Below are 260,447 nucleotides of genomic sequence, written 5' to 3'. Positions count from 1 at the left end.
AGCAGCTGCTTCTTGGGATGAACTGAGTAAGCAGGCAAGAGGGTTCTGACCTGTTTTATATTGTCCCCAGGGCAGCGGGCACTGAGGGCCCAGGGAGCTGGGCAAAGGTCACCTGCTGATCAATCTAGACCAGGGCCTGAGAGAGGGTAGCCAGAGGCAGTCAGGCCTGCTGGGAGGTGGGAAATCTCTAGAAAGCTATGGGTGCCCATGCTGCTCTCTGCTACCCCTGTAGCCCACATGGGCTCAGGACCCGGGGGTGGCGTGGGCCTGGGGAGACCCCATTCATCCTGATCAGCCTGGCTCCCCAGGGAGAGGCTGGCAAAATGGGAGAAGGGATTAGAGGCCAAAGCTCAGCCCTTCACGCTTGGGCTCCAGGTCCTTCCCGCCCCTCCACCCCCAGCCCCAAGCCCTGACAACAGCCTGCAAGGGGGGTGGGTGATGTGAGAGGGGGATGGGCTGTTTCAGACTTGGGAACAACTCAGCGGGTCGGGATGGGGTGCCTAGAGTGAAGTCACAGAAGACCTATGGGTAGAGGCTTGTGCGGGGAGGTGGGACACAGTTAGGGCACACAGCCACCTCCCCAGCATCTCCACCTCTGGGCTTCAGTCCCTGTGCTGCTTACCCAGAAGCCTCCTTGAGCTGATCCCAGAGCAGGGGGTGGTGGGAGAAGGTCAAAGGCCGCTCTGAGTCCCAGGCCTTTATCCTACCACCCCCTCCTCCTCACCTTGCTCTCTGGACCCACTGATAACATTCCCTGGGACAGGATCCAGGCTCATGTTTGGGGCCCTCCCCAAACCGCGGCAGCTGGGATTGAGTCCCAGCGCTGAGTACTCTCACCTCGGGCTTCAGCTTCCTCAGCTCCCCCTGGCTGGCTAGGCAACCGAAGGGAACCAAGGTTGTGGTGAGGCTGGTCTGGTGGCGAGAGGGGCCAGACGAGCTCTACAGGGGCAGTCAGCTGTCCAGGAGAGGCCTGGGCCCTTCTCGGGGTGAGGTGTCCCTTGGGCCCACACTGGGAGCTGTAGCCTGGATGGCAGGATCAGGGGCCTTTGTCTTCTGGATGTGAAGACATCACAGCCAAGAAATTCTAGGTTTAAATGATGACTTTGGCACTTACTCATATGACCCAGGGCCAGAGATCTAACACCTCAGTGCCTCGATGTTCTCCTCTGTAAAATGGGGCTAGAATACCGATATGCCAGAATCGCGGTGAAATGTAAATGAGATACGTACAAAGCAGCTGGTTCATGGAGGCGGCTTCATAAATCTCTCTCCCTTTCTCCCAAACACCTTGTCCTTCCCTAGACAGCACAGTCTGAAGGTGGGAGGAGCCTCCAATGTAGAAGTAGAGCTTTTGACAGGCGGCCCTCTTCTCGGGAGGAAGGAACTAAACCCACAGTGTGAAATCACAGGCCTGAGAAAGTGACCTGGCTCTACCCTCAGAATTCTTTATCTGTGGCTGAGACTTGAAGTTTCTCCATACAGATTCATTCCTTTGACTTAGACCTTGTTATCTGCTAAAATACAAATAGATTCCTGTGAAGTAGACATTATTAACCCCATTTTACAGGTGAGAAACCGAAGGCAGGGCCAGAGGCCTACCCAAGTACCCATAGCCCATCAGTGGCAGAGCTGGGAACAAGAATCCAGGTGTTCAAATAGCCACGCTGGTACCAAACCGCTTGGAGAGATGAGACCCTTGGCGATTTGCATCACTCACTCATCAGAGTCAATCTGTTTCAGATCCTGAGTACAGATTTTGGTGATGGGGTGGGGAGGAAAGGAAGGTGATTAGGAGGTCACGGAAGGATGTGGACATTGGGGAAGGTACAGGGCAACTGTGTCCACTTCCCTCTTCTGTTCTGGCCTGTTCCTCGGCCCCGGGGGTGAGGGCCACAGTGGGAGTCCAGGTTCCAGGCTGGGCTGGGGCAGGCTAGAATGCGCTGGCTGGAGCCCTTGGCCCTGTTTCCTCCAGCTCTCTTTCCATGCATGTGGAGGGTCTGGAGGAGGCTGTGCTCTCTCTCCTGCTCAGCAATGGGCCACTGATCCCAGGGAGGTCAGAAGACGCTGGCAGAGAGACCCAGCGGTGAGGTGCCAAGCTGGGCAGAGAACCGGGGTGTGCGGGTCCATGCAGCTGGGCTGCAACCTGCCATGGGGCCTGGGACCTTAACTCTTTCAAAGGGCTTGGCGCCTTTTTGTGCCTGTATCCCTCCCAGCAGCTCCAGCTGGGTCTCAGTAGGGCTATCTCAGTAAGGGTCTTATCGGTGGCCCAGACTAAGCCACCTCTCCCCGCCTTCTTCTCTCCCTCCCCCGCGACCATGGCTGCCCTGGAATAAGGAGACCGCTCCAGGCTTGGCCCCCAGACCATACCTGGTTGTGGGAGGAGAGGAGGGGGGTGGGCGGGAGAAGGCCTGACCAGCTGAGGCCAAAAATGGTCCTCTGGGGTTGGACTGACTCTGCTTCCACTTGTGTCCGAGTGAGGCTTAGCACATGAGCCTCTGTGACCCACGCCCCTGCCACAAGGCTGGACTGGGCAGTGCTGATTCAGCCGTGCCAGCCAGAAGCCCATTGCTCAGACGGTCAGTCCAGGAGGCCAAACTCAACTGAGTGTCCTTGGTGACTCACTGCCCTCCTCATCTCTGGCCTGGAGGAGGGAAGGGATGGGACACTGACCTTTGCACCCAGCCCAGGCTGGACTGTGCGTGATTCGGGAGGGCTGCAGGGAGGTAAAGCGTTCAGGGGTAAAACGTGGCTCGTACTTGATGACCACTCACTGCTCCAGGCACCATTCCCAGCATTACTCAGATTAGCTCCCTGACTCCTCAGGAGGCGGGTACTATTCTACACCCTGCTGAGGCAGACGGGGCTCAGAGAGGTTAAGACACTCACCCAAGATCGCACAGTCAGTACGTGGGGAGCCCACACGCAAACCCAGGGCGTCCGACTCCAGCACCGGAACCCTTAATAACTACTGCGAGACGGCACGGGCTGCTCCAGAAAGGAGGAGCTCCATGACGCTGGAAGTGACCACGGGTGGTGTGGGACACTGCTGGGTAGTGGGGACTCTGCAGAAGGGGTGCAAGCATCAGAAAGCCTTCTAGCTGTCTTCCATCCCACGATACAGCAAGCCACTTCTGGTATATGAAAAAACGGAGACATGGAAGTCAGGGTTAGCACAGCTGTGGTCTATTCCAATGGCAGACTACTGGAAGCCCATCTACATCCCAGGCACTGCACTCGCAGAGGACAGCCAGCAGTGCGATACGATGGGTCTCATCTCATAGTCTCTCACGGTGATGTGTGTGGTCCAGCAGAGGGGCCCAAGCTGACCAGGCTGTGTCGCCTTCTTGGTGGATATCTTCCTGTGTGTGATCTCATTTGGAGAGAACGTTGGAAGCCCAAGGAGAAGATCTCCTGGACACCACCACCATCCCCATCATCCCCTGGTGAGAGGCCCCCTGAGAGCCTCAGGTCCTGTGATTCATCACGAGCTGGCCGCTCCCACCCAGGGAGTGTGGCTGGAGAGGTGGGCAGAAATCAGGCCTCGGGCCAGCCTGCCCCTCACCCTGCATCACGCCTGCCTGATGACCCCTGGAGGGTTGGGTCTAACTCTGCCACTCTCAATGGAGCAGTGAGCACTCTACTGTATTCCCTGCTTTGATCCAAATTAGGAAAATAGTAATATTATTATTAACAACAATAACAACTAATTTTTAGTGCTTACTCTGTCAGGCACTGTACTACTCACTTCACCAGCGATATCTCATTTAATATACCCAACAACCCCATTTTTCAAAGGAGAAACTGAGGCTCAGGGCTACGCCAAGTTGAATCACTAGACCAAGGTGACACACTTGGCAGTGATGGGACAGGAAGCACACTTACAGTTAACACCTTCAACACGGGACACCCCCCAACTCCACCCACATTCCCAAAGGCTTGCAGGGGTCCCCTGCTCCTGGGTGCACCTTGACCAGAGCACTGGATCTCAGCTCGCTGCCCGCACCTGTGGCCCTGGATGTCCCAGCCCAGAGTCTGCTGCTCTGAGATGGAGTCCGGTTCCGGGGATGTAGGAGTGGGGGGCCACTCCTCACTGGAGCAGACAGAGGAGCTGTGAACTTTGCCTCCCCATCACCCCCACCAAGCCTGGCACAGACTCAGAGCTGCCACAGGGCCTCTGGGGCATCAGTCCCAGGTTCAGGTGTTCCCTAGGCCTCGTTTCTTCCCCAGCTCATGGCCCCTCACCCATCCTCCCTTCAATGCTGGGTGGGGCACGTGCACAGAGCTTCTGACTGCTTCCCGGGCTCCAGTCTGTCGTCAGCTTCCACGTTGCCTTAGAGTCACGAAAGTCCAAGAGGCCTCCTGGGAATGTGTCACCTTCCAGCGTGGAGTCACAATGGGGAGGAAGGCGGGGAGTGCAGCCCGGTGGGGATTTAAATGTCTGGCTGGCTCTGAGCTTCAATCAGTTCGAACAGCAGCATAGGTGAGCTGCCTGAGAACCTCTCCTTTGGCCCCCTCTGAACCCAGGAAGGATCCAGTGCAGTAAGAGACTTTTCCAGCCCAGCAAGGAGCCCAGGATGTTCCTGAAGGCTGTGGTCCTGAGCCTGGCCCTGGTGGCTGTCACCGGTGAGTAGGAGCTGCCTTTGGATGAGACTTTCAGGCAGGACCCATCTGTTGCATCAGGCAGGGAAGGGTGGAGAGTCTGAGGCCAAGGTAAGAGGACAGTTCTGAGTGCCTGTCAGCCCACAGCTGGATGCAGGCGGCTGCCCGGTTGCCACCCGGCTCAGAGGAGCTAGTCCATTCACAGCGGCGGGCCCCCTGGCATTGGTGCTATACCCATTTTACATACCCCCGTAGCTTCCAGCTAGCCAAGCGTAGAGAAGGAAATCAGTGGCTGGGCTCCCCCGCATCATCCGGTCTGCAGCTCAAGGCTGGTGCAGAGGGGCAGGGAAGGAGACAGGTCCTCGTGAATTGCTCTGTTTTCCACCCAGGTGCCCAGGCGGAGGTCAGTGCCGACCAGGTGGCCACTGTGATTTGGGACTACTTCAGCCAGCTGAGCAACAATGCCAAGAAGGCTGTGGAACATCTCCAGCAGTCCGAGCTCACCCAGCAGCTCAAGTAAGAGGGGCAGAGCTTGCAAGGTGGAGCTTCTTAAAGGCCATGCAATGAGTGGGCAAGGGCTGAAATCGGAGGCAGGAGACCTGAGCCTAGGATACCCACTGCCCTGCCACCAACTCTCTGGGGACCCAAGGTCTCCAGACCTGGGATCCACATATACAAACAGAAAAGTTGGGCTGAATAATCCCTGCTTTAACTTTCTAGAGCATGACGAATGGCCACATCTTATTATTGCGGCTCGCAGAAGAAAGGAAGGGAAAGAAAGGTCGTGTGAGCTGGCTTCTAATACATTCCAGCAGGACAAGCCTCTGTGAAATCATGGGAAGGGAGGTGGGGATATTTGGCAAGCTTCTGAGGGTAGGCACATGGCAGGGAAGCAGCACGTGGTGTAGCTAGAAGATGCTGGAAGAGGTCCAGAACATAACATTCTACTAGGGAATGTGATCTCTGTCACAGCACACCTGGGCTGGGAATGTGATCTCCGTCACAGCACACCTGGGCTGGGAAGGACCTCAGAGTCCACACTTTTTACTTTACAGGTAAGCAGAGGAAAGCAAACTGCTCCAGGTCACATGATAGGTAGATATTGTGACTCAAGCTCAGGGGGAGATTCAGAGATACAAGTTCAATGTTAATACCTTCGTCTATTACATCCATTTGCTCAAATCATGATCCACCATAGGGAAGGCCACAGGGAGAAGATGGGTGAACTCAGTAACCTGCACACTCACCTGTCCTAGGCAGGTGTGTGTAAGGTGAGTGCTATGTAAGGAGTCAAGGTCCTGGCATGGAGGGCCAAGCGTAACGGTGGCCCCCTTGTGTCCTTTCGCTCCAGCACCCTCTTCCAAGACAAACTTGGGGAAGTGAACACCTACAAGGATGACCTGCAGAAGAAGCTGGTGCCCTTTGCCACGGAGCTGCACGAACGCCTGACCGAAGACTCAGAGAAGCTGAAGGAGGAGATCCGGAAAGAGCTGGAGGAGCTGCGGGCCCGGCTGCTGCCCCACACCAGCGAGGTGAGCCAGAAGATCGGGGCCAACATGCGCCAGCTGCAACAGAGCCTGGAGCCCTACGCGGAGGAGCTGCGCGCGCAGGTCAACGCCCAGACCCAGCAGCTGCAGCGCCAGCTGACGCCCTACGCCCAGCGCATGGAGGCGGTGCTGAGGCAGAACATGGACAACCTGCAGGCCTCGCTGGCGCCCTACGCCGACGAGCTCAAGGCCAAGATCGACCAGAACGTGGAGGAGCTCAAGGCGCGCCTCACGCCCTACACCGACGAGCTCAAGGCCAAGATCGACCAGAACGTGGAGGAGCTGCGCCGCAGCCTGGCCCCCTACGCGCAGGACGTCCAGGGGAAACTCAGCCACCAGCTCGAGGGTCTGGCCTTCCAGATGAAGAAGCACGCCGAGGAGCTGAAGGCCAAGGTCTCGGCCCGCGCGGAGGAGCTGCGGCAGAAGCTGGAGCCCGTGACCGACAGCGTGCGCGGCAATCTGCAGGGCAACGCCCAGGAGCTGCAGAAGTCGCTGGCCGAGCTGAGCAGCCACCTGGACCAGCAGGTGGAGAAATTCCGCCACACCGTGGGGCCCTACGGCGAGACCTTCAACAAAGCTATGGTGCAGCAGGTGGAGGGGCTCAGGCAGAAGCTGGGCCCCCTGGCGGGGGACATGGAACACCACCTGAGCTTCCTGGAGAAGGACCTGCGGGACAAAGTCAACACCTTCTTCAACACCCTCAAGGAGGAAGAGATCCAGGCCCACGCCCTCACCGCCCAGGAGCCGACGCCTGCCCCTTTGGAGGGCTGAGCTACACCTGCTGCTCCTGCCCCACCACTGACACCTGCCCTGCCCTGCCCCCTGTCTGTCTGTCTGTCCCAAAGCAGTCCTGGTACCAACCCGTGGATACCTGTCCAGTGGAAAGTGACACTACCTCTCGCTACTCAATAAAGCTGCTGAGAAGCTAGCCCAGTCTGGTTACCGTGGGAATCCTTGGTGTTGCAGGGCCTGAGGTGAGGGCTTGGCAAAGCTTAGCAGGGGCTGCCAGGGGATGCTTAGAGGGACACGGAGGGCTGGGAGGTGCGACGGGGGTGGGCGGAGGGCAGGGTGTGCTGAGAGAGGTGTGGGGGTAGCTCGAGGGGGAGGTGGATAAAGGTGTCACGTGTTACCCAAAGAGGAAATATGCAGCCCGCTCTACTCACTCAGCCAACAAATGTCTTCAATGAAGTACATTCACCTCGTTGTGCAACCATCACTACGGTCCATCGCCAGAACTTTTTCATCTTCCCAGCTGAAACTCCGTACCCATTAGACAGTAACTTTCCCCCGGTCCTCGGCCACCACTGCTTTCCGTCTCAGTGAGTCTGCCTGCTCTAGATATTTCTTGTATGTGGAATCGTAGGCACCAGGCAATGAGCAAAATAGCTTTTGTGGAGCATCGGTCTGACAATGTGCTTCACTCTGAGAGGGCCACCGAGGCAGTCAGGACAGGGTCTTTGGCTTTGGAGAGCTCACAGCACAGTGGGGGAGACTGTCCCTCCTGGCATAAGCTCTTTTGTGCCTTTAACCTGACTTATTGCTGTGAATTTTGATTTATTCTACCCCACCCCGTCACACTTCCATTATATCGATTCATGCTTATTTCAGAAATTTCTTGACTGCTAAACCCATGGTCTCCAGAGTTGAGGAATGCGACCTAGAGACCGGGCAGAGTCCTGGGAGGTCGGGAGGAGCAGGTGCCTGTGGGGCCCTGGTGAGCTCTGCCCTGGAGCCTCCTGCAACGGGACCTGTCGGTCTGGGGCCAACTGCTGGGGCAGGGGGCAGGGGAAGAGAGGAGTCGGGCTCTGAGCAGTTTCATCAGCACAGCCAGCTGTGGACTGCTGCTGCAGCCTCGGAGGTGGGGTATCCCCCCCACCCTCAGAGGCTCACAGACCCTCCCCAGGAGGGAGCCCCAGAGAAGGGCCAGTTCAAGCCTTTGTCCCAAATGACTTGACCTCCCAGCTGTGAGCTCTGACCCCAGGTCTCCAAGTCTAGCCCGGCACCCCTTTCCTTCCCAGAATGGGGATACAGGGCTTTCAAGGGAAAGACACCAAGGGATGACAGGGAGTAAAAGAGGAAGCTACCCCCTGCCCCACACCCCAAGATCATGGCCAATAAGGAACGACCAGTGGCAGAAGCTTCTAGAAATTTTAAATACAGAGATGACACTAAAGCTGACACTCTACTCATTAATGCTAGATGCTTTAAAAAATCATGGTATATGTACCACATCAACTCATATAATCCTCACAACAGAAAGTGACATCAAAGATGCAGTAGGTGAGAAAAAGGCAGTACAGGGTGCTGACGTAACGTTATCTAGCAAGTGTTGGAATTGGGATTGGAATCCAGGCCATCCAGCTAGAGAGCTTTACTTTTAACTACCAGGCTGTGGCGCCACCAGGGTAAGCCCAGCACAGTGGGAAGTGTGAGCCCCTCCAAGAATCCCATAGAGAAGAGGGGATGCCCACTACACGGAAGAAAGAACTCTCTAAACCTAGATGGTCAATTCATCGGGTCTCCTCTCCGGAGAATGGGATTTTTCTTTCTACTTTATAGATTTGTGTAGTGTTGGGACTTTAAGATAATGTTTTAGTATTAGTTTTTTATTGTGGTAAAATATATATAACATAAAATTTGCCATTTTAACCATTTTAAGTGTACAGTTTAGTGGCGTGGCATTAATTACTTTCACAATGTTGTACAACCATTACCACTATCTCCAAAATTTCTTCATCACCACACAGAAACTCTGTATCCATTAAGTAATTCCCCATTACCACTCCCCCATTCCACCTCCTGGTAATTGCTTGTCTGCTTTCTGTCTCTTAGAGTTTGCCTATTCTAGATAGTTCATGTAAGTGGAATCGTACAATAGTTTTACTTTTGTGTCTGGCTTCTTCCACTTAGCATAATGTTTTCAGGATTCACTCGTGTCGTAGCATATATCAGAATTTCATTCCTTTTGACCGCTGCATACTATTCCATTGCATGTATAGATCACATTCTGTTTATCCATTCATCTGTCTGTGCACACTTGTGTTGCTTCCACCTTTTGGCTGTTGTGAAGAATGCAGCTATGCATGTGGGTGTAGAAATACCTCTTCAAGTCCCTACTTTCAATTCTTCTGTGAATAGACTCAGGAGTGGAATTGCTGGATCACACGGTAATTCTGTTTAATTTTTTGAGGAACCTCCATATTGTGTGTTACAGCAGCTACACAATTTTACATCCCCACCAACAGTGCACAAGGGTTTGTTTTCTCTCATCTTCTCCAACACTTGTTATTTTCTGTTGTTGTGTTTAAAAATGGCCATCCTAACAGTATTACTTTAAAAACTAGAAACAAACAAACAAGTACATAAATATTCACCAGAGTTTCGCCAGGATCCGGTTTTTACCACCTGGCAAGACTGAAGCACTTACACACGGGAGAACTGAGCCCTAAGAGTCCCTTGCGAGTGGCAGGGGAGGGCGTTTTCTGGACTCCGGTGCAGCCCACATCAGTATCTCCCAATGGTCCTCCCAGAGCCCAGCACAATTTCAGGCCTGAAGCTCCCCCAGCCACCTCTGGCTCCTCGGGTGAACTGGAGATAACAGACTCCTCCGTGCGCATGGGTTAGTGCACCAAACCGAGGGTCGACCAGCACCAGTGTGGGCCAGGCTAAGACATTAGCCATACCCCTGCACCCTTCCACAAAGCTTGAAGGTAAAAAGTCATCTGAGAACGTCCGAGGGGTCACGGCCCCTGAAGTGTCTGGTGGTTGGCAAGGCCTTGATTAGGGACAGAAGAGCACAACAGGGTAAAGGGGGGCGGGGCCCGCTCTCCTCTTGAACCCACAGGGCATTGCTGCTGTTGAGGGATTGCCCAGCTGGATCAAAAGTAGCTCCCGCATGGGGACACAGTGTTCTCTTGGCATTATCATAGGACACCTTGCACTCCCAGGAAGAGGAGAACAGGCAGTGGTGCACTCTGGGGAGAGAAACAACAAGCGTGGGGTTATCCAGGGACTTCTGTATCTGAGAGCACCAAGAGTGGGACCATGTTATGTCGCTGTGTGATGACAAGCAGCTAATAATGGAGACCTCAGAATTGCCCGTGGCAGAAGAACGAGGATGTGAGTTGCTGGTTCTGAGATGGTGGCTTAGTGGTACAGTGAGTAAAGAACTAAGACCTAGAAGAACAAAATCACAGGACGTTAGGACTGGAGGGATCTGTCTTGTGTCTCAGTCCTGTTCCTTTGACATCATCTCTAAGAAATATCCTAACTCTACACTAACAGACTCTTGAGGTCAGGCACCCCACTCGTTTGTTCATCATTGCATTCACACTGTGGTAGCCAGCCTCTGCGATTGATCCTCATCTCGCTGGTACTCACGACCTTGTGTGGCCCCTCTCACATTGAAGAGGGTTGACCTAGGTGATCAATAGCCTTTGTGAAAGTCATGGTATATGACTCCCAAAGCTAGGGCATAAAGGCCATTGTGGCTTCCATCCTGCTTTCTCTTAGACCGTTGACTCTGAGGGAAGACAGCCACCATGTTGTGATGTTGTGATGACACTCAGGCAGCCCTGTGGAGGGGTCCACATAGGAAGGAACTCCAACTCAATGCCCCTCCTCAACAGCCAGCACCGACTTGCCAGCCATACGAGTGAGCCACCTTGGAAACAGATCCTCCAGCCTTGGTCAAGCCTTTAGATGAGTGTAGACCCGGGCAACGTCCTACTTGCAATCTCATGACAGATCCCGAATCAGAACCACACGGCCAAGCCACTGACCCACAGAAACTGTGAGAGATCATAAGACATTAAATTTGGGGGTGATTTGCAATGCAGCAATGGCTAACTAATACACAGTGCCTAGTCCAGTGTCCAGCACATAGCCATCATGCAATCACTCAGTGAATGAATCCTGCTTAGTATTGAACACCTCCACTGACAGCCAACTTACCACCTCCCCAAACAATTGATTCTGTCTTTGGACAACTCTGTTCAAGTTTATCAAAATTAAAAAATTCAGTTGGTTCTTTCTCAATCCAGCTTTGTTCTAATTTTTACTCCTCTTTTGAGCCACAGAATAATTACAATTCCTTCATACACATGTTCTGCCCACAGGAAATCTATCCAGAGACTCCTTGCACGAAAACCCAAACCTTGTGGACAAAATTGAGCCTGAGATGGGTCATACTTCCCAGCTGCCTTGAGATGAGAATCTTGGTTGGTTTCTGCGAGGGCAGAGGTCTTGTCTATCTTGTTTATTATTCTTGTATAGTCAAAGCCCAGCACAATGACTTAGCAGGTGCTCAATATTTGTTGGATAAATGAATGAATTTAATAAATCTTTATTCTCTTGCTCAGTGGTACAGTATACGTATGTTCATCTTTACCAGGTAATGCAAAATTGATTTCTAAGATGATTGTACCACTTTTGCTCAGTCGCTTCCAATAATAGGACCTTCCTGGACAAGTCTTCTAATTTTCTTTTCACTCATTTCTTCCATCTCTGCATGCTCTCCTTTCTGGGAGATTTCCTCACATTTTATTCAGTTTTCTGTTTCTACAATTGTGTTTTTAATTTGCAAGGGCTTTTTTTAAAAAAAAATTCTGTGAATATTCTTTTGTAGTATCCTGTTCTTGTTTCATCATTGTAATATATTCTTTTAACCCTCTGATGATATTAATGGTATTTTTAAGTGTTCTTCTGTCTGCATAGTCTCAGTTTTCTTCAAGTTCCTTTTTAAATGTCTGTTTGTTTTGGTCTCTATCTTTCATGTTAGGCTCTTTCCTCAAATGCCTGGTAAACTTTGCTTATCTGCTTAAACTGCAGAGTGGGGATTTTAAAGCTGATTTGAAGCTCCATGTACATGAGTACATAGTATTGTTGACTATGAGCTTCACTGTTGGGTGATCCGCTGGAAAGTTTAGTTTGGGAACCCCCAAAGTAAAAATAGTTAGGTATTTTCCTTTGAGCAGGTCATATTTCCCTAGGAAGTTTCTCCTACTCTCCTGCCTGGAGGGTAAAGGCCTGGATACCAGTGCTCCTGGGGCCAAGTGGAAGAAGCAGGATGGGACTCAGCATTCAGAGGGCACACTTTGATTTAATCCCTCTATTTCTGGTACTCAGAACTCTGCCAGGCATTCTCTGCCTGTCCTCAACTCTGCCAGGCATTCTCTTTCCATAGATATTCGGTCTTCCCCTTTTCAGAGAATAAACCTCCAATCTTCCGCCAAGGTGAGAGAGATAAAGCTAAAGCTTTTCCAGCTTTTTAAATAGTTTTAACCAATCTTTCATATTTTACAACAGCCTCTTCATTCACGTCTATTTTCAGTGGTACCTGGTGCCTCCAGGTCAGGGCTGGTATGTATGGCTGTGCAAGCTGTGCAGGGCACAGTTCCGAGTGCACATTTCCCGCACTGTAGACATCATGGAATTGTATATTTATTATGACAAACTTCTGGTAGATGGCAGTAGAGTGTCTTGAGAAAAGGGAGGGTATTACTAATTCATACACGGGTGTAACATTGGCTAGCAGAAGATTTACTACAATTCCTTAACATTTTGAGAATTCAGTGCAATCAATCAGATTGGCACTCATCTTTCCCCACTGCCAACTTCAGATCAGTTTGCTCAGGCCTGCTAAATTAGTTGCAACTGGTCTGTCTGCTTTCTAGCTTTCAAAATTTTGCTGTGGTCTTTTTTTCCATTCTTTTTGTCCCTATGGGTCTACATCTTTTCTAAAAAAAAAAAGAAAAAAATCTCTTCACTATATTTTGAGGGAGGTTTCAGAGAAAAGTGAAATTAGATACATGCACTCAATTTGTATCTGAAAATCCATGAGAGTAACAGAGACAGAAAATGCCTGAAGGCTTTGTGGTGCATCTTTCCTTTAGAGTCTAAGCCACTGGTTCCAACCTGGGAGGTTAACTGGTCCTAACACTGGGAGGTCTCAGTATTACTGCAAAGGGTTTGTGAATAGGGATACACCTGTTTAGAAAATGTTCTTCCATTTAAAAATTAATGGTAAGGGAATAACCAAAGAATGCATGCATTTAGCTATGAAAGTGTTCATTACATTGCTGTTTATAATTTTAAAAATTAAGAAAACACAATGTACAGGAGGAGATTGTTAAATTATGATATGTCCACATTAATCTCTTAAAAATCATATTGTGAATGAACATTACAATCCATTGACATGGATTGTAAGTATGACATATTCTAAACAATAAATCAGGCTACTAAACAGTCTGAGTGCATAAAAATAAATTTGTAAAAAAAAATCTAAACATATGCCTAGATTAAAAATAAAAGCTATTTATTAATGTTAGTTAATATTTTAATAGACAGGACTTCCTACTAAAAAATATCAGGCACTCTTAATCCTATCCACAGATCTTATCACCAGAAGCTTAGATATTTGGGCTTCCTCACCTTGATCTTATGCAAAATTGACATCTCTCAGTGACTTTTTAATACGATTCAAAAGTCCTTGTATACAAAGTCCCATCGAGATGTTTATTTTGCAACTCATGTTTGGAAAAGCTTTATTTTCTTTTTGATTCTGATCTGTTTCTTTCTTCTGCTTACGACAATTATGTAACTAACTGAATTTCCCTCTTCATGGATTTCCAGGAAACCCAAAGCCAACGCAAAAGTCAACTGTTGCAACTTTGTCAGCCCTTATTGCTTGTGCTTGTGTTCTTCAGGTCTTGTGCTTTCTCAGGTCATGATTGTCTTCTACAATTTTTATTTTCACTGGTCCTGAAGGTCTTCTCTCTTTCTCTCTCTCATCATCATCATCATCATCACCATCACCATCATCATCATCATCATCATAACCATAATCATCATTTCAGTTTTCACTGCCAGGAGCCTCAAACCTTTGGTGACGAAGGAGGGTTTACATAAGCAAAACCCAAACAACTAAAATCCTTATCTTTCTTGGCCCCCATCACTGTGTTGACTCAGAATGTGCTCAGTACATTTTGTGGTATCAGAGTCCATGTCAATAGCTAGGTCTCATCTAGCTATTGCACCACCAGTAGGTGTTTCTGACACAAACATCTTGTTGTGGGGCATTTCTGAGGCACAATGGATCATGGCCTGTGGAGGCCACGGTTGACAAGGCTAAAGACCTAAGGACCTGGTGTTCCAGCCACAACTAGAGCTGCTTCTACCTCTGTAGGGGACAGTAGAGAAGGGGCACTGAAGGGGGCATATTTAAGTGTGGGATGGGACAAGGAGGGAGGGGTGGACTCCACTCCCTATGATGACTTGGCAGCTGTCCCGAGCTTGGCTGTCCTTTCCCCGGCTGGCCCTGAGCTATTGTTCCTGTCCCCAGATCAGCTTACACATGGACCCTGGTTCCCCTGTGTTTCAACAGCCCTCTTTCTACTGAATCATAAATTCCTGGCACCTGGTTTTCCACTGAGCACGTGGGTCCCTGGGTCCCCCAGTAAGGTGTGTAGAGGCTTTGTGTGGTACAGGCCCCACGAGCAGACTTCTCTCTCATCCTGAGCATGAGTTGGTGTACTGAGCATGGACTTCAGAGTTAGACGGACCCGGGATTGGCCCAGGGCAAGACCCTGAGCAAGTTCCCGAATCCCTCTGAGCCTCAGTTTCTCAGTAAGTAAAATGAGGATAACAATGCCTACCTCGGAGTATTGCTTTGAGCATTACAGATGATAAAGGGTAAATACCAGGCACGTGGGAGTTGCTCAGTAGAGGAGTTATTGTTATCAAGTATTTTCAAATCCTACTGGGCCAGACTCTGAGGGGCAGAGGGACGTGCAGATGTGCTCAGGCTACCTTCCTACCACCACACTCTAGCCACACTGAGCCCTTCATTCATACTATGGATTGCATAACGTCTGGTCTCCACGTCTTTTCTCTTGCTTGGCATCCTGCTTCTTCCCTTCATCACCCAGAGAACTCGTCCTTTGCTGTGTAGCACTTGGAACATCCCTGGGCTCACAGTGTAATCTAGTTGGGTGTTACTTGGTACCAAGTTCATCTCCAGACCTGGCAGAGTGTCTGGAACACAGTTAGTGGTCCCACCCTTGAGGTCCCAACCATGTTGGTCTCAGTGTCAACGGCTGCCTTCATCAAGGCTTTGGACATGTTGGATGCAACATTAACCTCTCTTCTAAACCCACTGTGCCTCACATCCCTTTCATTCCTGGTCACAGCCCTAAAAGTAAGGCTCTCTGGCAAGATGAACACTCCTACACTCTCCTGCATCCTTCTTTGTTTATTCTCTCTACACAACACCCCAAAGTTCTCTTCCCTCCCAATTTTCCCATTGCCCCATGGATCAGACGCCTCTGCATCTTCAGCCTTGCCTAGAACTCTCTCCACTTCCTGGCCTTTGTGGGAACTTGGCCTTCGTGCAGGATGCCTGCTCCCCGGTGTCTCCTGCAGCCCTCCTTCACAGAGGCAGACGATTTGCAGCCCGGTTGCTGTTTCCAGACCACTGACGCCTGGAGGCTGGCTCCACCTGGCCATGCTCCCTCACTGGTCCTCATTGTTGACCTCCACGTTCACTACAGACTTCAGCATCTGGCTCTTAGTTGACCATCTATCTCTTCTCCTCGGAGACTGCCTTCCTGCCTGTGGCATCATGTATGTGGAAAACCCATCCAAACACCTTCCCTCTTGACTCCTTGACCTCCTCAATTTCAGCATCTTTTTCCTCTGTCTCATTTCAGCCACAGTGCCCATCCTTCTGATCGCTCATTCTCTGTCTCATATCCATGGCTCCTGCTTCCATCATTCCCATGCAGTGCATTACTTCAACAACGCTTTTGCAATTCCCTGGACCCTTTGTCCTCTTGTCTTTCTCTTTCATTTTCCTCACAAAAAGCTGGCTTCTGGGCTTCCCTGGCGCAGTGGTTGAGAATCTGCCTGCTAATGCAGGGGACATGGGTTCGTGCCCTGGCCTGGGAAGATCCCACACGCCACGGAGCAACTAAACCTATGTGCCACAACTACTGAAGCCCACGCGCCTAGAGCCTGTGCTCCTCTATAAGAGAAGCCACTGCAATGAGAAGCCCGTTCACTGCAACGAAGAGTAGCCCCTGCTCGCCGCAACTAGAGAAAGCCCGCACACAGCAACGAAGACCCAATGCAGCCAAAAATAAAAATACATAAAATAAATAAATTTATATATATATAAAAAAAGCTGGCTTCTGCTTTTTCAACTTCACCTTATGGAACCCTGTTAGAGAAGACTGTGCTATGATTTATGCCACTGTATATTCAGACCTGCAGCTTTTAGTGGGCCCTTGGCTAGTCTGTTAATTAAGACTTCTATGAGTTCCTACTCAGTTCTCTCTCCTGCTCCCCCAAAGCAGCTACCCCAAAGGTCCATTCAAGCCCCTTCCTTCCTTCATTTCTCCTCACTTCCCTCTATCTGGCTTCTACATCCATGGAGCCACTGTATCTGCCTCTATTGGGCTAACCAGGAGCCTCTTGTGTACAAAACCAGCGATACTCTTAAGCCTTTATTTCCTTTGTCTCTCCATCAATTTAATCTCTTGCTTTTTATTTTTAAAATTTTACAATGAAATATTTCAAACATACATACAGGTACATGTGACAGAGTTATTAACATCCATGCACCCCTTTCCAAGAGTCAACGAATATTAATGTTCATGTCTTAGAATCCTTTCTTAAAGGAATAGAATCTGACAGATATAGTGAAAGTCCCTCCCCATTTCCTTTCTCTCCCCAAAGTCTATCACTAGCCTGAAGTTGGTGAATCTCCTTTCCATCCATGGTTTATTCTTTTATTTATATTTATGTAGCCAAAATGATATGCAGTATCGTTTCACATGCTATAAAATTTTAAGTGATTAATATACAATTGTTTGTATCCTCCTGCACATTGCTTTTTTCCACTTCACATTGTTTGGGAGACATATCCATGTTAATACATATATATCAAACATGTTTATTTTTACCAGCTAATGTTAATACTCCATTCTGTGAATTTACCACCATTTATTTGTCCATCTGTTTATGACATTTAGGTTGTTTCCCTTTCTTTTTCTTTCCTTCCTTGCTTCCTTTCTTTCTTTCTTTTTCTTTTTTTGCTATTACAAATAATGTTTGGATTTCCCTTGAGGTATGTACTTGTGATGGTAAAGATTCTCCGCTTCCTGGGGTGTGCAGAGTTCTTTATATATCAAGTTTGTTGACTATTATTCACATCTTTTCTCTGTGATTCTATCAGTTTTGAGAAGATGGCACTATAATCACCTATCAAATTTGTCAAGTTCTCTTTGAGACTCAGCAGTTTTTTGTTCATGTCTTTTGAGACTATACGATTAGGTTTTTTTTAAAAAATAAATCTATTTATTTATTTATTTATTTTTGGCTGCGTTGGGTCTTTGTTGCTGCACATGGGCTTTCTCTAGTTGAGGAGAGTGGGGGCTGCTCTTCGTTGTGGTGCGCGGGCTCCTCTTGTTGCAGAGCACAGGCTCTAGGTCCGCGGGGCTTCAGTAGTTGTGGCTCGTGGGCTCTAGAGTGCAGGCTCAGTAGTTGTGGTGTATGGGCTTAGTTGATGTGCAGTATGTGGGATCTTCCCGGACCAGGGCTCGAACCTATGTCCCCTGCATTGGCAGGCAGATTCTTAACCACTGCGCCACCTGGGAAGTCCCTACTGTTAGGTTTTATCTTTTCCTGGTGAATTTTTCTTTCTATTAATCCTTTTTGCCCCAAAGCTTATGTGTTCTGATATTATATTGTCATACCTGCTTTCTTTTGATTTATTTTTGTCTGGTATGTCTTTTTAAAGCCTTCCACTCTCCCCACACCCTTTGTTAAAGGTTACTTTCTCTGACATTATGTTACAGGTGTGCCTCTTTAAACAGAAAATGTCTGGAAGTTTTGTAAAGTCTGATGTGATAATAATAATAATAACAATAGTAAATTCTTACACAGCACTTACTATGTGCCAAGCATTGCTCTGAGTGCTTTTATTTTATTTTTTTAATATATTAAAGCATTTATTTCCCAAAGAACCTATGAATTATACCATACTATATGCTATAATTATCCCCATTTTACTAATAAGGAAACTGATGCACAGAGAAGTTAAATAACTTGCCCAAGGTCAAAGAGCTAATCCATGTCAGCATTTTAATCCAGGCGGTCTAGCTCCAGATTTGATGCTCTGTGGGCTGGTTTAATCTGTTTCCTTTTACTGTGATTGTTGATTTGTCTCTATCATATTATTTTATATTTTCTATTTACCATGGTATTTCTTTGCTTCTTTTATCTTCCTGCTTGTACTTCTATTTGTTTTATTGTATTCCTTTAAAAATAATTTTATGTACTTTTAAATTCTGCTTCTATTTCATCAAAGTACACAGTTTTAAAAGTCCAACAAGTCTACAAGTTAGTATAAAAAAACAGAAGTCCCTCAAGCTCATCCCCATTTTTCACTCTGCAAAAACAACTCTTGGCTCTTAGAAAATCTTACTCTGATGTTTCAATTTTAGCTTTATCTTATCTTCAGGCTTACGATTATCCCCTAATGGTCAATGAAAATTGGGTTCTCTTCCACATATACACAACTTGTACACATCTCACACACACACACACACACACACACAGACACACACATACACACACACACACACACATACCTTCTATCCCCTGCCTTCCTGAAACGAAGCAGGACCCTGTGGGGCTCTCCTGGCTTCAAATCCTTTCCGTGTCCCCTGTTTCTTGTTTGAAGGAAAAAGGCTTCAGCCTCCTAGACCTTCCCTGAGTTCCAAAGGTTAGACTTAAAAGTTACTAATTAGGGAGGGGAGGTATTGCTGAAACAAAGGAGGAGCAGACAAGAAACAATGGTGCAGTGATAAAGCAGTGTCCTGGTTGTCCTCAAGGAATATACATATACATACATATCTTTCAGTTCTTCTGCAGAAATGGGGTTCCCACCCAGGTGGAGGATGGTAACTTCAGGCTGAGCACAAGATTCCTGGAACACAGCCTTGTTACCCCACAACCAACCAATCGGAAGAAAGTCATACACCCTGCATCCCTCACCCCAAATTTTGCCTTTAAAAACTTGTACCCTCAAACCATTGGGGATTTCAAGGTTTCTGAGCATGAGCTACACATTCTCCTTGCTTGGCCCTTGCAATAAACTTTTCTCTGCTCCAAACTCCAATGTTTCTGTTTGTTTGGACTCCCTGTATGTCAGGCACATGAGCTTGCGTTCCATAACATCTTCTCTTTCTCTTTGTGAAACAGGAGGGAAGGAGGCAGGGCACAACCTTTGAAAGAATGACATAACCCAAGGACATGACATAAAGTGATTAGAACCAAATGGGTCCAAGATGGTGGACAAGTCGACTTCCACTAGACCTTGAGCCTCAGTATAGGCTCACATCAGCAAGCTAAATGACACGCCCACAGGTGCCATGACAGTTCCAAGACCGACCATAAGGATCCAAAATTGGGCAGTGGTCCCATTCCTGGAAATCCCCGCCCCTTCCTAAAATAGCTGGAATACTCCTCCCACTCATTAGCCTATGAAATTAACCCCTTCTATAAAAACTGACAACCCCATACCCTGGTGTCTTTCTCACCTTCTGAGATGGCCCCCACTCTGTCTGTGGAGTGTGTTTCTCTCTAAATAAATCCACTTGTTACCTATCGCTTTTTCTCTCACTGAATTCTTTCTGTGATGAGACATCAAGAATCTGAGTTTCATTAAATCCTGAAACCAGGTGTGTTACCTCAGTTGGAAGACCGTGGGTTTTGGCTGGGTTTGAGTCCCAGCATGTGGGTTCAAGTCCCAATCTGAGGTACACGGTTTCATTTGTGGTCATGAAAAGTCACGATGAAGTGCTTTTGTGTGGGTCTATTTGCAACCACTTCCTTAGGCATGAGAGTACTTGAGGGGCCCTTTCAATCTGGAAATTCATTTCCTGAATAATTTCTTTGATGGTTTCTGTCATTCTGTCTCTTGCTGGAACTCTTACTGTCTGAATGTTAGACCTCCTGGATTGTTTCTCTCACCTTCTAAATTTTCCCTTCTCTTTATCAACCTTCTTTATCTTGTAACACTTCTATTGAGTTTTGGTTTGTTTATTTTGATTAGTTTCATTTCTGTTATATTTTTTAATTTCCAAGAGCTTTTTTTCCTGGTCATCCATATTGACATTTAAAGAAAAATCCTATTGTTGTTTTATGGTTAAAATATCTTCTTTTTTTTTTTTTTACCACACTGCATGGCATGTGAAACTTCTCCAACCAGGGATGGAACCCGTACTCCCTGTACTGGAAGCACAGAGTCTTAACCACTGGACCACCAGGGAAGTCCTAAAATATCTTTTCTTACATCTCTCTGCACTTTTCTTTTTTTTCTTTTCTTCTCCCTGCAAAGACTCTTTCTCTACATTGCTGCTTTCTATTTTTTATTTTGGCCCACATTTTTCATATGAGAGACTCTCCTTAGATATGCCATGATTCTTTTTTTCCTTTTTTTGAAATTTTGAATTTTATTTTATTTATTTTTTTATACAGCAGGTTCTTGTCAGTTATCCATTTTGTTCATATTAGTGTATATTGTCAATCCCAATCTCCCAATTCATCACACCACCACCCCTACCCCCCCACTTTCCCCCCTTGGTTATGCTATGGTTCTTGATTGTCTGCTTATAAGGGGGAAACCCTTAGGGAGCTGATACACGTACTATAAAGCTCTAAAGTAAAACAGTGTGGTAGTGGCATATGAAGAGACAAACCGATAGAACAGAATGATGAGTCCAGAAATAGGCCAAAGAACAAATGGAAATTTAGTATGTGAGAAACAACTGAATAGCTATTTGGGAAAAGATAAAGTTGGATTCATTCCTCATGCCATATACTCCAAATGCACGAGAGATAAATGAGAGATGAATAAACTCCAAATGCATGAGAGATCTAAATGAGAAGACGAAACCATACATGTACTTAAGAAAAAATAGGTGAATTACTTTATAATTTGACTATACAAAAATAAAAATATTTTTCAAGGCAAAAGATCAAATCACTCTAAGCAAAGTCAAAAGACAAACGATAGACTAAAAGAAACTATTTTATGTGTATTGTAGGTTAAAGCAAATTAATACATAAGAGAAAAGGAATAAAAAATTAAAAAAAGAAAAATTCTGCAGTTTAAAAATTGAATTAGAAATATCTATATGAAATCATGTTTTTTTTCCATATATTTCATGCCTTTAGTTAACTGCAAGGGCCTACAAGCAAAGGCAACCCAACAGCAATGCCAAGCACCGGAACCTGGTTTGGTAATACCATTCTCTACTAAAACAAACCAGGGCCCCTTGGAGATCCAGGTCTGGGCAAACAAAGTACAAGGTGAGCTTGGGAAATCTAGTTGTATCAGAAATCAAGGAAGCACTCAAAGTGTCAACTTGATGTCTAAGAAATGCCCAGATAGCTAGTAAATATTATTTCTGGATGTGTCTGTGAGGGTGTCTCTGGAAGAGATTACCAGTGGATTGAGTAAAGAAGATTGCCCTCTCCAATGTGGGTGGGCATCATCCAATCATTTGAGGGCATGAATACAACAAAAAGGCAGAGGAAGGGCAAATTTGGTCTCTCTACTTGATCTGCAACATTCATCTTCTCCAGCTCTTGTATGTTGGAGCTCTTGTTCTCAGGCCTTTGGACTCTGACTGGGAGTTAACAGTATCAGCCCCCAATACTTGAGCTTTTGGGTTTGTACTGAGACTTACACCATTGACTCCCCTGGTTTTCAGGCCTTTGAACTAGAACCAGCTTTCCTGGGCTTCCAGCTTGCAGGTGGCAGGTTGTGGGACTTCTCAGTCGCCATAATTGTGTGAGCCTCCTTCATAATAAATCTCTTTATATATCTATATATATCCTATTGGTCCTGTTTCTTTAAAGAACCCTGACTCACAAGTGGGATGTGTTAAAAGAACATAGGAGGGACTTCCCTAGTGGCCCAGTGGTTAAGAATCCTCCTGCCAATGCAGGGGACACAGGTTCGAGCCCTGGTCCTGGAAGACCCCACATGCCGCGGAGAAACTAAGCCCATGTGCCACAACTACTGAGCCTGTGCTCTAGAGTCCGCGTGTCACAACTTCTGAGCCCTCGTGCCACAACTCCTGGAACCCATGCGTAGAGCCCATGCTCTGCAACAAGAGAAGCCACCACAAGGAGAAGCCCGTGCACCACAACGAAGAGTTGCCCCTGCTCGCCGCAACTAGAGAAAAGCCCATGCGCAGCAATGAAAACCCAATGCAGCCAAAATAAATAAATAAAATTTAAAATCTTTTTAAAAAAACAAAACACAGGAGCAGCTCGAAGGGGCTCCCACTGGCCAAATTAGGAAGAGTTTGAGCATCAACCATGGCTATATTGCCTTGTAATAACTGTGCATCATCATAAAAATTGAAAAAGAGAAATTCCCCGAGTCCATGGTGACAGCCAAAAGAACAATATAACATTTAATTTGCCACCATTGAGGAGAATATTTTACTACCTCCTTCTCCTGTAAATTGGTCAAAGGAAAGAATTAAGCATTTACCCTGCTGCTGCTTCAGGAAGAACTGTAGTTCATCCCCATTGATAAGGGAGAGCTTTTCTTTACAGAATAATGTCAGCTAAAACATGTAGAAGGAATAATAGAATTAGAAAATCCTCAATGAAATAATAATTTCAGGCAAAGATCTTGAATGTGTGGTAAATTCTTCAGGTTCCCAAGGACAGAGAGCCAAGGGATCACCTGCTAATTACAAAGGGAACTAGCATGTCTTTACAGCTAAGAGATCTCCTTGTCACTGCCTTGCCAATTGATGAAACTTAGGTTCATTACCAGCGGGACAACTGGACACTGCATTTCTCCTGATGTGATGTAATGTGAAGTTCCTGCTTCCTCTTTAAAGGAATATAGCCTGAACATAACTGAGCCTTTAGACTTAGATTCCAGTTTATGGGAAATACAGAAGATAGAGAAACAAGGTTAATGACATTACAAAGAAACAATCAGACAAATTAAGAATATGGCACATTCTACAAGACAACCGGCTTGGTCTTTTCAAATAATTAGCGTCATTTTTAAAAAAGTAGGAACAACCTAGTAAAGACTAAAGAGTACTTTAGTAACAACAAGGGACAATGTATAAATGTTGAGTGGACCTTTTTTTAAAATTTAATTTTTATTTTATATTAGAGTATAGTTGACTTATTACAATGTTGTGTTAGTTTCAGGTGTACAGCAAACAGATTCAGTTATACATATACATATATCCATTGTTTTTCAGATTCTTTTCCCATATAGGTTATTACAGAATATTGAGAACAGTTCCCTGTGCTATACAGTAGGTCCTTGTTGATTATCTATGGCATATATAGTAGTGTATATATGTTAATCTCAGACACCTAATTTATCCCTCCCCCCACCTCGATTGGATCTTGACTGAGAAAATAATAAAGCACTAATAAAAAGCTTGTTAAATGACAAATGGGGAAATTTGAACATGGGCTGTATATCCAATGATATTATGGAATTCTTATTAATTTTCCTAAGTATGATAAGAGTACTGTGGTTTTGTGGAAAAGTGTCCTTATTTTTTAGAACATACAAGCTAAAGTTGTTAGAGGAAAAGTGCATGCTCTCTGCAACTTCAAATGGTTAGGCACACGTATAAAATACATACATGTATATAGAGAAAGCACACATGGCAAAATATTAACAATTACTGAACCTAGATGGTGAGTATTAGGGTGATCATTGTACTGTTCCTTCAACTTTTCTGTATGTTGGAAAATTTCATAGCAAATTAGAAGAAAAAAAGAAGCTAATGTGAAGCCTTGAGTCCATGGGTCACTTTACGGTGGACCATCTTGACCACAAAAACCCGCAAAAGTGTTTCTTTAAGTCTATTTTCTTGGCTTTGTCTAATTTCACAGGGAGAATATTCCAGTCTCCTTTCTGGAGGGTAAAGTAAAACAGGCCAACATTTTGGCCGAAAGGAAGGATGGTGTGTGGAAAGCGGAGTCTCATAACTTAATATATAAAATTTTACTTAAATCCTGTATTTCTGAGTACAGGAACCCTGGCCCCAACAATATCTTGTTTTTCCCAGGCCAGAGACCTGTTCTTTTACTCTCTCCAGAGAATAAACCTCTGGCTTTGGGGGAAGGACAGAAACCCAGCTGAGCGGAACTGGAGAGGAATCTGCTTCTCAAACAGACTCTCAACCATTTGCCACATTTTCAGCCCCACTGCCACCCATGTTTCCAGAAGAATCTGTTGCTGCTAATGTCTGAGCTTTCGGGAGTTCAATAATATCAATCAGGGGGTTTCTTGCCTTTCTCCACTGCTGCTTCAAAATTCATCTTCTCAGGTGTGTTTAGTTACTATTGTTTGACTATCTAGAAGCTTTCCAGCTTCCAAAATTTCTTTTGTCTCCTATTCTCTTTGTGGGTTTATGCATTTTTTTAAGTGCACTTTAATGTCATTTTATTGGGATTTCAGAAAAGAGCAGAGGCTGATGCACACAGTCAATCCACCAGCCTTTACTAGAAGTCAATCTGACGTTCTTTAGTCTCTTTCCCATTTGCTGGTTTGAAAGTTATGTATTCTTTGTATCTTTAATGGGTTACCCCTGAAATTTTAATCCTCCCACTTGACTTAAAGTCTAAAGATAATCAATATTCTTATCTTCCTCCTGACTAATGTAAAGACTGCCGCATGCTTTCACCTTGACCTCTCCTTTCCCATTCTCCACGTGATTTTGGTCTAGTCAATAATATTTTCGTTCCTCGTTGTTTACAACACCTTCTCTAAAGCAATCCCTTCATCAGTAATTTTCATTGAGGCCCCACCACATGACAAGCAGCGTTCTGAGTGTCGGAAATACAGCAGTGACTAAGACAGACTAAACTACACGGAAAAATGTTTCATGTTAGGTTGAACTATATGAAATTGCCAATATTTGACCAATTTTAGTTATAAAAAACTAATCTCATATGGGTTAAATATATGGATATTTAAATATATATATACACACATTTACATAAATACATGTAAAATCACCAATGCTTTTTTTTTTTTTTTTTTTTTTGGCTGCGTTGGGTCTTCGTTGCTGCATATGGGCTTTCTCTAGCTGCAGTGAGCAGGGGATACTCTTCTTTGTGGTGCGCAGGCTTCTCATTGTGGTGGCTTCTCTTGTTGCGGAGCACAAGCTCTAGGTGTGTGGGCTCAGTAGTTGTGGCTCGCGGGCTCTAGAGCGCAGGCTCAGTAGTTGTGGTGCACGGGCCCAGCTGTTCTGCCACATGTGGGATCTTCCTGGACCAGGGATCGAACCTGTGTTCCCCACACTGGCAGGTGGATTCCCAACCACTGCGCCCCCAGGGAAGTCCCTGCTGTTTTAATTTACCTAAACATTTACTAATTTCATTGTTTGTTGCTTCCATGTTATTTGTATCCCACTCCTCTCTGGGTTTGTTTCCATTTCAGATCCTTAGTAGTCTTTCAATAAGGATCTGTAAGTGATAAACTCTCTCAGTCCTTCCTGAAATTAACTTGTTACTCTTGAATAATAGTTTACCTGAGTATGATTCTTGGTTGGCCATTAATTTACCTTCAGTCTTTTGAAGATATATTGTTGATAAGCCAGCTGTCAGTTTAATAATTTTTATTTGTAGATCATTAGTCTTTTCTCTTTGGTTGATTTTAAGATACTCTGTCTTCAATGTTCTGCAGATTCACTATAATGTGTCTTGATTTGCATTTGTTTTAATTTTAATCCTACTCAAGACTCAGGATGCTTCCTATAACTGATGATTCATGTCACAGCTTTATTCAATTTTCAAAATTTCTCAGCCATCATCTTTTGGATATTGCCTGAAGTGTCTCTATTCTCTTTGCAGAAATCCTGGTAGGAATATATTGGACTTTCCTATTCTGTTCGTGTCTGTTAACTTCCATTTCATATTTTCTTTCTCTATTTCTATGATTCTTTCTCGGTGATTTTCTCAGATCAACCTTCCAGTTTACTAATTCTCTTTCCAATTGTAGCTGAGTTTTTTTTTTTTTAATTTAATGACAATATATTTCACTTCTAGATGTCCTATTTAATTCTTTTTCTTTTTGACAAATAATGCAAATAGATTGTCATTCAAGACAAACAAAGAAACGATCCCGCGGGTCAGTGCTTAACTTGTCTGGCTATTTTAATGCTGTGTTAAGCATAAATACCTTTCCTTTTGAATTGTATTTGAGATGTAAAATTTTTTTTTAAGAAATGGACTTCCATTAAGACTTGGTGATAGAAATATAAGCAATGTAGAATGGATCCATAAAGAGCAGTTATTATATTATGATTCTATTCTATGTCCCTGGTGTGTTCTGAAAGGGAATCCAGGAACTGATGCCACACTGAGCAGAGACTGCTGCATCACAGCTTACACTTGAGATCTCAGCAGAGTACGCTGAAGGAGGGCAACCTGCAGCACATTTTATACGCTACATACAATGAGAAGTCACTATTGTTCCTCTGAAGAACAGGTCACAAGAGAAAGACTGTCTAGGAGGTCTTCCCATTCGGTTCACACTGAGTTTTTATTTGAGATCCGTATACTTGTTTAATACATTTGTTTACAGTAAAACTGCTGCTACAGAGCGTTAAAGAGCAAGGTACCTTTTAATCTTTATAAATATACATTTTAAAATTCTTTTTACTCTACAGTCAGATTATGTTGGCAATTCTCGGATCAAAAAACAACAACAAAAACAAAAACAGATGGTTAACTCTCTTCTAAAAATTCAGCTGTCTGTGAATACCATGATTCTACACAACAGGGAGACAGTGAAGACAGGGAAGCTTAAACAAGTTCTGTGGAAATAATCAGGTTCAAGACACTTCAGAGGTGACCCTTCTTATTGCATTATATCTGGAGGTACAAAATATCAGGTTGTTCCACTGTTTGGTGATGTTAAGTTTGATCACTTGGTTAAAATCAACCACCAGATTTCTCCATTGCAAAAGTAAAGTTTGGTGATTTATAAGTAATTTGTGGGGAGATAGTTTGAAGGCATGCGAGCATCCCTTTCCTCAATAATTTTTCATTTAATGGTTTTAGCATTCATTAATGAACCTTGCCTGAATCAAATATTCCCTGAGGGTTGCAAAATAGTGATTTTTAAAAATTACATCATTCCAGTTACATGTATTAGCTGATTTCTTCTGTAAGTAAGAGCTTTCAGGGGACTGGTTTTTGAATCCAAAGACTTGAACAAAAATGTTTAACCTGAATCTAATGGTGAGGAAATGACTAGTCCAATTCAGATCACTTTCCAAGACATCTTATCTGGACTCTTCAAAAAAAGTCAATGTCAAGGGTTGGGAAATACTGTTCTAAATGTAAAGAGACAACAGAGGCATAACAACCCCATGAAATGTGTTGGATACTGAATTTAAAAAGGAAAAAAGAGAGAGAAAACAGCTATTAAAGGCATTTTGGGAGAATTGGGAAAATTTGAATATATGGTATATATTAGATGATAGTAAAGAATTATGTTAATATTCATAGGTGTGATAGTGGTATTCTGTTTATGTCAAAGTGTCCTTATTCTTAGGAGATGTATGTTGAAGTATTTAGGGTGAAGTGTCACTCTGCCTACAATGATTTAAAATGATTCCACACACAAAGCACTTAACACATACCCATATACAAATACCTCCAACCAACCCAAACATTTTAAAAACTAAAACTGTATCATCAAATAGGGAAGAATGAGTGTGTGTTGCATCTACCTATTGTATTAATCTAAGTTCAGTCAGAAAAACAGAAGCCACTCTATATTTTTCAAGTGTGAAAGGCTGTAATGTAGAAAATTACAGTTTTGTAAACTGTTGGAAGGGCTTGAGGAGTGACCATCTCAGCTTGCACTTGAAGGAGTGATTCTCAAAAGTTCACTTGTAAGTGGCTACAAATGGGAAGCTCATCTAATTATCTTAGTTTGCAAAACCAATGAGTGTGATTCTTAAGAAAGTCACCCAGAAGCTGCTTTAAACCCCAAGTCTGGCTACGCATCTGTCTGCAACAACCAGTGAAGAATAATGGTCTCTCCTCTTCCATCTCACCCCGCTGACTCTAACCTAGGCCCATAGAGAGAAGGGGATTCTGGGAAATATGGTTCCAGGTGTCTCCTCTGCATCCCAGAAAAGACATTAGAAGGAGTGGTGATGATGATGATTCACAGAAAATCCAGTGCAGCTATATTTTATAGCATAGGCTCAGCAGAAAACCATTAGGGTACCAGAAATGCTATTTAAAAATATTGTGGTAAAATATGCATAACATAAAATTATCATTTTTAAGTGCACAGTCCAGTGGCATTAAATACTTTCACATTGTTATACAGCCATCACCTCTATCCATCTCTAGACCTTTTCCTTCTTCCCAGACAGATACTCTGGGAAGATACTCTTCATCCCTCCCTCCTCCAGCTCCTGGTAACCTCTAATCTACTTTCTGTCTCTGAATTTGGCTATTCTAGGTACCACATGTAAGTGGAATCATACAAGATTCGTCCTTTTGTGTCTGGCTTATTTCACTTACATAATGTCATCAAGATTCATCCATTTTTGTAGTATGTATCAGAATTCATTCCTTTTTAAGATGAAAAAATATTCTATTGTATATACGTGTATACCATATTTTGTTTATCCATTCATCTGTTGATGGACACAAGTTATGCAATCATCTACATACTTGCCCAGGAACCTGGGAAACATCTAGTTTCCTCCCTCTCCTTCACCTCCTTCATCCAACCAGTCAGCAGGTACTATCAGTTCACCACTTCAGTATCCTTCAAATATATTCTCTCCTACCAATCCTCATTGTTATGCCTTAGTTCAGAGTCTTCATCATCTCTCAGGTTACTCAAACAGCCTCTGAGCAGTCTCCTCACCTTCTGTCTTGCTGCCCTCCAGAGTGATCTTTCATATACCCTTCAGTGACTGCTTGCACACAGCTTTTCATGACCTGATTGTGGTCTCTTTACCCTTTCTGCCCCATCCCATGCTGGCCTTAGCTACCTGGGTTCCAATTCTGGCTGCACCTCTTACTGTGTAATGATGGACAAGTCATTTAATATGTGCTGTGCCAAACATAATAGGGGGACATGGAGATGAATTAGACAAAGTCCCTGCACTCAGAGAGCTCTCACATATGTCAATGAATCATTGCACTGCAGGATAATAAGTGTGATACTCCAGGAATATACAAAATGTTCTATGGTTAATATGGAATCGTCTGTCTCCAGAAAAGTGTGAGGGCAGAGAAGGCATTTGGAGTGATACTGGAGCTGTGCAGCGGAGCCTACTCAGGTCCTCCCAAATCCATTCTTCTCTTCTTCCTGAGTAATATAGCTCTTTCCCAGCTGGGAATACAGCCATCCAGAATAAAGACTACATTTCCCATTCTCCTTTTCAGCTAAGTGTAGCCATGTGACTATGTTCTGACCAATGGGATGTCAGTAAAAGTGGTAAGAACCATTTCTGGGATGTGTCTTTAAAGGAAGGGTACATGTCCTTCTTTCTGCTGGCTGGGAGGTAGACTTGATGGCTGGAGCTGAAGCAGCTGAAACTTGGACATGAGCCTTTTGCTGAGGATGATAGTACAACAAGACAGAAGGAGCCTTGATTGGCCTATGTTTACCTAAGAGAGATATAGAATTCCATTTTGTTTAAGCTATTCTCTTTCTCCTTTTTTTTCCCCATCATTTGCAGCTAAGCCAAATCTTAACTAATACAAACTAAATCTGAAAAAAAATGAATATAAGTTCACCAAGGAATATTTCAAACAGAGGGAACGGCAGGTACAAAGGCTTAGGGTCCTGAAAGAGGCGGTATGCTCAGGGAATGCCAGGGGTTTGTGTGGCAGGAGATGAGGCCAGAAGTGGGTTGGGACAGCCACAGCAGAGCACGGACTGAATAGGGAGGACCATGGCAGGGAAACCTGCTGGGGGCTACAAATGTGATCAAGGTGAGAGACAGTGGTGTGGTAAAATGACCAGTGGTGGAAATGGAGGGGAGGAGATCGATTCAAGATACATTTAGAAGCAAAAATCAGGAGTTTATGAATGTGTGTGTTTAAGTATATGGAGTGGGCGTATCATCAGAGGAAGTCTGGGCTTTTTGGCTTCTCCTCCTCAGAGGCCCTGTGGGTGGAGTTCAGCCTTTCCCCATGGGGAGAATCCTCCTCTTGCTCCCATTCTTTGGGCCCCATGTCCCTGGCCCAGATGCCTCTCATGATGTCATCTTCACCCCATCAAACTTCCCCAGCTTGTTCCAGGATTATTTCATAAATTGGAAGGTGGGTGGGTCTTCAACCCTATAAATGCTGGCTCTTCCCAGGCTGCCTGAGTAGCCCGTGGTGGAGGTGTCAAGGGCTGCTCAGGTTCAGGCAGCTGGACACTGTCCCTGTCTGGCTGGGGCACAGTGCTTCTGGGCAGTTGAGTAAGAGCTGGGCCCTCAGCAGACAAACAGGCTTGTCTCTATTGGTGGGTCAGCCAGTAGGTCCACAGGAAGGTTGGAAGTCAAGGAGTTTGGGGGAACTGGGTGAGGAGTTCAGGCCCACTCCTTGTAAAACTTTCCAGGAAGCGCTTTTCTACTGGGGCAGCATCCAGTTACTAGGGTACTCATTAACCCCCTGGGTACCAGGAAAGGGCAGGAGGTAAGCACTGGGAGGCAGCTGAGGTCACCCTTCTTTGAACTTCCACGTGGTATTTACTCAGAGCAATTGTTGCCAGAGGCCCAGGCCCTGGACTATAAAGCGGAATGTCTGCTCTCTGTGCCCAGAAGCGAGCAGGTGAGCAGCCAGGGCAGAGGGATGTGGGTCGGAGTCCTAAGGGAGGGGACTGAGCAGACAGCTGTGGGTGGGAACTAAGAATTAAGGACCTCCTCTTAGAGCACTTTGGCAGAGTAGCTTCTTCCCCCACCCCCGGGATACCTCAGTTTTCCCAGCCGTGAAATGGGGGCAGGAATAGGTGAGCAGGGGAGTGGTGGCAGAAGTGGCTGAGGGAGCTGCTCCTGGGGTCTCCTGGGCGGGGTGGGGTCGGGGGGGAACCTTTACAAAGCAGTTTGAGCTCCACAAACTCTATATGATGTGATGAGGTGAAAAAGGAGCCCCCCAACCCATCCCAGGAAGACACCCTTTCCCTCCCAGCCACATTCAACTAGGTCAGTCCTCTTAAGCCCTGGTAGCTCTGAGCTCCCTACACCCAGGGGAGGGTTAACAGATTTGGGGCAAGTCCCATGGGAGGTGTCCCTTCTTTGCTTCTTCACTCTCACCAGGCCTCCATTCACCTTTCTTCTCAGAGAACATCATGGCAAGTATGGCTGCAGTTCTGACCTGGGCTCTGGCCCTCCTCTCAGGTGGGTCTCCAACCCTGACTTCACTGTGGAGGAGTGGGTGGAGGCTGGACTGAGGGGTCCGTCCACCCTGGGGGAGGAAACCCATCCCCTGTTCACCTGCTCCCTCTCCACAGTGCTTTCAATCACCCAGGCACGGAAAGGCTTCTGGGACTACTTCAGCCAGAGCAGCACGGACAAAGGCAGGGTGGAGCAGATCCAGCAGCAGAAGCTGGCACGGGAGCCCACGTGAGTGGCCAGGGCAAGGGGTGCGGTCAAAGGGAGAAGACACCCAGAGGGTGGGATGATGCAGTGCCTGATTGCTCAACCTGTGGTCCTCCCTGGGAAGAGAACAGAGCGGTGCTAGCTCTGCCCTCTATCCTGGCCTTCCTGGGCTGTTCAGCAGCCCCTGCCGGCAGCCTCCGCCTTTGATCTCTCTTTAGCTGCTGCCTCCATGCCCTCTGAGGCGTGGGACCAGGGAGCAGGGGAGAGGGCCCCCCCACTGCAGCCTCCAGAACGAAAGGATTATGTGAGAGGCCAGGTGCCTCCGTGCACAAGGAATTGGGAAGTGTTCACCTGGATATGCGTATGCCATGTGTTTGTACTTCCTGTGGGAGGAGTCATGGTTGGCTTGGGTTAGTACTGGAGACCGGCTTTGGGGCCACCGCCCTGCATCCTTGGTTTCTCCATAGGATCAGTGAGTGACATCTTTGGGGCAAAGGAGATGAGTGTGCTAGCAGTCTGATGGCCTGATTGTCTGTCTCCTTCCCAGGAGCCTGAAAGACAGACTTGAGCCAGACGTCAGCAATATGAACAACTTCCTGGAAAAGCTGGGCCCTTTGAATGGGCAGGGGAGGGAGCCTTCCGGGCTCCCACACGACCCGGTGGGCATGCGGCAGCAGCTGCAGGAGGAGCTGGAGGAAGTGAGGAAGCGTCTGGAGCCCTACATGGCCGAGGTGCACGAGCGCGTGGGCTGGAACCTGGAGGGGTTGCGGCGGCAGCTGCAGCCCTACACGGTGGAGCTGATGGAGCAGGTGGCCCTGCGCGTGCAGGAGCTGCAGGAGCAGCTGCGCGTGGTCGGAGAGGGCACCAAGGCCCAGCTGCTGGGGGGCGTGGAAGAGGCGCGGAGCCTGCTGCAGGAGCTGCAGGACCACGTGGCAAACCACACTGGCCGCGTGAAGGAGCTCTTCCACCCGTACGCGGAGCGCCTGGTGACCGGCATCGGGCACCACGTGCAGGAGCTGCACCGCAGCGTGGCGCCGCACGCGGCCGCCAGCCCGGCGCGCCTCAGCCGCTGCGTGCAGGTGCTCTCGCGCAAGCTCACGCTCAAGGCCAAGGCCCTGCACACGCGCATCCAGCAGAACCTCGACCAGCTGCGTGAAGAGCTCAGCGCCTTTGCTGGTGCCGGTGCTGACGGTGCAGAGGAAGAGGCCCAGCCGGACCCACAGGTGCTGTCTCAGGAGGTACGCCAACGACTCCAGGCTTTCCGCCACGACACCTTCCTGCAGATTGCCGCCTTCACTCGTGCCATTGACCAAGAGACCAAGCAGATCCAGCAGCAGCTGGCGCCACCTCCGCCAGGCCACAGCGCCTTCGCTCCAGAATTCCTACAAGGGGACCGAGGCAAGGCCCGGAGCGAGCTGCAGGCCCGCCTCGACGACCTGTGGGAAGACATCAACTACAGCCTTCGTGACCATAGTCCTGGCCATCTGGGGGAGCCCTGAGAGTCTACTTGTCCACGTCCCAGATTCTTGTCTGGGGAGCCCAAGATCTGAACCTCTAACATAGCTATGTCCTTGACAGTGGCCTTTTGGGCAGAGGGTGGAGGGCCCTGCACAGGATAGCTGAGGTCACTCAAAGGGCTGTTGTCCTAGGCCATCCAGCCACCTGCAATTCCCCCGTCCGGATGCATTACATTCACCAGGCTTTGCAAACCCGGCTTCCCGTGCTCATTTGGGAATCCTCCTGAGTTGCTCCATTCTGGGGTGGCGGGAGAGGGCGGGAAGGAGGCACTGTATGTGCAGGGTCATTATGTGCAAGCCTGTTGCCATGGTGCTGGAAGCCCGTGCCTCTTCTTCCCAGGGCCAGGCTCTGATCACTTCTGGCCACCTGGTGGCCACTGCTAGAGCTGGTCCACAGAGAGGAGCTCTTTTCTCCCCAGGACTGCCATGACAGCTTCTGTTGGGGGAAGAGAAGGGAGAAAGAGCAGAAAATATGATGAAGAGAACATGTGATGGTGTGTGTGTATGTATCCCTGCTGGCTGATGCTGGTGTAGACAAATGGTGTGGGTCGTGATGGGAGGGAGCAGAGCCTGGATTTCCTTACATAACACTACATCTAAACAGCTGACTGAGCCCTCCAATCTGTGAGGGCTACTTAAAACTCTCTGGGGAGCCTACTGCGTGCCCTCCTCATCTCGGGCCCCTCCCTCCCGACTCCCAGGCGGAAGTCTAGATTTCTGACACAAATGAAATAGATGCTTATGATGGAAGCTTATTTGCCTGGTGTGACTCTCATTTGGACTATGTCTGAAAGCAGTGGCCTCACCACTATCCCCAAAGCACACCCATCACCCGCCTTCAATCCCTCGCTACTCTTTCTCATTGACCTCTTCCTAATCCAGTTGTATCGGAGGGGTGTTGCTCTGGCTGGGCTGACAGCTGTTTGTCACACCTGTGGTGTGCCTGGGTTAGAGACCCTTCCTCTGCACCTGCATTGTTCACCAGCCTGCTTACCACAGGACGGTGTGCATGAGGTATAGGCCCCTGAGGTGGCCTGTCTTCTTTGTCCTGGCTGTTCCAGATTTTGAATGGCCTCTTTTTATTTTTATTTTTTTTTGCGGTACGTGGCCCTCTCACTGTTGTGGCCTCTCCCGTTGCGGAGCGCAGGCTCCGGACACACAGGTTCAGCGGCCATGGCTCACGGGCCCAGCCGCTCTGCGGCATGTGGGATCTTCCCGGACCGGGGCACGAACCCGTGTCCCCTGCATCGGCAGGCGGACTCTCAACCACTGCGCCACCAGGGAAGCCCGTGAATGGCCTCTTCTTTGACTGTCCCTCTTTTTATGACTGACCCTCTTCTTGGACCCTCAAACTCATACCCCCACCCCCATTCCCCATGTACATATTCACTTGGGGGCAACCAAACTCCTCATAGCTCCCTGGGAAGTCTAAAATTGGGGGTGGCTGAAGTGGAGGGAAGAGGAGAGAGGAAAGGGTAAACACACCCAGTCCAGTACCCTTAGAACATCCAGGGCAGCACCCTTTCCTCCCGGCTTAGCCCACCCTGCACAGAGTTCTCACTGCCACACTCCCTCATAGCACAGACCCCATCTGAATCGGGCCTCATCATGCCTGCAGACTGGATCTCTTCCATGACACCCTAGATTTAGCACCAGAAGTGGGAGAAAGGTGCCCAGGGAGAGGAGGTGCTGGGAAGGAAAGTTTACCCCCCAAAGAGGTGTTTTTGTTGGTGGTGGTTAGGAGATCAGGAGGGGTGAGTCAGCTGGGGTTGGATATGGTGGGGATGAGCCAATAGGGGTAAAAGTGAGGGCCGTGTATTTGAGGCAGGAATTTGGGCAGGTGTTTATGAGGACAGAAATAGGGAGTGAGAAGAACAGAAATGGAGACAGATTGAGGGACTAAGGGAGGGTGATCTAGAGCCTAGGCAGCATCTGGCCCAACGGCGGATCCAAGCAAACCCAGGGAGGAGCGCGCCTCCTCAGGGATACAGATGGACGGCCAGGCCCCTTGCCGTCAAGCCTCTCGTAGTTAGACTTGTGGACTAATAGTTAGAACCCAGTATGGCGGAGCTATTGCAAAGGAGCAAAAAACTGCCCTGGGTCTGAGAGGACGCCCTGGGGGCAGTGACGCCTGAATTGAGGTGGAGGCAAAGCCTGGATCCGGCTGGCTTTGGAAGTCTGGACCGAATAATCCCGGCAACTGGAAAACCGCGTGTCAGGTACTGTTCCCCGAGGGGAGTCCTCGGCCTCTTTAAGGATGGGCGGGGCGGTAGCTGGCGGAAGTGCCGGAGGAAGGGGTGGGGCCAAGAGAGGCGCAGAAGACCGAAGTTGGGGCCTGAGCAGCGCGTGGTCATGTTGGCCAGTGGGGCTGTGGATCCTGGCCTCCCGGCGGCTGCTGCTGCCCCCTCGCCCGTCCAGACCCGACAGCCCGGGACGGGGCACTTGTTCCGGCCTATTAGCGCTGATGACGAGGAGCAGCAGCCTACCGAGATCGAATCGCTGTGCATGAACTGCTACCGTAATGTGAGGCGGGGGCGCGGCCACGGGCGGCTGGAGGGTTGGTTTGAGGAGGGGAGGAGCGGGGGTCGGCGACCTGGCCAGACTGGTCCAGTTGGGGACCCGGAGGCGAGGCACGCCCGGGGGTCAGTAGATGGGGGATGGGGGTTTCATTGGTTCTTTCCCTAACTGTCTTCTGCTTCCCTAGGGCATGACGCGCCTCCTGCTCACCGAGATTCCCTTCTTTAGAGAAATAATCGTGAGCTCCTTTTCCTGCGAGCACTGTGGCTGGAACAACACGGAGATCCAGTCGGCAGGCAGGATACAGGACCAGGGAGTGCGCTATACTTTGACCGTCAGGGCCCAGGAGGTGAGAGGAGCCCAGAGCAGTTACCCTAGTGTCCTAGAGAAAGCTTGGGGACTGGAGTCATAGCTCTGGTCCAGGTGGTCGGACCTCAAATAAATCCACTTAAGTGTTCAAGCCTCAGTTTCCTCCTTTGTAAAATGGCGTTGGTGCTGTCATCTGCTCAGGTGAGGTAAGACTTGTGAAAGCGCTTTGTAAACTTTGTCAGAAAGTATCAAATGAGCAGTAGTTATGAATAGTACTCTCATCGTTTGGGTAGCTGGTTTTCACATCAAGGTACTATTCCGCAGGAGTAGTCCGGACTCCCCCTAGTGGAGAGAGGAAGAGACAGCTGGGCTGGGGCCTCTGAGGGTGGTGGTTGTGGGGGGGCACTCTGTTATTTCCTGAGAAGAACCTGTATTGTTGAGACCTCTGTGGACTGAAGGTTTTTCTTTCTGCCCAGGACATGAACAGAGAAGTAGTGAAGACTGACTCTGCCACCACAAGGATCCCAGAGCTGGATTTTGAAATTCCTGCCTTCAGCCAGAAAGGAGGTAAGTTTAAGGTCAGAGTGTTTGCACTGTTCATGCCTAGCTCAAATCTTACTTTCTTGCAAAACTCCTGGTACCAGGCCTAGTGGCTTGTGTGTGGGTTTGGCCACATCATTGTGATCTTCACTGGTTTAACATAAACAGAAAGCTTAGGTGAAGCAGCTTAAGATAGTATTGGGTTGGCCAAAAGCTTCGTCCGGGTTTTTCCACATCATCTTACAGAAAAACCAGAATGAGTTAGAGGTGAATGGAACCTTGTTCCCTGCCTCCTTATTTTACAGGTGAAATCAAGGCCCAGAGGGTTCAAGTGAACTGCCCAGGGTCCTGCAGGCACTTGATAGCGAAGTGAAGACTGACCAGTCTTTTGTTCTTCCTCACCAGCTCTGACTACTGTTGAAGGATTGATCAGCCGTGCCGTCTCTGGCCTGGAGCTGGATCAGCCCTCACGAAGGGTGAGCTGGGGTTTTCTGATGGCGGCAGCTCAAGGAAAAATTATTTATGTACACTTGTTCCCCTTCCCACGTGGCTGAGCTGTCTCTGATTGAATGTTGGAGAACTTTGTGGGGAAGCACACAGCGATGTTATAGCTGCCTGGATGTTGCATATGCTGTACCACTATTCCTTTCCACTTCCCCTCCCCCACTGTACATTGAGGCCTCTTCCCAGACAGACACTGTAACATTGCCTCCAAAGACCCTTTCCTGATATTCTTGGGCTTATCTGTGCTTCCTGAGTGTTCCATTGTATCTTATGTTTATTATGACATTTCATATATACATATATATATATGTATGAAATAATATAATTGCAAATTTAGTCATCTGTCGTCTTAACTGGCTGTGGAGCCCCATGAGAGGGCTCTGGTTCATTTACTGTTATCTATAACCTGGCACAAATGCCTGGACTAAATGGCTGAATGAGTGAGACAATGAGGCTCATCTGGCACCGCCCATAAACTTCAAACTAATTTGCTACCTCTTATTGTGAAGCCTGAGTCTCTGTTCCCAGTCACACTAAGACAGGTGGTGGCTTCCTGTCGGAAGTGATGGGGGCATAAATTCTATCCCCAGGGCTGATCTTTTACTCTTTGTTCCTGTCAGGCGAATGAAGAAGCCACGGCTGAAAGAATTGATGAGTTCATTGTCAAACTGAAGGAGCTAAAGCAAGTGGCCTCTCCTTTCACCCTGGTGAGTACTGAGGGACTCCAGGTGCCCTAGATTTAGGGTAGGAGGGACCATTAAGACAGTCTGAGATTTTTCTGTGGTGCCTCTGTGGTCTGATGGTAGGTGGAGGATCGTACATGATTTCTTGTTATAACTGCTCTCTCGTTACCCATCTGTTAGATCATTGATGATCCCTCAGGGAACAGCTTTGTGGAAAACCCACATGCTCCCCGGAAAGATGATGCCCTGGTGATCACACACTATAATCGGACTCTACAGCAGGAAGAGATGCTGGGGCTCCAGGTAAGTGCCCTGAAGAAGCCAGAAGAATGCTCTGGAATTATCTTGCACTCCGATTGCTGGGAGTCAGTGGGAACTTATTTTGCTGCTGCCGCCCTGTGTACGCTATCTCAGCATGTGTGTGCCTCCCCTCTAGCTCACTTAAGGACTTTGGGTAAACTTTACAACACAGGACAGCAGTGGCTGTGATCCTATCCTAAGCTCTGTTCTTCCCTTGCCTGGGGCTTTGCTTTCCAACTTCTCTGTTAAACCCACGAGGTGGCAGCTGACGTAAGCAAGCCAGAGCATTTTCTCTCACTCTGGGGCAGGGTGTTGGCGAGGCTGAGGTCTGTGTGCCAACGTATGATTTGCATCTCTGCTACTTTAGGCAGAGGAACCAGAAGAGAAACCAGAAGAGGAAGATCTCAGAAACGAAGTGAGTCACATTGGCAACTGTGGAGGAAGGAGCAGAGTGGTGGGCTGAGACTGACGCTGTTCACGGGTGGCCGCCAGTGTACCAGCTGAATGTCTTCAGCCTGAGCAGGCTTCACCTGCTTGGGAGGGCTCACTCTACGTCCCCTGTTGTGTTCCAGGTGCTCCAGTTCAACACCAACTGCCCGGAATGCAATGCTCCAGCCCAGACCAACATGAAGCTAGTTCGTATCTTTTGTCGGGCAGTTGGGTTGCTCTTCATCTGACTCAGGCATGAAGATTATATTCAAGCTGGAGAGTACTCCCTTCAGGGAAAGCACAAGGCTTTATTCCGAGCGATGAGAGGGATGTTGCCTTTGATTAGACCGTGCACCTTGGCTTTTGGGTTCAAAGAGAGAATTAGGCCATGGTCTCTAGGCTCCTGCGTGTGGCCTGAGCCATGTCATCAAACACTGATGAACAGCGATCGCCGTGGGTGGTGACCTTGCCCTCTTCTGGGGGGCTGTCTGAGTTAGGCTGCTTCTTGTGATCTCTTTCCTGCAGTCCTGGGACCAGCAGCTGTGTGTTTGTGGGGTTCGGATTTGTTCTTCCCCACAGGGTGGTCTTGCTGTCCTGGAAGCAGATTTCCTTAATTCCATCTTCCAGAAATTCCCCACTTTAAGGAGGTTATCATCATGGCTACCAACTGCGAGAACTGCGGCCATCGGACCAATGAGGTGGGTGGGCTTCATCGTTTGGGAAGAGTAGCTTTCATCCTTTCTGAAGCTGCTTAGGGTGAGGAGCTCTTGAACTAGAAATTAGCTTAGAGAAGAAAAGTTAGAGATAGCATAACTTGTTGAAGACATTCAAAGTTGGTTATATGGAAGAGAGAGAACTACTTTTTGACCTACAGCTCAGAGGGGTGGAAGAGCAGGGAGGCAGATTTTGACTCAGTAATAAAAAACTTTCAAGGTCTATCTGAATATAGAGTGGGCTGCCTTGGAGGGTTGTAAATTCCCTTTTCCTGAGTGTATTCACGCATAAGCTGTTTCAATTCTTAAACCAGAAAATTATAAAGGGAATCTACACACTAGTTGCAGTTGGAAGTCCCTTTCAGCCCCAAGAGTCATTTTTTTAACCGTGAATTCGTTTCTTGGCAATCTGGGGTGAATCTTTGGCAGGCTGCCGGTGCTGGGCACTCTGCTTCTGGCCAGCTTTCAGTGATTTTGGTTTGGGTGACTGCTGCCACTGTTGGTTTAGAAAGCACTGTCCTTGGTAGCCATTAGTGGGCCTGATTGGAGGTCCAAGCCTACTCCCCCAGCCCTTCCGGGTCTCCCCGCACCAGGTGAGGATGGGTGTCTCCTCTGCTGCTGCTCCTGGCACTGCTGTCTGTTGCAGGTGAAATCTGGAGGTGCAGTAGAGCCCTTGGGCACCAGGATCACCTTCTACATCACTGATCCCTCAGATATGACTCGAGACCTGCTCAAGGTAACAACCTGCTTGGGGAAGTGACTCTCCTCTGCACGTGGCTGTCTCTGTCGAGGGGGAATTTGTCTTTTCTCAATCATATCCTGGCGTTGTGAAGTACCTCCTTACTTCCTTGGGTTTGAGGATCCCTGAGCAGAGTTAATCCATGGTAGGAAGTGCAGATTCAGAAGGTGACCCCTAAGCTCTTTCTGATGACTTGGCAGCCTTTTGCCTCTAGTGTCTGTGAGGGCCCTTGTTTCTGATCTCTAATGACAGGATGTCTGCTGTCATTAGAGCATAGATCTCTAATGACAGGATGTCTGCTGGAGCCATGACTCAGAATGCCCCCTTTTAAGGTTGGTTCTAGGAGTGAGTCTAGCTTTAATTGGAGATTCAGAGAAAACTGGGACAGCTGACTTTGTCCCCAGATTATCACTGGTGGTACTAATTTGGCAGGAGGACTCTGCTTAGCTTTCTCTAGCAGCTCCTGATTTAAAGCCTAATTTGATCTCTCATCTCACAGTCCGAGACATGTAGTATGGAAATCCCAGAGCTGGAATTTGAACTGGGAATGGCTGTCCTTGGGGGCAAGTTCACCACACTGGAGGGGATACTGAAGGACATCCGGGAACTGGTGAGTCCCCTGAGTATAGTGCATGGCATCTTCCGCAGTGCAGCTGTGGGGAAGGGGCTGGAAGGCTGCAAAGGTCCTAGTTTTTGGAGCTGATAACTGAGGTTTCTTTGCTTTAAAGCTGATTTGAGAGGCTTAAATATTATTTTGGATTGTGATGATAAGTTTGTTGGAAATTCAGAATGGAAATTCTCACACCTAATTCTGGGCTGATGTAGATATTTTGCGGTTTTGGGTAAGTCATTTATTTCACTGTAAAATGGGGTCATGAGGGTCCTTCCAGCACCTAAAAAAGTCCCGAACATACATATATATGTGTGTGTTGACTTAACCCATATGTTTATCCTCTTAATGAATCATTTTGCTTAACTGGTTATCAGTCGTCGGGCATTTTGCCTTTGTAAATTATACTTTATTTTGCACTTCTTCCAATGAGGACTAGAGATCATATTTAAGAACATTTCTATAGTTTTTGTTTCATGTTGCCCGTTATCATCTTGGCAGATTAATTCACACGGTTTTAGGGGTGGCCGCCTAGGTCAGAAAGGCGGTGCGGCACAAATGGCGACCAAGCTTCCCTGACAGGCACCCCTGTCACCCCGCACCAGGTTCATGGTTAAGCCTATCAAACATGGAGCCAGTATTCTAGCAGTTTGGATGCCATTTATTGCAGGTGACCAAGAACCCTTTCACACTGGGCGACAGTTCCAGTCCTGGCCGGACAGAGAAACTGCAGGAGTTTAGCCAGAAGTTGAACCAGGTGAGAGGACTCTGGCCGGTCAGTGCTTGTGGTCCTGGGGCTCCAGTGAACAAGAAGCTGCATACCCTTTCTTGCCACATGTGAACATCTAACCGACATGTTGGGGATTCTCTTGGTTTCTGATATCCCATGCCATCTCCTTTCTTGGTTTTCTCCCTTTTTTCTGTTGGAGCCTCTTCTCCAGTAGCTTCTTAAGAAAATGCATGGGAAGTAAAATTTCTGGGACTTTGCATGTCTGAAAATTTTTTTATTCCACCTTTTTTTTAAAATTAATATTTTAATTTTGGCTGCACTGAGTCTTCGTTGCTGCACACGGGCTTTCTGTAGCTGCGGCGAGCGGGGGCTACCCTTCCTTGTGGTGTGCGGGCTTCCCATTGCGGTGGCTTCTCTTGTGGAACACGGGGTCCAGGCACATGCGCTTCAGTAGTTGTGGCACGTGGGCTCAGTAGTTGTGGTTCACGGGCTCTAGAGTGCAGACTCAGTAGCTGTGGCGCACGGGCTTAGTTGCTCCGCGGCATGTGGGATCTTCCCGGACCAGGACTCAAACCTGGGTCCCTTGCATTGGCAGGCGGATTCTTATCCAGTGCACCACCAGGGAAGTCCTTATTCTACTCTTAGATTAGATTAATGGCTGGGAATAGAATTCTAGGATGGAAATAATTTTTTATCAGAATTTCTAAGGTCTTCCAGTTTCCCACTAATGTCTTTCAGTTTCCCAGTTTGGCTGTTGAGAAGTTTGAAGGCATTCTGATTCCCTATCTTTTGTCTGTGACCTATTCTTGCGATACTTTTGTGTCCCCTGTGATGTAAAATTTCAGGATGTGACTTGGTGTACGTGGGTCAATTTTCAACCATTGTCGCTAAGCACTTGGTGGGTTCTTTGAATCTGGAAACTCATGTGGCTCAGTTCTAGGAAGCTTTTAAAAAGTATTCTATTGCTTCCCCTCTGTTCTCTCTTTCTGAAATCCCTATGTTTTGGATGTTAGACTGACTTGTCTGGTCTTCTGTAATTTACTTATTTTTTTGTCCTGTTTTCAGTTTCTTTGTGTTTGCTCTACTCTTGGAGATTATCTTAATTTTCCAACCCTTCAATTGCGTTTTTCATTTCCACTGACATTTTTATTTTCCAAGTGGCTTTTGGTCTTTCAATACTTTCTCCTCCTTTTAAAAAAGTAGCATCCTGTTGTTTTAAGGATGTAGTATTTTTTTCTCTTTGAGAATATTAATTTTGGGTTTTTTTTTTTTGACGTTTTATTTTCCTCGCATAGTTTCCATTTCCTCTTAAGGTTTTTTTTCCCATTTGATTTCTGTCTTTCAATATTACGGGCTTTGCTCAGATGTCTGGTAGTCATTGGTTGTCTATTTAAAAGTAGAGGACTAAAACATCTGAGTGGGGTGAGTCTTGCTGACGTTGGGCTCGTTGGAGGGGGATTTAGCTTGGCCATTTTGTTGAGGTAACTCCAGTGCCAGAGTTGTTAGGTGTTTCCTCTTGGGCTGGTCAGATTCCCATCAGTGGGTGTTCCGTTTCCTGTCTTGAGGGTGGAGGCTTGGCTGGCAGTGTTCTGAGAGCTGAGTGTGGGAAGAGGGCTGGGGTGTGTGTATGTCTGTTTCCAATAAGGGTACATTGACTTCTGTTCTTGATTTCTTTCCCTCTACCCTCAACTGGGCGAGTGTCCCCCTGTCCATAGTGTGCTGTGGTAACTTCTCCACAGAATTCTCTTTTATTGGGGTGGGGCAAGGGCAGTCGTTGGTCTGTTTGGAATGGGAGAGGAGATTGGGGATGCCGGATTGCTTCTTAAATAGCTGTCTAACAGTCTTTATTTTAGATTCTCTCCACTCCACCTCTAGAGGCACCTTCATTTCACCAATTCTTAAAACTTTGGGGGATTCTGCAGTGTAAATTGGGTTGGTTTCTGTGTGGCAGACATAGTCCCTTCCTGCCAGCAGCTATGTAAGATTTACATGCTCATGCTGTATTCTGTCTCCTTTAGATCATTGAGGGTAACATGAAGGCCCACTTTGTTATGGATGATCCAGCAGGAAACAGCTACTTGCAGGTACTGTAGACCTTCCCTGGTATTTCACAGAGATATCTTTTCTGACCTTCCTTAAATATGTATCATTTCTCCAGAAACTGAGAGACTTAATTCTAAATGAACTGCTTTTTATCAAGGAACCTTTTAGCAGAAATTGGAACATAAGAGAGGAAGGGGGAAGGTGTATGGGACAGTAAGTGTGTGTCAAGAGGGGGAAAAAGGAGACTCCCAGGTTCCTTCTTCCTCTAGTCTAGCTCGAGTCCCAGCTCTAAGTCCAGCAGTGGCATTTTCATTTTGCAAATCTGACTGTGGATTGAGGAGAAATGGTGCCTTGTCCAGAGGCCAAGATGGGAAAAGGCTTTAAGCTGACTAGGGAGATACTCTGGTGATTAACAGTAACTTTAACATTTATTGAGCAGTTATTATGGGTCAGGCAAAACTGTTCTAAGGTCTCTCCACTGTTAAGACTATGCTACTCTCTTCGTAAGAAGGTGCAGATAGAAAGTTTTTCTCCCTGCAGTCCCACTTCTAGCCCATGTGGGTTCTGTTGCTGCCCACGAGTTGAGCCTAGCCATGGGGTGTTGGAGGCCCTTAAAAAGAGAATAAAGGGACTTCCTTGGTGGTCCAGTGGTTAGGACTCTGCTTCCACTGCAGGGGGCGCACGCTCAATCCCCGGTCAGGGAATTAAGATCCCACATGGCGTGCAGCCAAAAACAAAACAAAACAAAGAGGAATAAACACCTCCTTAAGGTCCTGGGAAAGTGGGAATTGGAAGCTGTCTGGGGGGGTGGGGGTGGCAGGATGGCACAGGCACTGATGGTCTGTCCTTGGCCTTGCAGAACGTGTACGCACCAGAAGATGATCCTGAGATGAAGGTGGAGCACTATAATCGCACATTTGACCAAAACGAGGAACTGGGGCTCAATGACATGAAGACGGAGGGCTATGAGACAGGTCTGGCTTCCCAGCGGTAGCCGTGGGTGGTTCCCGGCCAGCCTCCAGTGCTGCTCAGACCGCAGGGTTATTTATTGCTATTGGAAAAGACTGGAGTGGCCTCCCTACCAGGCCTTGCCCATGTGGGGAGGACACCTGGTCTGAGTCAGAGATCTGAGCACAATTTCTGAACAGTTTGTGACGGAAACGCAAGCCTCTTGGGTTACTTGACCTTGTTTTGGAGGATTTGAATTGGCCTGCGAAGAAACCCAGAAATGAACCCTCAGGCATGTCATTGTCATTTTTTTCCTATAAAGTCTTTACCCTCCCTCCACACAATGCTCTCTCATGTCAAGTTGGAACTCTGAAGAGCTGGAGAAGGTGAAGACAGCTACGTCTGGAGTTTGGAAGTTGGTTTGGGTGTATAAAATACTGACTCTCAACAGGAAGAGAGTCTTCTGAGGGGAGGGAGTCTAGGACAGGTGAAGAAGTTCTCATTAAAATGGTGGCTTTCAAACAGCACTGGCCTCTGAAATCACTCTGTCCTTGTTTTATTATTATGTATTATTATTTTATTTTTATTTTGCACTCTGTCCTTGTTTGTTATGCTGGTAGAATTCAACCTCCTGAAGAAAATTTTCTCCGGTGTGGCTACTGTAATTTGGGGACTGGAGCTGGCATTTCACTCATTCCTTCAATAGATGTTTGAGTGCTTGCTTTGTGCCTGGCACATCATAGAACTGAACAAAATAAAGCTCTGCTTTCACGGAGCCTCAAGTGTAGTGGGGAAAATTGGCAAACAGAGTGGGTGGGGGGTTGACAAGAAACCAACAAGTAGAACAGTGTCAGATTAATCACCATGTTATGGAGGAATGTCAAGCAGGGAAGGGGTCTGGGTAGTGCCAGGGAAGGTGGGGGCATTAGCTTTATGAGATGGAACTGCAGAGACAGGGCAAAACTTAGACCATGCCACTGGTCGTGAATGCATTTGATCCTGCTTAACTGCCCTGTGAGGCAGGGTTAAGACCTGAGCTTAGTCTTGTCAGGCTAAGGTTTGGTACTGAGTAGAAAGGGTAGAGGTGGAACTGAAGACAGAAATGGGCAGGAGGCGATGGGGTGGAGAGGACTATACTGGTAATGTTCACTGGAGCAGAAATATGAGACTTTCCCGATGTCTGCTGACACCAGGGTGGAGGCAGGGCTGTGGAGTTCAGCTTGAGATACACTGAAGTGTACTAGAAGCCAAGGCAGGGTTGTGGATGGGAGACCTGTGGGGCCCTGCAGCTAGTGAAGCCCTATCAGTCCAGTGCCCCCTTCTCATAGGCCCTGAGGGACCCAGCCTGCTCTTCTTCCTGGGCCTGTGCTGTGACCACCCAGTATAGCCCAGTGGTTAAAAGTTCATGCTTCAGGGCAGTGACCTCCAAACCTGTTTTCTTATGTATATTTTCTGAACATGTGTTCCAAGATATGCGTATTTATTTATAAAGTATAACAATACTTTATTGACTAATAAACCTTAAAACGTGACAAAAATTTAACATATTGTGAGATAAGTAAAATACGCAATCTAATTCTTTTTCAAGAAATTTGGATTACCTCTTGCACCCCACTTTGTTAGCCTCTGCTCCCAAGGGTCATATGTTCTGGCTGTGTGAAGTTGGGCAACTTAACCTCTCCAAGCTTCAGTTTTCTCACCTGTAAGGTAAGGATAATAAAAGCATCTGAGAAATGTGAGGGTTAAATGAGATAATTCAAGTAAAGCTCTTAATGCCCACAGGAAGAAAAGTCTTGTCCCTAAACTTGAGTATTAGAATTCAGTCTCTCTCTAGGGACTTCCCTGGCGGTCCAGTGGTTAAGACTCCGCTTCCACTGCAGGGGTCACGGGTTCCATCTCTGGTTGGTGAACTAAATCCTGCATGCTGCCTGGCCAAAAAGTAAATTACCTGAGTTTTAAAAAATAAAACACTGAATGAAAAAAAAAAAAAAATTCAATCTCTCTAGCTTCTCTCTTGCCATGTTGAAAATAGATCCAGGTCATTTTCATTGGAAATATACGCAAGAGATAGCTAGGGGCAACAAATATCAAATGTGGGTAAGATACATAGGTTAGAAACCTCCATATTTTTCATAGTAATTATATTGGGTTTGGAATTCCTGAATTCCTCTGTTGAATAGTTCTTTTTTTTTTTTAAAGGGCTTCAAATGCTTGGCTTTTTATTTATTTATTTTTGGCTGTGTTGGGTCTTCATTTCTGTGCAAGGGCTTTCTCTAGTTGCGGCAAGCGGGGGCCACTCTTCATCGCGGCCTCTCTTGTGGAGCACAGGCTCCAGACGCGCAGGCTCAGTAGTTGTGGCTCACGGGCCCAGTTGCTCCGCGGCATGTGGGATCTTCCCAGACCAGGGCTCGAACCCGTGTCCCCTGCACTAGCAGGCAGATTCTCAACCACTGCGCCACCAGGGAAGCCCTGTTGAATAGTTCTTGAAAGCCTATCAAAGCAGATTTCTCTCCACCTAAACATACTAATAAAAATAACTGACACACTATGCCAGATGCTGTTCAAAGCACTTTACACAGTAATATTAACCTAGTCCTTGCAACCATTGGGTTCGGTGTCATTTTTATCCCCATTTTGTTAAGTATGTTGCCCAAGGTCGTACAGTTAGGAAGTTATGGAAGCAGAACTCAAACTCAAGCTGCACTGCAGCTCCAGAGCCCCCGTACCTAACTACTGCTCTCTGGTCCTTCTGAAGCTGCTGGGGGCAGAGATCTTGTTGGGGTCGTGGCTGTAGCCTCGCGGCTACAACAGCGCTTGCTGCACGGTCTGTTGAATGACAGAATGGACAAAGATAAGAAACACGATTGTAACGTCAGAGGGATGTGAAGTGGGCCCGCAACGTGCGCGTGCCCCTCGTAAGCGCACAAAAGCTCACACGAGACTCCCTGTCGGTTCCAAACACCCTCCCTCACTTCCGGTCCTGGCCCCGCCTCCCAGAGTCTTCGCTCTCCGTTTCGCGTTCAAGAATTTTGTCCGCAGCGTCGATCCGTCTCCCCGCCTTCGCTGCTGCCATGGCGGCAGCTCCGCCGCTCTCAAAGGCCGAATACCTGAAGCGTTATTTGTCTGGGGCAGATGCCGGCGTCGACGGGGGCTCTGAGTCCGGCCGCAAGCGTCGCAAAAAGCGGCCGAAGACTGGCGGGGCCGGCGGCAAGGGGTGAGTTGGCCCTGGCGGGGCGCGGTCCGCGCGGCTCGCCGCCCCTCACCTTCCCAGCTCCGCCCTCGGCCCGGCTCTTCCTGGGCTCCTCGCTGGCGGCCCCGAGGGGCCCAGCGCTCTTGATTGCTCGCCCGGCGCTGCCTGAGCCCAGAGTCCGCTCAGACCGCTCCTCGCGCCCCTGGGCAGTATCTTCGACGTATTCAGGCCTGGCTGTAACTTTCATTACTCTTTTCCCGCCTTTGTAGCATTCCGTCCTCTCCCTCAGAGAATGAATATTGTACCCTGAGACTAAAGTGGTGAAGCAAATTCAGAGGTTCTGTGCGTGGATATTAAGGGCCCAGAACATGTCGGTGGGGATTCTCCAATGCCAAGGATTCCGGTCCTGAGTCGGAGACCTATGCTCACTTCCTGTTACTCTTCCTACTACTACTAACAATAACTAACGCTTATACAGTTCTTGTCATGTGCCAGGCACCGTTCTAAGTACTTTAGACCTAAACGAATTTATTTAAGCTTCATAACAGTACCATGAAGTAGATATTTTTGATACCCCCACTTTTCAAACGAGAAAACTTACGTGGCCCAGTGTACTGGGTTGAATAGTGCCCCTTCCCTCCAAGGCATGGCCACCTAGAACCTCAGAATGTGACATTGTTTAGAAATAGGGCCTTTGCTGTTGTAATTAGTTAAGATGAGGTCATAGTGGGTTAGGATGGACGCTGAATCCAATATGACTGGGGTCCTTTTAAGAAAAGGGAAATTTGGATACAGAAACAGACTTAGAGGGAAAACTACCACGTGAAGATGGAGGCTGAGACTGGACTGGATTTATGCTGACAATAGGGGTTACCAGAAGTGCGAGGAGTCAAGGAAAGGTCTTTCCCTAGAGCCTTACTGGCGGGCATTGCCTTGCAGACACCTGATTCCAGACTTGAAGCCTCCAGAACTGTGAGAGAATACATTCCTGTTGTTCTAAGCCGCCCAGTTTGTGGTACTTTGTTAGGCAGCCCTGGGAAACTAATAATATACCCAATAAAGTCAAGTAGTTCCGAAGAACTAATCCATTTCCTCTCCTGGTTTGGTTGTTGTGTTATTCTTGCTTTCTGTCCCCTCTTGACTTGTGTGGATTCCTTGGAGGCAGTGCCATGTAGTGAAATTAACTTGAGCTTTGGAGTAACACTGATTAGGCTTTGCGTCCTAGCTGTGCCACTTTATGGGCTGTGTGGCCTTGGGCAAGATATTTCATCTGTCTAAGCCTCAGTTTTTTCATCTTTAAAAATGAGAGTAAAACGGAATGATATCACTTACATTAAATGGTTGTTGTGATAAGTGATCTTGCCTTTTCAAATAATAACTGTTAATAATGACTGTTTATATTTATGTTTGTTACATAGTTTATCCGTGTAACAAACATTTATTGAGTATTTCCTATGCCAGTTTTTGCAGGGTGTTGAGGATATCACTGTGAGTGAGAGAGGCATAGTCCCTACTCTGATGGAGCTTATAGCTTAATGGGGATACAGCCTTTAAACAACTAATTACACAACTGGTTGATTTATTTCCTTTGTGATAAAGTATTCCAAGAATGAGTAATGGGGGTTCTTAGTTGGGGGAGGTAAGTGAAATAGTATTGGAAGGTCTGTGAAGGAAGTTATATATATGCTAGGATTTTAAGAATGCGTAAGAGTTTCCCAGTAAAGAATGAGAAGAGTAGGTAGGTCAGGCAGAGGGAAGGAACTGAGACGTGAAATTGATATGGAAAGGAATTTGGCCCATTGTAGGCACCAAAAGATGACTAGTGAGTAGTGAACTGAGGAGGCAGTGGTACAAGATAAAGTTGGCCATATTGGCAAAGAATGGACCATAGATCTTGTAGGATTTTGAGTTTTAGCCTAAAACCAAAGATAAGTGTTTGTAGGCTGTTATCCAAAAATGTTTCTTCTCTTTTGATCTTTTTATTTTTCACATTTAGAATGCGGATTGTGGATGATGACGTGAGCTGGACATCTATGTCAACCACTAAAACAGAAAAGGAGGAGGAGGAAGATGATGGAGATTTGCCTGTGGTGTGTATCTTTTGAGGCTGTGAGGACTTTGAAATGCAAGCCTCTCGATCTCGACTCCCAGTGCAGGGTAGATTAGTAAGGGGGAAAGTTGAGGGCAGAGAAGAGGTGACACTTTCCGGGAGCTGTTTTAAAGTAGTCTTCTTTGCTGATGTCTATACACAGTCTTTGTATATGGAGGGCTCCATCTGCCTGGAAACAGGAACTGATCACAGAGAGGCAGGATTCCTCAGTGTCGGTGATAGAGCCATGGTTAGAATTCACCATGGTTCAATTTGTTGGAACCTACCTTAAAAATAACGTTCAGGTTCAATCAAAGGAAACTTTTTAATTGCTCATTTTATTCCCTGATTCAACTAAGCTTTAAATTATATGCTCTTGCCTAAGTACAGGAGATATGTAGATTAAGAGAACATAGTGTCTGTGCTTTACAGGTCATACTCTACAATGGGAGACTGAATTTCAAATGACAATATGATGAATGTTGGAGATAAGAGTTCACATATGTACCAGGTGCCGTTAGAACACAAGGGAGATAGCATACTTTTTATTCCACTGGGAAATTCCATGAAGGATGGAAATATCTGAATTGAATTTTAAAGGATGAGTAAGAGCCAGGTGGGTAAAAGCATAGGCAAATAAGTTAGCATTGGTGTGGTCATGGAACCTTGCTCAGAATTGCTGAGAAACAAGGTGAAAAGGAGAGCTGTTGATAGGCTGTATTATACTAAAAGGTTGTAAAGGTGAATTCCAGATGAGTATGTTTAATGTTAATCCCCAGCATATTCTATAATATTGATAGATTATTTAAAAGAAGGTTTGTTAGTAATTAGAAGGGAAATAGTGATCGTAAGGAGCCAATTTAGTTTCAGTCAGAATGAATTACTGAAGCCTAGTTAATGTTTATAACATTTGTTGTTATTTTTAAATTTTATTTATTTATTTTTTAAAAATTAATTAATTTATTTATTCATTTTTTTTTTTTGGCCTTGTTGGGTCTTCGTTGCTACGCACAGGCTTTCTCTAGTTGAGGCGAGCGGGGGCTACTCTTCATTGCGGTGCGCAGGCTTCTCATGGCGGTGGCTTCTCTTGTTGCGGAGCACGGGCTCTAGGCGCGCGGGCTTCAGTAGTTGTGGCGTGCGGGCTTCAGTAGTTGTGGCTCACGGGCTCTAGAGCACAGGCTCAGTAGTTGTGGTGCATGGGCTCAGTTGCTCCGCGGCATGTGGGATCCTCCTGGACCAGGGCTCAAACCCGTGTCCCCTGCATTGGCAGGCGGACTCTCAACCACTGTGCCACCAGGAAGCCCTATTTTTTTATTTTATGAAAGCAATACATGTTTATTGTAGAATATTTTGGAATTATAAGAACGTTTAACTTTTAAAAAGAATATATAATCACTTTTACTGTGACCATCCAGAGATAACAACTGCTAACGTTTAGATGCTTTAATTCATAGATTGTAATACTTGTATTTTATTTATTTTTTCAAATATAATTGGGATTATACTATACATATGGTTTTGGAGCCTGCTCTTTCACTTAATAGTTATGTTGTCAATACTTTAGTAAGACTTTAAAAAATTCTTTGAGAATGTGACTTTTAATGGTTGCATAGTAGCTCAATATACATATTAATTTAATCTGTCTTATTACTGGCTCTATGGGTTGTTTCCTGTTTTAAAATATCGTAATGATTTAATAAACATTTTGGACATAAATCATTGTAAGAATCCATTTATTTCTTTATTCCTATGAAGTGAAATCAGTAGGTTAGAGAGTATGGTCATTTTAGGTGTTTCCCATATTGCTTTCCAAAAGGTGGTATGAATTTGCACTCCCACTAGAGGTGTATGGGAATGTCAGTTTCCCCATTTCTTCATCAATATTGGAGCATTATTCACATCAACAAAGCAACTGCAAACCTATGTCAATTTGGCAGGTGAACAGTGGTATCCATATTCTTTGAAAAAATAGTAAAATGAATGATTTTTCATATGTTTATTGGGCTTTTGTATTTTATGAATTTCTTGTATTTGTCCATTTTTTTAGAAACTTGGAGTTTTTATTTTTTTCATTGATTTATTTGATATTTGTATAATAGGAATATATTATCTGTTTTACATGCCGTAGGTATATTTTGTCATTTGCCTCTTCATTTATAATAGTTTTTGATATTTAAAAATTTTGATTTTTTGTAGTCAGGTCTGTTAATTTTCCTTCATAATATTGTCTTTTGCTCTTATGATTGTCCCAAAACCTACCTAAAGGAAGCTTTAGCCCCACTGCTAGACTCTATGCTTGTTACAACAGACCTTGGTTATTGAATTCATTTTTTTACTCCAAGATTATCACAACCAATAATTAGGACAACCACAGTAGTAGTGGCAGCACAAGATTAATAGGTGTAATTTACCATGTACCAAGCACTGCTAAGCTTACATGAATTATCTGTTGAATCCTCATAGCAATCCTTTGATCCTGCTTTTACAAATGAGGAAATTGAGGCTTAGAGAGCATAATTTGCCAAAGGTTATACAAATATTAAGGGGCAAAGCTGGGAATTTAGATCTCAATTCATCTTGTTTTTTTAAAAATAAATTTATTTATTTATTTATTTTGGGCTGCATTGGGTCTTTGTTGCTGCATGCAGCCTTTTCTCTAGTTGCGGCGAGCGGGGGCTACTCTTTGTTGTGGTGCACGGGCTTCTCATTGCGGTGGCTTCTCTTGTTGTGGACCACGGGCTTTAGGCGCACGGGCTTCAGTAGTTGTGGCATGCAGGCTCAGTAGTTGTGGCTCGTGGTCTCTAGAGTACAGGCTCAGTAGTTGTGGTGCACGGGCTTAGTTGCTCCGCAGCATGTGGGATGTGCCGGGACCAGGGCTCGAACCCGTGTCTCCTGCGTTGGCAGGCGGATTCTTAACCACTGCGCCACCAGGGAAGCCCCATCTTGTTTGAAAGCCTGTGTTTTTAATGCCCAGTGAGAGATCTCAAAACTAGGTTATATGAAGAATGATGGTAGGATCTTGGGAGAAGAGAAGAAGTAGAGGGGAATTCAAACCTGGGTTTGAGTTTCAGTTGTGCCACTTGCTAGGTTGAGAAAGTTACTTAACTTCTCTGAGCCATAGTTTGCTCTTAGTAGTGTGGAGCCTTTCTTTCCAGGGCTTTTGTGAGGATAAAGTGAGATAATATAAGTAAAGCACAAAACACAGTGCCTTGCTCATAGTTGCTACTGTGTAATTAGAATTTATTATGCCAGCCATCTTTGAAGGTCTGTCATGTGGAAAGGGGATCAGTTGCATCAGAGGTAGGACTAGGGTGGATGGAAAGAAGTTATAGGAAGGTAGATATGGGTCCAATGAAACTAAAAACTTTCTAGCCCCAAAGTGCAGTGGACTGCCTTGTAACATGAGTTCCATGTCAGTGAATTAGTTCCCTGTCAGGGAGGGACTATGTGAGTGATCATTTATCAGGTATACTGTAGAGAAGATTCCAAATTTGTTTGGGAATTTGGATGATATGAAATATGGTCTTATCCCTTAAAAATTCTATGAGTCTGTGTACATTTTATTGACTTCTTTTGGTTGGATACTAGAAAAACTGTCATTGTGACTACCTACAATAAGAAAGTTTTCATAAGGAGTCCAAAGCCCTTAATGAATGATAGGATGACAGGAAACCTGCCTGTGTTTTCACTCTGAATGTAAAAGTAAAAGGGTAAAAGGAGTTTAGCTTTTAGCTTACAAGTGGCAGTTGTATACCTGGCACATTAATAAGGAGGTATGTAATGAAAGAAATTAACCTCTGGAGGGAAATTGATTAGTCAGAGAAAGATCTATAGTTAAACCATCCAGTGCCAATCACATGTTTATGGAGCAAATGTAACTGAGGACCAGTACCTGTTTCTTCATGGCCGTTTTGGGTCTTCGTGTGCCGTGTATTATTAGGAATGGAATAGTCGTAGCTTCAGGTTCTTGAGACAACAACAGTGTTGCTTGGCTGGATCCTGTGGATTTCCTTAACGTATTGTTCTCACTCCCACAGGTGGCTGAGTTTGTGGATGAGCGGCCAGAAGAGGTAAAGCAGATGGAAGCCTTTCGTTCCAGTGCCAAATGGAAGCTTCTGGGAGGTGAGTTCCAACAATAGGTAAATCTGAATTTCCCATTTATAGGAGAAGGCTTTTTTCTTTTTTAATTGAAGTATAGTCTACAAGATTGTTTTAGTTCTAGGTGTACAGCAAGGTGATTCAGATATATATATATATCTTTTTTCAGATTATTTTCCATTATAGGTTATTATAAGATATTGAATATAGTTCCCTGTGCTATGCAGTAAATCCTTGTTGCTTACCTATTTTAGGTACAGTTGTTTGTATCTGTTAATTCCATATTCCTAAATTATCCCTTCCCCCCTTACCCTTTGGTAACCATAAGTTTGTTTTCTATGTCTGTGAATCTGTTTCTGTTTTGTATATAGATTCATTTGTATTATTTTTTAGATTCCACATATAAATTATATCATATAATATTTGTCTTTTTCTGACTTACTTAGTATGATATTCTCTAGGTCCATCCATGTTGCTGCAAGTGGCAATGTTTCATTCTTTTTTATGGCTGAGTAATATTGCGTTGTGTGTGTGTGTGTCTATCTCACAGCTTCTTAAACCAGTAGTCTCTTGACGGACACTTGGGTTGTTTCCATGTCTTGGCTATAGAAATAGTGCTGCTGTGAACATTGGGGTGCATGTATGTTTTTGAATTAGTATTTTTATTGTTTCCAGATATATACCCAGGAGTGGAATTGCTGGATCATATGGTAGTTCTATTTTTAGTTTTTTAAGGAGCCTCCATACTGTTTTCCACAGTGGCTGCACCAATTTACATTCCCACCAACAGTGGAGGAGGGTTCCCTTTTTCCACATGCTCTCTAACATTTGTTATTGGTAGACTTTTTGATGATAGCCATTCTGACAGGTGTGAGGTGATACATCATTGTGGTTTTGGTTTGTATTTCTCTAATAATTAGGGATGTTGAGCATCTTTTCATGTGCCTTTTAGCCATCTGTATGTCTTCTTTGGAAAAATGTCTATTCAGGTCTTCTTCCCATTTTTTGATTGGGTTGTTTTTTTGATATTGAGTTGTATGAGTTGTTTGTGTATTTTGGATATTAATACCTTATTGGTCGCATCATTTGCAAATATTTTCTCCTATTCCATAGGTTGTCTTTTAGTTTTGTTGATGGTTTCCTTTGTTGTGCAAAACCTTTTAAGTGTAATTAGGTCCCATTTGTTTATTTTTGCTTTTATTTCTTTTGCCTAAGGAGACTGAGCTGAGAAAATATTGCTACAATTTAGTCAAAGAATGTTTCACCTATGTTCTCTTCTAGGAGTTTTGTGGTTTTAGGTCTTGCATTTAGATCTTTAAACCATTTGAGTTTATCTTTGTATATGGTGTGAGGGAATGTTCTAATTTCATTGTTTTACATTTGGCTGTCTGGTTTTCCCAGCACCGCTTGTTGAAGAGACTGTCTTTTCTCCATTATATATTCTTGCCTCCTTTGTCATAGATTAATTGACCATAGATGTGTGGGTTTATTTCTAGCTCTCTATTCTGTTCCATTGATCTGTGTGTCTGTTTTTGTGCCAGTACCATGCTGCTTTGATTACTGTAGCTTTGTAGCATAGTTTGAAGTCTGGGAGGGTTATACCTCCAGCTTGATTATTTTTTTCTCAGGACTGCTTTCACAATTCTGGGTCTTTTGTGGTTTGATATAAATTTTAAGATTACTTGTTCTAGTTCTACGAAAAATGTCATGGGTACTTCGATAGGGATTGCATTAAATCTGTAGATTGCTTTGGGTAGTATGGCCATTTTAACAATATTAATTCTTCCAATCTAAGAGCACAGAATATCTTTCCATTTCTTTGAATCATCTTCAGTTTCCTTTGTCAGTGTTTTATAGTTTTCAGCATATAGGTCTTTCACCTCTTTGGTTAAGTTTATTCCCAGGTAATTTTTTTTTAATGCTGTTTTAACCAGGATTTTTTTTTTTACCTTCTCTTTCTGATGTTTCATTGTTAGTGTAAAAGAAATGCAACAGATATCTGTATATTAATCTTATATCCTGCTATCTTGCTGAATTCATTTATTAGTTCTAATCATTTTTGTGTGGTGGCTTTAGGGTTGTCTATGTAGAGTACCATGTCACAGTTTTATTTTTTCTTTCCAGTTTGGATAGGTTTTATTTCTTTTTCTTGTCTGATTGCTGTGGCTAGGACTTCTAATACTATGTTGAATAGAAGTGGTGTGAGTGAGCATCCTTGTCTTTTTCCTGAATTTAGGGGGAAAGCTTTCAGTTTTTCACTGTTGAGTATTATAGCTCCATTGGCTATGAAGTAAGTGCCAGTTATCAAAGGTAATCACATGACCTAGACAAAAGATTCTTTTCAATATGAATATAATCCTGTGTGTAAATGATTTGCTGAGCTAGAAAATGTGAACTGCAAAATAGCATTGCTATCTGGTTCACATCAAGACACAATATGTTTATTTCTTTACATGAAAACTGCATATTTGCTTTTTCATACAAATCAGGCCCACTGAATGGAGACAGCTTTAGATCTTTTGACATTTGAACTACATAGCCTGGGGGGCCTTTGTAGAGACTTTTATATTTTATAATTCTTACTTAAAGTATTATCTCTGTGTAAAACTTTTTTTTTTTTTTTTTGCGGTACACGGGCCTCTCACTGCTGTGGCCTCTCCCACTGCAGAGCACAGGCTCCAGACACGCAGGCTCAGCGGCCATGGCTCACGGGCCCAGCCGCTCCACGGCATGTGGGATCTTCCTGGACCGGGTCACGAACCCATGTCCCCTGCATCGGCAGGGGGACTCTCAACCACTGCACCACCAGGGAAGCCCTGTGTAAAACTTTTGAATTGCTCTTCCTGATGGTTACTCATCTCTTACTCAGAAGTGTCTTTTTTTTTTTTTTAATTGAAGTATAGTTGATTTACAGTGTTGTGTTAATTCCTGCTGTACAGCAGAGTGATTCAGTTATATATACATTCTTTTTTATATTGTTTTCCATTATGGTTTATTACAGGATATTGAATATAGTTCCCTGTGATATATAGTAGGAAAAAAAAAGTATTATACTTTCTGCCTTTAGGTTAATTATCCTAAAATTCTGATTAGAAAAAAAATGCATAACAAAAGTGACAGTTGGCTATGGGTTTGTCATAAATGGCTTTTATTATGTTGAGATATGTCCCCTTTCTACCCACTTTGGTGAGAGTTTTTGTCATGAATGGGTGTTGGCTTTTGTCAAATGCGTTTTCTTTGTCTACTGAAACGATCATGTTTTTTTTTTTTTGTTTTTGTTTTTGTTTTTGCGGTACGCGGGCCTCTCACTGTTGTGGCCTCTCCCATTGCGGAGCACAGGCTCCGGACGCGCAGGCTCAGCAGCCATGGCTCACGGGCCCAGCCGCTCCGTGGCATGTGGGATCTTCCTGGACCGGGGCACGAACCCGTGTCCCCTGTATTGGCAGGCGGACTCTCAACCACTGCACCACCAGGGAAGCCCGATCATGTGTTTCTGTCTTTCCTTTTGTTAATGTGGTGTATCACACTGATTGATTTGATTTGTGTATGTTGAACCATCCTTTGTGACCTTGGATTGCATCCAACTTGATCATGCTTGATCATGGTGTATGATCCTTTTTATGTATTGTTGGATTTGAGGGAAGCCTTTTTTTTCTATCCTACACTTTTCTTTTTAGATGAATGCATAGTTTATTTTAGTGTGTCACTGATCCTGAAAAACATAGTGAAAAAGAATTCGGAACTTACTCAGAGGTAGTAAGATATGAGAACTGAGAGACCAAGTATTCCACTTTTTCTTATATTTTGGTTTTAGGGTTACTGAGGTCAGGAAGTGACTCATTTGGGTGTCTTTCAGCACCCACTCCTTTCTGGCCCAGAATAGGAGAGCACTTAGTATATATTTGGAGGAGTTTATGAGAATCTGAGGAACAGAATTTGGAGACTAAAGCAACCTCTGTCCTCTACCAGGTTGAAGTGACACATGTATGGGCCAAGGATCAATGTTTTCTATCTTCTCTTTTTGTATTAATAAATCTTTCTTTGTTCTTCCCTTAATTATTGGTATTTTGCAGCACATTATCCTCCATTTGCCACTCTACACCCTCTCCCTAGGCTAGTAATTTAACTATCTATTTAAAACATTTTTTGAGTTCTTGAGAGTTTGGTAAAGGACATTTGTTATGTCTGAGCAGAAATGAGACCTAGTCTTATTTGCCCTAGTATTCCCTCTGCCCAGCACAAAGAGTTGCCATTAAGACATATTTCTTGAATTTCTAATAGGTATTTGATTCTTACAGCCTACTGCTCTTTGGTAAATCATCACTTGGGGCTTAGCAGTCATTTCCCCTTTTCCAAAAACTTGGTGGTAGGTCTGCTTACTAAGGGACACAGACTAAGAAATACTTGGTCCCAGTGAGTCACAGCCCTGGTCCCAGCAGTCATTTGGGCTCTGTGTGGCCAGTGGAAGAGTGCTGATTTTTACCCTCTCTGTTCCATTCTCACATAAGGAAGGATCTTGCTTCTTGATAGTTAACTCCTGTTTACCCTTGATGCTTATTCCCTTTCACATATGGAGGGTAGAAGAATTAACTCCTAAACAGAATTTATTCTTTCTGTGTTATACTTTATGCCTTTAGGTTAATTATCCTAAAACTATGATTAGAAAAAAATGCATAACAAAAGTGACAATTGGCTATTGGTTAATGACCACCTTTGCCTCAATTTTTAGTACATTATTATTATGTTTTATGAATGAAAACGTTATTATCAGTATTATTTTATCAGAATCCTGTTCACTCATATCTATTATTTTCTGCCTTATCGTGTGGCTGTGTTTCCAGTCTTCTTCACAATCTTTTTTTCAGAGAGAATCTTCTGATTTCCATATCTGTAGGTCTAGGAAGTGACACACAGAGACACACACACACACAAACATAAACGTGCATAGTTGTTTTTCATTTGCCTCACCCTCACTGGCCCATTGGTTACTGGAAATATCCTGACTGATCTCTGACCCTTACTTCCTTTTTATAAATATCATGGAATTTATCAACCTCATGGATTAGACTTACTGTCAGGTACCCCACAGATATCAGTACTTTTCTCTGAGGGGTGGATTCCAGTCAGAGGATCCTATTCTCCAAAGTAAAGGAGCTGACTTCGTTTCATTCATCCATTTAACAAGTATTCATTGGGTCCTACCCAACTTTTATTTGTGTTTGTATTTTCTTTGTTTAGGGAGCTCAGTGATGAGAAATAGAGGGGGAAGAGAAACTGGATTTTGGAACTGTCCTGATTTGCTATAAACATTTCATTCTGTTATGCCTTTGAATATTGAAAGTCTCAAATGCTTTCCTTTTCAAAGATTGCACATGGACTCTGGAGTCAAACAAATCTGGATTTGGATATTCATTCCACCACTTACTAGCAGGATCACTTTGGCAAACTACTTAATCTTGCTGAGTATCAACTTCTTCATCTATAAAATAGGGATAACAGTGTTTATCTCCTAGGCTTGTTATGAGAATTAAATGAGATAATCTATATAAATAATGGGCATGCAGTAGGTGATCAGTAAATGCTGATCCTTTCTTTCTGGTGCTCTCCCCAACTCTAATAAAGAGCATGATGGCATGGATTAAATAGTTAACAGCATTTCATTTTGATGTGGCACAGATTTAGTCAATTTGCCTTTTGAAAGAAGAGTGGATACAAACTGTGAATTATCTAGGCTAAATATCAGTAGGAGCTTCTGATGGGGAACTCTGTACAAATAAGGTTTTGGGAAGAACATTGGATTGGGGGTTAGAAGGCCGGAGTTCTAGCCTATCTCTTCATCTTAGTAGCTATGACCCCTAGGTAAGAAATCACTTAGTTCCCTGGAGTCTGTGTTTTCATGTCTGTAAAGCAAGGATACCTGCCCTGCTTACCTAACAAGATGTAACATGAAAAATACATTTAAAATACTTTGCAGATTTATGACTTGTTAGGCAAACATGAGAGATTATTCTTAGGATGTACATGAGTGCTGGTTTACTACCCCCAAGTAAGAGTTGTGCATACCTTTTGGGCTTTCTGAGTAGTTTTGAGATGTATCCTGCTGGGGCATCTTTTGAAACTTTGGTTACAGGGGTGAACAGAGCATTTGTAGGAATCTGACTTTTTGCTATTTCTGTTTAGGCCACAGTGAAGATCTGCCCTCACACAGACATTCCCGTCATGATACCCCGGATTCATCTCCTTCTAGGCGGGTCCGTCATGACACCCTGGATTCATCTCCTCCTAGAAGGGTCTGTTATGACACCCTGGATTCATCTCCTCCCAGGAGGGTCCGTCATGACCCCCTGGATTCATCTCCTCCTAGGACGGTCTGTCATGACACCCCGGATTCATTGCGTCCTAGGAGGGTCCGTCATGATACCCCGGATTCATCTCCTAGGAGGGTCCGTCACGATACCCCGGATTCATCTCCTCCTAGGAGGGTCTGTCATGATTCCCCAGATCCATCTCCCCCCAGGAGGGCCCATCATGACTCAGACCCATCTCCCCCAAGGAGGGCCCGTCATGATTCACCAGATCCTTTTCCCATCAGGAAGCCTTACCATCATTCTTCAGGTGTATCTCCTAGGAGGGCCCGTCATGACACACCAGATCCATCTCCACCTAGGAGAGCCCACCACAATTCCTCAGATAACTCTCCTCGCAAAAGGGCCCATAACAGCTCCCCTGACACAGCTCAGCCTAGAAGGACTCTTGACTCTGTGGACACACCACAGCTCAGGAGGGCCCGTCATAATTCCCCTGACTTGGCTTCTAATGTCCCTCATTCACTGCCCAGAACCAAAAGCGGTAAAGCCCCAGAAAGTTCTAGTAAAACTTCTCCACATCGGAAGGGGCCAGGACCTTCTCATCTATCACTCCCAAAGAACAGCAAGTATGAATATGACTCGGAACTCTCTCCTCCACGGAAAAAGCAAGCAAAATCCCGTTTTGGAAGTAAGCAGCGTGATTCTAAAGGTGAGCATTTGATTGTCCATGAGAGACACTTGTTCCTGAGGCACTTTCTTTTGGACATTTTAGTTGCTTTATTAGGTATTTGTGATCTTCAGAAATGAGAATGGAGCTTTGGAGAAGTTTTAAAAACTGGAGGGAAGTGGTGACAGGTTGGGCTGAGGAGAGTTAAAAATTTACAGTAGCAGGGAGGAAATTTTTATATATCATTTTGTTTATTCTCCCCACCTCATATAAAGATATTACATACATGTTTGTTGCATGTATAGAATGCAGAAATGTAGAAAAAGGTCATACAAAATTCTGTCATTCAGAGGCAGCCACTGCTAGTGTTGTAACCAATGTCCTTTTAGTCTTTTTTTTTTTCTTTTCATTTCTGATGTAGTTGAGACTTGTCTAGGCAGTAAATACATATTGCATGTGTAATCTTGCCTGTTGTTTTACACTTAACATTATCTTCCCCATGTCGTAAAACATCTCTTTGTTAATATAATTTATGTTGGTGTTTACTTAACCATTTCCCTAATGTTGCACATTTTAGGTTATTTCTAAACCTTTTCTTTTATAATTCTATAATGGACATCCTTATACATAAACTGTTGCCCTGTTCTGAATTATTTCCTTATCTACTTCTAGATAGATTTCTGGGGAATTGAAGTACTTGTAGATATGTTTCCTAGGAAACTAAGTACAATAGAAATGGATTTATTGGGTCAGAGGGTTCTGTGCTTTTAGGACTGTTGATATGTATTGCAGATTGCTTTTGGGGACGGTGATTTGTGATGCTTATGTCTACGATTCACAGCTGTGTGGTGAAATTTGTTTGCTCCATCTTTTGTCCCTAGGTACTATTTTAATTTTTAAATTCAAATACATTTTTATACTTTAGTCTGAGGACATGAGAATATAATCCAGGTAGTTTTAAGTTTCACCACACCACTGAGACCTGAGTGCAATTTGTTTTTTGCCCACTCTATGTATGGATAAATATGACACAGATGATAGCCTCATCCACCAGAGGGCAGACAGCAGAAGCAAGAAGAACTACAGTTCTGCAGCCTGTGGAATGTAAAGCACGTTCACAGAAAGACAGACAAAATGAAAAGGCAGAGGACTATGTACCAGATGAAGCAACAAGATAAAACCCCAGAAAAACAACTAAGTAAAGTGGAGATAGGCAACCTTCCAGAAAAAGAATTCAGAATAATGATAGTGAAGATGATCCAGGACCTTGGAAAAAGAATGGAGGCAAAGATCGAGGAGATGGAAGAAATGTTTAACAAAGACCTAGAAGAAATAAAGAACAAACAAACAGAGATGAACAGTACAATAACTGAAATGACAAATACACTAGAAGGGATCAATAGCAGAATAACTGAGGCAGAAGAATGGATAAGTGACCTGGAAGACAGAACGGTGGAATTCACTGCCGCAGAACAGAATAAAGAAAAAAGAATGAAAAGAAATGAAGACAGCCTATGAGACCTCTGGGACGACATTAAAGGCAACAACATTCGCATTATATGGGTCACAGAAGGAGAAGAGAGAAAGGACCCGAGAAAATATTTGAAGAGATTATAGTCGAAAACTTCCCTAACATGGGAAAGGAAATAGCCACCCAAGTCGAGGAAGTGCAGAGAGTCCCAGGCAGGATAAACCCAAGGAGAAACATGCCGAGACACAGAATAATCAAATTAACAAAAATTAAAGACAAAGAAAAATTATTGAAAGCAACAAGGGAAAAATGACAAATAACATACAAGGGAACTCCCGTAAGGTTAAGCAGCTGATTTCTTAGCAGAAACTCTACAAGCCAGAAGGGAGTGGCACAATATATTTGAAGTGATGAAAGGGAAGAACCTACAACCAAGATTACCCAGCAAGGATCTCATTCAGTAAGTGGGAAACACAAGAAAAGAAAAGGACCTACAAAAACTAACCCAAAACAATTAAGAAAATGGTAATAGGAACATACATATCGATAATTACCTTAAATGTGAATGGACTAAATGCTCCAACCAGAAGACACAGGCTCACTGAATAGATACAAAAACAAGACCCATATATATGCTATGTCTACAAGAGACCCACTTCAGACATAGGGACACATACAGAATGAAAGTGAGGGGATGGAAAAAGATATTCTATGCAAATGGAAATCAAAAGAAAGCTGGAGTAGCAGTACTCATATCAGATAAAGTAGACTTTAAAATAAAGAATGTTACAAGAGACAAGGAAGGACACTACATAATGATCAAGGGATCAATCCAAGAAAAAGATATAACAATTATAAATATATATGCAGCCAGCATACGAGCACCTCAGTACATTAGGCAAATGCTAACAGTTATAGAAGAGGAAATCGACTGTAACACAGTAATAGTGGGGGACTTTAACACCTCACTTACACCAATGGACAGATCATCCAGAGAGAAAATTAATAAGGAAATAACAATCTTTAAATAACACAATAGACCAGAGAGATTTAATTGATATTTATAGGACATTCCATCCAAAAACAGCAGATTACACTTTCTTCTCAAGTGCACACGGAACAGTCTCCAGGATAGATCACATCTTGGGTCACAAATCAAACCTCAGTAAATTTAAGAAAATTGAAATCATATCAAGCATCTTTTCCAACCACAATGCTATGAGATTAGAAATAAATTACAGGGAAAAAACTGTAAAAAACACAAACACGTGGAGGCAAACAATATATTACTAAAAAACCAAGAGATCACTGAAGAAATCAAAGAGGAAATCAAAAAATACCTAGAGACAAGTGACAACAAAAACACGACGATCCAAAACCTATGAGATGCAGCAAAAGCAGTTCTAAGAGGGAAGTTTATAGCAATGCAATCGTACCTCAGGAAACAAGAAAAATCTCAAATAAACAATCTAACCTTATACCTAAAGGAACTAGAGAAAGAACAAACAAAACCCAATGTTAGTAGAAGGAAAGAAATCATAAAGAACAGAGTAGAAATAAATGAAATAGAAACAAAGAAAACAATAGCAAAAATCAATAAAACGAAAAGCTCGTTCTTTGAGAAGGTAAAATCGATAAACCTTTAGCCAGACTCATCAAGAGAAAGAGGGAGAGGACTCAAATCAATAAAATTAGAAATGAAAAAGAAGTTACAACGGACACCGCAGAAATACAGAGCATCATAAGAGACTACTACAGGCTACTCCATGCCAATAAAATGGACAACCTGGAAGAAGTGGACAAATTCTTAGAAAGGTATATAACCTTCCAATACTGAACCAGGAAGAATTAGAAAATATGAACAGACCAATCACAAGTAATGAAATTGAAACTGTGATTAAAAATCTTCCAACAAAAGTCCAGGACCAGATGGCTTCACAGGTGAATTCTATCAAACATTTAGAGAAGAGCTAACACCCATCCTTCCTAAACTCTTCCAAAAAATTGCAGAGGAAGGAACACTCCCAAACTCATTCTACAAGGCCACCATCACCCTGATACCAAAACCAGACAAGGATGTCACAAAAAAAGAAAACCACAGGCCAATATCACTGATGAACATAGATGCAAAAATCCTCAACAGAATACTAGCAGACAGAATCCAGCAGCACATTAAAAGGAACATACACCACGATCAAGTGGGATTTATCCCAGGGATGCAAGATTCTTCAATTTACGCAAATCAATCAATGTGATACACCATATTAACAAATTGAAGGAGGAAAACTGTATGATCATCTCAATAGATGAAGGAAAAGCTTTCGACAAAATTCCACACCCATTTATGATAAAAACTCTCCAGAAAGTGGGCATAGAAAGAACCTACCTCAACATAATAAAGGCTGTATACGACAAGCCCACGGCAAACATCATTCTCAGTGGTGAAAAACTGAAAGCATTTCCTCTAAGATCAGGAACAAGACAAGGATGTCCACTCTCACCACTATTATTCAACATAGTTTTGGAAGTCCTAGCCATGGCAAGCAGAGAAGAAAAAGAAATAAAAGGAATACACATTGGAAAAGAAGAGGTAAAACTGTCACTGTTTGCAGATGACTTGATACTATATAGAGAAAATCCTAAACATGCCACCAGAAAACTACTAGAGCTAATCATTGAACTTGGTAAAGTTGCAGGATACAAAATTGATGCACAGAAATCTCTTGCATTCCTATACACTAGCAACGAAAGATCAGGAAGAGAAATTAAGGATACAATCCCATTCACCATTGCAACAAAAAGAATAAAATACCTAGGAATAAACCTACCGAAGTAGGTCAAAGACCTGTACTCAGAAAACTGTAAGACACTAATGAAAGAAATCAAAGGTGACACAAACAGATGGAGAGATATACCATGTTCTTGGATTGGTAGAATCAATATTGTGAAAATGACTGTACTACCCAAAGCAATCTACAGATTCAGTGCAATCCCTATCAAATTACCAGTGGCAGTTTTTACAGAACTAGAACAAAAAATCTTAAAATTTGTATGGAGACACAAAAGACCATGAATAGCCAAAGCAATCTTGAGAGAAAAAAACGGAGCTGGAGGAATCAGACTCCCTGACTTCAGACTATACTACAAAGCTACAGAAATCAAGACAATATGGTACTGGCACAAAAACAGAAATATAGATCAATGGAACAGGATAGAAAGCCCAGAGATAAACCCACGCACCCTGTGGTCAGCTAATCTATGACAAAGGAGGCGAGGATACACAATGGAGAAAAAGACAGTCTTCAATAAGTGGTGCTGGGAAAACTGGACAGCTACATGTAAAAGAAAGAAGTTAGAACACTCCCTAACACCATACACAAAAATAAACTCAAAACAGATTAATAACCTAAAAAAAAAAAAATATATATATATATATATATATATGGCACAGATGAGTATGTTGAGATCTCAACATGCTAGTCAGTCACTAGGAACTTGGGAATAGAACCCCACATCCTGCCTATTGGTTTTAAAAGTTGTCTTTCACTTTGCTGTTCTCCCATGTCATTCGTAATTGTGTTTAGGTTAGTGATAGTTCCTCACAAGAGGACTAAATGAATATTGAACATTAGCCTGACAAATTCATTTTTTAGATTCTGCCAAGGGAATTAAAGACTTCACTGTTTAATTTCCAGGCTCCTCCCCCAGCCATAGGAAATATCATACAAGCTCTTCACCCAGGAGACATCAGAGTCACATGTTGGATGCTTCTTCCTACCCAAGTGACAGTAGGAAAGCCTCTGACTCAGATCTTTCTCCTCCACGGCATAAACAAAGTTCAGGGCCCCGGGATTCTGATTCAGATCTGTCACCTCCACGGAATAGACCTAGGCACTGGAACTCTGATTCTGACCTCTCTCCACCAAGGAGGAAACAGAGGGCCAAATCATCTGATTCTGACCTGTCTCCACCTCGAAGGAGTCAGCCTCTGGGAAAGAAGGTAAGAATTTTCAGGAGCCATATCTTCTCTTAGAGAGAGATAACGCCTGTCTTCTAGCTCTGTACAAGTCCCAGAGATCCAAGCCAAAGCAGCAAGAGGTAACTCTTAGTAGCATAGTAAATCTAGCTCACGGGACCTCTAGGGCTCTTTTCTTCTCTCTGAAGTCAGGACTGCCTAACCCAGCCCGGGTGAACTTGCAAATAGCAGATTCCCTCAATAGCTTCTGCCTTTATATCCTCTCAGTTCCATGAATCCCATTTTAATAGGTCCACAGAAACTTCCTATTTTCTTACGAATAAACTGAGAATGTAGTTTACAGAGTGGAGTTAGGAGCATGAACCTTGTGTCAAACAGGTTACATATTGGGATCGTACTTCTTATATGTACTATCTGTGAGATTTGAGCAAGATACATAATATCTCTAAGGCTCAGCTTCTTTATCTTTAAAATACGGATAATAGTAGTATGTACTTCATAAGGTTCTTGTGGGAATTAAATGAGTCAGTAAGTAAAGCTCTTAGCACAGTGCCTGGGACAAAGTAAGCATTTAGTATAAGCAGTCTGCTGTTATAAATTGGACTGTAGGTCTCCAGAGCTCAAAGAGAGGCACTTAAAATATAAAATGACTTTTAGAAATCATATCGCCTGGGAAGTAAGTGTTTTGTATTATTTTAAATCTGTGATGAAGCCTGAATTAGCAAAACAAATCTGCGTGAACCCTGAGTAATTGTGTTGTAAAGAACACCAGTACTAGTAAAGAAGTGTTATTCCAGAGCTTCCCTGGTGGCACAGTGGTTAAGAATCCGCCTGCCAATGCAGGGGACACGGGTTCAGGCCCTGATCCGGGAAGATCCCACATGCTGTGGAGCAACTAAGCCCGTGTGCCACAACTCCTGAGCCCACGTGCTGCAATTACTGAAGCCTGCGTGCCTAGAGCCCATGCTCCGCAACAAGAGAAGCCACTGCAATGAGAAGCCCGGGCACCGCAATGAAGAGTAGCCCCCACTCGCCGCAATTAGAGAAAGTCTGCACACAGCAACAAAGACCCAACGCAGCCAAAAATAAAAAATAAAAAAAATTTAAAAAATGGTGTTATTCCAGTGAGTTGGTTAAGAAAGAGAATGATAGAGCCTGTGGTGTGCACGTTTCCTCTAACACAGACGTTTCAGGTAAGTTTTTCTGTAGCCCATGTGGTCCTGGTAGGGTAGACCAGCCTGTCCCTAGCCCAGGAAGTAGGGTTCTTCTCTTTTGGGGAACAGAGTGAGGTCTGTGTTTCAGCTGGACTCCTTGACATTTTTATGTATCTGCTTAGTCCATGGGCAATTTACTATTAATCAAATTTAATTTAGCACATTGTTTAAGGATATCGGGATATAAGTATATACATTGATTGTGGGTTGGTTATCTTGATACAGAGTGGAGTTTAGTAAGAAGTTTAGATTTGGTTATATCTTGTCATTATCCTGAAATATAGCCACAATTTCAGGATCTTAGGTCTGCTTGACTTTGTGATTTAAATGAAATATTTTATCAGTGTTGATCTCTACCAGAGGGCTTAGAGCTTGATAGAGGTTTCTGATCAGGTGACCTGAGAGTCTTCATGTGTGCGGTTTATATGCTGTAAAGTCAGAAATACAGATGCTTAGCCTTCCCTTTAGCATATTGTTGGTTTGTGTTTCTGTTTACTCGTAAGCTTGATAGTACTGTTAAGTTTCCATGAAATTCAGTTTTATTTCTTGTCTATTTTGTGAATCCTGTGGTTGGTAATAAGAATATAAAGCTAGAGTTTTTGGTTTGGTTATTGCTGATTATGAGACAAAAATACACCTAACTGTGTATACCCATGGAGTCTATTGCTGCATTATCTTATTAATGTTGGATGCTCCCTTTTCCATTGCATAGGCTGCACACATGTATTCTGGGGCTAAAACTGGGTTGGTGTTAACTGACATACAGCGAGAGCTGCAGGAGCTCGAGAGACGGGACCAAGAGACCATGGCACTTGAAGGTAAAAATGTGAAAGTGCAGAGACCAGTTGAGGCTCTTGTAGCTTTTATTTTTTTTAATGTAGCTTATTATACTTGATATTTAAAAGTTGTAATTGCTGTCAAATTTCAGCTCTGGTTTTGTGCATTATTTTAACTTCTCATTGGGTCCAAGTGGTTCTTTTCCTTCTTGAAAAACGTTAATTTTCAGGATCATTACCAATATGCACTTAGATGTTGGTAGGGACTACTAGTAGTCTGGCTGTGAAAGTTCTTATCTAGCATGAGAACCCCAAGTGGTTGATTTCAGCTGTTAGAATATTATTTCTGATTTTGATACCTGGTGTTTATCTTTAAAAGTATAATTTTCCTTTGCAGCTGAATTCCAGTATGCTGAAACCGTATTTCGAGATAAGTCTGGTCGTAAGAGGAATTTGAAACTGGAACGTTTAGAGCAGAGGAGAAAAGCGCAGAAGGACTCGGAGAGAGATGAGCTGTATGCTCAGTGGGGAAAAGGGTAAGAGAACCACTGAAAGGAAAAACAAGACTGCAGTGACCGGAGGAAGTCATTTCTCTATTCTTCTGCCTTCAAAGCTGTTTTTAGGAATGGGAAATTCAGTGTCCTCAGTCTCCTTCCTAAGATACTGATATATTCCACACTTCCAGTTGGTATTCAACAATTTTACCTTTTTCAGTATTTGGCCTAGGCTGCTGGAAAGCGGAGGTTCTCCAAGTGTAGCAGTACATCTCAGTGTAAGAGTGGAAATGTTAAACAGGATAACAGACACTCCTGGTTCTTTTTGTCTAGGCTTGCACAGAGCCGGCAGCAGCAACAAAATGTGGAGGATGCAATGAAGGAAATGCAAAAGCCTCTGGCCCGCTATATTGATGATGAAGATCTAGATCGGATGCTGAGAGAAAAAGAAAGAGAGGGGGACCCCATGGCCAAGCTTATCAAGAAGAATAAGGCCAAGGAGGACAAGAATAAGAAAGGTGAGCCTTCTGGGAATCTCCAGAGAATGAGGTGACTTACGTGAAGAGAGAAAATCAGTAGGGTGATGATACATAGCTATGTGCAAAGAAGGCTTTCCCATACAGTTTCAGATTTCTTGTACTGGGGAATTTAGATTTAACTCAAGAGACTTCTGTACAAAAAAATTTTTTCCCACTGCCATCCAGCTCTGATTTGAATTACGTAGGTAACTAACTTTTCTCCCTCTCCTGTCATTAGTGAGACCTCGCTACAGTGGCCCAGCACCTCCTCCCAACAGGTTCAATATCTGGCCTGGATATCGCTGGGATGGAGTAGACAGGTAAACCTGAATATTTCCTACAGTTTTGTTTTCTCTTCCATCTAACCCGAACCTTCCCTGACTGTTCTCAAATCATTCTACACTCTGCCTCATATTCTGCTCTAATCACAAGGTTAATAATATGCACTTTGGTTGCTTCTGTTTCTCAAATCTCATTTCCCTTGCTTAGAATACTCCTTCCTTTTTTCCTTTTCAAAGCTCTGGGCAAATAACTCAGGTGGTCCAGCTAGGATACCCTTTGTTTTTGACACTGATCACTTCTAATGATATTTTCTAAGGTTTGGAGGGGATGAATGATAGGTGCTAGTCTGAAGCCTTTTATATGTTGTATCTTTAAAATGTAACCCTTGAATCTTTTCTTCACTGCCTTAGGAGTGAGTTACTTGTAATGTTGCACTGCCCCTACCACCTTGTCTTTTCACCTACCCATATCTGTACCCACATGCACTAAATTCCTTTCTGCTATCATGGATGAACTATATATGCTCCTATCCAAAGTCAGTCCCTCTCCTTCATGTTAGATCCCATCTCTTGCCTGCTAAAGGACATTGTTCTGTCATCTAGCACAGTGACTCTCAAAATTTGTCCTCTCAAGACTCCTTTACACTCTTAATAATTATTGAGGACTCTAAAAAGTTTTGTTTATGTGGGTTATAGCTGTTAATATTTACCATATTAGAAATTAAACTAAGAAGTTTAAAAAGTATTTATTAATTCTTTAAAAAAAGCCATTACGTTAACATAGTTACCCTGTTTTTAAAGAGAAATAACTATATTTTTCAAACAAAAAAAAAGTGAGATTCGGGATAGCTTTGATTTACATTCTTGCAAATCTCATTAATGTCTGGGCTGATAGAAAACATCAGGACTTTTTTTTTGTATTTTATTTTTTAACTTTTAATTTTATATTGGTATATAGTTGATTAACAATGTTGTATTAGTTTCAGGTGTATAACAAAGTGATTCAGTTATAAATATACATGTATCTATTCTTTTTCCAATTCTTTTCCCAATTAGGTTGTTATAGAATATTGATCAGGGTTCCCTGTGCTATACAGTAGGCCCTTGTTGGTTATCCATTTTAAATACAGCAGTGTGTACAAGAAGACATCAGGATTTAGTCTGTTGCAGTATGTTTAGCTGAAATATAGGAAGAAAATTCAACCTTATACATAGGTAGTTAGAAAAGGAAGGTGTATTAGGTTTTTTTTTTTTTTTTGTGGTACGCGGGCCTCTCACTGTTGTGGCCTCTCCCGTTGCGGAGCACAGGCTCCAGACGCGCAGGCTTAGTGGCCATGGTCACGGTCCCAGCCGCTCCGCGGCATGTGGGATACTCCTGGACCGGGGCACAAACCAGTGTCCCGTGCATCAGCAGGCAGACTCTCAACCACTGCGCCACCAGGGAAGCCCTAGATTTTTTTTAATACTACACAAAAACTCAATAAGTGGTAGTTTCTTAAAGGTTATTTGTAATATGGAATCAGAAACCATATCAAAAAGCTTTTCATACTGTTAGATTAAAATCCATTGGTCTTTTTCCTATTTTGGAAAAAGGTAAACCATATACTGGGTAGTGCAAGATATTTCCTATATCTTTTACTCATGCATGATTTTATAACATCATCTGCTGTTCATTGGTTTGCTGAGTTTTTCAGACCTTCCAAATGTTAACATATTTCATATACAATATCAGATAATGATATATACATATTAATATTAACTTTGATCTCATCACAAAAATCTTTAAATAACTAGAAGCTAAAGGAGTTCATGGTAGTGGGTACAAGTTTTTCAAAATTCTAATTTACGCTTGAAAGCTCCTATTTTATCATTGGCAACAAATATTACCAGCCACTTTCCTTGAAGCAAAGGTCACTTCGTACAATGGCTTTTTTTGCAGGATCCGTCAGATTTTGAACCTAGAGGATCATGTCCTCTGTGAATATAAACAGTGTTACTTCTTCCTTTCTAATCCAGATGCCTTTTGTTTCTTTTTCTTGCCTTATTGCACTAGGTACAACTTCCAGTGCAAATGTTGAGTAGAAGCAGTAAGAGCAGACATATTTTACCTTGTTGCTAACCTTAGGAGGAAAACATTCAGCCTTTTCACCATGAAATATCTTGTAAACTATAGAATTTTTTTTGTAGATTTCCTTTATTGAGTTGAGAAATTTCTATTCCTAGTTTGCCAAGGAATGTCTTTTTTCAGGAATGTATGTTGGATTTTATTCAAAATATTTTCTGATTTTCCTTTTGGTTCATTCTTTGAGCCATGATTTACTTATGAGTGTATTTTAGAATTCCAAACATTTAGACTTTTCTAGATATCTCATTGTTATTGATTTCCAATTTAATTCCATTGAGGTAAGAGAATACACTATGTAATATTTTGATCTTTTGAAATTTATTAAGCCTGTCTTATGGCCCAGTATATGGTTTACCTTGGTGAATAGCCCATTTGCACTTGAAGATAATGTGTATTTTGCAGTTGCTTGGGGTAGTGTTTTGAAAAAATTTTTTTGTATTCTTTTTTTAAGTAATTTGGAATAATTTTAGATTTATAGAAAATTTGCAGAGATAGTATAAAGAATTCTTGTAAACTCCTTATCCAGTTTTGTTACCATTCGTTATATTATCATGGTACATTAATCAAATCTAAGAAACCAACATTAGTATGTTATTATTAATGCACCAGATTTTATTTAGTTTTCACCAGTTTTCTATTAATGTTCTTTTTCTGTTCAGGGATGCAATTCAGGATACCACATTGTACTTAGTTGTCATGTCTCCTCAGTCTCTTCTGATCTGTGTCAGTTTCTCAGTCTTTCTTTGTTCTTTGTAACCTTAACATTTTTGGGGGGGGGTATGGTCAGGTATTTTTGTTGACTGTTCCTCAAATTGAGTTTGTTTGATGTTTTTCTCATGATTAGCCTGAGGGTATGGGTTTTTGGAAAGACTTCCACAGTGGTGGAGTGTCCTTCTCATCACATCATTTTAGGGGTTACATGATATCCACATGACATCACTAGTAATGTTAACCTGGATCACTGGGTTAAGGTAGTGAGTGTTTGCCAGGTTTCTCTGCTTTAAAATTGCTGTTTTTCTTCTTTCATACTCTCTTCTCTGGAAGTGAGTCAACTGAGTTCAGCTTGCACTCAAAAGGAGACCTACAGAAGGATATCTACATATATTATTTAGACTTTTTCTGTAAGGAAGATCTGTTTCATCTCACCATTTATTTTCTCAATCATTTGTTTATATCAGTATGGACTCATGTATATTTTATACTTTGTATAGTAATCTAATAGTATGTTATTTATTTTGTTGCTTAAATTGTTTTGTTCTTTGGCCATTGGGAGTTCTCTCAGGAGTCCCTTTTATATGCCTATCCTTTTATTTTTTGAGCATTCTTTGACTTTCTGTTACTATAAGGTGCTTCAGGCTCATATTGTGTTTTCTCTGCCCCAGTGCCTAAAATAGCCATTTCTTTAAGAAATCCTGGCTGCTTTTAATGGGGAAAGATATTTAGAAACCAAGATCCAACTGCTAGAGTGCTTGTTGTTACTGAGGTGTCATTGTTTCTAGACCCTCTCAGCAGACAGAGCTAGTTAATGCGTGTATAGTAGTCTGTGTATACACACATATCTACAATTGTTTCTGCGTCTATCCACCTGCAAGTGTGTTGTATATACACATATATTTACATATATATATAAATAAGAGTTCATGTTGATGTAACTGACTCTAACCAAGTATTACCTTTCCTTTTTGCTTACCTCCCCAACATTGAGAAACCTGGCACCCACCATCCACCATCCATTTTGCTCATCCCAGGACACATGTAAAACAGTTTCAAAATTGAGAAATTCAGAAATGAGAAACTAATTTACCATCTAGAGTGTAGCATTTATGTGCAGTTCATTTTGTTCTTACCCTTATAATTTCTAATCAAAATACTATTTTCCAACATAAAGAGTCAGCCCCCGTACCCCCCCCAAACATCCTGGGTAATTTTTTTCTTTTATAGTTTACTTATATTAGTGTTTACTCATTATGGTGTATAGTTCTATGGGATTTAACAAATGAGTAGAGTCATTCATTCACCACCCTAGTACTGTATGGAATAGTTCCATCATTCTAAAATTTCCTGTGTAAGTCTTCTTTTAGTCATTTATACCTCCTCCACCAACCCCTTATAATTACTGCTGTTGTTTTCTGTCCCTATAGTTTTGTCTTTTCCAGAGTGTTACATGAATGGAATCATACAATGTGTAACCTTTTGAGTCTGACCTTTTGCACTTAGCAAAATGCATTTTAAGATTCATCCATGTACTTGCATGAATCAGTACTGTATTCCTTGTTTATCACTGAGTAGTATTGCATTGGATTGGGTATACCACAGTCTGTTTATTCCCCAGTTGAAGGATATCTTGGTTGCTCCCAGTTTTTAGCAGTTGTGAATAAAGCTGCAGTAAACATTTGTGTATGGGTTTTTATGTGGATATAGTTTTCAGTTTACTTGGGTAAATACCCAATGATTGCTATATTGTATTGTTGAGATTATGTTTAATTTTATAGGAAACTGCCAGTTGTCTCCCAAAGAGGCTGTATCATTTTACATTACCACAGAGAGTGAGGATTTCTGTTGTTCCATATCCTTGCCAGCATTTGGTATTGTCAGTGTTTTGGCTTTTAGGTTTGGCTTTTAGGTGTGTGAATTTAGTAGTGAATTTTAATTGCTCTGTTTTCTTTTTAGTTATACCTTTCTGCAATTTTTTTTTCAGTGTTATAAGGATCACAGTACGTATCTTTAATTTATCACAGCCTACTGAGAGTTATAATTGTACTATTTCACATAAAATATAAGAACCTTGCAACACTACAGTTCTACTTAACCTCTGTTTTTAGTGCTATTGTTTTCATACATACTACATAAAAAATGGTATAGATCCCACAATACAGTGTTAAAATTTTTACTTTGCAGTTATATATTTTTTTAAGAAACTAAGAAAACAAAAGAAAAAAATACATAGTTGTTAGTACTTACTGACATAGTTACAATTTCTGGTATTCTTCCTTCTTTCCTAAAGAAATTAGGAAGTTTTAATATTCCTTCAGTGCAGGTCTGTTGGCAAAAAATTCAGTTTTTGTTGATAGGAAAATGTCTTTATTTCACCTTTGTTTCTTAACAGCTTTCATTTTGAAATAATGTTAGGCTCACAAGAACTTGAAAAAATAGTACAGTGTATTAGTGTACCATTCACCCAACTTCCCCCAATGATAATATCTTTTATAACCATAGTACATTATCAAAGCCAGGAATTGGTATTGGCACAGTTCTATTAATTAAATTAGAGAATTTTTTCTCACCTTCGTTTTTGAAGGGTTGTTTTCACTGGCATAGTGTTGAGGGAGGTTATCGAGGGGATGTGACCACTGGTTGACCTGTGAGCTGGACCCAGGCAACTGGAGGCCCTTACCTCTCCCCTGTCCTTGGAATGTACATCCTGCCTACTCTTCCCATACTGGCAGCCATTTCAAGGACATAGCCTTGAGAGAGTAGGGTGTTGTTGAGACCATCTGGACCGAACCCTTATATATAAGGCCTCTATATAAACTTTTAGGGTTCTGGCAGGCAGGTGTGGAGAACCACTTGTCCTGCGCCCAAGACAAACCTTGTATGTAAGTTCCCTTGCTTATTAAACCTGCCACCTGCCAATCTGGAGTGATCTGCCTCTTTCTTTGGTCTCTTGTTGTCCTCCGTGTATGGGGGCCAATTTCAGATTTTACCCAGGGAACTCCTGAGGTTTCAAACCAACACAGAGAACTCAGGATTGACAGTACCAGACTTCTATGACAGCTCTGTCAGCCCTTTAAAGACTTTTCATCACTTTTTGGCCTCCATTGTTTCCAATTAGAAGTCAACCCTCAGATTTCATTTGTTTCATTGTCTCACCCCCTAACCCCAACATATACATATTATAATATATTCTCTGGCAGCTTTCAAGATTTCCTTCTGGTCTTTGGTTTTCAGCAGTTTGACTATGATGTACCTAGGTGTGGTTTTCTTTGTATTTATCCTTTTTTGAGTTTGTTGAGCTTTTTGGATTTATGAGTTCATGTTTCTCACATTTAGGAGGTATTTGGCTGTTTTTTGTTCAATTCCTTTTTTTTAAACCACTTTTCCTTCTCCAATTACACTATTTCCACTACTTGATATTATCCCACAGATCTCTGAAGTCCTGTTCATTTTTCTATCATTATTTTTCTCTCTATTCTTAAGGTGGGATAATTTCTTTTGATCTGATTTCAAGTTCATTGACTCTTCTGCCATCTCTAGCCTATTAGGCTCATACACTGAATTTTTTGTTTCAGCTAGTTTAAATATATTTATTAGTTATTTTTAGCTGCGTTGGGTCTTCTTTGCTGCACGTGGGCTTTCTCTAGTTGTGGTGAGCAGGGGCTACTCTTTATTGCAGTGCATGGGCTTCTCATTGCAGTGGTTTCTCTTGTAGCAGAACACAGGCTCTAGGCACGTGGGCTTCAGTAGTTGTGGCATGTGGGCTCAGTAGTTGTGGCTCACGGGTTCTAGAGTGCAAGCTCAGTAGTTATGGCACATGGGCTTGGTTGCTCTGTGGCACGTGGGATCCTCCCGGACCAGGGCTCGAACCCGTGTCCCCTGCATTGGCGGGCACCACTGTGCCATCAGTGAAGTCCCTCAGCTAGTTTATTATATTTTTCAACTCTAGAATTTCCATTTGACATATTTCTCTGCTGAGATTTCCTACCTATTCATTCATTATGCGTCATTTTTTTTCCCTTGAGAATATTTATAATTGGTGCTTTGAATTCCTGTCTGCTCATTGCAACATTTGGGTTATCTCAAGATTGGTTTCTATTCATAGTTTTTTCTTGAGTTTCATCACATTTTACTGTTTCTTTACATGTCTGGTCACTTAAAAATGTTATACTGGACATTATGAATGGTACATTGCAGAGACTTTGAATTCTTTTATATTCCTTTGAAGTGTGTTGATTTTTTTAATAAGATGGTGTAACCATCTTATTTTTAATTTTGTTTATTAATTTATTTTAATTATTTATTTAATTTGTTTTGGGCTGCATTGGGTCTTCGTTGCCTCGCATGGGCTTTCTCTAGTTGCAGTGAGTGGGGCTACTCTTCATTGTGGTGCGCGGGCTTCTCATTGTGGTGGCTTCTCTTGTTGTGGAGCACGGGCTCTAGGCACGCGGGCTTCAGTAGTGGCACATGGGCTCAGTACTTGTGGCTTGTGGGCTCTAGAGCGCAGGCTCAGTAGTTGTGGCACATGGGCTCAGTTGCTCCATGGCATGTGGGATCTTCCCAGACCAGGGCTCGAAACCTGTGTTCCCTGCATCGGCAGGTAGATTCTTAACCACTGCGCCACCAGGGAAGTCCTTGAAGTGTGTTGATTTTTATTCCAGCAGACAGTTAACTTGACTGTATTTTAACTCCAAACTCTAACTTCTTTGCAGTGGGCAGCAGCTAAAATTTCTGCTCAGTTCTTTCAGTTTCTAGCTGCTGGTTTTTCATGGGGCCCAAGGGGGGTTCCCCTGCACAAGCACAGTTTAGCAGTTAGCCAAAGATTTGGGTGCAGTTTGTATGTAGATTTTGGAGTTCATCCCTTTTGAAGCTCCCTCCCTTTCAGTATTTCTTCCCTGATTTTCCAGCTGCTCTGCTCACTCTGCACTGACACATTAAGCCAGTAAGCCTGTGGCTTTCTGCCTCCATGAGCTGTGCAGTTTGGGAAGTGCCCTCTGACAAAAAGCCTCACAAATCTCTTCTGACACCCAGACTCCCACCCAAGTTTTGTCTGCTTTTGGTCACTCTCTCATGCCTTCAAATACTTTCAGATACTTGTATCTTTATATTTTGTCCAGATTTTATAATTGTTTTCTGAGTGTAGGTTAGTTTGCACTAGTTCTCTGCCATGTCTGGAATCTACCACTCTGCTTTATATGGGCCTAAGGCATTATCTTCTGTCCTTTAAGCTGCCATCTAAATCCAGAGCTCTAGTTCCTGATATTGGCAGGTATCCTCAGGGTGGCTGTGGTTTCAGGCTCCTTTCCTGCTTTCGTTTGCAGCACACTGTATATCGGCTTTTTGGTAACAGGAGGGTTTTTCAGAATACTAATTTGCTGTATAGCCAGAAGTAGATCTTTTTATAGCCACAACCATAAAGATACTCCTGCTACACTGAGTTCATTTTTTTTTTTCTTTTTTCTATTTTTTTTTTTTCAAATTTCTGGACCCAAAACAGAACTCTCCCTGACCTGGTTTTTAACTGGTATAATTTGTCTCCATCTCTCCCAGTAGTTTTCCTACACTTCTCATTCTTCTTTTCTCCTAGATTTTTCCTTTTAGTTCCCTTTCTCATCCTTGCTTTCTTTCTGATTATTTATTCTTTCATTGCCTTTTCTGCTTTTGTCTGTTTTTGGCAAGTGAATATTTCTAAAACAGATCTATAGTATGTTACAGTTAGAAAAACCCATAAGGTCAATTAAACTAACTTACATTATTTAAAAGAGAAACGGAGGCCCCGATAAATTTAACAACTTATAGTCTTTCAGCTCACCTGATAAAGCTGGAATTAGACCTTGGGCACCTGATTCTTTGGTCTAAATCTCTTTCCACTGTGTGTTCTCTTGCAGTTTGTTTCTTTGATTCTGTTTAGGGTTTGGTTTGTTATTCATAGGACCTTTTGTCTGTTTGATCATATTAGTGTTGATTCTCTTAAGTACTTACTCCCCAAGACAAGAAGCAGCGGTTTCCTTGTGCTCTAGAACACCATGCATGCTTCTAAGGTTGGAGATGGTGCCATTCATAATAAGATTCCCTTCTTCCTCACCCTTTCACTACTCACCCAACTGATCCCTTAGGGAAGGCCTTAGGAAAGAGGGAAGCCTGTCATCCCAATCAGTTCAGTAGCACTTAGCATATGTATTATAATTTTAAGCAGCTATGTACTAGGTGCCAGGGTCTCACAATTAGTGAGAGACGGTCCTTGAGCACAGCAACTCACTTTCTATCTAGAGGAGAAGACAGACAAGTAAATAATTTCAGTGCTACTTGCTAAGTATTACTATAGAGGATTTTCAAGGTGCCTTGGGAGCACAAAGGAAGAGTAGTTAGAGTCAGCCTTGGGAGACTGGTCAGGGAATGCATGCTTCCTAGAGGAGGTGATACATGAGCTAAGTCTTAAGGGATGTCATTAACCAAGATAAGAAGGAAAGGAAGGATATTTAAGGAAGAGCATCCTGTATTGCAAGGTCATAAGGATATGGAACATCCTAGTGTTTGGTGGGGTGGGGGCCTGTTATAAGCAGTTTGATGTTGGATAGCAGTAAGTGTGAAATGGAGTTGTGTGAGATGGGCTGGAAAGGTAAGCAGGGGCCTGGTCACTGAAGGACTTGGAAACATTTCTGAGGAGCTTGGTGTTTACCTTAGAGGCAGAGGGGAGCCACTGATGGATTAACAGTAGCTCTACATTCTAGATAGGTGATGCATTGTAGCAGTCGTACGAAGCATTTGCAAGGCACACATTTGGAAGTAGAGAGACAAGATACAAGGTTGTTGCAGTAGATTAGGCTAAAGATGATGGAGGTCTGAACCATGACAGTGGTAGTACGAATGGAGAGAGGAGGAAGTGGGAAATTGGTTAAGTGATAAGATGGCAGGACCTAGTGACTGATTAGGTGAGAGGGAGAAAGCACTGGGTTTGGCAATAAGGAAGATCAGTAATGACTTGAGAGAGCGTTAACTCCATAGCATAGTGAAACAAAAGCCAGGTTCTAATGTGTCAAGGAGTGAATGAAAAATAAGGAAGTAGACAGTGAATAAAGACTCTTTCAAGAAGTTTATATAAGAAGACGAAGTACATGGTATTAGAAGGGAGTTTAGGGCCACTCCTTGAAATTCACCCCTGTAGTGACTTCCATGACACCCTACTTCTGGTTATTTTCTCTTATCATTTCATCTCGGCCACCTTTATGAACTTCTGTTCCTCTGTGCCCCTGCTTAAATGTTTCTCAGGGCTCCATCTGTAACCCTTAGCTGTTCTCACTCCATGTGCTCTCTTGGCTGAATCTAGTCTAGTACACCTTCACTTACCAGCTGTATGTACATGATTCCCAAATCTGTATTTGCACCTCAGTCTGGAGTATCTGGCTGTGCATTGGATTTCTCTGTTGATATGTACTTGAGGCATCTTAAATGCAAACATATTCAAAACTGAACTCATCAGCTTTCTCTACTCTAAGCGTGCTCCTACTCTTGTGTTCTGTCCTGGTTAATGGCAGCCTTATTCATCTAGTCACTAAAATTATTAACCCATGAGTCAAACTTACCTCTTCCTCCTTTGCCCTTATATAACTAATCAATCACTAAGTCCTACTATGTTTTCTCTCTTTCTGTCCCTCTTCTTTATCATTACTTTCATCATCTGTTGCATGGACCATGGCAGTAACTTTCCTGCCTTCAGTCTCCTCCAGAGTGATCTCTTTGAAATGCAGTTTATGCTCCCACTTTAAATTTATCGTTCACAAGAAACTCTACTCAATACTCTGTAATGGCCTACATGGGAAAAGAATGTAAAAAAAAAAAGTGGATATGTATATGTATAACTGATTCACTTTGCTGTACACCTGAAACTAACACAACATTGTAAAGCAACTGTACTCCAATAAAAATTAAAAAAAATAAATTTATCCTTACTAGGTGAAATCTAAGCTTTATACTATGGCTTACAGAGCTCATTATGATTTGCCCTCTACCTACCTTTCTGACTTTGTCTCGTGCTACTCTCTTTTCATATTTGAGGCTCCAGCCATACCAGTTTGCCTTTGGTTCCCTGCATGTGCCATGCTGTTTCTTACTTTTGTGCCGTTTTGTTGCTTGTGCTATGCTCTATGCTGAAATGCCCTTCTGACCCTTCTGGCCCTCTGGTTAACTCTTTCTTTTCAGACTTAGCGTGGGGGCCCCCTTCACGAAGGCTTTGCTGACCATTCTTGTCCATCCCCCTCCCAAGTTGAGTAAGATCCCCACTCTGCTTCCATGATACCCAATGCATATTTCTATCATAATCTATGCTTTTTGTTTTAATTATTTGCTTAAATGTCAATCTCCTCCACTAGTCTGTGAGTTTATCAGGATAGGTGCTGTGTTACGCTCATTTTCATGACACAGTGCCTAGTATATAATAAGAATTCACTAATTGTTTGTGTAATGAATGGATAAAGTATAATACGTAGACATCAGCTGAGAGTGAGTTGGGCCTTTAGAGAGCGGTAAATGTTTGAAACAGTTGTCAAGAGTTTGAGAAAGAACTGAACAAGGACTAATAAGAGGGTGGATTATTCTGTCTTTCTGATTCTGTTGCTTATGTCTTAAATATTTTCACATGATTGCCTTTACTTTCCTTTTTGCTCATTAGATTGTGAACTCTTTTTTCAAAAATCAATGTTCAGTTCAGGATTCTGGCTGATGAGTATTTCTTGATTGCAGATCCAATGGATTTGAACAGAAGCGCTTTGCCAGGCTTGCCAGCAAGAAGGCGGTGGAGGAACTTGCCTACAAGTGGAGTGTTGAGGATATGTAACTTTTCTGAGGCAGTGGGGGTGGCTGTGGGTTGTGGTGGTGGACACTGGGTGGACAGACGTCCAGCTGCAACAGTCATCTGTGCTCATAATCAGGGCCCACACAGACCAGCGACTTGTTGGATGCCAGTTTTGACTACAGAAGAATATTTGAGACGTAATGTTTGGACTGAAGGACCTGTACTTCTCAGGTGTGCCGACACTGCCTGTTGCTGGCTTTCAGAGGAAGCGTTGATTTCTCTGTGTCCCAGGGTTTGTTCTTGGTTAGGGTTTTCCCTTTTTAATAAACACACATTTATTTTTTTAAAATAATTTTCTTAAACGGATATTCTGTTTTGGGGAAGAATACAAGCTAATACTGAACCCCCAGGGATCTTGGAGGGTGATAGCTGGATTTCTCATTCATCTAGGAAGCAGGATGAGTACAAACTTTCACAGTGATAGCTCCTTCCTCTTAGAAAATAAGAATTATTGCTAAACTAGACTTAGGAATAGACATGGCAGTTTGGAGACATGGTGTCTGGTAAAGGTAGTGTCACAAATTAGTGGGGAAGAGATAGATAATGGTGCTCGGAAGATTGGCTTATTATATGGACACAAATAAGGTTGGATCCCTGCCTTAAACCACATAAGGCAAAGACAAATCCCAAAGTGATTTTACCTAAATGAAAGGTAAAATGCTACAGCCAATTAGAAAAAATGGGGAATGTCTTTGTGACCTTGGGGTGAGGATAAATTTGTTAAATTAGATCTCCAAATCACAATCCGTAAGGTTTGATAGCTTTGCCTACATCATAATTAAAGACTTCTAGTCAACAAAGCACCCCATAATCAAAGTTAAAAATGGGTATAGATTAGGAGAAAATATTTCCAATGTCTAAAACTGATAAAGGAATACATTTATAAGAGATTGAATGTAGAAGGAACTACTACAAATAGGAAAGAAATACAAAACACAAAATAAAAATAGGCAAAGAATATGAATATGTAAAATCTAAAGGGAAAACCAGAATGGGTAATAAGTATATTACTACTAGTAATAAGAGAAATAGAGATCAAAACATTAATGAGTTTCTACTTTGTATCTATCAGCAAAAATAAGGAAGAGACTGAATTCTCATGGGGAATGAAAACTCATGGGAAGTTTCAACTGGTGCATCCATTCTGGAGAACAAATGGGCAAAACTTAATTGAAAATAAGTAATATCTGGGATGTAGTATTGCAGAATTTTTGAGAGAATATTGTCTGAGTTTGAATCTCAGGTATGTCTTTTACTATGTGACCTTGATAAGCCACTTAACTTCTCTGTGTTTTAGTTTCTTCATCTTTGAAATGGAGATAATATTACCCACCTCACAGGTTTATTGTGAGCCTAGAACAGTGCCAGGCACATAGTACATGTCACAAAATTATTAGCTGTTGTTATCATTGTCTTCGTAATATCAAGTGTTGATAGCCAGCTTCCAGTGTGGCCCCAATGATCCCTGACTCCTGGTATTTAAGCCCTCGTGTAGTCCCCTCCTACAGTGAATAGGGCTGACCTGTGTAACCGGTAGGATGTACTGGAAATGTGTGACTTCTGAGGCTGAGTCATAAGAGACATTGAAGCATCTTCCTTGTATTCTCTTGAATTACTTGCTGTGGAAGAAGCCCGCTACTATGTCATGAGGACACTCAAGTGGTCCTCTGGAGAGGCCCATGCGGAGAGGGACTGAGGCCTCTCACCAGTAGACACACCAATTTATCAGCCCTGTGAGTGAGCTACCTTGGAAGTGGATCCTTTTAGCTCCATTCAAGCCTTTAGATGTGTGCAGCCCTGATCAACAACATGGCTGCAACCTCACGAGAGATCCTGAGCCAGAATCACGCAGCTCCAAATTCTTGACACAAAGAAATTGAGATAAGAGGAGGTGTTTATTATTTTTTAACAGCTTGAGATATAATTCACATACTATACTGTTTACCCATTTAACGTGTTTAAGTAGTTTTTAGCATATCACAGAGTTGTATAACCTTCACCACAATTCATTTAAAAATATTTTGGATACAGGGAGTTTTGTATCCATCAGCAGCCACTCTTCACTTGGCCCCGGCTCCCCTAGCCCTAGGCAACTACTAATCCTTCTGTTGCTGTAGATTTGCCTGTTCTAGACATTTCATATAATATGTGAATGGGACTATCATACAATACATGGCTTTTTGTATCTAGCTCTTTTCACTTAGCGTAGTGTTTTCAAGGTTCATCCGTGTTGTAGTATGTATCAGTACCACATTCCCTTTAATGGCTGAATAATATTCCCTTGTATGGATATACCACATTTTATCTATCCATGCATCTGTTGATATTTGAGTTGTTTCCACTTTTTGGCTATTGTGACTAACGCTGCTATGAACATTCATGTACAAGTTTTTGTATGGACTTATGTTTTCATTTTTCTTTGAGTAGAATTGCTGACTCATATGGTTAACTCCATGTTTTGCTTTTTGAGGAACTACCAAACTTCCAAAGCAGTGTATGAGAGTTCCAGTTTCTCCACATCCTTGCTGATACTTGTTTTTGTTGTTGTTTTTGGCCATGCCACGCAGCTTGTGGGATCTTAGTTCCTCGACCAGGGATTGAACCCGGGCCACGGCAGTGAAAGCGCTGAGTCCTAACCACTGGACCACCAGGAAACTCCCGCTAATACTTGTTATTATCTGTCTTCTTGATTATGGCTCTCCTAGTAGTGTGAAGTGGTATGTCATTGTGGTTTTGATTTGCATTTATCTAATGCCTAATGTTGTTGAATATCTTTATTTATCTTCTTTGGAGAAATGTTTATTCAAATCCTTTGCTCATTTTTTTTTTTTTTTTTTTTTGCGGTACGCGCGGCTCTCACTGTTGTGGCCTCTCCCGTTGCGGAGCACAGGCTCTGGACGCGCAGGCTCAGTGGCCACGGCTCACGGGCCCAGCCGCTTCGCGGCATGTGGGATCTTCCTGGACCGGGGCACGAACCCGTGTCCCCTGCATCGGCAGGTGGACTCTTAACCACTGTGCCACCAGGGAAGCCCTGCTCACTTTTCAGTTGGGTTATTTGTCATACACATACACACATACACACTGTTATGTAGAATTCTTTATATATTCTGGTAACAAGTCTCTTATTAGATACATGATTTGCAAGTATTTCCTTTCATTCTGTGGGTGTTATTGTTTTAAGCTGCTGAGTTTTTAAGTAATTTGTTATGCAGCAATAGGTAACTGATGTATTAAGTTTGTACATACCCTGCCTCAAAGCAGTTTCCACTCCTGGCTTTATCCTTCAGAGAAACTTGCACAGATCCACAAGGAGTTACGTATATGGATATTTATCTTTATGTATCTTGGGTAGCGAGAATCTGAAAACAGCTTAGAAGCCTGTTTCTAAAGGAATTGATAAGTAAAATGTGGTATATGTATATGATGGAATATTAGAAAAAAGTCAGATGCAAGCTGTTAGGACATGATAGACTCCAGGTGAGGAAAATAAGGAATAATGAAATTTATAGCAAAAATTAGCTAAGTAAATTGAACACAGAAAGTATTTTTTAAGGAGAATTTACACCTTAACTTACTAGAATAGTGTCCTTGGGAGGGAACAGAATGGGACTAGAATGCGGAATGAAGGAGGGAAAGGGAAACAAAAGAGGGGCCTTGCATGGATGAGTGAGATAGTGTGTCCTGACCTCAGGCATGTGATCCACTCAGTTCTTTGTGCCTGGGGCTCTAAGCACACATCCAGAGGCAAGGTCTTGCTCTAATGGAATTGACATTTAGTACCTGTATTAGTTGGGGTAGGCTAAACTGCTATGACATTCTCCAAATGGACTGGCTTACCACAATAGAATTTTTTTTCCTCCCTCCTCACTCATGTCCAGGGTAGTTTCAGATTGGGTGAGAGGGAGGGGGATTCTCTACTCCATGCAGTCATTTAGGGACCAGGCTGATGCCAACATTAACATGGCTGCCAGGGTTGCTTTGGGTATTGCCATTTTGGTGAGCTGAGCAGAGCTTGGAGGGTTGCTTGATAGATATTGTGGGCCAGCTCTAGAAGTGGCACACAGCCATTCACATTCTGTTAGCTAGAACTTAGTTGCATGGCTGCCCCTTAATGCAAAGGAACTTGAGAAATGTGATGCACACCCAGGAAGAGGGGAAAAGTGGATGTTGTTGAGACAGAGATCCTCTCTGCTGCAATCCTGAAGAAAGGCTGTCTGCCCGCCCGCTCCCGTCCCCCATTTGAGACTTTTGTGGATTTTGTGGAAAATCCCAGAGGGACTCCATTCTCTACCTGGAGAGTCTCAGCTGAAGTCACTACCAAGTTAGGAATATCTCTTTCCTAATTGGTCAGTGGCTGTCAGAGGAGAGCTTAGGCAGAGAGATGAAGGGTAAACTTAAATTGTGTCTAGACTCAGCATTTGTGAGAGGAAGGTAGTGTTAGAGAGGAAACAGCTCAAAATAAACTTGAAGGTTCTATAGTTAACATGTGGCAGAGTTGGGACTAGAACCCAGTGTTCTCCTGGGCTCTGCAGTGCCTGTATGGTCCTTTGGTGCCTTGCTGTAAACATTTTTTAAAAAAATATTTTATTTATTTATTTGGTTGTGCCGGGTCTTAGTTGCAGCTTGCCAGCTCCTTAGTTGTGGCATGCGAACTCTTAGTTGCGGCATGTGTGATCGAGTTTCCTGACTAGGGATCGCACCCGGGCCCCCTGCATTGGAAGCGTGGAGTCTTAACCAGTGAATCATCAGGGAAGTCCCAAACATTTTTTTAAAAGGCCCAAGGTTAGAACGTTGTGGTGAAACTGGTAAAATCCAAATAAAGTCTGGAATTTTGTTCATAGAATTATGCGATTGTTAATCTCTCAGTTTTGAAAAATGAACGTAGTTAGGTGAGTTAACAGTCAAGAAATTTGGGTGAAGAGTAATGAGACTTTCTGTATTGTCTTTACAACTTTCTGTAAGTCTAAAATTTTTCCAAAATAAAAAGCTTATTTTTAAAAAAGTCCCTAGGGAATATAGGCTCTGGACACTGGATCCTACTCTAAGTTACTACTTTTGAGTTTATACTTTCGTAAGTTATGTTAAAGCCAGTCCCTTTCCTGTGAGTGGCGGTGAGCATGTTAAACTTCTAGTCTATTGTCACATCTGTTGTACACAGCTGGCTTTTATTTCCACATGGGTTCAGGTTTTAACTTCATTGTGGGGCCCTACACTGTTTCTTAGGAAGAACTCGCCTTAAGAGGCTGTTATGGACTGAACGTTGTATCCCCTCAAAATTTATTTGTTGAAATACTAGCTCCCAAGTTGATGGTATTAGGAGGTGGGGCCTTTGGGAGGGGATTAGGTCATGACGGTAGAGCCCTCATGAATGGGATTAGTGCCCTTATAAAAGAGACCCCAGAGAGATCTCTTGCTTTTTTGGTCATGTGAGAGCACAGCCAGAAGCTGGCTGTCTGTGAACCAGGAAGCTGGCCCTCACCAGACACCAAGTCTGTTGGTACCTTGATCTTGGACTTCCTAGCTTCTAGAACTATAAGAAATAAATATTTGTTATTTAAGCCATCCTGTCTATGGTATTTTTGTTATAGCAGCCTGAATGGACTAAGAGGCTCAGATACTTTGAAAATCTTAAACCACCAATTTTTTTCTTAACAAAAGAATTTATCACCTGTATTCAAGCAGAGACTGAGGTGGAGGGGAAGCAGATAGATTCTATTCTGGGCAAGCTTTGTGTTTAGTGGGCATTGGTGAAAATTTATAAATTCCTCCTCCCTCTGATTTCTCTGCCTTTTCATGTATGAGCACAGCACACCTTTAGGGCAGAGACCTCCAAGCCTGTTCAGCTGGAAGCTGACTGTCATTTCCTAGGCTGGCTACTAGAGGGCAGTGTGATACATCTTTTCTGGACTGGGGAAGCAGGGCACTGGGTCCATGCACATTTTCCAAAATAATAAGACCTAGAATCTTTCAAAGATATAGGTGGCTAAATTCAGTTGCATATTCTTCCACTTCTTATCCCTACCTTAGATCCAGAAACATAATCCTATTTTCAATATGGTAAAGATTTTCAAGAGAGAAACGTAGTATTTAGGTTTTGACCAGAATCTCCCTTACTTGGGCTTTGGAAACCTTTCTCTCCATGGAAGACTTTTTTTTTTTTTAATTTTTAAATCATATTCAGATCCTCTTGTTCTTCTTCCTTTCCTATGCCTTCTTCAGCCTGAAGTTTAGACTTAAGGAGCAGTGAGCAATACTAAAAACTACTGAATTGTACACTTTAAAAGAGAACATTTTATGGTATGTGAATTATATCTCAAAAAATATAAAGGGCAAAAAACAGCAGTGAGCAGACGCTGTAGCTCAAATAGAATGTAATTAATTGATTTTACTGATTTGAGAAGTCTTAATGCTTTGCCATTGGTTCATTAGCAAGAGGGCAATACTCTGATCTCTTTTTTCCTCAGGTATCTTGGAACACACTGACCTAGGACACAGAGAGCGTCGTTCCTTTCTAAAGAGGTTACTCACCCTAGTCAAAGAGCTGGACTAGGGTCAGGGTGTGCCTGGGGAATCCCAGTGAGAAGGCGGAGTCGAGGCTGTGAGGTAGCTATCTTGAGGCCTGAGTTTTAAGTTTGAGTTTGGTAAGAAATGTGTGTCCTGAACTGCGCATTTTTGCAAAGGTTATTTGGGCAGTTTCTTTCTTCCCGTTTCGTTTTTATTTTTAGTTTTAAGTCCTGTTTTTGGCATAAATACTTCTGGAACTGGCTTTCAGGCAGCTGGACTGGCCTGTAAAAGTAGGTAGAGAGATTATAGGGCCATGCTGCAGCCGAGTCATGATTCCCCCAGGACGCTGGCCTTTTTTGCCATATGCAGACAACATTACTGTATCTGGTAATGACTCATTCTCTCCTTTGTACCTGAATATTTTCCTCTGCTCAGTAGAGAAAGTGTGTTTGCCTCACATTCGATGCTGTTGACCTTGGGCTTACACAGGTTCACCCTTTCAGAAAACAAGGGCATGTAGGAGGTCCTGGTGGTAGTTTGATTCTCATTTGGTGCCTGCGAACCCCTACCCTTGGGAGGGGGCAGAGAGCAGTCAGCTGAAAAAGGAATCAGTCTTCCTCTTCCTGCGTGTTACGTTCAGCACCCTCTGTCAGCTCAGGAATTACAAGGAGTCACAGGTAAAACAATGTCTAGTGCTTAGTAAGCAGGGCCTGTTTTCTTTTTCTTTTGGCAAGAGAGGGTAACTTGCTCAGAATCGCTCTGTGCAATAGAAAAGAGCCAGGATTTAAACATCACACTCCTCTCTCTGCAGTTCTCCCCCCATCCATCCTCACCCTAATAGCCAGGTAAGAGGCGAAGGGAGAGTCCAGGGGGTGGTGTCCTACCCACAGGAAGGAGTACTTACCAGGGCCTTCTCATAGCCTCTGTGGTGAGGATCTCCACGGCATACTCGGGGCTGAGTTCCACAGTCCTGGAAGAATTGCTTGCTGGCAGTTTCAGCTTGGAGCTTGGCTGTGAAGACCCTGAATGTACTAGAGGGGTAGTTAGCCTTGACCCTTTCTTCCAGGGATTGGGGAGGTAGCAGATAAGATATCTGGGAAGAGAGGAATGCATGTCTGGGGAAATAATGATAATAAAATAATGCTGATGATTTTAATGGCTATCTTTTGTTAAGTACTTACCACGTGTCAAGCATGTGTTAACTGCATACATACCTCACCTCTGTGGTCAGGGAGAGATCAGAGTCTGTAAGTGGCTGCAGATTTGGGAGGGCCAAATTTCTGGATTTCCCAAGAAAAGTGGCGTTGGGGTATCCTGGCCGGGTAAACTCTTTTTCTTGTTCTCTGCACCCCCTCTTGGGATGAGGGGTAGCTGGGATCTTTACGTGACCCCCTTTGGCAGAGAGCTCAGGCACTTCACCCTGGTCACTGTGTCTCTATTAGACTTGGCAGCACTCTTCCCACGCAGGAAGGCATCTCCTGCTTCGGCCAGCTCGGCTTCTGATGTTGATGCGTAGTGGTCTGCCAGCCAGGAGCGGTGACCTTCCACACGGTCTGGTTGTAGTTGCTGCGTGGGGTAAAAGTATTTCTATAGGTCAGAATCCATATCTATGAACCAGTCCAGGGATGCCAAATAGAAGGGCACCGGGCCTCTGCATGCTTTCTTTGCCTGTCATTTGTGTGCCTACCTAAACTGTACAGTGTATTTTCAGGTAATTTCAAATGAAAATTTATTTCTTCTCTGAAAACAAAAATTTAATTTATTTTATCTCCGTTTCTTTTCACACTCCCCGGTTATCATACTAAGACCCGGCAGAGAGGATGTGACACCTGCAGCCGAAGGATAGGGCAATGGAGACACTTTCTAAATCACCCTGTTAGGCAGCTTGAGGCTACATTAGAAAATGTGGTCTTGGGAAACAGGAGCTTGGACGTGTGTTTGCTGAGGGGGCAGGGAGAGGAACCGTTTCATTGCTAGGTTAGTGTTCCTGGTCACTTCGGGGTGAAGATTATCTTTTCATCTACCACCTTGGAATAGGATGGCTGTTTCTGTAACACTTGTGTAACATTGTGCACATATTACTGACTTTGGGTTGGAGCTGGGCCTTCTAATGTTCACGGATGAGTTAGAGGTATGTAGAGGGCCATTCCAAGCCCCAAGGAAGCAGGCTTTAATAGGGGAGAAGCTAAGACAAGGTTGGGCAAGTGGGATGTCTGATTCTCTATAGTTTCATGGGTACTGGATAAGCCTGGCTACTCTACCTCCTGGCTTGCAGTTAGAGTTCACGTCTCCCAGGATGCGTAGGGCAAGAGCTGACCCCTGCCCCCCCGCCCCGTTATGAACAGCATGCAGTTTGTCCTTGCTCAAAACGTATGTGAGATGAGAGGACTAAGTTAGTCTGAACTAGATGGAGATCCAAGATTGTCAAACAATTAGTCCTTTGCTCTGTTGCCTTCTCCAGCTTTGTCTCTCAGTTGGACAGAAGACAGTCTGAAGTTATTACCTTTGTCTTGGGAAGTAGAGCCCTCCTCTGGCCCTTCCCCCTACAGCAAACTTACAGTAGGTTGCCCACAGTTCTGGTTACTCTCTTGATCCCCTGGCTGCTCTTGGCTCGGTCAAGTTTGAGGACTTGATTCCATCCTGGGGCTTGGAAGTCACTCTGATACTGGTTGATATACTCCATGTAGACTGGATGCATTATTAGTGCAATTTTTCTGCCCTGAATGTGAACTGGGAACATCGACTGACCAAGAGGAGGGTTCTGGAAGGAAATCTGATGAGTGGTGGTCATGTAGTAGTCACCTAAGGGGAGTGAGAAAGTGTGCAGAGGGTGTCCTCTGTGTGGGAGAGGCATGAGATTAAAGGTGGGAATCTGGACCCCAGCAGGCTGGACCTCCTGCACAGCCGGCTCAACTTGACTGAGCCTTTAATAATGGGAATAGCAGATCCCAAATATATCCGCATTGCCTCCTCTACACCTCTGACCTTCAGAGTTGTCTCCCCAAGACCAGAAATAGAGAGTCATTAGTGTGGAATCCCAGAGTGGCCTCCCAGCCCCTTTTGGATCACCTGAGCTTTGAAAGCCTGGACTGCAGGGCTGCCTGCTTGTCCAGCCCAAACAGGAAGGAGAAACATAGGCTGGGTTGGGGTAGTGGGTATGGTGCCCTCCCAGAGGGGTCCTGGCTAACCATGGAGCCAAATATTGCCTGCAAGGCTCTGGAAGGGAGAGGGCTGGGGTACTTGCTGCTTATTATATTCTCCTGGGTTGGTGGTTCCCAAGCCTGGGATCCGCCTCGGGGACGGGAGTGCCCTTGGGTAGGGGGAATTAGGTAGGTTGGGAACAGAGGGGTCAGTTTCTGCTTTATGCAGAGTGCCACTCCTCTATTCCCTATTACCCTGCACCCCTCCAGGCTAAGTCTCACCTGAATGGGAGGGTTTCTCTCCATGGTAAGTTCAGGGCTTGTAACATTCTTCATAGGTTGTACTGAAGTGAATCCATGGAGACTTGCTGGACTGGCCGAAGTAGCCTAGATGTTGTGTCTGGAGTGGAGCCTTGGGAAGGGGCTTCAGGCAGTATTTACCATCTCCTGGGGCTATTTCCTCCTGGGCTTCTGACTCCTGCAAAGCAATCCCCTACTGCTGCTTGCCCATCACGGGAAGTTCACTTCCACCTCTTTGTTCAGAGGGGTCCTTCTTATCTTCCCCTCATTAATAGTGGAAGTTGGTGGGAACCAGCCTCCTAGAGAGGTCAACAAACTAGGCAGGTGCTACCATCTAGCAAGTTACTTAAATTCTCTAAGCCATGGGCTTCCCTGGTGGCGCAATGGTTGAGAGGCCGCCTGCCGATGCAGGGGACATGGGTTCGTGCCCCAGTCTGGGAAGATCCCACATGCTGTGGAGCTGCTGGGCCCGTGAGCCGTGGCCGCTGAGCCTGCGCGTCCGGAGCCTGTGCTCCGCAGTGGGAGAGGCCACAACAGTGAGAGGCCCGCATACCACCAAAAAAAAAAAAAAAAAAAAAAAAAAAATTATCTGAGCCATAATTTCCTTATTTGAGAGGATTTGAGATAAAGTAGCATAGTGCCTGGCATGTAGTAGGTGCTTAATAAAATATCAGTATCTTCTCTTAAAATGGTATTATTAAGATATTTCGAGTGGTGCCTGCTGCATCAGTGGCATGTGCCCCTGTTGACTCCACTCTTACCGCACTCTTGACTTTACCTGAACAGCAGGATGGCTTTTCCTTGGCTGGGTTTGGTGAGCCAGCATCTCTTGCTGGGTGGGATTGAGGGCTGTGCCATTTGAAGAAGGGTATTGAAGTGGATGGGGTCTTCTGTCCCCAGGAGAGGGGGTGTCTAGAGCAGGGGGAGGAGTCGTGATTGGCCTAGTCCAGTGATTCTTCCCCATCTACCTCCAGGCAGCCTTCCCTCACCCATTACCCGACTAAGGGGAGAAGTGGGCCACCGCTGCTGATGGTATGTCCAGACAGGACCCAGATTTAGTTTATTTGTGGTTGGATCAGTAAGAACTGGTGGGGGGCTTTCTCTGTAGGTAAGGCCATATGGCATTTCAAAAGCAGTTCTTCTCAATGAGTATTTCAGCTCTCTTTTTGTTTTTTGGGTATTTTTTGGCTTTGAGAGTAGTGCTGGCTGGCGGAGGGGTGGCTTACAAGGAGGATGGGTAGTGGTGGACTCACTGAAAGGTGGGCGGAGCTCCAGATAGGCGGCTACCCTGCTCCAGGGCTTGGCGCCTTTGCTGTGGTGCCTGTGTTTCCTAAGGGGCAGAGGAAAGAGTAGTCTAGGAGCGCAGGAGGATTAGAGTCATGGATTTTGTTCCCTCCCTACTTCTGAAGCTGCGAGGAAGGATACACCCCTCGGGACCTGTGGAAGCCCCTCCAGTTCCTCAGAGAGAGAGGAAGGTGGTCTCTGCATTGGCCACACAGACACAGCATTTGAGTTTCAAGGGTGGCAGATTGGGAGAGGGGGTGCTGCTGCCCTTTTAGAAGCACCTTTTTGACTGGTGAATAATGAACATTTTTGACCGGCCAGTGTAAGATGGACAGGCAGGGTAGGGTATGTGGTGTCCTTAGGATGGAGAAAGGGGCTGCCAAAGGGCCGTTTAACCTCTGGTTGATACTGAGGGGCTGCAGTTACAGTGGGGAGCGGGTAATGAGAACTCTGTGGGAGGACTGCCTGCGAACCATCGAGGTCCGGGTGAGCCCTGAGCCAGAGTAGTACCCAAGACAGGAAGTGTCCTGTGTCCTCTTGTCAGCCCTGCATTGGAGGACAGAGCAGAGAGCAGGACCTTTGAGGACAGGTAGGGGAGTGGGTGGCAGTCGTGGGAGAGGGGTGACTGGATACTCATCCGCAGTCACAGAGCCCGCAGAGGGGCTGCAGGTGGGCACTTCGGCGCATTGGCTTTCTGGGCCACGTTGGCACTAGCTTCTCTGCCCGGCCCTGTCCTCTGTCCCCCGCTCCTGAGTGCCTGTGCTTTGGCATATTGGTGTTGGTTCTGAGCTCTGATGGCTTAGAGTGCTGTGACTCAGAGGAGGCAGAGGCCGCTGTGTCCCTAACAACAGACGCTGCGGCTGCAGCTCGGGAGGGGGTGGGCATGGGCCTGCTCAGGCCTTGTGTCTGCCGCCAGCCTCAAGTCCAGCTCTGGATCTCCGCTGTGTGTGTGTGAGCCCAAGCTCTGGCCCTTCCGATGCCTGTCCTTTCCCGCCCCCATCTCCACCCAGTGCACGCGTGCACACGTACACCCACACACCAGCTGTCGTCTTGAGACAGAAGGCTGACTGGCGTCTTGTCAGCTGTATAGATTTGCCAGTGGCTGCCACTCTTCCACAACCTGTAATCACAAAATAGGAATCTCAGAGTTGGAAGATACCTTAAAGGACTTCTCTACACTACACTTTCCCCACACCAATTAATTTAAAAGTATTTTCCATCAACTTATTAGCTCAACTGCTGTCCCAACTTCTGGTCCCATGGAGATGCAGTGCTAATTATCTTAATCCTAGAATCAGAGTTAGAAAGTGTCATAAAGAAATCTAATCCTCACACCCACTCCAGTACTGGAGTTCAAAGGCAAATCGTATTTCTGGGAAGAGCCACTCATACCTATGTTTAAACACTTTGTGTCCTCTCACCACCTCCTGGGACAGAATGTATTCCATTCTTGGGCAACTCCAGCTCCTTTCAGTTGTATTCCCTGTGGCTTCACCATTTGAGTTATTCATCTTGGGGCTTACAAAAACAGACTAATAACCCTTCTCTACCTGACAACACTTTAGATGTGTTGGGACACATTTTTCTTCCCATGCCCTACCTGCTTCCCTCCCAGGAGCCATAAGGTTAAGGTAATAGGAGGAGAGCTATGTATTGAAACTTGTATAAGAAAGGAAGCAAGTCGATCTGTGCATAATCAGGTAGTAGGAAATTAATCTTCATACATAGTTTAATTGTATTTATAGATGCTTCACATAGGGCCTCTTCCCTCCCCTCCACACCCAATCCAGCAGCAGAACCAAGCATGACAGCCCAGCTAGAGGCTGACAGGAGAGGAAGAGGTGGGAGGAAAAGGATGAAGGACTGTAGGAGAGGATCAAGGGGGTCAGCTGAAGGGGTCTGGAGGCCTGTTCAAGTTAACCTTGAAGGGTGGTCTCAAGGTGGGTCCCAGAGTCATAAATAAAGATCAGGGGAAACCGAATGGGTTAGAGGAACTATTCCTGAACACTGTCGTCCTGCAGGCACTGTGTGGGTTGGGCTGTACCACATGAACGTGAGGCAGGGACCCAGGGAACAATCTCTGGGATTCATCGTGCTGGAGTGGCTGACAGTAAGACTCTTTCCCCCTTAATGTGGCACCTCCTGTGTGATTAGGAAGTAATGTCACAGTTGTGTTGACATGAGAAGAAAGCTGCTGGGCATATCTGACTTTTTTCCAGTTCCTTTGACCATCCTTGTAATGGATGATTTTGAGTCCCATATTTTCTTCTCTGAACTCACTCCAGTTTGTTGCCGTCTGTTTTAAAGTACAGCAGCTGGTGTGAGACCTGAGGCTCAGGGTATTCTGATCAGAGTACAGTAGGACTGTCACTTCCCTCCGTGTAGATCGGGTTATATTGTAATCAATGTTATTTGATAATCAATGTCATCAGTGTTGCATTGCAATCAGTGTGTTTAAGACCGAATTAGCTTTCACGGTGACCACATCCCACCATTGATTACCACTGAGCTCACTACTGTCAGCAGTTCCCACAGCTCCTTTACACATATTATGAGAGAGGGAATGGGGCCATGTTGCCCCCATCTCCACGTATGCCGTTGGTGTTTGCACTTAATGTGATTACCTTCAGTCTCCAAGAGAAATCCCACTTTCTTGTTCTGCTATGCTTTCTCAGCGTGCAAAGTGGTAGGATGGTGGTCCTTGTCCTGGTTTTGCTTGGTGCAGGAGAGGAGGCTGGAATGAGGGTTACTGGGGCCCATTTCTTCTCCTGACGCTCCGACTAGCCCAGCCAACGTGGCCTCATGCTGGAGAGGAGTTAACTTCTGAGTCTTTTGGGGAGTCTTTTGATGTGGACTAAAGAGAAAGTGTTGACAAAAGCAAACTCAAGCAACCACCCGAGGTGCTGGGGGACCCCCAGGTTATGGGGCAGGGGCTGGAAGGGCCTGTCTTCCCAGTTCTGCTTCAGAACTCAGAATGCAGACTCGTTCTACTTCTCCCAGGGTAGAGTCTGCTCGCCTTTTCAGCCTTTCTCTGAGTTTCCATGGTACTTTGTACCCAACATTCAGCATGCTGTTTTGTGGGTTGTAAGCTCCTATGGCCAGGACTCTTACTCATTTTCTGATTATTATTTTCTTATTCAGGTCTCTTATTCACTTTCAAATCTCCAGCTTGTAGGCCGAGGCGTTACACCTCAGAACTAATAATAGCTTTCATTTATTTAGGCTACTATGGGCCAGGCCTCTCTATACATTAATCTCATAAAAACCCAATAAATTTGACACTGATATTTCCATTTCGCAGATGAGGAAACTAAGGCTAAAGACCACAGAGCTACCAAAGCCTATGCTCTCTGTCCAAATGAATGAATGAATGAGTCTTGAGGGGTTGCTCTGGGTAAGAACGGACCACAGTGGGTGCTCTGGGCTGGGCTAACTGATTGTCATGTCTGCAGCATGAAGTAAATGCCTAATTAGCACATGGACATCCTGTCAGATATTCATGGAGTGGTTCTGCCAGCCAACCCAGGCCCAGTGACAGAGAGTCCGTGGCTTTTGTGGGGACAGGGTGTGGGAAGCATGATTATCCCAGTGTCGGCAGGGGAGACCGAGGACAGGAACGTCCTCCAGGGCCACATGGGAGGCCGACAGGACGAAACCCTTGCCTGCAGGTTGTGTCCAGTATCCTCAGCGTTCTGTCAAGGTCCCTTGCGCCCTGACCTGTGGGCCCCTTCCCTGTGGACTCTCTGGACTTCTCACTCCCCTTGGTCAGATGCCACTGGTTCAGGCCTCTCTGCTTTTCCAAGCTGCTGCTTCTGCCCTGTTCCTCCTTCCCCTAGCAGCACCTTCAGGGCCCAGCTCAGATGTCATTTCCTTTGTGGGGTTTTCCCTGGCTTCCTCGTTACAGGCAGATTGGCAGAATGAAATGCCTCCTCTTTGGGCTCGCTCCCATGATACTTGTTCATACCTGACTGTAGTATAAATCTCTTTATATTACAGTGAATGTGGTTTTGCTCCCCTGGCCTGACTTAGAGCTTACTAAAGGCGGAGACCACAGTCTCCAGCATCCAACACGAAGCCTGCCCTATAGGAGACACAGTAAGTATTTGCTGAATTCAACTAAATGCTAGGTTGAGGTTCCATTGCAGGTGAGACCCAGGCAAATGTGAACTTCCAGAACTCAGCAAGCGATGTGCAAGTGGAGGTAGGGCATTTTTTGAAATCTTTGTAAGGATTTTGTGATTCTTATTTTTTCTTTTCACAATAATCCTCTCCTGCATGGGGAAAAGGGGGATAAAAATCCCAGTTTGGCCTCAGCTCCATGCTGGGAGAGTCTTAGGCTGGAGGGGAAATGGTGGAGGTGTGGGACTGAGGCCCAAGGGCCAACCAACCAGACCATGAGCCACTTCAGTGCAGGACACACCGTCCTCTGCCTCCACCAGGGTCTGGCCATGTGCTTCATGGTGGGGGGCGGATGGTGGGGGGTGCCCAGGAGTGGGAAGGCAGTGCAGGAAAACCCCTGTGCACCCGTTGGTTTCTCTTCCCACTAGTCTCACAAGGCTCTGTGGAGTAGTTACTGCTGAGTCCCCATAATGCCACCACTGTTGGTTCCTGATGTAGATCCTGTGCATTTATGTATTACTTTGCAGCCAATTTGCATCAACTTCTCCAAATGACAGAACGTATAGAAATTCCCCGATTTCTATGACTCCATTCCCATCCCACAAAGAAACACAGTGGTCTCTATACCTCTGTTCTCAGGTATCTCTACCCATTTGGTAGAAGGGGTCCCCTAAGAGCCTTGCATCAACCAGGCAGCAGCACGAGACGAAGGGATCCAGGAGTCCCGCAGCCCCTAGTTTGGGCTCTGAATTCTCTTCTTCCTCTCTTAGGTTAAGGGTGGGGTGTGCGCGCGCATAGTGTGTTAATTTGTTGATTTTTGTGGTTCAGGCTAGGGAGTCAGCTGGGGAAAAGCGGGTGTAGAGTCTAGTGAAGGGGAGAGAGAGGCTTTGCAGAAGGACAGAGGCCACATGCCAGAGCCAGACAAGGCAACCAGCTGGATAGGGCTTCCCTGCTGCCACGGGGATGGGTGGATGCAGACTGCTCTGTGTTGCCACCTGCTGGACACATGTAGAGATAGCACTTTACTCCCTCAGGCTTCCTACCCTTTTGCTGAGTTTTCTTCTATCTTCTTTGGGTTCCTTTGGGTTCCTGTCTAGTATTTCCTCCAGTGGGAAGGAGCTACTTTCCCCCTCTCCCCAGGCAGGACTGTCAAGACACGTCTGCTCTGGCCCAGGGCAGGGACTCTGAGCTTCCTCCTGTGTTGCCTAGAAGAGAGTAACTCTGGGTGGGGGTGGAGAGATTGCTTGTCTCCGTGCTTGGAGTTTTTCCACCTTCTCCCCGGGCTCTCTGGGACCCTGAACTTGGTTGTGATTAGTTTATCCTCCAAACCAGGACACTTTTTGAGTGAATGGTGTGTGTGCTCTTGATAATTATGCTGAGACAGCAGGGGTAAACCAGGTCTCTCCCAGGTCCATGATTGGAACTCACAGCGGGCCTGGATCTGAGGGGCTGCTGCCTTCTTTTCATCCCGAGGTCGGTGTGGGAGGCGAGGGTGGCCAGCAGAGGCTGCTGTGGCACTGGCTATATGTGCAGGCCTCACTGTCTTCGGGGCTCCCTTGGCCGCTCAGGGGCTGTGGGGAAGCAGAGAGCTGGCTGTGGTGGGTAAAGCTGGGTGTGGTAAGGGCTGGGGTCCCCTGAGTGACAGTGTAGCAGAGTGTCAAGTCTGGCTCGTCAGAGCCTGCTTTACAACATGCTAAGGGGGCTGTGTGCACCCTCTAGCTGGGGTTGAGGACACAGCCCAAAGCCCTGAGGCCCGGTTTCTCCCTGTAATTCCTGGGTTGGAGTGCACCTCCCCTGAACCCTGGCAACTTTTATCCTGCCCCTTCAGGCAAAGACTAGGCAAGTGGTTCCTGGTACTACCAGCCCCGGAGGCTGGTGCCGTCCTAGGTGGATTAGCACTTGACTGGAGGGCTCACAGATACCCTGTGCCAGAGGAGGCCCCAGGGATGCCTGGAACTTCTCTGCCGGACCGTGCTGACTGACCTGCAGGTGGGGAATGCAGACCAGCCATGGAGTCCTGTGAAGGAGAAGGGCTCCCCTGGAAACTGGTAGCCCTCCCTCCTCTCACCCAGCTCTAAATCTGGCAGCAAGACCCCACTTCCCTCTTTCCCATCCAGGGGACTTCCCTCCCTTGGCCCCTAAGGGCAGAGTTGGGAGGCCCTGCTCCTTGTGGGAGGAAGGGATTTCCGTGGTAGGATGAGGCCCTTCCTCCTATTCTGGCCTGGGGGAGGTCTCGGTTGCTGTGTGAAGTTTGCCCCCCGCCCCACCCCATCTTCTCTCCCTACTCACCTGGAGGGAGAGACCAGGGTCTGACTTTGCAGACCATGTGTAGGTGATCATGCCCCAGCTCCTCGCCCTTTGTCTGCAGCGATAGCAAAGGGGAGGTGTTCTTAGCAGGCTGCGGGGTGCGCTGCCTGCCTAAGCAGAGAATTCTGGAGCAGCAGTGGGTATCCAGGGCAGCCTCGGGATTACCATGGCAACAAGCCAATAGTGGTGGGGAGGCGGGGTTGGAGCTGAATTCCTGGGGTGGTCAGAGAGGGGCTAGAGGGTAAGAAGGAGAGAAAGAAACCCACCAAAGCCTCCTGACAGAGGACAGTGTGCCCCTGCTTGTTGCCTCTGGTCAGTCAAAACCCAACACTCCCTGGCACAGTCTGCAAAGTGCCCCGCTGAGCCTGGGCAGAGGGTCTGCCGGCTTGTGGAGCAGCGGTGGCTCTAGAGGGGAGTGGGGGGACCAAACTCAGCTGCAGAGATGTGTTTTCTCCATCCATCTGAAGAGTGGCAATGGGTTTTAGACTGCTGCAGCGTGCTTTTCTACCTGGGGGACCCTGAGCCATCAAAGTTAACCTAGACTAGTAACCGGGGATCAATTACTGGCCTGTGATGTGCTTTCTGACGTCCCCTTGCAAAAAGCAGGCTGTTTGGGGGAAAAAAAAAAGTGAAAGTGCTTTTTTGATCTCTGGCGCCTCTGGGCCAGTATGACCCCTCCCTCTGCGGTGCCTTTGCCCACTCCTCACTCATTACCTCTACTGGTTAGGCAAGCCTGGGTTAACCCTTCAAGTGCCGCGTTTGGGGTGAGGGGTGGTTGCCGTTGCCTTCTCCAGACAGGCCCTCCTCTGGGAGACAGCTCTCAGGAGCACAGAGTGGGCCAAGTCCAGTGCCTGCCAGCCTCCTCCCCGCCCTCCCTCTGGCTGCCAAATCTGACTTTGATTAGCGTGTGGAGGGGGAAGAAAGCAGGAAAACAGAATATTAAAATCTTAATTCAATTTAAAACACTGTCATTCACAGGCATGCCAAACAGTGAGATGACTAATTATTATGCAAATTAGGCAGATAGAAAAGTGATTAATAATTGCACAAATTAAAAATTATTGTAAACATCCTGTGACGAGCGATAAGTCCAATGGAGAGGCGAGGGCGGTGGGCCGGGGAGGCCATGGTGGAGCTAGCTCCTGCATCCTTATTTCCTCATTAGGGGGATTTAATTAGTGCCTGATGATGGGGCTCAGTGCTGCCAGGGGTGGAGGAGTGGGTGGCCAGGCCCGGGGCTGGCTGTGCTGATCTCAGCCCCTCTCCTGTTTCTCCTCATTGTCTGGTGGCCAGGCTGGAACGGGCTGAGCAGGGGCTGGGGGTGGGGAGGCAGGCCAGTCACCCTGAAGGGGTGGGTGCTGACAGCTTCTCTGCTGCTTTCCACTGGCCTACACCAGCTAGCTGCTAGCTCACACCAGGCCAGGGATGATGGAGAGGAGGCCTCTGGGTGGTGGACTTGTGGGCATATCCTGGTTCAGCCACGCAGGTCCTCAGGCCTAGTGAACGGATGTGCAGAGCAGTCCTGGAAGTTCAAGTGAGGGTGGACAGGTGCATGATGTTGCTTGGGGCCTCGTGGGTACCTTGGATCCAAGGTTCCTTGATGCTGGGGCGGCAGGGCGTAGAGGAACTAAGTCAGTATCCTGAGCCGAGTGACTCACTCTTCTCCAAGTCCGTACTTCCCCAGACAGGCATGCATAGGAGCTGCTTTGGTGTGGATTGCCTTGGTTGTCCAAGGCTGGGGGCAGAGGTGGCCAAGCTCCTCTGGCCCAGCAGCACCACTGGTGCTTTCCAGGGCATGCAGCTATCTTGGGGCCCATCCACTGAAGTAGAGCAGCAGCTGCATTCTCTTTAACAAAACATGCCGGCTAGCTGGAGCACAGCCGCCTCCCACCAGGCCCTGGAGCCCTGAGCCCTGAGCAGGTGTGGATGGGGCTGGGGCCAGGCCTAGGGCAGGTGGCGGGTCCGTCCCACTGCTCTCCCCCAGTCACCATGCCCCTTAGGGAGATGGTCTTCCATGTCCGGAGAAGACCACAGAACAAGCCGGGAGGTCAGGGGCCTGGTGAGAAGCTCTTGTTATTTGAAGGGGCAATGCATGCTGGAAACCGGGAAGGTTTCTAAGAAGGGCTAGGGTGGGGAAGGTGCAGAAAAGAGGATAGGAGTTGGGGAATAGGGACAGTAGGGTTATCCAAGTCTTTATCTTTCCCCAAGGGTCCCAGATTCCCTAGCAGCCATTACCACCCAGGGCCAAGAAGCTGAGGTTCGTTTTGCACAGGCCAGAGGTCCAGCCTGTGTGCCCGCAGATCTCTCTTCCTGAGACTGGGATACATGTCCCCACCCCGCCCCGCCCCACGGGGCTTTGGGAATGGGGAAGAGTTACTTCTACGTCAAGACTCCCACCATTAGTCCAGGCTTAGTAACCTGCACACAGCCTTGGCACCATGGCCAGCACTAGCTAATGTCCCCCACCCTGGGGTCTTCACTTTAGCCCCATTCTGATTCTTGGAGGGGGACACTGTTTTCCTACTGGGACCCCAGTGATATCTGCCTGAAACCTCTTTCCTTCACCGTGAGCTGTATGACCAGCAGGCACCGACCTTCTACAAACCTCGCTCCCCATCTCCTCTCCCTGACCTCTACTGACTCCTGCCTGTGCCGCTCCTGACCCCATGCTCGGTTCTTATTCTGTTCTTTCTTTTGTGTTGGGCCTTCCAGGGCTCTTCTGATGAGGTACTGACTCTTTGTGACCTCGGGCAAGTTGCTTCACTTCTCTGAATCTGTTTCCTCGTTGTTATGATGTGGAAAATACTACAACCTCATGAGAGATTAATTTATCCTTTCATGAGATTTTTAATATATCCTTTCCCATGGGCATCCACCCATTCATTCAATCACTTCCATGTTCCACGTGCTGGGGATACAAAACTGCAGGCAGTGTCAAGGATTCATGGGAGACAGACAAGGGAAGAGCACACGCAGAGGCCCAGAGGAGCGAGAGGGATAAAAGTTTAGAGATTGACAAGGAGCTTAGGGTGACTGGAGGATAGATTGTGTTGGGGACTGAAGGGCATTGGACTGAAGGGCATTTTACTCCTTGGAATTTTGATACTACTTTATGGACTCTGAGGTGGCAAGAGAGGACTTTGTGCAGGAGGCAGGGATGACTGGAATGGTGTTTTACAAAGAACATTTTGCAACTGCGTGGAGATGGGCAAGGCCAGAGGCAGGGTCCCAACCCACTGGCTATCTGCCTGAGAGGTGCTGCCGCGGTGCGGGGCCCAAGGAGGAGGAGAGAGATACGTCTTGAGGCAGAAAAGGCAGGATCTGGCCCCTGAGTGGCCGTGAGGGGCAGAGTGGGGTCCAGGTTTTTGGGGCGGAGGGGTGCTGTTCTCCGAGGAGAAGAGGCATATGGGGAAGAAGGAGAGATAGCGATGTTGCCTGGGGACACCGTGGGGGCGAGGACCGCGTTTGAGGGAGTCACTTGGGACGTAGGAGGTGTTGAATACCTGCTAGTTGATAATAAACGTGCTCAAGTTTGGGGCTTTGTCTGTCTTGCCTTTTTTTTTTTCTTCCTCTGACCATATCTAGATCTTCAAAAGGAGCCGGGCCCTTTCCTGGAAACTGACCTCGACCTTCCCCTTTCGGCTTCTTGGTTAGTGGGTGTCTGCACTGTCTGCCTGCCTGTAGCAGGACTCTGTGAGGTTAGCCCTCTGCTGCTCCGTGGTGTCTGCATTCCCGTCGCCTCCACCGCAGGCTCCTGTGAGAGTGCAGCTACCCACACATGACCCTGGAGCATGGCTTGGGTTGTTGTTGCCTCCCTCCAGTGCCACGACCGTGGGGAGGAAGGCTGTTCTCTGCTGAGTACCTTCTAGATCCCTGTGCTCGAGCTCCGGGAACACAGAGGAAGCTTTGTTGTTGATGAGGCCCCTGCCAGCCCCACTGGGTCTCCCTGCTTCAGTCCTGAGAGGGTCCTTGCAGCCAGCGGTCCTGCCTCCCAGAGCCCTGGGTATTCTCTCACCTGGGGGTGGATGTAGGGCCTAGGGCCCAAGTTTGGGGGCACTGACTCCAGGCAGGGCTCCCAGCAGTCAGGCTGAGCTGCCCCCCTCTTCAGGGTTGATTTTCCAGACCAGGCTGCGTGTTCCCCGAGCCTGCCGCCACACCATGGAAGCACAGACTGGTGGTTGCTGCCCAGTCCCAGGTCCAGATGCTGACTCCCTCTTCTGGGGCAATGCGGCCCTGTGTCTGGCTCCCAGGCAGGCTACCCTCCCAGCCACCCGTGCTCCTCATCAAGAGAAGAGCACTTAGCGGAAGCCGTGAGTGCCCTGCGGGGAGCCCCTGGTGGTCCCCAAAGGGCCCCAGTGGGCATTGCGTCCCAGAGGACCCTTGGAATGCCCAGGTGTGTGCTTCTCCTCCCAGTAGCACCCCAGAGACTTTCCCAGTAGCCTTCCAGTATGTCCCCAGCAGCTCCTATTGTATTCTTACTGTGCTCTGGTATCTCTCCAGTGGAGACCCTGTAAGGCCCCCAGCCCTCGGGGTGGGGAATCCCAGGAGAACTCTGGGAACTGTCAGGAAGGTCCCAGTGTGCCCAGGTTGCTCCAGACACCCCACAGTGGGCCTCTCATGATATCTCAGCCTGTGCCCAGGAGTGCATGGTGTTCCCCCCCAAAGGTTCCAGCATATTCCGAAGAATGCGCCAGCACGTGGCCCCAACATCCTACTGTCCCTGCAGGACTTCCGGTAGATTCCAATTCCCAAAGTGCCAGTGCTAGCTCCCCCGAGGAGTCTCTGCTGTCCCTCCACTCCCCGGGCCTGCCCACCAGCGGGGAGAGAGCTTCTCCAGTGGGATGGGGTGGGGAGGGAGAGGGGGTGGAAAATAACATTTGCTGAGTGCCAGCTGTGTCTTAGGCATTTTGTCTGTGCAGTAAGCCACAAGGTGGGTGGTTTCCCCATGTTATAGAAACTGTTACCCAGAGAAGTGAAGTGATTTTTCCCAGAGTCAGTAAGTTGCAGGGAGAGATCTGAAGGCAGCTCTGTGGGCTCCCACTACACCCTTGCCTGTCCAGAGCCTCAGAGGACCAGGGAGAAGGTGAATCCCAGTGGGCAGAGATGCATGGGGCAGGGGGGCAGGGTGGAGTGGTAGGCCCTGGGCCGCTTCCTTCCCTCCCTACTTTGTTTCCTCTGTTCCCAGGAAAGAAACGACAGGGCTTAAGGTTTCTTTGGAGTGAAGCTCTGGTTCCTGGGAGCTTCGTGGCTCTCAGGTGTCAGATCCACCCCCTCCAGTTTCACAAGCCCATTCAGATTCCAGATGTTACAGTCAGTGGCCCACCAGACTCAGAGTCCAGTCCAGGTGAACCAGATTCCAGGGTCAGCCTAGGGTTCTGGGCTCACCCCTGGGCCTGCCCTGAGCACTGGGAGCCCCAAGTCCAGGTTCCAGGTTGTGCAGCAACCTCCCCATGCCCTCGCCCGTGCTAGCTGTAGATGCTCTTTCCATGCTGCCCCTGTCAGCGGCCCATCTGCTTCTCTCCCACTGGCTGCCTTCCCTGGCACAGGAGGCACTCACAAGGTGACTTTGAACAGTGCAAACTCAGTGCGGGGCGGTTGGGGTGGGGTGTATGGAGCAGCCCTGCGGGTGAGGAAATGGGAACCAGACTGGGCCTTTTCCTCCCTGACCCAGCTGGGTTCCTCTGCCCTTAGGAGCGTGGCTGGAAGGGCAGGGAGGGCAGGGAGCCAGAGGTTGAGGGCATGACTGGGGGAGTCTGTGCTGGTGAGTTGGTTTCCCCCTGACCAAGGACTCTGACCCCCTGCTCCTGCCTGGGGTGGGGAAAAGAGGAGGAAGGACTCTGGTCCTCTGTTGAGCAGTAACCTCCCCATGTGGAGTGGGGAGAGGAACATTTTAATACACCTTGGCTCCCTAACCATCCCCTCCCTACCCCACCCCTACCAAGCGTGTAATGGAGGATTTAGGTTTTAGGCAGTTTAGAGACAGACTGCCTGGGTCATAACTCCCTCCATCACCTTGGACATATTAGAATCTCTGAACCCCAACTTCTCCATTCATAAAATGCAGCTAGTAATGTCACTTACCTGTCACATAGTAAATGCTCAATTAAAAACAAAACTAATGCTATGTGCATTTTTCTGCATGTTTGTTAATACTTCCTACACTCATACTTGCACATGTATGTGGTTGTGTGGGCTTTCCACGTGCTCTGCCCTTCCCCGCTTTGCACTTTTTTGTTGCCTCTAGAAGGTTGGGTGGGGTTGGTGAGGGGTCTACTCCCGACCACTCTGGCTCCTCAGGGGGCTGCATGCTGCTCAGGAGAGCCAGGTACAGAGGCGAAGGGGCTTAGCCTAGGGCAGGGGACCCAGGGTATTGCTGGGGTGGGGTTAGCGGGGGAAGGAAGGAGGACAGGGAGGGTGGCCGGGGGCTGTGGCAGGCGTCTCAGGGCAGCAGAGGCTTGAAGTGGTTGGACAGCCCCCTGTCCATCCTGCCGGCACCCACCCCCTGCTCTCCTCACAGGAGACCCAGCAGTGCCTGTGTCAGGGTCCTGGCCTGGGAGTGCGGGCGTTTGCACCTGCCACTTGCCTCTGCGGGAGAGTTTTTGGACTGGTAGGGGGTTTTGGTTCTCTCAGGTTAGCTCTTTCTGCTGGTTTACCCTAAACAGGGAACAGTTTGGTGGGAACGGGAGACAGTTGTGACGGTTGCATCTCCCACAGGCAGGCATTGATGGAGACTGCGGGTCTCGGCTCCTTCTGTGAGGTGTCAGGGACAGGGTGGCCTCTGGTGAGCTTCTGCAGGAGAGGCTTCTCTGCTAAGAAGCTGTGGGGTGTGGCATCCTTGTCTCAGGATCTGATTAGCAGGAGCTGGGGTTAGGTGGCCAGCCTAAGGGAGGGGCGCCTCCTTCTGTGTCCTCTCCAGGCCCTACCCCTCCCTGCGGTCTTTAGCCCTGGCAGGGGCAGGAGTAGTCGGGGAGGAGGGGGTCCCTGACCATAAGTGGTATCTCTGGTGGCAGTGAATTCAGGACCAAAATTCAATAATTCCGACGTATGCCAGCCATGCTTAATTGTAGAATAACTAAGGACAATCGAGATACAAATCACTAAAAATATTCACTGGAGGCCTCAGATATGTGCCTCCTTTCCACACCCCTAATATGAAATAAACCTCCCTTCATCTTTATAGCTTCTGCTGAGCACTTCTCTGAAGTGTCTGTGGGGCAGGCAGCGTACTCTTCCTGCGTCTGGTTCCCCTACACCCACATATCTCTGGAAAATGGGTGGGAGCACGTGCAGAAACACTGAGAGAAAGAAAAGCCAATGGTCTGAGCAGGGCCCGTGTTGGGGAGAGGGCCCTGTTCACCCTTCCCCTCTTCATCCTCCCCTCAGTGATAGTGAAGAGAACGGGCGGGCGCCTGGGAATGTTTATGAGCCTCTCTCCTCTCTTTTTCTTTTCAATTACAGTGATACCTCAGGTAATTAACTGCTAATAACCTTGTTAATTTAAAATGGATCCTTGCCCTTCTGGCCATCTCTGGAAGACTTAAGTCACAAGGAGTCAGCAGTTTTGGAGGAAAGGGGACAGGGGTGGGGGGTGGGCAGAAGAGAGGGTGAGAAGACCTGGGTGGGCATGTAGAACTGTGGCTGTTTGGTCCCACCTGGTTCCTTTCTGGAGCTCCAGGTCTGCAGGAGAGGCTCCTGATGGGTAGAGGCCTCTCTGACAGGCCCCGTGGCCATGGGATTCCAGAGGCACTGGAACAACTTCCGCCCCACCGCATTCCCAGATGACACTCCATGTCACCCAGCAGCACTCAGCTCAGGAAGAGAGTTCAGGGGGCTCTGGCCCAGCACACTGGGCTTTTATTATGGTCTGGCACTCAGCCTAAGGCTGACCTCTTGACCTCTTAGGAACTGTTGCTCATGATCCTGGAGACCCAACCTGCTAAGTGAGGGTCACTTCTCCCACCTCCGCCTCTTCCCAATCTCAGGGATTTGAGATCTATTCAGGAAGAGAATAAACTTCTCATTCTGAATGGTTTAAACATTCGTCAAGAGTCAGGCATCTGGATGAGGGATCTGTGATCTGTTTCAGTTCGAAAGATTTATTCATTTGATAAACTTACAGAGTGCAGCCCAAGTCTTAGTGCTACAAAGATGAAGAAAGATATGGTCCCTGTCCTCAAGGAGCTTGTGGTTTCATGGCCAGAGTCTGTCACGTGAACAAATAATTAAAACACAAATTACGTTGAGCACAGTGAGGAAGATACCTGACCTTGTAGGGTATGGAACTCAGGGAAGGCTATACAGAGGAAGGGGTATTTGAACTGTGACTTGACAGATAAGAAAGAGTTTGCTAGGTAGGGAACACAGAGAATAGGAAGGTCATTCCTGCAGAAGGAATAGCATGGAATGTGAGAGGCCATGGCTGCTGGGGGAATGGAACTTGCTTTGATATGGATGGAACACAGAGCGAATAGAGGGATGAGAAGGTGGCTGGAAAGAGAATCAGAGCCAGATCATGAAGAGTTGGAAGGATTTCTTCTGAGAGGTGATCTCCCCGGCCCATGGGAACTTAGCCAGGGCAACTGGGGGCCACACCCCACAGCTGGGTGCCTAGGGAGACTCCAGCCTTGTGGCGTTAGCTCCCAGAAGGCCTGGCGAGGAGCTCTCACTCCCCTGCTTTCCTCTTTTCATTTTAGAGTAAAAGAAGAGGTGCTGGGCATGGGGTGAGGGGACAACTGGACATTTAGGGATAAATAGGTCCCCTGGTTTGGTTTCTGCAATTTGCTCTTCTCTGTCCCACAGTGCTTTGTGATCATTTTGGGGAATTTGAGCACCAAGTCCCAGGGTGTATGAGGGCATCTGCTCCCTCCATGGGGAACCCCCTGCTCAGAAGCTGGGACTCTCAGTTTTTAGAGGGTCTGCTGTTCCGGGATGGGTCTCTGAGCTCTGTCTGGCGATGCCCACCTTCCTCCCCGAAACCTTTGCTCTTGTAAGAGGCCTGGGTTCAGGTGGCTGGTGTGGTTCTTAGTGGGCTGACAGCTGAGGGGCACCATCCCTGTCTAGGAGGGATAAAATGACCTCTTGGGAGCCCAAGCCTAATATTTGGGGGCTAAAGCCGTCCTGGGGGCCATTAGCCTCCTCTCCCAACAGATCTTGTCACCATCTGTAGACCCCTTGGCCCCCAGCGGGCAGAAACATTAGCCTCTGAATAGAGCCTTAACAATCTGAGCCTCCCTTCTCCTGTCCCCTTCCTGCTGTTTCAGTTTTTTTTTTTTTCCAAGACAAACAGCCGCAAAGCTCCATCTCTTAATGAAACTGTTTGATGTTGATTAATTATGCAGCTGCCTTATTTGCATGCACAGGCTGTGGCTTCCCAGCTTCTCTCCCACCCTCCTCTGCCAGGAGCCCTCTGTGAGTCTCAGGCAAAAGAGAGACCTGGTAACTCCAGTGTCTGCCCACTCTCAGGCAGTCCTCCCATCATTCCCACATCTAGAGCAGGAAGCAGAGGCTAGCCTGCGGGGTCACATTTGGGGCCGCTGGATGGGGTTATGTGCTGTGAACTCTTGAACCTAAGAAGACAGGGTGCTTGGGTCTTGCCTAGCTCCTCTCCTTTACTTACCAACTGTTTGGCCTTAGACAAGCCATCAACCCCTTGGGTGTTAGCTGCCTTTTCTGTGAAATGGGAATCGCACTAACACCATCCCAGTGGGCCATATCTTGCATGTCTGTCTATCTCCAGTGTTGGGTACAGTGCAGGTGCTACTGAAGTGGGTTTTTAAATAATTGGCTGGATCAGCTGGTCTGTTGGTATCTTTTAAGATGTTACTCCAGGGATCTGTGGGATCCCCACTTTTGCCAGATTTCCCAGTTCCACCTGCTGTAATCAAAGACCCTTTAACTTCTAATGGTCACAGCATCGATGCAGCATCCACCGTGTATAGAATCCTGTCCTCACCAGGGAGACCCTCCAGGGCCTTGCACCCACACACCAGAAGGCTCTGTTTTGGAGGAGATATGGTGGGAAGGATGGTGGCTGCTTGTGGCTTGTGCACTAAACCCGTGGTGGAACAATGAGGACATGCCTTGTGCTGAGGCCAAGGCTAGGGAGAAGGGACCAAAAGTCTGTGGTGTCCCTGAAATTCATGTAGATGTTGGGCCAGGCAGGAGGAATCTTGTCAACTGGGCTTTGAAAGGGCAAAATTCACACTGAATTACAAAGGACTGAATCTGAGCTGTCATGGGTGGGGATGGAAGGGGGTCTGGAGCCTCCAGGCAGTGAATCTCGGGCTTTCTGGGATCAGGGAACTCTGCAGCTATGGACTCTTTTCCTACAAAATGTGCATGTGTTCCTATAAATCCAAAAATATATTGAGGGCCTTCTTGGGGCTCCTGGACCTGGTGAAGGACCCCTGTCTGGTCTAGGCAAAAAAAATCTGGGGGTTTTAGAAAAGCAGAGGGGACAACAGGGACAGCAGGAGTCAGATGGCCTGCCTAGGTTCTCTGTGGGGAATCTGAGGTGGCCTCCTGGGAGGAGACAGAACTCACTGTGGTGAGAGAAGTTTTATCTGGCGACTAAGGAGTGACTGTGGGAGCAGAGGGTAGGCTGCTGCAGCAGAAACATAGGAGCTGAAGGAGAAAAGGCCCTGACATGGCCCTTGGGGGCAGAGGCGGAGATGGAATCAAGATGAAGGAAGAATGCCTGGCCCTTGGGTTAGTGGGCGAGGCCTGAAGCAGAGCAGTGAGGCTGTGGTGAGAAGGCCTGCAGAGTGGGGCATGGAAGGCCTGGAAAGGTGTCTGTGTTGACGCCTGGGCTTTAGGATTTGGAGGAGTGAGGAGGTTGAGAATCTAGAGAGAGCCAGGGAACTGAGACAAAGCCATGACTTCATCTCATCACTGATTTATGCTTCAGAAAAACATGTGTGATAAGTATGGACAGGGAGACAGACTTGGAGAAGTTAGGAGCCAGGTTCATTGAGATGGAGAGGAGACGCTTGTGGCGGGGAAGGAGCTGGGATTTTAAGCTGAGTCTATGTGACTCCAAGCCCTGCTCTGTTCACCCTATGCCGTCTGTACTCGTTCTTCCATGGGGGCTTATGCTCTGGATGTCACTGCTACCTTTCCTCCACAGTCAGCAGTCAGGTGTTTTCAGAACGATGGTCAGAGAGCCACTGGGTTTTGGGGATCCTGCTCTTTTTATGGGAGACCAGTTGGCAGTAGCTTGGTTTCGGAAAAACTGCCGGAGGAAGGATTAAAATCAGAGCTTCAGAAGGTTGCATTTCTTGGCTGAGCGCGATCAAGAAACCGAAGAAGAGAGACAGTTCTGGGTGTTGGGAAGTGTGCCAGATGGGGAGCTGGTGAACTGGGGTTTGGTACTGGTTTGCTGCTAGCTGTCTGGTTGGTCGTGGGTGAGTTACTTTTTCTCTCTAAGGCCTCAGTTTCTTAAACTGTAAATGGGATAATTCGTCTATCCATCCATCCATCCATCCAACCGTCCATCTGCCTGTCCATCCATTATCCCGTCCATCCATCCATCCAGGCAGCAACATTTATTGAACGCCAGCTCTACAATGGGTGCTGTATATAGCAGTGAGGATACATAGCAATGACAAGGCTGACGTGGTCCCTTCCCTTGTGGATCTTAGAGTGGACCAAAGAAGAAAGATATTAAAAAAAAATCTGTCTCCCAGGGTTCTTTGGAGACTAATGAGGCTCTGTGGGAAAGGGCTTTGTATTATGAAGCACTTCCTTGGTAGGAGTTCTTATTATCACAGAGGCTCAGTCCAAGCAGGAGCTGGAGAGGCCTTCAGCTCATTGAGCCTATGATTCAAAGTTTCGTCCCAGATGCCTCCAATCCCTCCCTATTATCCACCTCACCCAACCCCTGCCTCTGCCTTCAGCTGTGCTGTCCCTGCAGGAGGGAAAGGAAGCCTTGGGGATCAGCTGTGTCCCAGCTCTGGCAGGAGTGGGGGGAGAGCTGAGCTGGCTGATGCTAATGAGCAGCATTGAACCTTGGCAAAGCTGGAGAGGCAGATAAAGGGAGGTATGCGTGTGTGTGGGGACTGTTCGCGGGTGGTTCTGCTGAGGGTGTCATAGATTCTTTAGGGACTGGTCCTGAGGTAACTTCTCTCCCATGCCACCCTTGGCTGTGTCCAGCCAATGTCACCTGTGAATGCACAGTGGAGAGAGTAGAGCTATGGTAGAAGAGAAAGAGGATGGTCCAGAAGGGAAGACCCTTCCAACAGTGACCTCCAGATTCAGGGCAGGAAGCCTACTACTCACTTTTAGGATTTTTTAGAATTGAATTACAGTTGGTTTCCAATGTTGTGTTAGTTTCACTTGTACAGCATAGTGCTTCAGTAATTTTGCAGATTATACTCCATTATAGGTTATTACAAAATAATGGGTATAATTCCCTGGTGCTATACAGTATATCCTTGTTGCTTATCTATTTTATATATAGTAGTTTGTATGTATTAATCTCATACCCCTAATTTGTCCCTTTCCTTTTCCCCCTTCCCTTTGGTAACCACAAGTTTGTTTTCCATATGTGTGATTTTATTTCTGTTTTGCATATACATTCATTTGTATTATTTTTTAGATCCCACATAGAAGGGATAGCATACAGTATTTGTCTTTCTCTGACTTATTTCACTAAGCATAATATTCTATAGGTCTATCCATGTTGCTGCAAATGGCGGCATTTTGTTCTTTTTTATGGCTGAGTAATACTCTGTTGTGTGTGTGTGTGTATATATATGTATACACACACACACACACATACACGCACACACACACCACATATTCTTTTTTTCTTTTTTTTTTTTTGCGATACGCGAGCCTCTCACTGTTGTGGACTCTCCCGTTGTGGAGCACAGGCTCCGACGTGCAGGCTCAGCGGCCATGGCTCACAGGCCCAGCTGCTCCGCGGCATGTGGGATCTTCCCGGACCGGGGCACGAACCTGTGCTCCCTGCATCAGCAGGCGGACTCTCAACCACTGTGCCACCAGGGAAGCCCTACATCACATATTCGTAATCCAGTTGTCTGTTGATGGGTACTTTGGTTGCTTCCATGTCTTGGCTATAGAAATAGTGCTGCTGTGAACATTGGGGTGCATGTATCTTTTTGAATTAGTGTTTTTATTTTTTTCTGGATATATACCCAGGAGTGGAATTGCTGGATCATATGGTAGCTCTATTTTTAGTTTTTTAAGGAACCTCCGTACTGTTTTCCACAATGGCTGCACTAATTTACATTCCCACCAACAGTGTAGGAGGGTTCCCTTTTTCCACATCCTCTCCAACATTTGTTATTGGTAAACTTTTTGATGATAGCCATTCTGACAGGTGTGAGGTGATACGTCATTGTGGTTTTGATTTGTATTTCTCTAATAATTAGGGATGTTGAGCATCTTTTCATGTGCCTTTTAGCCATCTGTATGTCTTCTTTGGAAAAATGTCTATTCAGGTCTCCTGCCCATTTTTTGATTGTTTTTTTTTTTTTTGATATTGATTTTTTTTTTTGATATTGATTTTTTTTTTTTACTTTCTCTTTCTTTAATATTTCTTTAATAGTGTAAAGAAACACAACAGATTTCTGTATATTAATCTTGTATCTTGCTACCTTGATGAATTCATTGATTAGTTCTAATAATTTTTGTGTGAAGACTTTTAGGTTCTCTATATAGACTATCATGTCATCTGCAAATAGTGACAGTTTTACCTCTTTCCTTCCAACTTGGATACATTTTATTTCTTTTTCTTGTCTGATATCTGTGGCTAAGACTTCCAACACTATGTTAAATAGAAGTGGTGAGAGTGGGCATTCTTGTTCCTGAATTTAGCGGGAGGGCTTTCAGCTTTTCACCATTGAGTATTATGTTGGCTGTGGGTTTGTCATAAATGGCCCTTATTATGTTGAGATATGTTCCTTCTATACTCACTTTGATGAGAGTTTTTTTTTTTAACATGAATGGATGTTGAATTTTGTTAAATGCTTTTTCTGCACCTATTGAGATAATCATTGATTTTTGTCTTTCCTTTTGTTAATGTGGTGTATCACATTGATTGATTTGTGAATGTTGAACCTTCCTTGTGATCCTGGAATAAATCCAGCTTGAACATGGTGTATGATTCTTTTTATGTATTGTTGGATTCAGTTTGCTAATATTTTGTTCAGGATTTCTGCATCTATATTCATCAAAGATATTGGCTTGTAATTTTGTTTTTTTTGTAGTGTCTTTGTCTGGTTTTGGTATCAGGATAATGGTGGACTTATAGAATGAATTTGGGTGTGTTCCTTCCTCTTCAATTTTTTGGAATAGTCTGAGAAGGATAGGTATTAGTTCTTCTTTATATGTTTGGTGGAATTCCCTTGTGAAGCCATCCAATCCTGGGGCTTTTGTTTGCTGGGAGACTTTTTGTTACAAATTCAGTTTCACTTTTAGTGATCGATCTGTTCAAATTGTCTGTTTCTTCTTGACTTAGTCTTGGCAGCCTGTATGTTTCTAGAAGTTTGTCCATTTCTTCTAGGTTGTCCAGTTTGTTGGCATATAACTGTTCTTAGTATTCTCTTATGATTTTTTGTATCTCTGTGGTATCAGTTGTTATTGCTCTTTGATTTCTTATTTTGTTTATTTGAGTCCTCTCTCTTTTCTTCTCAGTGAGCCTGGCTAAAGGTTTATCAATTTTGTTTATCTTTTCAAAAAACCACCTCTTGGTTTCACTGATCTTTCCTATTTTTTGATCTCTATTTTATTTATTTCCTCCCTGATCTTATTTATTTACTTCCTTCTGCTGGCTTTGGGTTTTATTTTTTTCTTCTTTTTCTAATTCTTTTAGGTGGTAGGTCAGGTGTTTTGAGATTTTTGTTTGTTTATTTCTTGAGGAAGGCCTGTATCGCTATGAACTTCCCTCTTAGAACTGCTTTTGTTGCATCCTATAGATTTTGGAAAGTTGTATTTCCATTTTCATTTCTCTCAAGGTATTTTCTGATTTCCTCTTTGATTTCATCAAGGACCCATTGATTTTTTAGTAGCATATTGTTTAGTCTCCATGTGTTTGTTCTTTTCCCATTTTTCTTTCTGTAGTTGATTTCTAGTTTCATAGTGTTGTGGTTGGAAAAAATGCTCGATATAATTTCTTTCTATCCTCTTAAATTTGTTGAGGCTTGTTTTGTGACCTAGTATGTGATCTATCCTGGAGAACATTACATGTGCACTTGAAAAGAATGTGTATTCTGTTGTTGGGGGATGTAATGTCCTGTAGTTGTCAGTTAAGTCCAACTGGTCTATTGTGTTATTTTCACTCTTAGTATTCTTGTCTCCAGACCTCTTCTTGGGCCATCCTCCCTGCAGGAAATGCCCTACCTTTTCATCACTACATTCCAACTGTCCTTCCAAACCAGAGCAGATGTCTTCTCCTCCACCACATCTGCCCTTCACCCTAGTTGGAAGTAGTACCTTCTTCCTCTCAATGCCCACTGTACTTGGTTCATACTTCTCTTATGACACATGTCCCATTCTCCTTTGGATCACACATGTTGGGTGTGTGTCTTATCCCCAGCATTCTTAGGAAGACCCCCTTCATCCACAGCACATCACAACAGTGCCTGACACTTAGTAAGTGCTTGACAAAGTTCACCAAAAGATGCAAGAATGTCTTTGAAGGTGCATGTTACAGATGAAGAAACTGGGGATCAGAGAGGTCAAAGAGTTTTTTTCAAAGCCAAACAGCCAGTGAGAAGTAGAGATAGACTTCAAAGTCAAGTCTGTTTTAGGGCTGTTTATTATTTTGGGGGACTGCTGCAGACAACAGGTTCAAACATTTAAATAATAAATGATAAAAATTAGCCAAACCAGCACCAGTTAAGGGAGGATGTCTTGACCATACTTCTGATCCATTACGTGGACAAGCCATAGGTGTGCTGATGCTGGGGGGCTAAGGGAGAGCCATTTTGCTCAGGGGCCTGACATTCTGGAAATGAGTCCAAGCTGACTTCAGTGGGTTTCCATGAGGTCTTTGGGCCCCTGGGGAGTTTCCTCTGTAGAAAAATTTCTGCTTGCTCACCTTACTGTCATAGCAGTTTGGCTCTGAGGACCTTTTAGGCTTACAGTGCAGAATATCTGGAATGGTTGGAGGAGTCCACCATCTGTTCTGTTGTTACATACAGGCCCTCTGATATTCTGAAACAGTTTACTTTACCAGTGAGTTTGCTGAGTCTACATTAACACCTCATTGCTGTAACTTTCTTCTGTGTAAATCCTGGGAGATTTACATGGCAGAATGGTCTTTGGCATTTTTTGGTGACTCAGTCTGACTTAGTAGTTCCCAAGACTTTCATAAAGAAGCTTTTGCAATAGGGGTGGAGGACTGACATCTTATTTTTATTTTTCCAGGTATAGTGGTGTCCATTGTCTTTGTCTGTGTGGACCCCTTCTTCCCTCTTTTTAAGTTACCTTATCCGTATTCCTTTAGGGCATCAACTCTTCCCCTGTTTCTAGTGGGGCAGCAGGCTACAGTTACCTGGGTCTCAGGAGTAATCCCATAGCTCAGGCCTGGTGTCCCTGGCCACAGTGATTGGTCTAAGAATACATATAGAGGGCCCAAGGTGGGACAGTAAGAGTCCTGCCTTGGATTTCACATGGGGGTGCTGAGGGAGAACCAAGATCTCTTTCCTCTGAGATCCTAAGCATGGATAACATAAGCCCAGAGCAGCCTTTGGCCATGCCAACCCAGGAGTCATCCCTCCCATGATCTCAGCTTTGGAGGAAGCTCAAATTTAGTGAGAGAGCACAAGAGCAATGAAAGAGAGATGGAGAGAGGGAGAGGGACCAACAATACCGTCTGACTTCTGGTTTTACCCCTGTTCTTCCTAGTTACATCAGCCAGTACATCTCCAATTGTGCACTATCAATTTAAATCCATCCCTTGCTACTGCAAGTAATTACCAAGTAAGGTTATATATGTTAACATTTACACACACACACGCACACGCACAGGCACACATAACACGTATGTGTGTAAAACCACAAAGAAAATAGGAAGGACAGTTTCAGAATTAAGAACATCTTTCAAATTGAGTCCATTTAGCTTTATGAAAACATTACCCTTCTTTTTACTAGTGGAAACCTCATCAAGAGTCAGCACCTGACTGCATACCTGTGTTTCAGAACCACTGATGTAGCCAACCCTTTCTAGAGAACAGGTTCTGAATGGCGAAGGGCTCAAGAGAGAACTGGGATGACTTGGACCCCAGAAGCAAACTCGCCTTTATGCTTCGTTTCATGAGGGCTGTCCCTGCCCTAGCAATTGCACTGGAGGGTGTGTGTGTGTGTGTGTGTGTGTGTGTGAAGTCCAAGGCCCCCCCACTCCAGGCCCAGCACCGCCCCACCCCACCAGTGTTTGACTCCTTCTTGTGGTCAGACTTCCTGATTGCTATGGCTGCTCTTGGCGGTGGGGGGGGGGGTGCCCTCTTTGTACAGTGGGTATGTGGCAGTGGGAGCAGGAACCAGCAGCCGGTTCCTCGGGCTCGGCCTGGTGTGAGCCATGTGGGCTTTATCTTGCCATTAATGGTTTTCTAAATTGGTGGCAGTGGAGCAAAAAACCCAATTTGTGCCTGGAGCATGCATGATTACTATTGTAATAACCTCAGCTAATAAGAATATGATGTGGGGCTAGGCTGGGAGAGAAAACACATTTCTCATTAGCTTTTGATTAATTACTCTACGTAATTTCTTAGTTGTGGTGACCAAGGAGGGTGGGGTATTGCCATTTCCTCACCTCATCTTAACCCCGTGGGCTCGGGGTATTCTAGGGACCGTGGTATTTCCACAGTGGCCATGGAGGGAGAAGTCCTTGTCTCTCCTCCCACTTCCCCTCTTTCTCCTCCTCGCATCCTTTCTCTGTCTTCTCTCCCGCTCCCCTCTCCAGCCCTCCCTCTCCCTGACTTCTTAATCTCTTTTTTTCTCTTTTCCCTCCCTCAGCCTTTTGCTGGTCTTCATGGGTGTCTGACTGGCACTTGGTGACAGCCCACGCTGTCCCCTTGCACTGTCAGGCAGGTAGGTAATGGCTAATTTGCAGGTCCTGGCTGATCTGCCCTGATCCCTGAGCTCAGATTGGATATTTCCTCCTGATTCCCTCTGGACCTCCCTGGTCTGACCTGGGGACCTCTTCTTGGCTCACCTGCTCCTGACACAGGGTCGTTTCTGGCCTGGCTCTGTGTGGCTTGGAATTGTTTTTGTCCCCTTACCACCTTACCACAAGCAGAGTGGCCTCCTGGCCTGAGGGCTTCTGTCCCTCTCTCCTGGTCCCTGGCAGCTAGGTCCAGGCTGGATGATCCCTCAGATCCTCACATCTGGGATCTAGTGCTCAATAGGGCAGTAGCTGGAAATATTTCCATTGTATTTGTAACTCAGCGGGTTTCTGTTGATCCCTACTCTATACCCAGAACTGTGCTAGGCACAGTGGAGCCCTTAGAGAAAAGACAGGTGTGGGTCTTGCCGTTGGGTTGGGAAAGGTGTCGAGGAGGGACAGACACTAACACAAGGCAGTGTGTACTGAGTGCCCAGTGGGTGAGGCAGAGAGAGCAGGGTAGTGAGGCTTCTCAGGCTGGAGGTTCGGGAGGCTTCATAGAGGAGGGAGGCTCAGATTTGGATGACAGAGGGGAGGGGACAGGAGAGGGAACTCCTGATGTGGGCATACCATGAGCAAAGACCCAGAGGTAGGGATGCTTGAGGCAATTTTAGAGGGTGTGAATGTGGCTAGTGTATTTTTAGTGGGAGTTAGTGGGGGAGATGAACTACAAATAAAAATTGGAGGCTGACTGTCGAACATCAGGCTGAGGATTTGGGACATATGTGGTATCTGGTTGGGAGTCCTGAAAGGTAATTCAGTGCGAGGGTGAGCTTATAGCAGTGGTTTGCTAAATGGATAATGGTGGGTTGTTTTAGTTTTACATTGCTGCTGTAACAAAGTAAATACCACAAAATTAGCAGCTTAAAATAACACAAACTTATTATCTCACAGCTCTTCGGGCCAGAAGTCCAGGTTGGCTTGAACGGTTTCTCTGCTCTGGGTTGTACAAGAAATCAAGATGTTGGCTGGCTGGGCTCCTGTGGGGAGGCTCTGGGAAGAATCCATTTCTAGCATCATTCAGGTGGTGGGCAGAATCCTGTTCTTTGTGGTTGTAGGACTGAAGGACCCCATTCCCTTGCTGTCTGTAAGTTGGGGCCACCATTATCTCCTAGAAGCCCTCCCAGTTCTTGCACATGGGCCCCTGTATTTCAGAGTCAGCAACAGTGTATCAAATCCTGTTCTTGGAAGCTCTCAGACTTCCCCCTCTGCTGCAGCTCTTCCACCACTTTCCTAGTTTCTCTTTTGTTGCATCTCTCTGACCTCAGCTGGGTAAAGTTCACTGCTTTTAAGGGATCATATGACTAGCTGGGGCTCACCCAGATAATCCAGGATAATCTCTATTTTAAGGTCCAAAACCCTAATTTTAAGCATCTGCAAAGTCCCTTTTGTCATGTAATGTAACATATTCCCAGGTTCCAGGGACCAGGGCATGGACATTTTTTGGGAGAGGCATTACTCTACCTACCTACCCCATGGGGCAAGACAGATTAGGTGATTCCTGAAATAGTCCTGGTGGATGGAAATGAGGTCTAGAACCTGGGTGTAATGAGAATGGAAAGGCTGGGAGGGCAACACTAGAGGCTGCTCCATGATTGGCTGCATGCGTGTGGGTGGGCGGGAGGGAGTGAAGGGGAAAGGAGGAGTTATCCTTGGATCTAGCTTAGCAAACAGGAGAAAGATGGTAACTCGTCAGTCACTCTAGGTGGAGGTCCTGGTTATGGAGGGCAGATGATGCATTTGTTTCAGGCGGGGTGACTTAGGGGTGACAGCATCTGCCAACCTGGAACTGTCCTATGAGCAGGTGGGAACACTCATCAGAAATGTCAGACCAGGTGATACTCATTTGTGACCTATTCACATGAAAGCAATGATTGAAGGCTTGGGGGGTGCGGGGGTAGATCGTCCTCGTATCCAAGGGAGGGAGACAGAGTAGAAAGGAAATTGGGCTAGAACACTGGGGGACCTCCAAAGAAGAGATGGGAGGAGGAGGAAGAAGAGCTAGAGGGAGTGAAAGAGCAGGCACAGCTGGGCAGCTGGAAGGGAAGGAGGCAGCTAGGAGAGGTCCCATCTGTGAGGCCAGGCAGCGCTGGTGCTCAGGGTTAGGAAGGCAGAGGTCTGGCAGGAGAGTGGGACAAAGGCCAGGAGTCGGTGATGGGATGGCTGTGGGTGATGGGGACAGGTATTTCTTTTTTAAAAATTTATTTTATTGAAGTATAGTTTATTTCCAATGTTGTGTTAATTTCTACTGTACAGCAAAGTAATTCAGTTATACATATATATTGAATACATTCTTTTTCATATTCTTTGCCATTCTGGTTTATCACAGGACACTGAATATAGTTCCCTGTGCTATACAGTAAGACCCTGTTGTTTATCCATTCTATATATACTAGTTTGCATCTGCTAATCCCAAACTCCCAATTCATCCCTCCCTCCCCCCACACTTTGCAACCACAAGTCTGCTCTCTGTGGGGGGACAGGCATTTCTGAGCGAGACTAGGAGGAGAGACGAGGTGGTGTGGAGGGAGAGAGTGGGGACACACACCAGGCTCAGTAGGGTCCACAGGCACTGTGTGTCAGCATGTGGGCAGGGATGGGGCAAGGCCAGGGCTGACTGAAAACAGAGCAGAGGAAGAGAGCACTGCTTTAAGGAGAGGGAGGGGTATGATTCAGGAACAAGGTCCCCAAAGCAGCAGGGGCTGAAGTGCAGAGCCAGGACCTGGAGAGGGGAGAGGCAGGACCTTTGGGTAGGACAGGCTGGGCATGGACTGTGGGCTTCTTAGAACAGAATGTGGGAGCAGAGGCCTGGACTGTGGGGAGGAGGCAGAGGACAGGGCCAAGTAGGGCATCACATATAGCCACAGTGGGGTCATTCCTATTTTTGGAACTGTCTTCTCTCCCCTGATTATCCTGGGGGGGCCTGGTTCTCCACAGCACAAAAGCTCCTGGGGTGAAAGGAGTTAACTTATTCAAGGGGGTTTGGGGAAAGGAGGCATATGGTGTCTCTCCTGCCAAAGGGTCCTATGGGATCAGGAGAGCACTGTCCCCCTGGCTCTTGGCTCCATCAGTGCGTGGTCAATCCCAGGGCCCTCAACATGCCCAAGGCCCCTGCCAATCCCAGCCTCCCCGCTACTTCTGACGTTTCACAGGCCATTGTTTGAGGCCTAACTGCCTGCCACAGCACAGTGCTCAGAGCCCCCGCCAGCCATTCCACCCGCTGATCCGCGGGGCTGTCCAGAACCGGCTCCCAGTGTTCGTGGTGGCTGGGTGCCAACAGGCAGGCCCAGAATAAACTGGCAGCGAAGGGCGGGCGCAGCCCATCTTAGTGGGCGCCCGATGGGGGTCCTCGTTGTGTGCCTGTCCGCGCGCGTCTGCGTAGACTTGTGGGCCTGGGGGGTGTCCACAGCTCAGTCCTCAGCAGACTTCAGGGTTGAGGGGGTCATGGAGGTGGCCGGGGCTTTGGCTGGGCGGAGAGGGCGCAGGAGGGCAGGGGCCGTGATGGAGACTCTGGGAGGCCGGGCCGTGTCCCGAGAAGGGCCGGGGCAGGATGCGGGCGGATGGCTGGAGGAAGGCTCGGAAGGCCCAGGGCTCGGCACCGCTTCCCTCTTCCCGAGCCGCAGCGTCCTGGAGCCAGACCTTGGGCCTGCCCTGCCCTGAGGCCCTGCCCCCACCCCCCCCCCCCCACCCCCGACCCCGTGCCCGGCTCCCAGCGCAGCTTCCCACCTCACGAGGGAAGAGGGAATCTCGCCAGAGATCCATGTAAAAATAGATGTATTTCTGGATAAGCAGCGAGCCTGAAAAACGGCTGAGCCGGAGTCTGCTCCGCTGACAGAAGATCTATGTACTAAATTCCTCTTCAAAATCTGTTTCTCCGGAGACTTATTCTTGCTGGGCTCTGCCGAGCTGGGGGAAGTTGTCGGCTTCGGGCGTCCCCTGCTCCACCCTTTCTCCCGAGTGACTGTTTCCCAGCGTGAGCTGTGGTCACATTAGGCAGCAGGGCAGCTCGGGCTCAGGCCAGAGCAGAAAAGTCAAAAGGGATTTGAATGGCAAAAAGGTCATTCTCATGCATTACCCTGGCTGGGTGGGAAGCCGGCGTGATGCAACGTGACACCCATCCTGGCGGCTGAGAGAATAAGTGATGGCTATATTTATGTTTCCATCTAAATGCATGGATCAAAGCAGACACTTTAATCTATTCAACAACAGCCCAAGGATTAAAAAGTTCCAGGCAAATCACACTCTTAAATTGGTAATATATTTTTGCTTGTCACTTGACAAATCATTTTAGAGAGTGACTTCAGGCCGGGTGAGGGACCTGGAGATTTGAACCTGGCTCCCTCCTGGAGAGGGTCCCAGCACTATAGGATGTGACACGAATCTGGTCACTTGCTGTAGTCCCTGTGAGTCCTCGCACAGGACTCCTGGAGGGGTAGGGGGAGCTAGTGGGGAGTATCAGGCCTATGGTCACATCTCAAAATGTGTTTTAATCTCCAAAAAGCCTAGCAGGTGGACATTATAACGACCCCCATTTTACAGACCAGGAGAACCAGATGTGTGGCTTGCCCGGGTCACACAATAATAAGTGGGAGAGTGGGAAGCAAAGCTCACCCAACCCCAAGCCCAGTGCTCTTGTTCTGCTGGAGCTGCAATGACAGCAGAGGGCAGCAGAGACTGCTCCGTCAGTTGCTCTGTAACTGTTGGCATGTTCCTTCACTTCCCAGTTTCCTCATCTGCAAAACGGGGATAATGATGGCATCCACCTCCTGGGGTTGTCATCAGGAGTAAATGAGATGACTCAGGGAAGGCACTTATAGCACGGTATCTGACACATGGTGAGAACACATGTTTGTGCTGAGCTCTGAAGGATCGGACCAGACCGGAGTGTGTCTGGAGGCTGAGAAAGGAACTCAAAAGCATGACTTCTAAGGAATGGTTGAAGGAACTGGGGGCCGCTGAGTCAGGAAGAGAGAAGGCGGCCTCCTAATGTAGGCTGGATTGTGAAAAGAAAGGGAGATTTGATTTGTTCCATGTGGCCCCAAGAGGGGCAACTGGATCCTTAAGGAGACTGACGGATTTCAGCTAAAGAGAAGCAAGAACTTTCTCAACACCAGTGTTGGGCAAAGAGGAAATGATGAGCTCAGGATTCTGGGAGGTGTGCAGGTTAAGGCCGGACGAGCCCTTGGTGGTGATGCTGTACCAATAGATATGCCTGCCCCCGGCTTGGCATTTAGACCAGATTTCTTTAAATATATATATATATATAATATATATATATATTTTTAATATATATATTAAATATATATATTAAATATATATATATATTTAAGGAGTTCTGTGTATTTCATCATTTAATTCTACTGATTTACGCTTGGCTCAGATCCCCACTAATTTTCAGGTATGCAAGGTGGCACGATGGTTCAGGAGTGGGCCGGGTGGTACGGGAATCGTAAGGCTGCTGCGCTGGACGGAGGCAAAGCCAGCTTTGGGTGAAGGAAGAATTCCTGCCCCCACTAGGTATTGGCCAAAGTGGTCTGAGGAGCCGGGGTAGTGCCAACCAACGAAAGAACGGTGTGCTTGGAGTTCGGCAGACTTGGGTTTCCATCTGGCTCCATCTTTTAATATCTGTGTGTCCAGCTGAAAGTCTCCTAATCTCTCTGAGCCTCAGTTTCTCCACATGGGAAACTCTGAAAGCTTCCTTCCCTGTTCACGTTTCAGAGGCGGTGTGAGAATTGGGGAGAAGCTGGCCTTGCCGCTGCCTTGGCCTTGGGAAAGGGGCGCTGTTCCAGCAAGGGAAGGGGCGCCGTATGCACCCCGCCCTCTGGCTGAGCCATATCCTTTCCGGGTGACCGCCGGTCCGCAAAGCCACCTCCCAGCGGCGTCTCGCCGGTTGCAGGGCGCATGCGCGAGCGTCCAGGGCGGGGCCAACGCGCTGGCGCGCGGCCAAATCGCACCATCTGCCTAAGCGGAAATGTAGCGCAGGTGTGAGTTTGGGGGGCAGGTGATTGTTGACGGCTGAGCCAGCTCTCCCCGCATATGGTCCCGGGGAGGCGGCAGCGGCCCGCGTGGTCCCCCGCCAGGGCCGGCGCTCTGCGCCCTCCAGCGCCTTCAGCCGGTTCCCGCGTGAGAGCCTCAGAGCAGCTAAGCCAGGGAGGTCAGGGCATTATCGGATTCGCTGTACCAGCGTGGAAACCGAGAACCAGAGGTTAAATCGCCGGTCCAGAGTCCGGGAGCCAGTCAGTAGTGGGCCTGAAGCAGCCCTCCAGGTCACTCGACTCTTAATTCCATTTTCTTCGCGTGACCCGCTGCGCCGTGCAGTTCAGCAAACATTTATGGAGAGCCTTGTGTGAGTCAGGCGCCGAGCTGGGTGAGCTGGGTGCTGGGGGTGCTGACCTGCGCTCTGGCTCTGTTAATGGAGGGTGCAATTTTAACCCTCCGGTTTGGCCCCGAGGTTCCCAGTCATACCCCACAACCCAGTGTCAGACACCCAGGTACCTGAGGTGTTTCTCTGGACCACAGGTCTGGCCGGTTCACACCTGATGATTTGCTGGGCCAGACTCCTTGGCTTGCCGTGCAAGGCCTTTCCGAATCTGGCCTCAGTCTACCTTTGTGGCTCCATTCTTCCCTGTACCCTTCTGGACCCCTGGGTCTAGCTGCCCAGGTCTACCACCCACTGTTCTACAGCTGTGCTTGGGACCTCAATGCTCCTTTCCAGCCAGGAACTTGGCTTGTCAAAACCTACTGGTGAGTTCAGGCCCAGCTCAAGTGTGACCTCCTCCCTGCAGCTCTCTTTGATTCTCCACCCCTTCCTGATTCTTCCCCATCTACAAATGATTCCTTTGCCTATGCTTCCTGCCCTTTGCACTGGCCTTTGTGATGACATGAGGCTGCATGGTACACAGTTCCAGTGTGCCTCCCCCACCCCTTACCTGCTGGATTGTGGGCTCCTCGAGGCCTGGGCCTGGGTCTTACTAATCTATGACACCCCCCACCCCAGCTTGATGCCTGGCCAACAGAAGATGCTTAGGGACACAAAGGAGATGGTGTATGTGAAACTGTTTTGTAAAGTACCACACAGTGCTAATCCTGCTGCTGCTAAAACTGAAAAGTGTTTAAAAGCCTATGAAATAAGGAGGTTCATCTCAACTACCCCCAGTTTTTAAGTTATAGATGATTTTCATTATCAATTTAAAATCACAGTAATAACAATAGCTTAACATTTAAAAACAATTTTATTTATTTATTTTTAGCTGCATTGGGTCTTTGTTGCTGTGCGCGGGCTTTCTCTCTAGTTGCGGTGAGTGGGGGCTACTCTTCCATGTGGCGCACGGGCTTCTCATTGCAGTGGCTTCTCTTGTTGCAGAGCACGTGCTCTAGGTGCGCGGGCTTCAGTAGCTGTGGCTCGTAGGCTCAGTAGTTGTGGCTTGCGGGCGCTAGAGCACAGGCTCTGTAGTTGTGGTGCACGGGCTTAGTTGCTCTGTGGCATGTGGGATCTTCCCGGACTAGGGCTCGAACCCGTGTCCCCTGCATTGACAGGCAGATTCTTAACCACTGTGCCACCAGGGAAGCCCTTCAATAGCTTAACAGTTAGTGACCTTTTTGTGCCTGTGAGTATTAGCTATTATTATTATTGCAATAGGAATATATACACATGTACATAATCTTTCCATTTCTCCATATTAATTAAATGATCATTAGGACAATATTGAAATAAATGTTACAAATATTCAAATATGCTTCAAGAAATTCTCAACAAAATGTCCCCCCGCCAAGTGCTTCTGTGACCTCCTGGCTCTCAAGGGCCTCGGTGGATGGAGCCTGTGGTTGTCAGGTTTCCCTGCTAGGTCAGGAGCTAACCCCTGGCCTAGCAAGATACTCCACGTGCTGTGAATTTGTCCCTTTTTCCTAGGAGCGGAACCAGCAGGCCTCTTTTCCTGGCCTTTTGGGACCAGAAAGCAGTGAACCAGGATGGGACATGCCTCTTCAGAGTCAGACACACACAGGTGTCTTAAAGAGGAACATGCATCTCTGAGTCTGTCATCAAAATTTTTATTCCAAGTCTGCATGACATGAGGATTGTTGGATTTCTGTCCTTTCGGTGTTTATGGAGGACACAAAAAAGAATTACTATGAGTAAATAAACAGAGAAGATTAAAGGCCTTTCTCTATGGGGGCACCGTTTATGAGGCAGCAAGCCAGGAGACTTGTTTCTGGGATTTTGTGATGCTGCTGCAGCCGTGAACCACATCCCATTTCTGAGTTGTTGCAGTTGGAGCTCCTCAGCTTCTGAGTCTTCGCATCCAGAGGCTCTGATCTCAGCCCATGTGTATGTTCTGGGAGTGTCCCTGCCAGCACACAGGTGAGTATGGACGTGCGTTTCTCCCTGTAAATGTGGGTCTGTGTGTCTAAGGTGAGTGTGTGCACCATCTGTGCATGGGGGTGTGTATAGAGAATGTGTATTGGGGTGACTGTGAATCTTTCTAGGGGTGCAGATCGTATATTATGGATGAATGTGCATGTGTGTGCAGGGGTCTGTGTTTTTCAGTGTGAAAATGGGGCAAGGTGTAAAACCTTGGGTGTATTTGGTGTGAACAGGTGTCTGAGTTTGGGAGCATGGGTCTCTGTGTTCACAATGGAGTGTGGATGTGCATTTCTCAGCACGTGCCTCTGCCTGAGTGGGTGGGTGAGAGAGGGTGGTGGGTGAGTGGACACATGTGCACTGCTCATGTGTAGCTCTGCAGACAGGTTCCTGCAGACTCCATATGCCCAGCTCCTGTGGCTCCTCCTGGCTTGGTTGCTGCCTCCGGTCCCTTGTGGTTCTGCCTTGCTGGTCCACAGAGAGATCAACACCCTTCAAACCAGCTGCCTCGTTGGCTGTGGCTCACTCGGTTGGTCTCCCAATGCGTGCAGTTGCCATGGAAACCAAAGTAGATCTGTTTCTGTCTGCCACCAGGTCCCTGGGCTAGGGCAGCTGTGGGCCAAAGCCACCGTGGTGAGGGCTGGCTGGGAGGAAGCGAGGAGGGCTCTGGGGGACCCTCTGAGCCAGCTTCTCTTAACATCCTCTTGGAGCCTCTTTTCTGCCTCCAAACACAAAGACAGGTCCCTGCTGTCAGACAACTGGGATCAAAACAGCCCTGTAAGACAAGGGCCTGAGCAGTTGACTTTTTCACACACATACAAAATCCTTTCCTGAAAAAAAAAAATTCCACATTACTATGCATGTCATTTGTATACCATTAATTCAGTGCCTAAAATAAAGTGGCTTTTAGGAGAGAGCTGGTGCTATCTGATAGGAGAACTCTGTACATGCTTTTGTGGCCTGACTTTATAATAGGCATCTGCTCAGACTTCGCTGCATTGGGAGAACTTGAACATAACAGCGTTAAGCATTGAAGAGATCACAGATCCTGTTTAGTGTTGAAAAACTGAGTAGCAAGCACAAACCTAGCTGTGTAAGCAAAGGGCGATACATTGTTAGGGAGACGCATAAAAGTGGCACAGCCATAACGCAAAGCTAGGGCATGATTAATAGGAGAGTTAGGATAGTGGTTAACTCCAGTGGTTAATGGGGAGGGTCACAGGAGAGGGGGCTGGGGAAATGGGGGATTCTAAGGCACTAATAACATTGTGTGTCTTAACCCAGGTAGTGGAGACTCAGGTGATTGTTACTCTTTTCACAGCACATACATACTTATACTGTTCTGTATGTGCGATGCCTGCAATAACAAATCACCCATGCTGAGCCTGTGGCCCTGGCTTGATCCGAGTAGGTGGTAAGAGGCAGTATGGGGTCAGGGGAGGAGGACAGGGCAGGAATCACGCTTTTATGGATGGGTTCTGGAACTGGATCTAGCACTGACCAGCCGGTATGTGACCTCGAGGAAGCCTCTCAACTTCTCCCAGCTGCAGTTTCCTTGTCTGTAACATAATGATGAATGCATTGGACTTATTCAAGTAGAAATTAGTTTTGAGCTTTCTTTGTGTGGGGCACTGTGCTAGGAAACAAAGTCATGTACAGATGTCACGGGAACACATGATGGAGTGAGGTGAGCGCACTGGAAGGGGCTCGATGATGATGATGATGACAGGAGAGGCTCTGGGGGGACAGAGCTGGGAGAGAGATGGCAGTGGAGGAGGTGAGTTTTGAATTGGGTCTTAAATGATGGGCCAGATTTCAAGTGGCTGAGACAGGGAAGGAGGAAATGAGGAAGGGGAGGCTCAGTGCTATCAGGGGGGAGAGGTACTTGGAGAAAAGCGCAGACCTGTGCGGCTGGAGTGCCAGAACTTGGAGGATGGCTGTGGCGTGGTATTTACAATGAGAAACTCCCCTGATTGGGCTGGAGAGGAAGACAACTGGCCCACCTGGGGGAAGGGGTAGGGGAGAGGGAGCGGGAAGGTCAAGTGCTGTTGCCTGTCCCCCTGTCCTGGATGCAGGTGACCACTTGGTCCCCAGAACCCTGATGCTCAAGACTGTGGGTCCCTGGAGACAATCTGGACACCCTCACCCCCGGGCCTCTGCATTGGCCAGACTGTGAGAAAAGACCCCTCCCTCAGATGAAGGCCTTTGGCCCCTGGGCACATGAGGCCTCCACACCCCATACACATCCAGACAAGCCTCACGCAAGCCAGCTGCCGGGATGGGTGTGTGTGGCAGCAACACTCTTTGGAAAGTTCCCAGGGACAGGACAGCACTGGCCAGGATGTCTTGGACAGCCATCAGGTTGGCCTCACCCTGCCCTACCCAGCACCCACACTGGCCTGTTCCCTGTAATTCTGAGCGCGTGGTAATAAGGCAAGGAGGCCTGGATTAGGGACCAGAGAAGCTGGGTCCACATCCTGGCTCCATCTCTTCGGCGGAGGGACAAGTCTCCAGCCTTCTCTGATGGGTCTGAGGTGTCCTTGTCTCCAAAGTGAGGAGTGGACCAGTAATCACACAGGAACTTTCCATGTAGGACAGTTTTCCCCTTCCGGGGGGAATGACTTGCTTATCTCCGACCCTCACTTGCTGGGCATCATTTTCAGGAAACCATGCCGCTTTGTCTTGGTGAAGATGGTATCTTTCATTGTTGAAGTGAGTAAAGTGTTTTTGATGTTGCACGAGTATAGCGTCAGGGCCCCAGAACACCTTCTCCCTGGGGGATGCCTGAATGATGACTTGCTGGAGTGCCCCCTGGGGAAGCAAGGTCACTTGTGTTAGATTGTTCTGGGTGCACAGCACCTGGTAGGCAGATGAGCTGTGTGAGCAAGCTGGGAACTGCAGGCCGCCGGAGGTGGGGGCCAGGAAAACCAAACAAGAGGGTTTTCCCCTGACTGTCTGCTGCTGAGAATCCAGCGTTGGAGATGAGAGGTCCCCATTCAGGGACCACTCACCCCAGGCAAGGTGGTGTCCACCGCACGGACCATGACAACTCCTAGGGAGGGAGTCTGATGCCCATCATTTATGTACCCACTGAGCACGTGGTAGGTGCTCAGTATTTATTGAACGAATGTCTTTGGGGCAAATTCAATGTCACTGATATTCTTGAATTTGATGATTGGTGAAGATAGGAGGAGGTAGCCTGGTGGTGTCAGGGGTCCACCATCACTACTCTTAGTGGCAGAGAGCATGGGTTTTGGAAACAGTTAAGGGTCTGAGTCCTGGCTCTTATATTTACTTGCTGTCTGACCTTGGGCTTCTGTTATCCTCAGTTTCTTCATCTCCAAACTGGGTGCCTTTAGTACCTGTGCACAGCACATGAGGATCAGATGAGATGAGTCGTGTAGAGGGCTCAGCAAATGCCAGTTACTGCTCAATCCACAGTAGATGGTGGCATGTGCGGTGTGGTCACTGGGGTGAGAGGGGTGCAGTGTGGAGTAGAAGTGGCGGAGGGGGGAGTCTGGCAGGAAGGCAGGTGGGTTCTTGGCGAGGCTTGTTTGTCAGTCAGGTGGAGGGCAGCAGGCGGTCATCAGGTCAGTGCTGTGTGTGAGAAAAACAAGCTTGGGTGAAGGGGAGAGCCATGCTTAGCATCAGGCAGGATGTTCAGTTGGCCCGTTCATCCCTTCGTGCACTCATTCACTCAGCGAAGGTGCGCTAATCATGTAATCATCCATGTTGTTCCGAGCACTATTCTAGGTACCAGGGATACAGCAGTAGCGTAGGGACTTACTCTGGTGAAATCCCGTGGAATACTTTTATCATTCAACAAATGTGTTTGGGGCATTGTCCATTGCATGATTTTGTATTTATCTGCCTTGTGCTTTCTAGTAAGTCTTTTTCAGAATGTTCTAACTTCACCTGGGCAGACTATGAAGAAAAGGGAAAAATCTGTCCATGGTTAGATCAGAAGAGATGGGGGTGTGGGGACAGGTCACGTCATGAGACTGGGGGCAGTGGTATCGCAGGTGGTCCAGCCCCTCTGGAAGGCCTGGAGGGAGGGGGTTCCTAGCTTGATGCTGATGGGAAATTCAGGCCAGGAATTCAGCCGCGCAGCAGATCCCTCTCCTCCCTCTTCCTGCTCCAGCTGTCTGGGACTTTGCATCTCATGGCTGACATGGCTGTGCCTGGCTGACTCCAGATTTTACCCATTTCTTGACCATCACTGGCCTCCCCCACAGCCTATGGCTCCTGAGCCTCCCCCCTAAACTTACCTTACCCCGAAAAGAGCAGCAGCATCAGGACCAGAAAGAACCACACGCAGCCCCTTGGAGATAGCCCCTCTCTCAAGGATCAAGATTAATCAAGGCGAGTAGAATTGGCAGTTATGACGATATGGTCCAGTGTGGTGTTCTGGTAAATTCTTGGTTCCTGTCTACAAGGATGCTTTGATGAGTGGCTTAGGAGATCCCTCCAAGTTGTGGCATATCCACAGGGCCTTGTCAGTAACCCTGAGAGCAACACCCCGTCCTGGAGATGCTGTATTAGTCAGGGTTCTCCAGAGAGACAGACCAATAGGATATGGAGATTTGTCCATTTATTTATTATATTTATTGGCTCGTGCAGTTATAGAGGCCAGGAAGTCCCACAATCTGCCGCAGCAAGCTGGAGAACCAGGAGGGCCAGTGCTGTAATTCAGTCCAAGCCAGGAGGTCAGAGAATTAGGAAGCTGATGGTGTAAATCCCAGTCTGAGTCTGAAGGCCCTAGAACCAGGAGCTCTGGTGGATGTCCCAGCTCAAGAGGAGAGCAAATTCACCCTTCCTCTACCTCTTTGTTCTATTCAGGCCCTCAACAGATTGGTTGAAGCCCACCCGCATTGGTGGGGGCGACCTTCTTTACTTAGTCTACTGATTCAAACACTAATCTCTTCCGGAGACACCCTAATAGACACACCAGAAACAATGTTTTGCCATCTGGGCATCCCTTAGCCCCATCAAGTTGATGTATGAAATTAACCCTCACGCATGCTCAGCCCCTCTTCCAACCTGGCCGACAGCCTAGTTGCTAGAACTCACTTTATTCATTCTTCTATCTGGGCCTTTGCTCCAATACCTTCCCCTGTTCTCAGTTTAGCAGATTCCTACCTGCCTAAGCACTGTGTCAGAAAGAACACAGCCTCTGCAGTGGATGAATCCACATACAAATCTCAGCTCTGCCCTTTTCTTTTTTTTTTTTTGCGGTACGCGGGCCTCTCACTGTTGTGGCCTCTCCCGTTGCGGAGCACAGGCTCCGGACGCGCAGGCTCAGCGGCCATGGCTCACGGGCCCAGCCGCTCAGCGGCATGTGGGATCCTCCCGGACCGGGGCACGAACCCGTGTCCCCTGCATCGGCAGGTGGACTCTCAACCACTGCGCCACCAGGGAAGCCCTCAGCTCTGCCCTTTTCTGTATGAGCTTGGGTGAGTCACGTAAGCCCTGGCCTCTGCTTCTTCCCAGGTGAGAGGAATCTTGCAGGAGGATGTAGGGATCATAGGAGATGTGGGTAGCGCCCATGGCACCTGGCAAAGCACTCAGCAGATGGCTGGATTCAGAGGCTTTGTTTCCTTTTTGGAAAAAGACTGGATGTGCCGACCTTATTTTAAATGTAGCTACTAAAAAGTCCACTCCTCCATGAAGTCTCCCAGGCCACCCCCCAAACATCGTCTTTAGCCCTGTGCTGCTCCTAGGCCCCAGGCCCTTGGTGATGTCATCGGGGAGGCCAACTCTATTGTATGTTTTGGGGCAGGAGGGAGGGGAGTGTCTTGTCACCTTTACTCCCAGTCATGGAGCACTTACAATACATGGAGAATGTTTGCTGACTTGTGGAGGGTGGGCAGGAGCTGCCTGGAGGAAAAAGAGCTGAGGGCTGGTCCCCTGGCCTGGGCAGCCAGGATCTATCCAGGGGATGGGGAGGGGCCGGCAGCCCTCTTCCTCACTTGCCCCCCGCCCCATCTCCATTTGGGGGCTCCCACTCCCTCCTCCCTGACCTTGTTTCTTGTTGGCTCAGCCCTGTCCTGCTAACGAGCTGAGCCAGCCTCTCTTATGTGCTGACTCAGTCCTGTGGCTCCCGCTTCCTCTGCCCTTGTTTGAAAATGCCAAGTTAATTGCTCTGTAGCTTCAGGCTGCACTGGCAGGGGCATGGCCCCCCTCTCTTCTCCCCTTCCACATGCCCCAGCGGTCTCCAGCCCTGGGCCTGCCCTCTGTGGACAGGGCAGTGGGGTGGGTTGGGGAGAGGGGCAGAGGAGCAGAGAAGGGGATGGGCTATCACTGTCCATTAGGGAGAAATGGAGACGGGGAGGGGCTGGCACTCTTGGAGCCTGGTCCCCATATTTCCTGGCCCTTGGGATCTGCGAGATGCCAGCCACTGCCAGGATGGCCCTGGGAGGGAGAGTGAGAGGGGGGCTGTAAGCACTGGTGGGTGGCCTCTCAGATCTGTGTCAGAGCTGAGGGCCAGGAGGGCGTGCTGGGAGGGAGACCTTAGACCTCAAACAGGGAGGAAGGAAGGAATAGAAGGAAGGAAGGAGGAAAGGAATGAAGGAGTGGGGAGAGGAGGAAGGAGGCCAGTGGTGATTCTTGCACAGAGAAACTCACGTAATTCCTACAGGATGAGCTACAGATGCACCATCCAGGGTGGGAATCACAATGTTTAACAACGGTGTGGCACCAGCCCTTACTAACAAGGATGGATGCGGGGCCAGGTGCTGGGCAGGGTCCTGGAGGCCCCTGAACTGTGCCAGAAGTTAACCCTTTGGTTGCTGGGTCTTGGGGAGGTGGGGGAGGGGAAAGAGCAGGGTGTGGGTAGTGAGGTGTTTCAGTATTTTCACATGATGAGCTCCACAGCCTCTTGGTCTGTTTACTCTAATCTTTGTTTAGTGAGTAGGTACAAGCGGAGGGTGAATGCCAGCCTGGAGCTGACAGGGGGGAAGAGGAGGGAGCTGACCTCAGTGGGAAGTGGCAGAACGCAGACCTGGGTGACGGTGAGTCAGGCGCCCCGTGACAGTCTGAGGGGCAGGGGGGGAAGATGCCCCATGAGGGCTTGCGGAACAGAGGATGGGTGAGGGCAGGGGCTGGGCAGACCTCCAGAGGCCCTGGGGGAGGCCTGGGATGATGCAAGCTAATTCATTTTTTTAAATTATTATGACAAAGACAGAGGAGGAAGGAAGAGAGGGGATTAGAGAGGAAGCTCTAACCACCCCCTGCAACCCCCGGGGAACGTGAAGGTGTAGATGGATGAAAGCCTTCTCTCTGGTGAGGATGTAGCTGCCTCTTGGGGGTGCGCACCGGGTTTCCAGGTGGGTTTTCTGGCATCGGCGTCCTTGAAGTGATCTGACTAAGGGGAACAGACCCTCCTTCTTCCTTTCTTTCCTTCTGTGGGAGCTTAGGGAGGTTGAGGTGTGTGTGGGGGGGTGTCGGGCCGGGAGGGGCTGGAGGAGAGTGGTGAGGAGAGCAAGGAGAGCCAGGTAGGGCCTGCCCTCTCAGCTTTGCTCTCCCCAAGAGCTGTTTCTGTTTGTCATCTCCTCTCCAAAAGCGGAGATGTTTTCTGATCATCTTACAACTTCTCGAGCCAGAGGCTTTCTGCAGACTGCACAGCAGGGAGAAAGAAAGGAGGGGAGGAGAGAAGGAACACATGAGAAACAGTGGGCTTCCCAAGTAGGGGGACATCTGCTCTGGATTCCAGATCCAAAATGCACCTGGCGTTAGCGTTAGGGACCCGGGGGACCCATGGACGGGCCAGTTTCAGTGCTTCTTAGGGCCCTGGCGGGAGTCCAGCTGGGGCAGGCCACTTCCCCTCCCCACCACCGGGCACTTTGGGGCCTGCTGGTCACGTGCTTCTCTTCTCTTCCCTCCGTGGGTCTCCATCCAGTCCGCCGGCTTGATGAATTAGCCCCATAGATATTCCGTAGGGAAAGCAAGCACATATCATATATATCTTTGACAAGTTATTATTCTCCCTTATCAGGATTCGGGTGCATCCTGCACCCGCCATTACTCACACCGCACCCCCGCCCTCCTGGGCCCTGGCGCCAAGCCTGCTACTCGGCAGCGCCCGGCCGTGCGCCCTGCCTGGCGTCTGGGTTGTGGTGTGTGGGAGTGTGTGTCTGCGAGTGTGTGTGGAGAGCTCCGACCAGTCCTCCAGGCCGGGACCTGAACAGGAGCCATCCTGGCCCCCTTTAGGCCCAGTTGACTGGACATCCTTCCCCAGGCAGGGGCTGGGCCCAAGACGGACCTGGTGGCATTCTTTGGTTCTCTCGCAGGAGCCAGGAGCAGGGGTTTTGTCCCAAGGAATGTTCTGGTTTGGGCCTCATCCATGTCTGTGTGGTCGGGCTGCGGGGGTGGGTATCCACCCTGTCCCCCACCCCCGTTTCCCTCTGCTGCTGGGCCTGCCCCTGGTTGGGGGCAGAACTGACTGCTGGGCCACCTTCTCTCATCCCAAGGCTTCTTGGAGCCCAAAGGGGCCCCTCAGGGCCGACTCGCTCACTCGCCCCCCCCGCAGATGGCTGAGGCCCAGTGGCTGGAGGCCTGGGGGTCAGCCCTGATGAATGAGATGTAAGTGAACAGTATGCTCTTAGCCTGGCCGCCGGGCCCCTGATTTGTCATCTTTCACCCCAAGCATTCCCATTTCCCCAGAGGCAGGCTCCATCTTAACAAGTCCTCTATGTGGGAATCTAAGTGGGGCCTTTGGAATTGCCGCTGGTACACTCAGGCCTTGGGGTGGGGTGGGAGGTACCCTCGGGCTGGCTGGTGGGGGCTGGCACCCGGGGAGTCCGTGGGTCCCTGCTGGGCTGGGGGTGACTCTGGGACTCCCAGTGCACCCTCCCCTCAGCTGTCGGGAGCTGTAAGGCCCAGCCCTCCACCAGCTCAGCAGGGAGCGGAGACCTGAGGGCCAGCCCTTCCCCCGCAGGAGTCTAACGTGCCCTCGGTGTCGGCTTCTCCAGCTCACGCTGCGCACTCCTGGGACCCTCCCCTTGCCTCCTTTGGGGCCACTGCCCAGCCCCTCAGTGCGCACTGGGTCATGGAGCGGGTGGGAGTGGAGCCTCCCATGCGGGTGCCCACGGCTGTGTCCTCCCGTGGGCTTGGTGTAGCAGACTGAGCAGGCTTCTGTGCCCAGGCTGTGGCCCAGGGGTCTCTGTACCAGAGACATACATGGCTCAAGCCTGCCCTCAGGGGCTCCCAGTCTAGTGGAGGAGGCCTGGGGGAAGGGAAGACTGATGTCCTGATAAGTATTCTGGGCCTGCTGCTGAGAGCTACCTTGTACCCCTCTGGAGATAACTGGCAGCTAAGGGGAGGGTGGGGGGAGGGAGGGCTCAGAGCAGGCTTCCCGGAGCAGGGAGTGCTGGGACGGGCAGGATTTAGGTGAGCAAGGAGAGGAGTGGGTGAGTGGGTCCCTGTCATTGCCCTGGGGCCAGAATCCTCCCTCCAGGGGTGCCCCCTCCTGACTTCTAATGCCCCTATCAGCTGGGGAGGGATGGGAGGCAGATGAGGTGAAGCGGGTGAGTGGGAGTCTGACATTGTTTTGCCTCTTGGGGCCGCATCGTCTAGGCCTCCAAGCTTCAGTACCTGGTAGAGTCTCAGGGGTGTAGTGCTGCCACACTGGGTGTGCAGGTTCCCCTTTTGACTGGGGCTCAGGGCTCTGCACCCGGCCTGGGAAAGTGTGGATGTGTTAGTTGCAGTTAGTCTCAGAGCCACTAGAGGGAAGTCCCAGCCCATGTTTCCCTCTTTCCAGAAAGCTAAGGGCCCAGGTAGGGATGGGAATTGGGGGTGGCGGGGTGCCAGTGCTTGTGTCCAGGCTGGGGTTCCTCGTGCTGGGAATGAGGGTGCCTGTTCTGCTGCCTCTCTGGGTTAGGACCTACTACTGCCTGAGCTCCTCAGTGCTGAGTTAGGGAACAAAAAAATCTCTGGAAATATTGAAGAAATGAGAAAAAGGTATTTTGTTTAAATATTTTAATGTGATACTTATTTTAGTACCTTTTACAAAAATAGGTTATGAACATTAAAAGACTGTAGAATACCGTGCAGCTGGTGGTCAATGGCACAGTCCTTGATGCCAGCCTTCCTGGTTGGACTCCCAGCCCCACCACTTAATTGCTGAGTGACCTTGGGCAGGTTAAGTAACATCTCCAAGCCTCAGTTACGCCTTCTGTAAAATGGGGATTATAGTCCCTACCTCGTAGGATTATTGGAAAGACAAACACTGTAAAGGTCACTTAGCACATGCCCATTATATAGTAAGTGTTCAAGCAAGCGCACCTCTTTCATTTTCATAACAAGCAATTACATTTGATTTAGATGGAAGAGTAAGGGTCCCAAATTTAAAGCAAAAACACTATTTTTCTTTCCGTTGATATTTAAAGAACTCCCCACTACCCAGTAAAGTAAAAGAGTTGGAAGAACCTCTCCCAGCCCTGACAATTTCTAGGCTTTGTGCGGAATGAGTGAGTGCTGATTCGCACCTTAATTTATATCTCACATTTCCTGAGGTGTGATTGCCTGCTGGGCACCCCCAGGCCCCCTCTGGGATGGAGTGCAGACACATGGGCCCCCATCCCCCTTGCCGCATAATTGGTTGCTGGCTCTGTGAGCCAGTGGTCCCTGGTTGAGAACCCACCTTGGAACCCTCTAGCTGGTGCTTCTCCACCCCAGTCACACATGGGAATCACATTAGTTTGCTATAAAAGCTACCACTGCCTGAGCCCCACCCCCGAGGTTCTCATTCACTTGGTCTGGGGTGGGGCCCAGGCATCAGGGTGATTAAAGGCTACCTGGGTGATGCTGCAGAGAATGCAGGTGGGAAGACCAGGTGAAAGAGGTGCCTCTAGCCCCCCAGCCCTATGGCCTCACAGAATTCTGTACAAATTTAGGAAGAGACATTTGGCTTGATGTAGGCAAGTCCTTCGGGATGTTAGTGAAGAAGCCTGGGTTCTAGTCCTGGCTTGGTGGTTAACTCTGTGTGGGCTTTTTGGTAAGCCCCCTGCCTCTGGGCCTCAGATTCCTCATCTGTCAGATGGGCTGAGTAGCACCCATTGGGCCTAAGGAGTCATGTGATGTGAGGATTAGATACCGACATGAGAGTGAGCACGCTTGGAAGGAGTGAAACCAAGATGCGGTTTCTCTCACTTCACTTTCAGAGAAAGGGACTGTATTAGTTTCCTAGGGCTGCGGGAACACAGACCGGGTGGCTTAAACAACAGAAATGTGCCGTCTCACAGTTCTGGAGGCTGGAAGTCCAATATCAAGGTGTCAACGGGGTTGGCTCCTCTGAGGGCTGTGAGGGGGGGATCTGTTCCAGGCCTACTGGCTTCGATGCCCTCTCATCCTGTCTTCACATTGTCTTCAATCAGTGTGTGTCTGTCTCTCTGTCCTATGTCCCCCCACTTTTTTTTTTTTTTGCAGTACGCGGGCCTGTCACCGCTGTGGCCTCTCCCATTGCGGAGCACAGGCTCTGGACGTGCAGGCTCAGCGGCCATGGCTCACGGGCCCAGCTGCTCCGCGGCATGTGGGATCTTTCCGGACCGGGGCACGAACCCGTGTCCCCTGCATCGGCAGGCGGACTCCCAGCCACTGCGCCACCAGGGAAGCTCCCCATGTCCCCTTTTTATATGGATACCTGTGCTATTGGGTTACAGCCCATCCTAATGACCTCATTTTAACTTACCTCTTATCTCCAAATACTGTCACCTTCTGAGGTACTGGGGGCTGGAACTTCGACGTAGCATTTTTAGGGGACACGGTTCAACACATAACAGGGAGTGAGCAAGTGCCTGAGGGCTTGATTCAGAAAATAGCAGCAAGAACAACACCCCCAAAACCCTGGAAGGGGACAGAGGGGGGGCAGAGACCAGGCTCAGCCTCCACCCCCAGGCAGCCCTCTGCACAGCTCCCTCCCTTTGCCACTTCACCTGGGGCTGGTTTGCCTTCTAGGTTATGGGTGTGCGGGACAACACATGAGGGGGACAAAGTGTATGTGGTCCAGCTCCGGGGCCACCAGGCACACTGCAGTCCATGCAGGAGCTGCTTCCTGAGCACGGCTCTTACCCAGTGTGGAGGTCCTGAGGGGGGTGCCGGGCGGGGGGACAGGGGTCTGTTTGGTGCTACCTTTCAGTTGTAGAGCAGGCAGTATGCTGCAGGCTTAGCCAGCTCCCCTCCTGTCTTGACACTTGCTGGGGAGATGGGGAGATCAGGAGTAGCGGGGAGAAAGGGCCTTGTGTAATACTCAGGCCAGGCGGGCCCAGAGCTTGCAATTGACAAACACAGGGCTGCCTCCCTTCCTCCCTCCCCTCCCTGTCTGCACCCAGGAATCTACCAGGCAGAGGGTGGGGTGGGGGTGGGGTGGTCTGTGGGGAGTGAGCCTGCTGTCGCCAGGTGTGCATCCGTATTTATCAGGGGTGAGTCCCTGGGAAGCAGCCGGATGCTGAGCACGCCGTCGGGCAAGGTGTCTGGGCCAGCTGCTCCGTTCGTGGCCAGCCACTGGAAGGAGGGGATTCTGGAATGTCAGCCTGAACGGTGGTACCCTGATTTTGAAGTGTTTGCCAATTTCTGTGGTGTAAAGACTCCCACCGTGGCTGATTTCATGCTACCAAAATGAAGTCAAAACGGGCTCACAAATCTGAAAATTTAACATTATGGCCCAACCCCCTTGGTATGAAGAAGGAACTGAGGCCCAGAGGTGGAATAGCCCAAGGTCACATAGCACGTTGATCAGGGGCTCAGCTGGACTATGTTGCCACATTGTGTTGGAGTGTGTCTGTCTTCCTGGTGTCACCATTGAGAATGGGTCCTCTGTGACAGTGGGGCAGGGAGATGAGGGGTGGACTGGCCATCCAGAGGGGTAGCAGTGGGAGCTCTGCTTCCCAGCCTATCCCAGTAATAACACCTAACATCACAGGGCCCTTTGTAGTTTACCAAGTGCTTTCTTACCTGTTACCTTTAAATTTAATTTCCACGGCAATCCAGGGGCTGCATATATTGTTATTACATTTTACAGATGAGGAAACTGAGGCTGAGGGTGATTGTATGATTTCTAGGTCACGTGACTACTAAGTGGCCATGCATTCACCCAAACCTAGGTCTTCTGAGACCAGTCCTAGTTCTTCCTACTCCCTAAGGTGCTGAGGCCATGACGCCTCTCCAGCGGTCTGACGACCCTCCGCCTACAGGAAGCCTAGAGCCCCTGTGCTGTCCACCCTGATATCAGCCTAGCACAGAGGTCCCTCGATTAGTGCCTGCTGTTGGGTGAGCTGACCCTTGGGCAATGGCCAGGGGGCTTACCTTTATTTACCCTCTGCTGCTCCCTAAGGGTGGTGCCCTTGATGCCTGGGTGCTGGCCACTCTCATCCCACCTGGTTTCTTTTCACCCAGGACTGGAACCCCCAGCTCACCTCACCTCAGGTCTTCTCAGGGCTGTCCCCACCCCCTCAGCCTCTCCACCCCACACAGCCTCCCCAGGCCTTTCTTCCAAGACCTTGCCTGGCACAGGTGAGGAAGGTGTTCATGTATGTGGTTTCACCATGGTTCCTTTCCTGGAACAAGTTCCCTTCTTGATCCAGGAAGTCTCAGCCCCATGCCCATCTGTATCCCTCAGGTTGGGCCCAGCATGTTTAAGGGAACTGCAGCTTGTTTGGGAGACAGGAAGACAGGCAGACAGACCAATAGAGGGGGAAAAGAAAGAAAGGCACCAAGGAAGAAAGACATGAAGATACCATGTGTTAGGAAAACAGTAAAAAGCAGATAACCAGAGCAGATATGTGCTAGGCACTGTGCTAAGTCCTTACAATAACCCTCTGAGGTAAATACTATTTGATCCCCATCTGAGAGCTGAGGAAACTGAAGCGCAGGGAAATTAAGTATCTTGCCCAAGGTCACATAGCCAATGACTGTGAATCAAACCCTGTATGTCTATTCTTACCCATCAGACTACCAGGCATTCTGGTTAAGAAGAGGGAGCCCAGAGTGAGTGAGACAAGGAGAGTGAGAAGTGAGAGAGTGAGTGACAGAGGCTGGGTGTCCGTCCCAGCACCCTTATATACCTTGAGGGGGCGTGCAGCTTGGGCTGCCACAGTCAAGAGGTAGTGCAATGTACCAAGGAGAAAGAGAACCTGATGAGGAGTCACGATAGCCTTTGTGGCCTTGGATGAGTCACCTCACCTCTCTCAGCTGCTTGACAGACAGCTGTGCACATGTTCCTCGAGCAGCCTGCACACAGCTTGCAGGAGCCAGGGTGGGCAAGAAGGACCCTGTTCTCCAAACACTGAGGATCTGTGCTATGATTGCTGCTTGTGATCACAGAGGTGCAGACAAAAAGACAGGTGGCCATATTTGTTGCACCTCTCCTATTGTTGCAAGCCTTCTGGCTGAAGTGACTTACAGGGTATTTAAGGGGCTGCCACCTTTTTTCCCCTTAATTTTACTCTTTTTCCCCTTTTGGGAACCGGATATTAAAAACTAGAACATTCAGGGGCTTCCCTGGTGGCGCAGTGGTTGAGAGTCCACCTGCCAATGCACAGGACATGGGTTCGTGCCCCGGTCCAGGAAGATCCCACATGCCGCGGAGCGGCTAGGCCCGTGAGCCATGGCCGCTGAGCCTGCACGTCCGGAGCCTGTGCTCCGCAACGGGAGAGACCACAACAGTGAGAGGCCCACATACCGCACAAAAACAAAACAAAACAAAAAACTAGAACATTCAAAAACAACTCCATATGTGGGGATAATTAGAAAGTGATAGTGCCTGCCTATGTAAAGGCTCAGAAAAGACCTGAGAAGACTTTAAGTTTACATCTTAGGTGATCCTTGACACAGAGACAACCTACAACAATCAAACAAAACAATAACAAAAGCAGCAAACCCTAGGGTAAGGGGAGAATCTGATTTCCAGAGTTACAACATTATTAGATCTAAATGTCCAGTGTTTTAACAACAAAAAAATTCACAAGACATACAAAGAAACAAGAAAGTATGGCCCATCCAAAGGAAAAAAATAAATCAGAATAAGCTTCCCTGAAAAAGACCTGATGGCAGATATACTAGACAAAGAGTTTAAAACAACTGTCTGAAAGATGTTCAAGGAACTAAAGGAAGATGTGGAGAAAGTCAAGAAAACAATGTATGAAAAAAACAGAAATACCAATAAAGAGGTAAAAAACCTAAGAAGAAACCAAAAGTAAATTCTTGATTTGAAAAGTACAATAATTGAAATGAAAAATTCACTAGAGGGATTCAAAGGCAGATTTGAGCAGGAAGAAAAAGGAATCAGTGAACTTGAAGAGAGATCAATAGAAATTAAGAAATTTGAGGAACAGAAAGAAAAAAGAGTAAAGAAAAGTGAACAGAGCCTAAGGGACCTGTGGGACATCATTAGGTGGACCAATGTAAGCACTGTGGGAGTCCCAGAAAGAGAAAAGAGAAGGAAAGGGACAGAGAGAATGAAGAAATGATGACTGAAAAGTCCCCAATTCGATAAAATACATAAATATAAACATCCAAGAAGCTCAACAAACCCCAAAGAAGACCCACACTGAGACATTTTATAATCAAAAGCCAAGCTTTCAAAAGCCAAAGACAGGGAATCTAGAAAGCAGCAAGAGAGAAGCAAATTGTTTCATACAAGGAATCTTTAATAAGATTATCAGCAGATTTCTCATAAGAAACTTTGGAGGCTAGAAACGTGAACCAAAACTAGATAACCACATGCAGAAGAATAAAGTTGGACTCCTATCTTACATCATTCACAAAAATTAACTCTAAATGGATTAAAGACTTAAACATAAGACCTGAAATCATAAAACTCCCATAAGAAAATGAAAAAAGCTCCTTGACATTAGTCTTGACAATGATTGTTTTGGATATGACACCAAAGGTACAAGCCACAATAGCAAAAATTAATAAGTGGGACTGCATCAAACTAAAAAGTTTCTGCACAGCAAAATAAACAGTCAACAAAATGAAAAGGCAATCTATGGAATGAGAGAGAATATTTGCAAATCATATATCAGATAAGAGGGTTAATATCCAAAATACATAAAGAACTGATACAACTCAATAGCAAAAGCACAAACAGTCCAATTAAAAAAAATGGATGGAGGAACTGAACAAACATTTTTCCAAAGAAGATATACAAATGGCCAATAGATGCATGAAAAGATGCTCAACAGTCATCAGGGAATGCAAATCAACACTACAATGAGATTACACCTTGCACCTGTTAGAATAGGTATCATCAAAAAGACCAGATATAACAAGTGTTGGTGAAGATATGGAGGAAGGGGAATCCTTGTGCACTGTTGGTGGAAATGTAAATTGGTACAGCTACTATAGAAAACAGTACAGAAGTTCCTCAACAAATTAAAAATAGAACTACCGTATGATCTAGCATTTCCACTTCTGGGTGTATACCCAGAAAAATTGAAAGCAGAGTCTTGAAGAAATAACTGCACTCCCATGTTTATTGCAGCATTTTTCGAAATACCATGATATAGAAACAATGTAAGTGTTTATCAGTGGGTGAATAGATAAGAAAAATGTGAGATATATACATATGTGTGCGTGTATATATATATATACACATATATATGTATATATATACACACGCACACATATGTATATATTGGAGATGGATGGTGCTGATGGTTGCACATTATGAATGTATTTAATATCACTAAATTATACACTTAAAATGGTTAAGATGGTAAGTTTTAGGTTATGTGTATTTTATCACAATAAAACATTGAAAAAGAATGATACGATCACACAGTTGTTCATCCAATAAAATATAGTGAGCATCTACTATCTTTCAGCTACTGAGAATAAAAGTAAGCAAGACAAACACCATTTGAGTTCCTTTTGGGGCTTCCAATCTAGAGGGTGATACAGGTCAATACAATAGAGAGGGATAAGTACTAAGTCCAGGAAGTGATGGTAATCAAAGGAGGAGTACTCGACCCAGTTTAGGTTGTCAGGGAAGGCTTCCTGGAGGAAGTGGCATGAAGCTGAGACAGGACAATAAGTAAGAGTTGGTTATGCTAAAGTTTGGATTATGGAAGAGGGAGGGTATTACAGGAGACAGCATGGAGGGACTGAAAGTAGTTGGATTCACCTGTATAAAGAAGTTCTTTTATTTGCCTAAAACATGCCTTGATCTAATTTTAAAGGTGTCCTCGAGCTCTAGGAGTTAGATTTTGTGTCCTAAGAACTCTTTGCCTAACCCAAGGTAATAAATATATTCTTCTAGAACTTTATATTTTTAGGTCTACATTTAGGTCCATGATTCATTTCAAATTAACTTTTGTTTAAGGTATAAGATATGTGTTGAGACTCTCTCTCACAATCTCTCTTACAATCAATCTAACATGGCACTATCTGACACAAAGCCTATTTTATGATAAAGTGTTGGGTATCGCTTGTAATTTATTGAATTCTGTACCAAAAGTGAGAAACAGACTAGTTGTATGGGTACAAAATGGTAATAAGTGTACTGGTTGTTTAGCTCATGATTGCATGGCTGACTGGGAGCTTAGGCTTGCTGTTGTTGCCCAGCATCACAAGAGAGTAGCATACTGTATATCACCAGTCCAGGAAAAGATCAGACTGCAAAATTTGAAGCATGGTTTCTCCTGAATGCATATCACTTACTTACCATCCTGAACTTGAAATATCTTAAGTTGAATTATCATATGTTGGGGACTGTCTGTATTATTTTTGTTGGTGGTTTATTAATATGGTGAATTATACTGATAGATCTCTATTAGTTTTTGTTTCATATATTTTGATGTCCTATTATTAGGGGCCCACACATTTAGGATTGCTATGTTCTCTTGAGTAATTGACTTTTTTATCATTATGAAATGTCCCTGTATCCTGGTAATAGTCCTTGCTCTACAGACAACTCTGTCTGATATTAATAGAGCCACTTCAGCTTTCTTTTGAATAGTGTATACATGCTATATCTTTTTCCATTTTTTTACTTTAATCTAGCTGTGTCTTTGTGTTTCAAGTGTTGGGTTTTACTTTTTAATCCAGCTTGATGATCTCTATATTTTAATTTGGGTGTTTAGATGATTTACGTTTAATGTTATTATCAACACAGCTGGGTTTAAATCTACCTCCATGCTATTTGTTTTTCATATCTGTTATTTGTTACTACCTTCCTATCTTCTTTTGGATTGAGTTTTAAAAAGTATAATTCATTTAATCTGCACTATTGAAAACCACTGCTTTAAATAACTGTACTATCTCCTCTCTCATGAAACCCTTCAGACAACAGAGCTCCAGGGGATGGAGTAGGTTGCCTGGGGATATGATGCGGGGAAACAATGCCATAAAAATAGGTCTCATATCTTGAGATAAATAACTACTTTCTAGATCCAAAATCCTGGTACAATTTATAAGGGTCTTTCCTGCGGCTTCCTCTTTTCTCAGGCATCTCACCACCTCAGCTTCTGGGACTCTTCAGGATAGCATAAACTGTGCCGTCAATCAAAGTCAGAGAAAGAGACCTAAATGTAAAATTCCTAGAACTCCTGGACCCTTCCCTCCATTCTGAGAGACAGAGCTCTTACACAGTGATTGCCAAGGCAATGGGCCCTAGCACAATGAAAATCCCCATCCTCTTGAATAATCACTCACTGCTGGAGAATTGAGAGACACTGGTTACTTTTCTAACTACTTTAACCCCTGGAAGTGGACTGGGCCAGTACAGTCTTGTAGGATCTCTGTATTTTTACCATACAATATCCATAACTGATATATTATAAAAATTAGGTCTTTAAAGCAGTACAGGTACAATTTTATATAGTGAGTTTTTTATTGTGGAGATATTCAAATCGGAGTTAGACAACTATAATACTTAGCAGGGAATGTTGCATAGTTTTCAATAATCGATGGGACCGTAGGCTGCTCTAGTGGTTCCTAAATTTGCCTGTGCATCAGAATTACCTAGAGGTGTGGGATTCTTTTTTCGCTTTAATTTTAATTTTCTTGAAGGCAATATATGCCTACAGTTTACAAAGTCAAATAATACCAGAAGGTTTATAATAAAATATAGTGGTTTCCTGTCCAGTCCCTCTCTACTCTCTCCAGTCTTCCTCCCCAGAGGCAACCTCCATTTTAACTCTTTCCCCTCTTTCTCCTAGTGTGTGTGTGTATGTGTGTGTGTGTGTGTGTGTGTGGTGTGTGTATATAGATATCCATTGACTTTTATTTATGATAGATAAGGGTTTACTTAACTCCCCAATATCACTATATTGCAATTTTAAATATACCAACGTTTAATATTTACATTGTTATGCCTATGCAACTATTCACAACTGAATATATATTGTGGTATACTTTGTTTCCTTTTCATTTCTCCTGAAGTTGCCTTGATTTCTAATTTGCTTAGTTTTATGTTTACTCATTGCTAATTCTTCTACTCTCCTTATAGCCTCTCAGTATGGTTACCACAAAGCCAGTCTCATCAGGCAATCTACTACTTCCATTTAAAAAAATTAGAAACATCCCTTCTGAAGACCTTTATTTTCCTTCTTTTTGGTTTGACGACTCTCAAGGCTTGCTGCACTCCAGTCATCCTGGGTGTTTCTTTTGCTGCCATTCTTGGTTTTACTTGCCTCTTTCCTGGGTTGGATTCATTGTTTCCAAATCTCATGTCTTTTCCATCTTGCTTTTCTTCTTTGTTTCGATAAAGTACATCCTCCAGTAATTGCGTCACATTGATGGTTCAAATGCAAAGGTATGGTGAGGACATTCCTATCTCTTGATTCATACCGATCCAGTCTGGACTGGTTATCCTCTGTGTGTAGTGAATACTTGTTATTCTAGGATCTCTTTTTTGTCTTCACCCAGGAGATTCCCTTTGCTTTGTCTATGCCTTCCCCTTTTTTGGCTTACTCTATTGTTTTGCTCTGTAGCCTTATGAAAAAGTATAGCAGAGAGATAAACTTTTTGAGATTTTACAAAACTGAACATTCTAATTATTCTATTTCATATCAGATGACATCTTAGCTGGGTATAGAATTTATAATAATAGCCTTTAATGTCATTTGCCAATACTTCTAGTTCTTCCTTTTCTGGGCTCATGACAGGATTGCATACCCTTGTCTTGAAGTTAGGCATTGCAATGTGATTTGCTTTTGATAACAAAATGTGAATAGAAGTAGAAGGTAGTCTTTGGACAGAAAACTTTAAGGGATGGTATGTACTTCACTATGTTTCGTCTCTGCTACTGTGACTGATACATTTGAGATGCTGCAGGTGCTGTCAGCCTGGGTCCCTGAGTAAGAAAGACTTGGGATATATATCTCCCCACCATATAGTGGGGCAAGAAATAAAGCTTTCATTGTTTTAAGCCATTGAGATTTAGGGGTTGTTTGTTGCCACATCATAATCTAGCTCATCTTGACTGAGATCAGGATAGATTCTTAGAAATGGAGTACTTATAAAACAAAAAGCCTCTATGTAGTAGGTAGCCTGGCCTAGGGTCTGTGCAGTGAGCTATAAGAAAACTTTATTAGAGCTTTAATAAAACTTTATTAAAGATGACACTTTACATTATGCAGTGGGAAATATTTAATAAAATTGTCTGGGAGTCAGGTCACATTCTTAGGGAAATTTAAACTCAAGATGAAGATATGGGAAAACAGTATGTTAGCATATGTTTGGTTATTATTGACTGTGTTTGACAAAGTTGTGTGAAAGTGTGTATTCAGAAAAGAACTGGCCAATATACAAGCAGAAATAAAAGTGAATAGACAGTTTCCAAAAATTCAGAGCCTTGAAATATTTGGAAAAGCCACTTAACTTTGGACTCCAAATAGTAGGAGATAAAATTGATAAAAGTTTTGAGTAAGAAAGTCCGCTTAAAACTGATTGTTGCGGAAAGGGCCAAAATAAGGGCATGGTCCTCACTCCCACTGTTAGCAAGTGAGTAGGTTAAGATGTTTAAGATAAAACTCCTTCAAGGATGTGGCACCCAGTTATTACTTTAACAGGACAAATGTCTCAAGGAAAAGAGAGTAAAGTGAAGCCTTGGATCTCCCATGTAATCCTGATAGGCTCAAGGCACACTTATCTTTAGGAAAAGAGAGAAGATATGGAGATGAGAAATCAAAGACATATAGCTCTGGGAATTATGTCTCTAAAAGAAATGTGGGCACCATTGCTGGATTCTATTGCTGACAGAATCAAATAGATAAAAAGACAAGATATTGAAAGAGTTGTATTGCCAAAAGAATCACCAGTGTGGCCTGAGAAAGACTATTTTTAAAAAAATTTTATTGAAGCATAGTTGATTTACAGTGCTGTGTCAATTTCTTCTGTACAGCAAAGTGACTCAGTTTTACATATATATATGTATCTAGCTATCTATATTTTCATATTCTTTTCCATTATGGTTCATCACGGGATATTGAATACAGTTCCCTGTGCTATACAGTAGGACCTTGTTGTCCATCCATCCTATGTATAATAGTTTGTCTCTGCTAATCCCAAACTACCATTCCTTCCCTACCCTGTCCCCCCACCCACTTGGCAACCACAAGTCTGTTCTCTACATCTGTGAGTCTGTTTTTATTTCATAGATATGTTGATTTGTATTGTATTTTAGATTCCACATATAAGTGATATATGGTATTTTCTTTCTGAGAAAGACTATTTAAGAACCTAAAATAACTCTATCAGTAGGAAGTGATCTGAGAAAGAGGCTTAGCTCTCAAAGAGACCATATTCTCCTACATTCACTTCAGCTATGGCCAAGGAAAATAATGGAAAAGAAAGAATTTCCTAGAGGAAGGAGCCAGAGGAACAATGGAGTATAATGGACAAAGGAGTTACTCCCAGGGAGCATAGTGGGAGCCTAATCCAGCAACATCTCTGCTCCCAGGAATGAGGCCCTCAAAATATCTGCCCAGCAGGACTTCAGAATTGCTTATGGACCAGTGTCTTCCGGCTATTTCCATTCTTCCCCTTTCTGATGGGACCGTCTATTGTGGTTATCCTATCCCTGTTCCACCACTGTATATTGGGTATGTGGAGCATAAAACTTATTTTTAGCTCATGGGCCTACAGATTAAGAGAAGAGGATCTTGTATATATCTTATATGCTCCATGATGCAGTGTGCAGGGATCTTGAGCCTTGTGTTTGTTGCTATGACTACCTGGAACTTTTGGGTTGTTGCCCTTTGGGGAGAAGGTCAGTGTATGTTCCTTGGTGAGGAGAGTGAGCCAGATATTTAGTGACCAGAGAGAAGACTGGTCATTATATATATCTAGTTCTCTCTCTGGGTACATAGTAGGGTTGCACTTCTCTGACTCTTTTTGAAATTAGGCAGATCCATATAACTAACTGTGGCCAAGGAAATGTGAGCCGTGTGATGTGTATCACTTCCTGACAGAATTTTTTAAAGAGCTGTGACCCATTTGTCATGTTTTCTTTTCTGCCATGGACGTAGGGAAAGACTACAACAGCCTAGGTTCTGCTGAACTGAGATGGACCTGCAGCATCTGAGATTTTGGAGTGTTCTATTACAACAGCATAACCAAGCCCATCCCAACTGATGCAGAATTCTAAGTTGGAAATTGTTTTCTTTTAGAATGTTAAACACGTTGCTCCATTGCCTTATTGAGTTTAGTATTGTTGTTGAAGTCTAAAACCATTCTAATTCCTGATACATTTATTGTGACCTCCCCCCTTTTTTTCCTTTTTGGATTTTCTCTTCAACCTCCTTAGTATTCTGAAATTTCAGTGATGTGTCTTAGTGTGAATTTATTTTCATCAGTTGTGCTCAGCATATGGTGCACCCTTTCAACCTGAAAATTCATGCTCTTTGGGGGAAATTTTCATGAAGTACTTTATTGATAATTTCTTTCTCTCTCTCTCTCTCTTTTTCCTTGTTCTCTTATTATTTGATGTTGAATCTCCTGAATCGGTGTTCTAATTTTTAAAATTTTTTTTCCTATTTTCCATCCTTTTTGCTCTACTTTCTGGGATATTTCCTCAAACTTATCTTCCATATTTCTGTTGAATTTTTCATTTTTACTATCAGAAATTTCCAAAAGCTCTTTTTTTTCCCTTTCAATATTCTTTTTTATAGCATCCTATTCTTCTTTCGTGGATGCAGTATCTTCTCTTCTCTGAGGATATTAATGTTTAAAAATTTTTTTTTTCCTCCTTTGCGTAGTTTCCTCCAAGTTACCTTTTCCTGTTTCTTTATTTTGGCTTCTATCTTTCATATTAGAGGCTTTTTCCTCTCTCAAATATCTGATAATCCTTTACTGTCTGCTCAGGCTCCAGTAGCAAACCAAAGAGCTGATTGGAAGCTTTGAACTTGAGGGGATCACTTGTCAACTTCATTGGATTGTTTGTTGGAGAACAATTTCAGCGTCTTAGTCTGTCCTCTGGCTGGTCCCCAGACAGTATCTACCAAACTGCTACCTGAAGGATGAAGGTTTGGTTGCCAGCATTCTGGAACCACATGGATGATCAGGACTGGAAGTCTCAGGACCCTATATTTAGTGTCACACAATAAGTGATTTTCATTGTTTATGGTCTGGTACTCATCCCCTCAATTGTGCTGGTTGACCCCTAGTCCAGAGGTCTTCTATTTTTACCCCCTTTCTCGAGAATAAACCTTCAGTCTTTGGCCACAGGTGAGGGAGGGGCAGCAGCACAGCAGCATGGGGTGGGGGAGGGAAGAATCAGAAAAGGAGACTTCTGAGGAGTGACCAGTGAAGTTGAAGGACAACCAGGAGAGAGTGGTATCCCTGATGCAAGTGAAGAAGAGGTTTTAGGGAAGAGGGAGTGATCACTTCTGTCAAATAGTCTGAGGAATAAGATGAGCACAGAGAACTAACCATTGGACCTGGCAGTGCAGATGTCATTGGCGACCTTGATGAGAGATGTCTCCTGGACTCGTGGGGACAAAAGCCTGGTTGGAATGAGTTTTAGAGAGAACGGTAGGAGAGCAAATGGTGACCTTGAGTGTGGACAGTTCTTTCCATTTGATTTCATTCCTTCTGAAAACAACCCTGTGAGATAGGTAGTCATCCCCATTTTAGAGATTTGGAGTAGAGGAAGCAAAGTCTCAGAGAGGTTTAAGTGAATGTGCTCATGGCTTCACAGCTAGGTGCTTCTCAAAACAGTGTTCATCTAATCTTTCTTATACTAGGTATTCCCCCCAAACACCACCTTCTGGTTCCAGGGATACCTGGTCCTTTTGGTTCCTGAGGCTTTGTAGTGTAAATTACATTGATTCTCATCTTCCGAGTTGCTAGCTGAGGATTCAGCATTCTTGGGCCCACTAAGTTAGTCATCACTTATCTTGTCCTTCAGCTTTCAGCTTCTAAAATTTTGAGATTGTTGTCTGAGCTGCCAAGAGGGATTTCAGGCCCCAGTGAACCTCTTCCGGACTTCTGGTGCCCCTCTTCATCTTCTTTGCTGATTCTTCCTCATCTCCCCAAATTCTAGGACTCAGTCCTTGGACTTCTCTTTCTTCCTGGGTGATTTCATTCAATTTCCTGGTTTTAAATACCTTCTTCATGCCAATGACTCCCACATTATATTTCCAACCTGAACCTCTCCTTTGATCTCCAGCTTCCTGTATCTACTTGCCTACTCAACATCTCCACTTACTTACTTAATAGGTATTGTGAATGTGACATGTCCAGTACTCAACTTCTAATTTTCTCCCCCAAACCTTCTCATCCCACAGTCTTCTTCCTTGCGTAAATGTAGCTCCCAGGAAAAACCCTTGAAGTCATCCTTGACTCCTTTCTTTTTCTCACACCACACATCCTATACATCAGCAGTTCTTGTTAACTCATTCCAACTTGGGTTTGGATCCTGCTTCCCTCATATACTGAGTGACTGTATTAGTTTTCTGTGGCTGCTATAACAAATTACTACAAACTCAGCAGCCCACATAACAAATGTATTATCTTATGGTTCTGTATGTCAGAAATCTGACAAGTCTCTTTGGACTAAAATCAAGGTGTTGGCAGGGCTGCATTCCTTTCTGTTGGCTCTGGATAGGATCTGTTTCCTTGCATTTTCCAGCTTCTAGAGGCCACCCATATTCCTTGTCTTGTGGCCCTTTCCTCTGTCTTCAAAGCCAGCAAAAGAAAGTTGAGTTCTTCTCACGCTGCATCACTCTGACCTTTTCTTCTGTTTGCCTATTCCATTTTTTTCTTGTGTGGGACTTTTAGTTTTTATCTCATATACTATTATACCACTTGAATTAAAATTTTAAAAAATTTATTGAGGTAACATTGGTTTAGAACAATGTATTAGTTTTATATGTACATTATATTTCAACTTCTGTGTACACTACAGTGTGCTCAATACCAAAGTTTAGTTTCCATCCATCACCACACGGTTGATCCCCTTGACCCATTTCGCCCTCCCCACCACTTCCCCTTAGGTAACCACTACTCTGTTCTCTGTATCTCTGTGTTTGTTTTCGTATGGTTTGGTTTGTTCATTTTTTTGTTTATTTTTTGTTGATTTTTGTATTCCACATATGAGTGAATTCGTATGGTGATTGTCTTTCTCCGTCTGATTTGTTTCACTTGGCACAATGCCCTCAAGATCTGTCCATGTTGCTGCAAATGGGAGGATTTCATCCTTTTATGGCCTAGTAGCATTCCATTGTACTGTACCACATGGACAATGTCCATTGTCCATTCATCCATCGATGGACACTTAGGTGTTTCCATATCTTGGCTATTGTAAATAGTGCTGTGATGAACATAGGAGTTCAGATATCTTTTCCAATTAGTGTGTTTGTATTCCGCAGATAAATACCTGGAAGTGGAATAGCTGGATCATATGATAGTTTTAGTCTTAAGTTTTTGAGGACTCTCCATTCTGTTTTTCATATTTGCCTATTCTATTTATAAAGATCCTTTATTATTTTCATATTTGCCTATTCTATTTATAAAGATCCTTTATTATTTTCATATTTGCCTATTCTATTTATAAAGATCCTTTATTATTTTCATATTTGCCTATTCTATTTATAAAGATCCTTTATTATTTTCATATTTGCCTATTCTAGTTTTAAAGATCCTTATTATTATTTTTATTACCTGGGCCTACTTGAATAATCCAGAATGATCTCCCCATCTAAAGGTCCTTAACTTAAATGTGCAAAGTTCCTTTTGCCATGTAAGGTAACATATTCACAGATTTGGAGATTAGGATGTGGACATCTCTGTGGGGCCATTATTCCGTCTCCACAATGACCTTAGGCTCTTTTTAACCTTTCTCCCTTGTTCCACTAGGGATCCATTATGTTTGGCAAGGTGCCTGCGCTGGGTTCCTGTCCTCTCTCCTAACTTACCCCTGCCAGCGACCAGAGTTAGGTGGGGAACTGAGAAGAGGAAGTTTCTTAACTTTCATTTCCTAAATATCTTTTATTACTGAGTCAAGGGAGGTATGATTACCCACACTTTTTAGGTAAAGAAACTGAGGATCAGAAAGGCTTTTGTGCTAGATGAGTGGGCAGATGGCAGTTCCTCCTGGGTGTGTATCTGCCTCTGACATGTTGCCTATACATGAGGCAGTATGTGCCCATATCTGGGATGAGGAGTGTGTGTGTGTGTGTGTGTGTATGTGTGTGTGTGATGTTGTGCACCTATTTGGCTCTGTGGCTTCACCCTGGTGGATCCCTAAGCCTCCCTGCCCCCAGGTTGGGAAAGGGGTACCTCTACTTCTCCATCCCCCAGCTGAGTGCACTTCCTGGACCCCCTGGGCTGGGAATGCAGCCTGGCAACCCCACAGTGGGTGGTGGGTCTGGCTTCCGAGTGCAGGCTGCCACACTATACATGAGAGCGATAGTCCCAGAAATCGGTGGCTCAGTGATCTTTTCAGGATGTCGATGAGCAGTTCTGAGAGAGGGCAGGAGATGAAGGGAAGGATTTCTTTTGTTTGTTGCCATCCCCTCGTGCTATCTCCTCCCAGGAGGAGGAGGGGAGCGTGTAGGTCACCTGCCTCTCCTGCCCCTTGGCTGCCCCATCAACATGCAGGGCCCGCTGCTGCAGAGAGGGTCCTTGCTGGCTTTTTGCCTTCAAGGTTACGGCCAAGGTGGCTTTGGCAGAGAAGTAGAGAGGGGTGTTAGCTAGGCCTCACCAGGCCCCGCTGGGGAACAGGGTCCAGGCAGAAATCCAGGCTTCCCAAAGCCTCCCACTATGTGTATGGCTCTTAGCAGTGCCCTGGCCTCAGGACGGCACCTAATTTCCTTTGAAAGCCTCATGTACCCTTTCAAGCGCCAGCCCCTGTGCTAGGCGCCCAGGGACTCGCTGTCGAGTAGTAGAATTAGACCAGAAATGGTCAAGTGTAACAAGATGTGATGACAGTGGCTGCAAGGAAGAAAACAGTATTGGGGGACCACAGGGCTGGGAGGACTTGCCCTTGTTTATTAGGGTGTTGGAGGGGGAGTTTGCTCAGGGAAGTTGTGTAGAATTTTTCCAGGTGGAAAGGAGACAATTTCACATGCAAAGCCTCAGAGGTGTGAGGCTCAGGACCACAAAGGTCTTGGTATGGTGAGCCTGGGAGAGGGTGTGGCGGAGGCCGCAGTTAGAGGAGGGGGAGGAGCCGACAGAGGTGGGCTGGAGCGCGACGCGGGGAGGGCGTCCAGATGGTGACTGTGCTTGCTACCAAACTAGAGTTTGGCCTTTCCCGGAGGTCCCCACGTCTTGTGTGTTTGGAGGGAGTGGCATGGTGAAATCTGTGCTTTGGCTTCTTTGAGGAAGGTGGGTTGGAGGGGGAAGGCTGGTGGGGAGGAGACCAGACAAGAGTCTCTTGGGTGCTCTGGGTCAGATTGGAGGTAGAGGTACCCAAGAAAACAGTGCCCAGAGGCAGCTGGAGCCAGACGTTGCAGGCTCATTGCCACCTGGCTCTGGGGCCAGACAGAGCTGGACTCTGGGGGGCTCCCAGGATTCTCCCTGGATGCCAGGGTCCACGGTGGACTCCTTAAGCAAGAGAAGAAGGACAGGAGACTTCAAGAAGATGACAGTGAGCCCACCTTTGGACAGGTCACTGTTGGAACACAGAGGAGCATGTGACCAGCAGGCAGTTAGAAATGCAGGTCCAGATTTTAGGAGAGAGATCCAGGCCAGAAATGAGGGCTTGCTGAAAGGCAGTGCCTGAGGTGGGGTGCAGGTGTGTCCACCAGGGAAGGAGAGCGGAAAGAGGAGAAAGAAGGGAGAGAGGGTAGAAGTTGCTGCCCGGGAAACACTGTCATTTCAGGAGTAAGCAAAGGAGCCCTGGGCTTCCCTGGTGGCGCAGTGGTTGAGAGTCTGCCTGCCGATGCAGGGGACGCGGGTTCGTGCCCCGGTCCGGGAAGATCCCACATGCTGCGGAGCGGCTGGGCCCGTGAGCCATGGCCACTGGGCCTCCGCGTCTGGAGCCTGTGCTCCGCAACGGGAGAGGCCATGACAGTGAGAGGCCTGCGTACTGCAAAAAAAAAAAAAAAGGAGCCCTGACAGGAGACAGAGGAGGTAAAGTCAGAGGAGCAGAGGGAAAACCAGGGGAGCACAAGGTTTTGTAGCCAAGAGAGGAGGAAAGGCTCAGAGAAAGTCTAAAGCACAGTCATTGTTTCTGGCAATTTTGTGGTCCTTGGAGACCTACAGTTTCTAAGTATTTGGGTCGGGAGGGACTGAGGGGGACATTTTATTCAATTCTCAACGGGTGGTTTGGAGAGCCTACTGTGTTCCCAGTGTTATGCTGCATCCTTGGTCTCTCCTTCCCACCGGGACATGTGTCTGGGTCCCAGGGAATTGAAGAGGCTGGTGGAAAGAGCTGCTTCTGAGAAACTCCACCTGGCACTGGAGTGTGAGACTGCACTGCTGGGATGCCCCCAAGAGGGTCACTTAGAAAGTGGGGACAGAGGAGGGGCAGAAGCTGCTCTTGCTCACCAGAGTCCATGGCCACTCCTTTCTGGGCTGCGCATGCCTGGACTACATTTCCCAGCCCCCCTTGTGATTAGATGTGGCCATGTGACTGAGTCCTGGCCAATGGTATATGATCAGGGATGATGTGGGCACTTTGAGCCATGGACCCTTAGAACCTCCCTTGTGTAATCCTTGCTCTCTTCTTCCATTTGCTGTAAAACAGAGAGGGCTCTGGGCTCCTAGAGGAGGGTGGAGCCACACGATGGAAGGAGACTGAGTTGGTGAATGACTCTGTGGTGCCGACACCCCATTGGGCTGTGCTGTGAGCAACAGATAAACTTTTATTGTGTTCAGTCCATGAGATTTAGTTATTTATCCGTATGGCAGCTAATGTCAACCTAACAAATACAGAGATTTTCTCCCCTTGCTGGCCAACTGCATGCAGATGTGGCACCTCAAGGCTTGAGAGCCTGGAGTGGGTGGAGGGGACCAGTGCAGGCCCTAAGGCTGGCCAGTGGGGAGGTATCAGGAGAACGGTTGGCGCCCCCTAGCAGAGGGGATGGTGCTGGGCAGAGGCCCATGGGTGGCCGACTGGACCTGTACTTTGTACTCGAGCACACGTGACACATTTCTTGGGGATGGCCAGAAATACTACTGTTGTCTAGGGGTGGTCCTGCAATTACAGTGGGCAGAAATGGAGGTTATCACTCTAGTACTATTAAGTGTGTAATAGAATAGGGCCTGGCACATAGCGAATGCCTCTTCAGTATAGATATTTGTGGCTCTGAGGTTGGGCCAATGGAGTGCCAGAGATGGGCCTAGGAGACAAGGTGGATGAGGGTGGAGCAAAGGTGGACACCACTAGTCATTGGCTCCAGGAGCTGTAACAGAAGCAAATATTTGGACGCAGGCATTGCTTAGCTTTCTCCTTGGAATCAGCAGACTCACAGAAGCTTGGATTAATTTGAAGAAATTTACTAGCAGAGTTTGTGGCAGATAAAACAGTTTGCTTATTTCACACTTGTATGGCCACCTGCTAGGAACTGTTTGTTCAGTTTCGGATTCTTTAATTAAAATCAACATAAAACAGATTGAAAACATCCCAAGAAGGGGATGCTTGATTTGCTGGAGGATATTGCAGAAAGATGGAGCAAAGTGGTTCAAAAAGTGCTTCGTCACCAAGCAAGCGGAGGGGTGGAAACATGTAGCCTGAGTACGTGTGGGGTTTGTGTATGCATGTGCGTGTATGCAAGTGGCCGTCAGGAGGTGTAGAGAACTCACATGAGTCTTTCCATGATGATGGTGGGCTGGGGTGGAAAAGTGAGAAGTGCTCTTTGCTTCCACCACTCGGAAAAGGCCAACTCCATTTTTTTCTTTTAACAAATAGTCATTGAATTCCTCTGTGTCAGAAATTGTGAATAACATGCAATCCCTGTCTTCAGGAAAAGAGACAGGAAAGTGAATTAGAAATGGTAATCCAGTGTGTGCTAAAGTGCTGGAAGAAGGGTAAATGCAGGGTGCCAGGGGAGCCCAGAGGGGGATCACCTGACCCTAAACTGTGGAAGTGGTGAGGGGCTCAGGTCAGACTTCTGAGAAGAAATGGCATTTACCTCAGCTGAGGTCTGATAAATGGATAGAAATGATTCAGGTTCAAATGATGTATTGATTAGCTATTATTACCATCTGCTGTGTAACAAGCATCTATAATATCTCAATGGCATATAACAATTACCGTTTATTTAGTTTATGCTTCTGTGAATTGGCTGAAGGTCAGTTAATCTGGGCTGGGCCTGATCAGGCAACACTGCTCCATGAGTCTCTTATCTTCCTCCTGAGACCAGCAGGCTAGCTTGGGCATGATGGAAAAAGCACAAAAGAGTCAGCCCAATCACGTAAGCACTTTTTAAACCTTTAGTCATGTCACTCCTGTTAACATTTCATGGGCCAAAGCAAGTCATATGTCTGGACCCAAGGTCAAGTGGAAAAGAAATATATTCTACCTCTTTAGTGGGGTAATATCATACTCCACCTCTTTAGAATGGTGGCACTTAATACAATCTGTCACACATGGGGGGATGCAGGGTGATGGTGGTGGTGCGATATTACAGGGTAAGAGAAGGGCATGCACAGGCTTGGGCTTGGCACATGGGGAACTGCCTGGTAGGGGCATTGAATATGAGGAGGGGCTTGCAAACTGGAGGCTCCTGGAAAGGCCTGAAGGAGGAGATGAGGAAGGGTCTTATCTGTCAGCAGAGCTTGGGGATATTATCTCCTGGGCAGAACGAAGCACTGATGGGTTTTAAGCTGGGGAGTGACATGGCCAGAGTTCTCTGCTCTGGCTTCAGAGTAGAGAACAGAATTAAGGGGACACAGGGAGAGGGTCAGAAGACCAGTTAGCAGACTTCGAGTCACTCAGCTTCCTTGGGAGTTGATCTCATGATCAGGGGACCCAGGTCGTGAGCCCTCCTCTGCTTTTAGAAGGGTTTTTCTAAATGCTTACCGATCTTTATCTCTCGGCATGTCAGCACATAAGCAAAAAGTCCCACTGCTGCCAAGGCAAATGGATCAGCTGAGTTGGTTAAACATGAGGAGGTTTGTGTGTCCTGAGGCATCCCACCCACCTTGGCCCTGACTCAGTGCAGTTGGTCCACTGAACCTTCCTCATCTTTCTACAGGCCCCACCAGCAATTGGACAGCCAGAAACTAGAGGCCTCTACCCTTGTAAGAATCACTCAGCTCACCCTGAGATGGTCTACCCCACCCCGTTCCTTCCCTTTTGGGGCCACCACACTCTGTAGACACAGCTGTCTGCCTGCCAGAGATTTGGGGTCCCAGGGCGCTGTGGGGAAGGCTGAGCCCAGTGCCTGTTTCTGGGCACCTGGTTTTAACTCCTGATTTTGAGCTAGCCACATTACATTTTGCACCCTGTACCTAGTGGCCTTGGTACAGGGTCCAAAGACATGGATTTGGGACTTAATTCAGCTCCTTGCAAGCCCTGTATCTTGAACAAGTCACCGGAGCTCTCTGGGCCTTGGTTCTCTCATCGTTGGTTTATCCCAGCAGGTAAAGTCATCAAATAAGGTCATGGGTGTGGAGGTTCCTGGTAAACCTCTCATCTCTCAATCTGCTGCCCGGCAAGTGCATGAGTTGTGATGTTGACAGCCCCATGTCTTAGCTTGGGCGGCCATACAAAATACCGTAGATGGGGTGGCTTAAACAACAGACATTTGTTTCTCACAGTTTTGGAGACTGGTAGTCCAAGATCAAGATGCCCACAGATTGGGTGTTCCTTATAAGGGCGCTAATTCCATCAAGAAAGTCCCACCCTCACAACCTCATCGGAACCTAATCGCCTCCTGAAGGCCCCGCCTCCAAATACCATCACACTGGGCGCTAGGGCGTCAACATATAAATTTGGTGGGGGGGACACGATTCAGTCCATAGCACCCAGGCAGCTCCGTGTTTGGATTTCTCCCTCCTCCCTCCCGCCTCAGCCCTTATCAGCAGTGGCCTTGTAAAGCACTGGACAACAGGGGCACAGTGGACCGGTCATGGGCTTGTGACTGAAGTCTGAGGTTCAAGACATCCCAGTGGCACTCACTGGCTGTGTGGCCTGGAAAACTCACTGACATCCTGTGAGCTCAGTTTCTGCATGTAGAAAATGAGGAGGATTTAACTACTACTGCTAACTATGCCTTGTGTGGAAGGTACAGTGTGTGCTTGGTTACCAGGTATGAAAATCAGCATCGCCACCACCATCATTACATCATCACAGTGCTGGGGCTGCCAGTCCTTGAGAGCTTGTCATGGTCCAGATGAAGCTGACTCTTTATGAATGTTACCTCATCAACCCACACACATTTCTGCAAGACTCATCTTGTTTCCAGGTGCCTCCTGCCTGCTTTGGAGGTTGCTGTGATGAACAAGGGAAATGATGCATGTGTATGTGTGGATGTTAATCATTACTGGGGTTAGGGGAGCGCAGGTGGGGGAGATAGGGAGGAAGGGCTGGATGGGCCCTCCCACCTCATTTTAGGAGAAGTAGCTCAGATAAGAGAAAGCTGCTTGGATTCTAGAGGCAAAGACAGCAGGTTTGAATCCCAACCACGCCACTTTCTACTGTGAGGTTTTGGGCAAGACACTTAGCTGCTCTGAGCCTCAGTTTCCTTATCTGCAAAATAGGGTAAGATTCCCCACCTTGAAGATGTAATGAGATAAGGAATAAACACAGAGCAATCGGCAGTGAGCATAATGTGTACTGTGTACTCTATAGATTGTAAAGTGGTGGTTAGCTGGCTCACAGGACGTCCTCAAAAATGAAACTTCCCTTTCTGGATTTTATTTTTATTTGATCATCGTCAAATGGGTTTTCAGAGCAGGTAAAGAGGGTTCTGGTCATCCAGAGGAGAAATTGGGGCTCAGAAAGGGCAAGTGACTTGCCCAAGGCTACGAGTGAGCAATCATGAGGTGCCTCCTGACGCCGGGCCCTAGCTCACCTCCGGCTTCAGTGACCTTCCTGACCCAGCCACTTGCCTCCTGGTGTCTTTGTGCTGGTTCTGGGCCTGGGGCAATAGCTGGGACCCTGTGGTGTCCAGTGACTGGCCTGGGCCCTCTGTCCTCTCCCCTGCCCGCTGTCACCGGCTCCCTGGAGTCCGGTCCTCGGCTGGCCGAGGGGCCCACTGCAGTGGATCAGCCTCCTTTGTGGCGTTGATTAGAGGCCTCCTCCTACAAACATCAAAGCTTCAATTAACATGGGCTGCTTGCAACCCTCTTGCAAACCTCTGATAAGAATAGAATTTTCTCTTGGAAAATGGATTTTTATTTAGTTGTGTGTACTGTTGGTTAAATGACCTACTCTATACACTGGTGCTGAGATTCTGGGGACAATTAGGGGGTTCGTCAGGAACTGGTTATCTGAAGGAAACAGGCGCCAGGCTGTTTAGCTGTCTAATATCCTAACAGGGGTGGGGGGGGGCAGAGGCAAATTTAAAGAAAAAAGGTTTCTTTCCTTCTCCAGACACGGGGTGCTGAGGGTGTTTGCTGAGTTGGGGCTTTGTGGAGGGAGGTGGGGTAGCCCCAGCTCATGCTCTCCCGGGGGTGTGGCTGTGTCGGGGGGTCCCAGCCTTGTATCTGCACTGCTGTGTGCGTGTGTGTGCACATACGTGCGCCTGCGTGTTCGTGCCAGTTTCTAGATGCTGCTGAGAGCAGAGCCTGGCCTCTTTCAGGGAGGCCTGAGGGAAGCTGGCCACTGGGTAGGGATGGGCAGGACGTCAGGAACACAGCAGGGCTGGGGACCCCTGAGTCGGGGAGAATGGGAGGCTAAGGTTTGTGGGCCCCTTACTTTTTTGACGACCACTTCTCCTATTAAACTTGGCCTCTTCCGCGGGATGGGGGTGGAATAACTTTTGGGAAATGCTGTCTTCTCAACCTCATTGGCTCTGGGGAAGGAGAAGAAACACTCTTCCCCCAGCCCAGGGTATAAATGCCTTTCCTCTGAGTAGCAGAGACACAGGTCACTGAGGGGTCATTGGGTCCATACCCCTGACTTAGGCCACCATTGTGCTTGCATGTTTTTGGTTCTGAAGATCCTTTGGAAAAGGGGAGTGTTCTATTCCTGCCAACTCTTCTTGGGTTTGAAAAGTTCTGCCTGTTGTCTAACCGCATCCCTCCAGCTGTACTCTAAGTCTATCAGGAATCTGATGGAGTGGGGGACTTAGGGTTCAGGGAGTGGCCTGCTTGGGAGAGGGAGTGTTTAGTGGGGGGACGGGTGTGAGGGGATGTCTGGGGAGAGCAGAGGGCAGGAATATGAGGAAGAGCAGCTCACTGACCAGCATCTCTTCCTCAAGTCAGGGAAGCCTGGCATGGCATGACTGTGTTGATTCAATTATTCCCTACATTGTAATACTCTGCATTTGTGTGATAGCAACAAACAGAGTTGAAAGACATACAAAAATAAATGATCTGAAAGTTAATATGGATGAATGGGCATCTATGAATTCGAGGAGAGAGGTTTTGTTTTACATTGTAAAATCAATAGTGTGCAGAACAATGTCCTAACTTCCCCCGGGGACCCCAGCAAACCCTCCCATATCGATCGCCATGCAAATTAATTGAATTCATAAAATCCACATTGCTGGGTAATTGATGCTTCTTATAATTACCTCCGAGTTATGAGCTTTTAGGGGATTGCATTGATTCCTGGGCAGCAGGGAGGGCAGGGCAGGGCAGGGGAGGGACAAGGCTGGGTTCCTGGAACTGCTGGCAGCAGCTGCCCAGGTGGGCATTGGGCAAGCCGGGGATGGTCAAGGCTTGGTGGGGGGTGGGGCATTTGCCTGGTGGTGGAGGGATCCTCATCCCACAGAGTTTACTGACCCAGCCTGCGTGAGGCTGGGAGTTGGGGCAGACCTGAGCAGCTACACTTGGACATTTGAAGGACCCCCAGGAGGATGGCTGCTCCTGGGAAGCCGAGACTATTCAGGGAGTAATAACAGCAAACACTCATTTAGCATTTATTATGAGCCAAGCATTGTTCCAAGTACTTGACACGTATAGGACTCATTAAATCCTCAGAACAACCTATGAGGCATGTACTATTACTGTCCCCCTTTGATTATTGCAAAATGAAAAAATGAGGCACAGAGAGGTTAAGTAAATTTCCCAAGGTCACACAGTGGGAGAGCTAGAATCCTCAACCACCAGCTAATCCATGAATGGGCTTCAGGAGCAAATCTCCGTAGGTCACATGAGCAGTCTGCATGTCAGTGCATATGAGTATTTTTCAGAGGAAGGGTCTGTAACTTGCATCAGATGACCACTGAGGCAAGTATCTGTTGTAGAAACATTGTTTCTGTTATTTGTACAGTGGTGAGCGTTTGGATCCACATTCTAGCACAGTGAACTGTGTGACCTTGGAGAAGTCACCTTAATTATCTGAGCCTCTTCTACAACTGCAAAACCAGGAGGGGCGGGTGTTCCCCTGGCTTGTTTGCAGCTCTGGCAGTCTCTGACTGACACAGAGTGTTTATCTCCCAGGAAGCCCTGAGCTGAGGGGAGTGTGGGGCAGAAATTATGCCCATTTTACAGATGAGGAAACTTAGACACAGAGGGGCTAGTTCACTTGCGGAAGATCACGTGGCAGGTTTGTGGCAGGGACATGAGGACAGATGGAGCCAGTCTCCAAGCCAGACACAGCTCAAGCCACCGTCTCTTGTCTGCCTAGGGACCCTCCCATGTGGATCAGCGAAACCCAAGGCGAGTCTGATACTAGGCCCTGCAGCCTGCACCTCGGCCCCTCTACCTGAGGGCCACACCCCAGGTTGGCCCTGAAGAGCTCCCTGCTCCCCACTGTGGCTGCTTGGGAAAGCCATTGCTCCTCCCTGGGCTCAGCCCTTTCTCTGTGCGATGACCAGGCTTTGGGAGCTGTGAGCGGGGCCGGCAAGGGGTGCTCGTGGCCACAGGGTGGGAAGGCTGGGTTGGAGCCCAGAGGGAGGCAAAGTATCCTAGCAGGTACTCTCTCCTGGGTGATGCTGGCCTCCTCTCGTCCTTTCCTGGGCTTGGTGGAAGGTGAGGGCTGGCCATTTGTGTTGCCCCTCCCACGTCCCTGGCTCTGTTTTGGAGCTGTTGAGGCCGAGGTTCAGAGAGACCCATCCCCTGATTGGTGGAGTCTGGCCTAGTAGAGCTGGAGCGCCATGAGTCGCTATCCATGCTGGGGGCTTGGCCTGGCTCCAGGTCCTTGCCAGGGCTGTCTGGGCTGGCCAGGTGGCACTCACAGCAGGGAGAATGGGGCTCAGAGTTCAAGGTGGTGACTGGGGTAGATTGGCAGCTCGGCCCTCCCTCCCTGTGGCTGGAGCTTCTGCCTGGCTCTTGAGGACTTGGTGGGGGAGGATGAGAGCAGAGCTCCTCGTTGGCACTAGGCAGCAGCCTGGCTCTCCATCTCCCAGAAGGTTTGGGGCTGGGAGGGTACCTGCTCCCTCTAGGGCAGCCACCTCTGCAGAGAAAACAGGGTCTGTGGCATGCTCAGAGGCTCCAGTCACTGTCACAGCCTCCTTGCCTACCCCACCTCCTCCCCCTCCCCACTGGTCTGAGGCTCAGGCTCTGCTAGGGTGTCCTTCCCAACACCAGTCACAGATCTGGAGAAGGGACTCAGAAGGCTGAGTCATCGAGGCCCCCAGGCGGCCAGCCAGGGGGTGGAACTTTCCTGACTCCATCCTGGTGTCCAGATCATGAGCTCCTGAATGACCTTGAAGTCTGTCTTCTGGACTCATGAGTCTTGAGAGATGTGAGGGATCTTACGAGATCATCCAATCCAACTTCCTCCCCAAAATGAGGCTCCGAGAGGTCCTATGACTTGCCCACAGCCGGGACATGTATGGTTGAGTCTTCAGGCCAAGACCTCCAACTCAAGTTCGGGTTCTTTCTATGACACCAAAGGCCACTAGCCAGCCCCATCTCTTCTCTGGAAGACTTCTGGGCGTCTCTGGGCCGGGGACATCCGGTGAGGAGTCTTTGCTCCCCTTCCTCTCTCCCTGCCTTCACCCCAGAGAATCCTAAGACTTCATGGAGATTGAGGACATGGTGGGAGTCTCCCGCCTTGCTGCCTGGGCTTTCCCCTCAGGCTGCTGGCCACCCCCGCCCCCCGCCGGCCGTGAAGAGCGCAGGCTTCTAGGTCTGACTAGAGTCCTTCCTCCCGCCCTTCTGAGGGAGAAGCCCAGACGGCTTCAACACACCCTAAGGCAGAGATGGCTCTAGGACAGCCTAATTAGGTGAAGTTGATGAACTCATCAAAAATGTGTTTAATTAAGATTGAGAACAAATTGTGGGATGGTTGATGTTCCTCTGTCTCTTCTCTCTCCCTGCAGGAGAGAAATTCTCTCTGCCCACACTGAGCCCCAAGAAAGGACTAGGGTGAGGTCTGGCATGAGGCCTAGAGTGAAGAACACCCTTAAATCATCCTTACATCTATCTGTTTGTCCATCCTTACATCTATCTTTTCGTCCATCCATCCATCCACCTACTCATTCATCCATCCATCTATTCATCCATTTTTCATCCATCCATCCATCCACCCATTCATCCATCTACCTGCCGACACATCCATTGACATGTCCTTATCCTACTCTGTGCAGGCACTGTGGTGGGAGGTATACTCATGGTTACAGAGATGAATGAATGCTGGATGGTTGGGGGGCCGTAGGTGTACAGGAGGAGGACAGATTATCACCCCATGTCAGAATTTCTTGGGGTTCCCAACAATTGTTACTTGAGAAGGTCTCAGAAGAATGGACCTTCCTCTGTAAATGAAATTGGACTCCCTGAGCTGTTTAAATTCTGTGCTATAAGAACATGGCCTTATTTGGTATCACAGGTGCCATTGTCTCAATCATCCCGCACATTTAAGGAGGACTCACCAGGCCTGTTCCACTGTGATTTCATTTAACTCTCGTAGCAACACTGTGGATCTGATGCTGTTATTACCCCCATTTCACAGAGGAGGAGACTGAGGCTTAGAGAGCTTAGCAGAGCAAAGGTGGCTAGTGAGTAACCCAGGGTTGTGATGAGAATGAATGAGGTCAAGGACAAGATTTGCTCTGTAAACAAGCCCGCAACTACTTAGAATTGTTATGGGACAGGAATGACCAGTGTCCCCCTTTTTTTTTTTAAACCTTTCCTTTTAAGCTCCCCCTGCAAATTATTTCAGGCCCTAAAGGAAATGGGCAACTTGGGAGTCAGAAGGTAAATAAAAAATGGGAAATCCCCAGCTGGACCTGCTCTCCTGGCTTCAAGGGGTGAGTATTCCAAGACTTCAACTTTGAACTTGATGTTGTATATTTATTTCTCATTTGATTCTCATGTAATGAGACTCTTTGCCGTGCCATGAGAATAATGCCCAAGGAAGCCAGGCTTATCATCATCATTTTACAGATGAGAAACGGAGGCAGGATCAAGGTCACTTGTGCAGTATACCCCAGGTAGTAAGTGGTAGACTGAGGTTTAAGGCCAGGTGAGGCAAATGTCATTTTGTTCTCACTTCTACCCTGGCCTTCCCGCTAGCCTAGGCAAGCTACATAGCTGTGTCAGTGTGGGAAGAGCTGGGGATGATGGGGACCTGCTTTTCCTGGGAATTCTGAACAACCCAGGCCCCGCCCATGCCCTCCATATCCAGGCCTGCTGTGGGCGTCATTCAGAACTCTGTCTGCTGCACTACTGTTGACGTCCTGCCTCGGTGCTTCTGCATCTTCTCCTCACCTTCCCTGCTGCGGGCGCTGAGGTTACAACACAGGTCCCCAGGGGCCATTGTTGGGGGTGTGGCTCTAGACCCGACTGCAAGCCCCTGTATCAGCTCCCCATTGCCTTGTAACACATTATCATACACTTCAGGATCTTAAAATACAGGTTTATTATCTCACACCCTTTCTGTGGGTCAGGAACTCAGGAAGGGATTAGCAGGGTGGTTTTGGTTCCAGGTCTCTCATGAGGCTGCAGCCAAGATCGGCTTTCGAGCCAGGGCTGCATCATCTGAAGGCCTGACTGTGGCCGGAGGAGCCACTTCCAAGCTGGCACACTCACATGCCTCGGTTCCTTGCTGTGTGGGCCTCTCCGTAGGACTGCTTGAGTGTCTTCACAGTATGGCTGCTGCCAGAGTGAGTGATCCAACAGAGAGCAAGGAGGAAGCTGCAGTGTTCTTTATGGCCTAGTATCTGAAGTCACACTGTCACTTCTGCCACGTTTTTGTTGTTAGAAGCAAGTCACTAAGTCTGGCCCCACACGAGTGGAGGGGACTTCATTTTTAGAAGGGAGGAGTGTCATAAAAGATCGTGTTGTCATAATCCTTAAACAATTCTGCAAGATGGGGAAAGAGAGGTTCAGAGAAGTTAGGTAACTTGCTCAGGAACACACAGCTAGTCAGCAGCTGTGGATTCAAATCAGGCTTTCCTTTTCTGCCTCCTGCTGGGCCTCTTGCCTCTCCTCCACCTGACAAGCTCTTCCCCTCCATCTTGGCCCTTCCCAGCCTTCGAAGTATGGCTCAATAACAACCAGGGGGAGGCTTTCTCTGATGTGCCCCAAGCTGGCATTAACTGATCCAAGAGAGCTCTCCGCCCTGTCTATTAGTGTATGAGTGGCTTGAGGGCATATGTTTGTCTAATGGTCCCTGTGTCCCCAGAGTGCCCCGCACACACCTGGTACATAGTGGGAGCTCAGCAAGAATTCAGGACACAGTGAGTGGAATGGCCCTCCAGCCAGCCATCTGGGACTCAGAAACCCTGCATCCCCAGCTGGGGGTGGATGCTGCAGCGATACCCCCAGTGAGTCTCAGGGAAGGGGTCAGAAATCGGAGCCCCTCCTGGCCAGTCAGCTGTGACTGTTTTCTGCCTGCACTCCTCTGCACAGCCCCGATGTCCTGGCCCCTCCGTGCTCCAGCCCAGTCATCTGGGCTGGCTCCTGCTGGCCTCGTCTCCACCCGGTTCCCCGCCCCAGCCCCCCACCCCCCTTTCCTGTTATCACAGCTCCCGAACTCCTTGCCCTTTCTTCCCTAAATTGGTTCTCGGTAAAATCTCTCTCTTTATTCGACTCCTTAGTCCTCGTTATGTTTGTTTCTGGAATCTTTTGTTCCCCCCTCCCCCAGCTCATCCAGGTCTCACGCCTCGGCCTCTATGCCCCGCCCCCACCCCTCCTCCGGCGGCCGGACCTGTTGCGGTCTTCTGCGGAGCCGAGCCGGCCTCCCTCCTTCTCGCTGCGCCCCTCCCTACGCCCGGCTGCCTGGCTCTCGTCTCCAAGGTTACCCAGCGACTTCACCGGGCTCTGCTTCCTCTTCCCGCCTCCCGTTTCTTAGCTGTGCCTGCGGGGAGGGTGGAAGAGGGTTGGGGCCGCCTGGAGAGATTGTTTCTCCCGCCTCCCTGGTCCTTTCACTGTTGGTTCATCCCTTTGTCTCCTTAGCTTGCCTTCCTTTCCCCTGCCCTGTAAGCTTCCCTTTCTCTCCTGCTTTGTAAGCTTCTCTCCTCGTTTCTGTCACTTTGTCTCTCTCCTCTTTTCCCTACTTCTTTATTTCTCCATCTTTCTTTTTCTCCCTGTCTCTCACTTTCCATCCCTCTCTGGGTATCTTTCTCCGAGTCTCTCTCTATCATTTGGCCTTTGCTCTCTCTGAGTTCGGTTTTGAATCAGAAACAATAAACAGTTATCCCTGCTCCCATCCCTGGAGGGGCCCTTAACCAGCACCCCGTCTCTTTAGGTTTTGGTGTTAAAGACTTTGCAGGAGGAAGTGTAAAGTCAGAATCCCAAAGCAGGCCCAGGTGCAGAGGGGGGTGCACAGCAGCATGTGCATCGTGCCAGGCCCCAGGCCAGACCAATGCACCTACGCCCCTCACCTGGCCTAAGCAGAGGCTGAGGCTGACAGGCCCTGCCTCCCCTGTGTTCTGGTGATGCTGTCCCTTGGCTGAGGTTTGCCGCATGTGCCTGTGATCTACAGGTGTCGCCTTTTTGTCACACCAGGCTGTGCACAGGACGAGCCTGGCACCGAGCCGGGCACACAGCAGGTGCCCAGTACATGTGTGTCTCCTGAGGAGGGACTTGCACGGAGCCTTCTGCCTCCTCGTCACGTAGGTGTTATGTAACATTCTAGGGGCAATAAAGCTTTTCCCCAAGAACCTTTTGAGGGACTTTTCCAGAAATGTTAAGAGAATGTTTTTCCTTTAGGAAGTATCCATTTCCTTCTGCTGAAAATTTTCCATTTTTCTCTGACTTTCATATCTGTACACAGTAAATGGCCTCTATATTTCAACTTGATCATTATATCTTTTTTTTTTTTTTTTTTAGATTTATTTTTATTTATTTATGGCTTCGTTGGGTCTTTGCTGCTTGCTGCGCCTGGGCTTTCTCTAGTTGAGGTGAGCAGGGGCTACTCTTCAGTGTGGTGCGTGGGCTTCTCTTGTTGCAGATCACAGGCTCTAGGCTCGCGTGCTTCAGCAGTTGTGGCGCACAGGCTTAGTTGCTACGCAGCATGTGGGATCTTCCCAGACCAGGGCTCGAACCTGTGTCCCCTGCATTGGCAGGCGGATTCTTAACCACTGCGCCATGAGGGAAGTCCCTGATCATTATATCTTAATGCATCTATGTTCCTAAACTAATAGTGCTATTGTGAAGGGCCCTAAAAACAAGACATTGCATAAATTTGGACCCGCCTCACATTTTCCCCTTAGCCTCAACGTTTCTGGACTTTCCCCCCTATATGTCTCTAAACTAGAGCCCTGGGAGATTAGACTGAGAGGCCGGTGCTAGGTGCTCCTAAATACGGGAGCAAGGAGGAAGCTGCCAGCTCAGCCAGGCTCAGCCAGCGCACCCACCCAGGCCTGGTCAGACCCCATCCAGTACAGTCAACCAGGCCCAGCCAGATCCCAACAGACCCAGCTAGGCTGCCCTGAGGCTTCGGTTCTTAGTGAGCCCTTCCTGGTGCCAGAGAGGAGCTCTTTCTAGCTTCTGTCCCAGATTCCCAGATGAGCAAAACCATCCTAGCTCACCTATGTGTGTGGGAGGACAGTCCATGCCATTCCGCCATTTTCCCCTCCCCCACAAGTATTTGGGAATACATAGTTACTGTGTGCCAGCTCTAGGCCATCCTCCACCTCCTGGGATGCTTCCTGTCTTCTATTGATCTACGACCATTGCCTTTTCAAAAATGGATGTATACTCACCTCCTCCTGGGAGCCTTCCCTGATTAACTCCATTCAATCACTCAACATGGACACTGGGAATACCTTAGTGGACAATGCAGGTGAGGTTCTTGCCTCCACAAAGCTTTCATGAGAGGGACAGACAGGAAACAGAAAAATGGGTGCTGTGGGACTAATAGGGGATCATACCCTGGCTGGAGGGTCAGGGAAGGCCCAGCCCACTCTCAAAGAGGAAAGATCCTGTCCTGAGAGGGAAGTTCCAGTCCATCTCCCCACTGACTAGGGGTATGACCTTGGGCAAGTCACCTATCTTGGAGCTCATTTTCCTCATCTGTGAAAGAAAGGGGTTTGGCAAAAGGTCCCTTTTTGCTCTAAAATTGTTATGTCTTTACTTAAAAGCAAATTTACTTTCAGGTAAGTTTATAAACATATCACGTTATTTCTTGAGGCTTACTTGGTCATTGCAGAAAAATGTAAAATTCCAATTAAGCATAAAGGAAAAAAAGAAAGAATAAATAAGAAATAAACACAACAAAACAAATAAAAAGGCTAACTAACAAAAAACATACACACTACCCACAATCCCTCCTCTAGAGATAAGGGCTCCTGGCTCTCTGGGAATCTCACAGAAGCTGGCAGTGAATCTCCCCCCAGGTCTCGGGAGATGCTCTCTCTCACACTCACCGGCTCCCTTTCCCTGTTCTGCGGTCCCAGGTCCCAGCGCAAGCCCAGGCATGGGGCGGGGCAGGAGGCAACCTCAGGGAGCCCTGTACCCTTGGGGCCTGAACACACTGTCTTTCTCCAAGGGCAGAGGGCCCCGTTGTGGCTGCCTGGGCTGGTTTGGAGTCTTGGGCCATGGCTGATGCTGAGAAGCCGTCCTTCCAGGGCTCACGGAGGAGGACCCCCCACTCCAGGCACAGACTGCAGGACAGGCTGGCGGCCGGTGCCCCTGGGGGCAGCTGCTCCGGCTGGGTTCGCCCCGGAGGGCGGGTGGGGCTGCAGTACCGCGTGGGGCCGAAAGATGGCAGCACTGCACTGCCTCAGGCCAGAGAGGGGCAGCGGGAGAGGCCCGTCCAGCGGGTGGGTGGGTGGGTGTGGGTGTGGGTGTGCGTGTGCGCGTGTGCGCGCAGCCTTCAAGGCTTTCGGTGGGGACCACCGCTTTGACTGGGCCTCATGGAGGCGTGGCTCGTGTGGCCTTGACCCAGAGTAACAGGAGGATCTTTGCGTTCTGGAGGCCTCTGCCCTGGCCTCCATCCTGGAACTGCTCCCTCCCCCAGCCCCACATCACAACAGGTCTTCCCTTGTAGATATCAGGACTAGGAGGGGAGGGGAGAGGGAGGACGGCAAGGATGGCTAAAATCTCAGTTGCAGTCTCACTGCCTGGCCTCCAAGCCCAGTTCTACCACTTGCTTGCTGGATTACCTTGGGTAAGTAAATCAACCTGTCTGAACTTTCACTCTAAAAGGGGGACAATAAGGATAATGTTAGGTTTTATTATTGCTAATTATTTTCATCGCAGCTCTAAAAGACCTTTCCTCAGTGTATTAGGCCAATTCAGAAACATTTCCTAGTGGTCTTATTTCCTGTTAATCCCTGTGCTTGTCCTTGTTTCCCAGCTCAGGACCCCCAACCTCTGCATCTTTCTGCTCAATAAGAGCTCGGTGATACCTGCCATGTATTGGGTGTGGAAGCCATCCTGGGCACTATGCATACATTTCAATGAACCCTTATAAGAAAGCTTTGAGGTACCACCTTATACAAATGGGGCAACGGGGGCTCAGAAAGATGAAGTAACTTACTTGAGCTCACACAGCAGAGCCAGGATACCACTGCAGGGGTCCTAGCCCTGGATACTCTTCCTCCAGACCCCTGGGCCCCAGTCTGCCAAGCCAGTTTGCTTCCTCCTGTTCAGATACCAGTCAGGGCCTAGACCCCCCTTCTCTGGGGTTCTGGCCCTCCTCCAAACCCTGGATGCCATTGGTGTAGCTGCTAAGTTCCTGAGCACTGTCGGGTCGGGGGAGAGGGCAGGAATGAGCCTCAGGCTGGCCTTGGGTGAGTGTCCTCTGCATGAGGCAGGAAGGGGACAGAGTGACTCCTGGAGGCTGGTGCCTAGTCCCATCTGTGCCCGCCTCTAGTGCTGACTTGTTAGGCTGAGGGAGCTGACATCCTAACAGCGCCTCTCAGACTCCAATGAGTTGATGATGTGGCAACTGGTTATTAAGTGTAATAACCGTGCTTTGGTTTTTCCACGGTTATGCCTGTAAGTGCCTAAGTGACAGCTGGCTTGTGCCACGGTGCTGCATTCTAAGTGGCCTGAGGATGGGGCATTGTGAAGAGGGTGGGGGGACCTCCCAAGGTGTTGGATGGAAGGAGATCAGGAGGTGCTACGTCCATCCCTTGCCCATCTTCTGTGGGCAAGGCCTTCCGGGTCAGGCGGGAGGATGGACCCTGACTTCTGGGCCAGGGTCTGGGCTGGATGGAACGTGTGGATGCAGGACATCAAACCATGTAGTGATGTGTCTCCAAACCTACTGGATTCTCAGATGCCTGATCTCAGGGTCAACAGTTTAAGAATTGGATTAGAAATCTGGAGCGATTAGTCTTTGCCCCTAATTGCTTGTGATCTCAGGACCATAGCTTAACTCTACGAGTTGCCCCCTCTGCACAATGAAGGGGTTGAACAGAGTTGAGTTATCCACTTAACTACAAGTGTCAATGGATGGAAACTTAATGTTAGACATATTTTGCTTGGCTCACACAGTGCTTTACATTTACACGCCAACATTTAAAATTCTAGACTTTCTAATAGAGATCTTCATCTCTGGCGTTTCTTCGGAAATTTTAAGAATTGGTATAACACTGAGCCTGCACGCCTCCATGGAAACGATTGGCTGCAGTAATACCCCCCTCAGACAGGTTTATATTCTCCAACTTGCCACAGTCCTCACCACTCCCTATTAGACCCCAACACTGAGGCCGAGTGGCGACCACGGTTTGACTTGTTACCCTTGATCTGCCTTACTTGTCTGCTTTCAGTGCTCGACCCTGCATCAGATATTCATTGGGCCTACTTTGTGCATGGCATCTTGCTTTTCATTTCAGAAATTATATGATAAGTCAAAGAGCTTAGAACCAGGAACTGAGCCCTATCTATAATCTTAGTATAAAGAGATAGGAGATATCTCCATCATCCTTTTCAGCTTAAAAATTCTAGGAGTCTGTAATACCATGGTTCTCTGATGCTGTCTCCCTGAACTAGAATAATGAAATATTTCATTTGGGCTAATCTCCATCTCCATGCTGCAGTCTGAAAGGGAGATTGTTCCCTTCCCCCTGTTCTCGTCAGGCCTCACCCTGGCCCTGCAAGTAGCTTAGTCCCCCTGGGTATATGTGGAAGGGACTGTCATAATCTCACCAGGTACCCTGTGCCTCAGTTTCCTCATCTGGAAAGAGGCTACTGGGTTGTAGACAATATTTGAGTTTTGTGTTTGAGTTTTTCAGGCTACCTATTCCATGAGTGACTTTGGACAAGTCACTTCATCTCCCTGAGTCTTCTCCTCTGCAAAATGGGGAATGTACTAGCCTTCTTGTATAGGAAAGTGTGTTCTGGAAACTGGAAAGTACTATACAAATGGATAATTTTGGCGTTATTAATTTTATATAAGTGTTATAAATGACAGAAGATATTTCCCCATCCCCTGTATCAAGGGGATGGCAAGAGAATAACGTGAAGTGATATGCATAGTGGTGCCTTGGAAGGGAAACTGTCCCTGTCCACAAGGGATTCTTGTATTGTGATTATTAATATAGTTTCACCAAATGGTCTTGGCTGGAAGCCCAAAGGGGTAGCAGCTGCTGAGACTCGGAGCTCTCCACCATTCTGGCTCATGTCTGACGTCTGCTCAAGGCAGCACCCATCTTTTCCTCCCCTCCAGGCCGGCTTTGCTCCATCCCTTGGGACTTGTCCCAATCATCCTTCCCCCACCAGTCTTCCTGGCTAACCCAGCTCTGTCTGCACCCAATTCTGCCCTTGCTTTCTGGGCCCAGATGTCAAGGGCCATTGAATGCCCATCTTGAAGGGGTTTTAGTGATCACCTAATGATTCATTCAGTGGTTGATTATTTTTTGAGCCCCTGCCACGTGCCATATACATGTGCCACGTACAGAATAGGTACTGATCCGGGAATTGGTCTTAAAGTGTTGAATAAGACTGATGAAGTCCTTGGTTTGTGGAGTTTGTAGTGGGAGGAGACAGAGATAATATACAGGCAAACAAATGAGTACAAATGCCGAGATAATTTAGATAGTGACAGGTCCCATGAAGAAAATAAAGCAGAGACAATATGCTCCAGAATGATGGGGTGGTGGGGAGTAGTTGGTTAGGAGACTTCCTGGACGAGCTGATGTGAGCTGAGACCTGAAAGACGGAATAAAGAAGCCAGGGGAAACTGAAGGAGATGCATTCCAGATAGAGGGAATGAACTTGGCTTGTCCAGACTCTTAATTAACCGATGAAGAACAGAGAGGGAGTGTCTTATATGAGGTTGCACAGTCAGCAGCAGTGGAGCAGGACTAAAACCCCATTCTCCAGCCTCCCAGGCTAGCGTTCTGCCAATGCAGCCGTTATTTCTTCTTAATGAAATGTCAGCTTCTCAAGGGCAAGGCTGGGCCTCTAGTGAACTCCCCACCTGTCAATCATCTATCTGCACCCCAGCCAGGGTCCTCCTGTGCACCGCTGTCCATCCCAGGGCAGCTGTGACTCTGCTCCAGCTCTGGCCTCTGGAGGTAAAAGGGACAAGGCAAAAGCAGAGAGAAAGCGGAGTGGCCAAGTGGTTCTTGCCATTAAACACTAAGCGCAGTAAGCCCAGTGGAATCCCAGCCTTTAAATGGCCTTGCTTAATTAATACTAAATGACTGTGGGACCCGTATGGATTTATACATTACATCCACATCAAATCGTTTGATCACAAATAACTGAGCCTGTGCTCCGCAATGGGAGAGGCCACAACAGTGAGAGGGCCGCGTACTGCAAAAAAAAAAAAAAAAAAAAAGATAATGAACACAGGCACTTGACAACTAGACGAGAAGGATGGGACTCAGCTTCCTGCCCAGCCTTAGGGGGAGCAAATCTCTCTTCTCAAGGTTCTGCCTCCTTGCTTCCTTTCTCTCCCTCTTGCTCTATAAGTTGTTATTTCTGAAAGGCATATATTGAGCTGTCCACGTGCCAGGCGTTGTGCTGTCACTGTGTGTGTGTGTGTGTGTGTTACAAAACTTCCCTTCTGGAGCTTGCAGTCTAGATGAGGAGATGAGGTGTGTGCTTGAAAATGAAGCATGTTACAAGAGAAATACATTTATCAAGCATCTACTAAGTTCTGGGGCTTTACAAATATCTTATGTAATCCTCTCGATATTGAGAGATGTATGTATTATGGTCACTTCTCAACTGGCAGATGAGAAAATTGTCCTTGTTAAGGACGAGTACGCTGCCCAAGGTCACCCATCTAGTTGAGGCGGAATTGGAAATAAAACCCAGATTGAGCCTCCTGAGCCCTTGTTCATTCCACTGCAGGGTCCTGCTTCCTCAGACAACTGTCTAGAGGGAGTGGTTCTCAACCTTGGTTGTGCTTCTGGCCCTTCTGCCTGGGGCACTCAGGGAAGGCTCCGTGGAGGAGGAGGGCTTTGAAGGGTGCCTGTAGTTGTGTCTTGGGGATGCGGAGTCGGTGGAAAGAGCTCTTGGACAGTGGGAAAGGAACTTTCTGCCTCTCCCCCTCCCTCATCCCTCCCTGCTGCCCCTCTTGCCCTCTGTGCTCACATATTGCTGCCACACAGTATCTGAGTTCTTTTCCTTCCAGATGACTTCACTGAAATCCCTTCCTGAGAATCAGGTTACTTGATTCACTCATTGGGATGGCGATGGGCCCCCACCCACCAGTCTCATGACCTCAGGAGGGGATCACGCTTCCTCCCCATTGCTTACTCCATCACACATCCATCCCCTGGGCTCAGTCAATGAGCAGACAGGAGCCGGCCCTTGAATGGATAGACAGTGATGAGCTCAACAGGAAGCAGGACAGGACCACTTGCCGGGCGTTGCTAGGGGAACGGGATGCAGAGGTGCCCCGCTCGTTCTCTTCTGGGACCTCCGATCTCTAGAATGTTATCTCCCTACTGTTTCACCCATTGTGCGGTACTTAATGGGTCCATCCTGGATAGGGATGTTAGGAATGTCCCCGAGACCCCCAAACAGGTGAAATGAGGTCCTGGGCTGGAGACACACAGGTCCTGTCCTGGGGTTTTGAGCTCCCACCGCTGCTGTATAATATGTTGAGTTCATTCCTACTTACATCCTTGACACAAGCCTTCCCTTCCCTTTCTGCTCTTCTAGGCCAACTATTACTTATCCTGTAAGACCTCAGTCACCTCCTCTGAGAAACCGTCCATACATCACTGTGGAGAATTAGCCACTACTGCTTTGCATTTTCCTGGTATTCGGCCTAAGCAGAGCACAAATCTTGCTGTAGTACATGTATGGACATGTACCTGCCTTCTGGGTAGCTGCATGTAGGTGTCCACCCAGAAGAGATGAGGGGTTGGGTGGGGGCTGGGTTCTCTCTGACCAGAGAGTCCTGGATGTGCCAGCTCAGGCAGAGCCCAGCCATCTCCATTTTGGGTGGAAAGATGTTGGGAAAGAGGGAAAAAAAGAAAAATTAGGACTGGGGAGATTTCCCCATTCAATGAATCATGCACTTTGGGCTGTGTGTGTGTGTGTGTGTGTGTGTGTATGTATGTATGTATACCCTGGATTCAGAAAGCCCCATGAGCAAGTCCCTGGGGGCACCTCTAAGAGGTCCTATGTTGGCATTTCTCTGGACTCATCGTCTGGGCTTTGTCTTCTGGGCTAAGCTGTCAAATCCAGCAGGTACCAGAGGAGCCGAGAGGCCCAGGCTGGTCAGCAGGTGAGAGATGACCCTGTTTAACCATCCATGGCTCAAATAAATGGGCACAATATTTTGGGTTCCTTTTCTCTTAACCAGGACATAAATCAGCTCTCTGGAGGGAGTTCAGAACAGTATTTTGGAATTAGGTTCTGGAAATGGAGATGAGCCCAGTGGGAGCCCAAGGATTGACCAATGGGAGCTCTGCCCAAGTGGGCCTGAGAGTGATGTTACAACCACAGGTAACCACGCTGCAACTCAGCACGGTGCAGCTGTCCCAGGGCACTTCACCGTACTGTATTTTGAAACTAGGCTGAACACTTTCCACTTGATTATCTAGGAAATAGGACCATTGTATGATGAGACTAGATTATGGAGTGTCTAGAATGCCAGGATAAAGAATTTGTTCTTAGTCACTTAAGGCAAACATCTGGTATGTGTTTCAAGGCTGTACTCTTTCTCGCTCATGCCAAATATCAGGACTTGATCACAGTACCTTTCTCCAAGTGAATCTGTACTTGTCCTCAGAATCTTTCTTAACCCAATGCCCCAGATAGCTGTTATAGACAATTAGATTTGCTATACTCAAAAAGGAAATCTATATGCCATCTCTAAGTCCAGCTTCTCACTGTATATATAAAGAAGCTGAGGCTAAAGGAGATGGTATGACCTATCCAGGATCATCCTTAATTTAGTAGGCAGCTGGGACAATGGTAAATCTTTCGGCAGGGGAGGGACATGAGGAAAACAAGATTAATCCAGCATGACAGAGCAGGGACTAGTGTGAGGCAAGCTAGGTGCCTGGTTGCAGAATTTAAAGAAACATCACTTTCTGCTGTCAACTCCATGCTTGCAGCACCCTGAGAATGATGCCTCCTTAAATTTTAGCCCCCTGGGTGCCTTGCTGGCCTCACTAGTCCCTGACCAGGCTGGGAGACTAGTTAGAAGCCAGCTTCTGCTGAACCTAGCCATCTGATGGAGCAGTGACAGCAGGAACACAAAAAAACCAGGTCAAAGCCGACAGATATTGTGAAGAAATGACCAGGAGAATTTGGTGGCAGACTGGCCATCAAGGGTTAAAGAAAGGGACATTTTTGAGTCTTGAAGTGACCATAAGGATGGTGGAACCCTGACAGGAGCAGGGGACAGGGTTAGAGCTTACCAGTTGGCTTGTGATTTTGTCGTTCTGGTGAGCGTTGTTCAACATTGTCCTGATCTTCTATTTTTCGTTAATATTTTAAAATTGCAGTATAATGTACCTAGGGAAAAATGCACATATTGTAAGCGCAGAATTTCCAAAAAATAAATCAAGCCACTTAACTACCATGCAGATCAAGAAACAAAACATCCCCAGCACCCCAGAAATCCCTGTTACTCCTCTCTCTAGTCTTCACCCCCGGCCCCCAGAGATAAGCACTGTCCTGACTTCTAACACCATGCATTAGTTTTGCTTGGTTTTGTACTTTATATGAATGGAATCTCACAGTCTGTACTCTTTTGCATTGGCTTCCTTTACTCAACATTCTGTTTGTGAGATCCATCCATGTGGTGAGTAATTGTAGATTATCCATTCTCCTTGATGTATAATGTCCTATTGTGTGAATATACCATGATTTATTTACCCGTTTGACTGTTGATAGGCATTTGGGTAGTTTCCAGTTTTGAGCTATTATGAATAGAGCTGCTGTGAACATTATTGTGCATGTCTTTTGGTGACAGTATGTATGCATTTCTTCTGAGTATATATATGGGAAGGGAATTGCTGGGTCACGGCGGGTGTGTATATCCAGCTATAGTAGGTACTATGCTTATGTTAGATCAGGACCTCCAAAGAGCAGAAGCCAAGATGGGATCTGGGGTGCAAGAGATTCACTGGTGAAAACCCTGTGAAGGACAAAGGGGAGGGAGCGGGAGTAGGCAGTGTGACTCTGTGAAAAGAGAGGGGGAAGGAAGGAAGATTGCATAGGAAGAATCTGAGACCTAGCAGAGCTCTAAAAAGGCATTGGAGAGTCCCCAGCCAAAGCTGCCATTAGAAGAGGGCAGCACAAGTACCGGTTGTGCTTGGTCATTGCCTGGGGGAACCCCGGGGAGGCAGGCCCTCGGCACTAATGTGGTTTTGGATCTAGAGGAATGACAGCTGTGTTCCCTATGGCAGGAGAACTGAGCCGTGAACGTTCATGTCCACCATGTGAGAATTATGAACCCTGTGGGTGATTGACAGAAGTATAGTGAAGTGTTTAAGAGCCTGGGTTTTGGAATCAACCAGGCTGGGCTCAAGTCCCAGCTCAGTCATCTACTGTGTGACCTCCCATAGATGCTTAAACCCTCTAAGCCTCAGTCTCCAAGTCAGTAAAATGGAAGTAATAATGACCAATATGGTTGTTGTGAGGATTAAATGAAGGCATTCAATATCCAGTAATCGCTCAATAAATATTAGTAGTTCCTTGTTCTTTCAACACATTTACCGAGCACCTATAATATGCCAGGCTCTGTTCTAGGCTCAGGGGATGCAGCAGTGAGCAAAGCAGAGTAAACATTCTAGTAGAGGGAGATAGACAATCAACAGACAAACAAGCAAAATATAAAGTGTGTCAGAGAGTTGTAACTGTGATGGAGAGAAATACACCGAGCAAAGAGGGAGCCTCTGTCCTCTGTTACCAGAGTGGTCAAGGAAGCCTACCCCCCAAAGTGACATTTGAGCAGAAACCTCAAGGAAATCAGGAACCATGCCATGAATGGGGTAAATGTATTCCAGGCACATGAAACAAATGCCAAGACCCTGGCGTCAAAGTGTGCTTGGCACACTTGAAACAGAATGGAGGCCGGTGGGCTGCAGCAGAGAGAGGGGGGCAGAGGGTGGTCGGAGATGAGGCTGGAGAAGTAGCTGGACCAGGAAATGCAGGGCTTTGTGGACTTTACTCTGAGCAAGATGGAAAGTCAATATAAATTATGTAGGGTCCCATTCCTCCACATTCTTGCCAATACTTGGTATTAGCAAACTTAATTTTTCTACCCAAAATTATGGACATAAAGTAGAGTTTCCTTGTTTTAATTTGGATTTCTCCTATTATTAATGAGACTGAATAGCTCTTTATAAAAGTTTTATTCATTTGAGTTTCTGCCTCAATGGATTGCCTATTCATATCCTTTGCCTCTTTCTCTATAGGATTTTCCATTTTGTTGATTCACAGTTCTCTTGCATGTTGGAGATAGTAATCGTCTTTAATGATTTTAGACTTTTAAAATATTTTCTATCAGTTGTCACTTGTTTATTAATTTTGTCCATAGCATCTGTAGCAGGTTGAATTGTGTCTTCCAAGAAGTCATGTCCACCAGGAACCTCAGAATGTGACCTTATTTGGAAATAAGGTCTTTGCAGATGTAACTAGTTAAGGATCTCAAGATGAAATCTAATGACTGGTGTCCTTATAAGAAGAGGAGAGGACACAGAAAGACATGTAAAGAAGGCCATGTGAAGACAGAGATAGAGATTGGAGTTATGCTGCCATAAGCCAAGGAATGCCTGGGGCCCTCAGAAGCTGAAAGAGGCAAGGAAAGATTCTTTTCTAGAACCTTCAGAGAGAGCATGGTCCTGCTGACACTTTGACTTCAGACTTCTGGTCTCCAGAACTATGAGAGGATAAACATCTGTTGCTTTAAGTCACCTGGTTTATGGAACTATGTTATGACAACCCTAGGAAACTAGTGCAGATTTTGGTACTGGGTAGTGAGGTATTGCTGTAACAAAAGCCTAAAAATGTGGAGGTGGCTTTAGAATTAGGTAATGGGCAGAGGCTGGAAGAATTTTGAGGCTCATTATTAAAAAATTCTATATTAAACTGAAGAGATTATTGGCAGAAATATGAATATTGAAGGCTATTCTGGTGAGGGCTCAGATAGAAGTGAGGAGCACAGTTGAGAAAGCTTCTATCATCTTAGAGAATACAGTACTCATCATGAACAGAATGCTGCTAGAAATATGAACATTAGAGGTTCTTCTGGTGAGGCCTCAGGAGGAAATGAGGAACATGTTATTGGAAACTGGAAAAAAGGCAATTCTTATTAAAAAATAAAATTAAAAATTTGGCTGATTTATGTTCTGTTGTTGGGTAAAAATCAGAACTCAGCTTGGATATTTAGCTGAGGAGATGTCCAAGCAAAGTGTAGAAGATGTGGCCTGGCTTCCCTTTACTGCTTATAGCAAATTCCAAGAGGAGAGAGATCAACTGAAGAAGAAATGGTTAAAAATAAAGGAACCGGAGCTTGATGGTTTGGGAGTTTCTTGGCTTATGCTGATTGCCAAAATTAGAAAATTCACTGTTGAGAAAGCACACTCTGGAGAGAGCACCAAAGGTGTGGCTGGACAATATTTTGCTGAAGAGATTTAGGTATGTGACCAATGGGTCAAATCAAATCTCAGCAGAAGCCAGAAACAGAGGCAGAGTTATGTGGAAAGTATCTGTGGGGAACATTTGTCTAATGGCATAGATGTCTCTGACATACACAGGAAACCCACAAGGTTTGTGAGAATGATATGCCAGTTAAAACGCTGCCAGCTTGGACAGAGGCTGGTTAAGAAAAGGAAAGCTGTCAGATTTCTGGGATTTTATAGGCAGGAAAGTAGGTGATAGAGCTACTCAACTACAAACATGTACTACCCTTGAAGAAAAAGATGAATGACTCCGAGGGCAGATCCACAGATACAGAGACAGAGGCCAGAGAGGCAGCAGCTATCACTACAGGTCCAGAGGACAAAGCATCAAGCTACAGAGGATTGTTCTCAGACCTTGAAATCCATAGGAATTTGTCCTTCTGGGATTCAGACTTGCTTGAAAATGGTGACCTTTTTATTCCTTTAGATTCCTCCATTTTGGAATGGGAATGTCTATTCTATGTCTGTCCCATCATTGTATTTTGGAAACAGACTACTTGTTTTCTAGTTCTACAGGCCCACAGATGGAGAGGAATTTTGTCCCCAAATGTATCATACCCAGGGTCTCGTCTATACCTTATTTAGATGATGAGATTTGGGACTTTGTGAGTTGATGATGTTTAGATACGATTTTAGACTTAGAATTGTTGTTGGAATGAGTTAAGACTTTTGTGAATGTTCAGATGGGGTGAATGTATTTTGCATGTGGGTAGGATGTAAATTTGGGTTGGGGGCATAGGGCAGACTGTAGTGGGTTGAATAGTATTCCCCAAGAAGACATGTTGAAATCATTACCCCTAGTATCTGTGAATGTGACCTTATTTGGAAATTAGGTCTTTGTGATTGTAATCAAGTTAAAATGAAGTCTCTAGGGTGGACACTAATCCAGTATGCCTGCTGTCCTTATAAGGAGAGGAAAATACCATGCGAAGACAGAGACACACAGGGAGAAGATAGCCATATGGTGATAAAGGCAGAGATTGGAGTGATACACCTATGAAACAAGGAATGCCAAGGATTGCTGGTAAAAACTGGAAGCTAGAAGAACCAAGGAAGGATTCTCCCCTGTGGGTTTCAGAGGGAACAAGGGCTGGCTGACACTTTGCCTTCAGACTTATTGCATCTAGAATGATGAGACAATAAATTTTTGTTTTGAGCTGCTCAGTTTGTGGTACTTTGTTATAGCAGTCCTAGGAAATAAACACAGCATCCTTTTAATTAATATAAATCTTTACGTTTGTTATAGTCAAGTTCATCAATTTTTGCCTTATGGTTTTTGCTATTTGGGTTTTGATTATGAGGTTCATCCCTGACAAAGGTCACAAAAAGAATTTCATTTGTTTTTATTCTATTAGATCTATTATTTTACCTTTCAATTTGAGGTCTTTAATCTTCCTGGAATTCACCTTTGTGTATGGTATGAGGTAGAGGTTGTACTGGCAAACCATCAACTAAATAAATCATCCTTTTCCCACTTATTTGTGGTGTTACCCTTATCATATATCAAGTTCCTATACATATAGGTATTTTCTCTTCTGCTCCATTGGATTTATATGTTTGTTCTTGAGTTAGAACCAAACTTTAATAAAATTATATAGCTCTGTAGTATGTCCTAATATCTGATATAGCAAATCACCATGCTTTGCTCTTTTAAAAAATTGATTTAGCTATTTGTGGACTTTGAGCCTTCATTTTTCTATATATTAATTTTGGAATCAATTTGTCAACTGTCTAAGAAAATCTACTAGAATTTTGATTGAGCTTTCATTGAATTTAGAGTTGATTGAACTTTCATGAAATTTCCTGCAAATTTGCAGTTGGATCTAGAGGGTTGATCAGATTTGATCTATATATCTATACCTACATCTATATCTAAATCTATCTGTATCATATTTACCTGTCTATCTATACTGATATCTACATATATACGCGTTTTTTACATGACTACCTCATAAGTAGGTTATATTCTTCCTTCAAGAGGAACATAGTGACAGTGTCTGGTTGACTCTTTTTTTTGGTTTTAGTAGCAATCGGTGGTCAGTGGTTAGATCAGTTAATTCATTAGGAGTTGCAATAAGGTGATATTTTAACTGAAGGCATTTTAATTGATTTCTACCCCTTTTTCTTTTATTATTTTCTTCTTTGAGTTTATTCTGTAATCTTTTTTTTCTAAATTCCTGAGTTAAATACTTAGCTCACTTTTTCCATCTTTGTTGTTTTCTGGTAAATATAGTTAAAGCCATTAATTTTCCTTAGGTCTCACTTTAATCTTACAAATTTTGACATGTAGGGTTTTTATTGTCATTCAGTTCTAAGTATTTTGTAATTTTCCCTATGATTTCCTATTTAATACAAGTATTATTAAGTAGCTTGGGTTTTCAGTTTCTATACCTTTGAGATTAATAAAAAACTATCTTTTTGTATCGATTCCTATTTTTATTACGGTCTTTGGAAATGGTTGAATCATCCTCCTTAGTAGCCTTAGTTCATGGTGTATTGTTTTGAATGTTCTATGTGAGCTAAAAAATAGTATACACTCACGTCTTGGGTGTAAAATTCTTCATTCTATCTCAGTTCAAGGTTATCAATTCTATTATTCAAATCTATCTGCTCATTTTCGTCTTCTTGATCTGGTGGCTTCTGAGAGGAGTATGTTAAATTCCTTAACTGCAGTTTTTGATGTGTCTCTTTTCCCCCATAGTACTTGTCAGCTGTTGCTTTACAGTCTTTGAGACTGTATTATTAAACACACATATATTCATGATCCTTATAGTGTCCTGATCTATTGTTCTTTTACAGTTTTTAACTTCCTTCTTTTTTATTTCCTTAGAACACAGTTTAATGTGTTTTTAACTTCCTTCTTTTTTTAACTTCCTTCTTTTTTATTTCCTTAGAACACAGTTTAATGACCATATTTTGGCATATTGGTATGATTTAGGGGCTTGCATCCCCCATGGAAAGACGAACAAGGAATTCTCCAACAAAGTTGGGTCTCCGCTACTAAAAACCCCTATAATGGCTGAAAAAGGAATTAACTTCCTTCTTTGTCTCTTACAGTTGGCCTGGAATTCCACATGGTCTGAAAATAAAACTGTGATTTATTTTTCCATGGAATATCTTTTATTTGTATTAGTTAGGTCCAGATTCAACTGTAGTCAGATAAAACCTAAAATACCAGTGTCCCAAATAAGGTAGAAGTTTATTTCATAAAATCCAGAAGAAGCCTAGGATGGTGTTGCTTAAACATGATAGAAGTTTATTTCTTCTTAATTAAACATAGGCAGATAAGAGCTGTTATGGCAGCCACATAAAGTCCTTAGGGACCCGAGGTCCTTCCACAATCCCTAGGTTATGTCCCTTGTGCTCATGATTTAGTAAGAAGGAAAGAAGAAGGGGAAGGAGAAGGGCATGTCCCCTTTCTTTAAGAATACTTCCTGGAAGTTGAATATATTATTACTGCTTACATCCCAAGGTTAGAATTTAGTCTTAGGCCACTCCTAGTTGCAAGGGAATTTGGGAAATGTAGTCTTTACTCCTGGAAGCCCTGTGTCCAGTTGAAAATTGTGTTGTATTATATAGAAGAAGGGAAGAATGAGTATAATTGACGATCATCCATCTCTGCCATACCATATCTTTATTTTTCAACTATTCTGTAGATTTTGGTTCTTTAATTTCAGTTTTTGAGATAAGTGTAGATTCACATGCATTATAAGAAATATGGAGAGATCCATTCCGCATACACTTTAACCAGTTTCCTGTAATGGTAACATTATGTAAAACTGTAGTATAATTTCACAACCAAGATATTGACATTGATACGATCCACCAGTCTTATTCCTTATTCAGATGTTCTCACTTTTACTTATACTCATTTGCGTGTGTGTGTGTGTGTGTGTGATGGTTAGATCCTTGTGTGTACACATTTAGTTCTTTACAGTTTTATCACACGTGTAGGTTTGTGTATCTAGCACCACAGTCAAGATACTGAACAGTTCCATTACCACAAGGATCCTTATTGCCCTTCTGTAACGACATCCACCTCCATCCTCTCTCCCTACTATCCCTAATCCCTGGCAACCACTAATTTGTTTGTTGAAAAAAATGTTATTTAAATGGAATCATGTAATATGTAACATTTTGAGTTTGACTTTTTTCACTCGGCATAATTCTCTGGAGATTTATCCAAGTTGTGTGTATCAATAGTTTATTCTTTTTAACTGCTGAGTAGTGTTCCATGGTATGTCTGCACTGCAGTTTGTTTAACCATTCATCTATTGAAGGACATCTGAAATGTCCATTGTTTGGCTATTACAAACTAAGCTGCTATGAACATTTGTGTACAGTTTTACAGTTTTTTTTTTTTTTTTTTGGTGAACATAATTTTTTTTTTTCCTCTGAGATAAATGCCCAGGAGTGGAATTTCTGGGTTGTATGGTAATTGCATGTTTAGTTTTATAAGAAACTGTTTTCCAGAGCGGCGGTACTATTTTACATTCCCACCAGCGATGTATGAGTGACCCAGTTTTTCCACATCTTCACCAGCATTGGGTGTTGTTCCTGTTTTTTATTTTAGTCATTATGAGAGGTATATAGTGACATCTCACTGTGGTTTTAATTTGCATTTCTGTAATGGCTAATGATGTTAAACATCTTTTCCTCTGCCTATTTACCATCTGTCCTCTTTGGTGAAATGTTTGTTCACGTCGTTTGCTCATTTTCTAATTATATATTTGCTTATGGGCTTCTAATTGCTCCAGCGTTAGTTGTTTCTAATTGTGTGTGTGTGTGTTTTTTTTTTTTTTTTTTTACAGTTTTGAGAGTTCTTTATGTTTTCTAGATACTAGTCCTTTATTGGAGATGTGGTTTGCAAATATTCTTTCCATTGTGTAACTTGTCATATAGACTTCCATGGAGCAAAAGTTTTTAATGTTTATGAAGTTTAATTTATCAAGTTTTCCTTTTACAGATCTTGCTTTTGATATCAAATCTAAGAATGCTTTACCCAGCTCTAGAACCAGAAGATTTTTCTCATACTTTTATTTTTTCCTAAAAGTTTTATAGTTTTACACTATACACTTAAATTCGTGATCCATTTTGAGTAAATTTTGTATAAGGTGTCAGGTTTAGGTGTTCATTTTTTGCTTATGGATGTCCAGTTGTTCCAGCATCATTTGTTGAGAACACTATTCTTCCTCCATTGAACTGCTTTTGTATTTTTGTCAAAAATCAGTTAAGCAGGGACTTCCCTGGTGATGCAGTGGTGAAGGCTCTGTGCTCCCAATGCAGGGGGTCCGGGTTTGATCCCTTGTCAGGGAACTAGATCCCACATGCATGCTGCAACTAAGAGTTTGCATGCCTCAACTAAGGAGCCCGTGGCTGCAACTAAGGAGCCCGCCTACTGCAACTAAGACCCGGTGCCACCAAATAAATAAATAAATAGTTTTAAAAAAATTCAGTTAAGGGCTTCTCTGGTGGCGCAGTGGTTGAGAGTCCGCCTGCCGATGCAGGGGACACGGGTTCGTGCCCCGGTCTGGGAAGATCCCACATGCCGTGGAGCGGCTGGGTCTGTGAGCCATGGCCACTGAGCCTGCGCGTCCGGAGCCTGTGCTTCGCAGCGGGAGAGGCCACAGCGGTGAGAGGCCTGCGTACCGCAAAAAAAAAAAAAAAAAATCAGTTAAGCATATTTGTGTAGGTCTATTTCTGGGTTCTCTCTTCTGTTCCATTGATCTATGTGTTTATCTCTTTGCCAGTACCACATTGTCCTGATTAGTATGGCTATAAAGTAAATTTTAATATCTGGGAGAGTGATTTCTCTCACTTTATTCTTCTTTGTCAACATTGTTTTAGCAATTCAAGAGCCTGTGCCTTTTCGCATACAGTTATCCCTCATTATCTACAGGGCGTTGGTTCCAGGCCACTGCCCTGCCCCCCACCCTGTACCAACAGATACCAAAATCCTCAGATGCTCATGTCTCATATCAAATGGCATAATACAGTCAGCCCTCCATTATCTGTGGGTTCCACATCTGTGGATATGGAGGGCCAACTATAAATTTTAGAATAAGCTTGTCTACTGTGATGGTTAATTTTTTAAAATTTATTTTTTTCTTTTTAAAGTTTCTTTTGTGTGATGGTTAATTTTATATGCCAACTTGCCTAGATATTTGGTTAACAGCTATTCTGGGTGTGTCTGTGAGACTCTGTGGATGTTTCAGATGAGATTAACATTTGAATCCGTAGAATGAGTAAAGCAGATTGCCCTCCCCTAACATGGGTTGGCCACATCCAAACCATTGAAGGCTTGAATAGAACAATAAGACTGAGTAAGAGAGAACTTGCTCTCTCTCTGCCTGCCTATATTCAAGCTGAGACATCAGCTTGAAGACAGCTTTTCCCCTGTCTTCAGACTTGGATTCAGACAGGAATTATACACTTGGCTCTCCTGAGTCTCCAGCTTGCCAACTGTGGATCTTGAGACTTATCAGCCTCCATAATCACCTGAGCCAATTCCTTATAATAAATCAGTCTCTCTCTTTCTCTCTCTTATCTTACTGGTCCTGTGTTTACAAAAAACCTCATTGATAGGAATTGCATTAAACCTATAGATCAATTTCAGGAGGAGTGACATCTTTGCTATGTTAATTCTTCCAATCCATGAACGTGGTATGTCTCTCCAGTTATTTAGATCTTCTTTGATTTATTTCATCAGTATTTTGTGTTTTCAGGATTCAGATCCTGCACATACTTTGTTAAACTTATACCTAAATTCTTCATTTTCTTTGGAGTGATAGTAAATGGTATTGTGCTTTTAAATTTGTTTCTGTATGCTTATTGATAGTATATAGAAATGTGATTGATTTTTGTGTGTTTTATCTTTTATCCTGAAACCTTGTCTGGACTCATTATTAGTTCTAGGAATCTTCTGTAGATTCCTTGGGATTTTCTATGTAGACAATCATGTCATCTGTAAATAGAGACAAAAATTTTATTTCTGTCTTTTAAATCTGTATGCCCCTTGTTTCTTTATTTCTCTTGACTAATTGCAGTGGCTAGAACATGCAGCATTACATTGAATAAGAGTGATGATTGTAGACATCTTTGTCTCATTCCTTCTCTTAGGGAGATAGCGTTCAGTCATTTTCCATTAAGTATGATGCTAGCTGAAAGTTCTTTGTAAGTGCTCATTATCAAGTTGAGGTAATTGCCCTCTATTCCTAAGTTAATGAGAGTTTTTTTGAAAAATAATGAATGGGTGTTGAATCTCATCAAATGCTTTTTTGGGGACATCAATTGATATGATCAAATGATTTTTCTTCAGCTTATTGATATGCTGGGCTACATTGATTGATTTTTGAATACTGAACTAGCCTTGCATACCTGGAGTAAGTCCCACTCAGTCATATGTATAATTCTTTTTATATGTTGTTGGATTCAGTTTGCTGTTTTATTGAGGATTTTTCCATCTAAGTTGTGAGAGGTACTGGTCTGTAGTTTTCCTTTTTTGTACTGTCTTTGTCTAGTTTTGTTATCAGGGTAACACTGGCCTCATAAATTTGGTAAAATTTTCCTCATTTTCTGTTTTTGGTAGAGCTGTGTAAAAGTGGTGTTAATTACTCTTTAAAATTTTGGATGAATTGTCCAAATTTCAGGAGCTTGAGTATCAGGTGGTGGTGTAATTTTTGTTTCAGTCATCAAATATGAGGAATAGGATAGTCTTTTATATGCACCAATATTTCTGTTCTTTCCATTGTTCTTTCTTCCTTCCTAATGCCCCAAGATTCTACTTCTTTTTTAAAAAAATCATTTTCTTTCTGTTTGAAAAAATTTCTTGTGTCAATCTCTAAGTATAGGTCTGGGGTCTGGTAGCAAAACATTCTTTTTGTTTTCCTTTGTCTGAGAATATCTTTATATCCCTTCATTTCTAAAGGATACTTTCACTGGACATGGAATTTGTAGTTATAATTCATTTCTTTGAGAAATTGAAAAATGTTGTGCCACATCCTTCTGACTCCATGGTTTCAGATGAAAATCCACTATCATTTGGTGGATTTGAATTGGTGATCCCCTATCGGTCATGCGTCGTTTCTCTCTGGCTGCTTTCAAAAATTTGATTTGTCTTTGGTTTTCAGAAGTTTAATTATGATGTTCCTTGGCATGGATTTCTTTGAGTTTATTCTGTTTGCTCAGCTTCTTGAGTCTGTAGGTTTGTTTCTTTGGCCACATTTGAAGCATTTTCAGCCACTATTTCTTTAGATAATCTTTCAGCCTCACTCTCTTCCTCTTTTATTCTGGGACTCTGATGATGCGAACGTTGGATCTTTTGTTATTATCCCCCACATCCTGGAGGCTGTGCTCATTCTTTTTTCTATTTTCTCTCCATTGTTCTGACTGGGTGAAATCTATTTATCTGTCCTCAAGTTCACTGATTTTATCCTCTATCATCTTCACTCTAACTACTGAGCTCAGCCAGTGAGGTTTTCTTTAAAAAACATTTCTGTTATTGTATTTTAAAATTCTATAATGTCCATTGGTTCTTTCGAAAAATCACTTAATCTTTAAGATTGTCTATTTTTTTCTTTGTTTCAAGAGAATTCGTAATTGATTGTTGAAGCATTTTTATGATAGCTTCTTTAAAAAAATTATCTTGTCAGATAAATCCAACGTCTGATTCATCTCAGTGTTGGCGTAGTTGATTGCCTTTTAAAATTCAACTTGTGATTTTTCTTGATTCTTGGTATGACAGGTGATTTTTAAATTGGTTCCTGGACATTTTATATATTATGTTATGAGTCTCAGGGTCCTATGTAAACTCTTAGCCTTTCAGCACACAGGTCCTGACCTACATTTGTTATTCTAAGGACGTAAGGTTTTCAAGAGCCTTTCTGGTGTTATTTTGGTCTGATTGGCTTATCTGATGCTACTGAGGATTTCACTTGTCTAGGCTTGTGCTGCCTGAGGGGTAGCCGGGGAAACCCAGGCTGGGCCCAAGGGGTCTCTCAGTGGGGGAGGGTGTCTCAGGCCCAGTAGGGCAGGAGGGTACTTCCCATGGCTGCTTGTCGGTTTGGCTCCCCATCAGTCACCCTCTCCAGTGGTGTTGGGCTTACCTGATGTTGTCAGACGAACTTCTGTTTAATTTGGGAGAATGAACTAGCCTACTGGGCTGCCTTCTCTTGCTGGGTTGCGGTTTAGGAAATGGTGGGTCTGGTTGCCTTCTTCTGTTGGATGGGGACACAAGATGCCTTGCTGTTGGTTGTGCCTCTGGTTCTAGGGTCACAAACCAGTGTGCTTTCTTACCACATTTCAGAGTTCTCCTTCGGTTGCTTCTGGCATTATTTCCAGGGTTTATAGTTGCACTTTGTGGGAGAGGAGCAGGGAGATGGATCTGCACCATCTCATCCAGACTGGAAAGCTAAATTTTGTTTTAAAATACATCTCTTATAGGTAATATATTACTGGGTTTTGCTTTTTTAAGAAAATTCGACACATATATGATTCCCTATCTTTGTTATAATTTTTATTTATTTTAGTACTCCTTTCTGCTATCTTATGTCATGTCTTATGTAAGTTTCTATCCCCTCTCCCGTTTTATGCCTTACATTAATCAGAGTGAATTTTCTTTTCCTGGTTTCAAAGATGTTACCATCCTCCCCACAGTAGGGTTATACATCCCTGCCTTTTGTGATGTGACTTGCAGCATTTCCCTGTGAGTTGATTGGACTTTCCTATCCCATTAACACCAGGCATAGCTTGAGATTTGCTTGACAAATGGAATATGAGTCAAAAAGGTCTGACCACGATTTCTGAGCGGAAGCTTTAAGTATCATCGTATGGTTCCCCTACTGTACTTTTTTCTCTCCCATGAGGCTGAGATGAGACCTGTTCCTTCAGCCAGGTTCTGAATTGGGAAGACATATCAAACACACCTGCAGTAGCTGGCCTGCAGCCAACACCTGAATGAGAAATAAACCTATGTTGTTGCAAGCCACTGAGATGGAGTTGCTTGTTACTGTAGCATAACCTTGCAAAAGCTGACTGGTCAAAAGTAATTCATTCTATTTTTAATTTTTCTGATGGTTGCCCTTTTAAGACTTCTGATGACATTTTTTTCTTAAGTTCTGAAGTATATCCATGTTTTTCTCTTCCCCTGAATATGGTCCTCAACCTGTATCTCTCACTTTCATGATGATTCTCACCTTGTCCCACCATGTTAGGTTTGCTTAAAATCTTACTTCTAGATTCTGATGGGCGCACTGTTGTTTCAGTTCTTTCCTTTTTCTTTTTTACCCATATATTTCCCAACATACTCCTTAATTTCTTTTCCTTTTTGTCAGAGTACCTCCTCCAAAAGTTTTCCAAAGAGAATATTCTGAGGTCTCACCTGCCTGTTACTATCCTTTATTTTGATCTTATTTTTAAATAGGGGTTAGTTGGCTATGAAATTTTAGGTTTAAAGATTTTTTTTCCTGCAACAGTGAAAATATTACTATATTTCTCTTTTTAAAAAAATTTTATTTAGGATTACTGTTGAGAAAGCTGACGTTGATTTGATCATTTTTCATATGTAGTTTATCTGCTCTTTTCTTCTTGGATAGTTTAAAAATTTTACTCTTTACTTTTGATCTTAAGTTACTCTATAAAATGTCTAGAGTATTTTTCCCCCCAATCCATCCTATATGAGGCACTATTTGCCTTTCAACTTGCTTTAATTCTGAGAAGTTCTCAATCATTATTCCTTGAAATATTTCTCCCGTCTGTTCATTTTTCTCTCTTTTGAGCACGCCTATTAAACATATATTGACATTTCTACTTCTGTGCATCATATCTCTTTACTTTTCTTTTATAGCTTACAACTCTTTATCCCTTTATGGTGCTGTTTAGCATCAATCTAATCTTCCAGTTCTTTAGCTGAATCTTTTCTGCTATTCAACTCATATACTGACTTTATTTCAACTATGATGTTTTTCCTACTGGAATTTCCAATTGCCTCTTCTTTAAAACTCTGTGTTCCTACTTCATTCACCAGTACCTTCCCCTATCTCTTAGAAAATCATTATTATAAAGTTATTTTAAATTCTTGTTCTGTTTAGTCTTTTAATTCCATTTTTGTCTGCTATAGTTTCTTGTCTTTTTTTTTTTTTTTTTAAGAAATAAGGGTTGCATTCCTCAGATATTTTATTATTTTCCTCTGTGAACTGATATCCTCTAGAGGTGTCAGCTATCTTGGCTGTTACACATAGTGAGGGGGGAGCAGATGAATTCTGGGCCCCACCTGGTGCCTCTCCAGGTGAGTTTAGGGTATTTGAGGTGGGAGGATGAATAAGTGCACATCAATATGCAGAACCCTGGTGGTACAGCCAGTGTCCAATCACTGCCCATGGACCACCACCGTCCCCTTCTCTGTTAGGTGACCCTGACCCCCAGGGAACTGCCTTAAGTTTTAATCCTAGTCTTTATGGTGTGTGTGTGGGGGGGGGGGCTCTCAAGCTCCACCTGGATGAAACTCTGCTGACAGCCCACCCCGGGCTTGCTCTGCTGTTTTCTGCCCCATGGTGATGACAGGGTGGGCAGAGGTCTCCTTCCCAAGGCAACGTGGAGCTCTCTCCGTCCGTCTCATGTTCACTCTTACTTTCTTGCCTGTGTTTCTCTCTCTTGCTTCTCTAATGTCCCCAGGGTTGGGGTTGGAGGAGGAAGCCATTGGTCCCTGATTGTTCACTACATTTCCGCAAATGGGAAGTTGGAACTCTAATTTTCCTTTCTATCCCCTTGCAGTTGTGATTTTCAAGGGACTCTTTGCCTCAAGTGGTACTTCCTTTCACAGGTGTGGGCAAAATCTGGGGGTGGACACACCTTCTGAGCCCAGAGTGCCCAAGTTGAAGAAGGGGGGCAGCTGGAGCAGGAACAGGGCTCTGCAGAGTCGGCCAGGCTAGGGCGACTCTGAGGACTGGAGCAAATGCTGTGAGTAGGATCATCTTCCTTTCACACTCCTGGTAGCTCAGCCTTGAGTGAGGGGGTCCTGGGGAGCACTGGTGGGTGAGGCATGGGAGAAAATGGTCCTGGGGAGGGCTGGGCTCAGGAGAAGGATGCACCTTCAGGCTGGGACCTGCTAGGCTCCGGCCCACCCCAGCTCAGCACTCAGTATTGAGAGGGTCATGTGGGCAGCCTCAGAGAGACCAAGGAGATGAGAGAGGAGGAAGGAGCCTCTAAGGCCCCAAAGACAGATGACATACAAAGTGAGGTGGTTCTGGACCTTCATTTCGTTCATCCAGTCATCTGCTTATTCAGTAAATATTTATTGGGCACCTAGTAGGCTCTGCTTTGGATGCCGGGGATAATGTATGAATGGGACACTTCGAGACCCTGCCTGGTGGAGCTGACAGCCTAGTGGTGGGGGGTGCAGAACCGTGCATCGTTTGCGGGCCCCAGGAGCAGAATCCTATTTGTCAGGGAGGGGCTGGCCAGAGTCCTGGTGGGAAACCCCCTGAACTGTAGGCCCAAGGCCCCTTGAGCTGCAGGCGGGCCGTACATATGACCTGTTTGTCAGCACCTCGCAGTGTGACAGGTGTTCACACTTGTGCACAGACCCACTGACTGACCAAACCCTAAGGCAGGAGCTCCTTGGCCTAGACTGAGAGAGCAGCAGCCATCGACTTGGTGGGCACATAAGGCTTATGAGGCCAAGACTGCTTCCAGATCCCAATCCCTCCCTGCCGTGCTCTGCATCTGTCCAGAAACTAGAGCCTTTGGGAAGAGGGTATCAGGGCTTCTGATCTGGAGGGAAGGGGTCCCCAAGAAGGCAGAGCCTGACTCCCAGCCCTTACTCCCCATGAGAGAGAAGGTCAGCCCTGGGCTACAGCCCTACCCAAATGGTCCACATGCTGACAGTCACTGTGAGACTGCCATAGACTTAATATTTGGGTTGCTCCCCAATTCTAAATGCTCAACATGTTAAATACTAATGCCCCATGTGATGGTATTAGAAGGTGTGGCCTTTGGTGGGCGGGGGAGGTGGAGATGACTAGGTCATGAAGGTGGAGCCCTCATGAATGGGATTAGTGCCCTTATAAAAGAGACCCCAGAGAGCTCCCTTGCTCCTTCAGCCATGCAAGGACACAAAGAAAAAAATGGCCATCTACGAACCAGGAATAGGCCCTCACCAGACACCAAATCTGCTGAAACTTTGATCTTGGAATTCCCAGCCTCCAGAACTGTGAGAAATAAATCTGTGTTGTTTCTCAGGCACCTGTTTTTGGTAGTTTGTTAGAGTAACCACAGGGGACTGAGGCAGTGACCTTGGGCAAGTCCCTTCGCCTCTTTAGCCCTGGTTTTCTTCTTGAGCCTCAAACTAGATGACCCCCGTGGTTGACCTCTCTAGCCCTGAGATTCGCAAGTAGAGCAGGGACCCCCATCTTCGCCCTTCCCCGCCGCCCTTCCCCATTCTAGGAGCCCTGGATGGAGCCCTCATCACACCTCTGACATGGGATTGAAAAAGTGCAACCTGAAGCCTCAGCTTCCCATGCACCCTTCCTGCTGTTGGTTCACAGCTCGGAGTGGGTTGACTGCCAAGTCAAGTAATCAGGAGGTAATAGTCTGGTATCAAATGAATCCCCAGAGCTGGCAGCCACATTTGGAAAACTGCATCCCCATGCTTCCTGCGGCATTCATGACCAGGAAAATAATTGTGTAAAGCAGGCTGGCTTCGATCAAACCCAGCCTGACATGGTGTAGTGTAAGAATTGCTGGCGCCCTGGTCTGATGTGGTTATTAGTGCCTCGCCTGGGGGCAAGGCTGCCCAGATCACCAGGCGTGCTGTGATTCATTTGCCCATGCAGATCGGACACTGTTCCTGAACCCGCGAGGATATCTCTATCGCCGCCTCCCTGCCCAGCTCCCCCTGGTTTTTTCCTCATTCTTCCCCATCGCCTGCTCTGGCGGCCTCTTGCCTTTCCTCCCATCCATCCATCGTTGCTGAAATTCTCGCAAAGTGCTGATTTTATTGAGTGCGACAAGTGGCAGTTCATTAAAAAGTGGGAGCAGATGGGGAACGGATTGTGGAAGAAGATTAATGATGCACACAGACCACTAAATAGGGCCAGGTTTGGGAGTAAACACAATCAGTCGGCTCCCTCCGAGGGGGTAATCCTGCTCTGTCAGATCTGTTCTCGTTAGCTGGCTAACGTCGGAGGGCTCAGGAGAGTTAAGGCAGAGCGTGCCAGCCTGCCTGGTGGAGCGAGAGGCTGCGCTCTGCCTGGACAGGGGTAGGGTAGCGTGGGGTGATTGAGATGGGGGTGCAGAGAAGCTCTGTAAAGCTTGGGAACAGCACCCTGACAGCTGAGAGACCTGTCTGGGTAGCTGCTAGGAGAGGATGGGAGGAAACAATGGTGACCCCTTCTAATAGCCCTGCCAGGTGGATCTAGGCATGGGACTCGGATCACCCTAGCTGGGGCTTCTTCATAAACCCTCAAGATTTGGGCTCCTGAGAGCTGCCTTACTCCACTTAGAGTCTCAGGGAACAGAGGCCTGGCTGCCCCTTCCTGTAACAACCGTTTCTGGCCTCAGGACTCCCCTAGACTGCCATGGAATTCTGGGCCATGGTATCAGAGCCCTCGCTGCAGGAAGAAAATCTCTCAGAGAGACAAAGGTGAGCTGCCTATCAAGAACCCTGCACTTAATAGCCCAAAAAAAGTCCTTCTGCCTGGACACCTGACTATGGTTTGGGATGACACAATAGGTGGTCATTCCAGACCCAGGTTGGGAGAGGCAGTTAGAGAGAGAAGGGACGACTATCCCTTTGACTGACCCACTGTAACTCATGCATTAATTTACTAAACACTTATTAAGTGCTACACCAGGATGGCAGTTAGCTGGAGTTTGCTTCACTATCCTTCTTCACTTTCGCATGGCAGACATCAAACTAGATTCTAGCACTTTTTCCCACGGAGTCAAGAAGGGTCCTCAGAGCCCTTCTCAACACAGCATTTCAGATAGAGACTAAGAATTTATTGGCACTGGATGGTGAAAAGAAATCTGTTTCTCATCCGTATGTTAGACATTTTGGGAAACCCAGAGATTTATGTTGTGAGACAAACTGTTGGGGTGAAGAGAAATATTTCAAGGTGAGAGCTCATCTGGAAAAAGAAGTAGCCGATCCTAATGGGAGCGGAAGAAAGGGCAATGCTCGTTGCACTCATTTGTACACAAAGGACGCATGCCTGCTAGAAGGCATTCAACCTGTGGGCCCCACATGCTTTGCTGGAGTGAGGGAGGGGAGAGGAGATTGAAAACAGCTATCCAGGCCTCCCCTTCCCCATGTCTCCAGCTCTCCCACAGAGATGTCATGTGGGGTGTGGCTGAGTCCAGAAGCCAAGCCGTGGCAGGCCGGCCTGGTGTCCTGAGACAGGAGAATTTGTTCAGCTTGCTTGGTGGCCTCATTGCCAGGCAGGGGAGCACCCCGTGTGGCAGTTTCCTCCAGGGGAGGCTTCCTGGAGTTAGCCTCCCAGCCCGTGCACTGTATTTGCCTCCATCCAGGACTCTGTCCTGAGGCCTTTTTACCTGGTTTCCTCTTGGAGCCACGTGGTATCAGCCTGTGCCAGGTGCCCACCCCCATTTGATGAGGCAGAGTCTATGCTTCTCCCCTGTCATCTCTGGACAAGGGATTCTGGTCCTCCCAAGCATTCGTTTCCATCCCCTCATCTCCACTCACCCTCTTTCGCTGAGGGTTTTCTCCAAGGCTTGACCCCAAGAAAGGTGGGAGGCCAGTGGGAGTCCCTGGCTGCTGGTAGAGCAGGGACCCCCCAGCAGATGTCTTTCCCCTAGCATCAGAACCAGGGTCTGTCTTCACTCCCAAACCTCCTCTTTCTTTGGATTCCTCTCTTTTGCCCCTGGGCTCAGTATCTTCCCAGGCCCCTGCTCTAACAGTCTCAGAAGTATTGCTGTGCCAGATTCCCTGTGCCAGAGACTACTGCTTGGCCTCCGATAGCCATCTCCCCTTTCTCCCTAGCGATAAATCCTGAATGTATTCAGGGCACAGCGGGTCCAACCAAAAGACTCCATTTCCCACCCTCCTTTGCGTTCTGGTCAACGAGATGTAAGAGGAAATCATGTAAGAGAAAGTGTGAGGGTTCTTTAAAGGGAGCTGGCTCAGAGAGAGATTTTTGCCTTCTCCCGTTTCCCTCCTCTGGTCGCCTAAAATGTAGAAACAACGGCAGAATCTTCAGCAGCTATTTTGGTCCATGAAGTGACCTTGGGAATGGAAGCCATATGCTAGGATGTTAGAACAGGAACAGAAGGAACCTAGGTCTATGGTGTATCTGGAGCTACCATGTCAACCCTGGACTGGCCTCCTCTAGACTTCTTTTAGGGACAAACACTTTACCCTGGGTTTCTGTTATATTCGGCCATACCTAACCCTAGGTGATATACTCCTCTTTCTGTTTTCTGCTCCCTGCCTAGGGAGTAGTAAAGTCCAGTAGCTCTTTCTCCAATAATCCTCTCTCTTGCAGTCTCCTGGTCAATCCCCCAGTTTTGACCATGTCATTACCCAAATCAAATAACTTAATAGATTCTCATTATCTTTTAAAAAAGAGCAATTACTTCCCCTGGCATCCAAGACTTCCCATCACCAGGTCCCAAGTTACCTTTCTAGTTATACTTCCTGCGTCCTATGGTTTAGCCAAGTTGATTTCCTGGAATCCCCAGACAGCCCCTTGCTTTCCTGCTTCTCTTCTTTGGCTCCAGTGGTTCTCTCTCCTGTCAAAACCCTACCCATTGTTCAACGGTTATCTCAGAGTCGCTTCCTCCATGAAGACTTCCCAATGCCTCTGAGCTAGGCGTGATGGCTCTCTCTGTGCTCCCATGGTAGATTGTTTGTAACTCTCAGGGTCTGCCTTTTGACCAGCTGGAGCCCTTATAGGACTGGATTGAGTCTTGTTCACTTTCAAATCCCCAAAACACACTGGCCAGGGCCTGCACACAGTAGGTCCTTGGTAATGTTGGCTTATCAAGGGGGCCTCCACTCAGCATCTCTGGCCTCTGCCATGTCCAAGGCCCATGCAACTGTGCAGAAGTGCCCTTCTGAGGTAGGGGGCTGGCTCAACCCCCAATTTTGCTCTCCTTAGCTCTCCATCTCACTGTCACACAGCCACTTCTTTGGCACTGGCTACCAGGGAGGGGGACGGGCGGGGGTAGGGCCCAGCCTGGCAGAGGGACAGGTGCTGCTGCCTGGGGAAACAGAGATGTCAGGGTTGACGCAGGGGAGCTGGGCTGCTCATTAGATCTGCTAAACTGCTGTCACAGGCTCGCTCCCCTGCGGTGACAGGGTTCACCTCTCCCCACCTGGGCTCCCCACGCACACGCCGTCCCACCCTCCCTCCTGACAGCGCTGACCTATCTGGGCGCTGTGCTCACTCACTAACCCAAAGGCCACTGAGCGTCAGGGCCGTCTCCACGGAATACAAAGCCATTTGTCTTGCTGGAAGTACGGTCCCCCCGCCTCGGGGGACGGCTTGCAGCTTTCTGTTACTCTCTGGCTATAGTCAGAAGAGCCAGGGAGAGAGAGCTGGCTTGGGCCAACCTTGGCCTTGGACTTGAGGGGCTTGGAACCCCTCATGCTTGTGGCAATGAGTTCGACTTAAGTGAAGTCTCAATTAAAACAATAAATCATTACCGAGGTAAAGTGTAGTGGGACCGCAGAGGACCAAATCCAAATTTGAACATGATAGGCCTATAAATGATAGTGATGGTGTGATGGTGTTCATTAGGGCCCCGGAGACTAATGACTAGGCATGTTGTCAGCTTAGGGGGCAAGTGGTTTGCACGGCCGCCTTTGGGAGGGTATACGTTCTTTGGAACTTTTTCACACTAATAAAATGCAGTAATAAAGCAGGTAAAAGTACAGTCTTTGAGGTTACACTGCCAGGGTTCAAATCCTAAGTAGTTTAAACTCAGAAGTAACTGAACTTGGGCACGTTTCTTCACTTTTCTGGATCTCAAATTTCATTATCTGTAAAATGAGCATTCACAGACCGCTTGTGCAAATTATACAAGATACTGTAGGTAAAGCACTTAGAAGAGTTTCCAGCATGTAGTAAATGCTTAATAAGCTATGATTCTCCACCCGAATATAAGCTCCCAGAGGACAGGGATCTCATCTATGTTGACCATCTTAACATCCCTAGTGGGATCTCAGTGAATGTTTATGGAATGAATAAATGTGCATCGATAGAGTATATTTCATGAGGACAGGACAAGGTCTTTTTCTTTTCCCCTGTCTCCCAAGATACCTGCTCTATAGCACCCTGCATGCAATAGATGCTTAATAATTAACAAATAAATTTAAGTACAAAGTGTCCTTGCAATTTTGGAAGATATTTTATTTTATATAATTAAAGAGTGCTTAAAAGAACTTAACAAACAGTATCCACATTGAGAAGATTTCTCAATCTTCCAGAGTCTCTCCTAGGTCCTGGCTCAGTCACCTCCCACAGAGCTCAGCAGTTTGACCCAATGTAAGGTGCTGTGGGAAGGATTCAGGACTGGATGTTGGGAGACCTGGGTCCTGTTCCAAGGTCTTTAATAGTTTTATCATTTGACCCTGGACAAGTCACTTCCCAGCTCTGAGGCTCAGTTTCCACACAGGTACTGAATTGTTATCTATCCTGTGTCAGCCATCTGCTTCCAAGGGACCATTTTCTGTGCAGAAGTCTCATCAGAAAAGACCTACAGGTGGAGCTCATGGAGACACCCTCCTCTGTAGCAACATCGCCTACCGCAGCTTTATCTCCTGTGCTATCCTTCGCTGGCTATGGCCCTACCCTAGTATTGGAACCTGGAAAACCAAGGATGCTCTCTGTGGGGTCTAGGGCCTTGCTGCCTTCGAAGTTTACAGAAAAGATACCTTGTTTTCTCAAGTCTTACGGAGTTACCTGCCCAAACTTTCAGTTATGCACATCCAAGGATGCCTCTACTCTGGGCTCTCTGCCTTCCCAGCTCCCTGGGGACTTTGTGGCCTGTGTGATGGGGCAGCTGGGAGCCTGGACAGGGCAGGGAATGATGGGAGCACCCTGACTGCCCAGGATCAAGCTCTGCTGTGTGACTTTAGGTCAACCACTTTCTAAGCTTCCTTTATTATTGATAAAATAGGAATTGTGATAGATACTTTGTAATGTCCTGTTAAGAGCAAATGAGATAATGAGGATGAAAAGGAGACTGCAGGCTTTAAAGTGCTGGGCATAATAAGAGATCCACGTGGTGCTGGCACTGAAGGAAGCACTCTGGCCTCCGAGGGGTAGGGCAGCCCCCTTGTAGCCATCAGCTTGTTCTGGGAGAACTTAGAGCCTCCCCCAAGCAGCTCCTCCCCCGTCCCGCAGAACTCTCCCCTACAGTTAATTCACCTAATTTAAAGCCTGCTGGATCAGGCAAGGAATTTATCAGGCAAGGAAGGCGAGGAAAGCCTGGTGCCATTTGGCTCCCTGTTTCATTTGTCCTTTCAAATCCTTGTAGATAATTCCATTTCTGCATTAGGAGCAAGACCGGGATTTTGCATAAGAAGGAGGGACAGGGGGAGGAAAGGGGGAGAGAAAGAGGGAGACGAAGGGATGAGGCCAGAGGCTGACAGAGAGCTGAGGCTGTCCAGGCCTAGGGTGGAGCTGTTAATGGCTCTCTTGGGCAGGAGAGGCCATGGCAGTGGCAAGAAGCAGCCGAGACGGAGGGGGAGAGGCTGGAGGGGGGCACTTCTGGCTGAGCGGGTGGCTTGCTGAAAAGGTCAGGGGATGCCAGGCAACCCAAGAGTCCAGGAGGCTCAGGCTGCCCTGGAGCCAGCTTCGACACACCAGTCCCTGCACAGAAGTCACTGTAAACCTCGGTAGCCCTTCTCAGCAGACTCTGCCCCGTTTGCAGGGGATGTGGAGGGGATGGTGGCAGAGGCCTGACCAGGAATTTTTCTAGGAGGATCCAGCCCAATCTGACAGGGAAGGCATAATGTCCAGGGCAAGGGAGTGGGGACTGGGGGCATGAGGAGAGGAAAAGGATCGAGGAGAAATGCACAGGGTGCAAAGGGTGGGGTGACACCTACTGTATGGTGGATGCCATTTAGTAGCGGAAAATTATAACTCCAAGAGGTTCTGTCCAAGGTTATTATCAATTGCACCTTATGATGGAAGAAACTGTGTCTTGGAGAAATTTAGTGCGAGCGAGTGGGGTAGGCTGAGGCTCCGAGGGTGGGAGATGAGTGGGCTCAGCACAGACAGGCTGGAGCAGGCAGGGGCAGGGCAAGCTGAGTGGGGCAGATGGGGGGCATGGATGAGAAATTCTACACAAAGAAAAAACACCGTCCTCTGTGTGGCTGGACTCATGTGTTCATGTACCTAGCAGCATGGGCATGCCAAGGAATAAGGCACCCTTGGGGACCAGTTCAAAGGGGAAGGCAGATGAGCACAAGAGCACGTGGATAAATACAATGCAATGTAGTGAATCAGCGCTGGGAGGGGAGGTGTGTGCATTGCACTGTGGGAATCCCAGGGGAAAGCTATTGATTAGTTTCTCTGCTGATGGGACAGGTGCCAGGAAAAGCTTCACAGAGAAGGTGGAATTGCTCCCACAGAGAGTTGAGAGATTGATTTCTAGGGTGTTGATATAGGTCAGTTATCTTCCAGAAGAAAGGAGTGTCTGCCCTGTGCGTCAATATGTTATCAGACACAATTCTCACAATGGCTCTTGTGAGTCATTATTCTTACCCCCATTTCACAGAGGGAAATACTGAAGCTAACAAGAAAATATGGATTGTGGCTTTCCCACCTCTATCCACTGTCTGAGAAGGTTCATGTTCATTGGTCTTCTTGCCCAAGGGGACATTGTTTTCCCACAGAGGGACTGTAGCAACCAAGAAAATTATCAGCACCTTGGACAGGGCCAAGGGCCCAGCCATGGTCCAAGACTCAGTTATCAGCTGATGTAATCCAGGGCCATGGCCAGTACCTTTCCAAAACCCAGGAACCATGGAGCGGACACTGTCATTTCTAAGATGATGTAATTTACTGTACCAGTGCATCTGAGCTCACAGACCACTGGGCTGGTCTGTGGCTACTGTGTTTGGATACAGGTCTGCGCAAGCAGAGGGGATTACAAAATGTGCTTCTGGGAATTCCCTGGCGGTTCAGTGGTTAGGACTCAGTGCTTTCACTGCCGGGGGCCCGGGTTCAATCCCTGGTCGGGGAATAAGATCCTGCAAGCCACACGGCGTGGCCGAAAAAAAAAAAAAGTGTTTCTGAGGGGCTCCAGGCCATTTTGTCCCCATTCTCCCAAAGACATACTACCTTTGAGAGTCTGAGATAGCTTAAAAGACCCCGTAAAATGCAAATATATTAGCTGAGAGGAGAATGCCGTAGGTTAGGTACCTCTTGGAAGGGGAATTGGAAAGATCTGGAGCGAGGCCACCGACCAGGGAGGGTGGGCTGGGGGTACGCCAGAGTAACGGGACCTGTAGCATCTGAGGAGCAGCATGGGAGGACCCGCTGAAGACAACATCATAATTTTGCCTCTGGAAAAATTTGCTGGAGTCAGGGTGGGATGCAAATCTTGGTCAGTGAATTCCCCATTCCTGGGAAATCTGTACATGGGAGGGGTCACAGACATACATAGACATGCAAGGAGACACCAGGACAGAGGAAGACACGGGTACCTATACACATCACTAATATGCACAGAAATGTATGGAGGGCTTATTTGCACTTTTATCCACATACGTGCTGTTGGCTGGTCATCACAGGATGGTCTCTGAAGGCCAAGAATGATGATGATTTTCAGCTTTCTAGGTCTTATGTACTATCTCTTTTGATCCCTCCTAAAAATTCTGTGAAGTAGAAAATATTCTTTCCATTTCTCAATTGAGAAAACTGAGGCACGAGTAGGGTTGAACAACTTGCCCAAGGTTGTACTGTTAGTAGGAACACAGCTGGGACTTGGGGGCCCCAGGTCTTTTAATTCCACATCAAGAGTCTCTTCTATTGCACCTCAGATGAGGCCAGTAGTCCCAGCAGCCCTGCCCCTATGGTCCAGAACAATTTCTTGGGACACATGGAGAGTTAGGCCAATGGGAGCCTGGTCAATGCATTCAGGAGGATTTCTCTAAAGAGGACAGATCTTGGGGAAGGTAGACTTGCCTTTGAACGTTGGTACTTCCTCTTGTAGCTGTGTGATCTTGGACAAATTCATCAGCTTCTCTGAGCCAACATTTCCTCAACTGCAAAATGGGAATAACAAAATCTACCCCACAAATTGTATGAAATAAGAGGAAACACATGCATGACCTAACACAGCACACAGAGTTACAGAGGACTGTTTACACTGAATGTCCAGGACCTGTCCTATTCCCCAAGGGATGAGGTCTACCAGGCAGGTGGTGATGAGAGGGTAGTGTGAGTGCCTCCCTTGGGAGTAGTGTCAGTGGAGAAGAGGTGGCAAAGGGACTTTGGAGGGGCTTTCCTGATGTGGGAGCTTGACTCCTTTCAGACCTCGGGGACCTCAGTCCCTTGAGACGCAGAGCAGGGCCTCATGGAGATATATCACCTGGGCTGAGGCCAGCTCTCGCAGGCAGTGACCAGAGCTTGCAGGGAGTGGTCTGATGGGGTTTTGTGCCTGGAACCCCAGGGTAGGCAAAGGGACCCCACAGATTCTGCTTGGGGCTCTGCCTGCAGCTTCCTACTATCAGCAGGCAAGACACAGGACGGCTGCATAGGCACTGGTGCATGTGAGGTGATTACCCCTTTAATGTTTAATGTGCCGAAAAACCATTAGACCCAGAAAAGGACAAGTTCTCAGTGGGTAACTTTAATTATTGTTAAGGCTCGGTCACGCCTGCTTATTAGCAATTATGCATGGCATCTTCCGGGGTGCTACAGGCCTTCCCCCTTTTCTTCCTTTTCCCGGGGAGAGCAGGTCTATGGACTGCTGCCTTCAGGTGCCTGGAAAGGCAGCACCAGCCACACGGGTGGTTCCTGTTGCTCCCCTCTGTAGCCTGGACTTGCTTAGGACCAAAGAGCGCCAACTGCTTCTTCTCAGAGGGGAAGAGAGGGAAGGGCCTTCCAGCAAAATTGGGAGAGCCCGAGGGGTGCTAAGTGCACAGCGCGATGCCTGTTACAAAGTACTTTTGCTTCTATTACTTCTTTCCTTCTATCACCATCTCCATTTTACAGATAAGGAAAGTGAGCCTTAGAAAGGTTAAGTAATAGCAGGCACCTCTTAGCGTGTCTTCCTGGCATGCATCCCCTTCTTAGAGAACAGCCCACTGAAACCTTGGGCCTGACTGCCATGAAACTACCACATGCCCTCCTTCCACCCCTCCCCTCACTCTGCCTCCATAGTTGCCGGGACCAGGCTGGAGTCCTGACTCAAGCTGGGCCACTCAGAGGCTCTTTCCTGGAAATGGAGAGGTGGGACACAGTTTGTTGGATGCTCGACATGGGAAATAATGGAGAACCAGGAACCTGGATGGACCAGTTAGAATCATAAACAAAGAAAGGCAGTGTCTAGGGAGAGACACTAGAACTAGATTCACAGAGGCAGAGGGAGAGGGAGAGTGGGAGAGAGAATATGAATATGAAGCCACAGAAAAGAAAATGTGAAGCGACAGAAGACACAAAAATCATCCCTGGGGCTTCCCTGGTGGCGCGGTGGTTGAGAGTCCGCCTGCCGATGCAGGGGACACGGGTTCGTGCCCCAGTCTGGGAAGATCCCACATGCCGCGGAGCAGCTGGGCCCATGAGCCATGGCCTCTGGACCTGTGCTCTGCAACGGGAGAGGCCACAGCAGTGAGAGGGCTGCGTACCGCAAAAAAAAAAAAAAAAAAAAAATTCATCCCTGATTCTTTACTCTCTGCTTCCTTGCAAGGCCTGGCTGTACTTCCTCCCCTCTGGTTCCCTCTGTATCCTTCTGATAAAATCCCCTCACTTGCTTGAGGTAGTTTCCTATCCCATGTCCCTTAGTAAGCTCAGACAGAGCTATTTGAGGCCAGCCCTGGTGGTCAGCTGGAGATTAGAGGGCTTTAGTGTCCATTCAGACTACAGGGGCCAGCTGGGTTCGTGGAGAACTGTGGGTGCAGCTCTGATTCCAGGCTAGAAAAGGGGGCAGAGATGAGGTAGCATCTTACCACAGACCACCAGCAATGTCCTTCATCCCCTGAAGAATCTTCCTGAAGGTCCCCCTCTCTCTCCTACCATACTTTGTCCAACCCAGGAGTCCCTAACACTAGGCTACGCTCAGGCGAATGGCTGAGTGATGCCATGTGCTGGCAGCCCTGCCTTCCCTGATTTTTAAGAAGGGTAGGGGGAAAAAACAGAAGAGAAAAAGTGAACATGAGTAATGGGCCTAGAAGGAGGCATACAGCATAAACTGAATAATAACGTGTCAGAAACTACAAGATGTATTTTTTTTATTTTCCAGTGGAGTTTCCATTGCACTAATCCATCACTGTAGAGCAGGAAAGATTATGCTTCCCCCAAAAAACTCTGGGAGATAAATGTGAGTAAATTAGAGTTTATTATATTATTTGGGGTGATATAATTTCCAAGTGGGCCCTTATTAAATTACTTCCTTTGGGGCTGACACCTCCTGCCTGGGTCTGTGTACTTTTTTCTTTTTTTTTTTTGCGGTACACGGGCCTCTCACTGTTGTGGCCTCTCCTGTTGCGGAGCACAGGCTCCGGACGCGCAGGCTCAGCGGCCATGGCTCACGGGCCCAGCCGCTCTGCGGCATGTGGGATCTTCCCAGACCGGGGCACGAACCCGTGTCCCCTGCATCGGCAGGCGGACTCTCAACCACTGCACCACCAGGGAAGCCCTGGGTCTGTGTACTTTTGCTTCACTTCCCTGTCTGAAGCTGCTTTGTATTTTAATGTCTCTTGTCATTTTTTGGTGGCGGTGGGGTGCCACTGGAGAGAGCTGAAAGGGAGTGCTGAGTCACTGCTGCTGGTCTGAGTTTCTTCCTTGCTGGCCTTCCTATGATCGCAGAACCATAGCTTCATAAAACATCTATGCTGGGAAAAATGTAGGAATACCCAGCCTACGCCCTCATTTCACAGATGGGCAAACTGGGCCCAAGGAAGAAAAGTGAGTTGCTTCAGGTCACACAGTGGGTAGGGACAGAGTCGAGACTGGCACCTCATGTGCTCACTCCCAGGCCGCTGCTCATTCTTTGCCTGGCATCCTTCTTGTGCCTATCAGTCTTTTTGGCTAAGGGCAGCTTCAAGTCCAACAGCAGAACTCCTATGGAATTTAGGAGTCTTGGTTGTCTACTACAAGATCTTCCCAGTGACCCAAAAGGAGATGTGAGAGAAGACCTGTGGTCTGGTTTTGGTTTGACCACAGAAAGGCTGTGTGAGCTTAGGCAAGTGACTTCACCTCTCTGAGCCTTTATAGTTAAATATAGCATCTTCATAGTAAAAAGGCTTGGAACAGTTTAGTGGTTTTCAGCTTATGTTTTTAGTAGTGGAACTGCATTTTAGAACCTTATTTGGAACTCTAACACGTGAAAGAGTTAAAAGAGGACTTACTCTCATTGCAGAAGAGAATTGGAGGTTTGATGGCCCTACCCTCTGTTTCCCTCCATCTTCCCCCACCTGGTTTGAAACTACTGGTCCTGTTACTGAACTCGGGTCTGGCTGTTCACCACTCAAAAGTCAATACCAGAGAGGCAAGTTTTGGTAGAAAGGAAAGGTTGCTTTATTTTGGAAGCTGGCAACTGGGGGAGAAGGCATTCTTGTGTCCAAAGGCCAACTCCCCCAGCTGATCCTGGGGCAAGAGCTTTTAAAGGGGAGTTTCAGGGGTGCATATGCAGAGGGAGGGGGCACTGTGTGCAGAGCAGCACAGTCAGCTCCGACAATCATCTTGAAGTTAGTCATGCAGTGGGTCTGATCAGCATCATCTTGATTGTTTATTTATTTATTTTAGCATTTTTTTTAGCGTTAAAAAATATTTTTATTGGAGTATAATTGCTTTACAATGTTGTGTTAGTTTCTGCTGTACAACAAAGTGAATCGGCTATATGTATACGTATATCTGCGTATCCCCTCCCTCTTGAGCCTCCCTCCCACCCTCCCTATCCCACCCCTCTAGGTCGTCACAAAGCATCGAGCTGATCACCCTGTGCTATGCTGCAGCTTCCCACTTGATTGTTTAGAGTACATTTAACCTTCAGTTCCAGGGTCAGTTTGTTCCCATTTCTCTGCGGCCAGTTCTTGGAATTGTGGCAGCTTATGTCATGGCTATAGTATGGTCATCATGCAGTTAACTTCTTTCACTCAGTGGGGTTTTCAGTATCTACAGAACAGCTCAAAGTCTATGGCTCAGAGTATTATCTATAGCTCTTGAGGAGGAACTAAAGGTCCCTTGACTTTGCTTAATGACTAAACTATTGTTATTTGGTCTTCTTTGACTGCTGTCTTTTGCTTCTGCGTTTTCTCACCTCTCTGACTAAACTTATTCTTTGGTTAAAGTTTTTCTACAGACAAGAGGCAGGCAGAAGATGTGGGTTGGGGGAGCGGTGGCTCTGTCCTGGGAAGGCCCCATAGGTCCTGCTTTGTTTTAGGCCCAGCTTCAGCATCTGACCCTGATTTCACCCTGCAAGGCCCTCCTGGCATTCTCACCAGGTCTCGCCCAATCTCCACAGATGAATGCCAAGGTCTCTTCCAGCCCTGAGAGTCTCTGATCACACTCCAGAAGACCCATCCACACAGCCTTGTTCTCTTGGTCCAGCAGGTGTAATTCCATGGAACGCAGCCTGCTGGTTCCTACTTGGTTTTGCCATTTACCAGCTATGTGATCTTGGGCAAGTTATTATTGTCATTTTTAATCTCTCGGAGTCTTTCCCATCGTCTCTACAATGGGATAATAATAATTTTGACCTCATAAGGCAATGAGATTTAAATGACTATATATATATATATATATATATAAATAAAGCACTTTACGTAGCATGCTGTAAATTAGTGATTATGATTTTCATTATGAATACTACCACCTCGGTGTTTTTTTAGTGAGGCTTATATAAGGGCTTATTAACGTACACAATAGATGCTTAACAAATGGGAAAATGGTAGCTGTCATTTTTGTTAGCTATTATGGTAATAGGCAACATGGGGAGCCAGTGGTGAATACATTCTCGTCCTCACTCTCAAAGGGACTCCTGAGCTCTGTTCCCCACCCGGACATGGGCACAAACGCTGCCCCGACTCGGGTCTGGACTGTGGGTGAGCCTGGAGGAGAAAGTCGGGGATCAGCACGGCTTCAGAGAGGAGGTGGATTGCTCTTCTCTGGCTGCAGAATAGATCACACAAGCCGAGCCATTTAAAACAACACCCATAAATTCATAGAGACAGAAAGTGGAAAGGTGGTTGCCAGGGACTGCGGGGAGGGGGAGTCGGGAGTTATTGTGCAATGGGCGCAGAGTTTCTGTTTGCAAGACGGAAAGTGATTTGGAGATGGGCAGCACAACAGTGTAAATGTACTTAACACCACTGAACTGTACATCAGAAAGTGGCCAAGATGGTACATTTTATGCTGTGTGTATCTTACCGCAATTAAAAAAACGATGAAAAAACCCCCCACCATAATTCCCTTCCCCCACCCACCTATTTATGATTCCCCTGATCTGGACGTCAGAAGCCCAGCCTGGCTCAGAGTATCCACAAGGCTGAACTCACGGTGCTGGCCGGGCTGAGTTCTCATACGGAGGCTTTAGGAGAAAATCCACTTCTCAGCTCATTCAGGTTATTGGCAGTTGTAGGACCAAGGCCCCCGCTTCCTTGCTGCTGATTGGCTGGTGGTCACTTTCAGCTCCCAGGGGCTGCTCTTTGGTCCAGTCCATGCGGCCTCTTCCACCGTCAAGCCAGCAGCTCGTGCTTCCCACCTCTCTTACTTCCCTCCTGGGATGAGCTGGAGATGCTCTACTTTTACAGGGCTTGGCGATTAGGTTAGGCCACCCGAATAATCTCTGTATTTTAAGGTCACTGCTTTGGAACTTGAAATACCTCAGCAAAATTCCTCATAGCAATACCTAGACTAGGGTTTGATTGAAATATCAAAGGGTGGGGAATCTTGGGGCTTATTTTAGAACTCCGTGTACCATGGGGGGTATCCTTAGAACGGGGATTGAAGGATAAACAGGATTTCCAAGGGTGAAGAAGGGCACTGCAGGTAGAGAGCCCAGAATGAGGAGTGTGAGTGTTTATGGGGTTGGAGGTGCTGTGACGAGAGGTGAGGTGGGGTTGGGGAGTGTGGTGAGATGCTGAAGCTCCCCACTGAGCTGAGGGGAGGGGGAGGGCTCTGAGGGTGTTTCAGGATGGGAGGGACCACCTGGGATGGTTTAGGTCGAGAGAGTGACTGAGTGCACCCCGGGGGCCCCATTGCACCAGAGCAGTCCGGGAAAAAGCAAAAATGTTCTCCTCCTTTGCTCTGCGTGAGAGGAACTCGGTTCCTTTCTTCCTTCATTCCGTTATTCTTCACCCATTTAGTAAATATTATGGAGCCCCTACGATGGGACAGACCTGTGCTAGATTCTGAGGACACAGTGGTGAACAAGATGGGCACCATCCCTCTCCTCTAACTGCCGCTTAGAGTCTGGAGAGGAGAGAGGAACCGAAGGAGAGGTTCTTGTACGGAGGGGACTGCAGTGACAGGGAAGGTGTGGGGCTATGAGAGCCCGAAGGAGAGCATCTCATCCCAGGTCCTGGGTTAAAGTGGGTGGAGCTGGAACCCCTTGCCGCCCCCCCCCCAGGGGTCCGAAGGTGGAGGAGTGACAGAGGCCCCATGACAGGCCATCCAGGGGGCATCCTTCTGCCTTCTCCAGGTGGAGGCCTGGCCTGGCACTGGGAGGAGGCAGGATTGGCTAGAGATGCGCAGCTCTGGGGAAAAGGGGAGGCAGAAGGAAGTACAACTGTTTGATCAGAGTCTGGCCCCTGGGAAAGAGCTAAGTGTCTTTTTGCTGGCAGCCACAGCAAAAGCTGCAATCATTAGAATGTGGCATTTTGCATTAAAATTGTTCCCATCAGCCAGTGACATTTTCTTGTTCCTTCTGGTCAGGAGACCTTTCGTTGCCACAGATTCAGATGACTCAGGCGTCAGGATTTCTTTCCCTCTGGAGGAGAAACCCAGTCCAGTCACCCTGGGGTGGGCATTCGTGTTAGTGGAGGTTAAAGAAGCCGAGGAACGGGTGAGCACGGCGAGGACTGAGAGGTGTGCGTGAGGATGAGGAAGGGGACAAAGGTGTGCGTCCGTGTTCTGGGCGCATCCGAGTCATCTGGTGTCCACGAGGGTGGCCAGCCCTGGGGGCCGGGCCCTGCACGTGTGCCCTGCAAGTGCGTTCCTTACTGCAGAGAGGAAGACCCACACTTGGGTCCGTGTGTGAGTGTGGGCACAGAGCAAAGAAGTGATCAGGTGTGTGTGGGAGTGTGTGCACACGTGTGCGCAGACAGGCACCCATCAGTGCCTGGGTGTGTAGGGGCTGCAGGTTGATAGCTGGTCTGTCTGAGGTGTGGGTGGTAGTTGACCCATCCCTCTGCTCATCCCCACCTACTCACTGTCTTCCCATCTCGTTACTGGGTACCACCCAGCTTGACCAACCCCGGCTGTCAAGCCCCAAACCCAGCAGTTCTTTCCTTCCCTTTCACCCCAAGTTCAAATTTCTCCTCTTCAGATAGACATTTTATGACCACGAAAGCCAGGACTGCTCCCTCGTCCCCTCCACAAGCATTCTCCACTGCAGCACAAACTTCCTTACTTTTACAGCATTATCTCTGATGGAAATTATCTTGCTGTGTGTTTGTTTATAAGGATGGTCTCCTTCTGCCCCCTGCAGAGTGCAACTCCCTGAGGGCAGGGCGAGTCTTGTTCACTTCTGTACGCCCAGTACAGTGTGCAGCAGGCACTTGCTAAGGGCTCGGTCAAACGAGTGAGAATTTGCTTCCTTGTGCTGCCCAAAGGCTGACTTAGGTCTCGGTGGTGGGTGGGTATTGCTTCAAAGCAAAAACACAGACTCAGAACAAATTGGCGTGGGAGGGGATGAGTTCCTTGTCATGGAAAGCATTCAAATAGAGACTGAATGAATGCTGTTAGCTTTGCACACTTATGGGTTTCCATACTGTGGGACACAAGGGTCGTCGAGGACAGGTCCCACTTTACCTCCCCAGCCTCACTGTTCTCCGTGTCGTGCTCTCTCATGCCTCCTGTCCGCACATGCTGCTGTTGTGACCTGGGGGACCTTGCTTCTCTCCTTGACTGGAAACTCATTCTCATCCTACCAGCTCTATGAAGTCATCTTCAGTTCCCCATGCAGAACCAAGTCCCCCTTTATCCCTGCGCCCTGGGCCCCTCCTGTGGGCCTCATAGCTCTGATCACTTGGCATGTTTGCTTGTGTACCTCCGTAACAAACCTTTCGCAGACAGGGGTGTAGCTTGCCCAGGGCCTAGCATGGGGGCGCCCTGGTGCTCAATAGACGCTTGGTAACTGTTTGTAGCAGGCACGTGATGTGCGGTCCAGCAGGAAGGTGAAACGTGCAGTTCCAATAACAGGATCTTCTGCTCCCTCCCACTCCCCTCAGCCCCCCTGATTCTGCGGCCACCAGAGGTTAGTCCTTGCCGGTGACTCTGGGGCTCAGCCTGAGAGCCTCTGATACCCGCAGGGGAAGGCATTAAATAGGTGCTTGGGGCACCTCCCCCAGGCCTGGGCCACTGGGCAGAGGGACTCGGGACTCAGGCCACTCAGGAAGCTGGCCAAGCTCCTCCCGCATAGTGCCCAGACAGATTGTTCTGGGGAGACTCCAAGAAGAGACAACACTTTCTGAGAGGACAGGGCTGGGTGAGGATGAAAGGGGAGCCCCAGAGATCCCCATTCTCAGTTAATGTTCTACCAGAGATACAGAGAGTGGGGGCGAGAGCAGGGGCCGGGGCTCTCGGGGTAGGTCAGCTTGGGCTGGTCCACGCTGAGCGCTCAGGGCAGCTCTGGCCACCCGAGGTGGGATGCGGTCTTGGGGCTGGGCTCTTGGGGTACACGTTGACAGCAGAGAGCCTGGGGAACGTGCCCAGGGTCAGCATTCGGAATGCTGAATGCGGAAGCCGTGGCCTCTAGGCTGGCTCTGCCACTTCTAAGCACACAACCTTGGGCGAGTCTCAAATTCATTCAAGCCTCAGTCTTCTCATCTGCAAAAGGGGATTCTGGGGATTGAGCACTGTGCTGTGCTCTGTCTCACTTAATCTTCATGGCAACTCTGTGAGGTAAGCACTGTCACATTTCCCATTTTACAGATGAAGAAACTGAGGCCTAGGACCAAGAATTCGCACCTAGCTGCGCGTTAGTCATGCCATTAGCCAGTGCTGGGATTTGTGCTGTGCTGTCTCTCTGTAAAGCCCGTGTCCTCTGCCACTCCTCCAATTGCAATTCCTGCCAGGCCTGGTTCCCAGCATCAATGTGAAGATCCAAGGAGATCACAGCTGACCGCAAGGTGTGAGGGGCTCAGCAGGGTTCACGTGTGAGACCATGGCTGTGTGGCTCACGGCCGCTTCTCCCCGGCCCACTTCTCTCCCCGGCCCAGCTCCTGTAGGCCATCCCTGGGGGCAGGCGCAGGCCACTGCCCTCTCTGCCTGCTTCTGCCACCGCTAAACTTTACACTGGGCTCTGTCATTAGCCCAAACAACAAGCTCCCTGTTTGACTAGCCCTGTCCAAATTTGCTCGGCGTAAGCAGGAGCCCCATGGTAAGTAAACGGTTTTCTGTTGATATTTGAGCACAAATGAAGAGGCAGCGAGCAAGCCCATTAATAACCGAGGAGATGATTGTGTTTGCACAAGGCCTGTTTACAGCGTGTCAACTGCCCAGGCAGGGCCCGCCTCCTTATTGATTTCCTGATAAGCCGCTAGGCACTCTTGTTCTCAGCCCTGGCGGGGGCATCCTCTGCACAGTCCGAGGGTTGGATCTCCTTTCCCTGCAGAGGCGCTCAGCCTGGCTCTCGGGTGAGGGTGGGGTTTCATTCATTCTTCATTCATCTATTCAACATGCATGAATCTAGCATCTTTTATACATGGGCCACTCTGCCAATAGCTAAGTCCCTATCTTCATCTAGAAACAGAGCCTGCTCTTGAGCTTATGGGGGGCGGGTAGTGGCGGGGGGAGCTCAGTCCTTGATACCTCTGGGTAGACATGTGGTCAAAAGTTGAGTCTTTGTGGACCTCTGACCATGCACTGCATGGTACCCCATCACCGTAACACTGCCCATCAGGGTCCTCTACCCTAATTTCATCTTGAATTGACCAGCTGCCTCATCTGTGATGGGAGATGGCCCTCTGGCTGGCCCTGGGGGGTGGCATCTCCCTTTACCACATTGTCTTTTAACCCTGAGATCCAACAGGTTGAACTTGGGGATTTCTGGCTTTGGATGGGATAGTTAATGATGGAGAAGGCTTCAGGGTAGAGCTGGAGACTCGATCATCCTCCCCACTGGAACCTTCCAGATCCTGAGCTTTCCAGGGATATGGCAAAGCAGATCCAGGGCGAGGGTTCTAGGAGGGCTGCCAGGAACCCCAGGCTGAGCCTGTTTGAGAATAATTTCTGGCCTCTTTTGCAGTGGACATCAGGATGACTAAGGCAGTATCCTATCTGATGAGCTCATGGTCTGGTAGAGGAGGTCAATCTGTAAACAAATAACCGAAGAAAAAAAATCATAAAATGTTGAGAAGCGTGAATCCAGGGCCGAGGGAGCAGAGAGGAAGGTGCTAAAAGGCATGGAGGACTTCCCAGAGGAGGTGACATTTGAGCAGTTTCCTTAAGACTGACTAGATGTTTGTAGAAGCCACAGTGACTGCTCCCACCGGGGGGGAAGGAAAAGGACAGAGTCTGCCACTGACTGCAGTCTTGCAAAGAGACCAAGACTTGTGTCTCTTGACCAGGTTTTTGGGGGAAGATTTTTTGTCAGGCAGATCCTTGAGTCAGAATTGGGGGGCTGGGGAGAGATGCCCCTGGAAAAGCATCCTCCTGGACTGGGTGTTGGTGTCCACAGCTTTTCCCCCAGTAGAGTATTCCTGGGAAAAGATGAAGGAGGGTATGGGGATGGGAGTAAGGAGGCCCAGACTGTCATCCTAGCCCTGCCATTAACTGGGAGAAGGGACTCGCTTCCTGGAGTCTCCATTTCCTGATCTGTAGAATGGAGCTGATCACACCTGCCTCTCCACAAGTGGAGAGGCAGCTGGGGAAGTAGAATAAAAGGCACTATAGAGAAAAGCAGCACAGCACCGAGAACGTCAGTACAGCAAGGAACACAACCCGAGCATCTGTATTTAACCTTGGTCCCTAGATAGAGACACACATCTCACACACTGTGGTCCCTTCTGCATCACACTGATCTCTTCTTGCTGCAGCCCAGGCAGCAGAGCCCATCAGCAAATAACTGAGAAGAAACTGTATTTGCAGGAGCCCAGGGCCAGATGCTGCTGCTGAGGACCAAGGAATTGAGTGAGGAGGATTGAGGATGATGCCTGAGCTGGTCCTGAGGAAGCCAGCCTTGCATTCAATCTTATCTCCCAGGACACAGGGGTCCCTGGCAGGGCTGCTGCTGTGAATACCATGTTTCAGAGGACCCTGAGCTCCTGGGATGAAGGGGGAAATCCAGAGTTCCTCTGGGGACCTGGAAGAGTTCTGAGGAGTGAGAGTCTAGCCTGCTCCCTCAGTCTTTTATTCTGGCCCCAAACTACCTCCCTTTCCCTCTTCCATCTTCCAGTTCAGCAGAGGGGCAGCCCTTCTGCTGGGCTGAAACCCCCAGATCAGTGGGTGTCTTCAACCAGATTCTGATAGGGGGGAGAAGAGGAGGTACTGGCAAAAATGATCTCCTTTTTACTATCCTCATTGCACACTGCCTTGTACTACTTATTGTCTGTCATTGAGAGCTGGAAAGAACCAACCCCATCAACTCTTGTCCTCTAGCCCCAGGTTAGCACAGCTGCATGAAATGGAAGGCTGTTTGATTATGTATCTGGACCTCTTTCCTGGGATGGAGACCTGTCTCTGTACTGGGCACTTGGCCTATATCCAGCAGAAGAAGAGGGCTTTGGTAAGAGAGAGCGAAAACAACAGAAACTCTGTTAGCAATAATCATGCATTTCAGTTACACCATGAATGATGATCAGTATCAGTGCAGTGGTCCCCAACCCTGGCTGCACTTCAGAATTACCTGGAGATTGAAGGTAGTGCCTGGACCTCACCCCAGACCACCCAGGCATTTTTGTTCTGAAAAAGCTGCCCGAGTAGTTTTGATTCATAGTGAAGGCTAAGACCTGTGGAGCTAGAGAAGCTTTCTCTTCTTGGGTATTGTTTCTGGGGGGCTGGTTCCTTCATCCTACATGCAAGACTTGCAGAATCTGAAGCCCCTTTTGATTTCCATCAAGGGGAAAACTGGATGGAAACTACTGCCTGAGTTTCTCAGCCAGAGGTCAGAGGAAGAGGCAGCTGGACCCTGGGAGGGAAGAATAGAGGCCCGAAGCCTGAGAGGGGCAGGGGAGCAGAAGGACAGAACCCCAGATGTCAGTGAAGGGGGACTTGGCACGGAGCAAAGGAGAGAACTACTTTGTACTCTCCTCTAGCTTGTGTGCTTGATTGCCTGATGAGAAAATTTCTTTCTTCTTTAAAAAAATTTATTTTGTCGTATAGTTATATACCATGTTGTGTTAATTTCTGCTGTACAGCAAAGTGATTCAGTTATACATATATATACATTCTTTTGCATATTCTTTTCCATTATGGCTTATCACAGATATTGAATATAGTTCCCTCTGCTATATGGTAGGACCTTGTTGTTTATCCATTCTATATATAATAGTTTGCATCTGCTAATCCCGAGCTCCCAATCCATCCCTCCCCCATTCCCCTCTCTCTTGCCAACCACAAGTCTGTTCTCTATGTCTGTGAGTCTGTTTCTGTTTCATAGATATGTTCATTTGTATCATATTTTAGATTCCACATATGTGGTATCATATGGTATTTGTCTTTCTCTGTCTGACTTGCTTCATTTAGTCTGATAATCTCTAGTTGCATCCACGTTGCAGCAAATGGCATTATTTCATTCTTTTTTATGGCTGAGTACTATTCCATTGTATATATTGTACCGCATCTTCTTTGTCCATTCATCTGTCGATGGACGTTTAGGTTGTTTCCGTGTAGAAGATTTATTTCTGATAATGGGTTGACCTTCCTGTGCTTCCAGGAAGAGCACAGTTAATGATAACAACTGGGGAGCTACCTTTTGGGGTAGCTGCATTGCGGATGAACGCCATTTGGCTGAGCTACTGTTTCCTAAATGCTGGACTTGAGGTGAAGTGGTGGAGATAGAGTCAGCATGAGCCATGAAATATCACTAGAAAGCCATAGGGACATGGACACCCACACTGAGACTGGAATTGCAACTGGGGAAGAAAGAATTGGATGAGCCAGGTGAAGAGCCAACTTCTCACTTAGGTGAGAGCACTAGAAAGAAAAGGCCTAAAAAATTCTTTCATGAAATTATTAGCTGGAAATTTTTGTGTGTGTGTGTGTGGTATGCGGGCCTCTCACTGTTGTGGCCTCTCCTGTTGCAGAGCACAGGCTCCGGACATGCAGACTCAGCGGCCATGGCTCACGGGCCCAGCCGCTCCGCGGCATGTGGGATCCTCCCGGACCGGGGCGTCGGCAGGTGGACTCTCAACCACTGCACCACCAGGGAAACCCCAGCTGGAAATTTTTAAAAAGAATAGCTTCAGAGGACACCTAATTGAAGTTCTTTTTTTTTTTTTTGAAGGGGAGAAGAGGTCAGGGCAGAGATGCAGAAGCTCTGGCTCTCGCCCTGCACCACCATCTGAGGCCAGACCCTTAGGACTTGGCTGCTGATACAGGACTGGATATTGAGAATCAGCCAGCTCTGCAATCACAGGTACTAGCCCACTTTCTTCTGGAAACTGGAATATGAGAGAGAATGAGAGGAAAATATCTGAGTCATAGTTCGAACCTTTACAGAAATAGCACAGGGTGGCCAACCTTGCATGTAGACGAAGCTGCTGTTTATGACACACAAAGAGCTGATGAATGTGCCCCTCACAAGGGAGCTGTTCGTGGACAGAGCCATACAGACTGACGTGTCTTGCAGCTCTGGCTCACTGCCCTGAAACGAGCATATGGCAGTGTGGGAGGAATCGCTTTCTCTCTCGCTCAGCATTTTAACTGGGACCTGCAATATGGGAACTGCAGCTCTTTCAGTGACAGTGGTAAGAGTTGCTTCTGCTCTTCCTTCTGTGCTCTCAGTCGCTCCCTCTCTCCAAATGAGTTGATGAGATGGGAAGAGGGGCCTGGGCACCCTCCCTTCTCTCCTGTCAGGGCTGTCCTGTCTGCAAGGAGCCTGCATTCCTCTCTTCCTCAGTGGGGCAAAGGGAAAAGACTTGAGGTTCAGAGGGTAAAGTTCAATTCCAAGCAAAAGCATTAAGAGCCCAACTGTGGTGTAGATCCAAGCTATGCCTCCAACCCAGGCTTTTCAGCACTAAAGCTGGTGGTTCTTTCTGCTCCTATACAGGGAGCTGATACTTGAGACAGGCAGCAAAGGATGGACTCATCAGGTTGGGGAGAGAAAGCATTGCAGGAAGAGAAGGCAGCAGGAGCAAAGTGGGGAGGTACCCAGAGTGCTAGCAAACAAAGCTGAAAGGAGAGGCCGGGGCAGACCACAGAGGGCCTTGGAGGCCAAGCTGGGGGGTTTGAGCTTCACTGGACAGATATATGGGTAACCACTAATGTTTATGCCAAGACATGACAAATATCAGAGTTGTGAGACTCTAAAAGCTTGGCTACCGATAGGATGGGAAGAACAGGGGAGAGTAAGGCATCATGAAGAGCTCCAGGGTTTCAGATTCGGCTGCTAGGGAGATGTGGCGGCCTTCTGAGAAGCTGGGAAGTGAAGAGGAGGAACTGGGTGGGGTGGGGAAAAGACAATGGCTTTGGCGCCAGACATTGGGGTTTGAGCTGTTATAAGGATAACCAGAGAGAAGGATCCAGAAGAACCCTCAAGAAGGGAGACTGGTTATTTGTAGTGAGGTAGATGGACCTAGAGTCTGTCATACAGAGTGCAGTAAGTCAGAAAGAGAAAAACAAATACCGTATGCTAACGCATATATATGGAATCTAAAAAAAAAAAAAAAGGTTCTGAAGAACGTAGGGGCAGAACAGGAATAAAGACGCAGATGTAGACAATGGACTTGAGGACAGGAGGAGGGGGAATGGTAAGCTGGGATGAAGTGAGAGAGTGGCACGGACATATATACACTACCAAATGTAAAATAGCTAGCTAGTGAGAAGCAGCCACATAGCACAGGGAGATCAGCTCTGTGCTTTGTGACCACCTAGAGGGGTGGGATAGGGAGGGTGGGAGGGAGATGCAAGAGGGAGGGGATATGGGGATATATGTATATGTATAGCTGATTCACTTTGTTATACAGCAGAAACTAACACACCATTGTAAAGCAATTATACTCCAATAAAGATGTTAAAAATAAATAAATAATAAAGAAGGGAGACTGGGGCTTTCTCAGGAGGTGAGGGGGCCTGGAGATTTAGACATAAGTCATCTTTACACACAAACAGGCCACTGGGAGAAAGGGTGAGGTGAGAAAGCATGGCTGGAGGTAGAGCCAGTGGGAGCACACACGTGGGCTTGGTCGCGGAGGAGTCGTGAGAGGAGCCCCCGGCAAGCAGCAGTGCAGGACTGCTGAAATCAAGGGCTGGCAAGTTAAAGGTTGCGTACCCGGAACTGAGCTTAAGCAGAAGGGGGTTGTCCAGAGTGAGAAATGCCACTCAGAGGTCACGGAGGATGAGGACTGAGAACAGCTCGCTGGATGTGGTCACTGGGAGGCGATTAGTGGCCTCAGCCCTATTATAGCCTGGTTGGGATGGGAGACAGACTATGGGAGTTAGAGGGGGCAAAGAGGTGGTGAGGAAGAGGAGGGGCTGGGGCAGACCCTGCCGTGGAGCTGGGAGGGGAAGGGGAGAGAGGAGCAGAGCTCAGGAACTCAAGGGAGAAGCAGTGCGGGGTAGCGTTTGGCATCTGTAGGATGATGTAGGAGTGGGAGGGTGGGGGAGGGGGGATGGCGTGGGGTGAGTAGCTTGGGGTTTCCTCACTGGAATCCCTCATGGGAGTGTGATGCCTCCTTTCTCCCAGCAGGAGGTGGGCAGCAGGGCACATGGCAGCAGTGGTAGGGACAGCAGCTACCTTAGCAAAGCTGACTGGCTGCCTGGGTAGCTGATTGCATGATGGGTGTGAGGACGAGTCTCACTGGGGAGCAGCTGGACTGGAGAAACAGACCTGTTTCTCTATGTCCATGAGTGGTGGCTTCATTCAGGGCTACTGGGAGGGGATTGTGTTCATTCCCTTTTATCCATGCACCCGTGTCCTTGCTACACACCCACCGTGAGGCAGTAACTACAGCTGCTCACCTGCTGTCAGTGCCTGCCCCACCTTTAATTCCCAAATTATAGAGAAGGTACCATGGACAGCTCCGAGGAGGCTCAGAAAACCTGGTTGGGGGACGGGGTTAGCATGAGAGGGATGCAGCAATGTTCCTAATTCAAGTGGTCCGGGTCCCTCCCAGTTATACTGGGACATTCTCACATTGCCTTCAGAGTTATCCTTCAGACTCCTCTGGTTCCCACTGACTGAAGTTCAAGCTCCTCACACGGCCTGTGAGGGCCTTCACTGTGTTACCCCTGACCATCTTTTTTTTTGCGGTACGCGAGCCTCTCAATGTTGTGGCCGCTCCTCCGGACGCGCAGGCTCAGCGGCCGTGGCTCACGGGCCCAGCCGCTCTGCGGCCTGTGGGATCTTCCCGGACCGGGGCACGAATCGGCAGGCAGACTCTCAACCACTGTGCCACCAGGGAAGCCCAACCCCTGACCATCTTTTCTACCTGATTTGGATTTTCCCTCTCACTCATGTCCCCGAGCACTCCAGCCTTGCCAGGCATCTCCTTGTTCTTTGAGCATCTAGTTAAGCTTTTGCAAATGCTGAGCCCAGTGCCTGGGATAACCTTCTCTCAACTCACCAATAACTCCTGCCCATTGTTAAAGACGCAGCTCATAGGTCAACGCCTCTAGAAGCTTTCCTGGCTTACCCACGCCTTCCTTGGGTATCCTATCACGGACACTGTTGGTAGTTTACCCTTTACTCATCTCTAAGTTTTAAAATTTATGACAGACCCTGATTTCAGTTGGGTACTCACCACTCTTCCACACAGTCCGTGGCTTTAGGGGAAGCTGACTCCTCATGACTCCCAAGCCTCAGAGGTGAGTCTGGTCTAAAATAAACCCAGTCCCCTGGCCCGTGACTGGTTCAGGAATTGAGAGGGTACCCCACATTTGGGCCAGTAAGACACAAAAAGAGATAGACCAAGGACCTTCTGGAAAAGGTCTTCTTACTTCTAGAAGACAGCTACAAAAGAGAAAAATCTACCCTCTTTGTGTGCTGCATGGCACTCAGTCTAGAAGAGATGGCTTGAACTGCCCCAGCTGATCTTGTCACCAGACTAAAGATGAAACCCAGACCGGGGAAAGCAAGGAGGAGAGGCGGAAAGGAGCTGGCCTCCCCGTCGCATCACGGAGCCCTTGAGGAAGCCAACTCTGGATCCTGCCTTAGTGCTGGACTTCCTGCTGCATAAGAGAATACATTTTCTTTTTTATTTAAGTCATCTTGAATGAGGATTTTTGTGACTTGCAGCCAAAAACATGCTAACTGACACAGTTCCAATAGTACTTTTGCACCCCTGTGAGATCATATCATATTCCAGGCTGCGAGAGTCTCAGAAGCAGACTGTCATATACGTAGCTCCGTCCCTGGTTCCTAGCACTGTGCCTTGGAATACCAGTCCCCATGTGGATTGAATGAGTGAATGCATGAACGCGTGCCTTACTTGGACTTACTCCTTAGGGCAGTGGTCCCTAACCTTTTTGGCATCAGGGACCGGTTTCGTGGAAGACAGTTTTTCCGTGGATGGAATGGGGCAATGGTTCAGGCGGTGATGCCAGCGATGGGGCACGATGGGGAGCGGCAGATGAAGCTTCGCTCGCTCGCCTGCCGCTCACCATCTGCCATGCGGCCCGGTTCCTAACAGGCCGAGGGTCGGTACCGGTCTGTGGCCAGGGGGCTGGGGACCCCTGCCTTAGGGTGTTCTGCCTTAGAGTCTGCTCTATTATCAATTCCCTCCCTCTTCCAAAAGTTGCAGGTCCTTCACAAGCACGCTGTCCCTACTCCCTTCTTGGCATGGGTGACACAGGACAGAGAAAATCCAGGCTCTGGGGGTTTGCCTGTTGCCACACAGTGTGCAGGTATCAGAATAGGGCCCATGGATTGGGACTCCTGGCTTCCAGACTGGCACCTACATGTGCCAGGACCTATGTTGAGGCTGTAGAGACAAATGACATGCAGTCCCTGCCTTCACAGGCCTTACTCTCCAGTCAGACAGAGACATGAGGAAACATAGGCATAGGGTCTGTACAGTTGCAGCTGGTGTGAACCACTGCATAAACCTGGGGCACATTTTAAAATCTGGTTGCCCGAGAGTACACCTTCCTGATTGGCAGTTAGTCTGAGACCTCTCTCTTGATGTCCCCCCCAAACCCCTTGAATTGTCCAGTAATCCTGGTGGTATACTCAGTCCATATAGGATTGCTCAGTCCAGATAGGATTGCACAGCCCACAGGCTCTTGTCCTTTGATCCTAAGGCCCCTGCCAGACCGCAGTGGGGCCCCAAACTTGGTCTTCAAATCTTCAGCACTCATGGATCAAACTCACATCCTCAGCCATTGTTATCAACACCAGAAGGAGAAACTGCCTGAGGATCTCTGGGTCTGGAGGAAGTTTTGCACCACCCACACGGTTTCCCCAAACCAGCCCTCTCCCAGGCACTTCTGTGTCCTTAACTTGGGCCTAGGTTACTCACCTGGACACCTGCTTATGGTAATCCTAAAATAATTCTAGTTTACGGGACTGGATTTTACAGGCCATTAGTCCCGCCACAGATCTCCCTGATTCCTGAGTCTTGGGGAGCAGACATTAGGCAGTTCATCTATCTCTTTCCTTCCAAGAGGCACTGCTTTCTTCCATAAATTGAGCGTCTGCCCCAGCAATCAAACGGTAAGGCAAATTTTGCTAAACCACTAAAACAAAACAACCCCCCCCAATACAGGTTTTGTTATATTCTGATCCTTCAAACGATGAACTCCTTCAGACTTCATCTTTGCAAAAGTAACAGGATTCCTCAAGTGACCCTGGGCAGAACAAAGATCAGCTTCTCAAGGACAGAGCCTCATAAGGGAAACAAGGTTAGTAACGAGGGTGAGTGATGAGTCCTTTCCAGGGTGGGTGTGTGGAGCGAAGGGAGACAAAGGAGAAACACTTCAGAAAAGTGAGACCTTAGCAAGGACTGCTCTCCCCCAACTTTGTATCGTGGAAAATGTTAAGCATACAGAGAAGCTGAAAGAAGATTCAGTGAACACTCCACCCACCACCTAGATTCTACTCTCACCATGTATTACACTTGTTTCATTACAAATTCATCCATTCATCTCTACATCCATCCATCAATTAGCTTTACTGATTAACAGCTTTGCTGTTAATTTTATTTATACCATAAAGCTCACCCATTGTAAGTGTGGAATTTCAATGATTTTTGAAGGTTGAGCAGTTGTGCAACTATCACCACAAGCCCCTTATAGAACACTTCCACCAGCCCCAGAGTCCCTGCGTGCCTGTGTGCTGTCAATTACTGCTCCTTCCCTCGGGACAAGGCAACAACCAGTCTGCTTTCTGCCTCCGTGGGTTTGCCTTTTCTGGAAATTTCAGGTAAATAGAATCATACGATACATAGTCTTCTGTGTCTGGCTTCCTTCACTTAGCATAATATTGTTGACGTTCACTCTTGGTGTTCCATGTGACAGTAGTTTGTTTCTTCTGATTGCTGAGTTGTATTCCATTGGATGGATATACCACCGTTTGTTTATACATTGTCTGGTGATGGACATTGGGATTGTTTCCCGTTTGGGGCTATTATGAATCACGCCGCTGTGACCCTTCCTGTGCCAGCCTTTGTGTGGACATATGTTTTCTTTGCAAGGTTTTAAAGGCTAAGTAGGAGCTGACTAGGTCGTTAAAGCCAGAGGAAAACATCCTGGGCAGGATGCCCAATGTGTGCAAAAGCTCAGAAAATGAACGTGCCTGGTATACACAGGGGATGATAGTAGTTCAGTACTGCAGGGAAAGAAAACTCTCTTTTCCTCTGCCCATCTTGGGTTCATTGCCTGGGGCCCTGAAAATTAGACTGACAGAAAACAGATTAAGGAGAAAAAAACAGAGTTTATTAGGTCATGCATAGACATGTGGAAGAACTCAGTGGTGAGTAACTCTAAGAGGTGGTCAGAACTGGGGCTTTTTTTTTTTTCTTTTTTGGGTGAAGTAGAAAAGAATAGCTTTATTGCTTTGCCAGGCAAAGGGGGCCACAGCAGCCTCATGCCCTCAAAACTGTGTCCCAACCTGGAAGGGGTAGTGAGGAGTTTTACAGTAATGGTTCAAAGAGGAGGGCGTGATCAGCTGGTGGACATTCTTCTGATTGGTTGGTGGGGAGGTAAGCGGGAGTCGGCATCGTCTGCCTTCTGGTTCCAACCATTCTGGGGTCCACCTGCTTGTGGGCAGCACACAGTTAACTTCTCCCACCTGGTGGGGTTCAGTATCTGGTTTCAGGACTTACTGAAGCTCAGGTTCTTGATGTCTCATTGCAGAAAGAATTCAGTGAGAGACAGAGCGATAGGTAAGAAGTGGATTTAGGGCTTCCCTGGTGGTGCAGTGGTTGAGAGTCCGCCTGCCAATGCAGGGGACACGGGTTCGTGCCCCGGTCCGGGAAGATCCCACATGCCACGAAGTGGCTGGGCCCGTGAGCCATGGCCGCTGAGCCTGCGCGTCCGGAGCCTGTGCTCTGCCATGGGAGAGGCCACAGCAGTGAGAGGCCCACATACCGCAAAAAAAAAAAAAAAAAAAAAAGGAAGTGGATTTATTTAGAGAGAAACACACTCCACAGACAGAGTGTGGGCCCTCTCAGAAGGTGAGAAAGGCCAGAACTGAGGCTTATATAGCATCCTGACAAGGAAGAATAAATTTGTAGAGACGTGATAAGAAAAGAAACAAGGGTTTAGGCCTTTAAAGGTGGTAAAACGTGGAAAGGTAAACATGTGGAGGAAACTAAAAGAAGATAAAAGTTGTTTTAGCAAGATTCTTTATGTTGATTCCTCTAGTGCCATGTCCGGGCTGATAAGAGTCTAGAGTTGTTTGCAGTGATTAAGAATCATCCTGTTCTTCCTGGTAGAGAAGAGGAGGCCAGAGAGTTCGCCTTGTGTCTGCTTTTTAAGAATTGCCTTCAGCTCAAAATAATCCTTATGCCAGAGTAGCATGTTTTGGGGTGGCATGCCCTGAACCCCTTCAGTGTCATGGGGGAGTGGGATAGAGAGGTAGGCAGGGGCTAGACCACAAAGCCTAAGTAAGGCACTGTGCTGGGGAGAAAGGGGTGTTGCGTCGTGTCTTGAAGGCTCCAAGAAACCTGGAGCAGTTTTAAAGGCAAGCCTATGGTTAGGTGTGCTTTGTAGAAAGGTCATAGGCTTGCAGCACAGAGAATAGGCCAGCTAGAAAGGTATTATAATTGATAGGTGAGAGATTCAAGGTCCTAAACCTGGTCCTGGTTCAGGGTGGCGGTGAGTGAGTGTGAACTGGACTGAGACTCTGTACGTGTGTCCTTGGTGGGGGGAGGACTTGGGGTGTTGCAGGGGCAGCTGAGGGATTCAACCTTGCCCACAGCCCCACGAACACCCCTTCTCCAGTGAGGAGGCAGAGCAGCCTCCAGCTCTCCTAACTTACCTGTGTGTGGGGCTCTCAAGGTTAGCGCCATGGGGGTCAGCGCTGTTTCAATGTTGATTACAGAGACGGTGAGAGCCGCTCAGATTTCTAATTAAGATTAAAGAATGTACCTGGCTTATAAATGGTTCTCAGGAATGTATAACTTGATTAGCCTGTTTTCTCCGGGCGCTTTAATTTCTGGATTAGGGAACGTGGCCTCTGACTACAGGTAGGGCTGCTTGCTCACCACACACAAAGTCTGGGACCTTGCAGGGTATTAGGATGGTGGGGAGGTAAGGCAAGAGGAGGAGAGGGACCCTTGGCCAGAGTGGTCCTTCTCTATTTGTTTCTTCTCCTCTTCCTCATCACTTCTGGACGAGAATGAAGATCCCAGCTCAGGATCAAAAAGTGCCCAAATATTAGCTATAAAATAAATGCACTCACCTGGATCTCATTTACGTTAATTTATTTCTATCCGAAGGCACAGGAGGTGGGTCCTCTTCCCTGTTCCCATTTTGAGCCCAGCCAGCTAATCCCCGGCAGGGCCCAGCCTGTGGGACTCTGTCTCTTTAGGGAGCATTGCCCCAGTGTCAATTATAATCACTTTGGTAACTCTAGGGCAGATTCAGAGGCTGCCTCTTCCCACAGAGCCCTGGGCGCTGCCAGGGAGGGGCCAGGCCGACTGCAGGCTCTGGCTGCCACAGAAGTTGTATCTCCCTGTGGGAAGCATCCTAGGCTCCAGGCCACTCACCTTCCTCCCTCCTCATATCCCTCAACCTCCTGCCCAGGCTGCATTCTGACTTCTGTGACCCCTGGCACTCTTGCTTTCATGGGTCCCTTCCTCCATTAAAAATAAAAAAAAATAAAAAATTCTGTTTTACAACTGTATTGGTATAAAGATGAAAAAATTGATATTACATGTTAAAACACTTTATCCTGTCTGAAAGTTCATTTGTTTTCTTCTGATTTTAAAAGAAATTCAAACATTTCCTCGGGCCACTAAAAGTATGATGTGCCCTGTGTGCCCTGTGACTAATGGATAAGTCAGCCCTGTCCTTCCCCCCAAAGCTCTTGACCAGCAGCACACCTACTCGCCCACTGACCTAGTGACAAGTAGCAGGGCTTGGGGGTCCAGTGGACTAAATGCTGTTCCTCTCTGCAGAAGTCCTCAGAGGAAGCCTGTATTAGCTCTGCCCCCAGGCTGTCCCTAACCTCTCCCTGGCCCCTCTTCACTGCTGCTTCTGAAACCCAAGCCACTCCCATAGAGGGGGCCGAAGCTATCCTACCCCCCCACAACCAGGCCCAATGCCCTGCTTCCCTGGGCATCACCTGTCTTCTGTTTGAATGAGCGTTCTCCCTTCCCCTGCACTCCCCAGGCTGACCGCAGGGGGTCTGCGCAATGCTCAGTTCCTGGTAGGCAGGGCTTCTCAGAGAGGGGTTGGAGGAATGCCTAGGGGAGGGGCTGTGCAGTGAGTGTTTAAAGAAAATTCCAGGGTCTCTAACTTAGACTTCTACATTGGAATCTCTGGCTGGATCTGGGAATCTGCCCTTTAAGGGGCTCCCAGGTGACTCCCTACATGCACGTGAAAGCTGGCGATGACTGGTGTCCGGAAAGGGCTGAACTTGGTCGCCTTGCCCCTCCTTCCTTCTCCCAGGCCCCAGGCCGTTTGCTTCTCAGTTTCACACCTGCTGGGCATTCAACCAACATCCCTAAACACCGTGTTAGGAATGATGGAGAAGAAAGGGATAGTGCGGTCCAATCCCTGTTCCGAGGAGTTTAGAGTCTTCTCTTTCTCAGAGGGTGGGGTACCCTCCATCCAACCCCGCCCCACACCCCTTGTTCAAGAGACTTGTCTTTTCATGCTTCTGAGGAAGAGGTCTAGGGGCTCAGCCGCATCCACCAGCTTCTGAAGATAATAGGAAACGTCTCTGGGCAAAGATGCTTGTTGACAGAAAAATGCTTAATTTTAGGAAGGCAGCGTGAGCTACAGTATAGGCAAGAATTGCATGCATTTAAAGAAATACGATTCCAGGCGCTCTAAGAAGGTGAGCTGGAAGGTACTGCACAGGATCTGTAGATGGTACCCAGGGCTCCTGCCCCAGCATTGTCACTAACCAGGGTGTGACCCAGGGCAAATCCCCTAACACCTCTGGGCTTCGGTAGCTCGTTAGGACCTATTGAGATGGTGCATGTGGCAGCCCTCTGTAAAAGGTAATGAACTCTGCACATTATTCATTATTATTTTTCTAAGTGTTGCTGTGGTTGTTCCAAGGGAACAGTAAGGTGAGTCTGCAGAGCACTGGAGGAGAAGTCTGGAGACTGGGGCTCAGCTCTGCTTCCACCTGGCTCTGTGCATGGAGACCCTTCACTGATCTGGGTCTTATAATCATCATCCCAATAAAGGTGGGAAAAGGGACTAGATAATATTGTCTCGGCTTTACCACTTCCAAGTGAGTCTAACTCTGGGTGCAGGGCCAAGTTCTGCTAGGATTACTGCCTGGTACACCCAGAACCCGCTTGAGCTGGGGTTTGTGCCCCCATGGTCCTTCAGCGCTGGTCCAGGCCTTACAGGAGGCAGGGACTGGAGAACAGGGTCTCTGGTCAATGGGGCGCGTGGTTCTGGGGGCAAATCGTGCAAGATTTCGGAAGACACGTTGGTTAGGGTCGTCCAGGGTCAGTACCAGGAGGTACTCCCCCCGTCCTCTCGGCCAGCTCCTACACCTCCAAAATGTGTGGCGCTTCCTCAGTGAGGCCTTCCTGGACACCCCGTAGCTCTTCCCCGGAGCGGGATGGATACATCTGCAGATTGTTGTGTCTTCTAACCCGCTCCTTTTCCTCCCCCCGTCTTTATTCTTGCGTCCGGATCTCCGGAGGGCCTGGGAAAGGGATTAGAGCTCGGAAGGGTGGGGGGTAGCGGACCTGCGGCGGTCCCCGCGCTTGGGGTCTCTATACCTGCCCGGCAGCTGCAGCGCAGGCTGGCAAGGGGCCTCTCCCGGCTTCCCGCGCTGCTCAGGAAGCGTGTTGGGACGGGGCTAACGATAATTAACACTTGGGGCGCGTTTTGTCTTCGAAGTGCTTTACAAACACGATCTAATTAGCCCGCGGGGAGAAGCGGCGCCACCGAAATGCTTGCTTTATTATTCATTTCTATACCGTCTGGAGCGCGCAACCCCGGCGCACGAGTGTTGGCGGGGAGGATACCCCGGCTGGGGTGCCTTCTCCCAGCGCCTCCGGGCTCTCGGTAGGGAGGGCTTCGCAGCAAGGCCAAGTGTGACTCCGCACAGGTCAGCCCCTTCTCACGCATCTCATTTAATCTCCGCGGCAATCTAAAGAAATGGGTAGGCTCTTGGGCTCAGAGAGGTTAAGAGACACGTCCAAGACCACACAGCCCATACGGGGACGCTGAAACTCAAACCGGGCCCCCGAACCGCAAAGCGCCAGGTCTTCGTCCCCTCCCCGGTGGTCTCGCGGGCCCGGCTAAGCGAGGCTCTGGGAATCCCGCCCGGCTCGCAGCATCCCGGCGCAGCGGCGAAGGCGGGCGGAGGCTGGCGAAGGCGGGCGGCTGGCGGCAGTGCGCGCGCTCCCGGGCCGGCCGAAACTGTTGCCATCGCAAAGCTCCCCGCTACACCTGAGCCGGGGACAGATGTGCATCAATATTTATTCGGAACTCCCAGGAAACCTGGATGAAGTGTAATTATCTCAGCTCAATCAGCTCGGATTAGCATAACATCAAGTCACCCATCAGACGGAGGGTTTGATTTCGGGGATCAAAGCGCCGCGCTGTAGCCGCTGATTAATCGGGGAGAAGAGAGTGGAGAGAAGAAAGCTGCGCGGGCTCAGCGAGCCGCAGCTGCACCGCTTTGATGCGCCGATTGTGCCAAGTTCCCTTTACGGGCTGGTTCGGCTCCCGCCCCCGCCGCTCCCCGGACCCGCTGCACCCACCGGGTCCCTGGGTTTTAGCGCCGCTTCCCCGGTAGCAAGTCGCTAGCTCTAACGTAACGCGCCACCCCTGCCCACCCCGAGGCTGTGCTGTGAAGCGGTGTGCTTGCCGGTGGAGTTTCTGCTCGGGCGCTGCGGGGCTCGCCCGCATGGGGCCGGACACCGGCGAGGACCACCCTTCTCCTCCTGGTAGCTCTGCTCTGAGAGTGAGCGGTGTACGTCCTTCCGAGGTTGCCCAGAGGCTGAGCTGAGGAGTGAAATGCCGGCGTTCAAGGCCTTCCCCAGGCCGGCTCCAGCCGATTTTCTTTTTTTAAAAACATTTATTGGAGTATAGTTGCCTTACAGTGGTGTGTTAGTCTCTGCTGTATAACAAAGTGTGTCAGCTATACATATACATATATCCCCATATCTCCTCCCTCTTGCGTCTCCCTCCCACCCTCCCTATCCCACCCCTCTAGGTGGTCACAAAGCACCGAGCTGATCTCCCTGTGTTATGCGGCTGCTTCCCACTAGCTATCTATTTTACGTTTGGTAGTGTATATATGTCCATGCCACTCTCTTACTTCGTCCCAGCTTACCCTTCCCCCTCCCCGTGTCCTCAAGTCCATTCTCTACAACTGCGTCTTTATTCCTGTCCTGCCCCTAGGTTCTTCAGAACAATTTTTTTTTTTAGATTCCATATATGTGTGTTAGCATCTGGTTTCTCTTTCTGACTTACTTCACTCTGTATGACAGACTCTAGGTCCATCCACCTCACTACAAATAACTCAATTTCGTTCCTTTTTATGGCTGAGTAATATTCCATTGTATATATGTGCCACATCTTCTTTATCCATTCATCTGTCGATGGACACTTAGGTTGCTTCCATGTCCTGGCTATTGTAGATAGAGCTGCAGTGAACATTATGGTACATGACTCTTTTTGAATGATGGTTTTCTCAGGGTACATGCCCCGTAGTGGGATTGTGGCTCCAGCCAATCTTTTCCGCCTCACCTGCCCCATCCCCTCCCACCACACAAAAATCGCTGAGGTTTTCTTAACTTGCTCTGCTTCCTTGATTCTGTACCTTTGTGCAATCCATTTTCCCGACTGGGATGCCCTTCTGTCCCATTTCTTTTTGTAACCAACTCTGACATCTTTAGCACAGCCCAAAGCCTCTCGCCCTGGCCGAAGGCAGTCCTCATGCTTCTAGGGGGTTCAGCAAGTGAGGGGAGCCTCTGTCCTGGCATCCTGCCATTGTGCTGTCACGATCTGGATTATCGCCCCCCCACCCCAATTCCCAGCAGGCTTGTACTGTGTACTGGGAGGGCCCAGTCAGCCCTGGAGAAAAACATTTTCCAGGGAATGAAGATGGGCAGACTTTATTGATAATCCACATGGTTGCCTTGCCAACGTCAAGCTTCCCCCTCCCAATTTGGACTGGCTCCCCCCTCCCTCAGCAGATGTGCTGAGGGCAGGAACCCTGGCTTACCCATGCTTGTGTCCCCTTGGATACAGTCCTTGGCACAAAGCAGATGTGGATTCTAGCTCTTGCCCTTTGTTAACTGTTTTCTTGAACAAGTCACTTGACCTCCCAGGAACTCAGATTGCCAAGCTGCACAGGTTTTTGTGGCTGTAACATCCTGTGTTCTGGGATCTTCCTTCATAAACCCTGTTCAGTGAAGCCACTCCCAGGACCCAGTGCCCCACTTGGTGTTGGGGAATCCTAGAATCTTAGGGTCAAAGGGAAGCTCACGACCCCTTCCTCATCCTTCTGACCAGTCGTTATCCTTTGCTAGAGGGGACGGCAGAGTAGAATTCGGTACTGAGGGTCTGCCCTGCCACTGGTCTACATGGGAGCTTGGCCAGCATGGTGAGGGCAGGGGACTGGAGGACCCACATGGCCACTCTTCAAGGTTCTCTCTGGCTGATAAGATGAAGGCATCAGCTGTGGCATCACCTAGGGTGTCCGGACACCAGGATTCTCCTGGCTGGAAGGGCCTGGAGAGCAATGGAGACCCAGGGAGGTTTCAAAGCTGAGACATGTATGTATCCATTGGCATTCTCTGGAGTGCAAGCCCTTGAGGGCAGGGACCATCTCTAGTTTATTCCCTACTGTGCCCCATAATCAAAGCTCAGTGCCTGACACGTAGTAGGTGCTCAATAATTTGATGTAGAATAAATAAATAAAACTTCATAAAGGAATGAAAGAGAAAGGAAGGCAAGGTGGAAGGAAGGAAGGAAAGAAGGAAGGATTAAAGGATTACAACCACAGTAGGGGGCTGAGTCTTGAGAGTGGGTGGGCATGTGTCCAGTACACTGGCAGAAAGATGATTTATCTCCATTTCAGATCTCTGCTATGCAACATCGTGGATTTTTCTCTCCCCTTTAATTAAGAACTAAATATAGACCTTAATTAAGACACTGATGAATGTAATTTAGAGTGGCATTAGGGCCTTAACTTGCACAACTCAATGCTGTGTTTGTATAATGTGGGATATAAGCTAAATGAGTGCTTGTTTGTTACCACCGTGAATAATTCACTTGCAAATCCCTTTTGAAACACCGCTAACACTAAGCTGCCCCAGTCTAGAGGATGCTTTTGGATGCCCACTGCCTAGCCCCTCTTCATCTGTCTATATCACAAGAAGGTCCTATCTTGTTCCTACCAAACTGGAATCCTGTTTTGCCCACTTCAGCTGCCTTGCCCACCTCTGCCTTTGTTCACCCAAGTCCCTCTGCTGGGAATGCCTTTTTCCTCACTTCTCACCCTGAGTTTGTCAGGAGAGCTCCTCCCCTTCCTTTAAGTTCCAGGGCAAGTGCGTGGATTTGATGAAGCCCTCTCTGTTCTCTCTTCCTGCCTCCTGATCTCTAAGCACTTAAGGTGAGAGCTCCAAACTCCCACAGAGTTTCATTAATTTCAGCACCTATGCTGCCATGCACTGTTATTGTTTCATTACCTGTTATCTCCCTGGCCCTAATTGGGTTATGAGTGTCAGGCATGGGTCCTGTGCACAGTGGGGAGAAGCTGTGACTTTGACTTTTGTCCATGGAGCCCAAGGAGCCAACCTCCCATCTCAATCCTGGATGCCAGGTGCTGTGCTGGGACCTGGGAGACCCTTACAGTTTCTGCAGTGGGTCAGGGCATGGCAAGGGCTGGTGGTCCAGTTGTGTTGTGTGGAGGGGCAGAGCGTGAAATGGGCCCATCATTGTTCAGACTCCAGTCTGATGCCGAGAGAGGATGTATAGCATGGAGATTAAGAGCTGTTGCTCTAGGGTCTGGCAGTCTGGGGCTGGACTCAGTTATTTCATTTGTAAAATTGGGTTGTTCTGAGGTTAAGTGGGATTTTGCTCTCAGTGCGATACATGACACATAGTAAGTGATCAATAAATGGTACTGATGTTGATGATGGTGTTTGGTTGACATGCTAACCTGGTTGGGGATTGGGCAACTTGTGGTCAAATGGAGGAGCAGAATGTATCATTCCTACTTCGTACGTAGAAAATTGGGGTACGGGGGGTGATTGGCCTCTTCAGGAGCTCCACGCTTTTTGTCCATAGTCTCTGTGGCTCAGGGCCCTTTCTCTACCCTCTGTGCTCCTCAAGTGTGAAATGAGGGAGTGGGCTGGAGTGATTTCACCCCCTCCCTTTGTAGTCTTGGACGACTCAGCCACCTGACTCCTCCTCCTCTATTTCCTAACCTTGTGTTGGTACAATTTCATCATAACTGTCTAGAGAGTGGGGATCCTGTTTTCTAAGCACAAGCCCCTGCAGTGTCAGGCGCATTGCTCTGTCATCTGGCAAGTGATAACCCTCTGTGATTTGAAGAATGAAACCATTTCCCTGAACCTACTGCCGTGCTACAGCACTGCTGTTCCAGACTCTGAACAAAATGTGCACCTTTTAAAATTTGTAGATTCAGTTGCCTTCTTTCTCTCATTGCCAGCACAGTATTGAATACTGTCAGTGAGGCTCTGGACCAGTGCTTCTCAACTTTGGCACTACTGACATTTTGGGTCAGATAATCCTTTGTTGTAGAGGCTGCCTGTGCTTGTACGAAGTTTAGCAGCAACCCTGGGCTCTACCCACTAGACGCCAGTAACAACACCTACCCACGCCCCACCCCCAGTTGTGACAACCCCAAACACCTCCAGACACTGCCAGCTGTTCCCTACGGGGGCAAATTGCCCCCAGATGGGAACGATTGCTTTATACTAAGCACAGGCCCTGTGCATACTCTTATTTATTTACCTGCCAAAGTTGTGATATAGACACTGGTCTAAGACTCAGTCTGTAGATGAGGAAACAGACTGAGTAGAGATTGTGGAAACAGGCATATTGTCAGTTGGAATCTGGACACTCAACCTCCCTTAGCCTCAGTTTCTCACCTTTAGTGCGTTGACAATCATACCTCACTCTTAGGATGACTGTCAAGTTCTTAGCACAGTGCTTGACACTTGGTAGGTGATCAATAAATATTAGCAAATATTCTTTGGTAGATGCACATTCAGACTCAATAAACTTTTTAAAAATTGAAGTATAGTTGATTTGCAATGTTGTGTTAGTTTTAGGTGTACAGCAAAGTGATTCAGTTATACACATATATATTCTTCTTCATATTCTTTTCCTTTATAGATTATTATAAGATATTGAGTATAGGGCTTCCCCGGTGGCGTAGTGGTTGAGAGTCCGCCTGCCGTTGCAGGGGACACGGGTTCGTGCCCCGGTCCGGGAGGATCCCACATGCCGCGGAGCGGCTGGGCCCGTGAGCCATGGCCGCTGAGCCTGCGCGTCCGGAGCCTGTGCTCCGCAGCGGGAGGGGCCACAACGGTGAGAGGCCCGCGTATCGCAAAAAATAAAAAAAAGACATATTGAGTATAGTTCCCTGTGCTATACAGTAGGTCATTGTTGTTTAGTTTATAAATATATATATATATATATCTTCAACAAACATTTTTAATGCCAGTAATAGCAACAGTTCATATATGTGGAGTACTCATTATAATATTCAAGACACTGTTTAAATGTATTAACTCATTGGACCCTCACAGGAATCCTATGTGGTAAATGTTATTCTTGTTATTCAGATTAGGAACAGAAGCACAGAGAGTTGAATAACTGGCTAGTAACTTGAAAACGGGGATTTGAACCCTAGACCATGCTCTTTATTACCCACCATGCCGTGGCACCGAGCTCTTAATAGGACCTTTTACATTCATTTCATTTATGAGCCCATCTCCAGAATCACCTTTTTCTAGGATTGCACTGTCCAGTTTGTGGCTATTTAAATTAGAATTAATTAACGCGTAAAATCCAATTCCTCAGTCACACTAGCCACATTTCAAGTGCTCAATACCCCCAGGTAGTTGGTGGCTAGACATTGGGGCAACTCAGATACAGAGCACCCCCGTCATTGCAGAGATTTCTGCTGGAAAGCACTGTTCTAGGACTGTGGGAAATGGAGTTCTTTCCCTTAAGAGTTTTTGGATATCTGTTTGTTTGTTTATTTATTTATTTAGGCCGTGCCACACAGCATTCGGGATCTTAGTTTGAACTTGCGCCCCCTGCAGTGGAAGTGCGGAGTCTGAACCGCTGGACGGCCAGGGAAGTCCCTGGATGTCTCTTTAGGTAATTGATGTCATTCAGTCAACACTGTGTCCAGAATTGTACAACCACTAGAGTATTCTGTTCATTTTACATTTATTAAGGTCCTGCTGTGTATCTGGAACCACATTTGGGACTGAAGATATAAAGATAAATAAATAAATATGGTCCCCGCTCATAAGTGTAGTTTATAATAGCATTAGATTGTTAACGTACAGAGCCCAATGTTGTGTTTGTACCATGTGGTCCAGGAGCTAAATGAATGTGAGAGGCACTAAATTTGTGCAAGAACCAAATGTCAGGATAGCCAGGGCCGGGGTGAGGGTCAAGTGATTCTCTGAGAGCTGGGTTAGAGGAGGGACCCGGGGGACCTTCCTTGAAGGATACTTGTAGTCCTTGTGCAAGCGGGGACTGGGCAATGTTCTCTGGCATCTGGAGTTGTTCAAACGCTCTTTGGCTGGATTTCTGCTGTAAAAACTTGCAGCAAGGAGAGTTGAGCAATTAGAGCAGGTGGGTGCAATTTAAAGGAGATTTTTGTCAGTTGGTGAAGAAGTTACAATCCAGGTGAACCCATAGTTGGGCACAGTGAGTGGGGTTGGAAGTGTAGGGATGGCAAATGTTAGGGAGTCACCTCTGCTTCCACCTCCGGAGACCCCAGCGTCCGTCTTCCCACATTCCAAGCTGAGCCCTTCCTCTCACCCCCCTTGAGCTCTCAACCCCCGCTCGGTACCATGTCAGCTGACCTTGCCCAATTGCCCATCTTCCGGCTCCAATTCAACACTTCCCTAGCTCAGAAATTGCTTGGTGATATTGGGAACAATGAGGCCTGACTCTGTTAGTTCAGAGTAAAATGGTTTTTTTTTAAAGGTTATTGCACTCCTGGTGATGTATGGACAAGTCAGGAGAGCAGAGGGAAAGTCGGGATGGGAGGAAGAGGTGAGATGGGACTCCAGAGTGGCTGGAGCCTTGGGGCTGGCGGGGGGTGAGGCATGTGCTGCTACTGCTGATACTTGGCCTGTGGTCCTGCCAAGCAGGGCCCTGTCTGAGCCGGATTAGAGGAAAACCCTGGGTGCTTGGCTGGGAGAGGGTGAAGCTGTCAGGGCTGCCAAGGGGCCAGGGGCTGTGGAGAGCTTATTCCTTCTTGGGGGCAAGAGAGGGATCAAATGTATCTTCATCTCATCCTTCATCTGGTGACAAGAGTGAGGCAGTGAGATGGGCCGGAGTGAGAAGGTTTGCATGGGACCTCAACGAGACCCAGAAACTGCAAGTGACTTGCCTAGGGTCACACAGCACGTTAGTGGCACTGTCACTAGAACCCAGGGCTGTGTGTGTATGTGTACGTGTGTGTGTATTTGTGTACGTACGTGTGTGTGTGTGTGTGTGAACAGTTCATTCCTTCTCTCGGTGGGCAGTGTTTCATGGTATGCATGTTCCATAGGTTGTTTAACCGTCCACTTGTTAATGAAAAATTGGGTTGTTTCCAGATTTGGCTATTATTATTATTATTATTATTTGTGGTACGCGGGCCTCTCACTGTTGTGGCCTCTCCCGTTGCGGAGCACAGGCTCTGGACGCGCAGGCTCAGCGGCCATGGCTCACGGGCCCAGCCACTCCGTGGCATGTGGGATCTTCCTGGACCGGAGCACGAACCCGTGTCCCCTGCATCGGCAGGCGGACTCTCAGCCACTGTGCCACCAGGGAAGCCCTGGCTATTATTATTAAATCAATAGATATAATAATTTAGAGCAGTTTTAGGTTTACAGAAAAATTGAGTTGAAAGTACAGACAGTTCCCATACACCCCTCCCCACCCAGTTTCCTATATTATTAGCATCTTGCATTAGTGTGGGCCATTTGTTAAAACTGATGAACCAATATGGATACATTATTATTATTAACTAAGGTTCACAGTTTACATTAAGGTTCACTCTTGGCCTTGTACCTTCTACGGGTTTTGACCAACGCACGTCGGTATCATACAGAATATTTTCACTGCCCTAAAAATCCCCTGTGCTCTACCTATTCATCCCTCCCTCCCTCCCTCCTAACCTCTGCCAACCACTGATCTTTTAACTGTCTCCATAGTTTTTCCAGAGCTCTTTTATTTGCTTCTCTCTAGAATTTTCTAAAGGTCTCCCCTCTTGGCTCTCTAGACCCAACCACACCTAGCCATAGAGGCTTCTTGGAACCCAGGCCTCATGGGGAGGTAGTTTGGGGTGTGTGAGAGCAGCCTGCACACAAGTTTGAGTTGCTTTCTCTTAAAGACCAACTATTGCTGGAACTGGCTGATCTAGCCCCATCCCACTGGTTGAGCTGTGGCCTGAAGAGGGCTTGGTGCTCCAGGTCCTGTTTGGGGCTGAGGGAGAGTAGAGGAGGGGAGGGGTGGCCCTGTCAACTGAGAGCTCAGCTCTGGGGCCTTTTCCAACCCTGAGGCCCTCAGAGACCCCAAGCACTCAGCTCCTTTACAACTGAGCTTAGAAGCCAGCTGCCTGGGCCCTCTCTCTCCCAGAGCCTCTGGCTCAGCCTGGGGCTGCCTCCTGGCCTGCAGGCTTCCCCTCTAAGTCCCACTTTCATTTCTAAACAGACAGGAAAACAAGCAATTGATTTTTGGATATTATATAAGCTGGGTGAGGGAAACTTTAATAAGGAAAAGAGCAGAGGGAGGGGTCTGAAGACCTTAAAACTACAAAAAGCCCACCATTTCCAACCCAAATGGAGACAGCTACAAAGCTGCTATGATCAGAGAGATAGTGCAGGTGGCCCCAGGCCCTTGGGAGAAGCCTGGCTCAGCCACCCAGGGCTCTGTGTCATCCCACTGGAGGCTGTGCCTAGGCAAGTCTGTTCTCTCCCTCCTCTTGGGGCTCCCAAGCTTATCTCTTCTGTTCCCGGGCCATCCTGCACTTCCATGGTCACGCTTCATTTGGTTCTCAAACCACCCTTGGAGGCAGGCTGGGACTTCAGAGAGTCAGGGACACACAGGACGTGAGGGTGGGAGGGGACCGCAGGGACTAAAGTCAGCGCTTCTCGTCATACAGGTAAAGGAACCTGGGGTGAGACAGTGCTGTTAGCACATAACAGGGGCTGCGGCGCATGTGTCCCAGCGCCTGGCCGTGCCCACTCCATTGTCATCAGGTGGGCTGGTGAATGCATAGTCTTTGCAGCATATTTTTTTTTTTTACATCTTTATTGGAGTATAATTGCTTTACGATGGTGTGTTAGTTTCTGCTTTATAACAAAGTGAGTCAGTTATATATATATACATATGTTCCCATATCTCTTCCCTCTTGCGTCTCCCTCCCTCCCACCCTCCCTATCGCACCCCTCCAGGCTGTCACAAAGCACCGAGCTGATCTCCCCGTTTGCAGCATATTTTTACACTCTGGGTTTCTGGAGCTTGGAGGCTGGGGTCGCTGGGAAGACCCAGGTGAGGATTTCCAGCCCCTGCTCCTTGGAAGGCTCTAGATCTCTAGCCCTCCAGGCCAGGACCTCCACAAAGTCTTGGACAGGCTGGTCTTGTCTCTTCTGGCCAGCCTAGAACTCTCATCCCATCTTCCACACTAAGGCTGATCCCTTCCATGGGAACCACGGCAGAGAGCACGGAGAAGGAATGCAGGCCTGGGAGTCAGGCTTTAAAAAAGCCACGTGGGTTGTCAGAGTCGATGAAAAAGTCATACTTTGACATCTTGTCTCGTCCCCTTGCCAGGTCCTAGGTTTCCTAGGTGCCGAACTGGGAAACTCAGATTTCTACGAGGAAACCTACACTTTGAAACCCATGGGGAGCTGCTGTTCCTGGCATCCTGCTTCCTTTCCTCTCTGCCTTTGGTGGCCTCACCGGTGACTTCTCCCTTGATGTCCCCTTTGGTTGTTTCTCAAATAGGACTTTGTGGAGGGGAAGACCAAGACTCATTTCACTGCCGGGCTCCAGGCTTGATCCTGCAGCGCCAGGCATGGGGGCAGCAGAGATGGAAACCATCCCTGCCGGGTGCCAGCTCACCTGCCACCTTCCTCCATCTGAGGCAATGCGGGGGCCTTCCTGTTAACACTCCGCTTGCCAGTGGGGGGGCAGGTCTGCTCCGTCTCCTTTGGCCTGGCCTGGGAATCCAACACTCGGCTCGGGTGGCTGCAGACGTGTAGAGGGGGTTCCATTTTCATCTATGGAGAGAGTGAAACCTGTGGGGGAGATGGACCCAGGATAGCAACGAGATAAGAAATACTGAGGACCAGGATATTTGACCCTATTTAACCCTATAAGCTCTCCTCTTCCCCCAGCTCTTGCATTTATTCAAGTAACTGAAGGCTAAGTTGCTGGGCCATGCATCTTGGGAGGGGAACTTGAGTGACTAGGACAGAACCTGCGGTCGGAGAGGGGAGAGCAGAGCAATGTCAACCTCCCGCATCACATCGCATGGTAAATGGTACCGTGAGAGAGAGACCTCTGCCCTCCACCCCACCCCCAACGCAGCCCACCAAGCGGGGGTCGGGGACAACTGCAGGAGCTGGTCCTCGTGTGGGATTTGATTTACTGTGTACCTTGGCACCACTTCAGGAGGGGTCTTTCTCCACCTGCCCCGGGGTTTACTAAGGCTTTTATACAGCCTTCAGCCCAAAGCTCATTCTCAGGTGGGTCGCGTGCTATTTACAGAACAGGCAAGTCTCGCCACTTGAAAAGAGCTGGCTCCTGGACTCACCTGCTGGCATCAGATCCCAGCTCTGCACTTAGAGGCAGGGCTGGGGGCTGGGGGTCCAGCTGTGGCTCCCCGGGGAAGGGAGTAAAAGCCCCTGTGGGGTAATCCCAGAGGTTGGCCCTATGGGGGGTGGGTCCCAGGGCATAAAGTATGAGGGCTCCCCCAGACCCAGGACTGAGAGCCTCTGATCTGCCTCCTGGACACCAGCCCAGCGTTTCTGCATTCCCCGTGCAACCTGGGAGATGAAAGAGCACACAGACTGCCAACCCTCTGGCCCCTGGGCCTCTGAACTGAGGAAATGGCTGAATAATGAATGAGGCCAGAGCGCTTCAGAGAGGTGGGCCCAGGGACAGTGCGGGCAGGGGGAGGGGCATGGATAGATTTGGGGGAGGGACAGCTCGTGGAGAGATGCCAGGAGCCCTGATGAGGTCTGTGGTAGTGGCTTCTGCTGCAGGTCACAGCTGCGATTCACACAGAGGAAAGTGGCCACGAGCGCTTGCGTATGGATTGTGTCTAAAACCTGCAGGCTGTCACACGTCTAACCTTGAGACAGCCTTCCCGGTTGTCCTCCCACCTTGAGCCTCCTCCCAAGAAAACTACCTGTGGGGCTGGATATAGGCTGGATCCAGGGAGCCCTTCCTAAGCTGAGGGCTGATGGACAGGAGACTTTTTCTGGGCATCTAGAGGAGGGCCAGACTAGCCACGAGGGTGGTTATGGTACCCGCGACTTCCGGCAGGTGCTGGACAAGGGCGGCTTGCATGGCAGTCCCCAGAGGGGATGGAGGGTCCTCTGGGGCATCCCTGCCAGACACCTGATTGTTGCTGGTGACAAGACGCTCTCTTCTCTTGAGGCGGCAGTTCAATTATGTGGGCACCCATGTGTGTGACCTGGGGACTTCCCACCCCTTGCTTTCTCCGTCACCTTAACGTTGTCCTCACACTTTCTAAAAGGGGCAGCAGCTCCCAAAACCCAGCCTGCAGAAATGAGGCGACACATGTTTGCTGAATGCTTGCCGCGTGTCTGGTTCTTTCCTTATTGAGTCCACATGGCAGTTCACATATGTGAGCAGGAGAATCTCTGCTTTAAAGAGAAATAAACGGGGGCACAGAGAGACTGGGTGACTGGGCTCAAAGCACACTGCTAACATGAAATGGGTGAGTTGGGATCCAAACGTATGTGGCTGAGCTGGGATCGGAACTTGAGGCTTTCATTCTTCTCTTGGGCATTTTGAGGGCCTTTGAGTTCAGCTTACTGCTGGGGCAGTTTGTCAGGGACTGCCAGCTGCCCTGGTGCCCAGCTCTCTCAAGCCCTTCTTAGCAGAAAGTAACTACTAGGGCAGGTTTTAGGCCAGGGAGCCGGCAGTGTCCTGGATTTCCTTCCCGGGAATGCCTTTTTCCCCTTCTTTGCAAAGCCTGTTGAAGCAGATGGATGTCCTGTATTTGCCAGGTGGGTGGGACCACCTGTTAGCCCTTCTCCCTGGTCTTGCTGCAGGGGGCGCCTTCCCAGCAGGCTTTCTCTGTCTGCCAACACCAAGCATGCCACCAAAGCAAGTAGGGGACCACTCCTCTTAGATCAAATTTGGCCTATGCCTACCCTCTCTCCCCATCCTTCAGGCAGGAAGGAGGCAGCATCCCTGGGCTCTGATTGGCTGAGGGCTTTCCTGTGCACCTCTCTTCCGGGTGGCAACCAACCTCGCCACTCTGTGCTGCACTCTCGCAGGCCTGTCCTGGCCGCTTGCAATGAATATTGGCCTGATCAGAGCCCAGCCAAAGCCCCTTTGCCTAGCGAAGAGGCTGGGCATCGGGTCTCCCACTCCCCAGGACCTGCAAACCTGCTGTGAAGAGCTGGATTCAGGAGCCCACAGTCTGGCTATGGGAAAGATGGTTTGGCAAAATGGGTTTCAGCTTTGGTGTGAGCCAGCCTAGATCACTGGGGCGCTGGGCATGTTTAGAAAGTTCTTCCCTACACACAGGGGTCGGGAGGTGGGGAGGCAGGGGGCAGGCCCCTCCTCAAGGGAGCACGCAGAAAGTTTGAAGCCATCCTGCCCGCCACTCCCTGAGGGTTTTGCAGAAGCCTCACCCACCCTGCTGCCCGGCCAGGCCCTACCTCCTCCACTGCTCCTCCCCGCCACCCTACCTCCCTTGGGTGGGGTGGGTCTCTCAGCTGGCCTGCATAGACCAGAGGCCCCTGTGGGCAAGGCCGTGTTAGAGCAACCCTCCACACTTGGAGATTCCCGTCAACCCAAGTGCATGCGTCACCACATCTCACAACAAATTTCACTTGTCATTCATGTTTTATTAGTATAAGTGCCTTAAAAGCAGATCAGAGATTCGACTAATTTGCTCATTAGTAAAAGGAAATTAGCCGTTTGAGATCTGTTCTAATAAAATTAGCTTGGTGACAAACGCTTTGTTGCCATGTTTATTAGATTACCATACTCCCTGTATTTTATAGGCCAGAGCAGCCCTTCAGCAACTCTTCAGGGTATGCTCAGAGCTCCTCTCTTACTTGTTTTTGTTCTTCCTTTCAGGCCTTGGAGAATATTTTTTCCCTTTCAAGGCTAATTGGGAAGACTTGACCCAAATCTCTGTCCATTCGCACCTCCCACAAGCCCTACGGTCTCTCTCCCCTCCCCTCTGCTCCGTCTTCCCCAGCCTCTTGGCTTGGCCCTGTCCCCAGCCGCATCCCCTCAGTTTTCTCTGTGGCTGGTCCTTTTAGGGGGCCAGTATCTCCCTACCGAGAACCCCTTGGGCAAGGAAGCCCCTGATCATCAGGTGGGCCCTTCCACTCTTCCTTGCTTGGAACCTTCTGCCTTATTCTCCAGCTTAAGACCAGCCTGGCTTCACCCAGTCATTTGTTCCTATTGCTCTGGAAGTGACCCGCCCACCCCATTAGTGTGGTCAGCTGACCCATTTGCTTCTCTCCTGCCTGTGCTTGGCTGTCTAGTGCTCGGCTGGTGTGTACAGAAAATTCCATGAAGCATCCCATTATACACAAAGCTGCCTGGAGGGTTCCACATGTGTCTGAGGCCAGGCAAGGGGTGTGTGGACTGTGGGGGGCTCCTAGCTGCCCGGGACTGTCTGATGTAGGAGCAGGTGCTCCCCAGCATTGCCACAGCACTCTGTGGCCCGCCCCCCCCCCCCGCTTTGGGCAGCATTGCATCCTTCCTGAGGTGTCACTTTCACAGCCGCTGTAAGCGCTTGCTCTGCGCTGGGGTCCGTCAGTGCTTTCTCTGCCTTCTTTCTTTACTCTTCTGGCTGACATGAGGGGACAGGCCACGTGGCTATTCTCATTCTGAAGATACAGAGACTGATGTTTGGAAAGTTTCCTGAGGTTACCGGGCTTGTAAGCTGCAGAGTTAAGGATATGAACCCAGTCTTGTGTGTCTCCAAAGCACCTGTCTCTAACCCCTGGGCTCTGCCGTGGGCTTGGGAATTGCTGCCTGCCCATACTGGCTTGCGGGGGTGAGCTTCCTGACGATGGGGTCCGTGACCCCCGCAGAGAGCCTGGCACAGACTGCCCTGTAGTGAGTGCTCCAAAACATTATCGAGTGAGCTGGTAGAGAGGGGAGGGGCGATGAGATGGTCCCAAGTACTCCAGGGCCGGAGGCCTGGGCTGGTCCAACGTCTCCTTCTCTCCTTTGCCAACAGCAGCTCCAGGCCAGCCTCTCCCGGCCCCTCCCGGCTCCCTCGTCTCCTGGTACAAATCATCGGCTTAGACAACAGCGATGGGCTTACCCTACAGGATGTGACTCTGAATATTAGAATGTCAGAAGCGGCTGCCTTTGCAGTAAGTTGCTGTCAGAGAGGAAATAAAAGGGGAGTTGCAGTTATTTAATTTGGAGCGTGCAGGCGACAGGCTGAGCCTGTGGACTTGCTGCTTATTCACCCCAGCTGCTGGGGCACCAAACCCCGCAGGCCGCTGCCCTTGGTTTTTATCCTCCTGCTGGTCCCGCCTTCCTCCAGCCCTTATGTCCCACCTGGGTGCCCAGCACCCACCCAGCCTTTGCTCACGCCTCCTCTTCCTCCAGTGCTCTCCGGCCTCCTTCCACCTCTCAAACCCCAACACTCCTCGTCTTCAGGCCCTTCCCAACCTTTCTGTCCTCAGCCAGTCCCGAGGTTTCACCCCGTCCTCTCCCCTACTGTCCTGCCCTTCCTTCTCCTTGGCATCTTCGCTCTATCATTTATAATATAAATGATATTTATCCTTATTATCAACAGTAATGATCTTATTACTATTAATCAATATTATTGTTGATATTATTAATAGGAATTAATATTATTAATATTATCCTTATTATATCCTTTTCCTCACTTATACTACCACTCCAGTGAGGTAGACATGACTTGTTCTTTTTTCTTAGAATGAGGAAAGAATGAGGAAGTTGAGGCTCAGAAAGGCTAAACATCAGATCTGATTCACACAAAAGAAGGCACCAAAGGAGGCCAGTAACTGAGGTTCCACAGTCAATCCCCAGGTGCCTTCCATGAGCTTCCATGCTTCCATGGTGCCTTCCATGAGCTCCACTCTGGGAACTTGGAGATGGATGAGCCGCAGCAGTGGCGCCCTCGGAGTGCTGGGGGTGTGCCCACTGAGCTCCTGTCCACAGGGGAGGGGCGCTCTGGGAGGGCTGAGGACGTCCAGAGGAGGCCGTGGGTGGCACCTAGCCCAGCGGTCACTATGTGAACCTGAATGGCTCTGCCTCCAATGGCAATTACATCTCCTTCCTCCGGTCTGACCCCAGGTGAGGGGTGCAGGGTGGGCAAAGGGCGAGGGAGAGGGTGTCCCGGCTGCCTTGGGAGCTGGTTTTGTGATGGAGACATTGTTCCTCTTTCCAGTGCTGAGCTTTGGGTATGAAGCACATGCCCTGCTGGTCCCAGCCCCTCAGGAGGGGAGCTGGGGGTGGCTATTTGGAGCAGGATCCCCAGAGAGAGGCAGAGGGGCCACCAAAGGGGGCTTTGGAGTCAGTGCACTAGGACACGAATCCTGGCGCATCAGCTGTGTGACTTCATGCAAAGTGTCTAACCTGAGGGGACGCACACTCCTCACCTGGCCTCCTCTTTTCAGGAGAGTTGTGAGGTTGAATGGAAACATGAGTGGAGCTGAGAGGGAAGGACTCGGGGAGCGATGCTGACCCTCTAGAGGCCAGGCCCAGCCCGACCTCAGGCCAGGCTCGGGAAGGAGGCTGCTGGGCCTGACCCTCGAGGGTGGGAATCAAGGGAGGCTGTAGGTCTTGGGAGTCCTGTCCAGCCCCCGCTCTGCCTGGTGAGTCAACACCTGGAGGGAGGGCCTGGCTCCCTGGGCAGTGGGACAGCCCATCCTGGCAAGAGGCCCACCTCCCTGTGGAAAGAGGAGAGGGTCCTGTAGGCTCTGAGACACGTCTGTGCTCACCCCCGTCTCTGGTCTGCCCCTTCCTGAGCCCCAGGGCCACACTCAGCGCTGCTCTCTGCCTGCAGTCACACCAGTCCTTCCCCCACGGCCGAGTCTCTAGGGCATGAGGATGTGAGCCGAGAGGCACCAGGTGCAGTGGGAAAGGCGAGCAGAAGAGGGGACTGGATTCTAGTCCCAGCTTTGTGAGCTGGGCAGTTGCTTTACCTCTCTGAGCCTTTTCTATATCCTGAGACTGTGGCTATCAAACTGCTCACAGACTTGTGTGGGCCAATGGGCTGAAGTACGTGAGAGTATGGCGCCCAGCACACTGTGAGTACAATTTCCCCTCCTTGAGAGGCAGCTCAGAGCTGAGGCTTACAGGGGCTCACACCACTCCCCAGCACCCTCTGACCTTCCACATCCAAAGCAGAGTGGTGAAAGGGACTTCAAACTTGGAGTCACTCTTTATTCTTCTGCCCCTTTCTCTTCCTCCCCTTCTCTGGGCCTCCCATCATAGGTATGTTGGTACAATTCTCCTTGTCCCACAGGCCTCTGAAGCTCTGTTCATTCTTCTTCGATAATTTTTCTATTTGTTCTTCAGATTGGATGATGTCTATTGACTTCACGTTCAATGATTCTTTCTTCTAACATCTCAAATCTGCTGTTGACACCATAGCATGTAAGTTTTATTTCTGTTACTATAGTTTTCAATTCTACAATTTCCATTAGGTTCTTTTTCATAGTTTCTGTTTCTTTACTGAGATGCCCCATTTGTTAAGTCATTGTCATCATGTATTCCTTTAATTCTTTAAACATGGCTTCTTCGAATTCTTTAAACACATTTATAATATTTGCTTTGATGTCTTCGTCTACCAAATCCAATATCTGTGCCTACTCAGAGTTGGTTTCTCTTGACTTCTTTTTCCTTTCCTGATTATGGGTTACTTTCCTGTTTCTTTCCATGTGGTAAAACTGGACATTTTAGATAATATGTTGTACAAACTTTGGCTTCTGATTTTTCACTCTTGAGGGCTGTTGTTGCTGGATTTTTTTTTTTAAGTGACTCATTTGGACTTAATCTGGGGAATTTTTCTCCCCAGTGGCACACGCTGCTACTATCTCTACCCAGTTTTTTAGAATTTATTTTTAGCCTGGCTTCCTGAGGGTTTTCTCCATGTCTGCATAGCTTAGTTGTCAGCTAGCGATCAGCCAGAGGTGTAGGCAAACACCTTGAGCCAGAAGGCTTCCACCTCTGTGCGTGGATTCTGGGGAGGGGGTGTACATTCCAAGTTCAGGCAGTTTTCAGGTCTTCCCTGCTTTTACTTTCTGAGGCCATCTGGTCTTCCCTTCAGGTATGCAGCCTCCAAGGATACCAGACAGGGATGCTTTTCCAGCTCTTCTGTGGCTCTCTAACTTCCAGGGGCTCCCTGTTAAGTTTCTGGCGAGTTTGCTGCTCTGCTGCTTGCCCCAGCTGGGACGGCACCCTCAGTCTGGCAGAGCTGTGGGCCTCGCCCATTTGCTTCCCCACTGATCAAGCATTTTACTGCCAACTGCTGGACATGAACTTCTCGCCTTCTGCTCTAAATCAAGTCAGCCCTCTCCTGCAGTGCAACTTATTATTTTTTATGGTCAGCCCCACCCAAGAAGAACCAGAGCTGGGGGTGGGAATGGGGGCAGTCCCAGGTAGAACTTTGCAGACTCTCAATTTTCTTACCCACAGTTTGGTTTTTGGTGACAAATTCTTCTCAATTTGTTGTATTGCCTTTGGTTGATTGATTTCCAGAGCCCCCAAATGGTTGTTTTTGTTTTTGAACATTTTGTCCCAGATTTTGGGAAGAGAATTTCCTGGCCTCTGCACTCCACCATCACTGGAAATCTTCCTTGACTCTTGAGACCTGGATTTATCAAAGTGTAACTTGAGTTATACAAGAACCCTCTACCTTTTCTATGGACCTGAACTTTGCCCAAAACAAAACTTATTTGGAGGTTTGCATGCTAATCTTGGGCTCTGGCTCCTTTCCCTGAGGACTTCTCCACCACTGTCCAGTCTGTATGGGAGGACCAGGCCCTGTGCCAGCCAAGCTATTCCAGGACCTAGAAACCCTCCCCACTGAGGGTCTGTTTACCCATCAGCCCTACCTGGTGCACACCACTGATGAAAATGGAAGGGGGTGGTTTCCACCCAGGACCCCTGAAATCATGACCCCACTTTCTATGGGGCTTGTCTCACGAGTGCTCCCCTTAGAAAGGCATCAACTCCTCCCCGGTGGAAGGAGGGTTCCTTGGTCCTCACTGCCTCCAGGATCCCATGGTCATTGTTCTCCCCATATATCTTTTGAAAACACGGCTCTAATTTATCACGTTCTTGTTTAAAGCCTTACTGGCTCGACGCTTGCTATTGAATAAGTTCTACACCTTCTAGCCTGGCAATCAAAGTCCTTCATGATCTGGCCCCAGCTAACCTTTGTAGCCTTCACTCCTGTCAGTGTCCCTCACACTCTATGCTTCAGCCCAAGGAATTACTTGCTGCTCTTTGAACGTGCCACGCTCGTTCACACCTCTGCACCTTTGCATATGCTGTTCCCTCTGCTTAGAATGCCTTCATCCCTTCTCCATCTGGTCAACACTTCCCATTACGACCCATCTCAGTTGTCACCTTGTCTATTGACCCCTCTCTGATTCTTCCAGGCAGAGGCGCTGTCCCTCCTCTGTCCCTCCACAGCATGCTGCCTTTGCCTGGGCTGGCCCATCGTACTGCTACCGCCCGTTTCCATGTCTGCTTTTCTCTTTAGCTTGTGAGTAAACAAGGCCAGGGTGACCTTCAGCTCCTCTTGGTATCCCAGTGTCTGACATAGTGCTTGGCCCATGGCGGGTTCCAAATAAATGTCTGTTGGATGTGACAGTGACCTTCCTATAACCTTTTCTGCCAGAAGTGAGTTCCCTTGATGGCATGTTGAATCAACATGTAGGTTTTGAAGTCTTTGGAGTGTGATTTATAATCTGTTTGTATTCAAATGTAGGATCTACATGACAACATTCAATTTTTTATCATGTTGGGTAGCTTTTAACTTATTTAGTATGTATTGTCAGTAGCACTGGGCGACCCTCCTCAAACTCTATATCCAGGCTCTAGATAGCTCAATTGAGTTTTGTCTGTCTGTTGTAAATAGCTGTCTTTGGAACCGAAAGAAACATCCTCTGCCCAACCACCTGTCACAACCTCACTTTCACCCTTTGAGATCAGGTGTCCTGGTGCTCATTGCTGCCATCATGGGATTTTCTGGGACCTCTGGTGTGTGTGCATGTATGTGTATGTGTGTGCAAGTGCATGTGTGTGTGCATATGTATGTGTGTGCAAGTGCATGTGTGTGCATGTGTTTGTGTGTGCATGTGTGTTGTGTGTAGGAGCATTGTGTTTGGTAGGAGGGAACCTCGTCAAATGGTATGGGATCAGCTTGTTATTTTATTATTTCTTCTTTTAATAACCAAATACTGATGCTGACAAGTATTAAAGATTAATTCTGTAAATTCCTCTCTGAGCTGCAGTGATCATTTAACAGGCCCCTTCCTTGACAGAATATATTCTAGCAGGGAGAGCCCTGTGAGGGGAATCTGTGACTTTGGACTCCTTTTGGTGTCTGGAGGGTGGCAGTCTGGGAGGGAGTGGTGGGATACTGGTTGGGACCCTGCTCCCACCCCATCCTGCAAGCTGCCAATTACCACACACATTCAAAGGGGAGAAAGCCAAGGGCAAGGTCAAGCTCTTTGCTCAAGGTTGGTGAATTGGACAAGGGAATCCTGGGGTTAGGGCTGTGTGAGGGCTCAGGTATGTCCTCCAGGTCATTCCCCAGCTTCCAGAGAGGTCCAAATCCAAACAGCCCCTAACAGAAAATTCATCTCTGGATGCATTGATGGGTTGAACAAAAGACACCCCGTCTGGTTTTCAGGTTTCAGAGAGGGATGGACGATGTCCACTGTGTCCTCGACCACTGTTCTCACATCACCTCCAAGACTCTGCATCCCTAATTCTATGCACATCCAACTCCCACCAGACTGAGTTCCTTGGGGCAGGAACTGTGTCTAATTATTTTTATGTTTTGGTACCTAGCACTGTGCCTGGAATAGAGATTGGGCTCACTAAAGATTTATTGAATGAGAGAAAGAATGGGTGGGTTGGGGGATACAGTTCTGGTTGGAGGAAGGGACCAGACAAAAGAACCTTGACTCTGTGATGTAAGTGGGCGAGGCCTCCCATGTCTGCATGGTGATGCTCTTACACATGAGGACACCAGGTGTCCTCTGTAAGGCACCTCATATACTGCGCTCCCCACTGTGCTCTTGTCACAGCATCCTCACGGCAGCTTAGGGCTGAGGACAGGGTCCCTGACTGGTCTGGACCAAGGAGCAGGCCAGGTCATGGTCTCTGCTTCAGGGGGGTAATTAAAGAGAGGGGATCTAATGCAGGGGCTATTGACAGAGTGTAGGCAGAATTCAGGAAAACCTACCAGGGTGGTAAAGCACCCCAGGGCATAGCAATGGTGGTACAGCGTTACTACCGAGGCCTGAGGCCTGAGAGGCAGCTGCAGCTGTAGGAGTCATGGCCTTAGGTAGAGCCTGCGGGGGAGGGAGCTGGGAATAAATACTGCTCTTTCCTCCACCCTTCAGTCCCTCGCCAGTGTTTCCTCTGATGAACTCAAATGGAAACCAGAGAGCAAGGGGGTTTGGGTAATGCAATCCATGGAGGTGGGCCACCTGTGTCACACTGCAGGGTGGAGAAGGGTGCAGCCGGGATTAGGGGAGGGAATGGATGAGACCCAGTGCACAGATGTGGGGGAGCTGAGAGCATCAGCTCAGAGAGATGTGTGAATCCACAGGCCTCCCTTCTTACACTGGCTGGGCTAGGCTGGAGGTGGGCAGGTGTGGCCCTTGAGCCCCTGTCCCAGAAATGCAGAACTATACCCCACCCCATCCAGCTGCCCAGCCCGCCCCTCGCCTCGCCATCCTGGCCTCTGACTCCATGACCCAACAGAGTTCTTCTCTTTCTCTCTATCTTATTAAAGACCATCTACCCCAGGCAAGAGAGCCAGCTGGCTGTCAATGCAATACCAATAGACTTGTAGTCTCCTAATCAATATTGGAGTACAGAGGGAAACAATTAGTGGCTTTTTGTCTTCCAGGGTGTGGGCTGTCTTTTGTGGAGGGCAGAAGTGGAGGGCACCTGGCTAGGGACACTGAAGAGCTTCATGAATCAAAAGTTAGTGATTTCTGGGTCTTGTAAGACTGATGGGCATTTGCAGAGTTGGCATCTGGGTTTGATTGGGGGTGAGGAGTGAGAGGGAGGTGACCTGGGGACCCTTATCTTTTATTTTTTGCGGTACGCAGGCCCCTTACTTTGTGGCCTCTCCCATTGCGGAGCACAGGCTCCGGACGTGCAGGCTCAGCGGCCATGGCTCACAGGCCCAGCCGCTCTGCAGCATGTGGGATCTTCCCAGACTGGGGCACGAACCCGTGTCCCCTGCATCGGCAGGCAAACCCCCAGCCACTGCGCCACCAGGGAAGCCCCCGGGACCCTTATCTTGAGGGGGTGAATTTGGAGTTGAGGAAGGGAGAGAGGTCAGGTTTCAGGGACTGGTGGCTTTTTGTGGCTGCACGTTCCCAAATCAGAGAATGCAGGACCTTAGGGCCTGAGGAACCTTAGCGATCTATGGACAAACCCCTCATTTTACAGAGCGAGACGCTGGGGCTTCGTGACCGCTATGACCTTCCCAAGGTCACACAGTGTCCGTGGCAGTGCCACACACTAGCTCATGAAATCCTTTAACAAGCCTGTGAGGTGGACTCTATCCACGCTGCTTTACAGCTGAGGAGGTAGAGGCTCGGAGAGGCCAAGTAACTGGCTCAAGGTCACACAGCCAGTAAGTGGAGAAGCCCAGGTCTGTCTGGCTCTGCAGTCCATGCCTCTCCAACCAGACATGCTGGGACAATCTCGCTGGGACAACCTGGGGCCATCTCGTCATCTCACACTCTGTGAGCAGAGCACGGATCTTTATTTTGACAACATCAAAGTCCCATTTCACTAACTGCTATTGTCTGTCTACAGTGGCACTGCTCTGTGTTTAGGATGATGCATGAGGGTCAGCCTAGGGATAATGAATGGGGTCCACCCTCCTTTCTTCTGCTCAATTGAACTCAATTTAGGTGATTTTCATTAGTTCATCTGGAGGCCTTATCCCACACAGTGGCGGGGCAGCTAATGGGACAATCGTAGCCCAGGGTCACCTGTGTCTCCTACAGCAAGTAGGCTGACATGGGTCATCGCTGTGCGGGGCTGGCTAACGTAGAAACCCTCTGCTCTGAGGGGCAGAAGGACCCCGATCTGAGCGTGCACGTGGAGCCCCCATGCCTCCACCTGCCAGTCCTCCCGGGAGACCTAGAATGTTGGAAGCTCTGAGCTGAAGGGACCAACTCACTTTCTAGTACAGGAACCCTTTCTGCAGCGGCCCTTCTCCCCCAAACCCTCATCCAGTCTTGCACACCTCTAGTGATCGGAAGCAGAGCGTCTCCAGTGTACTCCCGTCGGGCACGTTTTGTGAATTCTCAGCCACAGGGCTGCCACGTGGGTGGCCACAGTCCCATCACTGGTCACCTGTGGCTTTGGGCATCCTCATACATTCCTTTTTCCCCAGTGAGTGGTACATATGTGATCAGTTTCTGTGTGAGCCATGCTGTGAACAAGGTCAGGAAGCACTGCTATATGACATGATTCAGAGCCATCACTTCTGGGTCCTCACATGGGGCCTCAATCATCTTTTTTTTTTTTCCTGCTGTTTCCAACAATAGTCTGAATTCCACACTTTATGTGCCAAATGTTCCAGTCCATTCTCTAACAGCTCTTTAGATATTGGATAGTTTGTCCCTGCGAGTGTTCTATTGGCTAAACATGCCCAATTTCTTTACTATCTCTCCTGTGCCATCGTTTGAAGCCTGTCTGCATTCTGGTCACCCTTCTCTGAATCTCTCTAAAGCACTTAGCACTAAACTCTGTTCCCAGGGAGGGCTTAGTCCGCAGAGACAAACAAGGCTATGGCCTCCTTCATTTTGGACCTCTGTCTCCGTGAAAGCAGCCCATGCCCGCCCACTTGGCTGGAACCCCCTTCTCAATGCTGACTTTCTAGTGGTTGGAGCCCCAGAGTCCTTTTCACAAGGACCTTACCCCAGGATCATCCTCCACAGCCCTGGAGATACCCGTTAGAGTCTGTTACCATCTCCACACCATTACCCTTAGTGAAGAAAACCTAACCAGCAGGCATCTTCTGTGAGGTCGTTCCATGCTCAGCCTTTGGCTAGTTCAAAAGAAGGAGGAGACATGGCTTCTGCTTCCAAGAAGAGGGAGACCCACAGGGGCAAGGTTGGCCACGGGAGCGTCCTGTGAGGGCAGAGCTCTCCCTGCCTTTGGTTCCAGGTCTCTTATTCTGTCCTTCCTTCCGCGTGCTCTCCCTGGTGCCCTGCCCCTCACTCCCTGCAGTTCCACACTCTCTCTCCTCCTTCAGAGTTGCCGAATAGAGCCTTGCTTAGCCCGAGTGGTGATGCAGGGTGAAGAGTAGGGAGAGTGCAAAGATGTACCACGTCTCCTCTGACATCCTCAAGGCAGGTCAAGTTCATCCTCCCCCTCACCCAGGTGGGTTGAATTAGTTCATCCCAAGCCAGTGGTCAGAGGCTAGCGGGGAGGGATCCATCCTTTATTGGCCTCCAGAGGATATCCACAGCCTCAGTCAGTGGCCCAAGCTGGATTCTGATTGCTGCATGCCGGATGCCCTCTGCCAGCTCATTATGTCATGGTGCCCTGGGCTTGAGCCAGACAGACTCAGGTCCTAACCCAGTCTCCATGCTTATTAGCTGTGTGTCCTCAGGAAAGCTACTTAACACCTCTGAGCCTTGGTGTTAAAATCCGTACTGTGGGGATGAAATCTCCATCTGCCAGAACTGATGTGTAACTTTAGAAAGACACCATGTGACCTACTGCTGCCTAGTGGCTTGACTCACTTGTTTATATTTTTTTAATCAGAATTTTTCTACTGATGGCGAAATAGACACTTTATAGGGTGAGGAGTTTGAGCAAATCGGGATGACTACAGGGGCTGGGGTGGCTCTGGCACGGTATGCGGGCAGCAGCCTGTCCCCAGGGGCTGCCCGTCTCAAAGCTTGTCCCAGGCTGGGGGTCTGGAGATGTTTCCAAGAGAAGCTGGTGGCACCTCTGGCACTCCAGGTCCTGCAGGAGCTGTCAACTCTGCCCCCGGCTCTAGGCTCTAGTGACACTGCCAGTAACCAGCAGTTGTCAGAGTCGATTTAACGTTGATATTTTTATCACATATCAGGGCCTGGCGCCATGGCAAAGAATGACAGAAGCAGAATGCTAAATAATTTCTCTAAATAATGTATGCTCCCCGGGCTGCCTGGAGCGAGGAGGAACTGAGGGAGAGATGGGACTCTGGCTTGGTTTTCTGCTTATGTGTGAGGGACACACTTAGTCCCTCATTCCCCGAGTCCAGCTCCTGACAGCCTCATGCAGCCTGGCTCCGGGGTGAGTGGAGCTGACCACAGGGCAGCAGAGCTGGGTGGGAGTAGAGGTAAAGGGAGGACAGAGTCAGGGAACAGGAGAGAGAGGAGGGAAGGCTCAGACTCAATAAATACTTGTTGATTAGATTTGAAAGGAGAGAAAGAGGAAAGAGAGGGGGGACAGAGAGGGAGAGCAGAGCCTGAGTTAGAGACGATGATGCAAGGGAGGATAGAGAGTGAGAGAGGGCGGAAGTGGAGAAGATAGAGACGATGATGCGAGGGAGGATAGAGAGTGAGAGAGGGCGGAAGTGGAAAAGATAGAGACGATGATGCGAGGGAGGATAGAGAGAGAGGGTGGAAGTGGAGAAGACAGAGACGATGATGCGAGGGAGGATAGAGAGAGAGGGTGAAAGTGGAGAAGATAGAGACGATGATGCGAGGGAGGATAGAGAGAGAGGGTGGAAGTGGAGAAGATAGAGACGATGATGCGAGGGAGGATAGAGAGTGAGAGAGGGCGAAGTGGAGAAGATAGAGACGATGATGCGAGGGAGGATAGAGAGTGAGAGAGGGCGAAAGTGGAGAAGATAAGAGATGATGATGCGAGGGAGGATAGAGAGAGAGGGCGGAAGTGGAGAAGATAGAGACGATGATGCGAGGGAGGATAGAGAGAGAGGGTGGAAGTGGAGAAGATAGAGACGATGATGCGAGGGAGGATAGAGAGTGAGAGAGGGCGAAGTGGAGAAGATAGAGACGATGATGCGAGGGAGGATAGAGAGTGAGAGAGGGCGAAAGTGGAGAAGATAAGAGATGATGATGCGAGGGAGGATAGAGAGAGAGGGCGGAAGTGGAGAAGATAGAGACGATGATGCGAGGGAGGATAGAGAGAGAGGGTGGAAGTGGAGAAGATAGAGACGATGATGCGAGGGAGGATAGAGAGTGAGAGAGGGCGAAAGTGGAGAAGATAAGAGATGATGATGCGAGGGAGGATGACCCGAGATGGAGTTGCCATGGGAGAGCAGGAAAAGGCGGTTTGCAGGGGGCCTAGGGAGGGAGGAGGAGGGCTGGGAGAGAGAAGGCATGGGGGCAGGTCGGGGACTTCTGAGGGTGACAGTAACAACACCAGACAGGCCAGAGCCCCAAAGGTGAAAACGTCATCACTTGCAAACCTCCATCATCCCACTCCTCCTCTCCATGGTCCCCAGCTTCCTTCTGGGCACAGAGTTATCCCTCTGGGCTTTGGGGGAGGCAGGGAGGTCGAGGCTGTTCAGGCTCAAAGCCTTCCCACACTGACCATCTCTGGGGGAAGCCATGCATCCATGCAGCCCTGGAGCTGGGTGGGGAAGTACTGTCTTTTCTAACTTGCCCAGCAGGGACGAGGGAAGAGGGATCTTTCCTGGGGTGCACCCTGGCTGCTGTGCTCCCCCTGGCTGCGGACGACTCCTGGAAGGATTTCCAAGGGCCCTGCATTTCACCACAATGCTTTCCATCTAAACTTTCCCTCCAGAGAGAGACGTAGGTCTCTGGACACGGAGCGTGTCTTACTCATCTCTCCAATTCCAACACCCAGCAAAGTGCTGGATTATATTGGGTGGTCGATGCATATTTATAGAATGAATAAAGGAGCAAATAAACCTTATCAGGGTGAAGGAGACATCAGGGATGCAGAGACTGTCGCCCAGCACATTTGTGACACATCCCAGGAGCCCGGGAGAATCTTGTTTACAAATGTGGTAGGCGAGGGTGGAGCCCTGATCCATCTAGTCTGTGGCTGATTAGGCCTTCTGGAAAAGTCTGATTCTTCCTACCTTCCCACTTTCTCTTTCTTCCCTCAACCATCTTCCCATATCTGTCTCTGCCAATCCAATCTGCCAGGGAAATATCGTGATGAATTCTCATGGAAACCTTGTGGCTGGCTAAATCCCATCATAGCTCTTGTTCACACCACCCTTGGTCACCACATAGGAATGGTCATGCTGCAGTAGCAATAAACCCCCCAAACCCAACAGCTTATCGCAATAAAGGTAACTCTCCCTCGTTCACTGAACACGTGGCATCTGCCTCTGTCATCGTCCTCATGCCAAGGCCTCCCAAGGTCCTGGGAACTTTATCCACATGGGAGACTCATCCAAAGTCCTGGCCTCGCTGCTCTCACATCTCTTCATGTATATTTTGGTCTTTATCTTTGCTGTACTTTCAGCAGCCACTCCCACAATGACATGTGGATCTTATTGTCCAGAACTGTGCCCCTTCTGAAATCGTACATCTGTGCTTGGACCACAACTTCTCATCAGCCAAGTTCTCTTGCTCAGTTTCTTTTTCCGTCTGTGTGTGTTTTTCACTCTCACGGAGTGGCCCTTGATTTCTTTACCTTCCCCGCCTTCATTTCCTTTCCCATCCAGCTTAAATCCTCTGGCCCATCTTTCAACCACTGTATTAATCAGGGTTCTCCAGAGAAACAGAACCAATAGGAGATATATCTCCATCTCTACTCCTAACGCTACCTCTGTCTGAGGTTTATTATAGGGAATTGTTCCATGCGATTATGGAGGTTGAGAAGTCCTCAGACCTGCAGCAGGCAGGCTGGAGATCCAGGGGAGGTGATGGTATAGTTCCAGCCCAAAAGCCAGCAGGATCAAGACCCAGCAAGAGGCGGTGTTTCAGCTCACGTCTGAAAGCAGGAAAGAACTGTTGTCCCAGCTTGAAGGCCATCAGGCAGGAGGACTTTTCCTCTACTCGTGGGAGACCAGGCCTTCAACTTATTGCATGAGGCCCACCCACGTTGGGGAGGGCAATCTGCTTTATCAAATGTTAATCTCATCCAAAAACATCTTCATAGACACACCCAGAATAACGTTTACCAAATATCTGGGCACCCCATGGCTCAGTCAGTGAAAATGCACCATCTCAGCCACCCTTGTGCAATATCCTCAGATCTTTGCTCCATTGTTTCTGGCTCATGACCTGGAAAAACTCTAAACCAATGGTCTGCTTTCTCCACTTCTCAGTCTGGGGTGATGAGAGCTGCTGGACACACACAAGCACACACATGGTGCTGAGCAGATTGGCATCACCTAAATTCAACAATCCTTCTCTGCTTCCCGACGTAGCCCTCTTTCCATTTCTTGAAGAGGCTACCTCCAACTTTATTCTCCTTGAACTTCCTCAACACTCCGTCCTCTTCCTCCTCTCTTCCCACTTCTGGCACCACTGAGACCAGAATGCTGACCACACACTTCGCCTCCCCCACACCAGTTTCCCTGCATCTGTATCTGGCCTTTTCCTGGATCGTTCCTGTCCTAGTGGACAGTGACACCAAGTGTCCTGTCTCCTGTTCAGGGACTTTATCTTACCCATCAATGAGCTCTTTTCTCTGCTAAAACTGCAAACAGCCACTCCCTTTCAGGATCCATCCATGCATCATTTAGACATAAATGTCTCCCATTACATAAGCAAACATACCCCCTCTTTGACTTCACACACCTCCCTGGTTATTGCCCCAGCTCTCTTTTCCTCTTTACAGCCAGACTTCTTGAAACATTGTCATAATTTCCCATTTTCATTTCATTCACTCCATTAGAATCGCTGGACTTTCACCCCGCCACTCTGCTGAGGTGACCTGTGACCTGCCTTTTACTAAATGCAATGGCAGCCTTTGCTCCTGTCTTGCTTGTCTTCTCCAGCTCATTAGATCTAGTTGACCACTCCTGGAAATGTTCTCTTGTCCTGGATTTCTATGCTACATCGGGGTGAAATACTTGCTGTCCCAAGCATGCCATGCTGTCCCCTCTGCCTGGAGTGTCCCGCCTCCCCCTCTTTGCCTGACGAAGCTCTTACCTGGTTCAGGTAACAGCCCCTTTCTCAAGAAGACTTTCATCTTCCAAGACCAGCCCTGGTATTTCTACCTAAGCACTCCAAAGCGCCCTGTGCTTGCTTTGTCATGGAAACCAGCACAATGTGATTTCACAGCTGCTTCATTCACTTCCCCCCCGCCCCCCACCAGGAAGCTCCTTGTAGGAAGGGGCTGTATGTTGCTCATCATTTGAATTCCCGGCACGTCACATAGTGCCTGGTACATAGTAGGTGTTCAGTATACGTATGTTAAGTGAAAGTGTGTAGGGCAAGGAGAGAGGTGATGCCTTAACTGACCCAGGGCCCAGCGGGACCACAGTAGACAAGGACCTCTAGGGACAAGGAAGGGCTCTAGGCTCTGGCAAGCAATGAGGCCATCTCCACCAGGAGACGGCTGCCTGGTGCTTGTTTGGCAGCACTGGTGATGGTGGAAGCAGGAGTGAACTCTGGGTCAGAGAATCTGGATTCAAGTTATGTTTCAGCCATTTCTTAGCTACCGATAACTCATGACAATTCCTCCAACCTGCCCAAGCCCTTGGTTTTCCCACTGCTAAATGGGGACATTAATGCTAATCTCATACATTAATGCCAATCTCATACTATACAATCTCATACAATCTCATATTAATGCCAACTCTCATACAGAATTAGATGAGAGTTGTGGAAAGGGCTAGGTATTTTGCAAGTGTAAAGGTCTCTTGAGCATCTGTTAGGGACTTGGGTGAGGGGCGACTTTAGACAGCCCTGCTTGGTCAGACGCAGGCAGGAAAGCAGCTGCTCCCCAGGGTCTGGGGATGGGTCTCAGTGGGACAGAAAGTACCAGCTGCTCCAGAGCTCCCGGGAGCACCACAGCGGGGAGACGGGCAGCCTGGACTCAGCTCTTGCCTGGGAGCGGACCCCAGCCTGCGTCCCCCAGGAGGAGGCCACAGCCTGGGGTGACTGGCACGGAGGAGAGCCAGGTGCCAGTGGGAGGCCCCAACCCTCTGAGCCCGCAAGGCTCTCAGTGCTGTTTCTTCCTGGAGCCGCACCTGTCCTTCCTTGATCCGGGGCCCAGGGTCCCCAGGAGAACACCTCTGAGTGTAAAGAGGCAGCCGAGTGTGAACTGAGAGGCAGCTCTATATGGTGGGAAGGCTTTGAAGAAGAGAGACTTGGCCTCCTGTCCCAGCTCTGGCATCTGCCAACTCTATGGCCTGGGCAGTTGCTTCCGGACCTTTTCTGCATCTCATGAAGGGAGCTACAAATCCACCACACTGTTGTGAGGGCCAGTGGGATAAAACACGTGGAACTGCTCTGTGGATCATAAATGCTACGCAAATGGGAAGAACGATCAGAGAGGCCAGGCTTTGTGACGGCCTGCGTGGAATTAGTGCACTGGTAAAGGGTGAGTCCTGGGCAGACCTGTTCAATCCTCAGCCCTGTAGCAGGATGTGTGTGCTGGGAGTTTGGAGAGAGAGGATTCCAGAAAAGGGAACTTCCGCCCTTTTGTGCCCTCCAGTGTTGGGACTTCCTGGGGTGTGCCTGTAAGGGGAAGAGGGGCTACTGCCCAGTTTCAGGAGGAAGGGAAGGGAGGGGAGGCCAGGAGAGGGTGGCTGTGATCAGGAGGGCCACAGGGGGCCTGAGCGTGGGGGACCCTGCTGGGCTGATGCCAGGACTCAGCGGAGCCAGAGTTTTAAATGGTTGCTTAGAGTTGAGTGTGTAAAGCAGTTTACTCGTGGCGCCAACTGTTCTTGGATGAGTCTCCCTAAATGTTTTGTGTTTTGTACTTGTGCCCAGAGGCAATTTTATCTGGTGGGGGCACTTCTATCAATCTGTCACCATGAATGATTAGAGGACGGAGGGAGGAGGGGGGAGGGGACGGAATGTGGGGAGGAGCAGCCCTGTCCTCCTGCGGGGGTGGGGTTGCCCTGCGCACTGTCAGGCGGGCAGGCATATTGTGCGGTGGTCAGTCCCCCTGCTGGACTGACAGCCCTCAAAGCCCTGAATGTGGCTGGGTGGGTGTGGCTGAGTAACAGAGGCTGGCATCTCTGCCTTCAGGGAGCTTAGGACTGAGTGATGGGTGCCTGTCTGTCTGTCTGTCTCTCTCTCACACACACAGAGCAGGCTTGGGTGAAAGCTAACCTAACCCGTGAGTGGTTTCCTATGGGGCACGATTGAGGGCCTTCTGGGAAGATCCTCCATCGTGAAACCTCTCCTCTATCCTAGTAGCTGGAGTTGCTCTCCTGTGAGCAGCGCTCTGACTCTCCTCAAATCTCAGGTCAGCCACTCAGGGGCCAGGCCAAGCCCAAGAGAGCAGGGGGCCTAGTCGGGAGGTGGGCGAGCCACTGGCCTCGGCTCCTCTCCCCGTGGTTCCTGATTTGAGGGCTCAGATGCCAAGGGGTGGCTTCTCTGGGGTCAGAACTGGGCCCAGGGCAGCTTCTGGATCACCTGGAGGGTGGCGCTCAAAGGCCGGAACGTCAGCTCTTGGAAGCACAGGCTCGTGTCTTGTTGTTTTGTGGCCAGAACTGTGCCTGGGACACCGTCCATGCAGAGTTAATATTGGTTGAATGAATGAATGAATGAATGAAGGCCTTTGAGGATTTCCAGAGTCGAGGTTTTATTTTGTGAGCAGGAGCTTTTACAATGCAAGTGCCTGGGTGAGAGGCAGGGCAGGAGGTTGAGTCAGACAGATCCTGATTAGAGTCTCAAGTCTGCAGTGACAGCCTCAGTTTCCTCATCTGTAAAATGGCTTTGCAGAGACTGAATGTGTAGGCTGGGAGTGAGAGGAGAAGGCAGACAGGAAGCCTGAACAGGAATGGGTCTGGAAAGAGGGGAGCAACATCTCTGAGAACTCTGCGGCTGGCCAGCCTCTCACCTCCTGCTGGCCTGGGGAGCCGGGTCCAGCTCTGCCGGCTCAGTCCTGCAAATGTGAGGGATCTAGTATTCACCAGGTGGGGGGCAGAGTGGACAGCAGCTCCTTCAGTGGGACTGTTTATTCCTTCTCATTATTGGTCAATTCCACTTTACTGTGGATGGGTTTGCAAGAGCCCTCCTTGCCTTTCTAACGAAAGGGATTGAAGTTTGGTAAAGTATCGAGGAAGAAGGAGGATTATTTAGGGGGCGGGGTAGAGGTGACATGTAAGGAGGCTCACACAGGGCACCACAAGCCTGGGAAAGAGCGTAGAAAGCAGATCACTGAGGATCTATTTTACCCTAGACACACTGGCCCGAGAACTAGAAATCAAACATAATAACTCTCCACGTGGTGCTTGAAAACCTTCACTATTTCACCTATTTTCTGCAAAAGCGCTGACAGGTTTTCATGGCAGATGTTATTCTCCATTTTGCAGATCGTAAAACTGAAGACCAGAGAATGGAAGGGGATGTGTGTGTAAGATTGCTTCGTAGATGTCCACCAGTCCCTGGAAATGTGTTTCTTGGCTGAACGGGCCATAAAGCTAAGAGAACCCAATGGCCATTTGGGAGCTTTGGTCACCAAGAGGCTGGTCCTTCTAAGACTAGTTAGACCTGAACAGCAGGGACAAGGGACAGGGGGACAGTGGGGACAGACTCACCTCTAACTCAACCACAGTAGAATAGCCACAGATGGATGCAGGGCAGGTGCTGGATCCTAGGAGACACCTAGCAGGGCTAGAGCTAGATGCTGTTAGGGCTGTCACCTGGTCCAACTGTCCCCACACCCAGGATGGCCTCGTGACTGTGTCACCAGCCATGCAATGTCAGGGAGTCATCCCAACTCTGGGGTCCAGGATTTGGGATCCAGTCAGGATTCTCTACTTGCTGGACGCGTGGCCTTAGGCGCAAACCTCTGGGCCCTCATCAGCACCATGGAGAGCTCTCCGGGAGAGGGTTTGCGTCAGGAAGGGTGGAAAGGCAAGACCGGAAGGGCCTCTTCTGACCACAAAGATTTGGCTGCTAGATTGCAGGGAAACACCCCAGAGGGTGCAGCATGTCGAGAAGTGGAATTGAAATGTATCCTGGACAGGACCAGCTATATCATTTGTGGGATCCTTCCGTGAAAAATGAAAATGAGGGGCCCTATGTTCAAAAATGATTAAGGATTGCAGAACAGGGATGGCAGACCACTAAGCAAAGCGTGAGGCCCTCTGAGGGTGGGGCTCTGTGTGACTGCACAGGTCATCTGTCCATGAGGTTATCCTTGGTCTTGGTCCACAGCCAGAGGGGTGGGGCGGAGGGCTGTTAGAATTGAGGAAGGGTTTCTGCTTTTCTTCTTGAAGGGCTTGCATTTGCCCTGCAGGTCCTCAGTTTGTCTGGGGCTGGGAAACACTTTCTTTGCAGATCTACCACCCTGAAGCGGAGTGCTGGAGTGCAGGCAGAGGAATGGGTGGGAGGGGGCTGCTTTTCACTGAGCAGACACAGAGATAAGTCCCACCTCCCACTCAGCACTGCTCCCTCCCCAACCCAAAGGCAGCACAATGTAATAGTTTTCGACACATTTCATTGAAATATAATAAAATATTTGCATGGCATTGTTAGATAAATAAGAGTTGACTTGAGGCAGTACTTACTGGGAAGTGTGACATGAAAATTCATTTAATATGAAAGAACGTGGAAGCTTAAGTTTATGGTAATGGATTGATTGCAGATAGTATCTAATAACTCCGTATAAATATATTTCAATCACAATACCCGTCAGGGTGGTCCTCAACTCCCTAGGCTGTGAGGCGATTGTATGCCCGACCTCCTCTCTTCCAGGCCAGATTAGAATTAATTAATTGCTAGTACTGTGACATTACTTTTGTAATTAAGACCTCCATAATTTTCAGTGGCAGTGAGAATGAGAAATGTTTATTATTGTCTCAGCTGAGACTGGGGGAGGTAGAGAAGCAAAAAAATAATAGAGAAATCTAGAGAGGGAGAATGTATGATTTCATTCTCTGTGTCTGGAGTTTTCTGTCCCACCTGCAGAGTGGGGAGCCCCAGACAAGAGGCAGGGTCTCAGGGCCACACAAGGGCAGAGGTTCTGGCACCTGCACGGAAGGTCAAGGGCGACGTCTGTCTCGGAATTGCTGATCCCAGGAGGCAGGGCCCAGGGAGCCAGCCGAGCGAGGAGGCTCCAGTGTGGAGCTGTGGCTGAGACCAGGCCAGGAAAGCAGGGACCAAAGGTGGGTCATGGTTGATGCGTCCATGACACTCCCCTTCCTCCCTTGATAAACTGTGAAATCCATTTGTCCTTGACCGAGGTAAACTCAGTGAGGCTGTCACTTTTGGGCATCCGTGGAGGGGCTGGGAGCGGGGGTAAGGGATGGGATGTGCATGTCTAAGGCCTATATGTTGGCCGGTCTCCCACTACACGACCCTGGGAGTTTGCTTTTCTTTCT

The 260,447-nt window shown here is 47.3% G+C and overlaps 4 protein-coding genes across 5 annotated transcripts; all 4 read left to right on the top strand.

Annotated features, from left to right (window-relative positions):
* Positions 1 to 4,574: 4,574 nt before the first annotated feature.
* On the top strand, positions 4,575 to 6,917 carry APOA4 (apolipoprotein A4). Its single transcript, XM_030835207.2, has 3 exons — positions 4,575 to 4,623; positions 4,989 to 5,115; positions 5,951 to 6,917. The coding sequence occupies exons 1-3, from the start codon at positions 4,575 to 4,577 to the stop codon at positions 6,915 to 6,917; spliced, it is 1,143 nt and encodes a 380-aa protein (XP_030691067.1).
* Positions 6,918 to 30,985: 24,068 nt separating this feature from the next.
* APOA5 (apolipoprotein A5) lies at positions 30,986 to 33,282 on the top strand. The gene is made up of 4 exons (XM_030835192.2): positions 30,986 to 31,016; positions 31,502 to 31,582; positions 31,696 to 31,807; positions 32,331 to 33,282. The coding sequence occupies exons 1-4, from the start codon at positions 30,986 to 30,988 to the stop codon at positions 33,280 to 33,282; spliced, it is 1,176 nt and encodes a 391-aa protein (XP_030691052.2).
* Positions 33,283 to 35,596: 2,314 nt separating this feature from the next.
* ZPR1 (ZPR1 zinc finger) lies at positions 35,597 to 45,826 on the top strand. Its single transcript, XM_030837539.3, has 14 exons — positions 35,597 to 35,823; positions 36,005 to 36,166; positions 36,603 to 36,693; positions 37,072 to 37,142; positions 37,791 to 37,877; positions 38,034 to 38,156; positions 38,521 to 38,568; positions 38,726 to 38,792; positions 39,210 to 39,280; positions 39,942 to 40,031; positions 40,534 to 40,644; positions 41,315 to 41,401; positions 43,393 to 43,458; positions 44,277 to 45,826. Exons 1-14 carry the CDS (start codon positions 35,653 to 35,655, stop codon positions 44,409 to 44,411), a joined length of 1,380 nt encoding a protein of 459 aa, XP_030693399.1. The 5' UTR covers positions 35,597 to 35,652; the 3' UTR covers positions 44,412 to 45,826.
* A 1,567-nt stretch (positions 45,827 to 47,393) lies between these two features.
* On the top strand, positions 47,394 to 220,567 carry BUD13 (BUD13 homolog). Of its 2 annotated transcripts, XM_060304087.2 has the most exons (14): positions 47,394 to 47,579; positions 49,552 to 49,645; positions 53,682 to 53,766; positions 59,923 to 60,759; positions 65,884 to 66,188; positions 68,091 to 68,196; positions 68,552 to 68,690; positions 68,982 to 69,166; positions 69,405 to 69,486; positions 81,026 to 83,854; positions 87,602 to 87,740; positions 124,828 to 125,277; positions 215,013 to 215,144; positions 220,432 to 220,567. In XM_060304087.2, exons 1-10 carry the CDS (start codon positions 47,437 to 47,439, stop codon positions 81,117 to 81,119), a joined length of 2,070 nt encoding a protein of 689 aa, XP_060160070.1. In that variant the 5' UTR covers positions 47,394 to 47,436; the 3' UTR covers positions 81,120 to 83,854; positions 87,602 to 87,740; positions 124,828 to 125,277; positions 215,013 to 215,144; positions 220,432 to 220,567. The 2 variants fall into 2 exon arrangements, with proteins under 2 accessions (XP_060160070.1, XP_030693381.1); XM_030837521.2 differs by lacking the exons at positions 215,013 to 215,144; positions 220,432 to 220,567 and adding an exon at positions 163,858 to 163,967.
* The last annotated feature ends 39,880 nt before the right edge of the window (positions 220,568 to 260,447 follow it).

The sequence above is a fragment of the Globicephala melas genome, chromosome 8, assembly GCF_963455315.2.
Source record: "Globicephala melas chromosome 8, mGloMel1.2, whole genome shotgun sequence".
NCBI classification, from domain to species: domain Eukaryota; kingdom Metazoa; phylum Chordata; class Mammalia; order Artiodactyla; family Delphinidae; genus Globicephala; species Globicephala melas.
Note: the sequence above shows the minus strand (reverse complement) of the source record. Positions and strands in the feature narration are given on the sequence as shown.

Coding starts and splice junctions, on each gene's coding strand:
- APOA5 (XM_030835192.2), top strand. CDS start 30,986: ATGTCTGCTCTCTGTGCCCAGAAGCGAGCAG. Junction 31,017..31,501: donor CTGTGCCCAGAAGCGAGCAG/GTGAGCAGCCAG, acceptor CACTCTCACCAG/GCCTCCATTCACCTTTCTTC. Junction 31,583..31,695: donor GGCTCTGGCCCTCCTCTCAG/GTGGGTCTCCAA, acceptor CCCTCTCCACAG/TGCTTTCAATCACCCAGGCA.
- ZPR1 (XM_030837539.3), top strand. CDS start 35,653: ATGTTGGCCAGTGGGGCTGTGGATCCTGGCCTCCCGGCGGCTGCTGCT. Junction 35,824..36,004: donor GCATGAACTGCTACCGTAAT/GTGAGGCGGGGG, acceptor CTGCTTCCCTAG/GGCATGACGCGCCTCCTGCT. Junction 37,878..38,033: donor TGGCCTCTCCTTTCACCCTG/GTGAGTACTGAG, acceptor CCCATCTGTTAG/ATCATTGATGATCCCTCAGG.
- BUD13 (XM_060304087.2), top strand. CDS start 47,437: ATGGCGGCAGCTCCGCCGCTCTCAAAGGCCGAATACCTGAAGCGTTAT. Junction 49,646..53,681: donor ATGATGGAGATTTGCCTGTG/GTGTGTATCTTT, acceptor TCACTCCCACAG/GTGGCTGAGTTTGTGGATGA. Junction 66,189..68,090: donor GTCAGCCTCTGGGAAAGAAG/GTAAGAATTTTC, acceptor TCCATTGCATAG/GCTGCACACATGTATTCTGG.
- APOA4 (XM_030835207.2), top strand. CDS start 4,575: ATGTTCCTGAAGGCTGTGGTCCTGAGCCTGGCCCTGGTGGCTGTCACC. Junction 4,624..4,988: donor GGCCCTGGTGGCTGTCACCG/GTGAGTAGGAGC, acceptor TTTTCCACCCAG/GTGCCCAGGCGGAGGTCAGT. Junction 5,116..5,950: donor GAGCTCACCCAGCAGCTCAA/GTAAGAGGGGCA, acceptor CTTTCGCTCCAG/CACCCTCTTCCAAGACAAAC.